The 261,204-nt window shown below is 35.2% G+C and overlaps 10 protein-coding genes across 13 annotated transcripts; 3 read left to right on the top strand and 7 right to left on the bottom strand.

Moving 5' to 3' along the window:
• On the bottom strand, positions 1–5,551 carry LOC112044673 (phosphatidylinositol 3-kinase regulatory subunit gamma). The gene is made up of 4 exons (XM_024080595.2): positions 4,923–5,551; positions 3,944–4,642; positions 3,233–3,529; positions 1–1,547 (listed from the first exon to the last, which is right to left on the bottom strand). Exons 1-4 carry the CDS (start codon positions 5,000–5,002, stop codon positions 1,313–1,315), a joined length of 1,311 nt encoding a protein of 436 aa, XP_023936363.1. The 5' UTR covers positions 5,003–5,551; the 3' UTR covers positions 1–1,312.
• A 1,281-nt stretch (positions 5,552–6,832) lies between these two features.
• On the top strand, positions 6,833–21,148 carry LOC112044664 (transmembrane protein 145). Its single transcript, XM_052883496.1, has 7 exons — positions 6,833–7,534; positions 8,221–8,496; positions 9,181–9,340; positions 10,013–10,150; positions 11,195–11,450; positions 12,023–12,127; positions 13,204–21,148. The coding sequence occupies exons 1-7, from the start codon at positions 7,068–7,070 to the stop codon at positions 13,347–13,349; spliced, it is 1,548 nt and encodes a 515-aa protein (XP_052739456.1). The 5' UTR covers positions 6,833–7,067; the 3' UTR covers positions 13,350–21,148.
• An 853-nt stretch (positions 21,149–22,001) lies between these two features.
• On the bottom strand, positions 22,002–36,537 carry LOC112044659 (protein retinal degeneration B). Its single transcript, XM_024080572.2, has 2 exons — positions 36,381–36,537; positions 22,002–34,290 (listed from the first exon to the last, which is right to left on the bottom strand). Exon 2 carries the CDS (start codon positions 34,249–34,251, stop codon positions 30,733–30,735), a length of 3,519 nt encoding a protein of 1,172 aa, XP_023936340.1. The 5' UTR covers positions 34,252–34,290; positions 36,381–36,537; the 3' UTR covers positions 22,002–30,732.
• Positions 36,538–38,943: 2,406 nt separating this feature from the next.
• Positions 38,944–51,095, bottom strand: LOC112044646 (carnitine O-palmitoyltransferase 2, mitochondrial). Its single transcript, XM_024080549.2, has 8 exons — positions 50,260–51,095; positions 48,236–48,414; positions 46,960–47,227; positions 46,393–46,583; positions 45,681–45,850; positions 44,922–45,035; positions 43,808–44,109; positions 38,944–43,103 (listed from the first exon to the last, which is right to left on the bottom strand). Exons 1-8 carry the CDS (start codon positions 50,868–50,870, stop codon positions 42,977–42,979), a joined length of 1,962 nt encoding a protein of 653 aa, XP_023936317.1. The 5' UTR covers positions 50,871–51,095; the 3' UTR covers positions 38,944–42,976.
• A 3,467-nt stretch (positions 51,096–54,562) lies between these two features.
• Positions 54,563–59,767, top strand: LOC112044630 (uncharacterized). The gene is made up of 3 exons (XM_024080532.2): positions 54,563–54,957; positions 55,667–55,809; positions 56,512–59,767. Exons 1-3 carry the CDS (start codon positions 54,738–54,740, stop codon positions 58,021–58,023), a joined length of 1,875 nt encoding a protein of 624 aa, XP_023936300.1. The 5' UTR covers positions 54,563–54,737; the 3' UTR covers positions 58,024–59,767.
• Positions 58,983–78,799, bottom strand: LOC112044617 (protein expanded). The gene is made up of 4 exons (XM_024080508.2): positions 78,531–78,799; positions 65,164–65,413; positions 64,460–64,539; positions 58,983–64,106 (listed from the first exon to the last, which is right to left on the bottom strand). Exons 2-4 carry the CDS (start codon positions 65,384–65,386, stop codon positions 60,615–60,617), a joined length of 3,795 nt encoding a protein of 1,264 aa, XP_023936276.1. The 5' UTR covers positions 65,387–65,413; positions 78,531–78,799; the 3' UTR covers positions 58,983–60,614.
• A 3,446-nt stretch (positions 78,800–82,245) lies between these two features.
• On the top strand, positions 82,246–94,956 carry LOC112044622 (transmembrane protein 62). Its single transcript, XM_024080522.2, has 5 exons — positions 82,246–82,698; positions 86,894–87,143; positions 87,881–88,776; positions 89,484–90,055; positions 90,684–94,956. The coding sequence occupies exons 1-5, from the start codon at positions 82,495–82,497 to the stop codon at positions 90,715–90,717; spliced, it is 1,956 nt and encodes a 651-aa protein (XP_023936290.1). The 5' UTR covers positions 82,246–82,494; the 3' UTR covers positions 90,718–94,956.
• Positions 94,957–95,609: 653 nt separating this feature from the next.
• LOC112044602 (ATP-binding cassette sub-family G member 4) lies at positions 95,610–136,341 on the bottom strand. Of its 2 annotated transcripts, none has more exons than XM_052883433.1 (11): positions 136,205–136,341; positions 121,020–121,176; positions 116,175–116,334; positions 110,165–110,310; positions 108,095–108,333; positions 107,047–107,169; positions 105,565–105,704; positions 102,922–103,078; positions 102,034–102,134; positions 100,073–100,228; positions 95,610–98,531 (listed from the first exon to the last, which is right to left on the bottom strand). In XM_052883433.1, the coding sequence occupies exons 1-11, from the start codon at positions 136,299–136,301 to the stop codon at positions 98,187–98,189; spliced, it is 1,821 nt and encodes a 606-aa protein (XP_052739393.1). In that variant the 5' UTR covers positions 136,302–136,341; the 3' UTR covers positions 95,610–98,186. The 2 variants fall into 2 exon arrangements, with proteins under 2 accessions (XP_052739393.1, XP_052739394.1); XM_052883434.1 differs by lacking the exon at positions 136,205–136,341 and adding an exon at positions 131,623–131,820.
• A 4,509-nt stretch (positions 136,342–140,850) lies between these two features.
• LOC112044586 (ATP-binding cassette subfamily G member 4) lies at positions 140,851–188,711 on the bottom strand. 2 transcript variants are annotated; one of them, XM_024080468.2, is made up of 10 exons: positions 188,445–188,711; positions 169,991–170,108; positions 157,045–157,231; positions 155,230–155,375; positions 149,131–149,369; positions 146,862–146,972; positions 146,184–146,335; positions 145,447–145,633; positions 144,668–144,924; positions 140,851–143,946 (listed from the first exon to the last, which is right to left on the bottom strand). In XM_024080468.2, the coding sequence occupies exons 1-10, from the start codon at positions 188,563–188,565 to the stop codon at positions 143,602–143,604; spliced, it is 1,863 nt and encodes a 620-aa protein (XP_023936236.1). In that variant the 5' UTR covers positions 188,566–188,711; the 3' UTR covers positions 140,851–143,601. The 2 variants fall into 2 exon arrangements, with proteins under 2 accessions (XP_023936236.1, XP_023936244.1); XM_024080476.2 differs by having other exon boundaries at positions 169,991–170,103; positions 188,445–188,599.
• LOC112044581 (ATP-binding cassette sub-family G member 1) lies at positions 164,324–254,647 on the bottom strand. 2 transcript variants are annotated; one of them, XR_008251093.1, is made up of 14 exons: positions 254,496–254,647; positions 247,790–248,245; positions 217,282–217,399; positions 215,697–215,889; positions 214,088–214,233; positions 212,503–212,741; positions 207,934–208,071; positions 207,071–207,219; positions 204,368–204,536; positions 201,949–202,049; positions 201,271–201,426; positions 200,067–200,250; positions 195,910–199,320; positions 164,324–164,506 (listed from the first exon to the last, which is right to left on the bottom strand). XR_008251093.1 is itself a non-coding variant. In XM_024080455.2 (13 exons), the coding sequence occupies exons 2-13, from the start codon at positions 247,932–247,934 to the stop codon at positions 199,166–199,168; spliced, it is 1,893 nt and encodes a 630-aa protein (XP_023936223.2). In that variant the 5' UTR covers positions 247,935–248,245; positions 254,496–254,647; the 3' UTR covers positions 195,222–199,165. The 2 variants fall into 2 exon arrangements, 1 of the variants encoding a protein (XP_023936223.2); XM_024080455.2 differs by lacking the exon at positions 164,324–164,506 and having other exon boundaries at positions 195,222–199,320.
• Between the last annotated feature and the right edge of the window lie 6,557 nt (positions 254,648–261,204).

Here is a 261,204-nt window from a genome sequence, read left to right as displayed (position 1 = left end):
CAACTATCTTAAGTTAGTTGCATTACTATTCATCTATCAGCTGTGCACAATGCAATATTAGGGACGTGAATTTTGTCAGTTGCTTTTGACCTTTAAGGTGTATCCAGTCATATCAGTGTCACGGATCAGGTCACAAATACAAATATATATATTTATTGTGTATGATTTGTACTAATGAGGTAAAAAAATTAATGTTTGTAGTATGGAAACTGGCAAGCCAGAACACCCTAGTGTATTGTTTTTATTTATTGTCTTTAACAAGTTAATACTTGACAGTCATCTCACCTAATGTTAAGTGACAATGCAATCTAAAATAGGAGCATTAATTGGGTAAGAATATAGTTCATCTAACAATACTGACTGGTATCATCATCAGAAGGCCAAAGCACTTGCCTTGGTTTGGTACCATTTTGCCAGTAGGGTCAACCACAGCCAAAACCTACCCCAGGATTGACCTCAAATAATTAAAAAAAAAAACATAAAATTGAAATTGTTCCTAGAAAACAAACTTCTGGGTTATAACGCATGTTTACAGACACACATCTATGACATTAATTGAATAATCATTTCTTTTATAGCACACATGAAAAAGCACATAATTGCATAAAGCTATGACACTGATATATGTGTATATACCCTAATTTCCTTATTTCTACAATATTATATAACATTGTCATGAATCTTTATGTAGTACAGTTAGTTCAAATACCAAAACGGAATGCCTACCAAAGGTACTAGAAGAAGCTGTTTTCAACTCTATTTAACCCTTAAAAAGAACATCAAAAATGTTAAACAGGTTTACACCAATTTGAACAATTCTTTTTCATTATATACATACAAAATTTGGTGAAGATTTTTGGAGAACGGAACTCTTCAATATATCACAAACAGTGCAAAATTACTGTAAACAGTACAATTTTTACAAATAAATTGTACAATAGTTTAACAAACTTGGGTGTTATTATTTTATAAAAATTCTTGTTATTCTACCAAAAACACTGTAATTATCTTTACATACAAATACATTTGTTTTGATCATAAAATATACACATAAAAACTTACATATGAAAGTGACTGTACATTGGAGGAGTTATTTGTTGAGAAAATCAACAAAATGGTATAGATTATGACAGACAATTAACATAACCTTTACCAAAAAAAATATATCACATATTGAGAACTCACCATTAATGCAATTAAATTGCATTATTCACTGGAAGAATTGATATTCATTTGTGCCAATCATTACAACTTTGAAATCCAATTCTAGCCTTTTTTCATACAAAATGACTAGTAGTCTTGTACAGGTCGTTCAAACGTTATTATGGGTGTGTATGGCATTTTCTTTTCCCGTGTTTAGGTGTAACTGTGAATCGTGATGGTAATCTGGATGCTGACGGACATCTGTTTGCTGGGACTCGTGGACTTTCTTGTCTGGTATCTTGACTAAATGTGCATTGACTGGATATTTTAGGGCAGTCCTTAATTGTTCATTGTGTTCCTCTAAAGAGTTTACAGCGTAATGTAGTACAAGCTCGTTTAAAGTTCTGTGAAAATAAAAAGGCACTCTTTAATTCATCATTTTTATCTTCAATAGCAACCCATTTTCGGCTCACTACTCAGCACGAGTCTCCTCTTAGAATGCGAAGGGATAGGCCAATAGTCCACCACGCAGGCCCAATATGGATTGGCAGACTTCACATACTAAAGAAAATTCTCAGGTGTGCAGGTTTCCTCACGATGTTTTTTTCTTCACCGTTTGAGACGCGTGATATTTAATTTCTTAAAATACACATAACTGAAAAGTTGGAGGTGCATGCCCCAGACTGGATTCGAACCTACGCCCTCCAAATCGAAGACAGAGGTCATATCCACTGGTCTATCATGGCTTACATTTACGACCCCTATGGCACAGTTAGTAATGCTGGTTGTCTAAAGAGTGCCTGCGTTTTATATTATCTAATTTGGCTGAGGTTTGGTTTGGTGGTAGGCTAGATGCTAGTGGCTAGATACTGGTAAAGTAAAGGCTTACCGTCAGGCGGTTTAGCGTTGCTGTATAATGCCTCTATAACACTATGAAAGTGATTAAAAGAGTGTCCCATAATTAACGGATAAGACGCAAATTTAAATGGGTCATTATAATGAAAGAAAAATAATTATTGCATTCAAAGCTTCTTGTACAAAAGAAATAAAACATTATTTACACAAATAGTATTATGGTGCATTGGTAATATAATCTGTAATGTTTAACAAAAATCAGATCTTACAAATCTTAATTTCAACGACTACAGCATTGAAAAGACTGATTCAAGACAGAAAATTTTAAAAAATCTGCAAAAAAAAAAGTATAACTTGGTTACCCTAGATTTTTGGAAATTCAGATTAATTTTAGATAATTTGGTGGTACATCTACCATTTGCGTTTTATCCATTAATTATGGGACACCCTGTATATTAAGTGTCTCAAATAACTAACTTGTACCTATTGCCTCTTAAAGTTAGCCCACTTTCATCTTTATATTACAACATATATATGAGTAATTATGATTTTATCAAGAACTAAGTTATTGGAATTGTACCAGACACATAAAATTCACAAAATGCTAAGCTTGCATCTTTTGTCTTATTATATAACTTGTAACAATAATTGCTGATTATTATTATTGATTTATAATTTATGAAGCATCTATACAATAAATATAAACAAAGCCCTCCCCAGAATCTGTCTTTCTGTCTGTTCACATTGTATAAATAAGTTTTTAACAAATTTCCAATGTGGAAATTAAAGAGATAAAAAGATAGAGTATTGAGAGAATAATTAATATTTGGCTAGATTATCATGTATATATTTTACCAGTGTAGAGAAAGTTTCAAGGGATTAAAATAGGAGTATGCTAATAGTAAAGCAATTTGTATGGGCGGTCAAACAAAATTACTAATATCTTTGTTATTTGTGCGTTTAAGTTTGATTATTGAAAAATGTCATATTTAATGTAAGGAAGCTAAAACTGTATAAATTTTCTTTTGAATTTATTTCGCAAATACCCAGTCAATCTTTGCTTTAAATCTATAAATTACCTTATTTACCCGAATGTATCATAAAAATTAATATATTCAAACCTAGTTGATGACTAGATTCCCCCATTGTTGATGTATGGAACACATTTACCAACATAGTTTGCTTTTCCTGATCACAGACAAACCTAGAAAAAAAAAACAGAATAGATACTCACTTGTAAATATTATATGGTTCAGCAAATCCATAACCTCTCTCAGTCTTGAAAATTATACAATGATACACCATATTGTTACAACAAATTGAAAGGGCACGTTGACCTGTTGAATTTGGTCTAATCAAAAATGTGCCTTGTGGTTTCCCTTCTAAAAGCTCTTCAGCTCTGGTGCGGGAACAGTCTTCAACCATCCAGGTCTTGGATTCACGATGCGCATACAGTTCTTCAAGTTTATGAATATTGTCATCTTCTAAGGCCTGGAGGTATTCTTCCGTCTTGCTTCGCCTGTGCAGCCAACTGTAAAAATTTTAGGAGTTTATGTATAAGGATTTTAATTGATTTTTTAAAATTCTATTCAATGGATTAGGCAACACCTTGGAGGGCAAACAGACTAAAAATTCCTACATTTTCTGTTTGAGGTAAGCATTGATAAGCCTGTAATTTCAATGGCCACTATATTCTTTAATAATACAGAATGCTGCTATATTCAAAGGAGCTTTTGATAAGCTACTAGTACTAACATTTGAAATGTGTCCAATGTACATACATTGGAAACATTTTAAATTTAAATACATTTTTAGTACAAAAATGTTTTTTTTTTTTAAATTTATTAGTCTTGTGCAATCAGTTGCAACAGCTTTAAGCAAATTGCTTGTGGGTAATACATGGCATGTGTAGTACAAAAATGTTAATTAAAAAAGTATTGCTTACCCTTTGTAACGAGTTTTTATTGTGTAAAGATAAATTATTTCAGACTTCAGTTCTGTTATTTCTCTTTCGAGCAATAGATTCGATTCAACGGTCCTCTTCAACCTGTGATCCAAATGGACAATTGCTTGTTTGAAATTATTAACTTGAATCATGAGCAACCTATTGTTTTCTATAAGATCATTTTTTTCATGCGGCTGAGCTTTTGACTGCATCTCAATTTGTGCTTTGATGTGTTTATCACAAACTATTATTGTTTCATTAAAACTATCAAGGGCTTGTCTCATAAGTTTCACCTCTTCTCTGAGCCTCATATATTTATCTGATCTTTCATCGTAATCTCTGGTTTTTAATACAAATTCTTTATGAATTTCTTTGTATCTCGTTTCTAATGTGTCATCATTGAAATTTTCCCCACCTTCGTTTTCTAGATGTCTCGAAAGAGGGTACATAAGCTTGATATCGAGACTACTGTTGCAGTGCGCCAGGGAATATTCTGTGTAAAATCTAACGAGGTCCACAATGGAGTTAAACTCAAAGGGCTCACAGAATCCATAGTGGCCATTTTGGTTGTAGATTTTTATTAACTTGTTTGTGCCCCCTTTCCTGACTGTCAATGTGTAACCACTGTCTTTGTTTGAAGCATTGCGGACTAGAAAAGTGCCATCACATGTGTCACGGAGTTTTTCATTGGCTTCATCCCTGTAATAAAGAATTTAAGTTAATCATAAAATAAACTATATATGAAATATTTTGTAATACTTTGTCACACATATCCATTCTTACACAATAATCATTTTTCATTAAAATTTTACTTTCTTTAGTTTTAGACTTATTTTATTGACAAGCAAATAATCTTTTAATTATATTTTTTTTACATTTAAGCATATTATTCAGTATTACTACTGTATTGCTACGATTTTATGCTCGTAAGAATTTAAAAAAAAATGCCGATTATAGTAAGAAAAAAAAAGTAACTTACCGTGTAATATCACCCCAATACCATTCGGCGTTTTCTAAACTATCTTCCGCAGATTGTTGTGGAACACCTATTTCTACCATTATAGCGATATAACACACAGATAAGATGCACGAAACATACAAAATGTAGTAAAAGTCTATCTCAATTCGTAAATACACTAAAATCAGCAGGTAGATAGTTAATGGTCACTTCCGCTTCATTGAGGTTAACAAGCCTACTAAACCATACAAAGGGTAAAAACTACAAATACAAAGGAAAATTTTCGCAACTTTATCATATCTTAATGAAACATGCTTAAGAAGTGAAGCCGAAATCAGCAATGTAATACAAATTACCATAAAAATATCTGGGTTTAGAGTTCACAAAGGAATGGATTACAATTGCTACTTGCTATGGCTGACAACTGACAATCAAGTAGGAAAAGCTGTTTCTATTGAACATCCTAGAGGATAAAGTGTAAAACATTGTTATACACTGAACAACTCTTAAAACGGCTCTTCTTCAGTTCTTTATTAAGTAAATTCGACAGGATTAATATCTAAATTTTAAATCGAAAAATATCACTTTATTCTTCAGTACAGCACCTAACAAAATCAGAATCAGAATCAGTGTTACCAACTCCCAAAAATATTTATCCCTAAAGTTTGTGTCAAAAACCTCTAAAATCGCATTAATTATTGAGTTGTCCCCTTAAAAAATATAAATTCATAATGATTTAGAAATAAAATGCTGTAATATGTTTCCAAAAGTCTTTATTTAATTTATAAAATATTACGTCTTCATCTGAAGATTCGGATTTTTTGAAATCATACATGTTGACATTGAATAAATTTAACATATTTTTTTACTGTATACAAATTTAAGAAAGAAATATTAATATTTTCATATTAAAAATACAAATTAAAGAGTCAAAAAAACCCCTGAAAATACCCTTAAAAATTACAGGCCCCTAAATAAATCCCATTTCACTTATTTAAACCCTAAATCTGGGGGGAAACCCCTAAGTTGGGAACCCTGATCAGAATCACAGACAGACAGAATACAGATTAGAAATTATAATAAAGATGTCAGATCCTAAAAATAAAAACGAACACGAATTATTAATCTGTGTTAGATAACTAGGTGTCAAAGGGTATTTCTGTACCTTGAGTATATATTCTTATAAATACCAACTATTTGTTGCATTAAAAAAGCATTTTTAAAAATATATTTTAAACTTACTGGTGACTGGAACTTGAAACACGTTGAAGCTGTAGTTTTGCTTAGCTCACTCTACGATTATTATTTTTTTATCTATACTTAATATTATAAAGCTGAATACTTAGTATTATTTAGCTAAAGAGTTAATCTCAGGAACTACTGGAAAAAATATTACAGTGTTAGATAGCCAACTTATCGATGAAGGCTAAAGGCTATAATTCTTTCACACATTCATACAGGAACGGGAACTACGCGGGTGAAACCGCGCGGAGTCAGCTGGTTTAATTTATGTGTACAATTATTGCCAAGGAACATATTTACTCAGGAGATTATTGCTTAGATACATAGATAATGGTGTCAAAGAGTTATTGTATGACAAATATGTCAAACATATAAAAATACTCAGATCAAATACAAAATTCGTCTGAGATAAAAGAGAGTAAAAAATATTATTATTTAAACAAAATCCCGACTGCTTAAGCGTAATGAAATAAAAACAATTTGAGGTGAATCTGAAAACAATCGAACCGAACACTAAGTAGTCTGAGGTGTGTAACAATATTTTTCGTCTGATGTCCAAATGCTATACATATTTTAGTCTGTATGGACTAAAAGAATCTTTAGTTTCTAGTCTATAGTGATCTGTGATCTTTAGGGAATCTGTTGTTGTTGGCTACAGACTATAGTGATCTGTGGCTACAGAATTACAGATAATAAAAAAATAAATTAAAAAATTAAAATGACAAAATGATTATTGAGTTGAGGTATTTTTCCTACTGTAAAATTCTTGAATTATGTATTTTATATCTATAAAAACAGATTTGTGACGAAAAATACTTTACCATGTGCAAGTGCGACGTATCTTCATTATAAACCGAGTAATTAAGACCCATAACTAATGTAAAAAGAAATGTGGATACAGTGCTGTTCTATTTTTATGTCAAAATGTTTAAAAAATACTTACTTTTATTATTTTCCTCATTAATAATCACCGCGTCAGCTACACATGTAAAAGGAGAGTTTTCGACTCAGGACTTTTTCAAGTTCTTAGTGAAGTTCGGCTTTCAAAAGACTGATATACATTTCCAAAAGGAAACATATGGCTACATTTTCGGTAACATCACATCGAAAGAAAATTTTAAATATCCAGTGACTTTTGCAGTTTTGGACCGATCACATTTTTTACATTATTACAAAAGTCGTGATATTATTGATAAGGAGTCGGCATGTCAGGCGATGTTTCAACAGCTAAATGGCTCTGCTTATCATCCAAAGTGCAATGCCAATGGTCAAGACCTGTTTAGGAGGATCCCTTGTCCTGAAGGCAAACTCTGTGTGGATGAGGACACGCCATGGAATGTGGTGAAAAAAAATCAATTTACATATGTTATTCAAAACAATGGACAGCCAAGGTAATACATCCTGTAAAGTACTCCTTAAAAATCAATCTTTTTGTCAAATTAATCATTATTTGTTAGTCTGCTGCTTTGTTTGAATGGTTTGTCAAAGTTCAAACATTGCTTTAAAAAAAAATTAAATGTGTGGTTTGTTAACACCAAACACCAACAAAAGTAAAGCAGATAGTAGTATCTAACAAAGAGTATAGGAGGTTGATTTTTAAAATTCATTAGTATGGTTTTAAATTTTACAAAAAAGCATTAATCACATAATGTTATAATACCAGAGTAGAAGTACGTTTTATATATTTTATTAAAATAAATTACTGTCTGTCCTAAGAGTTAGGCTGGGTTCACATTAGCATGGGCATGGTTTTATATTATTTTATTAGAATAGAAGAATAGAATAGAATAGAAATCATTTATTTGTTAACACAACACATAACTACATAATAACTTAAAACTAATACATTTACATCATAATAATAACTTAAAACTAATACATATATATATAGAAAATATATATATTAGACAATGCCTCGTGAACCCAGCCTAACCCAGCATTGTTTTAATTATTATTGTTATCATTTGACTTTAATATATAACTTATAATTATGTATTTGATTTTATATAAAAAAACTTCTTTCCTGTAAGAGCACTCTGTAGAACAGAACTTTTTAATGAATATTCATATTTTACAGGTTCTGGTATGTTTCAATGGTGTCCTGCTATTTGGATGAGGCAACTTGCACATGGCACCATTATTCTGGTGCACCATCCTCTGACAACAAGACCTTGACAAACACACCACAAACTATAGAGTATGACTTCTGGCTGGTGAATGGAAGCCCTAACCTCTCTCTCTCTAACACAATGTTCTACCAGTTCTCATTTGACAGACAGAATACATTGGAATTGTATTTGGTTTTCTGGCTGTGCTATATTATACTTCTGCCTGTTCAAATTTATGCAGTCAGGTAAGTTTTCTTTATTAACATTTGTTATACAATTTAACAATCAAATGTAGTTATTATAAAATTGAGTTATCCCATTCCCGTAGGGCTAAGATGTGTGATAAAGTACCCATGCGATTTTAGTGCATGTGAGTAATTATAAAAATAAATAAGGTAGTTGTACTGTTAAGCAATCTGAATATATTCTGTTCATATAAAGAGATTGTTTCTTAATAACACAGATGATTTTTTATATGCTGGAACCTGGTACATGTCTAGCTAACTATGAAATGGATTGACAGCCAATCAATCGGGCACATCTGGGTTCATTTCCCACAACTGGAAATTTGTGAGATGAGCATGGGTATTTTCTAGTGTCTGGGTGTGTTTATACATTATATAAGTTTTTATATATGGTATATAATTGTATGATGAAATCAGCTATCTTAGTAACCATAACGCAGGCTACACTTAGGTGTTATTGGTATATGTTTATTTATATTTATTTTGTATCTCAACTTTGTATGTCAAACAGAATTCAAGATATTGATTATTATATCCTTCCTTATTATATCTTATTCTATCCTTTTGCCTTTATATAGATTTCAGAAAGAGAAAAGTGGAGACTGAATTTATGTAAATGTAACTAATCGGCAGTAAAAAAAATTTACTTCATTTTATTTTATTTATATTTATTTTAAATTTCAGAACACAAAGGCATCCTGTCACTAAGCTGTTCACTTCAAGCCTTGTGCTTGAGTTTGTGGCTCTCTGTTTCAATGTGCTACACACTATGAAGTTTGCTGCAGACGGTGTTGGCTTCCCGGGGTTGGATGTAGCTGGTGATATACTGGATATTATGAGCAGAGTTAGTAGATGCTATAAATCTTATTACCTACATATAGGAGAGATTTTTCCTTCAGGTTTAAAGCTCATGAATACTCGATACGTATAAATAAAAGTTGCTGACGCCGTTGACTTTGTCCGCTCTTAGACCTCCTTAATCTGGCCCTGTCTTAAAATACCATCTAACAATAAACTACCACCCTGCTAAATTTTATTGTTGTATGTCACAAGCTTTGTTATTCTAGATAAATTGAAGTATCTGTCTGTTATCTTAAAATCGAGATAACTGTGTCTTCTCAAGTGCAAAAAAATTAAATTGTCCATTTGTCTGGGCGAATCTTTGCAATGACAGAAATATAAGGGTTTTATTTTGTAACGCTCAAATCGTCAGATTATCGAAATGTACACCTTCCTTATCTTAATCTGACATGCTGCATGAGTATTTCTGAAGTTAGTATTTTTTTTGGTTACCTTTAAGGTAACCACCGATATTAAATGCTCATACTTGGTGGAAGTACTGAACAACGTGCTAGGTATATTCACTTATGTTCATCTGCCATGCTTGAGTAATGCCAAAAATCCCCTCTTCGGCTCCTCTACTATAATATTTTTATTTCATGCCAAAATTATAACAGTAATTCTAAATGTATATTTGTTAATTATTTTAATTAAGATAATTTGTTTTCGTTTACAGACCCTCTTTATGCTCTTGCTCCTTTTGTTGGCAAAAGGCTGGGCCGTCACCAGATTAGAGCTGACATACAAGCCACTGGTTTTTGGAGTGTGGATGGTCTATGGAATTGTTCACATACTATTGTATGTTTGGAACACTGTAAGTATACATTTTATGAAATTACAATAAAATGGAAATCATAAAAATTTAGCCGTCTTTTGGTCGTAAATTAAATACTTGTGACGAATATAGTATAGAATTATGTAGGCCTAAGATAAACGGTACGACACATGTCGTGAAGAGAAAAAAACAGTCGCGGCCGAACCGGATATATTGCTTTGTTTGTTGTCTCCTACCGCAACAAAAGAGAAAGCATATTAGTTTAGAGCTTAGTTTCGGTTCATTTTGTCTTCATGAGATATTTCGTGGTATCTTATATTAGACCTAATGGTCCCCAAACCTGTTTAATTTTACGGTAAATTCGTGCGATCAGTGGACGCATTTGTATTGACTTTATAAACAAAGAGTACTACGATCCGTTTGATGCGATACGTCCTATTCTTACGATGCGGACATGTGGACGCATACCATTAGTAATAGGTTCTCGCTTTACTTTCTGGTTACAAACAAAAGTTTTATAGTATAGACTAGCTGACGCCGCGCGGTTTCACCCGCGTGGTTCCCGTCCCCGTAGGAATACGAAGATTTTATATACCCCATAGCCTTCCTCGATAAATGGGCTATCTAACACAGAAAGAATTTTTTAAATCGTACCAGTAGTTCCTGAGATTAGCGCGTTCTATCAAACAAACAAACACTTCAGCTTTATAATATTAGTATAGATTAGTATAGATGTTACTAGCGCGTCGAAACTGTGGCTAATATTAAATGTTTGCTTAATTTGCTTTATTGAAATGGTGGGTTAATGTCATTTATTCGCATTGTCTACAATGTCGAGTTTTGTGTTTTAAGAACTGTAAAAACTATATATACATAAATACATAATATAAGTAAACTTTAACTTTTAAAAATTGTGCATCTATATGCCAGTGGAGTAGAGTAAATTCTGATTTTTGCGGTGATTTTGTATAGTAGCGTAACATATCTAATAGTATCTTTGTCTTTAGTAATGGGTACAGAAGCCTAAAAACCAAAATTTTACTTTGGGTTTTATGATATAAAGAGTATTTGTTTGTTTTCCAGACGGAAGTGGATATAATAGAGGAGATAGACGAGTACCAGACGTGGCCGGGCTGGCTGGTGCTCACTCTGCGCGTGGCCATCATGACGTGGTTCGTGCTGGAGCTGCGGAACACCATGATGTACGAGCACAACATGCCCAAGCTCAACTTCCTCCTGCACTTCGGCGCCTCGAGCCTCGTGTGGTTCGTCTACTTGCCGATCATAGCGCTCATAGCTCTGCAGATTAGCCCGCTGTGGAGATTTAAATTTATTTTAGGTGAGTCCAAGTATTGTAATTACTTTTTGTTCCAGCAGCCCTAATACATGATGATGCCTTTAGTTCGGAAGGCCTAGCTTCGAATCCGGAGCATGTACCTCAAACATTTCAGTTGTGTGCATTTTAAGAAATTTAAAATCACGTGTCTCAAACGGTGAAAGAAAACCATCGTAAAGAAACCGGCATACATGAAAATTTTCTTAATTCTCTGCGTGTGCGAAGTCTGCCAATCCGCATTGGGCTAACATAGTGGACTATTGGCCTCACTCCTCACATTCGGAGAGGAGCCTTGTGTTCAACAGTCTTTTTTTTTTACAACTTAATACTACAATCTCACCTGATGGTAAGTAATGATGCAATCCAAGATGGAAGCGGGCTAACTTGTTAGGTGGAGGATGACAATCCACACCCCTTTCGGTTTCAACACCACATCGTACCGGAACGCTAAATCGCTTGGCTGTACGTTTTTGCCGGTAGGGGTAGGGTAAAAAAATAAAATGAAAAAAAAAGTGGTCTTAGAGAAAAAATAGTTTGGGAACCTCTGGTCTAAAACTCACTCGTGTTTTTTACAGGTATAACTTACTCTGCAGATTGCCTGGCGTTTTGTGTGATGGCGCATCTGTTGTGGCCGACGCGCTCCGAGCAGTATTTGTTGCTAACACCCTCTGATTATACCGGTATGGTTTTTTCTTCTCTTATACAGGGTGTTTTGTATAATTTCCTATAACTTTAAGGTGTTAACGAGATCGCTTGTAGGAACCAAACTGCTTAACTAATATTTTAGTAACTAAAAAAAAAATTAAAAGTTTTCATTCAAATTAATTCAAATAATTCTATCAGTGTATTAATTGCTTTGTTACATAATATTATGTAACAAAGCAATGTTGCATTTTAAAATAAGTAAAACAATAACAAATTAGGTTCTCGGCGACTCAATTAATTCAAAGTGAAACCAGCCATATTGTTAAGTACTCGACCTCTGCAGAATACAATCAAGCATGCGGTATAAGAGACACAATTTAAAATCCATGTATAAAAGATATATTATTTACACAAATAATATTCATTTTAGAACACATCTAACACTAGAGTTATGGGAAATGCTAATTTACGTCCTGTATATTTATTTAATTTCTATTATTAATTTTTAACAATACTTGCTTAATGCAAAATATAGTACATTATTAATACTTCATGAAAAAAATCGAATCGATTAGGGCGTTTTTCAGGGATCCGCGGCAGCGCCGCAAATCTGACCCTTTAAATCCCTGTAGCTCCGAAAGTAATGATCGCAGATACCCTGTTACTTTTACAAAATTGCTTTACTATTACCATACTACTAATTTATATGCAACTAGCGGACGCCCGCGACTTTGTCCGCGTGGAATTAAGTTTTTAACAAATCCCTTGGGAACCATGGATTTTTCTGGAAAAGTAGCCTGTGTTAATCCAAGCTGTAATATATCTCAATACCAAATTCGGTTCAGTAGTTGAGGCGTGAAAGAGTAACAAACATTCATATCATCAAAATCATCAGTTTTCGCAATTCTCGGGAAACCATGGATTTTTTCGGGATAAAAAGTAGCCTATGTGTTAATCCAGAATAAAATCTATTTCCATTCCAAATTTCAGCCAAATCGCTTCAGTAATAGCGGATAGAGAAACAAATATCCAAACGTCCATACAAACTTTCGCGTTTATTAGTAGGAGTAAAAAACTGTCATCATCCCTATTGTGTCTTGTATCTCCACAGCGGGTATAGAGGAGCTGGATGAGTTCAGCGAATCGCCGCACGTCGTCCACAGCGACACAGTCGCGCTGACGGCTGACAGCATCAACGCTGACGACGAGGAGGTCATCTTCACGCGCCCGCACAAGAACGGCGTCGCCTACTCCTAGCAACGCGACTAAGTACTGTGACCTCGTGGAGAAGGTATAATTGGTCAACTTTATACTTCTGGTACCTTATATTGAAGGTATACACGTGTTCGTATAAAAACGGCGCTGTCTGCTCCTAGCAATGCGACTAAGTACTATGACCTCGTGGAGAAGGTATAACTGGTCAACTTTATACTTCTGGTACCTTATATTGAAGGTATAGATACACGTGTTCGCATAAGGACTGCGTCGCCTACTCCTAGGAACGCGACTAGGTATTGTGACCTCGTGGAGAAGGTATAACTGGTCAACTTTATACTTCTGGTACCTTATATTGAAGGTATAAATTCAGGTGTTCCTATAAAAACGGCGCTGTCTGCTCCTAGCAACGCGACTAGGTATTGTGACCTCGTGGAGAAGTTATAACTGGTCAACTATGTACTTCTGTTACCTTACGTAGAAGGTACATATTCACGTGTTCGCATAAGAACTGCGTCGCCTACTCCTAGGAACGCGACTAGGTACTGTGACGTTGTGAAGAAGGTATAACTGGTCAACTTTATACTTCTGTTACCTTATATTGAAGGTATATATTCACGTGTTCGCATAAAAATTGCATCACGTACTAGCAACGCTAGGTATTGGGACCTTGTGGAGAAGGTATAACTGGTCAACTTATAGTCTGTTAACTTATATAAATCGCACATAGTCATGTGTTCGCATAAGAACAGCGTCCTATAATGCGACTAGGTATTGTGACCATGTGGAGAAGGTATAACTGGTCAACTTTATACTTCTGACACCTTATATGAAAGTACATATTCATGTGTTCGCATAAGAACGACGTCGCCTACTTATTTGTTAGTTGTTATATTGCAATGGGACTAGATACTGTGACCTTGTGGAGAAGGTATAACTGGTCAACTTTATACTTCTTGTACCTTATGAAGAAGGTATAATAGTTCAATTACTTGTGTAGCAAGCAAAAAAAATCTTGCTACGAAACTTGATATGGAGCAGGTATGGTATGTGAATAATGATAGAAAGCAGAATCTTATTTCTGGCTATAGGTTATTAATTTTTAACCGACTTCCAAAAAGGAGGAGGTTCTACGTTCGGCTGTATGTATGTTTTTTTTTTATCAAGTATTATTATCCTATAGTTACATACTGCATTTTGTTAAACCGAAATTTGTATAATTTCGAGTTGTTCGAACGTTATTATAGAGGAACTCTATTTCGATTTTCGTTTTCGATTACTGTAAAAACTTGAGGTACTGATATTAGATTAGCTGTCGACATCTACGTATTAGGTTATAAAATCATGAAAATAAACTACATTAGTTTCTTAAATTTAAGAAATTTATTATGGCTGGAGTTTATTTATGTAGTAAAATCCTTTCCTACTTATACCCTGGGAAAGCTATACAAATCGTTCTAGAGTACAGAATTTATTGACCTAAGGCAATTGAGACTACGATATATTCGATTACGACATTGAAGTTACGACTCTACGTAGTTACGATTCTTCGTAGTTACGACTCTTCGTAGTAACGACTCTTCGTAGTTACGACTCTTCGTAGTTACGACTTTTCGTAGTTACGACTCTTCGTAACTAGTCGACTCTAACGAAAATTTAAGAATGTCTCTCCCAGTATACGGGAGGGGAAAAGAAAAACTCTACTTTTATGAGTAGATTTTGCATCAAATAATGAATATAAATATAGTTCTTTTTTTACAATTAATTGTATATTCTTTATTTACTTTATTAGATAAGTCGGCACCAAATTAGTTATAACAAATACAATCAGTATAACATTTTTCTATTTACTTTTTATATGATTTTTTTTACCCTTGTAAATTAATTGTACATAGTTTAAGGAAACTTGAGCGAGATAATTGATAAAATAGCAGAGAGAGGTTAGGGGAAATCAAATCAAAATAAAAAAAAAAACATTTTATATACGCAAATTTTTTTACAGATCAGAAAATCTGAAGTAGCGATTGTTCTCGTCTAAGTTTTCTGCTCACTTTTTTATTTTTGTACATTATTTAATTTAATTATTATTAATTCAGATTGACTCGAATTACGTAACCTTAAAATATTTTTTTTTACTAACTAATATATTTTTTATCTCTCTGTTACTTTAAGTAGTTGTCGATATATAGACCTTTCTTAAATTGAAGATAATCACTTTAAGAGAAAAGTCAGTACGTACATTCTTATCACCATTACAAATGTATTAAAATATTTTTTTATACATTTGTAAAGCAACGTAATGACAATATTAATTTATCATTATTCATATTAAATTGATTTTTGATTGAAATACAAACGCACTCTAGCACATTTGTGGTTTAAATACATTGACGTAACTGTACAACTGGCGTTGACAGAGGAGTCAATAGACAGTTTACTGGCGTGCCGTTTTAAAAGATATACGATTTGGACGTACCAGCATACTACAACAAAGTATGCTGGTATGTCCAATTTTTTGGAGTTTACTCCTTAAGAATCAATTTTTCTTAAATAGCCCCCGGTATAAAAAAAATATGGGCAGTAAAATTCGATGAAGGAATGACAGCGTTACGTTTTTTGTGCGCAACCTATTCTACACACCTGTTAGCGGGCTCGCACGCCGCGGCCTGCTGCTCCGCGATTGCACACCTTTTACTTTTCAAGCGTATGTATTGAGACGTACATAGTGTACGCTGCGGGGCAACATACACCTATTTAGACAATCGATCTGAAAGAGTAAACTCTATTCGTGCGTCGGAGCTGACACACTTTTTTTTTCATTAATTTCAAGGTTAGTTTAATATAATTTGCAACAAATTGAGACTAATTTCATGCTCACACGTTTTTTTTTATTAAATAAATCAATTGGTAGTTGACATCTTTTATCAAAGTTATACCCTTCGTTGTACGTCAAAAAAACAACACGCTTTACGATAACTAATATCGAATTGGCTTTTTTTTGTTTATTTACAGATTCTTTGCATACTAGTTGTTTCATTTTTTGAGCTAAAGAAATGATATTGTATCTATCTGTATTGTATCTATCTGTCTATTTACTTTTCTGTTAACGAAATGGCACCAGCTCTCCAAAAAAAATCGTTTTATAACACTTATTTTTCAAGTCCACCTCTTTTCTCACTGCGGGGGCTGTGATGTTGTTTAATACTAGTCTTATGAAATTACTTTTTACAAACATTTTATAGCTTTACTTATTCAAAGTGCCAATTAAAAAAAAGTAAAATTCAATTTGGTTAAAAATCAAAATACTTACCCAGATGTTTATGAAAAGTGTTCAGACTCTTAATAACAATAAGTATATCACGCCCATGAGAGGTTAGAAAAGTTGACATTCCTATTAGGTAGATTATGTTTTATGAAAAAAATGCATAGAGTTCAATCCATAAACATTATTAGATGTAATTGTAGACGGAGTACAGTTAATAGACAATTATTTAGCGTGCCGTTGACAAAATATATTCGATTTTGATGTGATTTTTACATCGTAACACAATACACTCAACTGTTTACACTTGCCAGACCTCAAGGTCCTGCAAAACCATGCGATATGTCACCGAATATCGAATTTACTTGTGTCAATTCTTTCAAATCCTTGCATAAGTTGTTTTCTGTTTGAGATAATGTGACGGATCATATACTTCTCTGTCTAGTGCCTACAGATGTAAATGGCTAATATCCGGCCGCTCAGAGATTGCGTTTCTGAGAAGTCGTGGTTGAATGGGCGATGTAACTTAGAGCTAGCGTCCAAGGTTGTTGTACTGTTTCAAGGTTATGCCAATTCTTTGTCTTTATAGTGATGAGACATCAAACGAGGCAATATTGAATATAATTTGTCCCATTGGATCATGACCTGGCAGAAACGCAATCTCTGAGCGGCCGGATATGAACGATTTAGCGGCAAGTAAATGGATTTACAGGCTTTGTTATTAGTATCTGAGAAAATATCAGTAAACTTGTATTTTTTTAGAAATGACCAAATAACAGCCTAAAAAATTAAAAAAGAAATCTAATCTTGAACCTTTTAAAGCATTAAAGAAATCTGTTTTCTTGTCACAAACGGTTAAATCAACGATATGCAAAAATTATATAACAATGACTAATGGAGATTAACGCTTTTTAACAATGAATGTGTTTATTAAAATTTATTGTGAACATAAATTACGCAGTGCTGTCACGAGATCGGAATAAAATTGTCAATTAATTAAAAATATAAGTACACTTATCTACAAATTATCGTAGACAAGGTGCTTTATCATATATTCGAGTTCGTATGTTGATAAACTACATCATAGCATAAGATTACTGTAATCCCTGTGATAAATAGTCCTTAATAAATTGTTTTTTTTATTGTGTTACCGTGGTATCTTTGTAGAAATAATGAATTTTTAAGATTAGTTCTTTGATTTTATACTATTAAGTACTTCCTGAATTATACTTTATACTGTAACTAGCGGACGTCTGCGACTTCATCCGCCCTAAGACCTCCTTAATCCGGCCCTGTAATCTGTTTCAACTTTGTACGTATTGCGGTTTTTGAAATTTCGTGACCTTTTTCATTCATATATTAATAAAATAAAAAGTGACAGCACGGCATTTTGAATGAAGAATCTATTTATAATCCCTATCATTGAGTTCATAATTCAGAATTGACTGACATGGTGTTCTTTTTACCTAAATGTTGATGACTAATTATTGAAAATTGAGTAACATCTCTAATGTTGCTAAACCAACTTATGGTAAATAAGTTTTGAAACATGGCAACACGTTTTTACAACAATTTATAAACCTGCCAGAAATTGTAAATTGTTGATGAATTTATTAAATTTAAGCTACCTATTAGTAAAATTACGATTTTGTCGAATAAAGTCTTTGTGTTAAAGATTATTGTTAGATATATAATAGTTGAATATATTAATGAAACGAAAAAATATTGACTGCTATATTTCATATCTTTTCGTTGAAGTAAGTAATGAAATAAGAGGTTATTGAAAAAATCTCGTTATTCTGTAATTGTTATAATGAAAAACAGTACATAAATGTATATATTAAGTTAAAAAATGATTTTTTGTTCATCTTAAAAAAAGGCATTTTTTGGATGTTCACCGGTTTCACCGTCAATTGTATAACGATTTTGATTATTTTGATATTGTATAGGTACTTAGATACTTCTGATGAAGTCACTTGAATGTTTTTGAAGTTTTTGTTATAGACAATTATAGCCCACCATATTACCAGTGCCGGCTCTAGCCCACGTAGCGATCGGGTACATTCAAGACACTAGCGATTCAAATGGAATAGATATGTATTTATTTAGATTTGACGGCCTCCGTGGTGCAGTGGTATGTGCGGTTGATTTACAAGACGGAGGTTCTGGGTTCGATCCCCGGCTGGGCCGATTTAGGTTTTCTTAATTAGTCCAGGTCTAGCTGGTGGGAGGCTTCGCCGTGGCTAGTTACCACCCTACCGACAAAGACGTACCGCCAAGCGATTTCGCGTTCCGGTACGATGTCGTGTAGAAACCGAAAAGAGTGTGGATTTCATCCTCCTCCTAGCAAGTTAGCCCGCTTCCATCTTAGATTGCATCATCACTTACCATCGGGTGAGGTCGTAGTCAAGGGCTAACTTGTAGAGAATAAAAAAAAACTGATTTTTTTACCAATTTTCGCCTTTATTTAAATGTCAACAATGGTTTAATAGTATTAAATGCTCTACTTTGAGCAATGCCAGATATATTCCGGCTAAAAGTCCCTGCACCCACGTTCTCTGCAGTTCTACTAAAGACATCATATCATTACATCTTGTACTAAAGGCAAAGCTGTCACAATGTATAGTGATTGTTGATTCTGAAAATGCACCATTAGCGCAAAGACCACCTGGCCTAATCACAACTTTGGTCTTTATTAACAACCTAATAAATTATACATTAAATCAACTGTGAAATGTCTTAAACCTACTGTAGGATATCCACGAAGGGTTAGAGTCTAACTAATTTCAGTAGACTGAAATCGCCCGCCAAATTTAAAAAATCATTAAAACAAATTCAAAAAACATGCGTTTTTTTTTATTAAAAAAACATGCGTTTTCATAATTTGTTTAAATTATTTTTTGTTTGTGAATACACCTATAAATAAGTATTAAACTCGGTTATTCCAATATTTGCACTACAATTTTCAAAATTTACCACGATTTTTTTTTAAATTGGCAGCCGATTTCAGTCTCTACTTTCATTGGATGACATTTGTTAGATAGAATCTCAATTTCGTATTGAACTTAGTGAATTAGCTTGCAGGGCATGTTTTAGGTGCTGGAAAGATATTTAAATTTTTACAGACTCTCCAGAAGCGGTCGAGCTTCCTTGACCTTTTACCCTGAATTTCGAAAATGTGAAAACCCTGACTATCTACCATTTGCCGTAAGTTTTAACCGACTTTAAAAGGAGGAGGTTCTCAAGTTAATCGGTATGTTTTTGTATGGGCTAGTTCATGCACATAATTCGTAATATGCCAAATCGATATCGCTACTACGCACTGAGAATAAGACTCCTTTTATTAGTAAAGTATTTGTAGATCATGGCTTTTAGAGACTTCATGTATGTATGGTTTTACGTAATAGATGATTTAATGTGTAGGTATACTATGTCAGGTTACTAACTTAAAAAAATCTGTAAGAATAAATCATCCAAATATTAGAGTAGCAATTGGATCAAATGTTCATCTTTAAGTAGATTAACGCAAAGTTTACGACTTGATAGTTTAAGTAACGTACGTCACACAAATATCTAAATATAAATTAATTTCTAAAAGTGTCTTGTACGTAGTATGAAATCTGAATATTCCTTGTGCAAGGTACTTTTTACACGTATGCCAATATTTTTAAGTTTAGATATTTGTGTAGGCGAATTAGAATGTGTCAAGAATATTGTACTAGATAAACCTAATGGTTATTTATTAATTAGGTATTATAGAACATTTTGTAAATTTATAAAAAATAATACGAGTTAAAATATAAGAGCACTTTACACTGGATGTTTGCACGAGACCACAACTATGTAACGAAGTCGCTCGACGTGGATGTTCCTTAATGCTTATGATTCGAATATTACGATGTGATTTTTCAATTTATTGTAAATATGTGGAATTATAGTACAACTAGATCTCTCATTATATTATGTGAATGGAACTTTATTGATGAAATTTGATAAATGTACTTATTTAAGTATATGTATGAAATAGTTTTTTACAAAGGATTTTTGAAATCACTGCAATTGATGAAGAATAATTGTACCAAGTTTCGTTAAACGTCCGAATCCGAAAGTTAATTCGTAGAGTAGTTTTTGTTTCTATATCGAACATAGAGGCAGACATTCATTTTTGGCATCAGTATCAATCACTAATCACCCCCTGATAGTTATTTTGGAAATATACTTATTTCATGTACAGAATTGACCTCTACAGATTTATTGTAAGTATAGATTACTGGATAGTATAATTGCAGTGATTTTGAAAAGTAACTAACAAAAAGCACAGTTCCATTTTGTGATAAAAAATATAATTTACAAGAAAACTTACATAGTATAGCGCATAGTTTAAGTGAAGATATATTTTTCAATTGGTAGTTAACGACTACTGATTAGTTATTATTAATTGCATTTTAAATAAATTTAAAAATATCTGGGTAGTGTTGTCTAGTGTTAATTTATTAAGTTGTCATGTGCTATGTACCTCACGAACAATGAAGGCCGAAAAGATAATGTGCATAAAATAATATATGAAATAATCTCTATATTTTTATTGTTTTATTTGGATTAAGTTAATAAACAATTCCTTTGGGATATCCGCTAATGGTAATCGGGTAGAGGTACCGAATTCCCTACATGACCCGTGGACCTTGAATAGTCGTGATAAGTTGACCCTCGTTAAAAAGCCTGCTCAAAGATCAGAATCAGGTATATCTTGGAAAACCTCATGAAAATCGGTCCGTTAGTGTTATGAATGAGCGATACTTGAACAAATGAACAGACAAAATTTTTAAAACTTTTTATATCCTGATTATCAATAATATCTATCGTTATATTCGACTCACTGCCGAGCTCGCGTCTCTCAGGATGAGAGGGGTTAGGCCAATAATCCACCACGCTGGCCCAATGCGAATTGATAGACTTCACCCACGCAGAGAACCAAGAAAATTCTCTGATATGCAGGTTTCCTTCACCGTTTGAGACACGTTATATTTAATTTCTTAAAATGCACACAACTGAAAACTTGCGAGGTGCATGCCCCGGACCGGATTCGAACCCACCACCCTCCGGAATCAGAGGCAGAGGTTATATCCACTGGGTTATCACGTATCTCTATCTAAACTATTCCAACTTCTTTACGTACGCATCACTCGAGGTTGAGATGGTGAATGCGTTACGAAAATGTGTAATCGGTCGTTGCGTATTGCCATCTCTAGGCATGAGAAACCGTGTCCAAGAACCTGTTGAGATGCAGTTATGTCTGAGATGAAGACAACTTCATTAAAAGGATGTCAATTCATCGAAATACTTTTTTAAGAAGTGTTACTTTAGTCGTATGGTCTACAACACACTCGTTTATTTATCTAATAGGAATGACAGTTCTCATAAAAAAACACAGAGCAACAACAATAATTTATATTTTATCCACACAAATGATTACATCAATAATTTAATACATTTAATACAAAGGAATAGAAGCATATCACTTTTTAGATGAACCAAATTATGTTTATAAATACAATATATTACCACATTTACAAATATACCTAGGTACACGTGAATCAACTCTTACAAAACGAGGGTAGATGCATGATTTACAAAAATTGTAATTAATTAATAATAATTATTGATTTTTTTCAACTTATTTGAATTATAAATTTTACCCAGAGAAATAAAATGTCATGGAATTATTAAATAAAATAAGAATCACATTAAAATAACTTACGAATAGGTTTAATATAGAGAAACAACATACCTGAGATTTCGCGCGCTGGGTTGCCGGGGTTGTCCAAAAGTGCTAGTAAACTAAGCCTAATAGTTTAGAAGCACTTTTAAATCATATACCCTAATATAAAAATTAGTCTTGGCCCATTCAAAAATTAAATTAAACATCTGAAAATTATAGGACAAAAAATACGTTTTTGTTTTATCATTATTAGTGTGCCAAGGAGGTTTTAAATCCAAGTTTACGGAATCCTAGTATCAGCCGCCATGTTGAGTTCTAAGACAAAAAGTTATGGAATCAAAATTGTCTTACTTCAAAAAAATTGCTGTACATTTTTCCCGAATTGTAATATTGTGAAGTATTATAGGTACATAGGCCACTAAAGCAAAATAAAAGATTTTCAACATGGCCGCTCCCCTAGACACCCTTGATGATGAAAGAAAATATGGACTATTTCGAAATTAAAAAAAAATACTACAAAAAGGGAACGGAAAAAGAGAAGGCGCCAGGGGCATTCATTTCACTGAATTATTCTTTAGAGTATTCCGCAACCCTGTACTGCGCAGGCGATGACTCAGATATGCGGTTTGTTTATAATAGTAATAATAAAAATCAAATAATATTGATGGTAACATATTTTTTAAACTCATCCACGTTTGTGCACCAAGTACGTAAAAAGGTAGATGAGAACTAGTTACATTAAAGTAACTTTTTTTATCCCTTTCGAATATTCAAATTTCAGATAGTATAGGTTAAAGGTAAGTAGTGCACAAACGCAATGGGTGTTGTACGGACCGAGGTTAGCACTTAAATCTGATTACTGATTTAGCACTGAAAATCGCAACAAGCAATTTAGTCACTTGACTCCTAAATGGACGACCGGTCGCCCATCGTATCCGTTACGTGACATGTAAAAAAATATAACGTAAACTAAGGGCAATAGGCGAGCACAGTATCATGTTCCGCGCGATAGAGGAATATAAAGATTTTTTAAATGGCTCACAACGGTAGATTAAAACCGCATTCCCTGACTGTCGGCTTCTTCAACGCAGACGGCCTTTTCGATAAAATACTCGCGGGCAGCGAATGGTTAGATACAAATAATTGAGCCAATTAAAAACCGATAGAGGAATATGAAATCCTGGGACGTTTGCAAACTTAAAAAAAACTGTAATAAGGTAGTTGCTGGTAAATGTTAACTACTACTGTCCGTTAACTGTTAATAGGAACATGTCACAAAAATAATTTTATTTAGTAAAAGGATCATAAAATGAGATTATAATATTTCCATAGGATGATATAACAATACAAATTCATCTAAAAATTAAATACACAGCACTGTTATCTAATACCTTTAGAATTCAGTTGCGACACAGTCTAATGGTCTAAGTGTTCATTTTCACGAGCGGCAGCTGCTACCGACGACTGCAGTCGACTGCCGTTGGCTGCCGCCGAGACGTCGCTGACTGCAGTCGGCGACCGCCGTCGACTGTCGCCGAGACGTCGCTGACTGCAGTCGGCGACCGCCGTCGACTGTCGCCGAGACGTCGCTGACTGCAGTCGGCGACCGCCGTCGACTGTCGCCGAGACGTCACTGACTGCAGTCGACTGTCGCCGACTGAAGTTGACTGTGGTCGTCGGTAGAGTTGCCGCTCGTGTAAATGAACCCTAACACAACATATATCTAAAATCAACAACAGTTTTAGTTTCTACCACAGACAGTTTAATTGATTTATCTACTTTTAGTGTATACAGATCATAAACGTAGCAATATTTACTTAGTAAAGTTTATGACAGACTGACGACATTTGAATTGCAATGAAACTGCAAATTGCAGTTTTGATGCAAATATTACTCTTGCAGATGGTATTAAAACATAGTGATTGTTTATAAGCTACTTATTGAAAGATGCATAGCGAAACAGATGGGGGTTGCTACATATAAACGAAAAGCTTGATATTATATCGTAGATTGCAATTATAACAGAAAAGAGAAGCCGAAAAAACTGTCCCGAATGACAACACATTCTATGTCCTGTCATTTTTTATATGTACCATAAGTGATAGGCTGATATATATTATTTATAGGCTGAAAATAGATTCTGATGTTTTTGGAATTATCTAAATACAGAGATCCAAATATTCCATGATTATATTTGTATTAGGTTTAATACAAATATCTTAATCATACACACACACAAACACGTTTTATATATTGTTAAGTGACTAAACTTTGTTTAAAATTCACTCACACTTTTTGTTATCTTTGTAATTAATCCGGGGGAGAGGGCTGGTTATACTTAACACAAATCCTTAAAATCTAGCTAGGATAGCCAGTTCTTGAACTCAAGAAAAATTGTAAACCTTGTGTGATAAATAAAAAATTATTATTATTAACGTCCAGCCCCGTCTAACACTTAGGCACATAAAAGGACAAGACTATAAATGTGACGTCATTCAAAGCCATTTTTTAACTTAATTTTCCTGTTCGTATTTCAATCTTAAGTAGTATTTAAGTAACTAACTCAGTGTCTATTGAAGAGCAACCTTTTGCAATTTCGTAATAGGTAGGCATATATCTAATGTGCTCATACATGTCAACAGTCGATTTTTTTAATACGTAAAACTGTTTGCAGTTAATTTGCAATTCTTATGCAGTCAGGTACATCTTATACTACCTACATACAGCTAACTCAAAGTAACTTTTTGGTAAATAGTAAAAACGGATTATCTACAGATAATTGAAGGGGTTAGTATAAAAAGAGTTCAGGCCAAAATGAGTTTAAACTAAACATTTTTATACTAATCCCCTTTAACAGCCTAGCAGTACTTATTTACTTTAGTAATTTGAACATTACAAGTCAAATAAGTTAATCTCAAGAATTCATATCAAGTGATTTGTCAACTTTGTTACGCAAAACTTTCTGGGTGGCCGACATTACAATATAACGATTGGCCTTGCCGTGAAGCCTCATAAAGTATAGGTATCTACTCGACGCGTTGACAATATTGAGTTGGGATATATTAACACGTCTATCTTGCGTTATCTTTTCTATATTACAGGCGGTGTATCTGACAGATCTCACAGGTACACGAACTTTGTTCGAGGGTAAATATACATATATACACTGGGAAAGCTTATAATATAAAGATTACAATGCGAATGACGTCATTACCAAGAGATGCATTTGTGACTGGTGTGCAATCTACGAAATTAAAAAATATAAATTTCCTACCACACCGATACATATATGAAGAGATTAAAATGAGATAGTGCTTCAAAACCGTTGCAAGTTGTGGAAGGGTGAAAATTTAAGAGGGTGCAGCTAAAAAAAATCTATTTTTGATAAAAAAAAAATAATAGTGTTTAATAAGAGTGAGTTTGGGAGTTTATTTAACTGTCTTAATAATAAATATTATTGTTTTTTTATTATTATGAAAAATTATTATTGGATAAATTTGATAACTATTACAAATTGTTGACAGTATGCGTCTTAGATTAGGTGGAAAATATTTTTACTTGCCACCTCAGCACATTCACACTACGCTTAAGTAGTGTTTATGAAGCGAAAGATATGACGTACTGAAAATGTCATCTCTCGTCCATTCATAGACACACTAGCTTGAGGGGCTAGTAAAAAAAAAACTAGATATACATAATAAGTTATTTAAAAAAAATAGAATACAGACGATATAATATATTCATGGTTTATAAGTTGTTCTATGTTGATCTAAATTGTTAATCCAGGAATTTTCCCAAACTATTTTTAGATATCCCTAAATATGAACCGTTGTCGGCGCCTTGTGCCGTATCTGACATGGTACATACGTTAACGTAAACTATTTACATCATAAATTATTTCAGTGAATTCATATACAAAGAAAACAAGGCAACTATTATTAACTAATGCTAGATATAGATATAGAACAAGTATTCTATATCGATGGCTAGGATAGTAAAAAATAGGAAACATTTTAGCGAGCGCAAATGGCCAAAAAACCTTTTATCAAAACTAATTGGGTAAAATATGTTTACGGAAAAAATACCACGTCGGGTAGAGGAAGGAATGCTTGCTATATTAACTATTGTAAATATTTATATTATTGATTATACTTATACTTAAAAAATATAAAGTATTACGGAAGTACGTAATTTAGTTATGTAATCAATAAAGGTTTTATGACGCTAATTCTATTCAATGAATTTTACACAAAAAACAGCATACATTATTATAAAATATCTCCTTTGCATGTCTACGGGATATCGTTAAACAAAACGCTTTTAAAATAATCTATTGTTTTGTGTTTAGAGGAAAATAAACAGTTCAGCTATACTTGGGTATTGCATTTGACTTGGTATTTTTTATTTCCCTTTGTGTGTAGATATTTATAATATAATTTTAATTTTCTTACCTATTTACATTTTTTTTCAATCGTTAATAAATATAGGTAGTAATAAATATATACGTGATAAAACTAACACCATTGAAATTCTCACATCTCAGAGCAAGTTAAAGAACATGTTTACCCCAAAAAACTTAACACGCTTATATTTTATTTTAATATGCAATAGTTCATCATCATCATCATCATCATATCAGCCGATGGACGTCCACTGCAGGACATAGGCCTTTTGTAGGGACTTCCAAACATCACGATACTGAGCCAACTGCATCCAGCGAATCCCTGCGACTCGCTTGATGTCGTCAGTCCACCTGGTGGGGGGTCGGCCAACACTGCGCTTACTAGTGCGGGTTCGCCATTCCAGCACTTTGGGACCCCAACGTCCATCGGCTCTTCGCACTATGTGCCCCGCCCATTGCCACTTCAGCTTCGCAACTCGTTGAGCTATGTCGGTGACTTTGGTTCTTCTGCGGATCTCCTCATTTCTGATTCGATCACGCAGAGATACTCCTAACATAGCTCGTTCCATCGCCCGCTGTGTGACTCTGAGCCTTCTTATGAGGCCCATAGTTAGCGACCAAGTCTCGGAACCATAGGTCATCACTGGCAACACGCACTGTTCGAAGACTTTCGTCTTCAGGCACTGAGGAATTTCGGACGAAAAGATGTCGCGAAGTTTCCCGAATGCAGCCCAGCCGAGTTGGATTCGACGGTTCACCTCTTTCTCGAAATTGGACCTACCTAACTGGATCATATGTCCTAGGTATATGTATTCGTCTACAATTTCGAGTGCAGCGTTCTCAACTATAACTGGGTGGAGCGATACATGAGAATTACACATTATTTTTGTTTTGCCCATGTTCATTTTCAGGCCCACCTGTTGAGAAACGCTGCTGAGGTCATTGAGCATGGTACTAAGGTCATCCAGAGTCTGTGCCATGATGACTACATCATCCGCGAAACGCAGTTGAGTGATGTACTCGCCATTGATGTTGATGCCAAGTCCGCCCCAGTCCAGAAGCTTAAAGACGTCTTCCAATGCGGCGGTAAATAGCTTCGGAGAGATCACATCTCCCTGACGCACTCCTCGCTGCAACTGGATTGGCCTCGTAGTCTGATCCTGAATACGGACTGACATAGTGGCGTTTTCGTACAAGCACTTAAACAATGCAATAGTTATTTCTTTATAAATCTTTAGCTGAGCGTGAATTAAATAATCAACATCATAATCAACATACCCATAGCAGAAACATCTGTAATGACTTTATTAGTCTGTCTGTGGTTTTGTTAGAAGTTCATGATTTTATTAAAGATTTATGTATGCATAATATGAGTGCCAAAGTACGGTAGGCACTTATGATGTTTGGAAGGTAACAGAATTCAAAAACCGAAGTATAAATCGTACTTTTTTTTCGAGTTAATATTAGGAAACATGTGCTCTGTTGCCAGACCTTTAACTGTGTTTTTCAACTATTTTAGTTAGACGATTGAGAGTCTGGCCCTTTGAACTCTATTATGGTATTCTTGCATACCATATTTAGGTAGGTATATGTGATTAGACCAAAACAAACTAAAGCCGGATTTATATTTGTCTGACGTGTCGTGTTGTGACGCATCAGAACAGAATCGGTATCATACATTTTATATGCGGCACATCAGAAGTCGTCACGACACGACACGTCAGACAAATATAAATCCGGCTTTAGTATGTAGCATTTATAAAATCACAAAACTAGCTATAACTGACTCATTCTATAAAGATATGCTAAAGAATTGACATTCACGACATCCATGCAATTTGTAAAAACAAATATCAATGAGACCTTAACCTGAAGAGGTTCTGTTCGTTCGTTCTCTCTGATATTATAGGTCAATCATATTATATACTTAAACTTTTTATCACTACCTCTTCTTTAAGGTTCAAATAATATACATTAACCAAATGTATAGATAATGTTTGGTTGGTGTGCTTTAAAATTAAAAACTACAAGAATTAGTGGTTAGATTAAATCGCCGATATCTCTAGAGTTAATAACATCTCACTGGTATATATTGCTCAATTCAATAATTATGCTGGTTTTTATATTTTACTAACTTATATAAATATCTAGTTATAGTATATATTATAAAAAGTATTTTTTGTGATTGGTGGATATTATATATAAGAGAACAATTAATATCTTGTGACTCCATATTTATTCAGAAGCCTATGTGCTTAATCATAGTCCTTAAATATATTCTGACTGTGGCTGATAAACAAAATCTATTTATTTGTACTTTTTTATATGGCAATCAAATGCTCCATACAATATACCTAATGCTTCAAATAATTGTTCGACCTACATATGGGAATTAACACATGTATTATATATCACAAAATATTTTTTTTTGAACTGCAAATATTGAAGTGTAACTGTTTATAAAACAATAAAGTAATTGATAGATGAACATCATATTACATACTTTTACGTGGAATGCTAAAATTCCTTTTGACTTAGTAGCTCGTGCAAAAATACAGTTACGAGCATAAACTCTACCTTATTGACTGCCCATTTTACATATTATTATAGTTAAGTATGTTAGTATGTAAAATGGACACAAATTTTTGTGTCGTAAAATTACATACATATAATACTAATCTATGAAAAATTACTTCGAGGCAGTTGTTGCGTTGCGAAGTTACGTCTGAACAATGAATACAAAATTCATTTATTTTGTAAAAGTTTACAAATTAACATTGTAGAGTCAACATGTTTTTAGAATGTTTGTGATTTTTTTGGCGGGTCTTGTTATAACATCTAATCATATTTATTTAAAAATTTAGATTTGCTGATTTACCACAGTCAGATAAAAGCGTTTAAATTTCTTAATTCTATAAAGTTTCAATTGGAATACGTTATCGTACTATAAGTTTTCTGCTTAGTAAAAGTAAAAAAATAATAAAATTTAATATCAATTGTGACAACCTAAATATATTATCATTAACAACATCGTAAACAACACAACTTTATAGTCAGAAACAAAGGTCAATACTTTAGAAACAATGTACTACAAAACTATACATAAAAAATACTGAGAACAGTATAAATGGCGAAAGATCTTCAGATCAGAAGCGAAGAGTAATAATTTGAATATAGTTTATAACAATTTTTTTATAAGTAGAGATAACATTATTAGGTCAAACATACTAATACATTTTTACAGCTATTGTAAAAACTTTGCTAAAAATTCTACATTTTTTGTAATACAGAGTACACAACATGTACCTTCTGCAATAATAATCAATGATTTTAAACTTTTAATCAAAAGAAATCGGAAAGGTGAGAGGATTAAATAGGTACATGTATTAGTAAGCCCTGACCTAATTAAATTGTTGTATACGTTACGTAAAGAGACTAGATTTTTACTTAAATCGAAAGAGATTCCCAGCCTTACAAATGGATTAACAGTATACGCCTACCACATATAAACGATTAGCTTATTAGTAACCGTGTCTAGTTGTAACTTGATTATAGACAATAGTACATTCATAATAAATTAGTAAGGTACACAGTGACGATAGACTTAATACAATTTTTTACGATTTAAACAACATTTACATTTTCTTTTTATAGTTTTAAAATACACGAAATATTTGCAATGAAAAAATATAATTCTGTTTATATATATTAGACTTCACCGAATGGAAAAGTATATATTTTTATATCTCGATAATAAATATTTTCATAGTAACAGATTTAAAATAAATACTCAAGTATTAGAGTTCATTTACACGAGCGACAACTCTACCAACGACCGCAGTCGACATCTCGGCGGCAGTCGACGGCGGTCGCCGACTGCAGTCAGCGACGTCTCGGCGGCAGCTAACGGCAGTCGTCAACCGCCGCCGAGAGTCGCCTGCAGTCCTCGGTAACAGCTGCTCTTCGTGTAAATGAACACTTACTGTAATAGTATTCGTAATACGTGACTTGTAAAACTTAGAGTACACCAAAAGGTACGTATTTAACGTCGACTACGTGATACTGAAGAACTGCTAACTGGTGCTAGAAGCCGACGCGGCACGAGGAGGCGGGCGTTACCTCGAGCAGGTCTAACCGCGCCTGGTAGTTTTAGATCAGCCAAATGTGACGCGTATCCATCATTCAGAGTCGTGGCCATGTTACTGTACTTTTTACTTATTTTCCCAATAGCATATATTTGCTTCGGTGATAATCCACAATTATTGTACACGCTTATATCTTTCCCCGAACCGTACGCAGCGTGTAGAATCACCCCGTGCTCTGTTATCAAGTTATTCAAATGAGCAGCTTTGTGACCTAAAGGATCTGTTGAAAAGCCATCGGAAAAGAACACTAAACCATGAGGAAAATTATGTTCCGCCAACCAAGACACAACCTTCCTCTGTTGCATATCGGGTCTGCCCGTTATGTACAGGATTAGATAACCTAGATCTTGCCAAAAACGTACCACGTCTACTGCCCCAGCTCTTACTTTCGGATCCCGACCAGTTACCGATACACTGGCGGTGAAGGAGCCGTCAATACTAAACACAACACATTCAGTCTGCGGCGGCACAACAGCAAGATGAAAGTTACAACTGGTGTGGTCACCTCTAACTACTGCTCTGACTGGATAGACTCCACAGCCTACACTATGTTTTTCTGGTATTGTATAGATAATTCGTCCGGTCTTGTCAGTCACTTCCGTGGATAGTAAAGTCCATTCCCCGGCTGGTGGATCTTTTATCATATGAATGTCAACTTTTTCACCCGTCAAAGTGATCATATCTAGCGGTCCGTACATAAATCTGGCTGTAAATGTTTGCGGACAGCCTTCTTTTACGATTACGTCATTAGCTCTGTGATTAGCAGCAACATTCTTTAACTTTACAGAGGTTCTCTTTCTCATCCATTTTTCCTTGTCTTGGCCAGGTTTAAACAACCCGCTGTCTTTATCTTCATTTTGATTGTATAGCGCCAAATCAAAATGACCTACTTGTCTCAATATAAACGCTATAACGTCAGAACTCTCCCAGTAACTGGCATGGAACAGGTGTGGTAAAGCATTCGTAGGAAAATTGGCTAAGCCTTCTGGGCAATAAAGGGCATAATCTAATCGTTTTGGACCCCACCATTTTTGCTGAAGGGCATTCATGGTAATCAACGGTATATTATCAACCATGCCACTTACAGTGCTTTGGACAGATGCTTCGGAAAGTCTTCTTAAAACTGGAGTAGGTGGCATTTGCAAATGATCTCCAAATAAAGTTGGGTGACTTTGTATTAACTCGATTAAATGGTACGGCTGGCCATTTCCCAGCGGGTATTTAGCATATCTAGCAACATTTATTGGTGGCAGGTTCGTAAATCTTGCTGACAATAAAGGTTCCAATCTAGAAGCGACAGGGTCCGTAGGATGAAATAAATTAAACATTTGTTGAATTGGCGGTTTCATTAGGTCTTTGAATTTGTCATCAGATATTTTTCTTGAAGCCAGAATAAGTGACAATGGACTACCAAAAGTAAAGAAATCACTGACTTCAAATTCTAACTTTGTCTGATTATCACTCGCGGTAGACGATCGTCTTCTAGGTGTTGGAGCTTGTAAGTGGGATTTATTTAAATAATTTTCAGTTGGTTCACTTGGAATTGTTATTTCAGTGTCAAGTATACTATTTTCACTATCATGTCGTGACTGGTACTGTAGTGTACGGCACAAAGCGTCAAAGGCTAGAACAGAACCCATGCTATCACCTACAATACATACTTGACCATTGAAACCTTTTCCATCATCTGATTTTATGAATTCATTGTAAACAAGATTTGCTGAGATAATAGTTTTACTCACATATTCACAATATTCTGGAGATGATGTTGCAATTAAAGGAATAGCACCAATAGGAATAAGGTCATTTGTGAGTGACGGAGTTTCTATAGTCGAAGGTGAACAATCAAAACTGTATGGGCTCAAAGTAGACAAGACTCCAAGTGCTTCAGTGCATATTGATGGACATGATACTAGTTTTATAGTGATTCGACCAACTAATGTTGGATAGTGTTGTCGCATAACAGATTCAAAAGCTCCTTTAAAAGTTGTCACATCCGATTTTTTAGCAGTCATATCAACATTTGCATCCAGAACACTGCCTGCATGAAATACAAGTATTAAAACAGTAGTTGGGCAAGAACTATGAACAGGAGTTTCAGGACAACCATCTATGCTCTGGTGACTGTGCAATGTTAGAATTCGACGAGATCCTCTTTCAGATGTAACTCGTTTCAAAAACGATGGATTAAAAATACTGTCATCTTGATTGCTATCTCCTTGAGTTGGAGATATATCAATGTCGTTTTCATCTAAGGAACACATAGATGACCATTTGTTAAACGATGACTCACAGTCATAAAATTCATCTTCTGAGCCAGTTTCAGTTTCTGATTCTCGTACTAGAGTTTCCATTCTCCAGTTCGCTACTTGAGTCTGTAAATTTTTTAGGGAACCTGATGATGAAGATCTGAGATTTGATTTAGAAGATTTGGGTTCTGAAGGAGGGGAATTTTCTGGACTTAACTGTTTTTGTACTCTAGTTTCAATATTACTTTTTTTGTTTGTTAGTGGGCTTGCAGAATCTTCATTTTTCTCAAGACTACTCATAGTAGCAGCTAAGGATTTCGAATTGTCTTCAGATAAATCATTGTCTTCACCAGTTTCACCTGCCTGCATTTTCTTTTGCAATGCTAATTGAGTCTGCCTCTCAATTTCTCGAATATCATCCATTGTAAGACCATGCCATTCATCTTGCCAAGCCCAAGCTTGTCTATGTGCACGTAGCATTGTTTTTCTTAATGCTACATCATGGATAAATTTCTCTAGTTTAGTTTGCATTCCCCAGTAGCGAAATTCAACTCTACACAATTTATAAGCACACATAAGTGACATGCCATTGGCTAAGGGTTGTGGTTTTCCTTGCACTTCTTTCCAATACTCCTCGAGCCAAGTGTCTGACAATGGCCCTCTGTTACATTTTTGAGAAACATAAAGTTTTGGATCTTCTTCTTTGATATAGTCTGTGCCATACAGCTGATCCTTAACAACATCTATAACATCAACTATTCTATTTTTTAAATCACTTCCTTTTAATTTGAATACATTCTCTTGATGACCATTATCAGGAAAATAATAAGTTTCAATTTCCAAGGAAAACTTTTCAACAAATGGGCATGTGTATCTGGTTTTAGTGTAAGGATAGGCATTCCAAGCTTCTTCGGATACTGTCAAAGCTGATTTAGGAAGTAAACTTTTGAACCAACCTGGCAAATGACTACCAACATGATATATTTTCTGAGTATACTGACCTTTTCCTCCAGGTCCATCTTCGTATGGTTCATTAACTATTATTTCCACTCCACTGCCTTCACCTGTGCTTTCTTCTTTGCTTTTCTTTGCTATCATATACAGCTGAGCAATGCGGTACTCCTCTACAGTAAGAGGCAGAGGAATTCTATATTCTTTGATTAGCATTTTGCTTGATGATAGTACTTGTAATTAGATCAAATTAATCTGTAACAATATCAAATATAAGAGGTATAATATAAATATTTGAAACTTATTTTAGAAATAAACAATTACCTACATTGGATTGAATGGAGCTTTGTGTGTATTTTTAAAAGTTATTGATATAAAAATGGTTGATTATAATTCCAAGGTGTGATGATCCACGGACAATTTCTATTTTCTCTCTTTCTAAGTCTCTTCAATCCCTTTAGTTTATTTGTATTGCCCTTCAGAAAATATAAGCCCAATACTCGCCTATTTTTAAAATTTAAACAGTATAAATATTCGTAGTATGTGGCAGGCCAGGAAGTAGAGAGTAGAGGATTTAGAGACATAATGTGGCAACATTACTCTTCATGCATGTCATGTTTATGTCTTGTTGTGGCCATCTCTCCCTATTGTTTTGAGGGACAAGTCATAGGACTGGCAATATGAGCATAGAAAAGACAAACAACAATCGAGTATGTGTAGAGCAGAGTGTGGACAGAGAGTACAACATTAGAGCAGCGCAAGGAGCATAGTGTGGCAGAGACATTTTGTTTCTTAACAGCCATGAGAAACATTATAAAATCCCAGCGGATGTCGCTATTTTGAGATCTAAACCAGACATTTTCCTTGTGTCCAAAAAAACTAATATACTATATAAAGAATAGTACTTGTAGAGCTTACTGTGCCGTGGGTGACTAACATTCCTAAGGACCACAGTATAAAAGTCAATAAATATTACGACCTAACAAATGAACTAACTAAAAATGGCTATGTAGTTAGTCTGTATGCCACAGAAGTAGGTGTGAGAGGATTACCAGCAAAATCTCTCTAAAACTTGCTTAAAAACCTTGGCCTCTCTAGAAATGTAGCTAGTTCTATATTGAATGAGTATCCAAAGCTGCTCTTATAGGATCTTACCAAATTTGGCTAGGCAGGGAGAACAACACGAGCAGAGAAGGGGAGTGTTGATCGATCGTCAAGGAATTCCTTAACCCTACATCCAATAGTCTTGTCATGTCAAGTTCTGGATTTTGTTCGGTGTTTTTCTCTCTACCATGCAACGGACCCCGCATCTGCACGGTGAATCCATGGAATGCTAAGATATTTGTCTCTGTCTCATATTTTGGTACTCCAGAGTTGGAACAAAGAGGACAGCCACACAAAACTTAGGAGGGTCCACCAATAGGATTATGTAGAATAAAGGATAGATGTGCAGTATGGTGGAATCTAGAAGTCTATGTTGAACTACCAGACTAATTTTTGGCATAACATATTAAGTAATTTAATCAGTAGCCAGAAAACAATTGCTATTTTTAACTATTTCATTTGATTATCTATGGTTTCTTAACTCAAACCCCATATAGAATAATAGACATTAATAGATACAGATAATGATAAATATATAGCATATAATAATAAATAGATAGAGATAAATATAACTTACAATGTGGTGCATCTTTAGGCAATCATAGCACACTTTACTGACATTAATAAGTAAATATTGTATGTGCTAGGAACTTGTAACTTATCATAAACAAGTAATTTTATTTTTCAATTTGATAATATTTATTATTTAAAATGAAGTTCAATTAAGTTTATCTAATTGACAACCTTGAAGTAAACAGATTAATAAGTGTAAAATGTTATTCAAATCATATAATATGTATTACAATCAAAATGAAGCATTAATTTGACTTTTAGTTGTTGAAATAAAGCGCTATAAATTTTAATAACACTAATTACATAAATACAGAGTGTATTTTCATTTGCTTTTAATTAATTAGTTTTGAGATTTTGCTCTATGTTACATAAACTAATTAAAATAATAAATGCTATGTTTTTCAACAAACATTAATATATTATAGTGCATCATTCTACCTTTACTTCCCCGTAAACATTAATTTTTCGTTGATAATTTAATTTATAGCTTAGCTGAATTCTACAAAGTAAACTATTGTGTAAGAAAATATAAGTGCATCTATTAGAATTATTTAAAAACACGGATAAGTTTAAAATTTAAAAATCAATTTTTGTCTAAATATTAGCAACGCAATAATAGGAATCGCCGTTCTATGTTTTTACTATAATACTTGTAAAATCATATTTACCTTGTGGTTTTTTATAAAAATAAACACATTTTCACAAATCACTATGCCATATTTTTTATCCTAACACACCTTGACCAAACATATTTATTTTTTCACTAATCGAACACTACCTCTACATTTACAAATGAAGTATGAACTTTGACATTTTCACAAACCTGTAGGCACAATGGCCAGGCCAAGTAGTAGCAACATTCCTTTTATCTTTTATCCATTTGAAAGTTTATCATATTGTGCACTATTCACATAACAATATACTCTTAAAACATCAGACTTTAATAATAATCATTAATTATACCTCACATAGGTAAAAAATTAGAGGCACGACGTAGATTTTCATCTCTATAATGCAAGTATGTGACTTGATATGAACGTAAATTGGAACGTTCGTGATATCCGTACGATATCCCGCGTTGAATGCCGTATTCATAGTCAGCTCTCAATGTTAATGTTCATTATTTTGATATATGTTAGTAAAACGGAACCATGCATTGTCTGCTCTTACAGAAAAAATTAAGCGCTAGCATAATAAACAGCAAATTTTTACGGCATCAACCCATATTCGGCTCACTGCTGAGCTCGAGTCTCCTCTCAGAATGAGAGGGGTTAGGCCAGTAGTCCACCACGCTGGCCCAATGCGGATTGGCAGACTTCACACACGCAGAGAGTTAAGATAATTCTCTGGTATGCAGGTTTCCTCACGATGTTTTCCTTCACCGATTGAGACACGTGATATTTAATTTCTTAAAATGCACACAACTGAAAAGTTGGAGGTGCATGCCCTGGACCGGATTCGAACCCACACCCTCCGGAATCGGAGGCAGAGGTCATATCCACTGGGGTATCATAGCTCTGCAAATTTTTAACCAACCAAAAAAGAGGGGCAATATTATTATTATTTTATATTACCTAGTAGGTACTTATTATTTTTAACTACTTGATAAGTATAACGAACAAATGAACAGAAGTATCTATACTTATGTTCATTTGTATTTTTCTTTCAGCTATGTTTGTAGAGTTGTATACTCTACAAACATATATATACATAGTTGTATATTCCATTGGGCAAAATCAACCTCAATTTACACAACCAGTTGGAAAAATTATTTATGAGAAATTGTACTAGACTAGCTAATGTCAAAAACCTTATATAAGTATACTTAATGTAAAATATTGTATATATATTGCACTTTTATGTATTTACGTCTTATATTACGTATTTTTAACCTATATAATAACTATCTACATAATAAATAAAGTATATTGTAATTCTAATAAGGTATTACCTACTACGAAAATTAAAAGGAAAATTTAAACACAATGATAACACAAACAAATAAATACTAAAATTGCAAGAATCGGATTAAAATATCTTTATCCATGCCTATGAATACGTATCCTTTTACAGGATGGACACGAGAAGATCGATAACAGTTGTCGTTGAATTGAAGTTCCGCCATGATGTTACAAACTCTTGCCTGCTCTTGCATTGTATATCTTATATCGTGTACCTATAGTAGCTATTAGGTGCTATTTATAGTTTTATAGGTATCAAGTGCCGCCAGCGCCAGTGTCTCCTCGGCATTATATGGGTTGAATTGGGTGGGTAATTGGTAGACAGAGACACCTATTTAGAGTAGCTAAAACAGAACATAGAAAATGCTAAAGCTAACACTTTAGCACGAATATAATGAATAAATGGTATGAACCATCAACTATACAGCCTTTCTTGATGAACTGTTTACCAACAAATAAGTTAGAAATGAAGGTAGAAAAATTGTCAATGTCATTTTATAACTTATTTATTTTAAATTATGTATGGTTTGTTTATAAAATGTTATATAAAATATATTAACCATATCTAATTGTTCTAAGCATAATAGTCAAATTTATTTTCATCAATTTAGGAACAATTTAATTATAATTATTATTAGGTTTGAAATGACTAATGAATTATACCCTCACTTTTTATTTGTTTGTGACTTTGTGTTGTTTGTTTTATTGTTACATTAAGTACCTACTCATACGAAAGGTGCATTTAGCTAGTCACTAGTTATTGCACTTTCCGTGCATTATCGTTAGGTTCACTCATTGAATTGGGAAAATGTTACGGTCATTGGTCGATAGAGCAAAGTTCAAGTACACAATACACCCTGTGACCTTTTAAGTTGTTAGGCAAAATGTTTGACATTTCCAACAAATCTATTTATAGGTATAGAACAAAGTCGGGTAGTTACACCATTTTAACCGGTATGAGCGTGAGGTAACGTAATGGTTTTTGATTTCTTGGGTTTGACTCATCTTATTCCACACATAGAGATTTACGTCTATAATTTTTAAAATAAAATTCAGAAAACTAGGTATAAAATTTACAAACATAAATTATTTTCATTCAAGGAATTTTTCTTTTGGTTTAATTTTGGTTAAATCTCGTGAACTTTCTTTGAAAAGTCCACTTCTAAAGTCAGTTAAGTTCGCTAGGTAAACACAATGAAAAAAAAGAACTAATTACTAAATAACCAGTCTTTTTTCATTGAGTAAAATGTGTTATAATAAAAGACTTCGCTAGTTGTAATATGTAAAAATATATATTTATTCATGTATAAAACAAAGTACATAAATGGTTTTTCTATAAAATGCTTTCCTTACAATAACTTTGATTTGTGATAATAGTTTGAAACGTTATAAACCTATGAATATATATAAATATATATGTACCTAACTACATTTTACATAATTAACAAAATATCAAGATAACCAAATTTTTATACGGACGAATTTGCGTGTCATCTGTATACAGGGTGCTCGGGAGTATTTCCCATGACTCTAGGGTTATTCTTTATGGAAAATTAATTAAAAATGTCTAAGTAAAATGGGTTCCAAAAATTAACATTTTGGAGTAAAAGATATTTCTTTTGTAAATAGATCTTCAATTGTGTCCCTTAAACGCATCCTTATAATAATGACGTAGCCAAGTTTTACGTATTTTAAAATGCAAGGATCGATAAAGGCGTGTGTTACATGGATAGTCGAAATTATTTAAATTACTTTTTATGAATACATAAAAAGTGTTAATTTTTTAGTTAAAAAAATATTAGTTATGTATTTCGACTCCTTTAATTGGACTCGTCAATACCTTGAAGTTATGGGAAATACTCCCAAGCACCCTGTATACTTATAGAACACGAATATTATGATATAATAACTTGCGTGCGTCTTATAGTAAAACTGTAGAAACACAAATGCCAGTTAGTTTTATTATTATTCACTGTATTTTATTATACACATATATTTTAGGCATTAACTAATCAACCGATTATCTTATATATTACATACACAAAATATGTACCTGTATTAATGTCATGAATTATCATGACATTTATACAGGTTGATTATTAGGCATAGAAAAAATTATTCTAATAATTAGAGTATTAAAATATAATATATTAACAAAATCTATGTAAAAGCTATACAGAAAGCTCGAGTACAAGTTAGGATGATTATAATTTATTATTGAGTGTTCCATAAAAAAGATTACAAATAATTGAAAAAAATCATGACAGGCAGTCTTTCACACTAAACTTAATTCACGCATGCAGTTGATGTAATGCTTGCAGTTTTCAAAGATGGAATAATCAAAGGCAGTGTTAATGAGATCGGATCGGAGAAAAATATTTCCAACAAAGGCAGGCGTACATTAACTTCAAAAATAAATATCAAGCGTACAAATAAATGACGAATAATTCGTTATTATTAAATATAAGTTATTACAGACCTATAACTGACTTAGCTCGATGGACTGCATCACAAGTAACTAATCAGTACATACTTCAAATAAATTTCATAAATATTTTTTATACAAATAGTTTTCCTGCAAGAATTTCGCAAAACATATATGTAGGTACTTTGCGCAAATTTCAATACTTTAGTACCTATTTCCCTGCCACAGACGTCATTACAAATTTTGTTATGCTTAAGACTAATTGTACAACGAAATATAATTACAATGAAAGCCCGAATGTTTATGTTTACAGCCATTAAACTCGAGAATCTGAATATAACTGCTATAAACCAACATGAAAGGGGAAATGCAATAAAGTTGTTTCACGAGTTCCACACTAGCATTGAGCTATTAATATACTTATATGTTCCTATACCATTGAGCTCCTATTAAAAAGTGGATGCACAATCAGCGACCAAAAAACGTCCCCACTTAATGAGTACCAAACACAACTTCTTGGCACTCAATTCAAGTAGTCGCAAATTCAACCTTAAACTTAAGGTTAAATTTGCTCTAAATTTGGGATTTTATTAATTATTATTGGACTAAATTAAAAGGTCTTTAGGTATAATTTTCTTTACCAGTAATTCTAAAACTGGCAAAGCAAAATTGGCCAGTTTTTAAGTGAAATTTTCTACATGATTCTGCGTCCTTTATTATAAGAGGTCAATGACCTATACCCACTATTAGGGCCGTTGCAGACGGAACGGGAATGTAAAGCGGACCGGGCGGTGATAAGACGTTGTTAAGTATACTAAAGCCACACTTGATGTGTACTGTTTACTAACAAACAGATTAAAAATGAGGGCATAAAACGCAAATCATGTTAAAAACAGATTAAAAATGAGGGCATAAAACACCAAATGATAATTATAACTAACTTGTTCTTAAATTAATAAAAATAAATTTGATTAATAAGCTTAGAACAATTACATACACCTAGTTAATATGTTTTGACTAACATTTTACAAAACAAAACATAATTAAATAAGTTATGAAACGACATGAGTTTTCTACCTTCATTTCTATTTTGTTACCGTTACCGTCACAAAATTCATCAATAACTTATTGACTAGCATAGCAACTAATATCATTCAGCTATGGTTGGAGCATGCGGTTATTTTTTTGTATTTTATCGCTTTCATTGAATACAGGCGCCCATTCAACCAGATGACTGCGACATAAACAAAGTCGCCGTCTCATCATCCTTAGTTTTGTGTGTATTTGTATGAAACTATATTTCCAAAAAATCCGCGTCCGTTCCGTTCAACACGTTACGTTTGCAGCGAGCTTAATTCCATAAATCTACTACGTGATTGCATAATATAAAATAGATGCAACGAGACCTAACATATTATTACTTACGTTTTTTTTAATAAATAATAAATTACAAAATAAGCAAATGGTCTACCCGCTAGGTAATTTAAAGGCGAGTTACAAACATTCATAAAATCATAACCATCAGTTTATCGCAAATCTCCCGGCGTTAAAGAATATCAAAAATACATACTTTCGCGTTTCTATTGTTAAGTAGTAGGATAATAACAAGCGAGTTACTGAATGGCTCAGCAGGTAGCAACATAATTTTGACTGATTCTTGGGTGCTAGTGTTAATAATATTGACAATATGTTGGGTAAAGCTGCATTCGGAAAATTATTGCCTGTCGGTATATAACTTACGCCCTTTAGACAAATTAAAAAAGGACCCAACTTGCTAGATGTTACCCGGTTTATTGGTCTGAGCTTACGCTATATCACTTTATGGAGGTAAAAGGACTTAACCAACCTTACCCTAACACGACTTTCAGTCATCCGTTTACTCGCAATATATTTTTTTAAAATACTAAATTTGATTTAAAATATTTTCATCCTATAAACTGATGGGTAAAGGTCGTTTTCGATTCGGATCTTAGACTATTTGCATTGACAAAAAAAAATCGATTGTTTGTAAAGTCGGTTTACTGACGATAGTTGAACGTGACAACGTCATAAGAAAATACTGATGGAATGGTTGCATTTTTCAAAAGAAAATTTTCGTTTTTCTAAAATACTGTTTAATAATCTACATAGACCACAATATACTTTATTTCTTGTAAAAAAAATTGGCAACCTTAGAGCGAGGGAACGACGCATGATGATTTTTTCGAGTGTGCAGCCAGCTCCATCGAATTATAAGACGTTGTCACGTCAAAAATGTTGTAAATTTTTCAGTCTGAAAAGTAGTTACTTGTAACACAAATGAAAATAAGGCACATAAGGCTTAACCTAGAGCTCTGGTTTAGAAACGCAGAGCATAAAAAAATATTTTCGATAGACTTATAATATATAAGTTATAACAGTATTGTAAAAATATATAATATGTTGATTTCATTGAATTTTAAATGTTAAACACATAAAACTTATTTCAATTCTAACTTGTGTACATTTTTGTTAAACACTTAGTACCATCAATCTCCTATTCAAAAGTGGATGCACAATCAGCGACCAAAAAACGTCCCTGCTCAAGTGCCGAACGCAACCTCTTGCCACTCAATTGAAGTAGTCGCATTTGCAAATTCAACCTTAAACTCAATCCTTAAGGTTGAATTTGCTCTGAATTTGGGATTTTTTTGAATATTGGACTATATTTAAAGGTGTTTAGATATAATTTTCTTTACCAATAATTCTAAAACGAAATTTTCTACATGATTGTGCATCCTTTTATTCTACAAGGTCAATGATTAGTACCTAATATCTGTTTATACATATGAAAATATATGTTTTTTTTTATATTTTACCTTCATCTTTGCATTTTCACTTGTGCACTAAAATATCTCTCTTATTCTGATAGAATTTTAGTAATATCTACAAACGACTTTTGTAAAGCCTCAACAAATTGTGTACTGTCATTATGTGTTTTGTAAGCTGAAACCGCTGCACCGAGTTTATCCGGGAATGCAGAGTACCTGAAAGGTAAAATTTCTATTAAAAATTATAATAATTGATGAACTCAAAAACTTCTTTAAGAATATTTATTTAAATAAATCGGATCAATAGTTTTTGAGAAAGTCAGAAACAAAAAAAAACAAATTATTTCAAAATTGTTGAGATTGCATTAGGACTTATGCTGCTCTGTATTTGGCTATATTATTTTGAATCTCTAGCGGGGCAGCTGAACCCTTGCCTCCCCTTGATGATACCAGGACCCAGGACCCAGGGCCTCTCATGGTCTGAAGCCACAGAGGCCTGACTGAAGGCAGTCCTGGATTAGCCTATAAGCTATTTATGCAATTGTTTAGGGCATCCTGTATAGGGTGGCACCAAAAGATAAAAGAAAATAAAAAAATCAAGCACATCAAAGTTAAAGCTATTTCAAAATTTTCACATTTTAAATTGATGTTGATATGTATCACCATGTTGTCTGTATTAACATTTTTTTTAATTAATTCTTTGTAGTCCACTTAAGGATAGCGGGACCCACAGGCAGCTTCGTGCACAGGGTTTTTAACTAGGGTAGGCGTTATTTGTACAAATTGGACAAAATTAGAAATTCCTTCTTATACAGGTTCGCAATGCATCCTCAGGGTAGGCAATGCATCATTGCATCTTAATCCGGCACTGACTACTGATCAAGGCACTGAATATTCTGGAAATGAATCAAAGTTCTCACCCTATTCCAAAGCTTTCTTTCGCGACCGGACCGAACCCTCCAGCCAGTACACTAGGCGCAGACAACGTACTGGTACTAAGAACGGACTTATTCAGGAACTTGTATTCATAAGAGTCGTATAGCTCCGGGCGAGGCAAGTCGTTGTCTTCCGCTATCTTCATCAGAGCGAACAAGTGTCTATCGAAGCCCTGACCCATGGCCGCTTGTTTGACTAACTCAGAATGGCAGGTTGAGCATTCCTGCATAATTGCTCTGAGTTCTGATTTTGACGATTTGTTTGAATGGAGACTGTCACAGAATAACTGAAAATCAAATAATTGTTATGACAACATTGACCTCTTATAATAAAAAGACGCACAATCATGTAGAAAATTTCACTTAAAAACTGGCCAATTTTGGTTTGACAGTTTTAGATTTATTGAAGTGAAGTGAAGAAAATGAAAGGCTTTTAAATATAGTCCAATATTCAATAAAATTCCAAGTTCAGAGCAAATTTAACCTTAAGAATTGAGTTTAAGGTTGAATTTGCAAAAGCGACTACTTGAATTGAGTGTCAAGAAGTTGTGTTTGGCACTCATTGAGTGGGAATGTTTTTTGGTATCTGATTGTGCATCCATTTTTTTAATAGGAGATCGATGCATGACAATATTATTTTTGTGATGTTATAATGCAGCTTGCTTTGAAGAATTTGTCTATTAGCTTTTGACTTATCTCAATGTTGTGCTTGTTTGGAGAGAAAGGGCATTCTAGATCTTTGATTTTTTACTTAGGTTCAAGACTGTTACCTAGGCTCAAGACTGTTACTTAGGCTCAAGACTGTTTGTTAGGCTCAAGACTGTTACTTAGGGTCAAGACTGTTACTTAGGCTCAAGACTGTTTGTTAGGCTCAAGACTGTTACTTAGGGTCAAGACTGTTACTTAGGCTTGTGACTGTTACTTAGGTTTCAGATTGTTGCTTAGTCCTAAGACTGTTGCTTAGGCTTAAGACTGTGTCTTATGCTTAAGACTATTGTGTTTGGAAGTTCCTAAACCTGCAGTTATTGTCTATCTACTGAGAAAATAGTGATGATCCATTAGTAAACATAATTAATTATATATTACAAGCACAATATACCTTTGTTTGTTCTGTACACGGCCTCATGGTCTCAGTTCGGCCATGTTTGAAGGCAGATGTACTGCAGGACTCGTATGTGCCCACGTACTTGCCGTGAAGTAGATGATAGGCTGCCTAAAATGTATTTAAGGTTTAACGTTTTATTCATTTTAATTTTTTATTGCACACAAAAAAAATTAAGATACAATGAAAAAAAAAAATGAAAAAAATACAACAGAAAAGTAAGATGGGCAAATGGTCTTATAGCTAAAAGCGATCTCCTCCAGACAACCTTGAATGAAATATTTAAGGAAAGGAAAGCGGATAGTGCAATATAACATACCTATAGTAATTAAATTATTATAAAGAGTATACTAAATTAAATAACATATACAATTACATACTAAATATACACAAATAAGTTACATACAGCACCTAAAAACATATACATTATTAACTTTAGGGGTGATGGTGGTATATAGTTGCCCCTGATTTTCAACATGATTCTTTTCATTTAAATATTGTTCTGATGTACATTTATTTATTTTCGAAGTAATTGTAGAAAGAGAATCAATACGTAACATGGCTGGAGAAGTTTTAGGTAAAAACTAAATTTTTTAAATTAAAAGTATTCATCAAATTAAATGTGTTTACAAAACAATTTGAAGGATGCAGCTTTATTTAAGGGTTTTGGCAAATTTCAATTAATAATGTTTCTCAAGCAAGTTTGTCATTATTTATTGAGACAAAAAGGGCTGTTTAACAAAAAAAAATTTTTACCTGAAAACCTAGTTGCATTATACAATCAGGACTGACTTTGAATTTCTTGCAGGCACCTTTTGTGAGTCCTTCGTATAAAATATAGTCTATACTTAACGAATTGTACCAATCGCTATATTCTTTTCTTGCTTTTTCGATAAAACTTTTTGATTTGTCGTCTAAGTTGAATTCTGAAAAAAAAAACAACTAAATTAAAATTACCACTTTTTATGGCACGTACATAGAAGTAATTTTTTTGCGTCCTAAATTGTTCATTATCGTTCTACTAGATTTGAAAAAAACAAATCATATTTTATAAAAAAAATTATTTTAAAAACATTTTACGACAATGTGAGCCAAAACGCTATCAGCCATGGTCTGTATATTTTTATCAGTGGCATGACGTAACTTAGCCGTATAATAAATATTTTGGTAAACTACAATAACAAGACTGAGAGAATTGGATAACAGCAAAAAATTGGCCATGCATTAGACACGTGCATTCCTCAGGTAACATCGTGACGTCACAAAATGGACGACAGCGTTTTTGACGTTTGGAAAAATTGTAACAAATGCATCATTTTTGAATAATTGATTTATAAGAAATCCTTAACTTATACTAATATCGATATATTTGAGACCCTTATTATACGAAATTAATATTGTTTAAATTAAATTTGATATGAGTCTACTAAACCTATGTTTACAACCTACAGAAATAAACACTACTTACCTAATTTTTTCACTGTGATTTGTTTATCTAAAGGTTTACTGTCGGGCCCAATGAATGGTTTGGTGGTAGTTTCATCATAGATGTCCTGGAAAAACCTGAGTACGGCAACACCATCGCCCCACGAATGTTCGAAGTTGATACCAGATAAGCCGTCCTTAGTCACTATCATACTGAAAGACTTGTCAAACCATCTGAAATTTTTTTTTAGCAGAAGCTTCAAACATGGATGTAAAAAATAAGAAAACCAATGTCGAACAAAGGTTCACAATATGTGTCAGGAAAACTTAATTAACAAATCAAATTGTAACCAAAATAAAACCCTAAAATGGCAGAGAATAACCTTGAGTTGAGTCACGCACTTGTGAATGTTGTGTGTAGGGTTAAAGGATCCATTCTCCCCGTCTATCCCAAGTAACTCATAAAGAATTACACAGCGAGAGATTTCTCGAAAGCCACGAGCATACAGAAGCCGACCGTATCAGAATTACACAGCGAGAAATGTCTGGAAAGCCACATACAGAAGCTGACCGTATCGTAATTTTTGAAAATAAAATTGAACATTGTTACCTGTTCGAACCATCTGCATGCATATAATGGGCTAATAATTTATGTTTATTATCTTCAATACTAACATCATCCAGTATTAAATTAAATATGGCAGAGTCAATTTTTCTCAACACATCTTTATTGCCAGTATCTTCCAAGTGCGCCCTCTGCTTGGACCATTCATCTCTGTTCTGTGTTGTTAAAACACCTAATGCATAATCAGCCTTTGTGTTATCATTTAGAATTTGTGCTAAATTGCCTTGAATTTCTGCAGGGGATAGTAGATTTCCTGAAACGGGGAAATGTCAATCATAAACACAAACATTTATTTAGTGCATGAGTAATTACCTCAATAGCTCCACGGTAAAGCCAGACTTACACGACTAAATTGATTTCAAAAATTCTTTTACTAATGGAGAGCGACATTATTAGCGAATAACAAGGTATATGGAAAAAGGAACTATGCAGGTAAAACCGTGTGGCGTTCGGTAGTAGCAAATAAGTAGGACAACAACAACAACACAGCAACAATTAGTTAAGTTAAACAATATAAATAGGGAAATAATAGCGGACATAAACAATCTGTCAATTTCTGTTTTTTACAATTTCCTATGTTTTATAGTAGGTACTTTTTATCCTAAAAAAATCCATGGTGTCCCACCAATATGTTTAAGTATTGCCAATGTGTTTAAGTAATCAAATAGCTTGCCCAGTTAAATTGCGGCCAGACATATTTTTCATACAAAATGTAGGTATGTACTTTTGATACAGCTAATTTAAACATAGATTATGCTAAATAACATTATTCAACTGTTTTTATCTGGCAACACCACAGTTGCAGTGTAAAAGCAGGCAACCTTTACGTTTTCAATTCTGTTAGGTATATTCTTTTAACTAGTGTAAGATTTTTTAAATTAACAATGAGGGATTAATTTATTTATTAAAAAAAATATAATTTTTATTTTACTAGACAACCTATTTGCAATGTGTCAATGTGAAAATTTTCTACCATTTATTACTTAACGCAAATAAATGACAAATGAGGGTATATATTTCTCATGATGAATCTTGTACTAAAGCTAGATAAATTATTTGTAACACTTTCGATGGACTGCGGGGAGGCTGGTAGCGATGACAGCAAAACCCACGACTGATGCACCTCAATTCCAGCCTCTACCACGCGCGCACGATTTCACACTTTCACAGCCCCCCCCCCCCCCAAAGCCCGCATATCAAGGGAGTGTCATCAATGAACTTGCCAAGCTATATAGTGTGATAAATTATTTAAGAATATTACCATCTGCATCTAACACATCAAAGACATAGAAATTGCCACTCTTCTGCACTACAACATGATTGCAAGTTGTGTCTCTAAAGATTGTGTCCTTGCCTAGTAATGGGATGCGAGTTGCATTGAACAGCCCAGTAAATTGGCTCATGTCTAGTGGAAATGCTTTGAACAAATATGCACCATACCTGAAATCATACATAATATTTTTTTAATATTGTTAATTGAAAAAAAGGCAACAATACAATTAGAAGTGGCAAACAGTCACCTTGCAACACATACTGCTTGTTAGGAACACATTCTTTAATGAATTTGACTAATATTTAAACAATTTTAGTACACAACTAATGCTAACACTAATTATTAAAGGCTTCATAAGAAGGCTCAGTCACTCAGCGGGCGATGGACCAAGCTTAAAGTTTCTGTGTCAGCGAATCAGAAATGATGAGATTCGTAGAAGAAGCAAAGAAACATAGCTCAGCGAACATAGCTCAGCGAGTTGAGAGGCTAAAGTGGCAAAGTGCAGGGCATATACTTCAGCAAGCCTATGGAACATTGAGTTCCCAACGTGCTGGAATGGCAACCACACACCAAAGACGTCTTGCAGCAAGCAAGCAAGCATGTCCAGAGGTGCTGAATGGTAGCTTCTCGAGACTGTGGTATTTGGAAGTCTAGTCTGCAAGAAGCCTATGTCTAGTAGTGGATGTCCATCAGCTGTTAATGGTGACGATGATAATGATAATGAGTAGATAACTAGTGGACGCCCACAACTTCATCGACAAGAAAATTGATGAAAGCTTTTATTCCCTCTTTAAGCCCATTATTACAGATTACATTATTTTTCTGGTAGAACACATGGTGTATTTTTATAAATGTGGGTAGGTAGGTAACTTAAAAAATTAGGACTTTCCCTATGATGTTCTGTATTAATGATTGGATTCTGGCTTCCCTAATTTAGATACAGAATGCTAAAAAATTTAATATAATTTGCCTAACTATATACATAAAAGAAATACTCTAAAATCTACAGATTCCACTTTTTCACCTGCATAGTTCCCATTTCCATGGGAATATGGATAAAATATAGCCTATGTTACTCCCTGATAACATAGCTTTCCATGGATGAAATCAGTCCAGCAGTTCAGAGCTTAATCATTATCCAATGCAAACAAACAATCATATCTTTTCTCTTTTTAATATTCATATAGATAGAATACAAACAATGGCATTTAAAATAGGTTAATGATAATATGTTAAGTTATATTTATCAATAATATATTCCTTTCACTATTGTCTGTTAATAACAAAGTTCAAAGAGCATCAACTATAATTTAAAGCCATAATGTTGAGCATTGGATTTGGTTGGGTTGGAACAAGATTTTGGTTCATCATTGTGTATGTAAAGTCCAGCATAAATCAAAATTTAACAAGTCTTAGTAATTTACAAGAATTCTAAATTTGTTTTTATGCTAAATTAAAGTTTAATTAGGATTGCACTATTTACTTGTGTTATTAGTGTGAATGTAATTAACCCATAAATCTTTTAAGCATGACTGCAACCAATATTAAAGAGGAATTTTAAGTACTGGTTATGAGAAGTACTTACTAACTCACAATAGATTGTGAGTTAGTGATTAAAATTAAGGTACTTTCTTAAAATTTTATATTAAGCTGCTGATAGACAGAAGCATTCACTTGTAACAGAACATCGAGCATTCCCCGTTTTTATATTTGTTGAACTGAACAAAAAGCTGAGCCAAGAATAGAACCAAATATTGCTATGAACATCTTGAGAATCCTAGCAGAAGCTCCAATTGTATCTGTTCGCAAGAATGTTCACCAGAATGCTCTATAGAATGATTGCTATAATGATCTAAAATGTTTCTGTGATGTTTGCACATCACACATCAAATTCGCACAAATGCTCATTACAATTGAATGCTCAAGTCTATCAGCACCTTAAGGTTCTATAAAGCTTGCAAAAGTCACAGAGTTAATTGATATCATAATGACTAGTGTTAACTAATACAAACCAAGATAAACTTGCTGGCAATAATCCAGTAACAGTTCTAAATAATGGGGTGTTACTTTTCTTTGGCTGCAGATGAAAAACCTCAGGCTCCAGTATCTGCTGTCTTAAGGAAAGCATAAATCTTGCTGCGCTCACTAACAAATTAGTGGCTCTAACCAACTGGTTGTTGTATTCTGGCCTAATATCATTCTGCATTACGAGGAATGGATTGTAATTGATGGGTAAAGGTACTCTGTCCCTTAAATATAAATCAAACCAATAATCTGATATGTAACTTGTGTGTTTGTTATATTTATCCTTCAAAATAAGTTTTTCTTGTAATTTGCTGCCTTCATTTGCTATAAAGCTACTCGTTCTTGTTACCGCTTCATTATACTGACCATCATTTAAGAGTGGTTTTAAGGCACTTAAATACCGATCCTTTGTTTTACCTAACTCAGGTATAGGGAGCCGTGGTAGAGACTTTTGAAAGTGGAATGTTGGCACCTTACTTCTTTGTATATATTGATAATTTATGTCCTTTACATTCTTTGCTTTACTAGCAAAACTTCGCACTTTTAGATTTGCCACGAAAGCGTTGTTGCAGTTATAAATGTTACTAATCTTATACATTTTATTATTTTATTAATTAAAATATTAACGATACAGCACAATTGTATTTAACCTCAAATCAAATTTGTTTTGGAAGAACCTTAATAACATCAAGTAATTGATATTTGAACTAAATTAGAACTAACATAGAGTAATAAAAAGATACAAAAAATAAATAAAATAAAGTTTAAATTAAAATATCACAATGATGACCACAAACACCATCAAACAAAATAAAAAGACAGTGACAGTGACACTTGCACAGTGTTACCAACTCTCCAAAATATTTATCCTTAAAGATTGTGTCAAAAACCCCTAAAATCACCTTAATTATTGAGTTGTCCCCCTAAAAATATAAATTCATAATAATTTAGAAATAATATGCTGTAATATGTTTCAAAAGTCTATATTTAATACAGACAAAATATTACGTCTTTCTCTAAAGATTCAGATTTTTTGAAATCTTACATGTTGACATTGAATAAAATCATTTTGTTATTGGATAAAAAATTGCCGCCAGTCATCACAGAGTGGTTGTAGAATTACTTATAAGTCGTTATAAGTCAAAGAAATAGCCAGTTGAGGAATGGCCAAAATTTTATAGAAATTTCCCTTCATTTGAGGAAGTTTCCTTAAGTACAGAAACCAACGATGTAAACAGAGACGTAAATAGATAAATGGATTGTTTCCTAAGCAATCTCCAGAAAAAGGAAAAAACTGATACGTGGACTCTGCAAATAAACAAGACAAGGCGATTTGGTGTAATATCGTTACATTTTGTAGGCTCAACGATAGGTAAAACAGACAGACAGAGCATAAAAGTACAGCCTCAACTTATTGCCTAATAGCTAAATTAAAAAAAAATAGCAGTTAGCTTAGATTGTATTGAAAAACTAGCTCAGTGTAGTGTTGTAAAATCAAAAGTAATGTTGTGTAAAGTAAAATCCGTGGAGGGAGAATGGTATGGAGTAGCTATTAGGAGTCTCCCGGTAAGGGACAACAACAAAGTACACAGATTATCTGGTGTTACCAGTGTTCGAAAAACTACCCTATATTTTAAGACTAGCGTTATATTTTTATTTCATACTATTTGACAAGTCTATAAATATTTTTATATCATACTATTTGACGAAATTGGCCAATTCAGAAGTCAGAGGGTAAAAGCTGGCACCAAGGGGTGATGAATCGATCCCCGCCCCGTTCGAGTATTGTTGTACCCACTCTTGATACAGTCTGTCCCGACGAGTTGGAAAGGAACGGGAATGTTGGTCATATTAAAAAAAAAAGCATTAATTACCATTGTTTTCATCCTGATTTAAAAACATATATACAACCAAAGTCCTTTCGACAGTCATATTATTTTACTTTTGAATGCAATTAGGGTCAGATATTTTGAAATTAGAATTCATTTTTTAAATAAAAATATAACTACTAAAAATGAAAGAATAAGAAATTTTCACAACTAACTGGTTTTGTTTAATTGGGAATAAATAGTCTTCAGAAATAATACGCTTTTGATTGATTGATTTATTGATTGCTTGGCGTATTTTGTGATTTGTTGATTGTGTACATCATAAAACATTAGTTAGGAAACTATACTAGCACAGCATGGAATTAAGAATAAAATCTTTTTACCAAAAAAAATTACTGTCCTTTGAATAAAATTAATTTCGTGTAAAAATTTCTTACATTTTTTTCACAAGTTAAGGATTTAGTACAATTATGTAACCGCACATTTAAGTATTTTCTACAAATGGCTTTAATTAATAAAATATAATGGTGGTTATCACGAAAATGGTCATTTTCGGAAAATAAATGAAGGCCATTTCGTACAACATGCTTGCAGTAGATGCTCCATCAAGTTTGTTTTGCTTATTAGTAGCTTATTTTTTAAAAATATTTCCTCCGCTATTTCACATAATTTAATAACTGACGGTGACGGATAATGAAGGCCACCTTTGTCTTCCTGTCTCTTCCTGTCGCCTTTGTCCATATTTTATTAACAAAGACATCTCGTGGAAAACTGGAAGAATAAACAAAAGCACCCATGTTCATCACACAAATATAGGTCACAATGACTTTATATAATGTCCATAATAATATTTTTATAACAAAGCTTTTAACAATTAAAGCTATAAAAATACGAGTTACTACTTAGGCAATGAAAAATATAAGTTACTATTTTTCCCTAATTTTAGGGAAAAGCTAAATGTAACACAATTGGTAGCCCCAAAATGCAGATAATCCGACTAATTTAAAAATGTTTCTTTATGCACGGAAAAAGGCTATTCTGGACGCAATTATTATAACCTACTCAATTTCGGTGGTTAATCACGCAAAATTTCATTATTTTGTAAAGACTATTTACGAGTTTCTTTTATTCTTTCTGGATATTTTCATTGTCATTCAAATCCTAATTACAAACTTTACCTAAGTATCATCTTTCATGATAAAAATAAGTTGAAATTATAGTACTAACGTATGAAAGGTTATGTTTTTCACATTTTCGTTCAGTGCGGCTTTTGCAGCCCAAAACACTACAATTCACCATTTTAAATATCTAAAGAAATAATTATTACACTTAATTAAGAACAAAGAACACAATTTATACTTTAAAAAACAAATTTTAGTCCACATGAAGTTTACTCCACAAAGTTCGTCTGCCCCGTGACCTCACGGGGCAGACAAATTAAAGCGAGATTCTGATAAGGACAAAAACTTTTCTCGGGCTCTGTCACTCTTTCAGGATTTCCTATAGCTACATCTCATTCGATCACGGTATTATTCTTCCATGCCAATTCTATATAATTCTTTTTCTTAGGTAAAATCTATTACTTTCTCTGTCTACGGCTTAACACTATCTGTGATGTCAAATGTCAACGCTTGACAGTGACACTGACGGTCAACAGCCGACAATACAAAAAAATCTTACCCTTTTTCCAGTGTTGCCAGAAGGTTACTTTTGTAACCTTTTAGGTGATTTTTTGACTGCATTGGTTACATTAATAAAAAGGTTACTTTTACGTGATATTTCGGAATTTTTAGAAATAACTTACAATTTCGTATACCTAAAACAGAAAGGTCGTTAAATCAAGAAATGCGGACAAGTGCTCAAGAACTCATTGATGTTTCTGTGTCAATTCAACTACCATTCTATTAACTTTTAATACCTTTCCAGTAAAAAATATGAATAGATTGTTAAACAAGTGGCTGACACACACGCAACAGACCCACTGTATAAGAGGTGTTTCCTTTTTGTTCAATCTTCAAAATAAGGTCACCATTCTCACTATAAATGAAGATGTCACAATTGATGTTGTGAAATAAGTAAGTTGCAGTAACATTGAATTTCTTAAAAAATCAAGTATAAATTATTATTCACGTCAATTGTTTTTTAAATTCTTGCTCTATAATTTTATTTTTCTTATCCCATGAGGAAAAGGCAAACAATCAGGGCCTTACATAAGATGATTCTATTTACGAGTAAAATCTTTTACGGTGTAAAGTAATTTAGTACTTGTGTAGCGGCAAACTTGGCTAGTATTCGTAACAGACAGATATTAAAAAAAAAAACAAAATTACTTTAGCCCCTAGAGGCTGAAATGGTGGTTTAGCCATGCTGTGGAACGCAAAAAGCAAGAGTAGTTAGTGAAAAGGTTACTTTTTAGACAAAAAGGTTACTTTTTTAATATTTCGGGTAACTTCTGACAAGACCCATCTGGCAACACTGCCTTTTTCTCCGACTGTCGGTGTCATCTCGTAAGGTTATTTAAAATTGAAAAATAGATGAATTAAAATAATAATCATTTATAATTTTGAGTTGTAAATAAAATAGAATGAGGTGTATTAATACGTCAACAGACTAAGGTTACAAATAAATATCTCGAAATGAACGATTTACCGGAAAGCAGTAGTAATAATGATGGTCCCGATTTGGAGACCTTGGATTATCTTCGCGGTGTGAAGTCTTCAACATGTCTTCTACTCCCAATGACCCCGAGTCCAACTCCGATAGATTTTAAGCATCCTCTCTCGGAAGAGATGAGCGAAGGGCCATTTTTAGCTCTCAATGATGATCCAAAAATTGACCTTCAAAGTTCTGGTGATGGTGAGTTAATATTAGTTACTTCTGCTAACTATTGCCTGTGGGTTTGACCGCGTGGATATAAGTCAAGGTCATACTATATCTCAGACCTTTTATCTTGTCAGATGTCTTTTATCTTGTTTAAACCAAATTTAAATTTTAATAATATCTTAAATAAATGTTATTCTATTTGTAAATTTACTTTTAATGGATCTGTTGATTTAAAGATTGTTGTTTCGAGAGAGATGAGTAAAGTTGCATAAAACATGGTTAGTAAAATGGGCTTACAGGTGCAGAAAAATTATTGCTTATTCTTGAATAAAACTGCAGCCATTTAATTATATTGTGATAACTAGCGGACGCCCGCGACTTCATCCTCGTGAAACTTGATGGAAGCTTTCAACTACCCCTACCCTACCCTAACCTAACATACCCATAAACCTACCCTACCCTAACCTAACATACCCATAAACCTACCCTACCCCTACCCTTTAATTTTTTTCTTTCTTAAGAACCTTCTCCTGACAATAACAAACACATAAAAAAATAGTGAAATCGGTCCAGCCATTTATAATCAAGAATTATATTGATTCATTTTTATATACATAGATTAAATATCCAAAAATGTGGTTTTTATCTGAGTTATGTAAATACATTTTAACTTATTTGTGACAATTACTTACCAGCATCTCCAAGATTAATTAATAATAAAAGTATACTTACAAAATTCCAGGTGATGCATGTGCAGGAGATTCTAGCTCATCAGGAGATTCCAACTCTGTAGTTCAGGATCCAGTCAGTGCTCAACTCATAAACAATATCAGCATGTTGGACTACCAGACACTCAGCAAAAATGGTGACATTATTATAGGACAGGTACATAATAAGATTATTTTTTTTATTTTAAGACTTAAATCACTTTGTTTGGTAACTAGCCCATTTTTACAAGCTTTCATCTAAGTTTCCATATAAATAGGAATATAATAGGAGGCTTAATTTGAAATACTTGCTCATTTTGTCCATTAATTTTTCATTACTTGTCCCATTTGATTGGACTGAAGTGGTCATCATCATCATTATTATCATTTGATAGTCATTCACTGCTAAACAAATGCCACTTGTTTGGATTTTTAAACATTACAGACAAGTTTCCAGCAGTTTCCTGTTACCTGCACAATGTTATTGGTCTACTAAACCCTCATTTGCATGAGAGCGCTTCTTTAACTGACTTTAAAAAAGCATTCAAATATAGTATAAAGTCAATTTCCAACAGCCAAATGTTGAAAATGCAACACTGTTCAAAAAGAAATGTTGTTTTAAAAACACTGTCATGTGAACATATATTTGGGAATGCATTTGTTGTATTTGAATGTATTTATTAACGTCTGTTGAAAAAAATCTCATGCAAATGGGGGCTTAGGTCTACCAACTCTTTAAGCAAGTTTGGTATACTTTCATATATCAAGCTGGTCTAATGATGAAGTCAGAAAGTCGACAGAGGAACTCCTAAATACATTCTATATCAATAATCTGATGATATGTTTGAACACCCATATAAAAGCTTTTTTTATTTTCTAGCCTGAAATATGCAAACTAAATGGAAGCCTTAACATCAGTAACAGAAAGTTGCCAAATTTCGTCAACTGGAATTGGAGCATTATAAGAAAAGTTCTTCTCTGGTGTGTACTTTCTGGTCTCATTGCTTGTATTGGAGCAATTATTGCCATGGTCATATCTATACCAAAGTCATGTAACCCTAATCTCCCATGGTATCAAGGTAAGGTATTTTATGAAATATTCCCAGCCAGTTTTAAAGATTCAAATAACGACGGCTTTGGAGATCTGAGGGGAATAATTCAAAAATTAGACTACATTAAAGAATTGGGTGGATCTTCTATTCGGCTCAATTACATATTTGAAACTATCAACTATCCTTACAATTATTTTAATAGCACATCTTTGCTACAAATAGACAAACGTTTGGGTGGTTTGAAAGATTTTCAAGATTTAGTGACTGTGGCACATAAAAAGGATATGAATGTTATACTGGACATTCCTGTTCTGAGTATGGCTGAGCCCTTGAAGTCGTATGATGTGAATAATACTTTTGTGTTTTCAATTGATCCCCAAGAAAGTAAAGATCCCACTTCTGTAGCTATAGCTTATTGGTCACGAGCTCAACAGGTTGATGGGTTTTATTTGAGAAATTTAGAGCATTTTGTTGACCATGTCAATTTTGAAAATTCACTTCAGCTTTGGAAACAGATTTTAGGCTATGGCAAAATTTTCATAGCAAGCAAATCAGTACTTGATAAAGTTAATGGTACCAGTGCCACAGTTTTTCTAAATAGGATTGATCTTATTGAGGTAAATCTAGGCTTGTACGATGGTCCTACTGGTTTAAAAAGTGTCATCAATAATACTTTATCTGGACCTCTTTGGGACAAAGCACATTATCCTTGGGTTCTTTGGAATATAGGCAATATTGATAGTGATAGAATCTCAGAAAGATATGAAAATAATACATTGGCCCTAACAGCACTTGAGCTAGTTTTACCAGGTACAGTTAGTTTATTCTATGGAGATGAAATAGGCCTTGGTGGTGTACCTGACCATGATATTGAGCATGATTTCCATGAACACACATTCATAAATAATGTTGCTATGATGACTTTCTCCAAAAATGATGGAACTATCCATCCTGCACCTGCTCTGCCATGGATTTCGAAATCAGCTTTAGAACCCAAGTATCATTATATAAATGTTATCAAAAGTTTTATAGAGTTCAGGTTAAATAACCCAACTATATATTTGAAAGAAATATATAAGGAGGGTAATGTTTTTAAAAATACAGAGATCCATGAAACTGAGAAAAATCTCATTTTGATTGAACGCTGGTATCCACGTAGGAATACCTGTGTTTTTGTTGGTAATCTTGGGGACAAGTCGATCACTACTGACCTATCGACAAAGTTCTACGGCGGAACAGTTGTAGCTAGCACAAATACCTCTTTGGTTGGCCAAGTTTTGTATTTTGAAAAAGTTACATTTCCTCCTTACTCTGCAATTATTTTAAAGTTGGAAAAATAAAGGACAACAAAGTTGTTGCTTATATGCCAAATATTATTTTATTTTCAGTATTAAACAGTTGATCTGATGTAATAACTGTAGTACAACAAAGTAAAGAAATTTATAAGAAATTTTATGCAGATACTATAAAGTTAAAGGCCCACTAATTGTTGTATGATATGAGAAATTTCAATAGTATTAATCCAGTATTTATTTACCAAAGAGTTGTTTACTTATCTTATTTGATTGTTCTGTTAAATTTATATTAATATTTTATAATAGGTAAGACTTTATAGTTTAAATTACACATTAACACTTCAAGAAAATCATGGTTTGTAGTTACTATTATATTATTATTTTTTTAGTAAATATGTACTTCACCTAATATAAATTAGAATTTCCAATAACCTTTGATTTTGTGTTTGTACTAATTTCAGAAATTATTTAGTGAAAGATTTTCATACAATTTTCTAACAAAAGGAATTAGTTTCCGAAAACTGATCTGCAAAAAAATTAAAATGATTAGTCTAAGATTTAATAATTTTGTTTATTATCTCCTTGTGTTAAACCCGGTATTTCAATGAATCTCTGTAACTGTTAATATTGTGTGCTTACAAAGAGGTTGCAAATCTCATAGGTGCTTATTTTTTTGCTTGATATTTTTGTATTAAGATTTTATTCATTTTAATACTGTTTTGTTTGTTTATGCATAGTATGTACTTAGGTAATCAATAATTTAGAGTGTAATAACATAAACATATTTTTACTTTCTTTGATATAGTATTTAGTACTTTTACTTGAAAGTAGCAATTGTAAAAATAGAAACAAAAGTGCCCAAAAAATATTAAGTATTTATCTTATGTAAGCACTCGCTATTTACCTCATTATTCAAATATTATGATAAAAAATTATATTGATGGAGTGTCTTGCCAGTTTAAACTTAACCATATTGGATAGGCATATAATTAATGAATACTCAATATTATTCATGTATGTTTACTTTTATAATACATTTGTACACATTAGAAAAAAATAGATGGACAGTACTACCACTTTCGTAAGTCGCATTTTGGAATATTCGTTAGGGGAAGAGAGCACAACATGACGCCGATTAAAAGAATGTATGAATTAAAAGGAAATACCAATGAAATACAGATTATTGCAATAAGATTTTAAATACTAGGTCAGACTTGTGTTTTTTGCTGATACTGCGACGTAAAAGACTGCAAATGGCGACGACCAATAGGATAACAGCAATAACGCGCGCTATATTAGGGTTGCCAACACTTCTTAAGAAAAATATAGTATTTTTCAGATTTAGCTGTAAAAAATATAGTACGCTCTTAGAAAATATAGTACATATTTTATGGAATGAGCGAAAAATACATTAATTATTATATTTATGAAAACTATATTTATTTGCATTATTCTTTCAAAAATAAGAGTCTAAAATGTAAATTTTACTAATGTTCATAGCGTTTTAAAATGTAAGATTTGTTGGTTAGATTTCATTGATGAAAATATAGTATTTTTGCGTACTATATATTTCTTTAACAGTATATAGTACACAGACCCAAAATTTAGTACAATATATATATTATATTATAGTACGGTTGGCAACGCTAGCTATGATTGACTTATTCGCGCCGTCCAAAATTAATTCCCCTGCGCAGGTATATTGACGGAACTTATAAAAGTGATAGTACTTTACTTATTTAATGTTATGTACATGATTGAAATCGAGAATAAATAGTTGTGAAAAATATTACATTTCTATTATTAACTAGGACTTAGCAATGACTTCTGATACTTACATATCAAATACATTTACTTCAGAATAACATTAAAAAGTGAGTATTAAAAATTATATTTGTGGTTTTACAATAATTCACTATTTCATAGTGAATTGATATAAACTGAATTATTTCAATAAATAAATTACTTTTCTGTACAATTTACACATGTGTAAACTATTTTAATTGATACGCAATTATTACATAGTGAAATTAAATTAATTTAGACATACAATTTATAACTTGTTGATTACTTAAATATTTTAACATCTGAACTCAAAATCCTAGAGCTTCGTATTGTAGCCGAAATAAAATATATTTTTGAGAGATATGAAATTGAAAACATTTCAAATTGTGGCGAAGCGACGTGAATTAGCTATATTAATATAAAAACTAATTTCATAACATCAAACATTTTACTATAATTTGAATAAGTGTCTTTGTATGGCAAATGCTTAGCTAACAATATGATATTACGTCTATATTTGGGTTTAGATCACCAAGCTGTTTTGTCTTGATATCCTTATTATTGAATGTATTGTATTTGAACACAAAAAAATTAGAAATGTTATCAATTGATATATTTTATTAGGCCATTGATAGTGTCTCACTTGCGAGCCCTTAAAGTATATTTTTCCAATAACTGATAGTTTAAAAAACCTACCATCTATTAATTAATATCAGTGGGATTGTTATTATCTAATGTCAGTCTTTTGTTACAATAAAAATGGTGGATGAAAACTGTAAAATCATAGCACTGGAAGGATTCACAACAAGAAAATCTTATTTTTAAATATTAACCTTAGATTTAAAGCAATGTCATGAGCTAGGTTGGCTCTTTTTGAGTTTCCCTACATTTGGATGCATGACGTATGTGTTAGATAGTGCTCTAGGAGTGTGAGTTTCAGAACCGGGCAAAGCTGGAAGTTTATCTGTAGGATTTCTCATTAATATTTTTTTCGCAGGCCCGGGGACTACTCGCTTCGCAATATCTTGCTTATTCTTAAGATCTATGTTATCGGTGGTGATTTGAGCAGACTTGGCACTTTTTTTGTCACTTTCACAGTCACTACCTGTTTGTTTAACTAGTTTTGTGGCACCAAAAGCTTTAGTTTGTTTTAACAACGATCGATCATTACACAATGCAGCAATTAGTGGCAAGTCCAAGTTTTTACTTTTTTCTCTAAGAGTTTTTATATCTAAATCACAATTGGAGGATTTTAGTTTAGTAACACTATTATCACTATCAAACGTGCTAGAGATTGGTCCTTTAAACTCCCTCAAATGAGAAGGAATTTTTTTCTTGTGTTCGTAAGGCGGTGGAGGCGGCGGTGGCATTCTCCTTGTTTTCATTCGTGGTGGATCCATAATTGAAAGCATATTTTCATGAGATTTCGTTCGTACAAAACTTGGTTCGGGTGTACACGAAAACATTGGAGGCCTTTCCAAATTTATTGAATGGCTACTGATGGATGTTCTACTCGTCATCGAGTACCAACTTGTTCTGGTGCCAGGTATTTGAATATAAGAGTCTGAAAGATTTTGTATCGAGCCATATGTAGATGACGTAGACAAGGAAGTCGATAAATATGGTGTACTTCTATACTGTAAACTGCTTTTGTGCAAATTAGAAATTCGCGATTCTGTAACTTTGTGGTCTACATAATTTTGCTGCGATATAGATGGATCTTGCAGTGGGTAATAGACGTAATCAACATCACTATATAACTGTTGATGAAACATTGGGTTGTGCGGAGGTGGCGGTGGAGGAAGGCGCGTCACTGGTGGAGGTGGCGGCAACCGAGGGCGGCGAGGCGGTGGTGGTGGAGGGGGCAGTTTCATCATTGCAACTAGGACGTTAGAATCTATGTGTGGTGCTATTTCTCTCGACGGTGAAAGATTATTGCTTAAACCCTGCGCTAGTTTAGACCTTCCTGCTCTACGACTAGATGTCTGATGTCTTTTTGACTTCTGAAAGCGGTGTTCCAATACCATTGGACTAGCGAAAGTGCGTTCACCGGATGCGTTGACTTCGCCTGCCTCTGCTTTTAATATATTGATCATCGGTTTAGTTGTTACAACTCTTGCTGCAACCTCTTCCTTCTTATCAGGTTGTTTAGAACAATTAGATACTGGCGTGCCAGGATAAGCGGGCGGCGGTTTAGGTGGTACTGAAGCATGAGGTGAAAGCGTGAGATGTTTATATTCGTAAGGTGGTGGAGGTTTGTCTGGACATACAGTAAACATTGGCATCTCGTCATTCAAATCCAATATATTAGGAAGAGATAAATTGAGACCTTTGCGGCTGTCAATTCTAGTTGGCGGAGTTGGTGGTCGATCAAAGAATGAATTATTAGGATAGTTATCATCCGAAGGAGCGGTATCCTCATGACCTTGAAGGTAACTGTCACCAGAAAAAGGTAATGGTAATCTTACATAATCCGACACTGAATCAAATGTGTCACTTACTGACTGATTTTTAGGATATACACCTCTACCTACTATTAAATCACTCAGTTCACTCGCACTGAGTAAATTGTGTTTATTATCAGTTGGATCGCTTCCATCGCCATGAAATGAAATAGCACTGACATTAGAATTTGTGCGTTCTCGAAAAATATTTTCTTTGTCGTCGTGCTCGACATCACAAAATGTAGGTATTCCATCAACACAATCTGTATTACTTAGAGAGGTTGTTAACCTTAAACTTTTAGGTGAGTGTTTCGCTCTTTCCGATTTATTTTTCAAGATAGATGATACACTATCAAAATCTGCTAAATCGTTTTCCTTTGATATTTCGTAACTGGCGTAATGGGATTCGCTGTATTCTGTCCGACTTTCTTCGGAGTGAGCGTACAATTTGGAACGTGCTGTTAATTCAGAACTACCCATTGTATAAACTCCACTAGTTTCACTCGAAGCTGCGGCTGTTACAGGTTGTCCTAAACCGTCATATAATGCAGATGCAGTGTCTTGTGTGTATAATCCGTCTATTCCAACAGTACTATTGTCACTCAACATGGAATTTTGTGCAGTATGACTATATCCGAGTTCTAGACTGCTAGCATTGGATACTCTACTAAGTGTGCTTAAACCGCCCCTTTTTAAAATAACAGTGCTACAAGATGAAGAACATTGTGACCCAGTACATTTCAATTTATTTGAAGTTGGACTATCCGTCAACTTTTCCGGTGCCGTGCTCTGATCTGGTAATAAATCTATCTCATCTGAGGGATTTGTTGAACAGTTACTAACTTCTAATGAACTTTCATATTTAGAAACCTTTTCGTCATCTTTGTTTTTTGATATGCGCATTTTACATTTTTGTTGTTGAAGCGAAGTTGATGTTTTTAATGATTGTACTTCTTTAGAAATATATGGAATCATATAAGAGTTTGAATAGTCTAATAAATGAGCAAACGCTAAACTTTCAGTAGAAGGAGCTGGGGGCGAGTCAATCATTATTTCTAACTCATCTTCAGATTGCACTCTGTCACTAACAATCCCAGAAGTTGTATTTGAGCTAGTGGAAGATATTAGTGATATTCTTTGTTCATTTTTGTTTTGACAGTATTGTGAGCTGAGGGACTTTGAGTAGCCAAAACAATTTTTACGTTCATCTTCTTCTTTTTTAAGGATTTCATTTAGTTTTGAAGAAATTTTCATTGAAAATTGATGGGTTTCTTTACACAAAGCAAATAAATATTTACACTTTTCTTCACTTGACGAATATAATGTGATTTTTCCCTCCTCAGTTCTTATTTCGAATTTTTTTCTATCAAAACTTAACTTGCCTATAGAACTCCATATGAAATTTGATGTAGGACCATTATCGGGAAGTATCTTAACACCTTTAGCTGTGACAAGAAGCCATGCAGTTCCCGGTTCTGTTTCTGTTTTAGACTGCTTAAGTCGATATCTGTGGGAGTTTACTGTATCTGGTAGTAGGCAAACCTCGCGAATAAATCTGATTTCTGCTTCGGATTTTGTGAGGCCCCGATGTTCGCGGTGGCAAGCCCGTATAGCAGACGATACCCAATCACCTTTGAGAGACGGCGGTGCAAGTTCTTCGACTTTAAAATATTCTTGATCCTCGTCACTTTCTTCGTCGCCATATTTAGCTTGTAATGCTAGTCCAATTAGTAGCAAAAGTATTTCAGCGGGCAGTGCGTCCCTAATGCGTATATTTTCAAGCAGTTGCAGGAAATATAGATGACGCCCAATGTCATCGTGTAGTAGTAATGGACTTTCTACGTAATATTGAATTACAAGATGAAGTTCCAATAGAGGTTTTCCATTCGCGTCTAAACCCTGAAAATAAAAAAATATACATTAAGTACGAAAACTACCTTAGTAATGTAACGGGATTGTCTGTACATTAGCGCGGCTAAAATGGTGATTAGTGGTTTTATCAATATTTAAAAGAATTTTGTCTGATTTATCTGTATATTGCGGTATCAATTAAAACCATTAATGATTATTTTATTACGTTTGATATTTATATAAAATGAGCAAAGTTTCTAAGTAAATGAAAGTACGAGTGAAATTAATTTTAACATTACGCTGACTTTATTATATCACACACACAGTGTTTCGTAGTGTTACAGTGTTCTTAGGCGATGATTCGCTTGATTCAACCAACTTGTTATATGATTAAAACTTACATGCGTATGTGAAGATCTCCAGCTCTTTGGCGCATATTTTGAAAGTTTACTTTCTAGATCAACGAACAAGTATTCGCCATCTGAAAAATAAAGAAGTTAGTGCGTTAAGACAATGTTATTTAAAAAACTGGTGGGCATTTACATTTTTATAAAAGCATATTTAAAGAAAGTGAACGAATAGAATACGTCATTATTATTGTTATCATCATTATCAGCCTGTTTCAACAGGGGATAAGTAACTTAGATCCATCACACTGCATCATAGCTTACGGTGACAATGTTCGACTTTGTAAGGGTCATTATCAGACTTTGCGTGCTCTCCGAGGCACGGGCGCACCACCACCAACTTCTCTGTGCTGTGGCAGTTTATTGAAACTTTCTAGATAGAAAGAAAAGCTCAATTATAGTTTGAGTCAGGGCTCTTATCCAGGCCCTCATGATCTCACTGACTTAAAATGTAGTTAAGTTTAGTATAATAGCTCGAGTAAAGTAAATAATGAGAAGGGAAAAAAACACGCGGGCAGATCACATAACCTCTAATCTGACTAGGTGAAGTCTCTTCACTCTTACAACAGCCATAATAAAGGCAGAGGACCGATCTGTGTGAAAGGGAATTGTGAGGAATGCCACGATTACACAGATACGACTCTCGGCAATGAAGAATACGACCAAGAAGAACAGAAAGTAATTGAACGGTCACTTACTTTGCATGATAGCTAAACCGAATAGTTCGGTATCGGTGATGCCTAGAAGTTGTGAGTGCGCATGAGCCAAAGTCTTCAACTCCTTGACCCTTGCCTTGGCTTCTACAACGAAGTGGAGTGGCTGGGGCTGGCCGGGCAAGCGCAGGGCCAGGAGGCGAGCGCCCGCGCCGAGCGCGCGCGACTCCCCGCCCAGCGGCCCTCGAACCGAACACAGAGCGCGCATATCGCATCTCGAGGTCTATTGCTCTCCCTGTAACAGAAACATTACATAATGGTTACACGTGACAAGAGGCTGGGAATGCGCGCACTATATCTGTTAGTCGTAATAGTCATACTCCTAACAGATACTAGCCCTAGCCCCAGCGCCGGCCTGAAGTAAATTTTAAAATGGAGCAAGATCTAATTATGGCGCCTCTCCTGTTTGCTCCTAATAATATGCAGATACCTACCTATACAAAATAATAGAGTGTAAAGTAAGAATGGAACGCGAAAATCTTGACCATACTGGGGTAACCAATTGAAAATCAGGCGCAGTACCTACTACGGTTGACTAGGATTATCGTTTAGACACAGGTAGGATTTGGCGCCTGTATCGACTGCTCCGTTCGCCGTATGGACGGGCCCGCCCTGCCTAGCCCTCCAGGACTCTAACGTCCTGCGAAAGCACTATTTCGAATTTTAATTTAGAATTTTGGTGTGGGTTGATTACTATTTAAGTTATTTATATACTTAATCAATAAGTGTTTTTTTTGCTCAATGATTTTATTGTGCGCTTTATAAGATTAGGTAAAGTAGAGCACGAAACGGTTCATGGGCTTAAATCTTGTGTAAAATTAAACGAAAGAAGTGAGTTTTATAATGACACGAGAGAGATAATCATCATTTCACAGTCTAGTATGGTTGTGTCTCAAATAGTGCTTATCAAGGTATCTACTCGAATGATCTACGTACTTCACTCGATTTTTTTTAAATAATTAGGTAAGTATATGCTTAATATTATTTTAGAAAGTTCATCAGCTTGGTGAATTATAGCAACGTTTTATTTAAAAAATAATACTCAAAATTTATTTTTCCTACTTAAAAAGCAGTTACATCTATTGAAAATTCGACGCGGTTCGTTATTCAGAATATACAATTTATTGTCATTGTTTTAAATTGTTTGACACAGAAAAGTTTCCCGGAATTCAGTCAGGGTCTGCTTGTTTATTAGTCTAACCCAGATTTCGTAAAATTTAAACCGGTTTTATATGCGTTATTATCATCTTAACTCTTTTAACCAATTAGTTAAAAATGAACCAAAACTGTACACTATCTGGGGATAAAAGCTAAAGATTAATTATTATCACTAGCTGTGGCAAGAACCCTTAAAGTAACATAAATTCTGCAGCTTGAGCTAAAGCTTTTAAAAACAACCAATTTTCCTGTAACAAGAAAAATCTGCAGCCGTAAATGAATAAAAATTAATATCTTCATAAGCTCTGTCCAAGTCCAAGTTAAGTCGTAAAGTTGCAGCAGGCATTTTGATTTAGATTTAAATGAATTATTTTAAATAACTCGTGAATGTCGCAATTGCTTCACATTACTAAAAATTTCCAATAAATCAAGGACTTCATCTCCATTGGTAATTGACACAACGTCTTTCCTGTAGCAGTTATACAGAGGCACTGTCTATGTGTTTGAATGTTAACAATTTCATATTATTAAATACCATTATGTTAGACAAAGTAACCCAACTATAACAATGTAATATTAATCATATAATTGTTCAAAATTTTACGCAGTTTTTCCTATTTAAATGCCATTGTTTATACAAATCAGCATTAGCGTAAATTAGCATCTATTTATTTACACAGATGTTGATAAATGCAGCCCGAAATGCGTGTAGGTACTTTTGTCGGGATCTGCACCATCTGTGCATTCCATTCTTTTTTCTTCGTAAGCTATTGCTTTTTTGCTACCTGACTCTTTTAAGCCCGACATTGTATAGCGTAAAGCTATTATTTCGGAACTTGTTTCATTATTAATGAAACGTAGTTCCTTATTTTGTTTTTCGACATTGGAAATTAGCAAGGCTTAGCTATTAATTGTGTTTTGTTCTTAACTGCCATAGAAGTGAATATGTATTGGAAAGTACTTACTTATACCAATTTTACTTCTATTCAGCATGTGATTGATTTGACGCACTTAAAAAGAAGTTGCATATCCGATGTACGTTTAAGTACGTGTAAGTTTTAAAATTTTAAAGTGTTGGTAGAGGTACCTAGTTAGGTATATGCAGTTAAAAGCCATGACGTAATGTCTTTAAAAGCGGTTGTTATTCATGTCTAAAACGTACTTCCTCTTCCCAATTTCATGCATTCATAATTTTTTGTATAGGTACAATTTGGTTTTATTTCTTTTCATTTAGATGCAAAATAACGATGTTCCTAAGTAGCTTCGATTACTGAATCTAGATATAGAATTTCATTAGTTTTTGTAGAAATTAAATAACTATTAAATTAATATACATACTTAGTAGAGCTGTAAGTTATATCTGCATCTAATTAGTTGTTCAGAGATGGTAATTGTTTCTTATCTTACTTTTATTTAAATTATTTAATTTACAATCTTTGTGATTTGATTGTGTTTGTAATTTTATAACACCAAAAATTGGTTTACGTCATTGCAATTAAGACGACGAGCGTAAAATTAAGTTTTAAGGTTAATATTTTTGAGTAAATATTCAAAAATTTTTGTCACCTCCTTTCTCCGTGTTACTCAATCAGGTAAAGGTCCAATTTTGAAAACTTTATGGCGTAATACAGTCGCAATTTGCATAGTTTAGTGATATTGAAAGTTGAAATTTAATGACGGGCGGTAATGAAAGTATTATAAGAAAATGTGTTATTATAGCCTATCTACTATTTATTTAATAGTAATAGCATAGTAAAGAAATATTCTTTACTGTGATAATAGAGGCTTGAGATTTACTTATAATACGTACTATACCCACTTGTTTTGACTGTTTTGTTATAATATGAGATAGGTACCTACTTTATTTAAATGTTAACTATTTAGCTAGGTACTATACGAGATACTTAGGTACTATATTTACGGTAAATAACTGTTTAGTTATAAGTCGAGATAGATATTATATTTACGTTGACGACTTCGTTGTAATACGAGATACCTACTATATTTACGTTAACAATTTAGTTATAATACGAGATATTATATTATTTACGTTGTGAATTTCGTTATAATACAAGATAGGTACTATATTTACGTTAACTATTTAGTTACAATACGAGATACATTCAAAGTTCATTTATTTTAAGAAGGCTTATTTTACAAGCACGTTTGAAACTCCAGATTTCGCTGTTATTAAGATGCAAAATTGTAAGGACGAAAACTTGAAATTAAATAGTACCTAAATATAAGTAGGATTTTATAAGAAGTAAATTGTTATAGGTCCTACTTATGTTTACTATTTACTTCGTTATAAACAAGAATACAAGATAAACAAAAGTATCACGTCCAAACCAAATTGTAGCTTGTTTGGCAACATTCCTAGTCTACCTGCAATATAACCTGTTTTCATAAAATGCTTAATATTCGGCAGATATGAAAATAAACACTTGTAACACCTACGCAAATTCAATGATATGGAAGGACCAAATTTTGCGGTACTTGCGCTTTAATACGTACCGATTATAAAATGTTTCTTGGAATGTAGTACCACGGGTCCGTTTCGAAAAAACTAGACGCGAATAAATTTCATCGCATCCGGTACCTCGGCGGCTCTTCAGCTCTTGCTAGCTATAAGAACATGTTTTGTAGGGTTCCTTTGCTCTCTAATACCCATATTCATAAACATGGATTGAGATTTAAACCTCAACCTCTACAAAGTTTTTCTTTTTTTTAGGTTATGTGTATCTGCGATCATTCGACAGACTATAGCAGATTTGGTGAGATAAATTTGGCTTACCCAGATTGGAAGACCATTGTCTTTAAGTCTTTTATTGTCACAGAGTCAGTTCTGTTTAGCCGCTTGACTTTATCCAGAGTTAATAGCCTGGAGGCCAAATGGATTGGGATTGGATTTTCTTCAAAGTAAAGAATTTTAAACGGTATTGTGTGTGGAGCTAATTCCACTTTGAAGAAAATTAACGTTTAAATCTAAATCCACGTTTATAAATAAGGCTTAACACGTGTGCAAAATACTTCTTATAGTTTTATTGAATTGTTATTTTTTACTGTATCACCAGACGCCCTGTCGTTCGCGAGAAAATGAGAATCGGAATATTTATTTAGATAAAACCATTTAGAAGATACAAATGGGTAATCCTTTTTTATGCAATATAGGCTTGCGCTTGACTATCTACAATTAAGCCTGATGAAAGCATTAATGCAGTCTAAGTTAAAGCGCTCACCTAGAAGATGCCTATCCACTCTTGCTTTGAAGGTGTTTAAATTATGAGTGCTGGGAAACAAACGTCGAAAGGCCCTTTTTGCTGTACGAATTAGAAATGTGGATGCAAATCGTTTCCACAATAATCAATAAATGGATTGGCATCAATAAATGGATGCCACCGTTCGCGACGTCTTGCTGTTCTGTGGTAGAAAGGAGAAGGAGGAACTAGATTCCTAACTGAAACTGACCATTTCGGGCCAAGCACGTTATTCTTAGATAAAACAAATTGACAAAAACCCCAAAAATAATTTGAATTCAGTTTTCAATTAATATTTGTTGAAACCGTGCATTTTATAATGTAGGTACTTGCCCATATTTTCTTGATAAAGCAGCTGCCAATCAAACTGAAATTCAACCAGTTTACCAACTAATATTATTATTTAGTAAATGACACTAATTTGGAAATTGAAACGGTTCATTCATCAAATCTGGGCCCAGCAATTTATGAAAAACTAGCGGTTTCAGTTTTTCAAAAATCCCGCGGGAACCATGGATTTTTCCGGGATGAAAAGTAGCCTATGTGTTAATCTAGAGTAAAATCTATTTTCATTCCAAATTTCAGCCACATCGCTTCAGTAGCCGTAGTGTAAAAGAGGAACAAACATACTTACACACAAACTTTCGCCTTTATAATATTAGTGTGATGGTAGGCCTTTGAAAGCTACGGAATCCTCCGTGCGTGTGGGGGAGGCGCACGTGGCCGGTATTATTTTGTTTTAATAAATGCGCGATAGTTTGTGATGGCGGTCAGGCGGGGCGGGGGAACCGGTCGGGCGCGGGGGGCGCGCGGCGCGGCGGGAGGGGGGCGCTACGTAAGCGCGGTAGCAGGCAGCAGCGGTCGGCGACGCGAGGAATGCGGACGACCTTCAGATACCGACCGCCCCTCCCCGTGGCCCGTACGCCAGCCGCATCTTGCGTCCTCGCATACCTACGGACGTCGTTGCCTCCACTTTTCGACATCTCGCCACCACTTTTGACACTCGCACGTTGTTATGTATGACGTTTATGAACGGAATTTTAAGGAATCCTGAGCGAGTTTCGGCAGATATGTATCTGCTCTCGTATCCTTAGTTTATTCTGATCTGACAATATTATATTGCATAATATTGCCGTTTTTATCGATGAATAAACAAACCTTATCGCAAGCCGCAATATAACGCGCATAGTGCTCGTATTTTGTTACTATTTTTGATTTGAAATCGTTTGCATAATTATTTAATAATATTGTGAATATTTAAAATTTTAGAGCAATATTATCTAAATACCTACTTACCTACATAATGCTAAATTAGGCAAAAGCTTCAAACTCAACAAGCTTCTATTTAATAATAATGTGATGAAAATTTTATGAGTCAAAATACTTAGTGTTTTGGGACATACGGGTACTTAAGTATCGACCAAATCAGTGTAAACAACTTTGTAACCAAACTTCTAATGTCAAGTTTGATATGATGCCCAAAGATTCAAGGTAATCCTTGAATTTTTCACTTACAGAAATACCTATAAATTATCCTATTTAGCTCTAGGGAAAATAAGCACATTTTTGTGTATCAGACCAAATCTGATCTTTATAATAACGATTACCACTCGTAAACCATAATGATTGGAAAAATCGCCAAAATATAAATATACACATGGTGCAATAACTTAGACCTAGCCTATAGGTAACTCAGTTTCTATTTACTATAATATCATCAAAGGTTCGTCCCTTCCTTCGTTAGTATCTTGTGTAAATTATCAGTACGAGTTGGTATACCCGTCGGGTTTAACCTTAGACGCAACACTATAACAAGGTCATATTTGTTATTGTCGCAATTTTATGCAAAATTTAGGAAATTCCTCGTCAACAAAGCGTACCTAATTAATTTTTCACTAAATACGTAAGTTAGTTATCGCGACATAACATTTTGCTTGCACGTCATACGAGTACTGACGTCAGCGATAGAGCCTTCTCTAGATAATGTGGATTAAACGAATGCAAACAGCGTGTTTCTAGATAAAATCTAAGTCACAAATATGTGACGTTTAATTACTACATCCGCTTATAAATAACTAGCTGACGCCGCGCAGTTTCACCCGCGTGGTTCCCGTTCCCGTAGAAATATGGGGATAAAATATAGCCTATAGCCTTCCTCGATAAATGGGCTATCTAACACTGAAAGATTTTTTCAAATCAGACCAGTATTTCCTAAGATTAGCGCGTTCAAACAAACAAACTCTTCAGCTTTATAATATTAGTATAAGATATTTGACTCTTGTAGGTTTTAATATTCTTAACGAATTTTAAAAATACAACAATATATTTTTGTTTATTATTTTCTTTAGAAACAATTCACCTAGTTCTCCTGAAAAGGTTTTCTCTCGGTCTTTCAAAGATCGGTAAAAAAACCTCGAGTAAAATCCTCCTTTTCCAGGTAAGGCGCGGGGAAACTTTCCCCGAAAGGGGCCGGAAAAACAAACACCACTACTCTGCTCTGGTCAATCGTTTCTCGCCTTTTGGTTATCAAACATGTATTCTGTAAAGTTACAGCGATGTGACATCGCTCATTTCCATGGCAACTTCTTTGTTAGTGACTTTTTGTTTTTGGCATCAAATAGAAATAACGTTCAAACTGTTATAGGCGAATATTACATCGACGAGTGTAAAATAGCGGAATCACACTCATGTAGTAAGTATTTCAATGGGTAAAACTCGGTAAATGATGTTGTGCTCGCGTTTTCATAAAAGACCGACAAACCAAAACTAAGAACAGTAATGGGTCCTCAAGTATCTATACATATACAATATTTATTGATTGCGATATTAACTACTAATAAATTACGATACAGATAAATAACTAATTGAAGCTAAAAATATTAGGCAATGTTACTTGTTCGTAGTCTTCGTATAATAAACGCACGATGTTTTTGTAGTACTTACATTATTGTTAGATATAGCATAGCAACTATGATAAATAAACTTAGAACTTTCCAGATTCTTAGTTGTATTTAGGTTGATATACACAATATAGATTATGAATTTTCTAATGTAAGCTTTTCAGATAATTGAACGAAAAAGAGTGAAATTTCTAGTAGATAGGATTATAGACACGATAGACAAGTAGGATATTACGCTAAAAGATATAATTAAAGAACAAGAAAGCGACAGATACATCCTACTCTACGAAAGTAGAGCAAAAGAGATAGATTTAGGCGTGTTGTAGATATGAAATTCTTACACTGTTATACCTACAATACATGTTATAGATATTAAATATGATCAGTTAAAACATATTAATTTTTAATTTTATCATCGTGTTTTGATAATATATCTGAAGTTATATTAAAAGTTATTTAAACAATTTAAATAAAGGAGATTCCGTATTACGTTTATACTTCCGAGGTTTTCTTAAAAATTACTAATAGTCCTATTTGGTTGCCGTTTTCTTTAATAAACAAAATGTTTGGTAGTTTGAACTCTACACGAGAAAGAAGTACGAGTATTTCTCGTGTAGAGGTCTGCACGCGCAATTAATTATTTTGTACACCTATATGTACATACGTAGTGTGTGTATAAGCAGGTTTATTACGCTGTCCGAGTTGGGAGATGAAGGTAGTTAATTTTATATTTATCCGTAAAGCTTGAAAGAGTCCTCCGCATTTTAAACGCCTTACATCAGACCGCATTCCGGCGAAACTAGTCAGAAAAACCATACCGAGTCAAAACTAGTTTTGATAATTAGCTGATATGCTGCTACGCTATTTTTTATCGCAAGTAGGTATAATCCCAGTTTGCTGTTACAAATTTAATGTTACTTGAATAGTTATGGACTCAGTTTGTTTAATAGAGTGTACCAAATGAAAATAGTTTAAAGTTAGATGCTTTCTTAGAAGTGGAGTCTCCCAAGGGTGACTTAGAATACCATATTTTCTCGTATCGCATTGAAATGAATCATATTTTTATTTGGAGCTAGATCTCTTATACAATTACGCATAGTACCTACCTTAGCGATAATGCAGCCTTTAATGGATATCTCTTGCCTAGAAGATGAGAATATTTGGTAGGAAAAACGGAATTTGCTAGGGGGCTTCACATTTTTGTATTGCGTTTGAGGAATAATAACCCATTCGCTAAGCATGCGTTTTAGGGACATCGATAACTTAGAGTTACTTAGCGTTTATACTATGGGACCTAAGGATAAGGTTGTAAATTCATAACACTTAGTAAGGGACCCCATAAGTCCACCAGAATGACATGTGCTGAAATTTGCAAGAATTTAACTACAGTCTACAACCCGATATTAAATGGAAACTTCCTATATGGCAATACATGTAGAATTGCACGCCGTTGCAATGGGCCTCTTAACTACATCTATTTTCTTTGCACAAGTTTATTTAGTTTGATGTAAATTTTTCTGGAGTTTAGTTCGACTAAGTTATACTTTCTTACATATGTCAATCTAGTATTGTTACAGTAGGGTTTTCGTTAAATTTTTAATAGGTAAGATACCTACCTTATTTTTAAAGAATTTAAGATTCCATTGTAATATTTTTAATTTTCTGATTCTGAAAACAAACTAATGAATCAGCGTTGTAATGTAACTCGTGTTAAACTTGTATCACTTTTGATATCATCGATTATTATAATCTTTGCTAATTAGGTTATCGAAAATATACGTAATATGTATCTATCCATGCATATGATGCACATATTACAAAGTTTAAAAAGTTAACAATGCAATGCCTAGGTAGCTGAAGGTACTTACTCTGTTCTATTTATGGTCGATATAATGTATTTAGATATTTATCCAGACTTATAAAATTGAAAAAACCTAGGCAGTAAGGGTTCTTAAAATTGTTATTATTTCAGAAAGTATTAATTTAGTACAAGACGATTTTATTTTTGTATGGTAAGGTACTAGGTAGTTTGAGTCATACATAAGTATGTGCCATATTTCCGGTTCTCTTCAACGCAATAACATAAATCGTGGCTTTTAAGTGGCCCCAAACTATTAAGCTAAAAATCCTATTATAGCCCTACTATGTAATGATGTTCAGATATGTTAGAAAACAGAATATTAACTATGAAATGTAATATGTAGGTTCTTAGGTTTACGATATCATATTTGGACATGTTGGCAATCAATTCACACATGCAAAAAATCATTTAGATTATGTAGTTTCACATAAAGAAAATTTCATCTTGAAATTAATTTGTGTGCATTGCAAATATGAATTACAATTTACTAAAACTTAATTTGCCTAATGATTGAATAATTGTTGTTAAATTATATTTTGTTAGAAGCCGTCTAAATCTATATGACTATAGTAATATGACTAAGGTTTCATAAAACCCATCACTTTTAGTGTCACGTATTCTAGATTTGTATATCTCCAATGTAACACTAAATACTGTTAATAGCTGTATTAAATATGCTTTCAGGAATTATGCAGATTAATTGTAATTTGTTATTCATCCTTAAGTACCTATACTAGAGCATTCATTAGTCGATATACGAGTTCAGTTACCTTTTAAAGGGTTTTTGCAGGATAAAATTCCATGTTCTACTACAATATTATGATATCAAAATCCACCTAATATCGGTTCAGCAGTTAAGCCGTGAAAAAGTAACAGACAGTGTACTTTCGTATATTACTTAGTTTCAAGTAAGTATACTCGTAGTTATGGATACATAAATACTACATAGTATGTTCAGGAATTACGTGCAGACTATCGTTATTCGTTACTTTATTTACACTCATCGCTATCGGAAGAATGCGGTCGCGCTCGTAACCATTCTGTGGCTAATGATTCATTTGCTTTATCAATAACTTGAATACAGGGTGATTCGGTCTTTAGTGCGGATATTTTTTTTCGTGGTTCTGTATCATTAATAGAATATAAATCTACAAACAGTTCGATACATTTTATGTAATTTTTTTTTTTAATTTATGTCTCTAAAATAACAAAATAATGTACATATTATTACTAAACAAGATATATTCAGCTTAAAAGTGATCTGGTGACGTTCTTTAGGTATCAAACGAAAATAAAATAAACGCTCAATAGGGTGACCCTAAAATTCTGTTCAAAAGTAAATAACTTTAGCTAACGATAATTTTGTTATTTTTGAGTTAAAAAAAAAAAGAAAAAATACGTGATCATTAAATTTTGTTTATGTACAAAATATAAAAATATCCGCACTAAAAAAATTTTCTTCCTGTATATCCTACATTGCTTTAACTATTAATACACACTTATCGCGGAGTATTATTTTTCGGATGTAGTTTTGTTAAGAATTCTTACTTTAAAACTCTACTGTATTATTTTATGTAAGCCAAGTATTTCCTTTTCCTTTTTAAATTAAGCTATAATCTTGTGATTGGCAGCAAGTTCTATCTGAAGTACCTGTAGCTACTTTTATATAATATTCACTTATTGGATTTCAATCAGTAGATATATTGCAGAATTTTTAAATCATCATGTTAAGCACTTACTCATATCTATAAACTTATTATCATAATCATAAAGACCTGAAAACATGATGTTTTCGGATAGGTAAATAAGTATAGTATATGTGTATTGAGAACTAACAACAAATTAAGCCTGAAGTCTTTTGAATCAGAATCTTATATTTGAATAGAAATGTTATTTCATTTTGCGAAAGCGGCGTATTTAAATGGTTAAAGATGCTTCTAGTCCAAGCCCAAGATATTTGCTTAAAATGATAAGGTACCCTTTACAGTTACTTAGTCATATTTAAAAAGAGTTAAGAAAGAAGTATTTCGATTGTAAGCGAGTTTATAGTGAGGAATAAAACCATCAAAAATTGAGATGGAGATGAAGCGTTATAAGAAGAAGAGTAAACAAAGTAAAAAGAAGAGCTATTTAAGAAAAATCAAATCACAACGAATTAGTAGTAGTAAGAGTAAACAGAACACAAGGGCTGTTTCTCTGTCTATCAGTCTGCGTGCCTGTCTGTGTATTATCATACGGTTAAGGTAATCCTAAAAAACTAGGCAGTAATTTTCCTTATGTAGATACTCAAGTAGCTATAGATTTATGGGCGGGACTAGCCTGGACCACATAACACAAATGTTTAAATAGACTTATCTAAAGAATAATGGATAAATGTATATATCTACGTGTGTAATACTTATAAACCTACCTAGTATCTAATATAATACTTGCAAACATTTTGCTTAATTACATTCATTGGTAACTGCGTGGGTTTATAATAAACCTAGTAAATCTGATACGCCCTAATGGTTCTTTAGATATTTGTCTGGGATCTCATGAAGTCATGACATAGCTTCTTTGATACATACGAGTAACTGTGTCAAGTTAATTTTAATTATAATTTTGATATCTTTGTGGAAATCTAGGACATATTATATCTGAGAAAAAACGTTGGTAATTTACGGAAATCTGAAATCGGAAATTTACATTTCTCTTCTTATTCTGAACCACAACAGTAACAAACTTTACAATTTTATCTTGCTCGCTTGAAATGCATCACATGCATTTATATCTACTTATTTCTACTTAGAATTTCCCAGATCATTTTAATATTTATTAAATTATCTTTATTTATGTACATTATTAGCGGAAGAGTTTTATTGTTTGAATATTTGTCTAATAACTGAAACTATCAGTTAGATTGTAAAAGTATAATAATGCTAGATATCTTTTTGTATAGGTGTGATAGCCAGATTCAGGGACACCATACTTTAAAAGGGAGGGTGCCATAATTGATGAGGAAATATGTATGAAAATCAGTTCTCTAAACGTTAGAGTAAAAACACTTGTGAGTGCTGTAGACAAGTAAAAGCTTTGTAAAATAAAACTTTGCTCTTAATACCAGTCATTAATCGTAAAGTAGAATAGAAAGTATGAAACTACTTCCGACACTATTTACTTGTTTCTGAAGAATAATACTGATCATAAATTACGCACTATTGTTTCATTTGTATATCTAGGTACCTACTTATTGTAAGTTCTGAACATTCTCTCATTGTTAAGTCCGAGTTCCTGAATAGTAGGCCAAAGTACCTACCTACTAGTTTTGCAATTGGTAATTAATGATTAACTATTATTGAATGCTTCGGGTACTGCATACCATTTTATATTATGCCATTACACCAGTAGGTAGTTTAGTCTAAAAAAGGAGACAGAATTTTTATAGTCATATTGTATTTAGATGAGTAGTAGATAGGTGCCTCATTACATATATTAATTTATACTTAAAATAAATCATTTTAATAAAATATAATTCCAAAATAACTATCAGGGGGTGATTAGTGATCGATACTGATGCCAAAAATGCAATCAGTAAAATTTTCGTCTGTCTGTATGTTCGTTATAGAAACAAAAACTACTCGACGGGTTTTGACGAAACTTGGTATTCTTCATACTCCTGGGCAGGTATACTTTTCATCACGCTACGATCAATAGGAGCAGAGCAGTGAAGGAAAATGGTGGGAAAACGGGAGAAGTTACTCCATTTTTACAGCGATACTACTGTAAGGGCTGAATTAATGAGGTCTAAGGGCGGACGAAGTCGCGGGCGTCCGCTAGTATAAAAAATAGAGGCCTGGCCCTTTAGTGGGCCGTTAAATAGAATGAAGAGGATGAATGATGAATAGTTAACTAGGTCCAGGTAACAACTCCTTTCATGCATAGAAAACTCAAAGTGTCTGCTAGATCCTTTAATCGAGCAATACGATAATTGATGTTATGTCATGTACAGGCGGTGACTATTGGCTACTGGCTAGTGGCTAGTATTGGTGAGGAAGGGCGCGCGGGCACAGGGTCACCGGCCGCGGCGCGGTGTCGGAATTCGAGCTATGTGTATGAAATGAAAGTGGCTGCATCGTGAAAGCGCGCGCATCTACTACGGCCGTCCAGGGCGACGTTGGCAAACACCACACTCACCATCAATAAACAAATCCAAAGCGGGAGATCACAATGGCATCAATCTCCGTTGTAAACCGCATCCAGCACAGGCACTTCACTTCACTGTACGCGCGATCTCGCGGTCGTATTTTCACAGCGCATAATCTCCGTCAACGCGTACGATCGTCTGACTAGTGACTACTGCGTGCTGCGTGGAGCGACTAGCGACTAGCGAGCGCGGCGAGGCGAGGGCGCGTGGGTCGGCAAGGCATGAAGGCACGCGCGGGGCGCGCCGCGGCTTGGCTCGGTGGAATGCGGCGAGATAGTGGCGCGGGTACCGACCGAGGCCCGCTGTAGGCTGGAGCTTGAAGCCTCCGCGGCGCGGTCGCCGGTCGGCACTCGGCGTCGGACGCGCATCGTGCGCGCGGCGACGCAGTGTCGCGCGCGTTCCCGGAATGCGTCCTACCTCCTTTAAAAAAAATAAGCTATAGTGTATTATGTAACATTTTGTATATTTCGAACTATAATTTTATCTAATTTAAAATTTAGGAGGTATTATCTGAAGTAATTAATTAAAAATTAAATTTTTAATTAATTATTAAATGAACATTCATAAAAAAAATATTCCGACGACTTGATAACCTTTAAGATTTTTTTTGAAGTCGGTTAAAAATAGTTTTTATTAGCTTATAGGGTCGTTCCGCCTAAACCCATGGAGAGTCTCTTCTGCTTCTGCCTTCGGGCCCCATCAACCCATCAAGCGCGTTTGCCCAAAACCCCCGGTGACGCCGCTTAGGTCCCATTAAACAGCCTACGTCACTTACACAATCAGAAAGTAAAAAATCTTTCTGAAAAGCAATCTAGGTATTTTATAACAAAAAATTAAGATTCTTAACATTGATATTGTCTCTGTAAGATGTTGCAAATTACGTAATATCTTAAGACAGAAGATTATTTATGTAGGGACTGAATAAAATAACCGACTTGGTATTACATAGATCTCACAACTTTTTACGGTAGAAGAACTGAATTGCGAGACTTGGGTTTTTTACAAGTATTGTTTTTGATGGCATCTTCTTAAAAAGTAATTCATTACATAGTTTATAATATAATGTAAAAGCTTGTCGCGTGCTTAAAGTACTCCTATTTCCTTACTTTGAACATTTAAATAGTTAAAATCAATCACGTCAGGTTAAATATACAAGTAAATTTGGCGCCATCTTAAATATGCCGCCATGTTTGATTTAGAATGACGTCACAAAGTTTGCATTGTCATTTGTCGTCTTTTAAAGAACTTCTAATACAAAATTTCAGCTCAACTGGTTGAAGATATACCTACCTACCTACCTATTTGTTTCAAAATTGAGTTGCAAGAGTTCACCCGAACACACATCCATAATAATCCATGTAGTATAAAATATCATTGATGTAAGTATATAGGTACATTGCAAGATTAATAAAAGCTTTTAGAAATCCTTGCCATTTCTGTCCTGCCACTTTGGACCATACCTACTTACTACAAAAAGATAGATATTTGATAGAAATTGCTTTCTACACTTCTGGACTGAGCTTGTTTTTTTTCAGTTTTTTTTTATACTTTATGCAGTCGGGTTTTTTTTATTTGTTTAATTAATTTATTTATGTCACACTTTTTAGTTACGATAGATGGTTAATTTCGGATTTATTTATTACGTTTATTACAAAGTACGATAATTTATACGTCCAACCGAGGCTAAAAATTCTACGGAACGCTCGGTGGGCGAATCCGACTCGCACTTAGCCGATTTTTATAATCAATATATTTAATTTAGCTTATTTTATAACTTCACTCCACAAACCTGCTCGCACATATAGTCATCCGTCTCGCGTATTTTGTATAGACAACTAATAAATAACGTTTTTCTAATTGTAGTTTTTTTAAGCATGGCCATGATACTATTTTAGATTCCTCACAAAAAGTTCTTGAATTTGATACCCATATTGCAATATTAAAATTAAAAAAAAAAATTCACTTCGAGTTTAGAGCGTCTCACAGTCGTCTTGTTATTTTTATTTGGTTTCACCTATCTAAGAACACTAATTGGGTTATTGAGACAAATCTAACGATATCCTAATTACGTAAATCCGTTTAGTAGTTTGGAAGATATGAGGTAATAAAGAATTACATACATATTGCATACATACATACATACAAGATACGCGCGAAAAACATAACCCTTCTTGCAGTCGGGTAAAAAGTTTGTGTCGCATGACGAAGTTAGCGAGTATAAGGAGCTTTGTCTTGTCTGTGCGACTGTGCGTCTTTTTGACATATATTAAGCGTTGCCAAAATGTCGCGCATTCCCCAAATTACGGGGAATTTCAACTCGATTTTGGACCATACCCCCATTATAGATATTGGTTCTCTGCGTGGTGATTTTTAATTCTGCATCTATTGTTAACCCGCCACTGAATGATTTGGATGACTATTGGAGACTTAATACAAATTAAATGAATAAAATCACAAAAATCACAAAAAACAAAAAAATACTTGTGAAAGAATTATTTCGATACGTTAATATATTCCCGAGATATAGAATTTTAAAGTGAGCGCGCGGTGATCAGCGTTTAACGCCGTAACGTCATCAAACAACATTTGCTCGCCCGTTATAGGTAATTTCGTACTTCTGCCTTACTTAATAGAAAAAGTATTTTTGTGTTGAAAAGCCCGTTTAACGAAGAAGGCTATAAGCTACATAACATCACGCTACGACCAATAGGAGCAAATCACCGATCAAAAATGTGACCAAAACGGGGAAAATAATGTTCGGTCGTCGGCTAGTCTTCTTAATATATCAATGCGAAAGGCCATTCTCACGAAATCTCGAAACCCCTTGACGTACAAAGATGAAATTTTGCAGGGTCTATAGCTAGTAGGTATCTGCTAATAATAGATTTTCGACAGAGCCGGATTAAAGAGGTCTAGAGGCTCTTACAAGTTTGTATGAAAGTCTTTCATTTATTATGCTACAAACTTGAAATTTAGCAGGGAGGTGGTTTATAGTGGGTAGACGTCTGTTATAAACCCATTTTACGACAGGGCCGGACTGAAGAGGTCTGAAGGCTCTTAAGCTTAAAAAGTTAAACTTACATATGAACTTGCGAAAGCCTTTAGACCTCCTTAATCCGGCCCTATCGCAAAATCCATTCATAATAAACTAACACAAACTCTGTTAAACTGTTTACTACCTCCCTGCCAAATTTCAAGTTTGTAGCATTATAAAATCAAGGACTTTCATACAAACTTGTGATATGATCAATATTCGAACTCACGTGTTCGAATATTGATTCAAAATTGCGAGTAAACGATTATTCTCGCTCTGCTTTGTCTACGTATTGACAGTGCGCATTTTCAAAGACAGCTAACAACCAATGACAATCAGTGAAATGCAGTGAAATGTGCATTTATAAAGCTGGATTAATATAAATATAATGAAATCAGCTTGTTTTCCCTGTTGGCTAATATTATTTAGTCTTAGATTCTAATGGATTAATCTAGTATAAATTATAAGATTTTTAGTACATTTTTAATTTTTCTGTCGCTTTTAAGAGTACCAAAAAAGTTAAAATTTATGGATATATTAAGGCAGAAGCCCTAAAAAGTAATTGAAACATTTCTTTTTTCTATTTGAGGAAATTACCTTCGATTTGTTGGGAATTAGGGAAATATGTATTGGCAACGCTGTAAATATTGTCAAAAATGAAAGGAAAACATAAGATTGTATTTTATTCTGTGGGAAAATTCAAAGAAAATAAGAAATGGTTTGACACTGACAGTTTAACTGGGATAAAATAAAGTAATTTTAATTTGTTGACAAAAGAAACGTATCAGTTTATTATAAGTAACTTCGGTATTTAAAGTGATATACTGACCATGTTACGGCGAACAAATTCTATGAGTGACGAAAACAAAAGCTAATGGTTTTACACCTTAAAATAATTCCTTGAAGAAAAATTTATCAGGATGATATTTTCTAAGGCAGCGATTTCCTTAGTTTGTGTTCTACTGCTATTGTCCGTGTTTATGGCGAATTTATTAAATATAATCGCAACAGATCACAATTTTTACGTCGAAAACCTAAGCCAAAGCGAGAATTTCACAAGATATTTAGGTGAAAAGTATGGGAAAATTACTGATACCAGTGATCATTTAATATGGTTTCTACAAGTAAGTTCTTTAATTCTAACATTTTAGTTATAAATTTTTGTTTCACAACTTGTCAACTTGTTGTTACGAAAGGGAAAATTTAAACACTATGTGTAAGTACCAAAGATTTTACCTCTGACATAGTGGGTATCATGCAATACTTTCAATAGTGGCGACATTGTACAGTTCACATGAATCTATGTCTCAATCTTTCAGCTAATATACCCACTGGAAAACTATAAATCTAATAAAGTATTTCATTTGCAAATCAGAAGAATAGATGGCTTAATCTATCCAATATATAATAGCAAAAGGTCATTCATCACAAAATCTCATAATCTTGTACATACAAAGTAGAAATTTGGCAAGGAGGAAATTTATATTTAGTAAACATCCATCAAAATGGATTTTGCAAGAGGGTCAGATTAAGAAGGTCTAAGGGTGGACGAAGTCCTGGGCATCTAGTAATTTGTGATGTGGACTAGTGTCTAGCATTCAATTCAATAAAAAAAATGTTGTTTGTTATCTTTGGTTATATTCAGTAGAGGTTATTTATATTAAATTTACAAGGCAACTACAACAAAGGTGTAGACAAAGGCCTTTATTCTTTTATCTTATTGTTGATTAATATCCATTATCCTTACTGGACCCTTGTAATTTTACAAATTATATTCACGAGTACATATTTTTTAGTTAAGTTAATGCAAAATTTTTATCATTTAACTGCTTGGTCCTAGGTTTTTGCTAAAACAATACATTTGAATCAATAAGTTAGTAAGAATTGATAAGTTTAAAATATAAATACAGTGTTTTTATAAATAATAAGTATAATGTTACTAGAAATTAAAGTTAAGGTTTAAGGTTTAAGATAATATTTATTCTCATAAAAAGGCTTAACCGCTAACATGAGCACATAATTTTTAACTTAAATTAACTTATATTACTTCGCCATCATGTTTTTTTGCTATTACTCATTCAATGCATTAGTTCAGTCATAATTATTTAAACTGCTGTGGATTACTTAATATGTAATCTGCTAGTTTAGTTTTAAATGCATTGAGTGAGTTTACATTTTTAATTGGTGTCTGTATTTTATTGTAAAATTTGGCTCCTTCATAGGTTGGGGTCTTTTTACCATAAGTTGTTCTCGTTACAGGTAAAGTAAGGAAACTGGCTCGGCGAGTTTTATTTTTCCTTTTGGTGAAAATTATATTTGTATGGATCGTCTTGTTTAAAGATTTTTTGATAAACATGCACGTGCTATATATATAAAGTTGATGTATATTCATAATTTTAGTTTCAATAAATAGCTTCTTGGTGGATGTTCGGAAAGGATATTGGAAAAGTGTTTTTATTATTTTATTTTGAGCAGTTTGTAGTTGGGTTAATCTCGTTTTGGAAGCACTTCCCCATACCTCAATAAGATATATTAGATGTGGTTTAATTAAAGTATTATACACAGTGTAACGAAGCTCACGTGGAATACATCGTGTTAAATTTCTGATAGTGCCAGACATTGCTGTTAATTTGCTCCTTAGATATTCAATCTGAATATTCCAGTTAAGATAACTATCTAATCTTAGGCCCAAGTATTTTTCGATTTGTTTTTGTTCTAACGGAACATTATCAATAAGAAGAGGTCGATATGGTTGAACTAATTTATTTTTAGCTTTAAAGATTATGTAAGATGTTTTTGAAATATTTATAGTTAGTAGATTATGTTTAAACCACACCGACAAAGTATTTAAATCTTCTTGTGCTTGACTTATGAGAGTTCCAATAGATGGCCCAAAATAGAACAGACAGGTATCGTCTGCATAGAGTGTTAAATGACCATGTAATCCTAATTCTTGGATGTTGTTTATATAAACTAGGAAAAGTAACGGACCTAAAATAGAACCTTGTGGAACGCCACATGTTACTGGAAGAGCCTTGCTCTGATATTCGCCTAATTTAACAATTTGTGTTCTATTGGTTAAATACGATTGAAACATTTTCAGGGCAATGCCATTTATTCCAATTGTTTCGAGCTTTTTTAACAGCAATGTAGGGCTTACAGTATCGAAGGCCTTTTTTAAATCAATAAAAACACCTAAGACTATATTTTTGCCATCAATACTGTGTTTCATTTTTGTCACAAGGTCAATCGTTGCAGTAAGAGTACTACTTTTCGGTCTAAAGCCATATTGTCGCACAGAGATAAAATTGATGGATTCAAGATATTGTTGTAGCCTACTGTACAATATTCTTTCTAGAACTTTTGATAGTACTGGCAACACAGAAATAGGTCTGTAGTTCCCCGGATCTGTTTTATGACCTGATTTGAAAATTGGCGTAACTTTTGCCAGTTTTAGTGTATCTGGAAATATTCCCTGTACCAACAGGTAGTTAAAGCAGTCATTTAAAGGTTTTGCTATTATATTTAGTATGCATTTGATTAATTTGGTACTTAGACCATCTATTCCAACACTGCAATTATTATCAAGGCTGGATATGATTTTAGTAATTTCATTAATTGTACATGATTTAAAAATAGACAGTTCATCGCCAGGTTGGTGAGAAGTTTGTGGTAGGGCATGCGAAAAATTATCATGGTAGTACTTAGGAATATTATTTGCAAGAATAGGTCCAATAGATGAGAAGTATTGATTAAATGATTCACAAATTTCGTAAGGATCTGTAATAGTCTTACAATCTATTATAAGTTTAGGAGGAGCAGAAGTCTGTTTTATTTTATTTTTAGCAAGACAATTCATCAAATCCACATTTGTTTTGGCTTATTAATGCATTTCATAAATTCCTTATAATAGTAGGTATTTTTGGTAGTTTGAATATATTTCGATACGGAAGCGCTCTTTGTATTGAATTGCGTTTTTAACTCATCATCGTCCTTATTATTCTTTAATTTTACCCATAAAGCATTCTTTTCATCAATGTCTTTAATGACCTCATGGTTTATCCAGTCTTTTTGTGGAGGATTTAAGATTTTAGTTTTTAATATTTTACTTGCATCAGTAACTTCTCTTATTCGGTTGTCTAATTGTGTATAATCATTACCTAAAGTGTCCATCTCCGTCTCGTTCAGTAATGTTGATAATTTATTATAATCTATTGCTGTGTATTGTACTCGTAATTTAGGTGGAGGTTTAGTTTTCTTTATTTCTAAATATAATTGCTTGTGATCTGACATTGATGAGTCAATAATAGCAAAATGAAAGTAATCATTCTTCAAATTTGTACTGATATGATCTATAATTGATTTTTTTGTTAAGCATTCCCTTGTACAGTATTTTTCATTTATTTTGTTGAGTAGTTTATGTCCTGCACCTTTAATAAGTTCCTTGTATTGTTTGGTCTTTTTATCTTTTGTTAACAAGTCTATGTTAAAGTCTCCAAAGACAATGGCTCTAGTTTTTCCTTGAAGTTGAGTTTCATCCATGTCCAGAAAATTCTGAAAGTTATGAGAGTTATTGTAATGAAATTATAAATAAATAAACTATTTTATTTATTTATAATTTCATTACTGACCTACCCAATTAACATTAGAAATCTGGGATTTCCAATGTCAAAATATTTTCCACTATTAAGTAATATAATTAATATATCCTGTGTTATGATTCAGTTTGTTGAATATGACGTGCAAATTACAAAAATATAAAAAGTAATATTTAAGTTCCCCAGTCACAATACAAAAAGAGGAAATGAAAACACCTATCCTGTCTAAATAATATTAATTTTAGAGGTAAAGTTTGTGACTCTCTGAGATTGTAGGGGGTAATATTTGGATACACTGAACCAATTTTGAAAATTCTTTTACTAATGCAAAGCCACATTATTTGTGAGTATTGTGAGCTATATTTCCCCCCTGTATTACCACAGGAACAGGAACTATGTGAGTAAAACTGTGTAGCTAGTTTATTTATGATTTCCCCACACAAAAAGAGGGTGGTTATAAGTTTGATGTGTCTGTCTGTCAGTCTGTCTGTCTGTGGCACCATAACTCCTGAACAGATGAAGCGATTTCGATTTAGTTTGTTTTATATGAAAGGTGATGAGGCACAAGTGTTCTTAAACATATTTGATGAACATCGGTTGAGCCGTTTAAAAGTTGTGGGGGGGTGAAAGTGGCGAAGAATTAACAAGCTCAACTGTAAATATACTCAAGTGGGAACGAAAATCCATTTTGTAATTAAGGATACCTAACAATCTTTTTTAGATTTCTGACATTCACATCAGCATATTTAGAGATTCTGGGAGAATATCTCAATTTCAACAATTTTGTGACAGTACAGTGAAAAAAATTAAACCGCTTATAGTATTAGCAACTGGCGATCTCACAGATGCAAAAGCCAAGGATAATTTGGGCAGTTCCCAAGTGAAGACAGAATGGATCTACTATCACAATATCATCAAGGAATCTGGTGTCACAGAACACACAACTTGGCTAGATATAAGAGGAAATCATGGTATGTACAGAACATAATTAAAATTCTTTAAAGTGTAAAGGGTGATATTTAAATCCTTTATATTTACTTTATTTTCACTAATAGGGAAGATTTTTTGTGTATAAGTTGGTGTTTGTAATAAATATGGTTTGAAACATGAATGAACATGAACCAGTAATTATTTCAATTTATATATAATAATGAATGTTGAAAAAGGTCCAAACAACTCACATGTTCGAATATCAATTCAAAATTGCGAGTTTAAGTTTAAGAAACGATTATTCTCCGTCTGCATTGTCTACATATTGACAGTGCACATTTACAAAGATAGCTAACAACCAATGGCGATCAGTGATATACACATTTGTGAAGCTGGATCAATACAAAAATAATGAATGAATGATAACTACTGGACCAGTTTTACTTAATATTTTATTTCACCAAAAAATATTGTATCCTAGGGACTAGGGTATAGAAACAACAACCTTTAGTGGTGTATACTTCTAAAACTGTTGATTACTTATAATAGTACTTATATACTTCTAAAATACCATCATCATCATCGTTATCAACCCATATTCGGCTCACTGCTGAGCTCTAGTCTCCTCTCAGAATCGGAGGGGTTAAGCCAATAGTCCATCTTGCTGGCCCAATGCGAGACGAAAATTCTCTGCTCTGCAGGTTTCTTCACGATGTTTTTTAGTATTTAAAATATACTACAGAGTATTATTATATCTTTTTCCTTATATCTTTTTCAGATAATTTCAATATAAGAACCTTAAATTCACAAGAGAATTATTTTAGAAACTATTCAGTACAGGGGGGCACTCATTCAAAATCGTATCTTCATATTGTGGAACACAACGGCCTCAGTGTAGCGTTTCTCGGTATTGATGCATGTCCCGAGCCTGGATTGCGAAGACCTTTCAACTTTATCGGTATTTTGGATGCAGAGGAACAAATAGCACTTCAGAAATTAAAAAATGAAGCTGAAAGCAAGGCTGACCATATTGTTTGGTTTGGACACTATCCAACATCATGTATATTGTCAATAGAGCACGATTCAGAAAAAGTTAATTTGCGTCAGCTCATGGGGAACGCTAAAGGGTCACAGGCTTACGTATGTGGCCATTTGCATTCCATGGGAGGAATGGTGCCAAGGATGTACACTAAACACAAAAAAGGTTACTTGGAACTCGAATTGGGAGACTGGAAAGATAATAGGATGTATCGGTTGGCAGCTATCGACCATGGAATATTTTCTTTTGTAGATCAAAAGCACAACACTTGGCCTCTTGTGCTAGTGACAAATCCTAAACACGCTAGATACCTCTTGCCCGGACGGGAGCCCTTGCAGTTAGTACCCGAATCCTCTCACATTCGAATATTGGCGTTTAGCGATGTCAAAATGGAAAGTGTGAAGATATCTTTTGACAATATCAGTTGGATGAAGTGCAAAGGGACTAATGAGCCGCTTTACACTTGCCTTTGGCTGCCGCATCTGTTTAAAACTGGATTGCACAAATTGTATGTAATTGCAAGTGATGAATTGGGAAAGGAAACTTTTGTAGAACATCAGTTTTCTCTTGATGGATCTTTGGTGCCATTTGAAATCACACCAAGAATTATGCTTATGTTAGATGCTGGTGCAGTGGTAAGTTACTAAAAATGCAATAAATTAAAATAGTACATTATGATATACTTACCGTAGTAAGTGCGGTAAGTTGAAAATTACAGCCGAGGCGATATTGCAGCTCGAGCCAAAGGCGAGAAGCTATAGTATATAAGCAGAGGCTTTTATACTATAGTATATAGTATAGTATATAAGCAGGCTGTAATTATCAAAGCGCACGTATGTCATACGACGTTTTATAACACATTTGCGAGGAAACACACTTTGAACACACTTTCTGAAAACGAATTTGCATCGTTGCCTGTTTTCCATATGATGACATTTTGATATGCTTGTCATATTTGCACAGATAAAGTGCGTCTTTTTTTTAGACAAATGCACCAAAAACAGCCCATATTACTAATATAGTAAATTAATATTTTTGTGTTTCTGATACAGATAAATGTTTGACATTTATTGTAAAAATTATTAAAATTAAAGAATTAAATGGTTTATTATTATATTTTTTCTCACAAAGTTAATTTTATTCATAAAATGTTGAGCTCTTTTCTGACATAAAAACTCTTTGCCAAGATTTAAAAAAGTACAAAGGCGTAATGAGATTTACATTACATTACGATATTGAAATTGGTGAAAGAAGCGATACTTTACGAGCAAATGTGTTATAAAGATACATTGTCTCTCATCTCATTGGAATTGTGTTTTGATATTAATATAATTTTGTTTAGTTTCAGGCGTTATTTGGAACACTATTGATAATAAACGTATTGCCATTGGTGATATTGAGATTGCAAAAGCGACCACCGAAATATAGAAGGAAATGTGGTCGACAAATACTGCGCAGAATTTGGCTGCTTAGTAAAATCGATAGGATATTCTATCCCATCGTACTCTACGCCATTTATTTACCCTTAGGACCATGGGCGATAGGCGAACTTATCGATGGCTATACAGGTGTCATTTTCGCATGGGGAATATTAATTAAAGGGTCCTATATACCAGAACCATTCACATACATGTACGGCAGTGTACAGTTGATGTTTGTACAGATACCTTTTATTTTTGTGTTGGCATATTGTCTGGAAACAAGACTTTTCGCTCAAAATTTAAGATCGTACCAACGGCTTGTAAAAAGTTTGCCCTTCATTCTTCTATTATCCATACAAATACTATTGGCATACTTTTTCTGGTTGGAGTATGGGACAGTAGCATTTTTGTTCGGCCCGTTACGAACTTGGAGTGTTCTTCTAAGCATGTTATTGTGGTACAAGACTTTGACTCTACCTCCTGAACTTTGCAGGTTAGTAATAATTAAGTTTTAAAGTTAAAACTTTGCATTCTCGTCAGAATATCTAATACATAATTAATATTATATAGCCAATAGAGATGTTTTCGCTTATTAAAATTAACTATTTACCTGCGACTCCGTTCACATGATATCTTGTTTTTCACATGTCCCGTGGGAGTCACGGATTTTTCCATAAAATGTAGCTATATATGATTATAATCATATATAGCTGCATTTTATGGAAAATTATATCCAGGAATAACATTCATGGGTATATATACCCATGTATGTTATTCCTGGGTATAAAATATCACCACCACTCCAAATCTTATCTAAATCAGTTCAATATGTAATTGCATTGTAAAAAGTCGTGGATTTTTCATATATAAATAGATGAAAAGCCAATTAAAAAGAGTTACAAGGAGAGCTTAAAACACATTTGACTATTTTGGTGAGTTGCACCATTTTGGTGTAAGGTTAGAATGGCTGAACCAATCTAGATGAAAATTAGCATAGCTATAGATTGCAGTTTGGTATAACACGTTGGCTTTATTGGACCTTTATATTATTTGACGGCTAGTTCTATCATAATAATTATACTATGTATAAAATTTTTGTAATGTTTACTTTTTGTTTTCAGATATCTTACGAGATTGAATGAAATGCCATCATAACTATGCAAGCTTGATATATTTTTCAAGGTATTTTTATAACACATTTCTACCTACAGTTAATATGTTGTATTTAACAAAATACATGATATAATAGTTGTAATTAAGTATTGTGACAAAGTAAGTATTTGTTTGCGCCAAAGATTATTAAGCCATTCCAAATCTGCTTTTTGTAAGCTTCATTTGTAGATAGTCACTTATTAATGTATTAATTTTGTAGATAATTGTTAACAAATGACGTGTTTGGATACAAATTATGTATTGTATTTTGCATTTGTATAACAGGAAACGTAATTTTATTATAACACGCCACTCGAAATGACGTCGAAAAGTGTGTTGACTATTCTATAATATTCTGGTATGATTTTAAAAGTATTTATTTAGATAATAATATTGTAATTTTTTATAGTTTGTTCAACGTCGGTTGAACAAAAAAAGTACATATTTCTAAATTATTAAATTGAACACTTAACATTTTAACAATTAATAAACGTATCGTGGTGTTACATAAAAATAATAAAATAAAACATTGTCTGGATTTTTTGGAAATATAAACTTGATTTTAAGTAAGTATTGATTTATAGCAATACAGGAATTATCTCTAAATAATATATATAACCGGTATAATAGGTACCATGGTATGTAAAAAGCGCTGTCCGTTCTGTCCGAGTGTACTTAGGTATTGTATATACAGGGTGCTCGGGAGCATTTCCCATAACTCTAAGGTTATATTCTTTAGGGAAAATTATTTAAAAACGTCTAATGAACGTCTTAAATGCATATTTTCGGTGTAAAAAATATTCTTTTGTAAATATATCTTAAATTGTGTCCCATATATCAGATCCTCATATACACCTCCCAAACTTATTAATTGATAAATATCATGAAGTAGCTTACTAGTGAAGTGCGGAGTGCCAGTTGCAATATCTCGTCGATATCGAGTCTTAGCACTATGATTACGTATTTCAAAATGCAAGGATAGATAAAGGCGTGTGTTAGATTGTTTAGTTAAAAAAATTTAGTTATATGCAATTCGGCTTCTATAGGTGGACTTGTGAACACCTTGATGTTATTGGAAATACTTCGCAACTCCCTGTATATATTATAGAATTAATTATATCGTTAACATAAAAGAAATATATTATTCTTGTATCCTGACATACTTTCCAAGCAATATGAGGGATAAGGTAAAGGAGATGATGACCGATAATAATAATTCTATTCTATTTTTATGAGGATCTTGCTAAATAATATATTTTTAACTATTTTTCTGTTATAATTATCAAAACTGAAATATCTTTTATGCGTTTCGGTTCAGACAGAAGTTCGGTTTATAATATACTGTATATTTGCTGTTTATTTGCATTTACTTATGCCAAAGAAATCTGCCGTCATTGTCGGGTAGTTTGGAGGATAAATTAAGGCGAATACATAAGAAGTGCAAGCTTATAACTCATAATACAGTCTAAACTAATATGTACCTGTAGGTACATATAACTATTATAAAAAAAATAATGTTTATGATATACTAATCTATGTATTTTAAAAATTATTGAATTGCAAGTTGTACTTAGTATGTTATATCAGCGACATAATATGATGGCCATTATGACAGATGACAATGACTTAAGAGCGCGCAGCGCGTCGGTACGATATGGATAAAATTCGAAGAGCAAACGAGACGCCGAATTATGACTTTCACGTGAGTGAAAAGCACGGAGCGATTGACGCGCGACGCAAATTTTATGACGTGAGCGCCAAAACCATTTTTACCTAATTGCAAGTAAATTAAACAACATAACGAAAAACAAAATGGCCATGTTCAAGATATATACCTAATTTTCTATACAAAACAAAAATTTAAGAAAATAAGTTTGCTTTTCCTGAGATTGAAAGCAAAATGTGAGCAAAACGTGTATTTTTCAAAAAAATAAACTATTGAGAAAAGTTTTACAAATTGTGTATTTTGTATAGTCATAACGAAGCTAACACTTTGAAATATCTTTTACCCAAATATCAGGCTCCTAACTTTTCCAGAATCTGAGATCCAGAACCATTTGTAACCACCAAATTACATATTGCACACTCTTAATAAATTCCTATATATCGAAAAAATGTATCTACCCAGTGCACATGTCTGTTATGAGCAGTAGCTATTTAAAATTATTTATTAAAACAACGATTTTTCAATGTAAAACTGTTTTAATAATTTAGTCAGCCACTATCGCATATTCCTATTAGAGATATTGGCATTCATATATCAATTATCTGTGTAAATGAGTTTTTTTCGTACATTCACGACTCATATTTGACTCTATTGATATTATTGTTCTTCGAACATCTGTTTCAAAATGGTCCTCATACTGTGCCGTGGCTTTGTAAACTAATTATATATTAGACTAATAATTTCTAGTGATTTTCTGTGATAATATTTACTAAATCTCTGAAAGTAATTTTTTACCTAGATATTTTTTTTTATTTTGGATACTACATTGCTTATTATCGCTTAAAATCACTAAATTGTAACATTATGCACAGAACATTTTAAGGCAACACAAATTAACACTACTAGTTTTTAGTTATTGTTATTGATACCTGTAAAACTCGCACATTTAAACACAAATAAATTATTTAATGTATGAGCACCTTCAACCTTCAGCGTTTATTCAGATTTAACAGCTTTTTTATGGTCACGTCATGTTATCAGGTATCAATTAACTCGCGTAAAAATAGAACTCAGTTTTTAGTTTGTATACAGTGAGGTATAGCTTGGCAAATTCGTTCGTAACACTCCCGATGGTCTGCGCGGGCCAGGGGCGTGTAGCGATGAATGAAAAATCCACACATTTTTTTTCATTCGCCCCGTCGCCCGCATATCATGGGAGTGTCATCAACGAGCTTGCCAATTCTTATAGTCTTTGCTATAGACTATAATATCACTGATATGATACTTGATGCATAATCTAGGAGCAGGTACTGTAAAATATCGCTGGAGATACATTAAAAAAATTTTAAAATATACATATAGCCGAATGTACAACCTCTTCCTTTTTGGAAGTCGGTTAAAAATAGAATATTATGATTCGTTTTTTAAAATCCTGCGTAGTTATGTGTATGTTATGGATAAGTGGGAAATTATCAAACAATAAAAAAACTCCTCAATCCATGATGTAAGGCTGACGGGCAGCCCGTTGCACTGATATAATAAATATTATAAAATTTATAATATTTAAAATTTATAATAAATATTATAAAATTTATAATATTTAAAATTTATAATAAATATTATAAAATTTATAATATTTAAAATTTATAATAAATATTATAAAATTTATAATATTTAAAATTTATAATTTTCAATATTATAAATTGCAAAATGAAAATATCTTAGACGATATGTTTTCCATTGACCCAATAGTCTATTGGATAATTTTATATACCAAGTATAATAATACCAAGATAAAAAGAACAATACGTACCTACTTACCAATCAGTAAGTATGCCAGTGAGTCTTAATGTGATAGTTGGTCAAAATATACATACCTACTGTCTTTTTAAAAATGTTTGTGTATGATATTTAATATGAAAAATATTGTTTCATTGCTAATTTTAGCATAGCTACCTTTTTTAGTTTTTTTTTAGTCATTTTGTATTTAACTTCCGTTCTCCATACATGTTACGTACGGACGTTTTCTGATGCCAATCTGTAGGTGTATGAACCGTGCAAATCTATCGCGACGTCTTGACGGTTACATCACTGAGACTGTTGTGTGGGCATAAACCCTTAACGTGGAATAAAAGTAAATTATTCAATTTTATTTGAACTTATGAAGAAAATGAAACAAACTTAAAAAATCCATAACAGTGCAAACATTACATTTTTTTTTCAATTGCACCATGACTGTCAAAATATGTACCTAACAGGAAAAATGGTAATTACTGCAATTTAATTTTTATTTTATAAATATTATATGTAATTATTCTGGTCACACCAAGTTTGAAGTGAATAAACCTCTATAAAAAGTGCATTTTTCAAAATTGATAACTCCCATTAAAGTAACAAACAAATAAAAAAAAAATCGCAATTATTATTGAGGAGGATTTTATATCTAATAATGTTATTAAATCGTTGTTGTCATATTATAAAATATTGATGTTATAATTTTAAGTCCTAAGATCACAAATATGTATATTATGATGTATAAATGTAGTCAAATAAAGTATTTTCTGTGATAAATATATTATTTTTATTTTATTTACGGTTCTAAATACAGTATCTGAAAGATTTTAAACTGTGCGATGCTCCCATATCCGGGCTGAAATGAACATTTCTAGAAATCCAGGATTCGAACCCAGGATCTCGTGATCGGAAACCGTATAGGCTAAACACCGGATCAACGAGACAATTGTCTACTTGAGTTGAGTCTTATCTATAGTTACCATACCTACTGATATTGGTTAGACCTTAATGGTCTAAGTAATATTGTAAAAAATTGAGTATTTGCTTTCATAGAATGGGCTAGACCGATTTGAAAAATTCATTATCAATGGAAAGCAACTTTATCAGAGATATGATGTATTTTATCCTCGTATGGAAACAGGACATCTTCCTAGATGTCCTATTGACAAAATTACATCAATATAATATCAATGTCTAGGACAGAATTAGTAGTTTGAAATCATAGGTAAAAGAACAAGACAATATTTTCCATTATATTCTATCGACAAAAGATTCTCGGTCGCGTTCTAGCGACTAAAAATATCTAACGCCTTCATAGATATAATTGCAAATGTAATTCTTATGTAGATATCGAATGAGTATATTAAATACATAAAATCTACAATTACATACCTACTTATATAAAATAATTTTCAGGATAGAAATTATAAAACAGTTCATATGAAAATATAATTTATTATAATTATAAAAATCACATCAATAAATCACTTGTTACAGTGCACAAATTAAGGTTGCAATGTTTAATGTACGTATCATGTTAACATATCAGAGTTGTCGTCTAAGTTCTACGTATCTACAAGTATATAGGTACTCGTAGTTGTATATAAAATAAATTTATATCCAGTCCAGAATATACCTCTTATGAATTAGATTGAACTTTACCCATTTGAAAAAAATCAGGACAGATTATATTTTATGCCAAGGCGGCATTTTTTTCTAATGAAATCAAATTAGCAGTCTTTAACTCATTAACCACCGCTCATACGAAAATCTTAGAACCCCTTTCTACTTTAAAAGGTAAGGTTGATAAGAGAGATTATCTGAATTAGAAGGTACAACATTTTCATGTATATCTTCCGAGGAACCAATTTTTTTACTTCAGCATGGATGATCTAACGATGTTTTGTTTAACTCGCAAGTGCGAATTTTGAATTTCGAATTCACCGCTATCTTTCTCATTCTAAAGTATCGTGTTAAACAGAGACAGATGAAACTCGCACTTGCGAGTTATAAAAATATCGTTACAGAATAGCATAGCAGGTCTTGTACCTAATAGGCAAGCATTTGTAAAACCTGATTTCAAAGATAAGTATATGTTTGATCTCTGGTGAGCGAGAGAGCGTCCTAGGTTTGATTTCAACTAAATTAAGTAGTTCTAAATTAGCTATGATGGGTTTTGGTGGTGATTTTATACCAACCAGCCCCTGTAGCGTAGTGGCACGTCGATTCTCTTTCTACAATCGCAAACGTTTTGAAAACTAGTAAAATGTATGGGAATGACATTTGCTATCGACTGGTCAAATGATCGAGATCTGTCATTCCCATACATTTTTCTAGTTTTCCAAGCGTTTGCGATCGTAGAAAAAGAATCGTCGTGCCACTTGGCTACAGAAGCAGTTACTTGTCAAAGGATTCGCTTAATAATAATCTCTGTTAGAAAAAGAGAGCATAGTGTCATTTTCTGTGGTGTCACTTAATTTCGAATTCATTTCAAAGCTCGTTACGTCAATAAGTATCTAATATTGAAAGTAACAAAATTTGTCACATGACATTGACTCACATGAGTAACACAACTGTAGAATTTAATTACATTTAACCAAGTGCACTTATGTCATAGTCTAAAATCTATAATTAGAAACGACCTCCGTGGCGCAGTAGTGTGCGCGGTGGATTTACAAGACGGAGGTCCTAGGTTCGATCCCCGGCTGTGCCGACTGAAGTTTTCTTAATTGGTCCAGGTCTAGCTGGTGGAGGCTTCAGCCGTGGCTAGTTACCACCCTACCGACAAAGAAGTACCGCCAAGCGATTTAGCGTTTCGGTACGAAGCCGTGTAGAAACCAAAAGGGGTGTGGTTTTTCATCTTCCTCCTAACAAGTTAGCCCGCTTCCATCTTAGATTGCATCATCACTGACCATCAGGTGAGATTGTAATTTGTAGTCAAGGGCTAACTTGTACAGACTAAAAAAAAAAACGTTAAAAATATATTGTGAGTAGGTCACCTCAAAACTCTTGGTCAAACTATCATTAATGATAGTTTATAATGATTAATAATAGTTTGGCCATATATTTTTAACGTACTAAATTTGATATAAAATATACAACAGTTTTCATCAAATAAACAGATGGGTGAAGGTCGTTTTTAATACGGATCTTTTAATATCATAATTTTATCTTGCTAAGGTTACGTTGCACTAAGCGATCACAGCGACTACGCTCACGACTACAGCTATGCCGTTTCACTTGCTTGCGGTCGTTGAAACCATATACTCAATTGGAATGGATTATGGAGCGTTTTGAACGTTGATGTAAATAATATAAATCCACCAAGGCTCGAGTATTTTGGTCGTCTTGATCGCTTAGTGGAACGTAGCCTAGTAGGTACGTATGTATCTCTTTTTGGCATCTAAAGCTCTTTTTAATTAGGGTCAATGGTCAACTATTTAATAAGTCGTTAGATAAATTAGATTTTGTTATCTTACAGCCAAATAGATTAGTAGGTATGTTTATACAGATAAAGTAGGTATCTAGCATTCCTACTTCTGAGATTAAATAAGCCCCTATCTATTTAATCAAATTATCTTACTACTTTGTTCGTATTAATGTCAAATAATGTGTGTAGTTAATTTAATTAATACGTTTTTATATAAACCTATACAATTATATTTATACAATATACATACATATAAGTAGGTACTTATATCTACATAATCATCAGGTAGGTATTTGTTAATAAAATAAACTTCGGTATAATTTATCTCGAGCCAGTCTTATTGTCAATGTCAAAATAATAATATTATTTTCTATAAATATGTAAAATTAATATTAAGATAATTATATTTTATTGTACGTATTGTGTATATTTTAAAAGAATATATTATTGAACTATTAATAATTAGTAGTCATACAATTCGCGTTCATTAAATTTGAACTTTTTGTTATATCGAATAGCACCTTAACCTTATGTCTAAACTTAATTCATGGATTTAAGTTAAATTAATATACAGTACCAACATTATCTGCACGCTTTGTAGACTCTGTATTTTAACACGCACACGAGAGAAATTTTCAAAATTAGAATCCACACAAGCAGGGCTACAACATCGTTGGTGAAATTTTGAGTTAGACCCAAATGATCTAAATACTTGTCTGGGTATTTGAAGAAACAAAAAACTTTATTGCACGGCAGTTTCGGTCTACCGAATCCGTATACTGTTTGTAGGAAAGCATCGAAAGCGTAACGGAAGTATGATATCAGAGCGAAGGGTTGCAAGTAAACTGGCATCTCGTGGTAAGGGATGAAGAATTCGGAGAACATTAGCATGGGGATGTTCGCGGCGGGGATGACGAAGAGTCCCAACTGAAAAAAAAAAAACAATAATAATATTAATTTTAAATTTCAATAGCTTAAAGATTTTGACGGCCTCCGTGGCGCAGTGGTATGCGCGGTGGATTTACAAGACGGAGGTCCTAGGTTTGATTCCCGGCTGGGCCTATTGAAGTTTTCTTAATTGGTCCAGGTCGGGCTGGTGGGAGGCTTCCACCCTACCGACAAAGATGTACCTAAACTGCTAAGCGATTCAGCGTTCCGGCACGATGTCGTGTAAAAACCGAAAGGAGTGTGGATTTCATCCTACTCCTAACAAGTTGGCCCGCTGCCATCTTAGATTGCATCATCACTTACCATCAGGTGAGATTGTAGTTATTCAAGTATGTGAGTGAGTGAGTCTACAAGAAGTCAAACTTCACGTTGTAAAAGTAATATTAGCGAAATAAACGAATTATGAATTTGAATTTGATGGGCTATTGTTTCATAGTGTGCTATACAAAAAGTTGTTTCTGTAAAATACCTATAAAATATTAAGTCGTGATAATAGGCTTCTAATGTATGTTATTTAAAAATACAGCATTTCAAACCGTAAGTCCGTATTATCAACTAAAATTACTGTGTTCGTGTATTGAATGAGTTTATAATGCAAAATGCATTAGGTTACAATACAATCACAAAAACTAGGCATTATCGCCATGGCACGCCTTCTATGTTGTTTAAAGTCATTGGTATTCTAGTGCAGGATCACGGATATACTCGTAAGAACAGGATAAACTTGAGGAGAACATATACCTAGGTAGGTAGTAGGTACATAGTCCTTGTAATAGTCTGTTAATCAAAACGTTACTGGGATTTTGTTGGATCTCAACTTTTCGAAATGGTAGTTCCGTATTTTTGTTTTCATTATAGCTACTGTATTCTATACCATATAGGTACTACTATCTAGATATATAAAAATGAATTGCTGTTCGTTAGTCTCACTAAAACTCGAGAACGGCTTAACGGATTTATCTTATCTTGGTCTTGAAATGTCCGTGGAGGTATAGGGAAGGTTTAAAAGGTGAAAAAAAATCAAATAATTTCCGGGAAGAACCTAAAAACTGCCCTTTTCTATTTCCCATACAAACGTTTAAGAGTCAAGCGGTAGGGGTAGGGTAGGAGTAGGGTAGGGGTAGGGTAGGAGTAGGGTAGGGGTAGGGTAGGGGTAGGGTAGGGTAGGGGTAGGGTAGGGATAGGGTAGGGGTAGAGGTATAGAAGGGTAGAGTAGGGATAGAGAATAAGTGCACTTATGTCAAAACGAAGCTTGACCGGGTCCGCTAGTTTGAAATAATTCTAATAAAATTCTAATAGCTTCATTATGCCTGTTGATTTCGTTAATTTGAACAAAAGACGCACGATTTTGCCACCCCTTAAAATCTGCCGCGTCTAAATTTTGACGCTTTTCTTCACTAAGATAAAAAAATTGCCGCTCCTTATAATCTGCCGCCTCTATAAAGCCTTCAAACTTTTAGCTTTCCTGTAAAACCGCCACAGCTAAGATAGTAAGCCCAAGACAAGATTTTCATATTTACCTTGACTCCACACGCAGCACCTATAACGAGGCCGAATGTCTGCGCTAGGATGGTGATCAGGGCGCAGATGAGCCACGCCAGTCCTATCCTATAGAGCTCCAGAGGCTGCGACGTTAAGTACCACGCCGGGAAGACGAATACTGTTGCACATAGTAACTGAAATTAATGTACGTACCATAAGGAACTATAAAAGTTCTACTCACTAATTCAGATTTACCTAGTACGTCTAGTTTGAAAGAGGAATGCCTTAAAATTCAACCCATATTCGGCTCCCTGCTGAGTACGAATCTTCTCAAAATGAGGGGGGTATAGGTCAAATAGTCACGCTGGCCCAATGGTCAGCGTGGTGGACTATTTGGTCTATACCCCTCTCATTTTGAGAGGGTTGAGTTGGGTTGGTAGACTTTACACACGCAGAGAATTAAGAAAATTCTCAGGTATGCAGGTTTCCTCACGATGTTTTCCTTCGTCGTTTGAGGCACGTGATATTTGATTTCTTAGAATGCACATAACTGATAAGTTGGAGGTGAATGCCTCGGATTGGTTTAGGACCCCGGAATCGGAAGCAGAGGTCATATCTACTGGGCTATCACGTCTCTCATATCATATTACGATAAATAAAAAAATACCTTAGAAAATAATACTATATTATAATTTTATAATTAGGGTACTAACTATATATATATTCTGTATTTACAAAGCATAGATTTTTCCGGAATAAAAAGTACCCTATATTCTGCTACAAGTTCTAATTTATCTCTATACCATATTTCATCAAAAGCGGTTTAGTATCCTACTCCTAACAAGTAAACCCTTACATCTTAGATTGTGTCATCAATTACCATCAGGTGAGATTGTAGTTACAGGCTGCCTTTTAAAGAAAAAAATAAAGGTATGGATTAAATAATAAAAATTTTAATAAAAAAATACAACCGACTTCAAAACCTAAAAACGTACCCACTAAACTAAAAAGCGAAAAATAACATCATAATATGTTCTACCTGCTGATCAGTATGAAGTCGGTGCTAAGCCGGTGATGTATTAATTCAAGCCATGTGAGAATATCTTACAGATTTACATTTTGCAGACAGTTTCATGTGGTCCTGTCAGAAATGGCTTAAATTAAGACAACACCGGCTAAGCACCGCCTTCATACTGATCAGCAGGTAGAACATATTATGATGTTATTTTTCGCTTTTTAGTTTAGTGGGTACGTTTTTAGGTTTTGAAGTCGGTTGTATTTTTTTATTAAAATTTTTATTATTTTTCCATTTTTAGTGTAAAATTTCATCTCATACGAATACATCAGACCCCTAATGACAGTCACAACCCATCTAAGTAGAAAGTTCTCAGCAATACGAATTAATCAAGTCCAAACACAAGGTAGTTACTGTAAACTGTTAAGGAGTTCCTTTAATTGACCTTGGTCTTCATCATCAGACCCCTAAATGACAGTCACAACCTATCTATGTGGAAAGTTCTCATTAATACAAATTAATCAAGCCCAAACACAAGGTAACTGCTGTAAATCGCCGAGGAGTTCCCTCGTCTGTTTTATGGCTCCATCATCAGATCGATTTTAAATATTCATAAAATTGTAGTGCTTAAAAGTACTAAATGAAAAAGTTTACGAACCCACTAGACACCCATATAATTTTTGAAAGTTCCCCTCAATTTCTCCAAGATTCCATCATCAGATCTTGACATGATGGCAATGGGACCAAATGGGGACTATACCGTTTCAAACAAAAAAAGAATTTTTGAAATCGGTCCAGGCGTCTTTGAGTAATCGGTGTACATACATAAAAAAAAAAAAAAAAAAAAAAAAAAAAAAAAAAAAAAAAAAAAAAAAAAAAAAAAAAAAAAAAATACCAACCGAATTGAGAACCTCCTCCTTTTTGAAGTCGGTTAAAAAAATAGTAAGAACTACGAGTTGGTATATAACAGTGATGATGATTTACCTGTATTGGCAGGTCCACTATTATTTTAGCAGCGCTGTAGGTGGTCAAATAATACCATTTGTTGAGGTGCTCCTGTAACACCACAGTCGACTCCACTGGAACTGGAATATTGCAAATATTTTTAAACTAACAAGACTAAATACTGTATGGTATCATAATTAATTATAATTTTAATTCAAATAATTTTATGCATTATTGTGATGATGTAACATATAATCATCATCATTACAGCAATTATTCCGCTCACTGTTGAGCACGAGTCTCCTTTTAGAATGAGAGGGGTTGGGCTAATAGTCCACTACGCTGGAACAATCCGGATTGGCAGACTTCACACTCGTAGAGAAATTCTCAGGTATGCAGGTCAATCACGATATTTTTCCTTCACCGTTTGAGACACGTGATATTGAACGCACTTATCTGAAAAGAGGTGCATGCCCCGGACCGGATTCGAATCTACGCGCTCTGAATCGAAGGTAGATTTCATATCCACTGGGCTATCACGGCTTTTGTGTAAAATGATTAGGTAGGTACGTGAATTTCGCTGAAATATATGAAATAATCTAATTTCGGTAAGAACGTAGGTACTTATACGGAGGGTAGGATGATTAAACATAATTAGGGTATGTGGCTGTATCCTACGTAGGTAAGTGGAAAATAAGTTAAAAAAAACCTCCAAAACGGCATTTCATTTTGTGCCGTTTTATTTTGATTTTGTAGGCAGTTTGTAGGTATTTATTTATTAATCCTTTATTAAAAATAAATAAATGATAATAAATAAATAAATAAAAAAGATTGAAGAATGCCGAGTAACATTTTAAGTTTAGGCCTAGGCCAGGGCATTTCAGTGTCTTCATTAGCCAGACTAAGAATAGCGTGAATTACACTTACAAGTTTGTATGGTTGGCATAGAGTTGGAGAAATAGAGGAAGAGCAAAAAGAAGAACAGACATCCGGTGTTGGACACCATACGGCTGGCTTCAGCTCCCGCTCCATGGTACAACGCGCCCAGTAATAGTGCTACTATGAAGTGGGTTGTGACCCTTATCTGTAACAGAATAACAAAGTGTACTATTAAAGATGCCCATTGGATATGACCTCAGCCTCCGATTCCAGAGGGTGTGGGTTCGAATCCGGTCCGGGGCATGCACCTCCAACTTTTCAGTTGTGTGCATTTTAAGAAATTAAATATCACGTGTCTCAATCGGTAAAGGAAAACATCGTGAGGAAACCTGCATACCAGAGAATTATCTTAATTATCTGCGTATGTGAAGTGTGCCAATCCGCATTGGGCCAGCGTGGTGGACTATTGGCTTTACCCCTCTCATTCTGAGAGGAGACTCGAGCTCAGCAGTGAGCCGAATATGGGTTGATGACGTACGTACGTACTAGATACTTAATGAGGAAGTTTTTATCGGGGTACAACAAGTTATCATTACTATACTGTGTACCCAACGCCGTCGACCTTCAACTACTTTTAGATAAAAATATTGTCCATCGGAACATTCAAACTACATACGCAAATTCTATCATTATGAGTATTTGTGATTATTATTGCTTGTTATTATTGCCACAGTATTGCACAGAGTCGAAGCACTATAATAATATTTTTATCTAGGTGCCTACATACCGATTGGAATAAGGCACATGTTTCAAATTGTATATTTCAATATTAAAATTATAAAAGTTGTATCGAATATTAGAGTACCAAGTATATTTTATAAAAAAATAATAATGAAGTATTTCCCTACTGTACTTAATTTTATTTATAATTAATTATCCTAAAGATTTTCCTTGCATGGTTGCATGGAATCAATTACCTATTTTATTGTTATTATTTTTTTTAAATATGACCAATATTCCCTCCAACTAGTCGGGAAAGACTGTGTTAGGAATGGGTACGACAATAGATTAACGGGGCGAGGGATCGAACCATCACCCGTCGGTGATGAGTCCGATCGCTCTTACCGTTGAGCTATTGAGGCTATAAAATCTATACCAATATTATAAAGCTGAAGAATTTGTTTGTTTGATTGAACGCGCTAAACTCAGGAACTACTGGTCCGATTTGAAAAAATCTTTCAGTGTTAGATAGCCTATTTATCGAGGAAGGCTATATTTTATCCTCGTATTCCTACGGGAACGGGAACCACGCGTTTGAAACCGCGAGGCGTCAGCTAGTTATATGTATTATACCTATTTGGCATTATCAATCTAAAGTTGTCTTACGTGTTTGATAGTAAACTGGAGTGCCAGAAGCATTACAAGTAACAACAGAATATACCTACAACGATAAATAACTGATAATAATTATTTATGTAGGCATAGAGTAAGTATAGGGTCAAGGATTCTAAGGATCGGCGCATATTTTGCGACAGACATTGATTGATTCGTCTTTGCTAACTACTAATATTACCTTACTGCACTTGAAATAAAGTCCAAAACAAAGTAACACGACAACTAATCGACCCAAACACATTGAGAATGGGTTTTGATGTAATTGTAATGTAAAATCTCTTTCAACGCCACCATTTATAACCGTGTTCAAAAAAGGAGGAGATTCTCAATACGACGTGTTTGGATTTTTTTTAATGTTTGTTACTTCGTCATTTCTTAACCAATTGTGAAAATTATTTTTTCGTTTGAAAGAGTCTACTTTCAGATAGGTATTCATTTAATTTTCATTAAAATCGGTTCAGTAATTTTGTGTTAAAATTAAAATAACGTAATTTCCCGTGCTGTGGCGCTTTCGTTCACTATGCTAGGACCATCGATATAAATGGTTAGGTGTGCTCCTCCATACTAAAGAACGCACAATTTTATGTCATTACCCGAAGACGTGCACGCACATCGTATCTTAGTACGTAACAAGCTGTGAGTGGACGTAGACTTGAAAAAATATTTACTGTTTTTTTTTTATTATTTTAATCCCTTAATTATGCCTCCGTGTTCTTTTTGAAGTGTAAAAACACAAGCCACAACATGAATAAAGAGAAATGTGTTACGAGTGATGACGTACTCAATGACAATTCCGCAACGCTTTGAGGCCCATCTAACGATCTACGATCGATGGCTAGGACACACTAGAAACATAAAAATAAAATCTTCTAACAAAAAAATTCAACCGACTTCAAAATCACAAAAAATAAACTAAAAAGTGAAAAATAACATTGTATGTGCTACCTTCTGATCACTTTAAAGGCGGGGCTAACACAGTGATGAATTAACTCGAGCCGTTTAAATTATAAAGTTTTAGGATTTTCAGATGGTTCTTTCCCTTGATTTGTGGTGTGATGGCTTTAGAAAGAAAGAAAGAAAGAAAATAAGTTTATTCACTTTTTTAGTGTCACAAACTGTACATCCTATCTTAGATATTATATGGCTTTAATTAATACGCCACGGACTTGGTAGCACATACGATATTATTTTTCGCTTTTTTTGTTTATTTCAGTAATTTTGAAGTCGGTTGAATTGTCTTTGTTAAAAAGATTTTTAGTAACAAAGACGATGTTGATCTATATGCACCGGACTTACCTGTGTCAAGTAGACATCTCGAAGGGCTCCCAAGTACCCTCTATGTAAAAGTGCACACATCTGCTGGCCGAATCCGGCCGCGTATGTTTCCGTGTAGTCTATGTTTGGTTTTAGTAAAGCTTCTGTTTCGGCTGAGTTATCTGTAACATCCAACATTATTGAAGTTTAGGAGGTATCAGGAAATAAATACGAATTGGGATATTTAGACACTTAGAAATCTTATTTACATTTCAAAGCCAAAATTAATTGTTACAGGCGTAGCTATAGCTATAACTGGCTTCCCGTCTTATGTAAGTACCAGTGGCGAAAGATGGAATTTTGACGAAGGTAAGCCGTCCCAAAGAAAAATAAATTCATACCGTCAACTTCGGTATCTCATTCATCCATACATATTACATAAGTATAATTACAACAATTAATATATATGTATGGGTTTTTAAAAGGTAACCCGGTGGGAATCGGCCTGTATGGACACTTCGCCGCTGATATATACCTATCCACATTAGCGGATGTTTAGTATTGACCTCACTTGGCCCAAAAGTAGGTTCTAGCTGCCCCTTTTAAGCACCCATTATAAAAAAGTGATTTTATTGCTGTTTATCAAAATGTATTGATTTTGTAATATTTTCCAAGATCTTGATGATAATTGCACATTTAAAAATAAAACACACAAAACATTATTTTTGCTGTTTGCAAATGTGTAACAAAACAATTAATCTTGCAAACTTGCGTTTATAATAGCTATTACCTACGCAAACCTGTTATATTTATAGTTAAATAATTCATACTTATGGTTAATTAATATTTAAACATAAATCTACCTAGGTAATTACTCGTAGCATATACCTAGGTACCGCTATACCATTTAACCTCGATATTCTAGAAGACTACTTTTCTTTAACTAGAGTAACAGATAAGTGTAGATCGATGAAACGATGGACGTTGAAGTCATAAATGGTGCTGGAATGGCGATTCTGTACCGGAAAGCGCAGTGTTGGTCGATCTCCACTAGGTGGACCATTGAATATATTTTAGTTTTATTTTTTACAAATTAACCTTTGACTACAGTCTCACCTGATGGTAAGTGATGATGCAATCTAAGATGGAAGGCGGACTAATTTGTTAGGAGGATGAAAATCCACACCCCTTTCGGTTTCTACACGACATCGTACCGGAACGCTTAATCGCTTGGCGGTACGTCTTTGTCGGTAGGGTGGTAACTAGGTACGGCCGATGTCTCCCACCGGCAAAATAAACAGATCAAGCGGGAGTCGCTGGATACTGGCGGAACAAGTCCATTTTGCATGACTGAAATGATGATGGTGATGGATGATGAGGAGCTACATTTCCTTTTTCAGTAACAATTTTATAGCCATAATAACGCGGAGTCTAAGCAAATATCTGTCTGTATAAATATCTAATCATATTTAATTTTGTGCTCAAAATTTTATGAACCTTTGTAAAAAAAAAACATTTAGATACCTTTTCCATTCCTGTGTTGAGCTTCTTTATCTGCTATCTTTTTCATTTCAATGGCGTATGTGTTGGCTTCTTTTTCTAATTGTGGTAATTGGCTGGCGCATTCACTACTTGCGATCTCCAAAACTACGAACAATCAGGAATTTAGAAAAGAAAGAAAGAAAGAAAATATATTTAATTTCTTTCTTTCTTTAACAACCTATACATAGTTAGGTACTTGTAGTAACTATTTGTACTCGTAAGTTTTTAAATCTTTCAAATTACGCTACAGGTTATACTATCGTCAAAGTATACTATCGCCTTGTCTATCTGGGGGCATGGCAGTGCCCCATCAATTTGTGCATTTAGTAGGTATATTTTCCCGGAGCATTGCTATGTTCCAATCAACAGTCTAATTATAGGACCATGGTGACTCAGATTTATGGACACAGGGTGGTATTTTATAGGATGTGTTCTTTATAGATAATGATATCCATATATGTCCTAAGACAGACTGGTCTGTTTATAGCCGACGATGTTCCAATTAGGTACCATCACGTGGATCATATGGTCCTTCAATTATTATTACTATACAAAAGCCGGCCAAGTGAGCGTCGGGCCACACGCAGTGTAGGGTTCCGTATATTAAGTTCACTTTAATCCCTTATGTACTTAATGCACAGAAATACCGATAAAGATGCCCCACACCATAGGATAGACGTTAAAAATTCATCCTTACTTTGCACGTAGGGAAGGAACCTCAAAAATGTTAGTATCCTTAAACAACCTTTTATAGCCGGTAGAGGATGGGGAAACTTGACTCTAACAAAAAATAGCTCTTAAAGGCTTAATGTTTTACAAAAGGATCCCTAAATTGAAAAATATTGGCAGAAGACCCCTCACATCATTTAAAGATGTTCCAACACTACTTCACACTATTTGGACGGATGGACAGTCATACAGACGGACATGGCGAAACTATAAGGGTTCCTTGTGGACTACAGAACCCTAAGAAACTCTTTACGTTAGAGAACAACTTAAGCCAATAGACAGGTACTTGTAAGCAACTTACGGTAATCCGCCAGGTTGTAATAAAGTGGGCACACAAGGCCGAATTTTTTAAGTAAATCTGGTACATCTGCGATCGCGCCGGCGTACAAGGTCCTGCCGTTGGCGAGGAGTATGACGTCATCGGCGGAGTTGAACAGCTGAGACGAAGGCTGGTGGATCACACAGGCAACGGTCCGCCCACTGTTTGCCACGGATTTGAGAGCTTGGGCCACTGACATCGACGATACGGAGTCTAGTCCGCTACGCAAAAATAATGACAATTTTTAGTTAACACCCCTTCTCGTCACTTCTCTGGCTTCACGGAAGCACATTCATTTCATTTTTCCACACACTTCGGATTTAATGCGATGTTCGATTCCAGGCTGGGCCGATTGAGGTTTTCTTAATTGGTTCAGGTCTAGCTGGTCTACTAACAAAGACGTACCGCCAAGCGATTTAGAGTTCCGGTACGATGTCGTTTTGAAACCGAAAGGAGAGTGGATTATCAACGTACTCCTAACACGTTAGCCCGTTTTCATCTTAGATTACACCATCACTTACTATCAGGTGAGATTGTAGTCAAGGGCTAACTTGTAAAGAATAAAAAAAAATGTTCAACGTACGTTCAACGAAATATGTAGAACAAACAGAACTCCGCGGTTTCATCCGCGTAAGTAGTTCCCATTTCCAAGGTAATACGGGGTTAAACTATAGACTATTTTACTTCCTGATAATTTAGCTTTTCATTGATGAAAGAACTTTTCAAATCGGTCGAGTAGTTTTTAAAGTTTATTTTTTACAAATAAAGATATACCTTTTTCTTTAAAATATTAGTATAGAAGTGGAGAGAATAGCACTGTGTTTATGGGTATTACTGTGTATTTAAACACTATTATGGTCCAAGTCCAAACTGCAAAATTGTCCATGCTATGGTAGGGGGCGTGGGTTGACAAACTTTCAACTTTTACAAAATGGTGCTCACAAGCTTTCGCTTTACTATACAAGCATGTTGCATGTATACTATAGGTGCTATGATGTAATGTAGCAGAGTAATACAATATACTAATATATAGTGGATTCGTCGACCAGCATAGCTGTGGGGTCGGTCAGCAGTTCGTACGCTATGGTCAGTCGCTTGCGCTCGCTGCCCGATAGTCTCCCGGCTCCAGTGTCTTACCTATAAGTGCTATGACGTAACGTAGCAAAGTAATACCTGCCTACCTGGTGGATTCGTCGACCAGCATAGCTGTGGGGTCGGTCAGTAGTTCGACGCTATAGTCAGTCGCTTGCGCTCGCCGCCCGATAGTCTCCCGGATCTAGTGTCTTACCTATATGTGCTATGGTGTAATGTAGCAGAGTAATACCTGCCTACCTGGTGGGTTCGTCGACCAGCATGGCTGTGGGGTCGGTCAGCAGTTCGCACGCTATAGTCAGTCGCTTGCGCTCGTCACCCGACAGTCTCCCGGCTCTAGTGTCATACCTAATGATGTAATGTAGCAAAGTAATACCTGCCTACCTGGTGGGTTCGTCGACCAGCATGGCTGTGGGGTCAGTCAGCAGTTCGCACGCTATAGTCAGTCGCTTGCGCTCGCCGCCCGACAGTCTCCTGTCTCTAGTGTCATACCTAATGATGTAATGTAGCAAAGTAATACCTGCCTACCTGGTGGGTTCGTCGACCAGCATGGCTGTGGGGTCGGTCAGCAGTTCGCACGCTATAGTCAGTCGCTTGCGCTCGCCGCCCGACAGTCTCCTGTCTCTAGTGTCATACCTAATGATGTAATGTAGCAAAGTAATACCTGCCTACCTGGTGGGTTCGTCGACCAGCATGGCTGTGGGGTCGGTCAGCAGTTCGCACGCTATAGTCAGTCGCTTGCGCTCGCCGCCCGACAGTCTCCTGTCTCTAGTGTCATACCTAATGATGTAATGTAGCAAAGTAATACCTGCCTACCTGGTGGGTTCGTCGACCAGCATGGCTGTGGGGTCGGTCAGCAGTTCGCACGCTATAGTCAGTCGCTTGCGCTCGCCGCCCGACAGTCTCCTGTCTCTAGTGTCATACCTAATGATGTAATGTAGCAAAGTAATACCTGCCTACCTGGTGGGTTCGTCGACCAGCATGGCTGTGGGGTCGGTCAGCAGTTCGCAAGCTATAGTCAGTCGCTTGCGCTCGCCGCCCGACAGTCTCCCGGCTCTAGTGTCGAACACCTCTCGTATACCCAGCTGCTTTGCCACTGATTCCATCTGTAAAATGATCACAGATGTCGTAGAGTTATAAAATAGTTCTGACAAGTTGTTTCACACGCGTAGATGCCTTTCCAAATGAAATCATTATTATTTATTTGCTAGAATGTGTACATGTTAAATTTTTAAAATATACCTATGTTGATCTTTCAATTATTGAATTACTTATACATTCAACTAATTTATTATATTACCTATGCAAATGTTCTTTTACAATTAAAATATTATTTCATCTCACTAACAGTTATTATAACATATTTTGGCATTTTTGGAAATCTATATATATAAAAATGAATTGCTGTTCGTTAGTCTCGCTAAAACTCGAGAACGGCTGAACAGATTTATCTTATCTTGGTCTTCAAATGTTCGTGGAGGTATAGGGAAGGTTTAAAAGGTGAGAAAAATTAGAATTATTGCCGGGAAAACCATAAAAACAACCCTTTTCTATTTCCCATACAAACGTTTAAGAGTCAAGGGGTAGGGTATGGTAGGGGTAGAGTAGTGTAGAGTAGGGATAAAGAAGAAGTGCACATAAGTCAAAGCGAAGCTTGACCGGGTCCACTAGTTTCCAATAAAAATTTCATCATGTGATGATATGAATGAAAGAAAAATAATTATTGCACTTAAAGCTTCTTCTACGAAACAAATAAAACATTATTTATAAAAATTTTAATAAAAAAAATTCAACCGACTTCCAACTCAAAAAATAACTTTAACTAAAAAGCAAAAAATAACATCCTACCTATGTGCTACCTTCTGATCAGTTTGAAGGCGGTGCCAAGCCAGTGATGTTTTAATTAAATACGTTTAAACTACAAAATTTCTGTGGTTATTCCAGAAACAGCTTTAATTAAAACACGACACTGGCTTGGCACCGCCTTCAAACTGATCAGAAGGTAGCACATAGGTAGGATGTTATTTTTTGCTTTTTAGTTAAAGTTATTTTTTGAGTTGGAAGTCGGTTGAATTTTTTTTATTAAAATTTTTATTTTTTTATTTTTAGTGTTAGCATACCCACTGCGTGTGTACAGTCACAACCTATCTAAGTGGAAAGTTCTTATCAATACAAAATTATCAAGTCCAAACACAAGGTAGCTACTGTGAGCCGTCGAGGAGTTCTCTTCACTGTGCTTCGTCTTCATCACCAGACCCTTAATACAGTCGCAATCCATCTAGGTGGAAAGTTCTCATCAATACAAATTTATCAAGTCCAAACACAAGGTAGCTACTGTGAACCGTCGAGGAGTTCTCTTCACTGTCCCTCGTCTTCATCATCAGACCCTTAATACAGTCACAATCCTTCTAGGTGGAAAGTTCTCATCAATACAAATTTATCAAGTCCAAACACAAGGTAGCTACTGTGAACCGTCGAGGAGTTCTCTTCACTGTCCCTCGTTTTCATCACCAGACCCTTAATACAGTCACAATCCTTCTAGGTGGAAAGTTCTCATCAATACAAATTTATCAAGTCCAAACACAAGGTAGCTACTGTGAACCGTCGAGGAGTTCTCTTCACTGCCCCTCGTCTTCATCATCAAACCCTTAATACAGTTACAATCCATCTAGGTGGTAAGTTCTCATCAATACAAATTTATCAAGTCCAAACACAAGGTAGCTACTGTGAACCGTCGAGGAGTTCTCTTCACTGTCCCTCGTCTTCATCACCAGACCCTTAATACAGTCACAACCCATATAGGTGGAAAGTACTCATCAATACAAATTAATCAAGCCCAAACAAAAGGTGATTGCTGTAAATCCTTGACGAGTTCCATCGTCTGTGTTTCGGCTCCATCATCAGACCAACTCCAAACCTTCATAAAGTTGTAGTGGTTTAAAATACCTTATGGAAACACTAACAAACGTGCTAGCCGTCTCTACAACTTTCGAAAGTTCCCCTCAATTTCTCCAGGATGCCTTCATCAGATCCTGACATGAAAAAAATGGGACCACCCTGGAAGTAAACCCTACAAAACAAAAAAAGAATTTTCAAAATCGGTCCATAATTGACGAAATTATCGCTGGACATACATAAAAAAAAAAAAAAAAACATACATACAGCCGAACGTAGAACCTCCTCCTTTTTGGAAGTCGGTTAAAAAGTAATACTACAGTACGTTGGTAATGTTTAACAAAAATCAGAACTTTAAAATCTTAATTAGGTACACCAGCTACAAGATAGCTGATTCAAGATAGAAAAAAAATTAAAAATTCGAATAAAAATATAACTTTTCACCCTAGGGATTTTTTCAAAATTATTCAAAATAGTTCAAAATAATTACGTGGTATGTTTACTATTTGCGTTTTATCCATCATTTACGGGACACTCTGTAGATTAAGGATAGGTCTCTCTGGTCGAGCGAGACTAATCAATAATAGTCATTACATACCTACGTAAATATAATTAAATACAGATATTTCACTACGTAATCCCCTTGTATAATTAGGTAGGTAGGTATTATCTAGATTCTAGATGATTTGTGATCACTGAACCAGTTTATTGCATTGCTATTTCTAATACATAACCACGCCATGTTTTACTCCTTCTACACGCCAGTATCTACATAAATAGGGTTGTCAGTTTTGAAACCGGACATTAAAGACTCACTTAACTCATTTATCATCACTCAACTAGGCAATATCCCAAGATGCGGTTTACTGGGGGCAGATAAGGTTAAACTTGAAGTACCTTTTCGTTCAAATTAAACGTATTAAGTGTTATCGTAAAAAATAAATATATATGAGCCGATGAGGTCGAAGGGTAACACAAAAATAATAGGCTTTTATTGCATGTTTTGGACATTGCTTTTCTCTTTTGACTGACATATAAAAAGTCTATCCGTCCCGGTCCCGCCAGACCCTGATACCGTAATTTTCTTTTTTATTCTTTACAAGTTAGCCCTTGACTACAATCTCACCTGATGGTAAGTGATGATGCAGTCTAAGATGGAAGCGGGCTAACTTGTTCGGTGAAGGATGAAAATCCACACCCCTTTCGGTTTGTACACGGCATCGTACCGGAACGCTAAATCGCGGTACGTCTTTGCCGGTAGGGTGGTAACTAGCCACGGCCGAAGCCTCCCACCAGCCAGACCTGGACCAATTAAGAAAATCTCAATCGGCCCAGCCGGGGATCGAACCCAGAACCTCCGTTTTGTAAATCTACCGTGCATACCACTGCGCCACGGAGGCCGTCAAAAACCTTGCCTTGACAAAAACCCTACAAGTAGGTATGACCGGCTTTATCCATGCAACCCTATGCACGAAGCACGTTTGTGAGAATCGTGCGTCAAGTTACCTTGTATATAGGGTCAGTATTTACCATTTAATTATTTTATTGCTTCCATGATTACCTGTTTTATAACTTATTTTATTAAACGCAATTTAATGGTAAGCGTCCACTGAATCCACATCGCACGTATCGGACGCATTGCATCTACTAAAAAGCTGTAAATAAGCATGAGCATGTACATTCAAAATGTGAACAAAGTCTTAAAATAAATTTTTGGAAAATATTTTTTTAGGGTACTTGTAAAGTGGAGATGAAATTATTTTACTCGTTTATTTCATAGTGTGGGGTATCGTTGGATAGGTCTTTGAAAGATATGAGGGGTCTTCTACCAATATTTTTCGATTTAGGGATCCGTTTGTAAAATTCTAGGGTTAAGTTTATAGAAAAAACTATTTTTAGTTTAAAGTCAAGTATCCTTAGTTAAACGGTTATAAATAATGAAATTAAAAGGAAAACTATAACAGCTAAGCAGCAATTGCTATTTAAACAGTTACACTAGTAGAGTTTAATTACGTATTTAAACTGGTAAAAAGAAAATTCGAAAAAAGCCTTTTTTGGGGTTCTTTCCCTACATGTAAAGTGAGGATGAATTTGCTGTCCCATTATGTGGGGTATCGTTATCGGTATTTTTGTCCATTACATAAGGGGTTAAAGTGCTAAATGAATCTAATCCTACAATGCGCGTGGACCGATACGCACTTGGCCTTTTTATTTTTATTTTTTTTGGTTGTGTACGTGACCAGGCTCCTTAATGGGACCACAGCGGCTTCGAAGCATCGCATGATGGCGGTTGAGAAACTACGAGTAAAAGAGATTCATAGGCGGGCTGTAAATTTCTTCCCGGTTGGCAGCGGTCGGCAGACGCGAGGCGTACCATAAAGATATCCTATAGTATCATCATCATCATTATCAATTCATATTCGGCTCACTGCTGAGCTCGAGTCTCCTCTCAGAATGAGAGGGGTTAGGCCAATAGTTCACCACGCTGGCAAAATGCGGATTGGCAGTCTTCACACACGCAGAGAATTGAGAAAATTCTCTGGTATGCAGGTTTCCTCACGATGTTTTTCCTTTACCGTTTGAGACACGTGATATTTAATTTCTTAAAATGCACACAACTGAAAAGTTGGAGGTGCATGCTCCAGACTGCATTCGAACGAACGGAGGCAGAGGTCATATTCACTGGGCTATCACGGCACGTCCTATAGTATAAACTTATCTATACTAATATTATAAAGAGGTAAAGTTTGTAAGTTTGTAAGTTTGTAAGTTTGTAACAATTCTTTGAAATTGGATTGGATGGATTGAAAATTCTATAGGCTATATTTTATATTTCTATCATATATAACTACTGAGTTATCGCGGGTTTTCTCTTACAGGTCGGACCGAAAAACTTACTTATTCGCATGCGCTGCCTCAACCATTGCGTATAACTGAAATTAATGTATGGAGGCTTTTTGAATCTTTAAAAGTTCTACAAAAAAGTCCGCGACACCATATATCTATCTTTTATATTTTAGCAGATATAGTACCTTTAGTACTTTAATTAATTATTTAAATTTTAAACTAAGGTTTACGTCATTATTTACACAACTAAACTTAAATCCTTATAAAAATAAATTATTTAATAATTACAAGGATATTATAGAGATAAGATTTGCCCTTTACAGTATGTTAATTAGTTATATAGTTTCGGAGATAATACAAAATTTCTGAAAGTCGCAGAAATGCCGCTATATGACGCCCCGCGGTTTCAATTACGTGGTTCCCGTTCCCGTGTGAATATAGGGACCAAACTTAGCCTATGACACTCGCAAATAATGTAGCTTTCTATTGGTAAAAGAATTTTCCAAATCGGTCCAGTAGATCCAGAGATTACCCCCGACAATCATTGCACCACGCTCAAAAGGCTGGACCAATTTTGCTGAGGGTAGGGTAGGGTACGGATAAGGTAGGGGTAGTGTAGGGTAGGGGCAAGGTAGAGGTAGGGGAAGGATATGGAAGGTATAGGGTAGGGGAGGAGTAGGATAGGGGTAGGGTAGGGTAAGGTAGGGTAGGGGTAGGGTACGGGTAGGGTAGGGGTAAGGTAGGGGTAGGGAAGGGTTAGGGTTAGCGGTAGGGTAGGAGTAAGGTAGGGGTAGGGTAGGGGTAGATTAAGGGTAGGGTAGGCTATGGATAGGGTATGGATAGGGTACGGGTAGGGTTAGGGTAGGGGGAGGTGGGGGGAGGGTAGGGTTAGCGTTAGCGGTAGGGTAGGAGTAAGGTAGGGGTAGGGTAGGGTAGGGTAGGCTTACGAGCAGGGTAAGGTAGAGGGAGAGAAGTTTACATCAATTTTTACGCGGACGAAGTCGCGGGCGTCCGCTAGTTATTATATATTTGAGACTTTCATTCAATAATTCGTTCCCGATTTAATTAATTGAAGGCTCATCCTTAGAGGTTTTGTGACGTCATCAGTACGACCATGTTTATTTACCTTTTCAATCAACTCTACCTTAACCGAGTACCTATACATACATACGAGCACCCTTGCGAAGCCGGGACGGGTCGCTAGTAAATGATAAAAGAGATTTCTTACCGTGGTAATACGTTCATGGCGTGACGCATGGGGTAACTTCAGCGAGGCGGCAAACTGGAGTGTCTCTCGCACCGTCAGCGTGTCGATGAGAGTCGCGTGTTGAGCCACCAGCACCACGTTACGGCCTGGACCCTGTAGGTGACCTGTCACTCCGTTCTTTCTGTAACAATGTATAAATAAAAAAAAAATTAACAAAATCTAAATAAGCCGTGAAAGCCCAGTGGATAAGACCTCTGCCTCCAATTCCTCCTAACTAAACACGGTTTTTACGCATAAATGTGAGTAAGGATTTATTATAGGAAAGGACCATTTTTAACTTCCTAAAAAGGGAAGATATTGATTTCAAACCGTTTTTCAAAATTCGAATTTTCATTGAATATCGCCGTTTTTTTGGCCATATGAAGCTTGGTCTATTGTTACGATGATCCTGATAATAATATTGACTATTGTTATGATAGGTTTAGCTGTCTGTGTGTAGATGTCGAAAAATTAAAAAAAAAAATGTTTTTGGAAGTTTTTACCTCAAAAACGTCGCTTATACCTAAGCGACATTTCGAAAGCTTTGTACTCAAAAAAACAGCATGTTGCAGGGATGCCTTTGAGTCAAACGTTTAGCTATTTATTTCAATATGCTCAAGACAGCTCAAGATATTGAATAAAAAATATATTTATCTATTAAAGACCGATTGGTTTCATTGTTTATTTAAGATTCAGACTGTCGAGCCTTGACCTCCGTACCCTGGTCCCTGCGGTATTGTTCATGCGATAAGAAATAATTACTAGGTAAACTAGCCGTTAACCGCGACTTCGTCCGCGTGCAATTAAATGTCAAAAGTCCACGAGGCAGTTATTAAAGCACATTATTAAGTTAATTATATCTAATAACAGTGTACAAATAACTAGGTATTTAATAATCCATATAATAACCATAAAAATTACAATATGATGGTCCATTTAAAGATAATTAATTACGAGTTTTTATCCGACTAACAAAGATGAGTAATGTTTTATAGTGTAGATTTATGTATGTAACTAAATATTTAGCATGATTGACTTTCAAGCAACAACATATTATAGGCAAACTGCGATATTTTTGGATTTCAGATTCTGTTCTATATCGTCTAATCCATGCATTTCTCGTCAAAAGCTATTTTGTACATTTTTAAGAGAATTAAGCCAACCCAGCAAAAAAATTACGAAATATTCTTTATTTTGTTATACCTAAATCAAAGTCAACAAAACCAATATGACTTCACAGTGGTTAAATATTTTTTCAAAAGTTCATTGATATTTGTTTTTCTCTTATTTAAGTATTAGTCCGCTTTTAAAACTTTTTAAGAATGTTACGTTTAATACAATACACTATAAAAAAAAATAATCCTCCCGCTGCGGGATATTTGAGTGTCCAGACAACCGGTGGTCAGGGCTCCAGAGCCTCCAGAGTGAGGAACCTCCTCAAAATACGCACCGTCTCGAGAATCACTTCTGTATCCTATCTTTGATCATCAGTTAAGCGACAGCTTCTTAAGGTATTGGTCGAAGTTTGTTGCTATAAGACCTCTAACTAAAACGACTATCGGAACAATCATAATTGACTCAACATTCTACGTCAAATCGTCGCCGAAACTCAAAGTATTTAGATACTTTTTAACCGACTTCAAAAAGGAGGAGGTTCTCAATTCGGTCGGTATTTTTTTTTTTTTTTATGTATGTACACCGATTACTCAAAGACGCCTGGACCGATTTCAATTTGTCCCAATTTGGTCCCATTGCCATCATGTCAAGATCTGATGATGGAATCCTGGAGAAATTGAGGGGAACTTTCGAAAATTATATGGGTGTCTAATGTGTTCGTCAACTTTTCCATTTAGTACTTTTAAGCACAAATCGATCTGATTGACTTTTTTAATTTGTTGATTGGCTTGATTAATTTGTATTGCTGAGAATTTTGTACCAAGATGGGTTGTGACTGTCATTAGAGGTCTGATGTGTTCGTTTGAGATGAAATTTTACACTAAAAATGGAAAAATAATAAAAATTTTAATAAAAAAAATACAACCGACTTCAAAACCAAAAAACGTAACCAGTAAACTAAAAAGCGAAAAATAACGTCATAATATGTTCTACCTGCTGATCAGTATGAAGGCGGTGCTTAGCCGGTGTTGTCTTGATTTAAGCCATTTCTGACAGGACCACATGAAACAACACTGTCTGCAAAATCTAAATGGCTTGAATTAATACATCACCGGCTTAGCACCGCCTTCATACTGATCAGCAGGTAGAACATATTATGATGTTATTTTTCGCTTTTTAGTTTACTGGTTACGTTTTTTGGTTTTGAAGTCGGTTGTATTTTTTTTACTTTTCAGCTTTAACCAGATTATCGTCATGTAGAACTTACTTGCTGATATTAATTATTATTATTTAAAATGAGATGAAATGAAATGAAAATTGCTCTCTTTTGTGATAAACCTAGAGCTCTGTTTTGATTTTATTATCAAATGAAATTCGTCTCAGTTGTGAACTTGTGACAGTGACTTATTAGTAAGAGCATTTAGATACAAATTTATCTGATAATATTAATGTACCTACTACAAACAAACTTGACGAGTCAAAAGTGCCTGTAAGCCCACTTAAAACTAACAATAGGTCAAATACCTCCTTCGGGAGAGGTTATTAAAGGTTACAGGCTTGTTTGAGGCCTTTAAGGTTTGCTTTGAATTTACTTTTATCTTCTACTAGCGGACGCCCGCGACTTCGTCCGCGTAAATTTCGATGTCAACTTTACTACTACCCCTACCCTACCCTACCACTACCCCAACCCTACCCAACCCCTACATCTACCCTACCCCTACCCTACCCCTACGCTTCCCTACCCGTACCCTACCCTACCCTGTAACTTCTCTATCTTACTCCTACCCTTAGCAAGATCGGTCCAGTCCTTCGCGAGTGGTGGTATGACCAAGAGAAATAGAGACTTCTATGCTAATATTATAAAGAGGTAAAGTTCGTGTGGTTGTAGGAGGTAATGTCTGGATCTACTGGACCGATTTGGAAAATTGTTTTACCAATAGAAAGCTACGTTATTTGCGAGTGTCATAGGCTATGTTTGATCCCCATATTCACACGGAAACGGGAACTACGTAAATGAAAGCGCCGGGCGTCATATAGCGGAATTTCTGCGTTTTTTAGAAATTTTGTATTATCTCCGAAACTATGTAAGTAATTAACATACTGTAAAGGGCAAATCTTATCTTCATAATATCCTTGTGATTATTAAATAATTTATTTTAATAAGGATTAAAGTTTAGTTGTATAAATAATGACGTAAACCTAAGTATATAAAATTAATAATTTTTAAAACACAAAAGGTACTATATCTGCTAATATATAGAAGATAGATATATGGTGTCGCGGACTTTTTTCTAGAACTTTTAAAGATACATAAAGCCTCCATACATTAATTTCAATTATACACAATAGTTAAGGCAGCGCATGCGAATAAGTCTGTTTAAGAGGATTTTCAGTCCGACTTGTATGACTAAAACTGTGACAACTCGGCTAATATATATGATAGCAATATAAAATATAGCCTATAGCACTCCCCGATAATGTAGCATTCTACTGGTGAAAGAATTTTTAAAATCGGACCAGTAGTTCCGAAGATTACCCCATTTAAAAAATGTGACAAACTTACAAACTTACAAACTTTACCTCTTTATAATATTAGTATAGATTAGTATAGATATAAACTTGTTGTAAATAAAGTCTACTTTAAATAATTGAATTTGAAATGAAATAAATTGTATAGTGAGGGCACATGCTCTGTTGGGCACAATGATAATGATGATGGAGATAGGAAAAATCTGTGTATCTTAGTGCGGGCACTTATCGGGCACTGTGGACTTAATATACACATGTTCAACCTTAGTTTCGGTACATAGATCTGAGCAGACTCTGTCTACAGGCAGAGGAAACACCTCTGTACATTTTATGCAATTGTCCAGCTCTAATCATCATCATCATGGACGTCCACTGCAGGAAAAAGGCCTTTTGTAGGGCCTTCCAAACATCACGATACTGAGTCGTTAGTCCACCTGGTGGGGTAGACCAACACTGCGCTTTGTAGTGCGGGGTCGCCATTCTAGCACTTTGGGACCCCAACTTCCATCGGCTCTTCGAACTATGTGCCTCGCCCATTGCCACTTCAGCTTCGCAACTCGTTGAGCTATGTCGGTGACTTTGCTTCTTCTGCGCATCTCTTCATATCTGATTCGATCACGCAGAGATACTCCATCGCTCGCTGTGTGACTATGAGCCTTCTTATGAGGCCTATAGTTAGCGACCAAGTCTTGGAACCATAGGTCATCACTGGCAACACGCATTGTTCGAAGCTCTAATATACACCTAGGCATTTCATAGTAAGCCCGAAGGAGGTAAAACACATCCCAATCAAGAAACTGCTGCTGTATCCGCGGCAACCAGTATTTGAGGGGAAATTTAGTCAGTGGCGATCTCAATAGGTTGGGGTCCCAAGGTGCTAGAGCGACCCCGCACTAGAAAGTGCAGTATTGGTCGACCCCCAGGTGGACTAACGAGATCTAGCGAGTCGCAGGGATTCGCTGGATGCAGGTGGCTCAGTATCGTAACGTTTGGAAGTCCCTACAAAAGGCCTATGTCCTGCAGTGGACGTCCATCAGCTGATATGATGATGATGATGATCACAATAGATCGGAAGCGGTCCACGTAATACAGGGACTTGTGAAGACCTGTAGAGAGACTATACAAGAAGAAGAATGATGATAGACTATCATAGGACTACATAGGACTATAGTGTTTCCTTACTTGCGCCCGGCTAGAATTTTCAATAGTGTAGTCTTGCCGGCTCCCGACGGCCCTAGTATGAAGGTGAGTCTTCCCGGACGAATGGCGCCACATACGCCCTTCAAAATGTACTGTTCTTCTGATTTTGAAGCTCTACTCCTTCGGAATAATACTTTTTCTGAAACAAGGTTTTAAATTAAACATTTTTTTAAATAAAAGTCAAACGGATCGAATAAAAATTATCATAAGTAAAAGTTTTTAAAAGCTCGTATTGCAAATAATTAACGTGACATCATACTTTTAAAAACATAGTTATCTGTAAATATTTGTTTCATTATTTCCCAAAAATTTTATCTTGTCTATTTCCGCTATTCCGCTTGCCAATATATTGGCAAGTATATACAGAATTTTATTGAAAACGAACTAAACGATCTTAATCCCGGATAGAATATAATATAATGTATCTTGTATTAAAAACAAAATATTTTCTTTTAAAAGACAGAACTATAACGATATACTATGACGGTCTAGCCACTCACAGTCTGGTATAGCCGCAACTCCTACAAGTCTGCAGCGGACATGACCGTCCGGGCATTTTGCAAATACGACAATTCATTTTAAAGACATAAAGGTAGTACATTATTGATGTACCTATAAAAATTGCATCCACATATGTACCAGTAGGTGCATAATATATTATGGTAGTTTAAATACCATACATAAATTACATATGTAAAAATATACATGGTATGTAAACTACTACACATATGTATAATGTTTAATAAACAGACTAGATTATGTATTATATGTATATAGATAGGTATGCCGGTAAATGTAAGGATAGTTATGTATGTTAAATAAATATATTCGCATGCATTAAAGAACTGCTATATCCATATTCAGTAGTTACCTAGCTCCCTAATAATAGTATTTAATATCTACCTTAGACTACATTGCATATACAACATACATAAACATGTATTTGTTTGTTTAGATAGCTTGTATGTTCTCTGTTCTGTGGTTTAGGTGGTCTAAGCCTTGTACCCTGACTTACTAGTCGATTTAAAAAAAAGTTTTGTAAAGGAACCTAGTTATAGTGAATGGATTTTGATCCTTCATTTATCGTTAATTGCTGTTAAATTAATTGACAAGATAATCATTAAGAAAGGTTATTTTATATTCGGGTTAAGTTGTTTGGAAAAGTAAGGGAACCTTTGCATAAATTCTCAAGAACCTAAAAACGGTTAACGGGAGACGGTTAGTTTTAAGGCAAAAATACAGACGACACTTGCAGATCATGTAATTAGCTACAAATATCCATAATTTTCTTCGTATTTTTTGGTAAAAAAGGAATCTAAAAATTACTAAAGTAGGTTTTGTTTGAGCGAAACTCAACACGAAAGATCCATTCTTGCAATCTCAAAACTTGTGCAAGGTAAATCTTTGAGATGATGAAAGTTTTTAAACTTGTATATAAATTTAGAGTATGCTAATAGTAAAGCAATTTTGTAGAACAGGATATCTGTGATCATTACTTTCGGAGCTACAAGGATTTAACACGTTCGCTGCGTAACGAGGTCAATTGACCTCGTATTGGTTCTTTTTTTAGCAATGTCAATAACAAATTCCTTTAACTATATTATATTGAAGCCAAAAAAAGGGATTTTAGTGTCTTCAAGAGTTACGAGGTCGATTGACCTCGTTCTGCATCACAAAAAAGTTTTAGCACGAGGTCAAAAAACCTCGTTCCGCACCAGAGGAAAGTACAGAAAAATCAGTGCCGCAGCGAACGTTTTAAAGGGTCTTTGCGGCGCTGACATGGATCGCTAACAAACACTCCATACTAAATTGGACGGAATAATGACATTGTCGCTGAGAGATATCGTTATATTTGTATGGGCGTTCAAACAAATACATACAAATACAAATATGCTTGTTATTTTTGCCTTTATGTTTATACTTCATGTAATAAAAATATAGCATTAAATAAGGAAGGAAGGTAAGGAAGCTAAAAATGTATGAATTTTCATCTAACTACGTTAAAAAGATTTTAATTGATTTTGAAATTTAATAATCTTATTTATTTTATAAATATCTAGACAATCTTAGTTTTTATGTATAATTAGCACCTCACCTTATTTACCCGAATGTCTCATAAAATTCAATATATTTAAACCCATATTATGAGACCGATGGGGACTTTTTGCAATTTGAGTATGCCACGCCTACCTATATTTCACCTTCATGGTAATTTATTAGGTAATCTAGTGCGAATGGCTTTTTTGACAGGGTTGTAAAACTTATTGGTATTATTACTTTTTGTTTTTATTAATTTTCAAAACGTAATCTAAAAATAATTGCAAAGGCGAAGATATATAATAGAAGGTAAATACATATTATGTAAGACTAGCGGACGCCATACGCGTGAAAGTCGATGCAAACTTTTAACTATCCCTACCATATCCTACCCCTACCCTACCCCTACCCTACCCCAGACAGACAGACAGACAGACAAAAATTTTACTGATTGCATTTTTGGCAGTATCGATCACTAATCACCCCCTGATAGTTATTTTGGAAAAATATTTCATGTACAGAATTGACGTCTCTACAGATTTATTATAAGTATAGATAATTGCAAAGGTATTGAAGCCCTGGCCTAAATATTTGTCTACTATTACAGACATTATGACACTCGTTATAACCTAGGTCTCAGTTGCGCAGGCTTCCTTGGTTCTGTAACATAATTGCCGTACAATATGGCTGAGTACAATGATAATTTTATACTATAGATCGGTTATGTCCCTACAAAATCACTGCAAAAAGTGATCCGAATAATAGGCTACAACATGCACAATTTTATATTTAATTCTATTGTTTATTTATGCATATACAATTTATACACTTCCTAAACACAGAAATCGACATTGTAGACGATATTTAGGAATTATTTGTTTAAATAACGTTTGTTGTTGACCACAACTAACATTGAGATGTGAAAATTTCCTCTTTTGAGAGCCTCATTTTTCATAACCTAGTAACACATCTTACGGTATTAAATATCATTGGCTGAGCATATGAGATAATATATTGTTGTTGCGTGTTATCATTAGCGTGAATCATAGTATATACCATATTATTATCTGCGGTTCTATTTATTTATATAAAATTACACACACGATCAATGTTACAACGTAAATCGTTAATTATTGTAATTAATCAGTGCTAGATTTATTAATGCTGTACAGTCTTTGTAATCTGTAAATATGGCCGTGCGTATATCAAATCAAAAATCATTTATTTCAAGTAGGCTCAGTTTACAAGCACTTTTGACACGTCAGTTGACTATTACATAAATACATAAATATCTGTCTAACCCACGGATTACCTATAGAAGCTATGGTCTATAATTTAATGGTTAAACCATTAAATTATAAAACCATTAAATTATAATTTAATGGTTAAACCATTAAATTATTATTGTCGTTTAAATAAAGCAGACAATCGACACTAATATTATAAAGAGGTAAAGTTGTGGTGATGTAGGGAGTTTTGAAATTTTTTTAAACACTAGAAAGTCACTTTATTTATGAGTGATATAGCTTATATTTTAGCCCCGTATTCTCACAGGAACGGGAACTATACGGGTAAAGCCGCGGGGGGTCTGTTGGTATTCTATAATATAGAGCATTGGTACGGATTGATGAAACTCATTATTATCATCATCATCATCACTGACCCGTTACACTATTATTACAGTACTAGCGGACGCCCGCGACTTCGTCCGCGTAAATTTCGATGTCAACTTTACTACTACCCCTACCCTACCCCTACCCTACCACTACCCCAACCCTACCCTACCCAACCCCTACATCTACCCTACCCCTACCCTACCCTACCCCTACCCCCACCCTACCCCTACCCTACCCCAAACCTACCCCTACCATACCCATACCTTACCTACACCCTACCCCTATCCTACCCCTACCCCCATCCTACCCCTACCCTCCCCGTACCCTATCCCTTTCCTACCCCTATCCCAACCGTACCCCTATCTCACGTCTATCCTACCCCTACCCTACCACTTCCCTATCCTACCCGTACCTCTACCCTACCACTACCCTACCTCTACCTCTATCCTACCACTACCCTAAACCCGGCCCTAAACCTTCCCTACCCCTACATTACCCCTACGCTTCCCTACCCATACCCTACCCTACCCTGTAACTTCTCTATCTTACTCCTACCCTTAGCAAAATCGGTCCAGTCCTTCGAGAGTGGTGGTATGACCAAGAGAAATAGAGACTTCTATGCTAATAATATAAAGAGGTAAAGTTCGTGTGGTTGTAGGAGGTAATCTCTGGATCTACTGGACCGATTTGGAAAATTGTTTTACCAATAGAAAGCTACGTTATTTGCGAGTGTCATAGGCTATGTTTGATTCCCATATTCACACGGGAACGGGAACTACGTAAATGAAAGCGCCCGACGTCATATAGCGGAATTTCTGCGTCTTTTAGAAATTTTGTATTATCTCCGAAACTATTTAAGTAATTAACATACTGTAAAGGGCAAATCTTATCTCCATAATATCCTTGTGATTATTAAATAATTTATTTTAATAAGGATTAAAGTTTAGTTGTATAAATAATGACGTAAACCTAAGTATATAAAATTAATAATTTTTAAAACACAAAAGGTACTATATCTGCTAATATATAGAAGATAGATATATGGCGTCGCGGACTTTTTTGTAGAACTTTTAAAGATACATAAAGCCTCCATACATTAATTTCAATTTTACACAATGGTTAAGGCAGCGCATGCGAGTAAGTCTGTTTAAAAGGTTTTTAGTCCGACCTGTATGACAAAAACTGTGATAACTCGGCTAATATATATGATACCAATATAAAATATAGCCTATAGCACTCCCCGATAATGTAGCATTCTACTGGTGAAAGAATTTTTGAAATCGGACCAGTAGTTCCGAAGATTACCCCATTTAAAAAATGTGACAAACTTACAAACTTACAAACTTTACCTCTTTATAATATTAGTATAGATATAGATAAATAGATGGATCTGATATAAAAAATAAACACGTCCGGTGAATAGAAATCGGCGTATTGTCTCACGAAACAGCTCTACGTGACACCCATGCTCGTGTTTATGTAGTTAAAGTAACTAGCAGGTACATAATATTATGTTTAAACACAAGAATTTAAATAGACCCATTAAATAAAGGTCGTAATAGATATAAAGCTTTACAAACGGCATTACGAAATAGAAGCATAAATAATTTTTTCCTTTTGATTTTTTATTCAATAATACCTAATCTTTAATTAATACAAAATTAAATTCAAAATGCAGAATTTGGAAAGTCTCAAATTCTATGTACGCAAATGTGTTTCACTGATTTTCCTATAGATCATAGATCATTGATTTTACACAAGCTTTTGATTCCTTCACTCATAATTCATAATGCAACAACGAACGAATTTTTCGGAACTGCTGCGCAACTTATGCTTTGAAGGTACTGTTTAGATAAAATTTAAAAGTGAAGGTGAAGAATTTGCTAGTACAAAATGTGTACAGCGAGGAGATCCTTTGTCACCACGAAACTTAGCCAATGAATTCTTTTTGTAAGTATGTATTTCATTTACTGAAAGCTGTAATAGCTCACTAGGTATTAAACTTCGAAGTAAAGCCATAGAATGTTAGCCGCAATTATGGTAAATTATCAGGTATGTAGGATTTCTGGCGATGTTTTATTTGAATCGATTGATAATAAATAATTAATTAATTTAATAAAATATACTTTTATTTTATTAAGACAAACAGAACTCTGGAAATGCCATGATGGTTATAGGTATATGTTGTGTTATCTCTTATATATTGTAAAATTATTTATTATTTATAAATATACATTTCATATTTTGGTATGCAAAAACTAGTCATACTGGTATTATATGTACATATTATAATTTGTTTTAGTGACACAGTAAATTGGCTACAAGTTTTTGTGAGCAAAATCTTGTTAATCTGTTATTTTTTACACATATTGTAATAGCAACCAATACATAGATATAAAATTAATTATATATGCTTGTAGACCTTTTAACTTAACAAAAAAAAATTAAACTTGATATAAATGGGCAACCATAAGCTTATAAACTAGTCTACTAATTTACCATTCAGGTTGAATACTTAGTAGTAACTAGCTGACGTCGCGCGGTTTCACCCACGTGGTACCTGTTTCCTTAGGAATACGGGGATGCTACATAGCCCTCCCTTATAAATGGGCTATCTAGCACTGTTAAAGTTTTACAAATCGGACCAGTAGTTCCTGAGATTAGGGCGTTCAAGTAAGCAAACAAACAAACAGTTCAGCTTTTTAGATTAGATTTAGGATCACTTACTAATACACAAACTGAGCTTCTTTGGACGTTTGCAATGAGGCGTCCAGTTTTCATTTTCAAGATAAATCTTTAAAGAAAAGTTATTGGGCAAGAGAGCACCCGGACGTCAAAGATGAAAATGCGTGGTGCAGACTCAACTTTGTATATCCTCCACAACTGAACAGAGGGCCTAGTGGCAGTTTGATACTGTTAATATCGCGTTAAAGTAAACGCGAATTTCTAAGGAATTGAAACAGCGCCATCTAGTGGCACTACTGCACAACTGTTTCAATTCCATATAAATTCGTGATTACGTCAACGCGATAGTAACATTATGAAAATATTGAAAACTCCCACTAGGCACTCAGTAGTCGATAGAAAAGCTTTTCACTATATTGACAACCAGACTATACGGACTATAGCACATATAGTAGTGATGGTGATTAATTAAGTCGCTTGCCTTAAAATAATATTAGGTTGTATAATGTTAGTTATCCTAAGCTGGTGAGCTCAGTATAAATTCGAGCTGTTTTTACTAATACTAAAAACATAGCTCGAATTATATTCTTAACTATTTCTTATCCATTTCTTATTCCTTCTCATCCCTAACAGTTCAGTTCCCCTTCCCAAGGCAGTACGGGGATAAAATATGGCCCATGTTATCATCATCATCATCATCATTATCAACCCATATTCAGCTCACTGCTGAGCTCGAGTCTCCTCCATAAGAATGGCTTAGGTCTATAGTCCACCTCGCTGGCCTGCGGATTGGCAGACTTCACACACGCATAGAATTAAGAAATTTGTCTGGTATGCCTCACGATGAAGTTTCCTCACGATGTTTTTCCTTCATCGTTTGAGACACGTGATATTTAATTTCTTATAATACACACTACTGAGAAGTTGGAGGTGCATGTCCCGGACCGGATTCGAACACACACCCTCCGGAATTGGAGGCAGAGGTCATATCCACTGGGCTATCATGGCCCATGTTATACTCTCTCATAATGTAGCTTTCTATTGGTAAAAGAACTTTTCAAATCGGTTCAGTAGTTTTTTATTTCGTTAGGTTACATAAAAAAATAACCATGGGGTTATAGTTGATTTACAAAATTGAACTTTTAAGACTTTGCAAGACAGGTTTGTCATATTTGACTTTGACTTTTGGATTGCATACCTTCTTCCAATTTATCGAATAACCTTAAATGTACGAACAATAAAGAACCTCATGATTTGTAAAGAAAACCTGATGTACAAGCAATGTAACCCGTATTCAATAAACTTTGCGAAATACACGTGAGGTTATTGCGAGGAGCGGAGGCGACTTGCGATTGCGGAAGACGTGAAGACTCCTCCATACTTTCGTCAGATTTCAATTTCTATGTACCTATGAGAACGTAACTGAGTAGACCGTTGCTAAAAGCGTAAAAATCTGTTTATATGTTCCAGAGATATTCAATTTAAAAAAGTCATCATGAAATTTTTAGTTAATTTACCTACATTTTCTGAAATTTAACTTAAAAACAATATTACCGGGTCATAATCTGGCGGTCGAGGGCGAGGGCGTAGGCTCGAATCCGGTCCGGGATATGCACCTAAAACTTTACAGTTGTGTGCATTTTAAACAATAAATGTCACGTGTCTCAAACGGTGAAGGAAAAACATCGTGAGGAAACCTGCATACCAGAGAATTTTCTTAATTCTCTACGTGTGTGAAGTCTGGCAATCCGCACTGAGCTAGCGTATATGGGCTCTCATTCCAAGAGAAGACTCGTGCTCAGCAGTGAGCCGAATATAGGATGATAATGGCGTTCTTATTTTAGATAAGGGAAGATTTTCCCTATGTAATATACACGCGTGGTCAGGGTCGTCTGCGGTCTCCCTGTCGCCGGTATCGTCGCATCACTCCTTTTATTTATTCTATGCACTCATCGCTTATGCACAATGCGTCTTGGTATGTGAATTATTCATCAATTCAGCCTGCAGTTGTCAGACATACATCTTATGAAGTCTGAAAATTTGACTTCCCGGTGCTCCTGCCATTGATAATTACGGTAGCCAATTATGGAGTGTGTTTTGTTCCATGGTGGCTTTGGAATCTAGCAGGTTTCAAAGGTCCAGATCCTTGAAAGGAATGATGAAAATGTTTTACATTGTGTAAAAAATAATATTAATTATAAAAAAAGATGAAAATTCTTAGTTTCCTTACATTAAATGTGACGATTATCGACCCATGCAGCGCCGCAAAATTGACTTCTTTAATCTCTGTATTTCCGAAAGTAAAAATCGCAGATACCCTGTTACTTCTACAAAATTGTTATACTCTAAATTTAAATACAATTTAAGAAATTTTCATCATTCCTATTATAATCCTGTATCGGTGTGGTGTGACTACACTATGATGGAAGCTTGCTAACCCGAAACGGTGTGGTATGGCAGTGTGTATGGAATGCAAATATCATATATTGCAAGGGCATGAGTCGCGCACAAAGTCCGCGTACATTTACTTCACAAACTTGTTCCATTCTAATATTTATACTTAGTTTTTCCATTCTAAGATACCAATAGCGAAGACTGAGATTTTCTCGTAGGTAACCCGTTCATGTGGTTTATAAGTCTGTATGTTTTTTTGTCTGAGTACGTTAAATTATTATTTAACGTAATTATTTGTAGCTCCGAAAGTAATGATCGCAGATACCCTGTTACTTTTACAAAATTGCTTTACTATTAGCATACTCCTAATTTATATACAATTAAAAAAATTGTCATCATCCCTACTAAGACAATAACTGTTTGAAAGAAAAGGTCAAGGCGCCTGGGAGTTGAACTGAAAATGCTGCCTAGTGTCTTATCCCTTTGAGAATTGAGATTATCAATGCACGTTAGGATAGTCCGCCTGCATAGAATAGTTTAGCGGTCAAAGTCGCGATCGTCTGCTAGTAATATTACAATTTTGGATTTTAATTATGTAGATATTGAGATCAGGTTTAAAAAAATATCCCATTAGTAGGTGCAAAAAATTCATTGTCTTCTTGTGCCTGTGCGAACAACGCAACAAAACACGTATAAACCCGGTTGCTTTGTGCTTAAACTGTAGGTAGGTTTGTGTAATTCACAATAGAATTACATAATATACCTATACTAAAGCCAAACTCGCTGTGCAATGTCAACAAATGTGCAGTGTCAATATCAACAAACAAATTAAAAATGAGGGTATAAATCGCTATTCATTTTACTCTTAACAATAATTTTAATTGTTCTTAAATGTTCCTAAAATAACAATAAATTTGATTAATAGGCTTTTAACAATTGCTTAATATCTTTTGAAGAACATTTTATTAAATAATACATAATTTTAAATTAGGTTTGAAATGACATGCGTTTTCTACCTTGATTTTTAATTTGTTTATTGATAAACAGTGCACATCAAGTATGGTTTTAGTGTATTTGTCTTTACTATCAGTGTAATATAAATTAAATTCCACTAGGTTGGTTTTATTAAAAATCCTGGAGTTAATAACATAAATAGGGGTTTCTTTACTTTTGACTATAATTAGATATATGAACGGTGACCTGAATCTTTTATGAAATTTAAATAAATATCGTGGGACATCGTGCTTTTATCTATAACTGTATCCTAAAGTTAGAGATCCTAAAATGGGGTTTGTTACGAGCTACATAACCTGCGAGCATTCTAATAAAACTTGATCCAAGATAAACATCTAGCACGATTTTCTAAATACTTTCACCGCGTTGTATACCAAGTCAAAAAAACTGAGAATTATATACGTACCTAGCAGTTGCTATTGGAGTTAGTGCTTAGTTGCATTAACATAATGACTGAATAAACGTGAATGGATGACCTGGATTCCAACGGATACTGCAAATGTCGTGCAACAAAATTTTGTTGCTTAGGTACCTAGTGTGTAAACTTGACTTATCCGTCAGAGTAAGTTATGTGCTTAATCTCATAACTAGGCACGTATGAAATCCTTGTAACCTTTATTAGTTTTAAGGTATCGCAATAGCAATATCCTCATAATTATTTTGAGTATAACAAAGATTATTTTGAGTTTTTGTTTTAACATTAGATCAATAAAACACATTAATTATAACCACTAGTTATGTAGGATCATTGTCGCATAGTGTAACTAATTATTACATTATCACCAGACATAGATAACAATAACAAATTAATAAATAATTGAATTGGTTAAAATATTTACCAGAGGTTTTGCATTCGAGATCGTGGAATACGGTTAAATTACGATAATATTTTTTATTGTCATCACACCCTAATTCTATATCCATTTGAAATACTATGTAATACACAATTCGAAACTATTTGATATCGCGGTTTGTTTGAACGCGGCTAGTACGCGCTTTGTGAAGATCGAATACAACTGGTCAGAGCGATGTTTTACTGCTCGCTAACGGAATCAGTGATGTGAGAGAGGGGTTCGCTTATCTCGGTACAGAAGCAATTATTATATTATTTTATATAGGTATCATTATCATTGTATTTTATTATATCATTTTTCCGAGCATTGTGTCATTTTGCTACTTTGCTGTCTATAGTTAATTAAAGTATTAATTCATGAGGAGACTCGAGGTCAGCAGTGAGCCGAATATGGGTTGATAACGAACATACTTACTTCTATCACAGCCAGCACGTGGTAGCGTGAACTAACAAAATGTGTTTCTTTGTCAAGATCCAAAAATAGGATTGCAATTGAAATTACTAACTTCTGTCCCCGTCATCTAACTTGACTTATTTCGTCGATTGCGAGGCAAACGTTCTCATTGATCAATTGGTTTTTGTAAATAATTAAATAATTGTTTCCTATGAGTATCAAATCTGTTACGAATTTTATTCGACGATTAATGTTATAGTACGAGTTTTAAACAGTCTATTATAAAGCTCGCAATTTCGAGTTTCGAATTCACCGCTATCTTTCTCATTCTATAGTATCGTGTTAAATAGAGAGAGAAAGAGGTTTTTTTTTATTCTTTACAAGTTAGCCCTTGATTACAATCTCACCTGATAGTAAGTGACGATGTAATCTAAGATGGAAGCGGGCTAACGATGGATGAAAGTCCACACCCCTTTCGGTTTCTACACGACATCGTACCGGAACGCTAAATCGCTTGGCGGTACCTCTATGTCGGTAAGGTGGTAACTAGCCACGGCTAAAGCCTCCCACCAGCCAGACCTGGACCAAATAAGAAAATCTTAATCGGCCCAGCTGGGAATCGAACCCAGGAGTTCCGTCTTGTAAATCCACTGCGCATACCACTGCGCCACGGAGGCCGTCATAGGTGGATTCGAAACTCGCACTTGCGAGTAATAAAAATATCGTTACAGAATAGCCCTGCTGTTCGATGGTTTAGTAGCTGCCAATACTACGATCGAAGTGAGGATATAATTGAGTAGTGAAAGTTCTGCAACTACTGTGCTATGTTACATAGTATTTTATACTCAGTTGGTAATTGTATACTGTACGTTTTATCGTGTTTGCACATCAAAATAATCTGTAGGAATTAATTAGTTAGAATAGAATTGCAAAAACCACTTTTAGATTCATAAACTACCTTAGTACATTATAAACTGTCTCATTATAGTGTACAATTAGCAATTGATTTTGTTTGACAGAATGTTTGCCAACAGCTTGGCTAACTGTCTAGAATCCCACTGCACTCCAAGCAACACTTCGGTTGGACCAGCACATGTAGACTGTGCAAACCGAATCGGAATTTTTCGCCCTCCTCTAACTCCCTCGGATGATTACTTGGATTATTGAAATTGCAAGATGAGTAAGTATGAGCGATCGCGCAATCGCAGGGATATGAAGAAAATAGCATGTATAGTTAAAAAAAACTAAAAAACACACCCTTATGTATGATGGGGGTGTATTTCAAACAGTCAGTCCGCCGTCTTAGGGAGGCCAGCATATTGGATTTGTAATGACTTTTCTTAGCTAGTCATGTATTGTCATCAGAACTCAGAGCGTGTGCAAAATTTCAGCCTAATAGAAGACCGGGAAGTCTTTCTTACATACTTTGTTACAAGTGAAGCTAATATTATAAGCGTGTTAATAAGACAAGCAAACTGCAAGATTTTCATCTAGATACTATATTATTATAAAGAGGAAAGATTTGGTTGTTTGTTTTGAATAGGCTCTGGAACTACTGAACCGATTTGAAAAATACTTTCACTGTTGGGAAGCTACACTATCCCCGAGTTCTATATGCCATATTTTATCCCCGTATTCCTAAGGGAACGGGAACCACGCGGGTGGAACTGCGCAGCGTCTGCTCGTCATTTTATAAAATCTGAGAGAGCCAACCTGCATTGGAACAGCGTGATGGGTCTAGCTCTATATGCCCTCTCCTATGAAGTCTAAGTAATTTAGAATTTAATGTATGTCCATAAAAACGTAAGCAATTTAAAGTAAAAGAAGATGTGATTGTATTGAAGATTGAAGATTGAAGATGCAAACCACATTAAAAGTGAGTGGCTAACAACCAAAATCTAGCTCTACCCTTACCACTTGAACTACATTGTAAAATAGGCTCATAATGTTAATGATGAAAGTTGAAAGTTTGTCAGTCATGCCCCTACCATTGGTAAGAAAGTACAACAGGCAACTTCCGACTTCAGACTTAATATAATTCGAAAGTTCAAGTTTATAGCGAAATTCTTCGGGATGATATGAAAAACTATATTTAATTGCCAACAACTTAGGGCTAAATTTACTTCAATTTTTATTTGTGTGTTGGGGCTGGATGGAAGGCTGGAAACTAAGCGGTTTACCTTTGAAAATAACCTGTCAACTGCAATATTAAATAAGTAAATCAGGTAATATAATATTGCCATTATAATTATAGCTTCTACTTGTTGTAATGAAAGCTTCTTTCGTACCTATAGTAACCCCGGTAGTGATTTTTAACTAAAAGAGTGTAAGCATATGAATAGAGATGATGACTAGGTATTAATATATTGATTTTAATGATATATTCGGGTAAATAAGGTCAATGTTAATTAATTTATACATAAAAAGCAAAGATTGTCTGAATATTTGCAAAATAAATGAGATTATAAAATATAAAATCTATTAAAAATCTTTTATCGTAATTAGATGAAAATTCATACAGTTTTAGCTTCCTTACTTGAAATGTGACATTTTTTAATATGTGAACTATAAACATAAACGCACAAATAACAAAGATATTAGTAATTTTGTTTCAACGCACATACAAATCTAACGATCATTACATTACCTACGACGTCATTAGTTCGTGCCATTTTGTATGGGGCGTTTTCAGGGATCCGCGGCAGCGCCGCAAATCTGACCCTTTAAATCCCTGTAGCTCCGAAAGTAATGATCGCAGATACCCTGTTCCTTTTACAAAATTACTTTACTATTAGCATACTCTTAATTTACATACAATTTAAAAAACTGTCATCATCCCTATTGAAAGATTCAAAACTGGGGGTCTTGTTATAGAAGAGTAAGCTTAATAGACCATATTTTGCGAAGGCGATAAATCGTCTTTATAACTTTTTGTGACTATAAAACAGATACCTATATAAGTAGGTATGCGTTTTATATACCTATCCGATAGGTTCTATATTTAACTATTGGGTATTTTTTGTTATAAATAAGTGATATACGAAATCGGAATATTCCGTCAGACAAAATAACACCTTGACAACATGTAGGTACCAATTAAAATATGTAGATAGGTCAAGATTAATATTTTTAATCTAATTAAGAATTCGATAGGTCATAATTACTTCTATTTAAAAAAAAGAACGGAGAGATAATAAAGTATAAAAATATTTGTTACCTAATTAAGAAATAAATTGAATTTTCCGTAGTAATTCGTAGTCATAAAACTTAAAAGTTATAATTATTTTCCTGTTGGTCTTTCATAGCATTTGTCGTTAAGTTTTTATAACATGAATTTATGCTTAAGTTTATATATTTTTTGTTTCGTACAAAAATATATTCATTTCAGAGTTTCCGACTCTTAGAAGGTCATTCCTAGGAGATCTCTTGTCCTATTTTTCTTGTGATAAGTTCATCTTATGTCCAGTGACGTAGTTAGGTAATCAAAGCCTCTAGTGCAAATAACCCTTTTTTATTTGCACTAGAGCCCTTGATTAACCTAACTACCATCTAAACTGGTTTGGTTTTATCAAGTAAAAAATAGTCATCAGCTCTTTTCGTTTTCGAAAATATTTCGTTTGCGATTTTCTGGTCCGCCAAGCCCTTTGGTAGCTACACCATTACGTATGTCCATCTAGACTTTATTATTTTGTTAGTTTATATTTTTATTTTTGTTGTTTTCTCCTAAAAAAATCTCGTAAGCAAATGATGTCCTTTACAAATAAAAGGAAGTATCTACAGCAGATTCAGAAATATTTCTACCGAATAAAGCTACGAATGATTAAGACTAAGTATCATTTTATTCTTCCATGTAAATGGTCCAGATGCAATTATTAATGAATAGCTGACGCCGCGCGGTGTCATCCGCGTGGTTCTTGTTCCTGTAGGAATACGGGGATAATATACGGCCTATAGCCTTCCTCGATAAATGGGCTATATAACACTGAAAGAATTTTTCAAATCGGACCAGTAGTTCCTAAGATTACCGCGTTCAATCAAACAAACTCTTCAGCTTTATAATATTAGTATAGATTGTCAAACGGTATTTTTAGTGATATTTTGGACAGCGTCAATATTATTTGCAAGCGTTTATTCATAAACACATAGAAGTACTTAAAATAAAAAAAAAACTTACTTGCGAATCGCTTATGAACTGCATAGCTGATGTCATTGAACACCAAGTGATATCCATCACATATACTAACATCGTCTTTCCCTATTTCCACATCCATTTAGGTATCTTCCAGGCAATCCTTCGAAATGTCAACTCCTCAGTTCGTTTCACTTGTTTCTTGTATGAAACGGATATGATCATGCCGCCGAGTTACGCACGGAAATGGTTAGTTGTCTTTCAATGTACAAGTGGCTGGATGAACGAGACCGTCTACTGATTGCATGTACTTTGTCGTACAAACGTCGTTTACTGCATTAGGTATGTCACTGTTAATAATCACAAGTGTCTCTATTCGGGAATGTAAACGATAAATACATTTCTATGATTTGATCACTTGCCTAATTAATTAGGTACTTCTGCTCATAAGTTATTATTACTTGGCATGATAAATACACAAGAATCAGTGTAATAATCTTTTTATCGTACGATAAGCTAGATTTATGAAAAATAATGTAGTGAAGTAATGTAATAAAATAGTGTAATGTACTATGATCCTTATTAGAAGGCTCAAAGTCACTCAGCGGGCGATGGCGAGCTATGCTTGGGGTTTCTCTGCATGATCGAATCAGGAATGAGGAGATCCGCAAACGAAAAAAAGTCACTGACATAGCTCAGCGAGTCGCGAAGCTAAAGTGGCATTTGGGCAGGCATACATAGTTCGAAGAGCCGATGGACGTTGGAGCCCCAAGGTGCTGGAATGGCGACCCCGCACCGGAAAGCGCAGTGTTTGTCGACCCCCCACTAGGTAGACCGATGGCATCAAGCGGGTTGCAGGGAGCCGCTGGATGCTGGCGGCTCGAGACCGTTTTGTTTGTAAGTCTATGCAAGAGTCCTATGTCCAGCAGTGGACGTCCATCTCATAATGATGATGATGATGGATGCAGTGAAAAAGTCCAATGAAATCTAAATTACAATAGTCCACTCATGTACTAGGTACTATAGAATAGGTACTGTTAGATGGATATTCAGTTACACTACACCCGCATAGAACCTGGTCCTTTCTGAATTTTATTATTAACGACCATTTTTCATACATTTTCGGGCCCAGATTCGATGAATGAACCGTTACAATGTCCAAATTAGTACATTTTTTAACCCAGATGAACCTACCGACCCATGTATGGGTTCGTAAAAATAAAAAAATCTACCGTCACTATTTGATTTATTTAATCCAAGTTACACATTTTTTTAGAAGCTTTAGTTGATAACTGTTAATTGTAATGACAAGTAACTCGGTGAATTTATTATTTTCTTAGTGTTTCACGTGATTGAATATATTTTTATTGAAAATTGTAAAACATGGCCTCAAAAAGGTAAGTTTATAAAATACTACTGTTATAATTTTAAAAATATAGGAGTAAAAATAGAAACTAAGTAATATTTTAGTATTTATGTTAAAAATTAAATAATAAAAACCTAACGTTTTGACACTTTTATATGGCCGCAAGTTCTATGAACCCATGTATGGGTCTGTCGGCACAACCATTATGCATTGAAAGTTTTGACTAAATATTTTGTTTTTTCCGTCTATGTACAAAATACGAAATTTTGAACGGGTTAGAGAATAATGATAACCCGGTCCCTAAGTGCATAAAATTTGAACCACCAGATAACGCTAATACAGCGGTTATTGATGAAGATTCAGGAGAAGAGGATAATATTGTTATACATAACCTGCCTGATTTAATTTTACGTGCACCTGCTAAAGCTACTTATGGCAATCAGACTGATTCTGAATCGGAGACTGAAAATGAGATTTATTTCGCTAGTGTACTAAAAAGATCTCGCATTGAACAGCCGCTTCAACATCTAAGGCCATTTACATCTGCCGAACTAGAAGAGCGTCCTCCAGCAGTGCAAAACAAACCGGATCGACCGAATGGAGGAATCGACATCAACCAACTGATTTTCCTAGTTTCCAGCCCTTAGAAGGCCCCAAAAATATGTTACGTTCTCCGATAAACTATTTTGATCAATTATTAAATGAATATTCCTTTATAGTGGATATGTATGCTTGCCAAGACGTTGTATGTATTGGAGAAACACGTCCGATTGTGAATTTTCACTCGTGAATCAATCTCTATCTTGTGACAGATTTTAGATTTACATACATCATGAACCATTTGCACTGTTGTGACAACTAATTGATTCAGACCGAAAGTGATAAATATGCTAAAATGCGGCCTTTATTTAGCTTGCTAAACGCTGTTTTTCAAGAAAACGCATACGTTGAAGAGACGCATAGTATTGACGACGCTATAATTCCTTACTACGGCGGTCACAGTTGTAAACAGTTCATCAGTGGTATGCCATTTAGATGGGGATACAAATATCGGATTGGGGCTGCTCGTCTAGGGTATGTGATTTAATTCGATCCGTACCAAGAACAGTGCGGACACGTTTACAAAAAAGGGACTGTGTTGGACTTGGTGGTAGCAGTGGTATTGGAAACAAACAGAAGGTCTGAAAAACGTGGACCTTGTCCTGCACCTAAAAATCACCTTGTAAATATACAACATGATAATATCAGTCACCTAATAAGCTATGATGGCAAGATTCTGAAATGCAAAGCATATAAAAGAAACTGCAATTATATTTGCGTGAAGTGTAGGTACGTTTACATCATAAAGAGTGTTTTCTTAGTTATCATTCAGTATAAAATGTTGGCAAAAACTTTAATGTTACTAAAACAATAATAAATAATACTTATAAGCAATAAAAAGTCTTTTATTTATGCCTTAATACATTCTTAAAAACTTTTTAGTAAATAGTATATGTAATGCCGACCGACCCATATATGGGATGTAATTTTCCAGCTTTTCCGAGGGACACAAATTTTTTTTATTATTTTTCCTGAAATACTGAGGCAATAATTAAGAATATATAAAAAAATCGCAACTTTCTAAGGCAAAAATAGTTTCAGGCTTATCTAACAATAATATCAGTTTTAGACTGGTTTAATTAACCTACAATAAAAAAATGCAATATTCAACAAAATACTATAAAAAATAGCAAGTGTGAATTCTAATTATTTTTGTGATTTTGAATAAATATAAAAGAAAATATATTTGATATTTCATCATTTAATTTTTCTGTAAATTCATCCAAAATTTATTAATTTTTCTTGTCAGCCCTAGGTATGCATGTGTTGTATTATTATCCTATTCCCTTTATATTATATTATTCAAACTCAAAGCTCAAAATTAATTTCTTTCAATTAGGTTTAGCATACACTATACTAAACCTAATATAACTTTCGGAATGTCAGGTAATAAATATATAGGTTTATTATGTAAGTATTATTATGTATGTACCTGGTATGCAGGTTTCCTCACGATGTTTTTCCTTCACCGTTTTACACACGTGATATTTAATTTCTTAAAATGCACACAACTGAAAAGTTGGACCGGATTCGAACCTTCATCCTCCGGAATCGGAGGCAGAGGTCCACTGAGCTATCACGGCTCTAATTATTTAATAAAAAAATAAATAATGGAGCAGCTTAAATATTTCCATTGTATTGTCGTATTTTTTTTTGTCAGTTTTTAAGAATTTTGTATAGAAGAAAGTGACTTTCTTGCTTACTGTTTAAATAAATAAAAACATCAAGTATTATTTTATTTAGGTACACCTACAGAGTTATCTTACTTACCTTATCTCTGCCTCCGATTCCGGAGGGTGTGGGTTCGAATCCGGTCCGGGGCATGCACCTCCAACTTTTCAGTTGTGTGCATTTTAAGAAATTAAATATCACGTGTCTCAATCGGTGAAGGAAAACATCGTGAGGAAACCTACATAGCAGAGAATTATCTTAATTCTCTGCGTGTGTGAAGTCTGCCAATTCGCATTGGGCCAGCGTGGTGGACTATTGCCCTAAAACCCTCTCATCTGAGAAGACTCGAGCTCAGCAGTGAGCCGAATAATGGGTTGATGACGACGACGACGACAGAGTTATAGACAATAAATATATTTCGTAATTTTAAATTCAACTAAACAGCTATTGAAAATAACAGCACTATCCATACTGATAACCTATTTTTATCATGAACTTGTTATTACAACAAGACTGTTCCAGTTCTTTTTGTAATTATGTATTATTAAGAATGTATATCATGACTATTATAAACCTTTATACCTACTTTTCGCAGGGTCAGTAGGTAAAACACAAAATAACATGCAATTTTTGTTAAATGAAAAAATTGCGTACGCTTGCGACTCCAATCGCTTGAAATTTCATCTTGCACAAACAAAACCATGAGGGAACTATGGATTTTTTCGGGATGAAACGTGCTTGGCTGGTGAGAGGCTTCGGCCGTGGCTAGTTACCACCCTACCAACAAAGACGTACCATCAAGCGATTTAGCATTCCGGTACTATGTCGTGTAGAAACCGAAAGAGGTGTGGATTTTCATCCTACTCCTAACAAGTTAGCCCGCTTTCATCTTAGACTGCATCATCACTTACCATCAGGTGAGATTGTAGTCAAGGGCTAACTTGTAAAGAATAAAAAAAAACAAAGCCTATGTGTTAATCCAGATATAATGTTTTTCAATTATAAGATGGCGATGATGATGATGACTTATAAGTAGAAGAAAATAAAAAGAAAATTCATGTAACAATTGATATTATAATTTGCTACAAACACCACTTATACATAACATAAATAACAAAAAAATGCTATAAACTACCTGAAATCCTTCCACACTGATACAATTTCATATGATTTTTGTCACTATAATGTTCCATATAATTTACCTATCTTTTTTGTGTGTTTTTTTATTTTTAAATATGTAGAAAACTGTTTTACATTCGGCTAATCAAAATTACGCAAATAAATATGACACGAATGGATTGTAAAATTGGTAACGAAATGACAATTATCTTCTTCAAAAGGTTCCATAATAGGATAATACAAGTTTTATAAAACGAACGAAGTGATTTTTGTAATAGAGACACTAGTATTTATACCAAGTGTATGCACCGTTTCATACTCTAACTACTTTATCTCATGCCATATACAATAATTTAACGTTATAATTTTTTACCGAAAACTCGAATTTCGTTTAGAAATTAAAAAATTCCGTAAATATCCACCACCGGTTATCAAAGCCACGTACTAGTATTACATCTATTTAGCCACAGTGCATATCACTGAATCACAACATTGTTATAAGCATTTCAAAACATTTCAAACTATACTCAGAGGCACAATTATCCGCCCACTTTAATATGACGCGAGTTTATTAAAGTGAGCGGGTAATAGTGCCTCTGAGTATATTAGCAAGAGATCAGTTATCACAGAGGACATATTGTAGCATATCTGCATTCTGATTTTCACAAGTTACTCTGTTTATAATTTCTTTGTCAAAAAAAATTCTATTTTAAACAAATAATAGACAGACGGATAATCTAGTGGGACTAGTTGTTCTTGGAAATATGTTTTATTTAAATATAGATACTAGTTATTGCCTTTTTTGATGCAGACAAAATTCAAAGTACTTCTGAAAAATTCGGTGAGCAGTTTCCGAGGGTAGTTCGAAGAAAGAATATTTTTCCCAAGGTCATACCAACATCGGTTCAGCGGTTTAGACATAACAAACGGGCAGACAAAGTTACATTATTTTTATTATAAGTATGGCCTTCATTAAAGCTGACATTTATCTCAGTTAAAGGAATTCGAGCGTATGAGGTTCCTGTACCTACAGTTAACGCTGCCATAAGTTTTCTTTAATCTCTTGGTATCTAAATTATGCGTTTAAGTCTGAGTCACAAAGCTGTTTGACGTGTTATTTCTTTGCCGCGAACTGAGTGAACTTTAAAGTGCTTATAATATATAATATAATATGTACATTATGTCCCTAAATATACATAAAGAATATGATTAAAGTACCCACTGTTAGTGCTTACAACTTTTGTTTCCGCAATAGTTTCGTGTGAAATAAAAATCTTTAGAATGTTTGTATAAAGGCTATAAAAGTAAAACCATGGAATATATAAATGGATTAAAAAGTGCCCGCTTGGAAACGACAAATAGTACAAAATCCAAGCACCCAAGTTCACCTCCAAGTTATTTATGTATTTCGGTGTACGAAGTAAAACATGAGGTACTAGTATTTTCATCGCATTTTTGTTTTTGCTGTTTTAACGAAAACCCGTTAATAAAATAGTTCCGTTGAATAATAATCATGGTAGATGATCGTAAAAACAAAAAAAAAACATTGCCACTTGATGTAAATTGACGCTGTGAAAGTATTTTTGTTGAAAAAGCATATTAGATGATCGCAAAAACAAAAATAAGATGAAAAACGCAGTAGTGCCTCGTGTTTTGAATCGTAACCCGAGATACTTAATTGACTAATGGCACTAGTGACAGATATAATAGGTATTATATGAACTTCAGAATTGCAGAAAAAGTGAAGTGCAGTTCGAATTGTATCCGTAGTATTGTAGTCCTAAATAGTTCGACTAGAACCTGTGGCTAAGAAGCTTTAAAATTCAATCTAATACACAAATATTCCAGGGTCGCTTGGATGGATGGTGATGGAAAACAAGTATTTAGTCAAAGTCTAAACAACTTATGTAGAAAATATCTTACGAAATTAGAAATGAGGACTATTAAGTCGAACCCGAGCTGCTTACATTGCTTAAGGAAATTAAAGCAGAAGCTAAAGTAGTAAAAGGTGCAATTGGTTGAGACATTGACGAAACTTGCGGAAATAAATGTTGTTATATCTAGAACTATAATGGAATTCTTTACATTATAATATACTAGATCAACTGTAACTTAAATGCAATGAAATTGAGCAGTAAATTATAGAAACTTACCGATTTAACAATGCCAAGCCTAGATTAGGTATATCTAGCGAACTATTTGGTATTTGTGATGATTTGTGCGATACAATGCATTTGTAAAATTCAAAAGCACCTTTTAAAGCGTATGTTAAGTACCTACCTCATTATTGAGATTCTTGTGGTACTAAAGATTATACAAGATATAAAAAACTTTACGACTATTCAAAGTTGTACAAAAAGTTCAGCAAAGTTTTGTATAAAGTCACTAAAGTATATATGTATGTATATGTACATATAAATACATAGGTACGCACAATACAATATTGTGACAGGTTTTTACACAAAATCGGAATGTTATAATGAATATTATATTATTATGATCTATCTTAATATATTATTTATAACTTAATTTGGTATCGCTTCTTATATTTATTGTTTATATACCTAGTTGTACAAATATCATTCTACCCTGAACTCTAAAAAATTGTCCATATCCAAAAACACTTATACCACAATAACATCTGAAAAATGTCTGAATCACAGTGTCGAATCACATTTTACCAATATTACCATTTACATTTCAACCTTATTTTTAAAACTACGTAGGCACACGCGATGAACACAAATCCTATGGCAAGAAGGGATATCACGGATAACGAAAATTTTTCTCCTGACATATCATTGTCCTTTATAAATTGGGAAGGACGCGAGTAGTGACAGTATATATCTGAACACGTAAGCCTTGCTCGATTGAGTCCGAAGATGGATATGACTAATCCAACTAGTCCATGCTTCATAAATGATACTTGAAAGAGCCATCGCAGAAAATACGGCGCATCGCTGTATCTGAGAAAGAAGCCGGAGAATACTGTAAACGGCATGATGATGAGCGGACCGAAGACAACGCCATTCTGAAAACATAAATGTTACTAGTTAGTAAGTTAAAATTAAAACATTTAAAACTTGAAAGTTTAAACAGTCTCAAGGCGGTGCAAAAATAAAAAATAATTTTGTTAAAGGAATAGACTTTCTATTTATTTAATTAAAGCTTAAATTACTATGACTTTACCTATTTGTATGTGCGCCACCTTCAAACTGAACAGCGAATAGATACAATGATATTTTTTCCTTTTTTAATATTTTTGTGTTTTATGAAATCGGATAAACTTCTTTTTGAAAAAGATTTTATGCAGGTTTAGCGGATTCAGAAGAGATTACAAAAATAAGAAAACTAATGTCGAACAAAGGTTAAGATTCACAACATTTGTCAGAATAACTTAATTAACAAATCAAACTGTAACCAAAATAAGACCCTAGAATGGCAGAGAATGACCTTGAGTGAAGTCACACACTTGTGAACGTTGTGTGTAGGGTTAAAGGATCCTTTGACTATTAGCAAACACTCCCCTTTATCCACTCAAGTCACTGTCCCGCCTATCACAAGTAACCCATAAAGAAAAACACAACAAGAGACGTGGACGGCTCGAACGCCATGAGCACATTGAAGCCGTCTGTACTGCAAGCCGTTGCAACGCGGCGATAACAGTAGTTAAAATACTCGGGTATATATTTTGAGAATAACAAACAAAAGCATAGTTTATATTTTTTCGATAGTAATTGAATCTCTCTCACCTTCACATTAAACATGGACCCGTTACAAAGTCCAACGCACAGAGACACGAAGGACACAAGTAACAGAGTGCAGCAGAATATAAGAAATCTCATGTATTCCCACGGTTGCCCCGTCAGCCAATATGTGATGCAAGAGAACAAGATAGTGCACACTGCTTGCCTCGGCAAAGAAGACACTAATGTCGATACGTAGTACGCTCCGGTACTGTACCATCGATTGAAGTGTTCTCTTCTTGTAACTGGGATTTGTTCTGGAACTAAAGGAAAATATTAAACTTAGCTAGACAGACTGACCAGACAAACAATCTACGAAAATTGATAATTTAAGATACATATTACTGACGCTGAATAGAAAATGAACACAAAAGAAATAACGGAACATTTCTTATTTGATATTGATTGTAAAAAATAACGAAACAGTTTTCTATTTTATCATCATCATCATCATCATCTTTATCATCATCATCATCATCATCATCATCATCATCATCATCATCATATCAGCCGATGGACGTCCACTGCAGGACATAGGCCTTTTGTAGGGACTTCCAAACATCACGATATTGAGCCACCTGCATCCAGCGAATCCCTGCGACTCGCTTGATGTCGTCAGTCCACCTGGTGGGGGGTCGGGCAACACTGCGCTTACTAGTGCGGGGTCGCAATTCCAGCACTTTGGGACCTCAACGTCCATCGGCTCTTCGCACTATGTGCCCCGCCCATTGCCATATTCTATTTTATGCTTTTAAGATATTTTAATATAATTTAAAAATACTCACAACTTATAGTAACTGCACTAAATGAGGTGAACATAAGAAACATAAGGCCGAAGTAGAGGAAATTGTAGTTGTCTCGTACGTATTTTGCGTCTGCGCCGATATTGTAGAATAGAAATCCGACAAACAAGGCCATGAAGCAGTGTATACCGGTCATCATTATCGTGAAAGACGGGTTGCGCCAGATTGACTAAAAGAAAACAATAAATGTTAAGCCTTTACGCAGTTAGCATGATCACCCTTTAATCTTTAGATTGTGATAATAAATGAATAACATATTTTCCCAATTATTACATTATTATTTCCCAAATAATACCCCAACTTGGTATGGACATGTGATGTGGAAGCATGTTAGTTATATAAAATTGGAAACACAAGAGGAAAGGAAGGCCAATAAAAAGAAAGGTTGGAACGTGTGAAAGAGGACATTTATGTAAATTTTACAATGTAAAAGAATAAATGATTACAGAAGTGAATGGAAAAGATTGATATATTTTGTTGACCTTACTTAAATAATAGGATGAGGATATCGTAATATCCCACTAATAAATTTGAAAACAATGCTCATTTGCAACATTATTTCGTATTATTTGAACTTACGAAAGTCTTGAAACGCCGTTATATTCAAATAATATACCTAGTATTTATGTTCCTGATGAAAAGAGTTGCAAGAATATTGGTCCTGTGGTTCGATATAGATATGGTAATAGTTTACCAATTTGAATAACGTAAGAACTTACCAATAACGCTCTCGAAGTCAAAACAAGGAACTGCTTCCAAGGTGAAGTAGGATATGTGCTTTTTAGGGATAGCAAAATTTTACGAGTTGGATTTTCTTTGGGGGTAGGTAATGACGTCAAATATACTTCTTCAGATTTACTTCTTTTATATTCTGAAAAGAATAGGGATGATATCAGAAAAATACAGAAAAAGGAATTTTGGTAACATTACAAAACAATAAATTAGTTTTGTAAGTATGGGTTAAACCTGAAAGCATTAACCACATCCTCTAAAGTTCTAAACTTAGGAGGTTCGAATATTGGATGATTTTTCAATTTTACAAGTCCTTTAGTCCTACGATGCGCATCACGCCATATTTAAAGACGAGAGATAGACAAAGTAATGTCGATGAATAGCGACGAAATACATGACATCGCTCTCTTTTGTCTTATTACAACGAAAGAGAGAGAGATATTTTCCATTCTGCCGCTATTGCTTGATATGTCTTTCTTTCGTATCGAGATTATGTTGTGCTGCGCATTATAGGCTAACTGTACTATATTTAAATTCAAGGGTGCCAATTTGTAGCAAATAAAGGAGTTGTTTTGTTTTATTTATTATCATCATCACATCGTTTTGATCTTGCCTCAAGCGACAACTCGCTTGTCGTGATTAATTTAATAATGCTTCGTATTTACCTAATAATTTCCTATCAGTCTCATTGGGTATATTTTGTGTCCATTGTTCGCTTATTCCATTTTGCGAACATTGCACTAGTCTTTGTTCATTCTCCGCACATACTTCTAGAACTGAAATAAAAATATTGATTATTAATTATTTATCATTCATCTTGTAAAACTATCTATGAAGACATTCAGTTGCAAACGAGTTTTTTAGTCGATGGTTATTCAATTGGCCAAAGGCCGCCGGTATAAAAACTGTGATTATCTTTTTCATATTTTATACATTGAACTTGATTGAATGTCGAGCCTTTCATTAACAGACAGGACTGCCTCTTGGTTGTCCACAAAAGGTTTCATTTTTAATTCTGTTTCAAATATAATATAATGTATAAAATCCCCGTGTCACGGTCCTTCTGGTTCACTCCTATAACGTATAATTTTATCCTCTTAACTCGACATCCCATTTTTCAATTTAAATCTTTATTTAAGAACTTTTGTATAAAACAAATTCGAATAGCAGAACATCATTTGCAGGATCAGATAGTAGCTTATATAATTTTCTTATAGGAAAATCTTATATTAACGGGGCACTGCTATGGCCCCATATAAAACTAGCCGATGCCTCGTGGTTTCACTTAGATTACTCTCTACAATACCACAAACCTTGCCTCTCTGTCAATATAGATATAAATAAAAATAAAAATTTCCGATACTTTGTAACCGAAAGTACTCCATAACGGTGAGATTTTTTTGCTGCAGAATACATTACCTGCCCTAAGTAATGACTAATAACAGAAACCTTGACAAATGGTACATTCTCTTGCCTTGAGGTTTAGTGTCACAACAATGAGCGTAATATACGAGTAAAGTCGTTGAATCTGATTCATTATTATAATAATCTGCCGGTCAATTAGGTATGTATCTCAGTAAATGATTGACGTATATTGAGTATTGATGATTGCCTCATTGGTCCCGTGGTAAGCTGGTTCAGCTACGGTCAATGAGGTCCAGGGTTCGAATCCCGGGTCAGGCCAACAAAAACAAATTGGGATTTTTCTTACAAGGAAAATCTTAATAGCAGCCTGGAGTTAGGAAGTTGGCGGTGTTAGTACACCCCCGTGCCTCGGAGAGCACGTAAAGCCGTCGGTCCTGCGCCTAATCTTTCACCGGTCGTGTCGGTCTGCCGTCTCATCGGGTTTCGAGAGTGAGGGAAGAGAGAGTGCACCTGTGCTTGCGCATACACTTGTGCACTATAATATCTCCTGCGTACATGGTTAATCTCACCATGAGATCAGCCGCCGTGACCGAAAAGTCGGTCGGGAGCATATTATTATTATTGATGATTGATATGAGAGACAACATCGTTTTTCATTGTATGTTTGTTTTGTTCATCTAACATGGTTATATCAACGAAATGACGTTCATCATATTTATATTTTTAAAAATATAAATATGATACTTGTTTAATAACAAGATTATGTCAACAAAATGACGTTGACAACGTCATTTTACATTAAGTGGCAGTGAATATTATTATTTCAATGATTAATTATGTCATTTCGTTGAAAAATCCAAATTAAAAAAAAGTCAAAAACTTAATTAATTTGTTTCAAGTAGGCTATTTCAACGTCATATTTGACTATTTGTAAAGACCCTACCATCGGTTCAATGTTAGGCGATCGATCAAAAATATTATAGTGACAAATGTTTTGAATCGTACACCGAGACAAAGAAGAAGAAATACTTCATTGCACACAAAAGAAAATGAAAATTTTAAAATGAATAATTGAAAGTAAGAATTAGCATGAAAAGGCAGCTTTATTGCAATGAGCAATCTCTACGCAGCATCCCCTAACGAGAGATACATAATTAATTGACACGATGTATGGCATCTCGCTGATGCATTCTAACTTCATGGGAACGAAACTATACTATACTAACTAGCTTCATTGAAATTTATAGTTAAGTAGTTACATACTCTCATCATCATCATTATCAACCCATATTCGGCTCACTGCTGAGCTCGAGTCTCTTCTCAGAATGAGAGGGGTTAGGCCAATAGTCCACCACGCTGGCCCAATGCGGATTGGCATACTTCACACACGCAGAGCATTAAGAAAATTCTCCAGTATGCAGGTTTCCTCACGATGTTTTCCTTCACCGTTTGAGACACGTGATATTTAATTTCTTAAAATGCATGCAACCAAACATCCACTAGGCTATCACGGCCTCCATAGTTATGTAAGGCAGATTAATTATAAAATATTCAATAATGTATACTAACAAAAATCTACAGCATTGTGATAAGGCGGACAGATGAGGTGTAACTGCTCCAAGTAAGGCAGCAGCTGAGGGACCGAGCCCATGTAGGCGCACCGTCCGCTCGCCACACAGAACAGCTTGTCCACCATGTGCAACACCAGGGCCGAAGGCTGGTGCATGGTGATCACCACCGTCCGCCCCTGGCGTGCTAACAGATGCAAGAGGTATATCAGCTGCTTCGATATCGACGAGTCCAGCCCACTGAAACGAGAAAGTTAAATTATAAGCTTTTGTTTAATTTGCAATGCATGTATATACCTATGTATGTCGTCGTTATCAACGAATATACGGCTCACTGCTGAGCTCAAGTCTCCTCTCAGAATGAGAGGGATTAGGCCAATAGTCCACCATGCTGGTCCAATGCGGATTGGCAGACGTCACACAGAGAATTAAGAAATTCTCTGGCGTGCAGGTTTCCTCACGATGTTTTCTTTCACCGTTTGAGACACGTTTTTTAGCGTTCCGGTACGATGCCGTGTAGAAACCGAAAGGGGTGTGGATTTTCATCCTCCTCCTAACGAATTAGCCCGCTTCCATCTTAGACTGCATCATCACTTACCTTCAGGTGAGATTGTAGTCAAGGGCTAACTTGTAAAGAATAAAAAAAAAAAAACGTGATATTTAATTTCTTAAAATGCACACAACTGAAAAGTTGGAGGAGCATGCCCCGGACCGGATTCGAACCTACACCCTCCGGAATTGGTAGGCAGAGGTCATATTCACTGGGATATCAGTCATATCCATTGGGCTATACCTATGTATGTATGTTTATTTATTCGGGTGAAATCTTGCAATTTTAAAGCAGATTTAACCAATTAAGCTGAAATATTGTATACTTGTTCAATTTGGATGGCAACACATGTTTAACTTAGTGACGTCATTCTAAATCCAACATGGCGGCATATTTAAGATGGCAGACTAGTCATTTATTTTCACACCATTTAAAAAACCATTGAACACTTTTTTTTTCTTTTTATTCCAAACAAATTGCAAAATATTTTAGTCATTAATTAGGTATTCTTTGCAATTTCCAATACCATTAATACATCTACTGAGTTTTTCTTTATTCCAAGACTAGACAAGAAGAGTTGGTAAAAGACGCGAGAGTATATCAATCCATCGGTCCCGGTTTTTACCATCAATATCTGATAGTAGTTCATTTACCATTATCACCCCAATTCCGCCAATTCATATTAGAGCAGTGTGGTAGTCTCAGCTCCATATCCCCTCTCCATAAGGAGGGAGGCCCAGTGCGGAAAAGGCCCAGGCAAGAAGATGAAGAATAAGGGTGCCTTGCCCTGTAGTAGGCTATTAAAAAATGGCTGATACTGATATTGATAATGAATAATTTCTCGTCACTCATCATTTTAAGTTTCTCAAAAGTGTCTACCTAACGGTCTCATTGCTTGCTTTAACAATACAAGTTCAAGGTTTCATCGAAATTAAGACAATCGATTAAAGGAATTATTGTAACACTTCTGTGTTGTAACCCTTTTAAATAAACAAAGGGTTTATTATTCATTGTTTGTAACAGCAAAAGTGCAAGATTCTCTGTCAACATTTAGATTTATCGACTATTTTATATATTTTTTAAGGTAAGCAATCTCATTATTCATTGATCTGAACGATTACCGTCATTAACTGTTACAGTTATTTAGTAAACGTATCAAATAAACTGTGAAACTGTAAAAAGTAGATTGTTTAGAACTATAAAAGGACTGCAGAATAGCGGATTAATAAAATCATTTTGAGGCAAAGTTGCTCATTCCTCCAACGATTTTATATCATTAAAATCTTCTTTTGACGGCCTCCGTGGCGCAGTGGTTTGCGCGGTGGATTTACAAAACGGTTCTGGGTTCGATCCCCAGCCGGGCCGATTGAGATTTTCTTAATTGGCCCAGGTCTTGCTGGTGGGAGGCTTCGGCAGCGGCTAGTTACCGACAAGCGATTTAGCGTTCCGGTACGATGTTGTGTAAAAACCAAAAGTGGATTTTCATCCTCCTCCTAACAAATTAGCCCGCTTCCATCTTAAAGTAAGAGCTAATTTGTAAAGAAATAAAAAAAAAATATCTTGACCATTTCTAAAGACTACCAGTTCTTAAGGCAGGTTCTGCTGAGAAGAGCCGGCAAGAAACTCAAAAGGTTAAAAAAGCTCTTTTAAAAAAAATCGTAATTTTTAAAAGTTCCCGTTGATCAATATTCTAGGACCTAGTCGTGATTTGGTGTTGAGTTTGGCCCCTTTACCTTTAAGCTAGGCATAAGACAGAGCAGTGATAGCCCAGTGGATATGACCTCTGCCTCCGATTCAGGAGGGTATGAGTTCGAATCCGGTCCGGGGCATGCACCTCCAACTTTTCAGTTGTGTGCATTTTAAGAAATTAAATATCACGTGTCTCGATCGGTGAAGGAACACATCGTGAGGAAACCTGCATACCAGAGAATTATCTTCATTCTCTGCGTGCGTAAAGTCTGCCAATCCGCATTGGGCCAGCGTGGTGGACTACTGGCCTAACCCCTCTCATTCTGAGAGGAGACTCGAGCTCAGCAGTGAGCCGAATATGAGTTGATGACGACAGGCATAAGACTGTTTCTGTTCGATTCCCCTCTCTTAGTACAGAGAGCTTGAAGGAGCAATAAAAAATATGATAATAGCAATTAAATCCATCCTTTATTACAAAATTAAATTAAGATGCAGATCGAAGAAAAAATATAAATAAAAAATATATAAATAAAAAAACCTTGAGATAAAACTTTAAAGTACATAAAAGCCTTTAATAAAGTATTTTCCGGTAATCCGTGGGAAAGCTAACAAAAAATCCCATTTTAACATAAAGGAGTAAAAAAGTTTGTTAATTAAGTAATTGTTTTAAATGGAAGCAAAGTGGACCTTGAAACATTTGTTTGTACAATTATATAATATGACATATTTAAAATATCATGAGACGACGATTCCAGTGAAATAGGGTAATAAAGAACTGATAATTTTCATTGCTTTAGTCAATTCCAAGTCAATGCCTGATAAGATTTTATGTACTATAAGCCTTAGTTATGTGGTTAATTATATCTATCACAGTGATTTGTGAATTGCAAAGAGGTCTGATAGCGATGACTAAGAGTCAAAGTTCGTATCTTTGTTTGACTTTAGATTCGGTAGTTGCTATGCTATCCACATTTTGTTTGACGGTCAAATTATATCCATTGTGACGTTAGTAGACGAATATACAGAATCATAAAAACAAGCTGTGTATTTTTGTAATTACTATCTAAGTATTTGCGCAGAGTATTTATGCATTTATATATTAGCACTTTATTATCTTGGATACTAGGTATATCAATGATAATCTGTGCTTTGTTCTATACATATTTTGCTGTAGCGATTGACTGCGTTCTTATTTAAAGTGCAATACAGTATCGTAGATACTATATCTATACTAATATTATAAAGCTAAAGAGTTTGTTTGTTTGTTTGTTTGATTGAACGCGCTAATTTCAGGAACTACTGGTCCGATTTGAAAAATTCTTTCAGAGTTAGATAGCCCATTTACCGACGAAGGCTATAGGCTATATATTATCCCCATATCCGTACGGGAACGGGAACCACGCGGGTGAAACCGCGCGGCGTCAGCTAGTCGTTAATATATGTATTGTATAATGTGCTATGCGGTTTAAAATGAAGGAGCTAATGTTTATAAAGTTGTAGCTAGTAACAAGGAGGGATTCAGTCAAGGGAAACCTCTCACCATAATATACGGAACTCCGAGAGAGTATTCGTTATTAGCATGCCCTACATTGGAACTACGCGGATTTGGCTCAGTAGTATGCGCGGTGGATTTTTAAAGATGGAGGTGCTGGGTTCGATCCCCGGCTGGGCCGATTAGGGTTAGCCTATGCTCCTACCATAGGTACGTAAGTACCTACGATAGCCAATTATGAGATTAAACGACTTTGGAAGTTAGCAGGTCCACGGTTCGGATTAATTTCCAATACGTTACGCTGTAAGTGTAACCCTGATTATGAAAATCTGAGGAAAAGGTGTAAGGGTACAAGAGGCTTGTAATTTTTCAAGATCCATATGAATCTGAAATTATTTTGTTATGACAGCAGAAATAAGGACCCCAAAGCTCTCTGAAATAGCTCTACTACGAACCCCAAGATAAATGAACATAAGAAAAATGTAACTTGAGACAATGAAGTTAAATCTGTTATTTAAATCATATATATCATTAGTCATTTGTTATTTTAATCGAACAGTGAAAACAAACGGTAATACAAAACATTGCTTTTCGTTAGATAGTGTAAACTACTGACAAACGGCAATACAAAACATTGCTTTTCGTTAGATAGTGTAAACTACTGTCACCTTTGCTCTCACATTGTAAATATTGTAAAAGGGTGTCAACGACAAATTGTTTAGGTATTAAATATATAACACAATGTTGCAGTTGATACCGTAAAAGTGTGTAACCGCAATGAATCATGAGCTTTGTTTTATGTCAGTGCTCTTTTAGTGCATTCAGCTGTAGTCTATGACGTAGTGGCTCTAGGGCACTATTATGATAATTTCTTTGTTGTTAGATACCAAAGACAATGAATAGAATACAAGTAGTATTGGCATTTATTCGCTACAGAGATTTACCATTTACATGTATTAATTTAATCATACAACACGACATCTAGGCACGACTGCTGGATGATATTATCACCTGTCAATCCATGGATGAAATACGTGCATGAGTATTGCGATTTTATATGAGCAGTACTTACTATTCCGAGAAGACGAAAAAGAGAACAGCCCCTCTAGCCAAGTGGCACGCCCATTCTCTTTCTACGATTACTAACGCTAGATTAAAATTTCTAATTCTTCTAAAACTGGAAAGATGTTTGGTAATGACATTTGCTATCGACAGGTCACGTGATCAAGATCTGTCATTCCCATACATTTTTCTAGTTTTCGAAGCGCTAGCGATCGTACAAAAGAGAATCGACGTACCACTTGGCTAGGAGACCAAGAGCGTTTGTGTGAAGGAGTGTTAACACTTATCACTTTAGACAAACAGTTTTACACACTAACGCGCCTGTCTATCGGTTGTCTGTATACCTTACCTACATTGAAAGCTAAACGGACTTCCTATATTATATTGGAGCTGACTATACATCTAAGCGTCTACTAGAAGATAACTAGATACCAGATAATACAGATTGTATACCGAGGACGGAGGACGGAATACCGACAACACGAAAGAGCGAGGATTTCGCTTCGACGCAAGGAGTTCGTTGCAAGGAGTTGTCATGGGTTGATTTTCCACTTAATAGAAAGTGGACACCTTGTTTTTTTCCGTCAACTATGTCTTATATCTATATAAAATTCTCGTGTCACAATGTTAGTTGTCTCACTCTTTTGAAACTTTAAATTTTGATTTCATACCTACCTATATTCGGTAGGTCTGACAACAAGTAGTTGTTATTTTTTAAATAAACCCTGTCTGAGTTTGCTGCGGGCTTTTCTCGGACCAAGGCACGTTGGAAACCCTCGTCACTTTAATTTTAAGTTCTCTACGAATTATTATTTGACGTTTCAAAAGTGCTTGGAACCTTGGAAATAAATGAACTTTAACTTTGACTTATACGATTAAGTGATAAGCCCTTATCACTTAACTTATCACTTATCCGTATAAAAAATGGACCACCCGGTCCACTCAATATTTATAAGCCAAAACAACGTTTGCCGGTTTAGCTAGTATGACCAATGATATTAAATACTGTTAGATGTGATACTATCGCATGAAAAATGAGGCGCTCAAAAGAGGAAATATATAGTCAATCTTAGTTGTGGTCAACAACGAATAATACCCAAATATTGTCTACAATGTCGAGTTGTGTGCTCCATAAGGGTAAGAACTATATATTCAAAATTGTGCATGCGTGTGCTCAGTGTTGTAGCCTATTATTCCGATCACTCTTTGCGGTGATTTGGTAAGGACGTAGCCGATCTGTAGTATAAAATTATCATTGAGTATGACTATAAAAATGTCCAAATCCAAATAATTATGAAGTGCTATACCTAGTAGGTTCATCTAGGAACATGACAGGTGGATCGCTGACCAGCTCGAGCCCGATGGCCAGCCGTTTCTTCTGACCCCCTGACAGGCTGCCTGCTCTCGTGTTTCGCGCTTGACACACTCCTAGCGAACTTATTATTTCTTCTACCTGAAAAGAGAATTTAGACTCTTGTTATCATCATATTGATGAAGGAGATGAGGAAATGTGCCATGTGGATTAAAAAAGAACAAATAAAATAATAATAACTGAGAATAACAAGTCTAAACTCCAAAATCTTAGGCAGCTTAACCTTGGTAGGACCAACTTTAATAAAATCGTATAAAAACTTGCGAGAAAAAATACTAATTTAAATTAATTAATGCCGTTATACAACTTATGAAAAACAACAGGTTTAATATTTATTTGAAAACCTTTTAAAAAAACGTTAACATACCAATTGAATAGTTTTGGTATTTACCTATTTTTTAAATTTCGATTTTTTTTATATTTGAAAACGAGCTTTGCAAATAGCCCCTAAAAATCTTTTCGAAACTTTTGAATCTGAGTGCGGGGATGAAGTTTACATGAAATTTTGATAAAAAATCAATTAAAAATCGTATTTTAAGTTTTTGTAAGTTATTGGTGAATTGATTAATAAATTAAGAAAACTTAAATTACGATTTTTCATTTTTATTCCTCTTGAGAAGATTCAAATTCAAGAATTATGATGTTTAGAGAAGATTATTGAAGGTGGACTGACATAGAGCGGGTAGTAGGGAGCTGTTGGATGCTGGTGTCTCGAGACCGTTGTGATTGGAAGTCCATGCAAAAGGCTATGTCAAGCAGTGGACGTCCGTCGGCTGTTAATTATGATGATGATGAGGACGACGAAGAATATATTACTTAAAGATATTGGTAACGCCAGTTGCGGAAAATAGTTTCAGTAGGAACAGGTTTCGTAATTAAGCCTAATAAACATTATAACATTATAACTTCGGTCTTATGTACCTATCTGAAAAAATACATAATTACAGCTGTTTTTGCATGAGCAATGTTAAGTTGAACGTTTATTTTCACGCTTAATAAATTACAGTTCTATGCATATATGAATAAAATAATTATAATAGATGTAATAAAATGATATGCGGGATAAACAATTAATGCTGTTTTTAAAATACCGAAGTGAATACCTTTGCCCTCGATTCGAAGGGCGCAGGTTCGAATCCGGTCCGGGGCATGAACCTCTAACTTTTCAGTTGTGTGCATTTTAGGAAATTAAATATCACGGGTCTCAAACGGTAAAGCAAAATCATCGTAAGGAAACCTGCGTACCAGAGAATTTCCTTATTTCTCTGCGTGTGTGAAGTCTGCCAATCCGCATTGGGCCAGCGTGGTGAACTTTTGGCCTAACCCCTCTCATTCTGAGATGAGATTCAAGCTCAGCAGTGAGCCGAGTATGAGTTGTGATGATGATGATGATACCTCATTTTTGGGCCGATTGTTTACTTAATTGGTTCACGTCCAGGTGGGAGGCTTCGGTCGTACCTAATTACCATCCTAACGACAAAGACATACCGCCCCGCGATTTAGCGTTCCGGTACGATGTCGTGTAGAGACGGAACGGTGTGTGGATTTTCATCTACCTCCTAACAAGTTAGCCCGCTTCCATCATAGATTGCATCATTACTTACCATCAGGTGAGATTCTAATCAAATGCTAACATGTAAATAATAAAAAAAACCGGCATTGGAGCAGCGTGTTGGGTCTAAGCTCCATATCCCCTCTCCTATAAGGAGGGAGGCCTGAACCTGACAATGATGATGACAAGAATACATACTCTTCTACGTTTTTGGCTACTGCTGACATGGTTTCCTAGCTTCAGCTCAGCGGCAATGGAGAGGGACTCTTGGATGGTGAGCATGTCGTGGACCTGGTCGTCTTGGAAGATGTAACAGGAGCGCCGTCTAAACATCTTTTCGTTGCGGAGCCGACCGTTGATGCAGACCTTCCCACTGGTTGGCTTTCTGTAACGAAAGATAAGTCGATTGTATTGTGAACTGGACGACGCCTCGCGGTTTCACCCGCGTAGTTCCCGTTCCAGAGAGAATACGGGGATATATTATATCCTAGCACATTCACAAATAATGCGGCTTTTTGGTGGTAAAAGAATTTTCAAAATTAGTTCAGTAGATACAGAGATTACCCCCTTTACGGCTTGATAAGTAACACACTAGCGACCGCGCCTGCTCTACTACATTAGGTATCTACTACCTAGGTATTTTAAGTAGGTATATCACTCACGTTATATTTCTTTATCAAAGTGCAAACATCTTGTAAGAAATTATAAGATTGGCGTTATTGACAAGCCTGATAGTGTGACTAGGAAGTAGGCGGACGTTTTCTGTGAAACTAAAACGTTCGTATAGCGCATTGGTTCCCAAACTGGTCAAGGTGGACCCCAAGTGGTCGGAAGGCTCAACAGGGGTCTAAGTTGTTGTTATAAAAAAAAATGGGGATTCACGATTCGTAAGCGGGGGTCCACGAAACTTTCTCTCACTCTCTCTGTGAGACTCACAAACGAAAACTGATAATTTTGTTGTTAATTTGCTTGGGACTGAGCCGCAACGCTCCATAGTTAGATATATTTTTTTATAAATTTGAGAAATGGTAGAAATGTAGCCGTAGATTACGAAAGTGGCCTATGAGAAATAATAGTTTGGGAACCTCTGGGATAGCGGCTAAGTTACTAACGGACGTCCGCGACACGCCTTTGAAACTCTGTTTTTCACAAAAAATTAAAATATAAATGAATACAGTCCTGTAAATTAACGGATCAAACGCCAATGGGAGATGTAACCTGATTATCTAAAACTAATTTGATTAGTTTTAAAAATGATGCGTAGGGTGACCAAGTTATGTTTTATAATTTTCCGATTTTAAAATTCTATTTTGTATCAGTTTTTTCAATGCTGTGTAGCCGCTGTAATTGTACTTTTTATTTTAATTTAATATTATTTTTTTATATATTTTGTAGAAGAAAATAATTGAAAACAGCAATACACATTCCAACCTTTTTTTTTAAATGTTTAAAATATCTCTCTATTGGCCTAAAATTGCTAATGTACAACCACTTGCAATTCAAATAAGTTCATCACTTATCATCATGTGAGATTGTAGTCAAAAAAAAAGAAAAACACGTAAATATAATTTTCACCTACATGAATTTCTAGCTGTATATATACAAACATAAAACATCATTACCGTTATCTATATCTAGTTGCTGGACTTACATTATTGATATTTTATCTTGTACATGCCATTGCCACCGCTCACAAAATAGGTAACCATCAAAATATTATCAGTTTTACTACATTGTAATGATATGAGTAAGACGGCGTGCCCCTAACAATGTTACGTTTTTACGTGCTTGAACATTAAAATCTAAGTGTAGTAGAGATCACGGTGAAGAGTTCATTTGGGTATGTGCTACTACTATGCATATTCCCTGACCCATTATCATCAGTGAGGTTTGATGATCTCTCGTGCGCAGTTTGTAGTGCTGTGATTCACAGGAGGTCCTGGGTTCGATACCCAGCACAGGGCCTGTAGCCATGTGGCACGTCGTTCTTTTTTACAAACGAACAAAAATGTAAAATCTAAAAAACAGATCGGATCGAACATGTTCATGACCTGCCGATAGCAAATGCTATTCCCATACATTTTTAATTTTCTAATCGTTAGCGTTTGTAGAAAAAGAATCTACGTGCCACATGGCTACTGACCCAGATCTGCTATGTCAGTATATTATATTTTCTAAATTGGCTCAGATTTATTCTGGTGGTAAGCGTCGGCTGTGGCTTGTTGCCACTCTACCAGCAAAGACGTACTACCAAGATAGCTTTAGCGTTCCGGTACGATACCACGTAGAAACTATCAGATGGGTAGAATAAACTTGTACCTTCTCCAAGTAAGCCCGCTACCATCTGACTGCATCATCACTTAATATCAGGTGATGTCACAGTCAAGGGTTTTTGTAATTTATTGAAATGAGGTTCAACGCCTGTCGATCAGAAATATGTATGTATATACTCGTAGTAGAATGAGAGCTAGCAATAGGCAAAAATACCTGATTTTATGAAGGCTGGCCGCCGTTCTTACCGTATGAGCAAAGTTATGTAGCAATTGTAGATTCCTAATCCATCTTTATTCTATACCAAGTAATAATATAAAGATATAAAGTTTGTAGTATTGCAGTGGGTAGTTTCTGGATCTATTGAACCAATATTATTTTTTTTTACCGCTAGAAAGCTACGTTATACGTTAACAGCAAGAATTTCTAGTTTAGTATAAGATATATACTAGAGATGCGCCGACTATGACTTTTGCCGATTAGCCGACTAGCCGATTAGTCGGTTGCAAAGATGCCGACTAGTCGGCCGATTAGTCGGCAATGCCGATCACGTGTCGGGGATTTCCGTAAAGCTATGTTTAGATACAGCTGATTTAAGCGCAAGTCGCTTGCGAGTGTGTCGATGTATTTTTCTTAATTTTCGTTTGCGCGTGCAATAGAGCAAACAAAGGCTTATAATATTCAAAAAAAGAATTCTGAGTGTCACGTTTCCCCTTTATTATAATTATAATTTGTTATTTTATAACAAAAATACAAACAATTTTTAATTTTTGTTTTTTCAAGTGAAATTATAAATGTTTTTTTTGTACAAATACTACTGTTCTTGTTCATGGAAGTTAAAGGGTTGATTTAAAATTTAATCATGACAAAAAGAAAATCTTTAGTAAAGATGTGTTTTCTTACTCAATACATAATATTATTGGGAAATAAATACAAAATAATAATCTAGTCGGCACTTTTTCCGACTAATCGGCTTTACCGACTAGTCGGCGACTTTGCCGATTAGCCGGCTTAACCGACTAGTCGGCAACTAGTCGGCGCATCACTAATATATACCTAATCAGCTCGTGTTCCTCGCAAAATGTCAGACAATTTTGTTCATGAATTTGCGATACTAGTCCATAGGTAATTAGTCTGAGTTTTTTCATAACATAAAATACATAACATTCGGTTTATTATTATAGCAATTGACATACACGTACATACTTAATTTTATATATGAGAAGGTATTGTACTGCGCATAAAAATCTAACAATTCTGTCATAACACTTACTTCACTTTAAATGGAGTCATAAAGTTGAGGTCTTTATTGTGCTTGTATTACAAGTAGGTAATAAGAAGGTACTTGTCTAGTCTTAATCTTAACTGCCTCGTTGGTTAGATTAGGGGACTTCGAATCACGAGGTCTTTGGTCGGGTTTTAATGTTTTTTTTTTTCATTTTTTTTTTATATTTAATGAAATACGTACGAGTACTTGACTAGTTCTAATTTCCTCGTTAGTTAGCCTATGAGATTTCAGCTCACGAGGCCTTAAGTCGGGTGGTTGTGATGTTTTTTTTTTTAATTTTTTTTTTACATTCAATGATAAGTTAGACCTTGATGGCGATCTCACTACAGTTTAACAGTGCAATATGTAATTTGGTAGTTACAAATGGTTCTGGATAAGTTAGAAGCCTGACATTTGGGTAAATGATATTTAAAAGTGTTAGCTTCGTTATGACTATTTCTAATACACAATTTGCAAAACTTTTCCCGATAGTTTATTTTTTATTTGAAAAATACATGTTTTTTTCACATTTTGCTTTAAATCTCAGGAAAAGCATGCTTATTTTCTTAAAATTTTGTTTTGTTTAGTAACAAAGGTAATCTTGAACATGGCCATTTTTTTTCGATATGTTGTTCAATTTGATGGAAGTGGAACCAGTTTTATACCCCTATCTCATACGGTTTCCACGCGGCTAGAATCCTACTCGTAAATCGCTTGGCGGCACGTCTTTCTCGGCGGTAACACGCCACGGCCTAAGCGTACCACCAGACCAGACCTGGTCCAGTAAAAGTGGCACGTTGATTCTCTTTCTACAAACGCTAACATTTCGAAAACTAGAAAAATTAAGGCAATGACAGATCCGATCGATAACTTGGTCACGTTACCTGTCGATAGTAAATGTCACTCCTATACATTATTGAATTTTAAAAGCATTTGTGATCGTAGAAGGAGAATTAACGTACCACTTGGCTACAGGCCCAGAACCAATTTGGAAAATATAATACTTATTCTAAACTGACCCGTGCTGGGAATCGAACACAGGACCTATTGAGAACATATCACTTTCAACTGTGCCAGATAGATCGTCAAGCGATGTACTGGGCTTTTCTATCATATAGGATACTAGCTGACGCCGCGCGGTTTCATCTGCGTGGCTCCCGTTCCCGTAGGAATATAGGGATAAAATATAGCCTTCCTCGATAAATGGGCTATCTAACACTGAAATAATTTTTCAATTCAGACCAGTAGTTTCTGAGATTAGCGCGTTCAATCAATCAAACAAACAAACTCTTCAGCTTTATAATATTAGTATAGATTTTTAGTAGATTTTCTTCACCTTTTTTGATTTTATTCTTTGGGGTTGGGAAGTTGGTGGTGTTATACGGCTGTGCCATGCTGGAGTTTTTCATTGAATGTGTGTTTGTGTATATCATCATCATCATCAGCCGATGGACGATCATTGCCGGGCATAGACCTCTTGCATGGACCTCCAAGCACTTAAATAAATTCTTAGTTTTAAAATATTTTCATTTAATTCATTTTTCATTTAATAAAGTTAAAAGGCCGTTTTTTAAGTAAAAAAAAGAAACTCTTCGGTTCTTGAAATAGTAGGTACTTAAAATATTCCGTTATTTGAATAAATATAATATTAATATGCTTCTTAATAGCCGCACACAAATTGCCAGCAAGACATTCTAGTAGGTACACTTATTGGGATCATTTTAGATATAAAAGAATCTGATAAATTATTATAAAAATTAGGAGATAAAACTAATTTACTGGCAAAATTACTTGTGATTAAATAATAATAGAACGTTACCTATTAATATGTTAATTTTATCACTTATTATGATAATGTAATTGCTGAAGGTTTTTTATGGATACTTTATCATCTGCAGGTGTTGAAATGTTAATAGAATTTAGGGAGTGGTTTTTATAATTGAATTGAATAAAGTAAATATATCTTAATCTTAACAAAATTTTGTATGTATTTTGTCTTTAAAAATATATTTTAATTAAAATATAATTGACAACCAAGTATTGTATGAGACATAATTATAATGACTGATGGTTAAAAGCACTTATTCTAATTTATATTCTAATATATAAAATTCTCATTTCGGTTTTTATGAAATTTTGTGTACAAATCGCGTAGGTCTGAGTATCGGTTTTGGAGGAACATCCATTTTGTCAAAACCCTAAATGATAAGGGTGACCCTTCGACAAAACTTTTAATTTTTATTTTCTAACTTTAAAGGAGAAACTTATATTTCTATACTAGGGCCAAAAAATTCAAACGGCACAAAGCTGAATATTGGCGATAAATTAGAACATAACAGGATATATCATGGAGCCACGTTCAGAAAAATCCACGTTAGCTAAATTAGAGGCTACTAAAACTACTTGCAGAATTAGTATAAAAATAATGAATTCGGCTTATTTTCCCTGTTGGACAAATCCCGCGGGAACCATGGATTTTTTCGGGATGAAAAGTAGCCCATGTTAATCCAGGGTATTTATTATCTATCTTTGTTTTAATTTTTAGCCAAATCGGTTCAGTAGTTGCGATGTTAAAGAATAACAAACATCCATACAAACTTTCGCGTTCAGATCAAAATGAGCACGAGTATTAGTAGGATGGCGTGAATACGCGAACGAAGTCAGGGGGTCCACTAGTATATGTACATATTACAAATTGTTGTAAAGGGCGTCTCGGTGTGTTTATTCAATAATTCTCCACATCCGGATGAACAAAGGCGTAAGTATGGATTACCGTTAGTTCCTAATAACACGAAGTAGGTGAATTGAAAGGAAGTAGCTGAAGTCATCTATTGAGCACTTCCTCCCGATTTAGATCCTCTACAGTCTATAGAATGGGAGACTGTATTAGCCAGACATACCTCAGGACTGAAGGCTTATAGTATAAGTATAGATAGTTAAGCTGTGTGCTTAGTTTTAAATAAGTTTGTAAAATGGTGGTAAACAAAAAAAAATCCTTGGCTGAGTTTGTTGTGGGCTCTTCTCGGACCAAGGCGCGTTTGGAACCCTCGTTAGTTTTAAGTTTTCGACTATTATTACCACCATTAAATTTAATTAAATTATGACATATTCTTGACCTTTTAAAAGTGCTTGTAAACTAAGCTTAATTGAAATAAATGAATTTTGACTTTGACTTTGATAGATATACAGGGTGATTCGGTCTTTAGTGCGGATATTTTTTTTCGTGGTTCTGTATCATTAATAGAATATAAATCTACAAACAGTTCGATACATTTTATGTATTTTTTTTTTTGATTTATGTCTCTAAAATAACAAAATAATGTACATATTGTTACTAAACAAGATATATTCAGCTTAAAAGTGATCTGGTGACGTTCTTTAGGTATCAAACGAAAATAAAATAAACGCACAATAGGGTGACCCTAAAATTCTGTTCAAAAGTAAATAACTTTAGCTAACGATAATTTTGTTATTTTTGAGTTAAAAAAAAAAAGAAAAAATACGTGATCATTAAATTTTGTTTATGTACAAAATATAAAAATATCCGCACTAAAAAAATTTTCTTCCTGTAGATAGATACAAGTAGATAAGTCAACACGATCCAACTCTGTAATTGACTACCATACTTACTAATGGTAGCGGCATGAGCTAACTATAGCTTGGCAACTTCGTTCGTAACACTCCCGATTGACCGCGCGGGCCGGGGGGCGTGAAGCGATGAATGAAAAACCCACGACTGATGCACCTCACTTCCGCGCACGCACAATTTCACACCCGTGCAGTCTTTCCCCCCGTCGCCCGCATATCATGGGAGTGTCATCAACGAACTTGTGAAGCTATAGTTATTTATTTTATTTTTTATATTCTTTACAAGTTAGCCCTTGACTACAATCTCACCTGATGGTAAGTGATGATGCAGTCTAAGATGGAACTTGTTAGGAGGAGGATGAAAATCAATACCCCTTTCGGTTTCTACACGGCATCGTACCGGAACGCTAAATCGCTTGGCGGTACGTCTTTGCCGGTAGGGTGGTAACTAGCCACGGCCGAAGCCTCCCACCAGCCAGACCTGGACAAATTAAGAAAATCTCAATCTGCCCAGCCGGGGATCGAACCCAGGACCTCCGTCTTATAAATTCACCGCGCATACCGCTGCGCCACGGAGGCCGCCGTAGTTAGCTCATGCTGCTACAATAAGTAAGTTTGGTATGGTATGGGAGTTGGATTGTGATGGCTTATCTACTTGTATCTATCTATATCTATCTATCTATCTACATATATCTATTATCTATACTTATAATAAAACTGTAACAGATAAAATTCTGTACATTGAAGATATTTTGAAAATTTTAGTTGGATCGATACTTACTGAAGTCAAAAATATTTTTGTTTAATTTTTCTGTTTGTCTGTCCGCATTTTTGTTGACCGGGCATCACGCTGAAACTACTGAATGAAATCAAATGAAACTTGATATGATATTAGATCATAATACGGTGAAGGTTATAGGATACTTTTTGTCGCGAAAATAAAATCAGAAGGGGGTGAAATAGGGGTTTGTAAGGAAGGTCCTTCCTTTTTCAAGCTACATTTGTAAAAATTTGTATGTAGTATACATGCCAATTTTTACAAATGTATTTCCCATACATTTTTGAATTTTCGAAGCGTTTGCGATCGTAGAAATAGAATCGACGTGCCACTTCGCTACAGTCCCAGTTGTTTCAGAGGAGTTTGATAACAAACACTTCGACCCGAGAATTTTAGTTTTTAGATAAAGCAATCTATTTTAAAACTAATCGTCAATAGGGATGATGACAGTTTTTTAAATTGTATATAAATTAAGAGTACGCTAATAGTAAAGAAATTTTGTAAAAGGAACAGGGTATCTGCGATCATTACTTTCGGAGCTGCAGGAATTTAAAGGGTCAGATTTGCGGCGCTGCCGCGGATCCCTGAAAAACGCCCCATACAAAATGGCACGAACTAATGACGTCGTAGGCAATGTAATGATCGTTAGATTTGTATGAGCGTACAAACAAAATTACTAATATCTTTGTTATTAGTGCGTTTATGTTTATAGTTCATTTATTAAAAAATGTCACATTTAATGTAAGGAAGCTAAAACTGTATGAATTTTCATCTAATTACGATAAAAGATTTTTAATAGATTTTGAAATTTAATAAATCTTTGCTTTTTATATATAAATTAGTTAACAATGATCCTTTTTACCCGAATGTATCATAAAAATCAATATATTCAAACCTAGTCATCATCCCCATTTCTTAAACGTAATGAGTCACATTCATACTACTATCTATACCTCATAAATGACCATCACAGTAGGGTGCAGATAGTCGGGTAAGTATCACTTACTCATGCAGATAGGGAATCACTATCTGCAAAAACCAATAACTGTAATCTTTAATAAGTGGTTTAGCTAAAACGAATGCGCCATGTTTAGTCATACTGAACATAGAACAGGTGTTGCTATGAATCATTGCTCTAATGGGCTTAAATCATTGATGTATAAGACTATACTTGTACATCTATGCCTTAAATCTATGTCGACCCTAAACTCACATTCGCACGAGAGTTACTACGTTAAAAATTACGTTTAAGAGCGCGCAGCACGTCGGTACGTTATGCATAAAATTCGAAGCGCAAGCGAGACGCCGAATTATGACTTTCACGTGAGTGAAAAGCACGGAGCGATTGACGCGTGACGCAAATTTTATGACGTGTGCGCCAAAACCATTTTTACCTAATTGCAAGTAAATTAAACAACATAACGAAAAACAAAATGGCCATGTTTAAGATATATACCTAATTTTCTATACAAAACAAAAATTTAAGAAAATAAGTTTGCTTTTCCTGAGATTGAAAGCAAAATATTTTTCAAAAAAATAAACTATCGAGAAAAGTTTTACAAATTGTGTATTTTGTATAGTCATAACGAAGCTAACACTTTGAAATGCCATTTCAAATTGTTAGCTTCAGGCTCCTAACTTTTCCAGAATCTGAGATCCACCATTTGTAACCATCAAATTACATATTGCACACTCTTAATAAAGGCAAGTAATTTGATACAAAATGTGTGCAGTTTTGTACAGTTTCTCATTTTACGTAGATAATCTTTTCATTTTTGTTAATCGATTGAATAGAAAACGATAGTGTTAACTTTAATTCGATCAAATAGCCCAATCAGAACAAAAGGAACATACACCATTGGATAAAATTCATTATAGCCTCATAATTTAATTTTCAGAATCATCATAATATAAATTATATTTATGTATATGTATAATCAGTCGGTTCATTAGAGCATTCTCTGAACTTGTATCGTGCGATAATAATAATCCTTTTGATAATATTAATACCCAAGTTACTGTATTGGTAAAAAGCTTTATTTTTGCTATATTTTGTCTAGAAATCACTCAAAGCAAATTGTTTCTAAGTCGATAAATATAAACACACTTCAATTAGATTTTCATAAGATTTACAAGTGGGCTGATAAGGACAACACCTTACAATATGATTATCGCGACAAAGTCTCCAGTCTCGACTGATAATACTTATCTTAATTATTTGATATATGTTTTCTCCTACTCGCTCGGAAATAGCTTAAATTATACAAAAAACCAAACCGACAATCCGACTTGTTTCATGTTGGCAAATATTCGAAACGTGAATAGAAAATAGTTTATAGTTTCAGAAAAAATGGAGTTTCAGAAAATTTTGTTACATGATTTCAATTCATATAGCCAACCGTACTATCTATCTAGTACGGAGCAAGGTTGACAAAGTATTAGCTTTTATAAAACTACTAAGATTTGGCTATCATAGGCCAAATTATCGCAGCGCGAGAAAATTTTCATAAATTAGTTTTACTATCCTGAAAAATCTCGGTATCTTCCTAAGTATTTTAGGTATTTTAATTTCCACCAATCTCTTTTAAGCTAAACTTATTTATTAATTTTAATTACGGGGTTAACACTCATTATAGTGAGTATTTACAGAGAACGTATCACAATATTTATACAAATAAAAAAGGACCTTCGAAATGTATGTACCTACGCCCATAACTTTAGAACGACTGCACCAATTTGGATGAGTCTTAGTTTTATGTATTCGTTATTGTTAGACAAGGTTTGTGTAAAAATTACAAAATTTAAAAAAGTCTAAAAACTGACACTTTTCAATATAAACGAACAAACGATTCGTAATTATACTTAAAAGAGGAGTAGGCAAAGAGTATAATAAGTATATGGGAAAAGAGAGCCCTCTTGAAGATTTTCGGTGGCTTAAATTGAAGCGCCAACTGCGGTTTGGAGTAAACTTACAGGTACTACTAAAACAGCGGCAATTTTATTTAAATGGAGATTTTTAATCGAGGTTTAATAAAACTCAAAAAATATTAAAAAAACGAATTGAGAAAAATAAAAAAAAACAAAAAAAAAATATATTGTGATGTTAATCCATTTTCCCCACCCGGGCTCGAACCCATGACTATTCCTAATTCCTAATCCTTCCTAATCATACATAACTTTGTTTGAATCCGTTCGACCATGTTCACCACTGGACCAGATGACAGTTCATGGCCATGTTGAAATTAATATACGCTTACTTTGTTATATATACCCAATAGCTTACAATCGCAACCAACACAAATTAATATTCACGGGCAATCGGACAAAACTGAGGAGTCAAAATATTTTTATTTAAAAAAATAATTGCAGAATAAATATAGAAAAGTATATGAAGTCGTAACTAATTTGCAGACATTATTTGCTATCAAACGCATTAAGGACTGGAAAATGGCTTGGAAGAAAAACGCCACTGCTCCATGTTTTGCCTCCCCATGAATATCACATACTATAAATATTTTGTTCCCGGACATAATATAAAGATTATTACTTCATATTATCTTAGCCATTTAGTTAATATTGTTGCGTAGTTGCCATTTGTTACTTAAAAACTAACCAAACACTCTATGTTAACTTATGCGTCACATATTTTATTAAATGAAGAAGTTTGATTAGCAAAACGATTTAAATATATATTTCATGTAGTGGTCTATGAGATTATTACAGAGTTACTATTTTTTTCATTATCGTTAAAATTATTAAATATAACGAAATGGTTGCAAATATTGATACTGGGCACACTAAGATTAGCGATGGAATTGCTGCCATCTGTTGAGATATTTTTACCAACTTAGTCGAAAAGTTGTTTCACTACTAGATCTAGATGGCCTGTAAGTCAACAAATTGCTCAGAATGTATGGAACTGTCCCCCCCCTGGGAGTAGGGTAGAGTAGGGTTATTTTAGGGTAGGGATAGGGAAGGAGTAGAGCACGGTAGGGGTTGGGTTGGGTAGGGTTAGGGTAGAGAAGAAGTGCAAATAAGTCAAAGCGAAGCATGACCGGGTCCGCTAGTTGATAAAGTTTAAAATGTACTGTTGAATTCAATATTATAAACTGTGACATTGCACGCTCAACTTATAAGTATTAGTGATAATAGGTGTATGAGCTTAGCAACAACGGATATCAACTTCTAAACAAAACGTGAATAGCACAATAGTTCATTCAATACAAGTTCCAATATAATAGACGCGTTGTTATTGGACAAATAGGTACATAATCATTAGAGATGAGCCGAGTACTCGGTTGATACTCGGTACTCGGCGTACTCGGCGGATTTTTTGATACTCGTACTCGGCCGAATAACTCGGCCGGTGAATGCCGAGTATACCTTGTTTAAGAAAAGCATTATTTAGGTACATATAATTAAAACAACAGTGTTAATCAAAAAGTATTTATCAGTAATTTAGGAAATCTTTGAAAATCTCAAATAAATTAAAATGGAAGATTTAAAAGAGCAACTGTTGAATTTCCCGTCGCTCTTCTCAACAGAGACTGCGCCTTCTGAGCTGGTGGTAGAGTCACTACAAATAGCCAAACCTGACGTTTCAAAAGTGCTTGTAAACTAAGCCTACTTGAAAAAAACAATTTTGCATTGAATTAATACTTGTTTACGTGCGCGAAATGGGAATTTGATTGAACCGAGTTACTCGGCCGAGTACTCGGTTGAAAAAAAATTGAACCGAGTAAAACTCGGTACTCGTTACTCGGCAAAAGTGTTACTCGGCGCATCTCTAATGGATCATACACGTCAGTAATACAATAACAAGTCCTTGTTTCGCGGATTTTCATGCTACATTTTGAGTAAATAATTGGGTATTTCGGTGCGTTTCTAAGCGGGTTAAAACAGGACAAGTGCGAGTTAGACCCGCGTACTGACGGTTCCATGAAAATTTGACAAAATACAGCAAAAATAATTAATTAAAATTATATTAAATCTATGTGAGAAACGAACAGATTAAATTGAAAAAACATTGAGCTTTTATAAATAGATCATTGGGAAAAAGGGACCAATTTCATGTTGGATTAAGACCTGTATTGGGAGTGCCTACTACTGATCCAAACAGAATAAGACAGACCGTAGTAAGTATCTACTACGTTAAAATTAAAATATTGTAAACTTTTATTGTTTGTTATCCTATTTAACCTTTGTAAACTAATGATGGTATTAAAAAACATTCAACTTACGTGTATCCCGCTAAGATGTCCATGAGAGAGCTCTTGCCGGCCCCCGACTGACCCACGATGACGCTCAGCTCTCCCGCGTTGAACTGCCCATTGATTCCATTTAGAATGGTCTTCTGCCCTAGTAGAAATAAATATTTTTAAAACATTACAATGAAATTTACGAGTACATAATTGTTATCGCCGCGTCGCAAGGACTTGCGGTACGGACGACTTCAGTGTGCTCGTGGCGTTCGAACCGTCCACACCTCTTGTTGTGTAATTCTTTATGGGTTACTTGGGATAGGCGGGGAGAGTGACTTGAGGGGAGTGTTAGATATCTCTCAAAGGCGCCTTTAACCCTACACACATCGTTCACAAGTGCGTGACTTTACTCAAGGTCATTCTCTGCCATTCTAGGGTCTTATTTTGGTTACAGTTTGATTTGTTAATTAAGTTGTCCTGACAAATGTTGTGAATTATAACCTTTGTTCGACATTAGTTTTCTTATTTTTATTATCACCTCTGAGTCTGCATGAAAAGAGCCTGCATTTGCTCCTACCAAATCAGACAAACGAATGCCGCGAAACTAACCTACTAATATTATAAACGCGAAAGTTTTTATGGATGTTTGTTGGCTGCCGCAACTACTGAACCGATTTGGTTGAAATTTTAAACGAATATAGATAATGCCCTATTAACACATAAGCTACTTTTTCTCCCCAAAAAAGTAAACGGTTTCGCGAGATTTGCGAAAAACTGTTGGTTAAGATGGTATGAATGTTTGTTACTCTTTCACGTCGCGACTACTGAACCGAATTAGCTGAAATTTTGAATGTAGATAGATTATTATCTGGATTAACACATAGGCTACTTTTTATGATGGAAAATTCATGTTTCCCGTGGGATTTGTGACAGGAGTTTCTCACAGACAGAGCTTCCGGCTTTGCTAAATTGAAATATCATTTGGAATACTTTTATCCCGGAAAATGAGTTCCCGTGGGTTAAGGGATGAAATTTATTTTTTGCCAGAAACTCCGTGTTGACTAAGGAACCCTAAAAAGAGTTTTTTTGCTTTTATTCTTAACATTGAAGTATTAATTTTTTTAGGTAAATTAATTGACCGTTGCTAATTCTACAATTTATAAATTCAGTGCATAATTTCAACATCTTATAATTCGTACGCAGTAAATGAGCCTTGACATAATTTTGAAATAATTACCTATCTACTCTTAAAACGGCCAGTAAAAAAAAATATAAGCTTCAAGTTTAACATTTGACCATGAGTATGTAGCTGGTAAGAATTACCTACACAAATTATGTTTTTTTTTGTTAACCAAGATAATCACGTTTTCCACTGGATTCTGAAAGCCAGAGTGTGGAACACGGTTTTTAAGATATTCGATTTCAATAATCTTCATAAGTAACTCTAACTATTATTATAAACTCGAAAGTTTGACGGCCTCCGTGGCGCAGTGGTATGCGCGGTAGATTTACAAGACGGAGGTCCTGGGTTCGATCCCCGGCTGGGCAGATTGAGATTTTCTTAATTTGTCCATGTCTGGCTGGTGGGAGGCGTCGGCCGTGGCTAGTTACCACCCTACCGGCAAAAACGTACCGCCAAACGATTTAGCGTTCCGGTACGATGCCGTATAGAAACCGAAAGGGGTGTGGATTTTCATCCTCCTCCTAACAAGTTAGCCCGCTTCTTAGACTGCATCATCACTTACCATCAGGTGAGATTGTAGTCAAGGGCTAACTTGTAAAAAATAAAAAAAAGGTTCGTTTGGACGTTTGTTTGACACCGCAACTACTGAACCGATTTGGTTGATTTGATTTCAATAATCTTCATAAGTAGCTCAACGATATAGATGCTTACAAAAACCCATGAATTATCGGCGATTGTCAACTAGCGTACCCTAAACCATGTCATGTTCTATCCTTTGTTTAAAACCGCATTAAAATCTGTAGCCTTTAGAAGATCTAAGTGTACAAATTCGGGAAGCGACTATGTTTTATACTAAGTGAAGTTGGAGGTAAATAAATAAATATAGATTTTACGAAGATTTATGAGCCCTCCCTTGAGGTATGCGTAGAAGTTAGTATTAAAATTGATTCAATGCGTGTTTAACTACCATTCAACTTTCGACTCACGCGATTTGTACTTTTATCTTTTAGGAAACTCAACTCAAAATCAGGTCACACCAGATTTTGCATTCACTTGCTAGGTAGCTGCTTAATTTTATTTTATATAATACCTAATTCACTCAGATTGTAAGTTCTTTCTGTATTCTGAATTTCTGAGTCTAATTATTTATACTTACCTATCTCAATTATATTTCTTTTGGATGTAACTTGTTTTTCGGCTTTGTATTAACCAAGTCTGGTTTCACACGTAACAAGTTTTTGGACTTTGTACAGTTTTTAGTGATTGTTTACTGTAGCAGAATTAAGTAAAGTGAAAAAAAAATACTTATGTCCTGTAAGTAGGACATCATTTTTCATCTTTGAATTTCAACCTCCATTTGTAATCGTGATTAGTATTATGTATAAAATAATTAAATTTACCGGGTCTACTATTTATTTATTAGATACATATTATTACGTTTAAATACACGATTGAATTCCACTCCGTTATTAGGGTGGAAAACATCAATTAGGCTAATAGGTATCTATGAAATATTGGTCAGGAATGAACAATTAGCCTAGTAGTTAACAAAAAGTGTAAAATACGTCTATCTTTTGTTTATGTTTTACGTACTTGCTCTAGATTGCGGACATTGTTAGGGCTGTCGATAATTGTTTCACTGAAATGAATCATTTTTATCACAACGTAGCGAAGATAAAATATATGTAGGACAAGTTATTGTTCGGCTGTATATCGACATCAAATAATAATTGAGATTAAAATGTTGATCATCAGAATAAACCTGTTATTTACTGAAAAAGACGCACCGCCAAGCGATTTAGCGTTCCGGTATGACGTCGTGTAGAAACCGAAAGGGGTGTGGATTTTCATCCTACTCCTAAATTAATGAAACTAAGCGACTCGCGTATCACTAAACATGTATTTGTCTAAAAGACTTACATTGTGTTGTTAAAAAAGCAAAATTATCGGATTAGAAAACACTCTGTGTGCAAAGATGTCGATTAAAATGTCTTATTACAATTTACGAGTCATCATAAAATATACACGTAATATGGAAGCGATCATTATAATGATTTATGAGTCACTAAAATATAAAATAATAAAAAAATACATAAACTGTACTCGTAACAACTACCAATAATGATTTACTTTTTAAGAGTAGCTAATGCATAAGTAAGTAATCATATTTTATGGTCATAGTATACTTTATTTAATTACTTCTAACTTAAGTACGAGAAGATGAAGATAAAAAAAACAATATTTTTTTTATTACAACATATTATATAAAACTTTATAAATAAGTATATTAATTAATTTCAAACAAACAACTCAGAGTAAAACAATATTAATTACGAAATTAATATACAGTAATCTTCAACGCAAAATAACTTAGCAAAATATCTGTTTTGTGTTTAAAATAATCACCCACTACCAACAACTATATTTTATTGCAATAATTAATATGAAAAAAAAAACATTTACTTAAAGTTGAAAGCCCTAGCTCAGTACATTTGCACTGAACGCACTTAAGTTCTTTAATAATTATAAAGGCTGTTCACATGACTGTTATGAGTATTGTGTATTTTTTCATTGCACATAAAATTCAATCTTTTTTACCGTAAACTACAATTAATTGCATATTTTGAGACAAGGTTTACGAGTGTAATTGTTTTTCAACATAATCATCATTTACTTTAATAAGATAGCATAGCATAGCCACGCAAATGAAAAATGTAAGGTAAAATAGTAGGTACTAATGCTTCGTAATGTTTAGATATAATTTAATTTTCATTTAGGATATTTTATAATATCTATATGTGGTATTAATAAAATCACGCCTAATCACTTGTATTCAAACAATCCTACTAACATTATAAACGCGAAAGTTTGTATGGATGTTTGTTTGGATATTTGTTTGGATGTTTGTTTGCATATTTGTTTGGACGTTTGTTACTCTTTAACGCCGGTACTACTGAAGCTATTTGGCTGTAATTAACCGACTTCCAAAAAGGAGGAGGTTCTACGTTCGGCTGTATGTTTTTTTTTTTTTTTTTTTTTTTTTTTTTTTTTTTTTTTTTTTTTTTTTTTTTTTTTTATGTATGTCCAGCGATAATTCCGTCAATTATGGACCGATTTTGAAAAATATTTTTTTGTTTTGTAGGGTTTATTTCCAGGGTGGTCCCATTTTTTTCATGTCAGGATCTGATGATGGCATCCTGGAGAAATTGAGGGGAACTTTCGAAAGTTGTAGAGACGGCTAGTACGTTTGTTAGTGTTTCCATAAGGTATTTTAAACCACTACAATTTTATGAAGGTTTGGAGTTGGTCTGATGATGGAGCCGAAACACAGACGATGGAACTCGTCAAGGATTTACAGCAGTCGCCTTTTGTTTGGGCTTGATTAATTTGTATTGATGAGTACTTTCCACCTATATGGGTTGTGACTGTATTAAGGGTCTGGTGATGAAGACCAGGGACAGTGAAGAGAAGTCCTCGACGGTTCACAGTAGCTACCTTGTGTTTGGACTTGATAAATTTGTATTGATGAGAACTTTCCACCTAGATGGATTGCGAATGTATTAAGGGTCTGGTGATGAAGACGAAGCACAGTGAAGAGAACTCCTCGACGGCTCACAGAAGCTACCTTGTGTTTGGACTTGATAATTTTGTATTTATAAGAACTTTCCACTTAGATAGGTTGTGACTGTACACACGCAGTGGGTATGCTAACACTAAAAATAAAAAAATAAAAATTTTAATAAAAAAAATTCAACCGACTTCCAACTCAAAAAATAACTTAAACTAAAAAGCAAAAAATAACATCCTACCTATGTGCTACCTACTGATCAGTTTGAAGGCGGTGCCAAGCCAGTGTCGTGTTTTAATTAAAGCTGTTTCTGGAATAATCACAGAAATTTAGTTTAAACGTATTTAATTAAAACATCACTGGCTTGGCACCGCCTTCAAACTGATCAGTAGGTAGCACATAGGTAGGATGTTATTTTTTGCTTTTTAGTTTAAGTTATTTTTTGAGTTGGAAGTCGGTTGAATTTTTTTTATTAAAATTTTTATTTGGAGTGGAAACAGATTTTACTCTGGATTAACACAAAGGCTTTTAACACACACACTTTTCATTCCGGAAAAAGCCATGGTCCCCGCGGGATTTGTGAAAAACTGAATTCCACGCGGATGAAATCGCGGGCGTGCGCTAGTATGTAATAAATAAAACTGTATAATGTCATGTTGTAGTGAATTATTGTAAAAACAATGATTTTAAAAGGAAAATAAACTTACGGGCAAGGAACCAGCACGTGTCAAGCATGTATATCGCCTATATTTATCCATAATATCCTGTCGTAAGCTTAATTAGGCTTTATCTACATTTATTGTAGTTACAATAACATGTTTTCCTATTAACATTGTAGATTAAATAAGGGTAGTGTAACTAATTAAAATTTATCAAATTAAAACAATGTGGACTAAGAACCTGCGATAACAATTAATTTATTTCAAGTTGGCTTAGTCTACAAGCTCTTTTAAAACGTCAAGTTTGTCTATTTGTCTCTCGTTACTCCACCACCGGTTCGGAAGGCAGGTTCTGCAAGAACCGGCAAGAAACTCAAACAGAACTTGCTCTTTTGAAAAAAAAAAAACATATAGTAATTTACAATTGTTAACATCTTTAAAATTTCTTTTAGTTTTACATCCTGTGTGAAGGTCCCGTGTTTAGCTGGTTCAGTACGGAGGTCCAGATTTCTAATACTGGGTCAGGCCAAAAACAAAAAAATATGTTATTGGGAATTTAATTACAAGAAAAATCTTAATAGCATTAGCAGCCTGGAGTTAGGAAGTCAACGGTGTTGGTACAACCCCGTGCCTCGGACAGCACGTAAATCCGTTGATCCGGATTTCACGATGTCGGTCTGCCGTACCATCGGACAATGAGAGTGAGGGAATAGAGAGCGCACCTGTGCTTGCGCATACACTTGTGCACTATGTTATCAGGTCATACGTTTTTGTTAGTCAACCATATAATACACTAGCTGACGCCGCGCGGTTTCACTCGCGTGGCTCCTGTTCCCATAGGAATATGGGAATAATATATAGCCTGTAGCCTTACTCGATAAATGGGCTATCTAATACTGAAAGAATTTTTGAAATCGGACCAGTAGTTCCTGAGATTAGCGCGTTCAATCAAACAAACAAACAAACTCTTCAGCTTTATAATATTAGTATAGATGCAAAGCTAAAGCATATTCCTGAAATAAAAGAATTAGGTATATATAAATTGAAGTTTTGCTTTACAATTACAGTTACGACGCTATTTGGCATAATTATACCGTTTATAGTACCCTAATCCAGTTTATATCACGTATTTTCAGTAAAATTATGTTGGAAACTCCGGCATATACCTATGATAGCTTCCCAGTTCATGTATTTACCACCAGTTTGATGAGTTCTTAAGCCTTTGCATTCAAATGATCTAAGTATACAGTTATTATCTGTGACAGCATGGACCTGAGGCCAGAGCATCGTATAATTTTCATAAGTGTTCTCTATAGCGTAAGTATTGATTACATTCGTAACGTTCCGTTTTGTTTTAGACGTCAGGTCTTCCTTTTGACAAAGCCTTATAGGTAAAACCCTATATTTTAAGTACAGAACAAAGAGTTGTTATGGTGCGCATTTATGTATTTTAACCATAAAATATAAAAAACTTTATAGATGTAACATGTCCGGGTTTGGCGATATTTTTATTTCATATTGTCTATACTAATATTTGATTGTTTGTTTGTATGTTTTGAATAGACTCTGGAACTACTGAATCGATTTGAAAAATTCTTTCACTGTTGGGAAACAGTGAAAGAATATATACACTATCCCCGAGTGCTATAGGCTATATTTTTTTCACGCATTCCTAAGGGAACGGGAACCACGCAGTTAAAGCTGCGCGGCATCTCGTCTGCTAGTAAGTGATAAAATTTCAATTTAGACAAAAACGCGAGAAAATATTTTCATAAAAAAATAATAGTAAAAAATATGTAATAATAACCAGTGCACAGTAAAACTAACTGTGGTTTGTGTTGCACTATGGTTAGGCTTAATTTCAATGTGTTGTTTGTTGAATAATAAATAATAATAATAATAATAATGTATTTTCTTCTATTTTATGCATTTTCCATAAAATACTATTTTTTTTAAATGTACACTATATTTCACTAGAGAAAAGTTGGCAACCTCATATGTGTTATGCTGTAAAATACAAGTCGGCTTACTAACTAATTGCTGATTTATTACAAGTTGACTAGTCATTAAAGTTGCGTAATTTGCGAAGTCTTGTAAATGAATAAAGGAAAGGAAAACAAACCTGATTATTTACGGAAGTGTGAATGTAGCGGTGACTTAAGGATATACAAGTCAATAATACTTTATGGTTTTGCCCAGATTATCAATACAAACAGACTGTTGCCACCTTTACTTACTGTTATTATAGGGATAACTTGTATTGCTATAATGGTAGAAAACAGCATGTCCTCGTACCTAGTTTACCTTTTAGAATTACAGTTAGATTTTTATATATGCACGCCTGATTATGGGATTGTCCTATATCGGCTCGATATAAATACCGGTTCTAGATACCTTTAACTATACGTCCTCAAATAAGATAATATACATAATCTACGTATACTGATGGGCCGTGATAGTCTAGTGGACTTCTGCCTTCGATTCGGAGGGCGTAGGTTCGAATCTAGTCCGGGGCATGCACCTCCAAGTCTTCACTATAAAGCTAGGACAGCCAGTTCTCGAATTTAAGAAAATTGTAAAACCTTATTGTGTAAAAATAAACCTTTAAAAGTTAATATTCACTTAATTTTCTAAAAAATCTCATAAAAATCAATATATTCTAATGTAGTCAACAACCCAGCCTTTAAAGTCGTTTGCGATCCTCGAAAAACGAGATCCTCACCACACTGGCGGAGTGTCAAGACTGCTCAATTCTTAAACATTGGCGCTCAGTGCACCAGGAGCCGAATAAAAAGTAATGTAGGTAATGTACCTGGCTACTTATAATTTTAGAATTTTTATATTTTTGTATTATTATTTTGTATTATTATTACTTTTGTATATTTTATATTGGGTAAATACCTTTAAATAAAAAAAAATTATTATTATTATTATTATTATTATTTAACATTTTTTTTTAAATATATTTTTGCAGTTAAGTGTTTAACTTTAAACTCTTGATTTCGGAACCACTCTCAATTAAGTCTAGCACTTATTCTATTGTTGTGTAAGTATAACTTTTGTTTTAAGGCCATCACTATAACTTCGTAAGTTCTACTGCGAAAATTATATAAATCGGGCATAGTGACTAATTAAAATTTTAAATTATTGCCCAATTTTAAATGTAGATAATTTTAAATCTAGCACGATACGCTTCGCCCAACAGATACCTACTTAAGTAACTCGCAGCACTTCAAATTAGAAAAACTTAATGAGTTGATTTTTAGGGTTCCGTAGTCCACAAGGTACCCTTATAGATTCGTCATGTCCCTAATTTTTGTTCGAGTCAAGTGTCCCCACCCTTTACCGGCTAAACGACTATTAATGGATAGGTACGTAAAAAAAATCACAAATGTAGAATATATTATAATGACATTATAAGAAAAACTATAACAGCTAATTAGCAATCACTATAAAAAGAGTAATCGACCAACTTAAAAAACGAAGTTGGTAATCGAAAACTGCATACTAATTCTGTTGTTAATTAAAAGAAAAATTTGTCAGTAAGATAAATCAGTTTGTTAATTTTATATATTTTAATTAAGTCTAAAAATGTCTAAAAATGTCTAGTCTAAAAAATTAAAAATAAATATTTTTTGGGCTCCTTCCTTACACGCAATGTGAGGATGATTATTTCATCCCTCCCATGGTGTGGGATTTTATTTTAAGTTTTCCTGACGTTTCATCAGGAAAACTTAAAATAAAATAAAGTGCTTGTAAACTAGGCCTCATTCAAATAAATGTATATTGACTTTCACTTTGATTTTATGTATTGGAAGATTTGGGTAATTTTTAACATGCATAAATTAGCTACATTGTAATTATCTATGTAAGAAAATCTTGGAAATTTAATTTGAACCATTTCCCAGTCTTCGATTAGGATAAAATTTTGATAAGTTCTGATGACAATACATGAATAGCTAAGAAATTTCATTACATATCCAATATGGCGGCCTCCCCAAGATGGCGGACTGGCTGTTTGAATACCACCCCCATGATTTGAATATCAAACGAATGTGTTGGCTGTCAGGGATACTGTGACTTAAATCTAATATGGTGGATGTCCAAGATGGTGGTCAGGCTATTTGAAATGCATCCTCATGATATGGGTACCAAGAGTGTTTATTAGTTTTTTAATAATAAATTATTACAACATTAAACTAAACGTATAAAAATTATATATAGACCACCACAGAAGCTAAATTGTGCTGCTAACATATATAAATTATCAAAGCGAGTTAATTATAATTAACATAATTTAACACATGTAAGTAATTCCTAATTCATGTGTGTTATACAATATACTTAATTACAGTTACTTGACTGTTAAGTATACACATTAGTTAGTACGAAGCCGCAGTGTTGATTGAGCGATAAACAAGTTAACACACAAAGCAGGCTATCGTGGAGTGACTCACGTTGCTCTATATTGTGACTAGAGTATCCTACATCATTATAGTCTTGCCAATAATAACATTAGTTCAATAAACTAATAAGTTACAGATTTATTTATTTATTGGATATGTCAACATTGGCAGCAGAAAAACATTAAAAATACAGAAGATAAGCGGCCTTTTACTGCCTCCGTGGCGCAGTGGGCCGATTGAGGTTTTCTTAATTGGTCCAGGACTGGCTGGTGGGACGCTTTGGCCGTGGCTAGTTACCCTACCGACAAAGACGTACCGCCAAACGATTTAGTGTTCCGGTACGATGTCGTGTAGAAACCGAAAGAAGTGTGGATTTCATCCTACTCCTAAAAGGTTAACCCGCTTCCATCTTAGATTGCAAATAATATCTGCAAAAGTCTCAGACCAATTATTGTATAGGACCTGCCTCGTTAGACGTTACTTTTTTGTCTAACTATATGATCAACGATCTAATGCGATCATAAATTTTTTCTCTATAGTATCGATGTTTCAGAGTTGAAATCGTGCTCGTCGGTGAAAGAGCACCGTAAAATTACCTTTTTGTGTAGTTGAATGATGCAAAAAATGGCCAAAATCTTCTAGTTTAGTACAAGATATACTCGTATACCAAATCTAATATCGTTATTCTCAGAAAATGACAGACAATTTTGTTCGTGAATTTAAGTGCGATACTGGTCCTTCTATACTTGGTCTGAGGCAAAAATATTACAACCAAATTCTTTTTACATTCGACTTATGAATAATAATAATAACGCGAGTCAACTATTATTGCTCCGATAGTCGTTTCAGTCATTGGTCTTATAGCGAAAAGCTTCGACCACCTTAGGGAGCTTTCGCTTAACTGTTGGATCAAGAGTCGGTTACAGAAGGTGATTCTTGAGACGGCACGTATTGTGAGGAGGTTCATGACTCTGGAACCCTGACCTCTGCGGTTGCTTGTCCCGTCAAATGTCCCGCAGCGGGAGGGTTAATTTTTTTTTTATAAATTTATAATTTATAATAAAATTTTAAAAAGAAGGACAAAATAAATAAGGAGAGAAAAAATAACATGAATTTTTTGAGTTATGTTGTCATAATAGACCGAGCTATTCTCGCGTAAATGTATATTTATAAAGTAATTTTAATAATATTTAATATTACATATTATTATTTTAATTAGGTGTTTATTTGCAATATGTTAAAGTCTAATGTATTTTTAAGTATTCATTTAACTTTTTTTATTATAAAGTTTTTGTCGTGGTTGTCAGTTAACTAATAACTATCTAATTAATTTTTTAAAGTATTTTTATGGAGGAACCAAATACTTATCCGTATGTTATCATTCCGTGCCGTATGTAGTCAATAAGTAATGCTTATAGTTATATTATGTTCGCCTGTCCGTCTGTCTGCGGCTAGTCATATTTACAGCTTTTTAGTACTAAAAGACTTTATGTTAGCCTTTTAGTACTAGAAAGCTGTTAATATTACTAGCCGACACCCTGTGGTTTTACCTGCATATTTCTCATTCCCGTAAGAATACGCGGATAAATGACACTCACAGATAATGTGGCTTTTTAAGGTTAAAAACCTTTTCAAACTAGAACAACGAACTTTACCTCTTTATTATATTAATACAGATTTTTACCAACGAAATAGTGGTAAAATAAATTATTAAAAAAAACATACATACAGCCGAACCTCCTCCTTTTTGGAAGTCGGTTAAAATAAAAAAACTCAATCGCAAAAAAATATTGCCTCAGATTTTTGATAATAACTTAAAAACTGTGAGTGATATTGCAAATCTAAAAAGAGATCCTTATGAAAAAGAAAATTTCCTAAAAAACCGTAACTTACAAAAATGATGACTTCACAATTTTTAATCTAAATATTGCTCTAAAATAGGATGGCTATACTGGCCGTTTGACCGGATCGCACCTCACCACTAGGACTGCTACGACTCAGATTTATCATCATTCATTCTCAACCCATAATCGGCTCACTGCTGATCTCGAATGAGAGGGGTTAAGCCAATAGTCCACCGCGCTGGCTTGGCAGACTACACACATGCAGAGAATTAAGAAAATTTTCTGGTATGCAGGTTTCCTCACGATGTTTTCCATCACCGTTTGAGACACGTGATATTTATTTACAACAACAACAACAACAATAACAACAACAACAACAACAACACAACTTATAAGTTCAAGGTGCATGCCCTGGATCGGATTCATCATTTCAGATATAATTATTTTTTGCAAATTAAAAATAAATTAAAATATGGTTGCCTGATTTACCTACCTTAAAACCGGATAATGTATTTGATTTCGTAATGATCACAATCAGATTAATTTATTATGAAACACGGTTAACAACGTCGGAGCATGCCCGACTAGTTTGGATTGTGCCGCGTTGCAAGATCCAGCTCATGATTAAGGGCCCCGTATGGGTTCGAAACTAGTTGGGCATACTTCAACTTTGTATTACGTGACTTTGACGGTCTATATATTTTTTTTTATATCGTAGTGGCATTTATTATTTTTATTTAGTGAAATTGATACAGTTTTAGATAATTTCTGGTTTGTTGGAATTTTGTTTCTCGCTATTTTATTACATTAGCCGAGTCGTGAAAGTTGTATATCTAGTTTACGTTGATACTAACACATTTTTAGACTTCAGTGAAGGCTCAAGCGATAACTATCTAATAATTAAGTGCCTTAATTGAGTTTTCTTTCATTCCCAATGGTTTCCTAAAGATATAGTATTACACCTTACTATAAAAATATAAAAAGAGTGAATGTAGAATATCAACCTACTGAAAATTGGGATTTAGGCTAAGTAAAACAATATTTCTTTTTATCAGTTAGGTTCTACTGTTAGATGAAGCTAAAATATAGTTACAAAGTGCTTGTAAACAAAGCCTATGACGTACTTTACTTTACTTACGTACTACTTTGTAGGCTTTGTTGATAGGCTTGATAGGCTTTGTTATATTGACATCGAACGTAATAAAAAAGAATAACATGCCAGATTTCCGCTATCAGCTGATGATACTAATATACGATAGCAAAGAACAAGAAACAAGATATAAATGGCGCAAGAACGTGGAATGTGTCTTGCTAGACAAAAGACCAAGTCCAGCAGTGGATATCAATCGGTTGAACCTCAGACTAAATACATAAGGACTAGTATTGCACCCAAATTCAGGAACAAAATTTTCTGCCATTTTCTAAGGAAAACTAGCTTAGATTTCATACATATTTTATACTAAACTAGCAGTTTTTGTTCGTTTTTTACACCACACATACACAAAAAGGTATTTTTACGGAGGTTTTTAACCGACGGACATGATTGTAAACTATGAAACATCGATTCTTTAGAGACAGTGTTTATAATCGCATAAGATCGTTGATCATATACGTTGACAGAAAAATAATGTCTTGCGAGGCAGGTCTTTATCTAATTAGTCTGAGGGTTGAACCGATGTTGATATTGTTTAACAACACAAAGACGAATACTCATTAAGCCTTGAACGCGTTATTGAGAATTGAGATCATTGCAATATGAATATTGGTAGTTACTAGTTGTTATACAACAATTCTACAACCGATGATAAATAGCTTAAATAGGTCACACTTAAAATATTTATTAATGCAATTATTATGTTAGATTTTACTTTTTTTATGACTTCGTTTATACAGAGACAGTCATCAAGTAATAATTATTAAAAAATAATTTGCTCTACTTACGCGAGAGTGGTTTTATATTAGTACGAGATGCAGTATCAAAAATATAAGAGTATACCCTCATCTGTTATTTATTTGGTTTAAGAAATAAATGATACAAAATATTCACAATAACACTTGCAATATTGCAATTGCAATAACCTACTGAAATTGTGGCTGGATATTATTAAATTATTATATTTTTAATCTTCTTATTACATTGGTTAATATAAAAAATTGTACACTAGTTGGAAGAGAATTGAAAACGTAAAGGTTGTCTGCTTTCACACTGCAACTGTGAGGTTGCCAGATATTAAACAGTTTTGCCAAACATTAAACAGTTGAGTAATTTTATTTAAATACTCCCATCAGTTATTTAGTCAATATGTCGAATGAAAGCTCATTTTATGGTTAATTTAACTGTATTAAGTTGTTATTGATTTTATATGAAAAATGTGTCTGGCTGCAATTTAACTAGGCAAGTTATTTGCAATAAGTCACTGTGAATATCTATCATTTATTTCTTATGATTCATAAATAACAGATGAAGATATTTCTAATGATATTTCTATTGTCGGATCTTAGATCATATAGTCCATCGTCTGTCATTGCCTTGGCCGTCAGTAGGTCCTAATTCAAGTCATGCCATTTAGTAATTAATGTAACCTAAACTTTTTCAGTCTCATGAGAAAATCGAATTAGGTAATTATATAAAATATAAAAGCTTAGTTTTAAGTTTACTGACCAAATAAAAATATTTTTCTTTCTTTCTTTCTTTCTTAATTATTAAAAACACTCTTGCTAACTTCCACTTCACTTTAGCACCATAACAGAGTAAAATGCATTCTACTTTATGCAAAAAGTCATACTTGCAGCATTTATCTCCTATACTCTATTTGTACGTCGGGGACGTGTAAAAAAAGTGTGTGTCACTATATAATTTTATTATGTCTTATTACTTTACGGTTATTACATACATGTGACTCTTTAAAAAATTCTAGTTCTTCTCTTTTAAGTTGCTCTACATTTATCATATTTTAGGTTGTTCTGAAGTTATCGTGTGATCAAGGGAAATGTCCCTAGTCCCACTTAAATATCCCTAGAGATTTCTTAGTAGTAATAACAATTTTTAGATGACTATTAGATCTATTGCATCTATTTTCCCCTTTTCCTTTGGATGCTTCAATATTACTTTAATTTATTAAATATATTATTATAACTTACAAAAGCGTCCCCTTTTCCCCAAGACATCAAAATTAACAACTTATTAGCATTTTTTTTTTAATATTTTTTGTTTACTATGTTTTGTCTTGCAAAAGCAAAAATGCATTGTCTATACTAATATTATAAAGCTGAAGAGTTTGTTTACTTGCTTGAACGCGCTTGTCTCAGGAACTACTGGTCCGATTTGAAAAATTCTTTCAGTCTTAGATAGCCTATTTATCGAGGAAGGCTATATATTATCCCCATACTCTTATGGGAACGGGAACCACGCTGACGAAAACGCGCGGCATCAGCTAGTCTATACCAATATTATAAAGCTGAAGAGTTTGCTTGTTTGCTAGAACGCACTAATCTCAGGAACTACTGGTCCGATTTGAAAAATTCTTTCAATGTAAAATAGCCCATTTATCGAGGAAGGCTATGTACTATATATTATCCCCGTATTCTTATGGGATCGGGTGAAACCGCGCGGCATCAGCTAGTCTATACTAATATTATAAAGCTGAAGAGTTTGCTTGTTTGCTAGAACGCGCTAATCTTAGGAACTACTGGTCCGATTTGAAAAACTCTTTCAGTGTTAGATAGCCCATTTATCGAGGAATACAGAATCGGACCAGCAACAACACAAATGAAACCGCGCGGCGTCAGCTAGTTGTTATTGTATTGCGAGGCTGCTGTGCTGTAGGTACTAACATATTGAACTTTATCATAATGGGATGCACATGATATTAGTTATTATTATAATAATACGTTATCTTCCGTTAATAAAAGACGTGATAGCCCAGTGGATATGACCTCTGCCTCCGATTCCGGAGGGTGTGGGTTCGAATGCGGCCCGGGGCATGCACCTCCAACTTTTCAGTTGTGTGCATCTTTAAGAAATTAAATATCACGTGTCTCTATAGGTGAAGGAAAAACATCGTGAGGAAACCTGCATACCAGTGAATTATCTTAATTCTCTACGCGTCTGCCAATCCGCATTGGGCCAGCGTGGTGGATTATTGGCCTTACCCCTCTCATTCTGAGAGGAGACTCGAGCTCAGCAGTGAGCCGAATATAGGTTAATGACGACAACGTTATCTTCCATAAGTTTTATTAGAATCGATACAAAAGTAAGTATTACATAGTTTGGCATTAGTTTCTTTACCTTGCAACATTACAATCTTGGTACTTATGAAAAAAAATAGATTATCTGATTTCTTACATCGTTACTTACTTGTATAGAATACAATACAATACATTTAAAATATCGTATTGAATATAATAAGATTTGTATCCTTTAAACCAACTCGCTTGAATAATTTATCCTTTACGAAGTAAAGCAGAGATTATATATTATACACTGTGTCTTCAGGTCACAGAATAAAGAATGCCCAGAATGAGTCTACAAATAAAATTTCTCAAAAGTGTTTTGTTAAGGCACGGCACTGTTTGACGGCCTCCGTGGTGCAGAGGTATGCGCGTTGGATTTCCATGACGGAGGTCCTGAGTTCGATTCCCGGCTGGGCCTATTGAGGTTTTCTTAATTGGTCCAGGTCTAGCTGGTGGGAGGATTCGGCCGTGGCTAGTTACCACCCTACCCAAGACGTACCGCCAAGCGATTTAGCGTTCCGGTACGATGTCGTGTAGAAACCGAAAGGGGTGTGGATTTTCATCCTCCTCCTAACAAGTTAGCCCGCTTGCATCATCACTTACCATCAGGTGAGGTGGTAGTCAACTTACTTGTAAAGAATAAAATAATTTTTTTTTACGTGAGTTTTTTTGTCTTTGCTATTTCAATTGATGGATAATGAAACTTTTTAAGATTTCCTTCCTTCCTTGTGTGTCCCTTCAGCTTCCGGCTTATATACACTTTGGTACATAATTATATTATAACAACGTACTCTTTAGAAATTGTGTAGGCACATATTTGTGTACAATTTTTTTTGTACTCTTTATTTGTACAACACAATAATAAAAAAAACAAGCAAAGCAGAAACATAAGACGAAGTAGATTACAAAAGGCGGCCTTATCGCTTAGTAGCGATCTCTTCCAGGCAACCTTAGGCTTAGCAACTTATTATGACAACTGTAGGTGGTGTGTATGTAATAATAATATACAATATATACAAATAACTACACACTAATAAATAAACCATATTAAACAAATTATATAGGGTGCATTCAGGTAATATCAAATGGATTTATTACGTAATAGCGAAGTGTTTGTGATTCCAATTTCAAAACTCTACATATATATTTTTTACTAACGTGGACTAAATGCCACCATATTATATAAAATGCTGATAAACCTTTAATACAAAATAAACGCTTCATTGTAAGAAATATCATACCGTACAGCAATGATATTAAATACTGTTAGATGTGTTACTAGCTGGCACAAAAAAAGAGGCGCTCAAAAGAGGAAATTTATAGTCAACTCAATGTTAGTTATGGTCAACAATAAAAGTTATTTAAACAAATAAATATAGTCTACAATGTCGAGTTGTGTGTTCAGGAAGTGTAAAAACTATTTAAACATAAATACATATAATGGAGTTAAGACAAAATTGTGCATGTGTGCTCTCAGTGTTGCACACTATTATTCGGATCACCTTTTGCGGTGATTTGTAGGGACGTAACAGATCTATAATATAAAATTATCATTGCCGTACAATAATCCACACGTGTAATCAGATGATAACAACAAATTAAGTATGCAACAATGTAGCAAAATGAAATTGAAGACGTATGAATACAAGGACGAAGAGTTTTATCCTACGGCCTACCTACGTGGGACGTGAGTCTCTCAGAGAGAGAGAGAGAGTCAGAGATCTCTATCATCAGCAACATAAGCCTGTATCCGTCCACTGCTGGACATAGGTATTTCCGAAATAGTAACCACACGATCCTCCGCCTTCCTCATCCAGCCACTTCCCACGAGTATATATTTTACAAACCCCTAAAATAAAACATACAAAATTATCAATAAGTATCTACTAGTAACTAAACATCGTGAGGAAACCTGCACACCAGAGAATTTTCTAAATTCTCTGCCTGTGTGTCAACCCGCATTGGGTCAGTGTGGTGGACTATTGGCCTAACTCCCTCTCATTCTGAGAGGAGACTCGAGCTCAGCAGTGAGCCAAATATGGGTTGATAATGATCTAGTTACTAGGTACCTACCTAGGCGCCTAATTAAACTAAGTTCTAAAAACTCGAAAAACAACCTAACTGAAGGTTAGATTTAACCCAGTTTTTTAATCACAAATCTTCTTGATAATGCTTAGAAGCACTATCAAGAAAATGATGTAAAAAGAAAGGTAACCTATTAAGTACTTTATAGTTAAAATTATATTAGATGAAAGGCCATTGACACCGTGAAGGCAGTAAACATTGCGTGAATATCGTTCAAAATTTAAGTTTATACCACCAGTAGGTAGATGAAAGTAAAAGTGTAACCACAGTAGATATAATAAGGTGTAACTGTTTAATTAGGTAATATTTGAAATATTAAGAATGTAAACTATACATTTTAACTTGTCGATTTTAGACGTGCAGTATTCCTTGACGCGCACTCCAAGTAGGTAAGTACCTACGCTTTTTATCATACAGCGTATGATAATAAACTTAAAGATAACTATTGTAATGATCTACCATTTGTTAATGAGCCAAATAGTATTTATCGTTGTATATTATGTAAGGATCCCCACCTCCAGTCAAGAAACCACGCCGAACTTTGTAGTGAACGTCTTCGAAGGTGATGTTGACAGAATCTTCCACCAGTGAGGTGGAGTTGGTCTCCTGCGAGTCCGACTGGTTGTCGAGAGCCATCGCCACTGACACTGTCGCAGCTACACTAGAACAAAGACTTCGTATTCCATCGCGAGACAACACAAAGACGCGGAGGAACAAAGGGAAACGCGCGAGCTCTACTCGCCTGAGCGCGGCGGCGATTAGCGGTATACTAGCGGGTTGGCGGCGCAGGCGTTTCTACCTCCTCACTACGTAATTATCGGTCGTTCTCCCCACCCGATGCTTGTCAGCTGTCGAACTCGGAGCAGCTGATTTGTTATCGTGACCAGACAAATGGACTGCAGTCGAATCCTCAGTAAAACTTGACACTTTACGCAACCGAAATCTAGGTTTGTGGGTGGAAGATACTAATGTGTAAGCTACTAAAGTGTCAGTCAAGGTTGAGCCGAGTTTTAATAGCTAACTAGTAGACGCCCACGACTTCGTCCGCGTGGAATTCTTTTTTTATTGTTTACAAGTTATCCCTTGACTACAATTTCACCTGATGGTAAGTGATGATGCAATCTAAGATGGAAGCGGGCTAACATGTTATGAGGAGGATGAAAATCTATACTCCTTTCGTTTTCTACGCGGCATCGTACCGGAGCGCTAAATCGCTTGGCAATATGTCTTTGCCGGTAGGGTGGTAACTAACCACGGCCGAAGCCTCCCACCAGTCAAACCTGGACCTGAACTTGACCGTCAAAGTTCATAGCCTATGTGTGTATATATATTCCGTTCTCGTAGGAATACGAGAATAATATATATAACCTATAGCCTTCCTCAATAAATGGGCTATCTAACACTGAAATAATTTTTCAAATCGGACTAGTAGTTCCTGAGATTAGCGCGTTCAACCAAAGAAAACAAACTCTTCAGCTTTATAATATTAGTGTAGATACAAAGGTACTTACTAAAGTAGATTGAAGAGTTGTAGTTAGTGATACATTCAGGTTTCGTCTAAGTTGTTTAACCAGCAATAATTCAACACGACTTGATGATAACTACTCTTCCGCTTATCTCACTAGAATATTTAACGTTACAGGTACGTAATCCGTAAAGTAAATCACGTTTAATAAATTATGTTTGTTATCCTTATTATCAGCTGATGGAGATTCTTCTGGAATAAGTCTCCTATAAGACTTCCAAAGTCAAAGTCAAAGTCAAAATTCATTTATTTCAAATAGGCTTAGTTTACAAGCTCTTTCGAAACGTCAGGTAATAATATTAAACTTAAAATAATGGTGATAATAATCATTTGACTTAAAATTTAAGTTACGAGGGTTTCAAACGCGCCTTAGTCCGAGAAGAGCCCACAACAAACTCAACTAAGGTTTAGTTTTTATTTACCACTATTTTACAAACTTATTTAAAACTAAGCACACAGTCGTATAATACTTAATAGTTTAACACCGAGCTTTTTTCTTCTTCCAAAGTCCAAACATTACAGCCTTGAGCCGAATGCTTTCAGCGGACCATGTTTTTGATAATGACAACAATATTTTACTAGGTATTCCTTTATCATTATCATCATTATCAGCCGATAGACTTTCACTGCTGGACCTCCTCTTGTGAGTACCTCCAAACACCACGGCCCATCCCTTCATCATCATCATCATCATTATCAGCCGATAGACGTCTACTGCTGGACAATAGGCCTCTTGCATAGACTTCAGACCACGGTCTCGAGCCGCCACTATCCAGTGCGGTTCCTGCGATTAGCGCGTTCAATTAAACAAACAAACAAACTCTTCAGCTTTATATTATTAGTATAGAAATAAAATGATACCTACTTGAAGTAAATTTTTCTTTGCTCATTATCAAACGGTCAGTTTTTAGTCGATTGCTCTATATAGCTTTTTATTAGATTTCAAAATTAAACTAAAATTGTGAACAGATATGGGATTCCAAATACTGGGTATTGGAAGTGCAGCGTACCAACAATCTAAACCGGAAATCCTTTTGTTATCACCATCTCACATATGTCATGAGTAAACAGTGATAAAGTTTGAGTGGACTCTATGAGCGACTTAAGTATTTAGGGCAATAGACAAGAGATCCAAAGTTTCTGATGAAAGACAAGTTTGCCCTCTTTATATGGTAATGCAGCAAACCTGTTTTGTAGGCATGCCGGTTTAAAATATGCTTCGTGTCAATGACCTATTTATTGGACTATTAGCGATTGTTGATTTTAGCTATATTTGAAAACTGAATCACTTAAAGATGTATGTTTTAATGTGTGTTTAGTCTAAATATATATAACACAAAGCCCAAACCACTGAACGGATCGGGCTGTTTGGCATGCAGGTAGATGTTATGACGTAGGCATCCGCTAAGAAAGGTTTTTGATCAATTCTACCCCCAAGGGGATAAAATAGGAGATGTAAGTTTGTAAGAAACTTTGTCAATTTTTAACCGATCCGGCTGAGACTTTGCATGCATAAAGCTACTATGACGTAGACATCCTTTAATGCACGCCATTGACGATCAATTATTCTTACGTTTCTGCAGCATCCACGACTATAACTGATCGTGTATTGGTCACTGCGTGCATGACGGCTCGACTTATGAAACGTCTTCGCTGACGTTTGCGCTGCAGAAACGTGAGAATAATTGACCGACAATGGCTGACTTTACAAAGAATTTTGAGAAATTCCAACTCCAAGAGGAATTTTATCCTCTGAGGGGTGACATTTTTAAAATTTTTTTGGGGATGAAAGTTTGTGTAGAACGTCCTTCATTTTTAGAGTTACAGTTTTAAAAATTTGTTCATAAATCATAAAAAAAACACGAAATATAATGTGATTCAAGAATTTTTTAAGTCAATTCCTAAAGTGATGAAATAGGGGTTGAAAACTTACGTTGATTTCCACGTTTAATATATAAAATCCGACTGTGATTTCGAGAACATCGTAGGCAATTTTTCTAAATTCATGGCAGTACTTTTGAGTTCATTAACAACAGACAAATCGACGGATAGACAGACAGACGGGGTGGAGAACTTTGTTTTATATTATGGATAACTGTAGAATTAAAAAACAGAATTAAGTAAGTGTTAGGTAACATTTATTGTTAATGATATTTTTCAGAGCGTTACTAAGTGGGTAGATACATAAAAATTACTGCCCGTACTTAATGGATTTTTAAAATACCTCGTTATTCAAAAATACCTTAATGGGCAAACAATTTAAAAACGTTTTCAATAACAAACGGATACCATTAAAGCGTTAATAAAAAATAGTACTTTGTCTGTCTGTCCATTGTTTTTTTTTATTATTACAATAATTTAGGTACTTATTAACTAAATGAGCTATAAAACTAAATTAAATGAGTTATTAACGTACTAGCGGACGCCCGCGACTTCGTCCGCATGGAATTCAGTTTTTCACAAATCCCGCGGGAACCATGATTTTTTCCGGATGTTATGTTATGTTGCCTTTCTGTTAATCCACAGTGAAATCTATTTTCATTTAAAATTTCATATAATCAAAATCATCAGTTTTCGTAAATCTTGGGAAGCCATGGATTTTTCGGGATAAAAAGTTAATCCAGAGTAAAATCCATTTCCATTTTAAATTTAAGCCAAATCGATTAAGTAGTAGCGACGTTCAACAGTAACAAACATCCAAACATACATACAAACTTTCTCGTTTATAATATTAGCAGGACTAATAACCATTATCAAGAACCATATTTTAAATATTTGTTGTAACTATCATGGGAAAATTCTTCTTATCTAAGTATGTTTAAGTATTTACATTGCAAATTTTACGAACTGGTTCGCCAATTTGATGTTTGATGATTATGTCCGTCACTAGAGGTTAGTTGCCCCAAAATAAATTATTATGTAGTGTGTGCGAACTTATTAATTAGGTAGTATGTATATTAATTAAGTATATAGTTTTAAAGTAATTCGCACGTCGGCGTCGACTGTTTCTCGTCTTAATCACACTAAAATTATACTAGTAAAGCCAAAAGTTTGTGTGTATGTGTAAGTATGTTTGTTCCTCCTTTACGCTGCGGCTACTGAAGCGGTTTGGCTGAAATTTAAAATGGAATACTTTTCAGCCCGGAAAAATCCATGGTTCCCGCGGGATTTGTGAAAAATTGAATTCCACGCGGAGTAAGTCGCGGGCGTCCGCTAGTGATATAATAAAACTAAATCTATGGTAGGAGCTTTAAAGTACCTTTGTAATCATCATGAATCAATACATATACTCGTACCTACCTAAATAAAATTGAAATGTCGGTCTGTGATTTCAAAACGAGTGTGTCATTATTCTCACGATATCAAAAACAGAATCAAGCTTTTTTGATATTTTTGTCTGTCTGTCTGAAATAATGCTTATCTTTGGAACTCCAAAACGAATTTTATTGTAACTTTCGTCTTTCACTGGAAAATAGAGGAGGTTTTCTTCAATTTTTATCCCGTAAAAATCTCATTAAAGTCACTGTAGTTGATAATAAAAATATTGGGGAACATGCCATACGTACCCTCAGACCAATTATTGTATAGGACCTGCTTCGCAAGACGTTATTTTTCTGTCAAAGTAATAATCAACGATCTAATGCGATTATAAAATTTGTCTCTATAGAATCGATGTTAAATAGTTGTAATTGTGTTCATCGGTTAAAGAGCTCCGTAAAATACCTTTTTTGTGTAATTGAATTGTGTAAAAAAAGGGCAAAAACTTCTAGTTTAGTATAAGATATATACAAAATTTAAGCTCGTTTTCCTCAGAAAATGACAGACAATTTTGTTCGTGACTATGAGTGCGATACAGGTCCTTCTATAATTGGTCTGAGTACGTACCTACCCCTACTTAAAATGTCATGATATAATAAGAAGCTCACCTGCTATAGATTTTATTAATTGTAGTCAAGGGCTAACTTGTAAAGAATAAAAAAAAAGAAATAATAAAAAGACAACGTTGCTGACCTTGCAACAATGCTGCAATGTTGCTTGTCTATCGATTTCTTACCGGATATACTTGGGTGCAGTGTGCGAACTGTCCCTCCTTCCCCTTTCTCAACATCACCACAGAACAGCAAGACACTGTGAACGGTGGCATCCTTTCGTTATGTGTATCCAGGCCACTCGTACTAAACGAATTGCGTCCACGTTTCTAATTCGCAAAATAAAAATTTGAAATGCCCTTCGTGTTTCCTTACACTTACAATTTAAACATCTTCAAAGTGTGAACACACGTCTTTTAGATAAGTGTCAGCGGGGTTAGGTTAGGCCAATAGTCCACCACGCTGGCCCAAAGTGGATTGGCAGACTTCACACACGCAGAGAATTAAGAAAATTTTCTGGTATGCAGGTTTCCTCGCGATGTTTCCGAGAACCGGATTCGAACCCACAGCTCCGGAATCGGGGGCAGAGGTCATATCCACTGGGCTATCACGGCTTATTGGTATTTTGTTATACGTAAAGGTAATACGGACTTGAGCTCACGTGCCATGAGGTGTTAACATGCTGTAGATTTATTTAAACTGATAATAAATGTTTTATCAGTCAGTGTATCGTTCATCTTTGATTACAGCATTGACAGGATGTAATCAAGGTCCACGCATTATTCTAATCAATATTAATTAATTATATCTGACGATACTATGTAATACAGTCGATGACTGAAAATGTGCTTGTCGGTTCGTATTTTCGACAAACTCTCTGGTGCAGTTGGCACTTGGCAGTGCTGTGGTTCTCAACAGAGATGTTCTGGGTTCGATTCCCAGTCAGTGTAGGATTTTTTATATTTCGTAATCGGCTAGTTACTTCGCTACCGGCAAAAGATGTATCGCCAAGCGAATTGCTTATTAAATTTTTCAAAAAAGTTATAAAGATAATACATTTGCAATTAAGTTTTTACCATAAAAATACGCGATTTTAGTCGTGGCCTACTATTTGTCACGAGAAATTCACATGTTAAAAATAATTGCTACGAATATTTTATTACGAATCTAAATGATGTAATGAACTAATAATTGAAGACATATTCTAGCCGTTAGGAAGCGGCTGGGTACATCCATAACTCCAAAAAAATATTATCACTTCAAAAATAAGCCTTTCTCAAAATTTATTTCACGTTGAAGAGATATACGTTTATAATTTTCCTGCCAAATTTTCTCAAGAAACCGAACTGTAGACACTAAGGATCAAGCGCCTGTTAAAATTATTACTGAATCACTGGTCTACGGAAACATCGGCCTGTCAGGCAGAGCGGAGTCACACTCCCACCTGCCTGTTTTCAAGTTTTTAGAGTTCTGTAGTTTACAAGGAACCCCGATAGTTTCGCCATGCCCGTCTGTCTGTCCGTCCGTGCGTCTGTTCGTAGCGCAGAAACTTTTACCACTAAAATCTGCAATTTAACATGAGTATGTACATTAAAAATGTAAATTTAGGGTACCTCACTTACATGTAAAATAGGAATAATTTTTACTAGTATAACTCATAGGTTTTAGATAGACCCTTGAAAAGTATGAGGGGTCTTTTATCACAATTTTTTGATTTGGGGATACGTTTGTAAAATATTAAAAATTTGTATATGAGCAAATTTGGTATTTCGGATCATTAAATAAGGGTTTAAAATGCTAATTTAATTTACGGAACCCTTCACCGCGCGTGGTCTTAGGCCTTTTCCAGAAATTCAACAGTAACACTATTATGTTGTGATAAATAAAACAAATGAAAATAAATGTTAACTAACTTTATTAAATCTTCGTTTTATATAATAAATACAAAGCTGAGTTTTTGTAATTCTTTGACATATACTTTAGCCTGGCCAGAAAAATAATAAAACTCGCCCTATTGCGAATATAAAATGAACTTATTTCTTCTACCAGCATATTAAATACAGGCTTGTACTATTATGTATTCAATGGCAAAGGTGGCTAAAAAGTAAGTAGACTTTGGCTAATGAATATAGAGTAAGAAATCATCAAGCAAATTAAAAACTTCAGAGGGCATTCCCAAACCTATAGAACGAATATTGGTAAAAATCAGTTTTATGCTTGCAATTTTTTTTTTTATATAAGTAATGTTTTCACACTTAAGCTTTATATTAAGGAACAATAGCAGATATTTTTTTTGGCGCGATTTTTTAAATTTTTTTTTTTTTTTATTCTTTACAAGTTAGCCCTTGACTACAATCTCACCGGATGGTAAGTGATGATGCAGTCTAAGATGGAAGCGGGCTAACTTGTTAGGAGGAGGATGAAAATCCACACCCCTTTCGGTTTCTACACGGCATCGTACCGGAACGCTAAATCGCTTGGCGGTACGTCTTTGCCGGTAGGGGTAACTAGCCACGGCCGAAGCCTCTCACCAGCCAGACCTGGACAAATGAGGAAAATCTCAATCTGCCCAGCCGGGGATCGAACCTCCGTCTTGTATATCCACCGCGCATACCATTGCGCTACGGAGGCCGTCAAATTAAATTTCGTTGTCTACTTTCAGTAGCCAAACTCTAGTACTTGTAGCACCATCCAGGTCCTCTTTTCCAGCTTGTAGCACTCTCAGTCCGGGTTTTTTTATATTTCTGGTCAGACTATATTTTTAATGTAACAATGCGTTCTTAGCATTAAATAATTACAGTGGCGTAACGTGGGTTTTTGCCGCTTGGGGTTGGGGAAATTTGCCGCCCCCCCCTTATTTCAATTACTGCTTTAAAGTTAATTTTATTTAACCGTCCTGATTTAAAGTGTACTATTGAAAATTAAGATAACTTTTAGATTGACTGGAGGCTTTTTTTATTTTTTATTTTGAATAAGCAAGCGCTTAGCTGCAATCATGCCTGATGGTAAGCGATGAAGCAGCCTATGGTGGAACGCGCTTGCCTAGAAGATGCCTATTCACTCTTGACTTGAAAATACCCATGTTGTAGGTGGTGGGGAAAACTGAAGCTGGGAGAGCATTCCACATCTTTGCAGTGCGTATAAGGAATGAGGAACTAAACCGCTTGGTACGCGCCCGAGGGATTTCGACAACGTAGCGGTGCAGATCTCTGCGATGCCTAGCAGTCCTGTGGTAAAACGGCGAAGGTGGCACAAGATCGAACAGTTCCTGAGCGCACTCCCCGAAATATATCTTGTAGAACACCGATAGGCAGGCAACCTTTCGGCGATGCTCTAAGCTTTGAAGCTTACAGTCAGTTAAAGCCTCATTGCCAATGAGTCTTCTAGCGCGTTTATCCACTGAATCTAAAGCAGCAAGCTGGTATTTGGCGGAGCCATCCCACAAGTGGGAGCAGTACTCCATACACGATCGAACTTGAGCTTGATATAACGATAGAAGCTGTTCTGGTGAGAAGTACCGTTTCACTTTATTAAGGATGCCAAGTTTTTTGCCTTAGATTCAATGAACTGTCCGAAGTTGAGTTTGGACGATATGGTTACGCCAAGAAGCTCTAAGCTATCAGATATTCCTACAGACATATTCCGGAAAGTAGGAGTCAGATGGAAGGGGCTCCTTTTGGCAGTGAACAAACATGCCTGAGTTTTTTCCGCATTAAACTTAACCAAATTGGCATCTCCCCATTCAGACACCTCATTTAAGGTTAAATTAATGCGTTGCACCAAAGCCTCTCGTTGTTCATGGACCTCAACCCCACTAGCACGGGGACTGGACATATATCTCTCTGTTACAGTGCTATCATCTGCATACCCAAATATACCGGGTTTAAGCAGATCATTTATATGCAGCAGGAAAAGTGTAGCAGAGAGAACTGATCCCTGAGGAACACCGGCATTAATTGCCATTTGATCAGATGAGATGCCATCCACGACAACTCGAAATGATCGCTCACTCAGGAAATCAGATATCCAATGACAAAGGCTGTCTATTTCAGTATTTTTTATTAAGGCTTACATTTTCAATGTTCATGTTTTGATTTAGGATTTGAGGTCGGAGAGTTAGATTTTTAATTATTAATTTTAGGTGACAGGTGTTGTTATGAAATAAAAATATATAACTATCAGATAAATAAAGCCCTTTGTCAAATACAAAAAATAACAACAAAACATTTGCATATGTACTACATGTACATGTCACATGTCACATCATTGACAAACATAATTTATTAATTAAGAGTATAATAACTTAATTCAATGTTTATAACATCTGAGTAGGTAGTCTGTTATCTATTTATATCTTGTAATACATAGTACTTTATTAACTATAAACAGAAATGTTTAAAACCTTACACCATAATTTTAAAACTAAGGCAATCTTTGAGGTAAAGTAATTAAATTACGTCTACACTAATATTATAAAGAGGAAAGATTGTTTATTTGTTTGTTGAAGTGAAGAGGCATCAACTTTAATCACCAATTAAAAGTTACATTATCAGCGATTTACAGGGCTATATTTTATTCCCGTATTTTTACAGGAACAACGCGGGCGAAACAGCGCGGTCTGGTAGTGGTGGATAAACCAAAGTGCGTTTATTATTGAAACGAGAGTCACTAATTTTAGTAGTAAGAAATACAATATAACATAAATATTCCTGCGCTAATCGACTCGTCAGGGATCAGACGGGATGATGGCAAGAGACCTGATGGGTTGACGCTGGTTCCCTGGGAAATGGGGCGGGCCCTAATATGGGACGCTACATGCACCGTGTCATATCAGGGAGACAGAATCAAGACCGGGAACCGCAGCAGAAAAAGCTGAAACCGGTAAGTGGCTCAAGTATGCCTCTCTGAGAGTTACATATTTGTACCTTTTGCCGTGGAGACCCTTGGGCCATGTAGTTGCAGTGCCAAAAAAATTTACCGAATCTTTTCACCGCGGCTAGTTGCCTCGACTGGTGACAGAAGGCCTGGCTCATTTTTTGCGCAAAGGATCAGCCTGGCTGTCCAGTGCGGAAATGCAGCCAGTATTCTTGCCACCATTCCACGTGGGCATGATTTGTAAAGTTATTAGGATAAGTTAGCTTAAGTTCTTTATTGTATTCTTTCTCAATATAACTAAATATTTATTTAATGTACTAGTAGCTTAGGCGTATAAATAAATATAAAATAATTTATTTATGACGAGTATTTAGAGACAAAGTGAGCTTGTTGTTATATGAACCACATATCCAGCGTACGACAGGGAAAAGAAAATTGCTTTATATGTATATGTAAAAATGGATCTACAATCAATGATAATTTTAACACTATAGATCGGTTACGTCCCTACAAAATCACCGCAAAAAGTGACCCGAATAAGCTACAACACTGAGCGCACACATGCACAATTTTTTCATGCGCTAGAAACACATCTAAAAGTATTTAATATCATTGTCTAGGTTTCTTTAAGAGAAAAAGTTAATATAATCATATTTAAACATAAGCCAAGGTGTAATAGATACTTAGATGATTCTTTTTATTCCAATAGAAGTAAATTACTATTTAACAATATCTATATATATTTCAACCATTTTTAACATGCATATTTATAAAAACTCAGTAATTTTGTACCTGTCAATGTTTAGTAAAGATTTTTGCACCCATCAAATAGGCGTCGCGATGATTTTTTTTTAACATTCGTAGTTTTATTGTCTCTGATAAATACATCCCTAAGTATATCACATTATGTATTACATATCTAAATAAATAAATAAATCAGTCACACTATTATTTCTCTTCATTTACTTCATCTCTTGTTCAATCGATACCACAGAGTACTGCATGTGAGGATATGCATCAATACTGTAGTGCTGAGTACTATCGCCATGTTGGCGCCAACGTCCACACTTGAAATGTCCATTTCTGTGAGGAACTTGCTCGGTGTTATGTAGTGGCAATATTCTGGAAATTAAAAAAAAAACAATGTAAATTTTACTGGAAATGTGTATAATTCAGGTATTTTATACAATGCCTAGGCAATGTATAGAGTAATGTATAGAGTAATGTCTAAAATATTATTATATCTGGCTGGTGGTAGGCTACGGCCGTGGCTAGTTACCACCCTACCGAGAAAAATGTACCGCCAAGCTATTTGGCGTTTCGGTACGATGTCGTGTGGAAACCGAAAGAGGTGTGGATTTTTATCCTCTTCCTAACAAGTTAGTCCGCTTCCATCTTAGATTGCATCATCACTTACCATCAGGTGGGATCTTACAAGTTCTTTACGAGTTAGCCCTTGACTATATCAAGGGCTTATTTGTAAAGAATAAAAAAAGTATCTGATTGTTCATTACATATATTACCTAGGTATTCTTATTAATTGCCTTGGTATTGTATAGATTACCTACTGATCCACCGGCAATGTGTAAAATGAAAATATTGGGTATTTCTTCCTGCAATAATTTCTCAGTTAAGAAGCAGGTGGTATTGCACCCTGTTCCTCGGAGAGCACGTTAAGCCCTGAGCACGGACCCCGAACATTATCAATATAATCTGATAGTGCTTGTTGCAAAGAGTAACCATTATCAACATAAACCCGTGGCCTGGCATGTCTCCCTCACTTATAAGCGAGAGAAAGCTTGCACAGTGCCGTGAAACATCAAAATACATTAACATGGTATGATGCTGCATGTAAGAAACCATGTTACCTTTAGCACAATGCATTTTTGTCCTATTAAAGCCATAAATAGAATGAACTGCGACATGGAAGCCTGCTCTGAAATACGACACGTGGTGGAGCCATTTGAACGCGTAGGGAGTATCTCTCAGGGCAAGGCAGAAACCGAACACGGAGAACAGGCAGGCAAGCACTGGTCCTATGAATACTGCGATCTGTAACAATATAGGTATGTTTTGGGTTACGAGAAAGGGATTAATGTGTTATTCTGTCTTCCAAGAAAAAATATTCGAAGTCATCATTATTATCAGCCGATAGACGTCCTCTGTTGGACAGAGACCTCTTGCATGGACTTCCAAGCACAACGGTCTCGAGCCGCCAGCATCCAGCGGCTCCCTGCAACCCGCTTGATATCCTAGGTCCAGCTAGTGGGGGGTCAACCAACACTGCGCTTTCCAGTTCGGTGTCGCCATTCCAGCACCTTGCGACCCCGGCGTCTATCGGCTCTTCGAACGATGTGGCCTGTTCATTGGTTCGTCACTGGATCTCCTCATTTTCGATTCGATCACGCAGAGAAAGCTGAGTGACTTTAAGCTTTCTAATAAGGTCCATAGTTAACGACCAAGTCTCGGATCCGTAGGTCTGTTCAACACGCACTGTTCGAATACTTTCGTCTTCAGGCGAAAGGAGTTTTGGACGAAAACCGATAATTTGAAATAGTAGCTCAGATGTAGGAGGTCAGGGATGTCACATCTCAGTGCAAAGTAGATGACTCAGGAAAAAGAAATAAGGCGCGGTAGCGTTACCAAAAGGTAAGGTTGGGTGAGCGCAGAAGCTTTGCTAGATGCGAAAGCCGTATATGGGGATGATCGGAAGGATAGGGGTCGAAAGAGAATTTCTGTAGATTCTCAATACCCCAGAAATCTAGACGTTTGATTATTTTATCTCGTATCAAAGTTTTCCTTAAATATCAAATGTTTGTTTTAAGAAATTGCGGTAAAATTCCAAGTAGGCGCCTTATTTTATTTCTAATGTCTTTGACACTCATTTATTTTAAAATTTTAACCCTTAACGGTTTACAATTTTTTTTTTGATAAATTAAATAGGCCAAAGAGCAATACAATATTTAAAAAATAAAAAAATGGTTGTTTATTCTTCTTTCTCAAATAATTAAATCCGGGTGTTTTTACACCCATTGTAGTAATAGTAGTTATACTGATTTGAAAAAAAATTACCTTAGTAGGTGTATTGGACCCAATGAAGTATCCCCACGCCTGGGCACAGAGGGACGTGGCCACCACGGTGGCTAGGAACAGAGTGGCGCGCGTCGGCTCCAGCGGATTGTCAGTCAACCAATACGACAATACCACGTATGACACACACGATATCATCTGCAACATTTATTAATCTCAATAAAATACTTTTTCTTAAATATTCATTATCATTATCAATCCATATACGGCTCACTGCTGAGCTGAGTTCCTCTCAGAATTAGAGGGTTTAGGCCAATAGTCCACCACGCTGGCCCAATGCGAGTTGGCACTTAACACACGCAGAGAATTAAGAAAATTCTCTGGTATGCAGGTTTCCTCACGATGTTTTGCTTCACCGTTTGAGACACGTGATATTTAATTTCTTAAAATGCACACAACCCACACCCTCCGGAATCGGAGGCAGAGGTCATATCCACTGGGCTATCACGGCTGTATTCATAAATATTAGCAACTAGCAACTCGACCATCTGGAGACGAGACAAATATTATCGCACTCTTTTTCTTCCCATCCTTCCCAGTTCTTCCCATCGCAACGAGAGAGCGAGCGATATTTTAGATTTCGCCACTATTGGTCGACATTTGTTTCCTCTCGCCTCGAGATAATGCCGGTGTTAAAAAATGTCAAAATTGTTAATTTACCTGAAATGGTAGTTCCACTGCTAGAATTGAAAATATGTAAGGTCCCAACGAATACCATCGGTTAAAGTATTCGCCTTTCAATATAGCCATCTCCAACGGAACTGGAAATAAAAGAAAATATTGTTTTTTATCTATGAATCGTTCGTTATCAACCCATATTCGGCTCACTGCTGAGCTTGAGTCTCCTCTCAGAATGAGAGGGGTTAGGCCAATAGTCCACCATGCTGGCCCAATGCGGATTGGCAGACGTCACACACGCAGAGAATTAAGAAAATTCTCTGGTGTGCCGGTTTCCTCACGATGTTTTCCTTCACCGTTTTTTGAGACACGTGATATTTAATTTCCTAAAATGCACACAACTGAAAAGTTGGAGGTGCATGCCCCGGACCGGATTCGAACCCACGTCCTCCAGAATCGGAGGCAGAGACTATTTATGGCTGACTGTATTGTAATAAAAAGGGTAACTTTGAGAATACCCCTTTTAATAAAGAATGAAAACAGTTATGATAATTGATAGGTACCTAAATAAGAGAGGAATATTTTATGCATTTTTTGTTATATTTCCAAGAAATGAGGCAGCGTTTGTTGACTTTTCCGACACTTTCTCCAATAGTCTTGACATATTATATACCGGAGCCTTGCTTACGTGTATATGCACATCCATCTATCTAATGGTAAAATCTGTATGAGCATTCATTTAGTAGTTTTGAGTTTATCGCGAACAGACAGATAGATAGAGAGACAGATCGCGGAGGTTTTTTTAAATTACTTACTTTGTTTTATTTATGTATATACTTCGTTTTAAAAATAGATATGGTATGTATATTATATACATATCAGTATCTATACTTATTAATAAACATCAAACTTCGGGAGGTTATGCCAAAGTTGCAATTTTATCTCTTTTACAATAGGTAATAAATAATAATAATGGCAACATTTTTATGAGTATTAACCGCAAGTTTCCGCTAGCACATAATAGATAATAATCTATTAGGTGTTCAACAATATACAATTCTTATATATACATACATAAGTTATTTAAAGCATTGCTGGTTTGATTATAATATGCTCCCGACCGACTTTTCGGTCACGGCGGCTAATCTCATGGTGAGATTAACCATGTACGCAGGAGATATTATAGTGCACAAGTGTGTGCGCAAGCACAGGTGCACTCTCTCTTCCCTCACTCTCGAAATCCGATGGGACGGCAGACCGACACGACCGGTGAGAGATCAGGCGCAGGACCGACGGCTTTACGTGCTCTCCGAGGCACGGGGGTGTACTAACACCGCCAACTTCCCAACTCCAGGCTGCTATTAAGATTTTCCTTGTAAGAAAAATCCCAATAACCTATTTTGTTTTTTGTTGGCCTGACCCGGGATTCGAACCCTGGACCTCATTGTCCGTAGCTGAACCAGCTAACCACGGGGCCAATGAGGCAGTTTGGTTTGATTATATTATACCATTGAATACAAATAATAATGGACTGTGAGCAGTGGTGTGCATAAGGTTGTCGATCAAGGTATACACTAGAAAAGTTAACCAAACTGGGAAAATCCTCATTTAATAAGCATTAAAAAATTGCTCTTAAGGTATGCAGTACTTTAATGCATGTATAAACTGCACGCTACTGACTGTGAGCTTGCAGTAGCCAGATATACCACGTTTAAGCTGAAAGTTTGTCAGTATGATGATCCTACCATGGTTAAAGTTTAGGCCACGGTCTAGACTGTAGACCCTTAAACTTGCACAGTCTAAATTGGATACCGTACTTACTCGTACTTATGGTACTTTGTTTTAAAGAATATTTGCCAAATCTTATTAAATATGACCAATATTCGCATTCCCCTCTAACTAGTCCGGAAAGACTGTACGAGTATTAGGAGTAGAGGAGTTCAACGGGACAGGGATCGAACTACCACCCTTCGGTGATGAGTCCGACCGCCTCAACAGCTTAATGGTGCGCTATTGAGTCTAAGAAGAAATCATTAATCACGTATGAAAAACATCGTGAGAAATCCTGCATACCTGACAATTTTCCCAATTATGTGTACGTGAAGTCATCAGCATTGGGCCAGCGTGGTGGACTATTAGCCTAATCCTAGCCTCTTTAATGATCCGAATTTGGGATTCGGCTCACCGTTGAATACTGGTGATGATGATGATGATGACTTTACCTATGGTAATTTACGGAATCCGATAAAAGCAATGGTTATTTGATTGGATGTTTATTTTAATAGGTTGTTATTAAAAACAAAGTTTGCAGTTGGACCCTTATAACCCGCTTCAAATGCCACCATAGTCCCTTAATAAATGGCTAGGGTACTAAGCTATGCTGATAAATTTTTAGGCTTTATGAAATGTGGTAGGTCTGGGCCAGCTTGGCTCTATTTCTATTAACGAAAGCTGCACTTACAAGACAATGTGACGGACATTTTGCCGGTATACACGACGAGAAGCATTGATCCATACAAATACACGTAGTTTCCCAGCACGCTGCTCGCTTCGCTTCCTACCCCGAGGTAGAGGTAGCCGAAGATGAGAGCTATTACCACGTGGGCTGCTACCCGGTACATAAACAGGGACTGTGGACAGAAAACAAATGACTTAGATCTATACTAATATTATAGAGCTGAAGAGTTTGGTTGTTTTTGATTGAACGCGCTAATCGCAGGAACTACTGTTCCGATTTAAAAAAATATTTCAGTGTTAGATAGCTCATTTATTGAAGAAGGCTATAGGCTATATATTATCTCCATATTCCTACAGGAACGGGAACCACGTGGGTGAAACCGCGCGGCGTCAGCTAGTTTAGAATAAGTTGCTGCGTTTTTTTTCTTTCTTCAGACATTGTTTTTTGCCAAATTTTACAATTTATAGTTTAAAGGGCAGTATTCAATAGGTTTTAACCTACCTTAAAACCTAGAGTCGTGATAGCCCAGTGGATATGACCTCTGTTTCCGATTCCGGAGGGTGTGGGTTCGAATCCAGTCCGGGGCATGCACCTCCAACTTTTCAGTTGTGTGCATTTTTTAAGAAATTAAATATCACATATCTCAAACGGTGAAGGGAAAACATCGTGAGGAAACCTGCATACCAGAGAAAATTCTCTGGTATGCAGGTTTCAATTCTCTGCATGTGTGAAGTCTGCCAATCCGCATTGGGCCAGCGTTGTGGACTATTGGCCTAACCCCTCTCATTCTGAGAGGAGACTAGAGCTCAGCAGTAAGCCGAATATGGATTGATGATGATGACTCAATAGGTTTTAATATCATTGCAAGTGTTAAATACTTATGCAGCATTAACAGCTTTTAACTTGAATGTGTCGACGTTATAGTTTTAATTTCACAGTTCTAAGGAACTGCAAATCAGAGTAATCAATAATTTCAATTTGATGCATTCACTAATTCAGAAAAAAAGGATCTAGACCTTAGACTAATAACCTATAGACCCGCAACACCTAACAATTTTTCACTCCAAACCAAACGTAAGCCACTTCTGTGACTATGTGAGCGTAAGAGCTAAGCTAACTTCACTCGCCGACACGAACACGAGCGTACTTATCGTAGCGTCGTGATGCGTCGAGGGCTCCCATTTCGGGGTACATGAAACGGTTTTCGAATCCTGCGACTCCACATTATCTACGTGTAATAACTCTATGATCTATACAGAGAGACTGACGGATTACAAAATTACCTCTGCTTTTTAAATCACGAAACCCTAAAAAGTTTATATTCTACAAGTATACCAATACTAGCACAATCTTATTTAATGCTATTGATTTTTATGATACATCGATTTAGTGTAAGTAGGTAAGTGGCTAGTTAATTTGAGGCTACAAAAGTATGGTATAATTGCCGTAAATATATTCTAAGTAAGTTATAACTATAATAAGAAGGGCTGGCACTTTTTTTGTGCAAAGGATCAGTCTGGCTGCCCAGCGCGGATATGCCAGTATTCTTGCCACCATTCCACGTGGGCATGATTTGTATAGTTATTAGGATAAGTTAGCTTAAGTTCCTTATTGTATTATTTCTCGATTATATTATTTAATTATAATATTATTTAAATACTGAGGTGGTCATATCCTTATTATATACAATAAACTTTAGATAAGATAAAATTAAGCTCAGAAAATAATATTAGGTATTATTTCTACAAATAATATTTGCAAAAAGTTATTCATAAATAATTCATTTAATAAAATAGTGGACAACTTTTAGTTTAAAATATTTTATTGTAGGGTTAGCTTAAGTAGGTATTCAGTTAATTAAATATTATGTAGACTTGAATAATAATTTTTCGACATAATTACACCTACTAGCTATAAACATTCTACACACACAAGATTTAATTTTTACCAAGATAATGTAACTTTTGGTTATTAGGTAGGTAATTAATTTGCACAAAAGATTATTATTATATGCAGTTTAGATTGTTCTTGCGGTCAATTCTTTTAGTTTTTGTATAAAGCCTGGCAACTTGACGCATTTAAAATAATAGATTTAACTCATGAGAACTTTTGTAATAAATAATATAATATTAGGAGGTAATTATAGTAGGTAAAAGCGTCAACGGTTTCTAAGTTCGATCCTGACCTAGCGTTGTCCCATTCCTAAGGCAGGATTTTTTTACGTAATGCTAATGACAATTTATTCAATTGTTGGTACGACAACCTTAGTATATCATCATCTACAACAACACCGACAACAACAACAACCAAACAACAACAACAACAATAACAACAACAACAACGACGATAATTAACAAAAAAATACTATCCCAGTGGTCCCAGAATAAGATTTTTAGTTAATTGTTTTGGAGAAAGTGATGACCAGTCGTTTTAGTAGGGCTATATTGGCTCTGTTTTTTTTAATACTTTATCCTTTTTTAAATCCTATATTAAAAGAAAACAAAATCATCGCTGTGCTTTTTAAATTCGTATATAAACTACAATTCGTTTCATGTAGGATGGTGCAGACAGTTCGTTTCACTCTTGAGAGTTTGCCGCTATAATGATAATGGTACGTATTATGAAAGTCATGCGACTATCACCGTACCCATGCTATCTGAAAAACACTTTAATATTTAAATTAAGGAATCCTCAAAAATAACTCACATAATTCCTAGTTGTCATCAAATAGTTTCTGTACAAAAGTATCCATGTCTGCTTCATGTAGCCGGACGGTCTGTAGATGTCTTTGGAGAATTTCTGCTGATGTTTAACATTACTTCTGAACTGCTTGTCTTTTAATTCTGTGTCTATACCTAGACAGAGAAACACATCCTTTAAAAACAAGTAAAAAATCAATTAGCATCATAACTTTCTTCATTGACTTACAGAATAGGACCTAGTCAATCTTAGGATTTATTTCTAATATGTCATCACTTGCTGACGCCGCGCGGTTTTACCCCCGTGGTTCACGTTCCTGTAGGAATATGGGGAAAATATATAGCCTGTAGCATTCCTCGATAAATGGGCTATATAATACTAAAAGAGATTTTCAAATCGGACCAGTAGTTCCTGAGATTAGCGCGTTCAAACTCTGTGGTTTTATAATATTAGTATAGATTACCTATTTTATCAGCTCACTACAGGTACAGGCCTCCCTGTTTATAGGAGAGCAAATATGGAGGTTAGACCCACGATGCTGCTCTCAAGCAGATTGGCGGGCTTAGAGTGACAGTGTTTGACAAAGAATTTGAAGATTTTTCAACATATCATCATTATAATATCAGCTGTTAGACGTCCACCGCAGGACTTAGGCCTTTTGTAGTGACTTTCAAACATCACGATCCTGAGCCGTTTGCATCCAGCGAATCCCTGCGACTCGCTTGAAGTCGCCATTCCAGTACGTTGGGACCCCAACGTCCATCTGCTCTTCGAACTATGTGCCCTGCCCACTCACAGACAATTTTGTTCGTGAATTTGGGTGCGATACTAGTCCATAAATAATTAGTCTGAGGAGATAAACGACTTACTTAGAGATCTTGAAAAAGAGGATATCACAGGCAAGTTTTCTTCCAAACTTCTGGAGGTAGATTCTGGTTTGTACTGCTGTATGCTGTTAGCGATACTTTCTATTGCTGTCCCGTATTCACCTGATGCTACTTCCATTACTGAAAATGAATAAACACATACTTAAATAACATAAAATTGAAAATTTTGATAAACCCCCAATATTCTGTTACAGTGCGCTTTCATTTGAGACTACACTCGAGTATATGCAGACATTTGGTTATTCTTACCCACTTACACATAAGTCACCTTTATTACAAAAAAAAAACTAAATTGAAATCGGTTCATCTGTTCGAGAGCTGTGGTGCTACAGACAGACTGACAGACACGCCAAACTTATGACTACCCTCTTTTTGAGTCAGGGGTTAATAAATAAACTTTTATTTAACTGCTGTACCACCAGATACTAGTGTAAAAAAATATTTGCCGTATCTTTTAAATATGACCAATTTTCCTGTTCTCCTCCACGTATAGGTAATGTGCGCTGTAGCATGGTTCGGGTGACTGTGGCCTTATGACGTTCATAATACGAAAGTACTATTATCGTGATTTTTTTTCTGATTGTGTAAGTGCCGTAGGCTCCTTATGGGACCTCAGCGGCGTTACCAGGGGGTATTATTATTGTGAATCGCGACAAACTTTCAAGAGTGCAACGAACTGTCACCTGCACCATGATATGGCGCCCGAACAGTAGTTAGGAGTGGGTACGATAATGACCCGCGGGTGGTATCGAACCGCCTCTCGGTGATGAGTTGGTCCCATTACCATTGAGCTACTGAGGCTCTTTTTTTGACACAAGATAACCTTATCGATTTTAGGCTCATTAGCCTAAAATCGATAAGTAAAAAAGGAGCTCCTATGACTTCTAGTTCATAATACGTTGTGTACCCTACTAAGAACTTTAATTCCATAAATGCTAGTCATTCCAACTAGGTCATAGGCAAGTCGTAGGTAAACAATATTGTCATCAGTTGATTTAGTTGCGTATGTATGCCTTATGTACGTACACATGCTTACAAAGGACACACAATATCTGTGTCATGTGTGCTTAATAACCTAATTAAGTGAACAGAATTATCCAATTCGAAAAAGTACGTAAGTACACTTTTACTTTACTTAAAAAATACTTCTTAGTTACGTTCCACGGTCCGGTCATAGCCCAGTGGATATGACCACTGCCTCCGATTCCAGAGGGTGTGGGTTCGAAAGTCCGGGGTATGCACCTCCAACTTTCAGTTGTGTGCATTTTAAGAAATTAAATATGACGTGTCTCAGACGGTAAACCGTAAAGGGAAAACATCGTGAGGAAACCTGCATACCAGAGAATTTTTTTAATTATCTGCGTATGTGAAGTCTGCCAATCCGCATTGGGCTAGCGTGGTGGACTGTTGGCCTAAACCTTCTCATTCTGAGAGGAGACTCGAGCTGAGCAGTGAGCCGAATATGGGTTGATAATGACGAATGAAAATGAATAAATGTTCCAAGTAGGCATGATTTGTACAGTTATTAGGATTGATACAGTTCGTTTCATGTAGGATGGTGCGGGCAACAGTTCATTACACTCTTGAAAGCGATTCACGACAATATATAGTAGGTACGTGTTATGAACTTCAAACAGGCGACTGTTACCGTACCCATGCTACCTGAAAAACACTTTAGCTGTACAAATCATGCCTACTTATCATTATTCATCATTATCAACCCATATCATCACACTGCTGAGCTCGAGTCTCCTCTCAGAATGAGAGGAGTTAGGCCAATAGTCCACCACGCTGGCCCAATGCAGATTTCACACACGCAGAGAATTAAGAAAATTCTCTGGTATGCAGATTTACTTACGATGTTTTCCTTTATTGTTTGAGATTCGTGATATTTAATTTCTCAAAATGCACACAACTGAAAAGTTGGAGGTGCATGCCTCAGACCGGATTCGAACCCACACCCTCCGGAATTGGAGGCAGAGGTAGTATTCACTAGGCTATCACGGCTCTTATTATGTTATGTATTCTTGTTCTAATATTTAAGTCAATGCACGGACTTGACCTTGCCCTTGTAAACTCTTAATAGTAAGTGATTATATGAATTATGGATAAACCGGTAAACGTATATGGATTTGTCTCACGTTTGTAAAGGGAAGTTAGAAGAGGAAATGTAGACCAAACAATTCACTTTGAGATTCCTATACTTGTACGTATACATAGTATATTGATGCATTGATATTTTGTCCTCGTCAGTGTAATGATCTTTGAATATTAATAGATTTGAAAGTCATAATAATTAAATAATAAATCATATTTACAACGCCATAAAAGGTTAAATAAAAAAATTGTTATTTATAGCAACGATTGACTATATATAGTATATTTTATTTGTTAGTTGTTTTTTTTTTCATCATCATCATCATCATCATCATCATATCAGCCGATGGACGTCCACTGAAGGACATAGGCCTTTTGTAGGGACTTCCAAACATCACGATACTGAGCCACCTGCATCCAGCGCATCCCTGCGACTCGCTGGATGTCGTCAGTCCAACTAGTGCGGGGTCGCCATTCCAGCACTTTGGGACCCCAACGTCCATCGGCTCTTCGAACTATGAGCCCCGCCCATTGCCACTTCAGCTTCGAAACTTGTTGAGCTATGTCGGTGACTTTGGTTCTTCTGTGGTTTTTGTTTTTTTTTTTTAAGAATAGGTATTTGTATTTTTTTTAACATTACCATTATTTCCGTTCTTACTTCCCCGTATGAGCTTTAACCCCAAAGATATATAACGGGGAATGATTAATTCGACTTCTGATAACGGAGAAGCCTCATATCAGGTTCTGAGCTTTACGTGTCAAGGATGGCAGATACACAAAGTAACACTATCGATCATTACCGGAATGACCGCTTAACTTACTAATACAGTTCAATCCTCTAATTACAATACTGATCAAGTATAGAGCTGATACTGTCAGATGTAAACCAGGATTCAGATGTAAAAGTTCCTTGAAAACATGGCCACAGCCGAAGTTAGAACTTTTTCTTTTTTAAACTCGGTTAAAAAAACCAAGAAGGCTGGAAGGTATGCACAAAACTGTAAAGTTTTAAGCCTGTTTTATTATTTTTAATTAACAAGTAAAGAGTCAAGGTAATAAAGTTCTGTTGTTTAAATATGATTTTTTTATGGGTACAATAGGACGAACAGGAAATAATTATTATTTTTGTTTAGATTGAAACCTCATAGGTGAAGCAACTTAAAAATGTTAAAAAAAATATATTATTAGGTAGGTAACCTACAAAAACCAGCATGCTAAACAGTATGCCGTAATTGGGTCAGCAGACTTAGATACATTGCAATATAAATAAAGCCAATGCCACATTGTCGTGACGATAATCGAAGGTTAATAGCCTCATTGCAAATACTTCATGGCGGATCTGTTTTATGGGCTTTTCAACACAATTAATATCGCTACTGGGGGCATTCATTCATTAGTGAAATACTTACATGCAACCACAGATTAAAGAATAATAGGCAGATAGACCGCACGGAACACAACGATGTAGGTAAGGTAACGGTAGCCGTTCCAAAAACAAAATTCAAAAAACGAATCGGTACATTCTCGATTTAGTATGACACGAAGCGTCAGTAATTTTCAATATTATTCAAGCAAAATGGCGTCTTATGTTTTCAAATATATTTTTAAAAAATCACAAAAATTTAGAAATAAGAGTATTTTTTTATTGGTAATTATTGATTAAATTATATTAATTTACGTAATTTTTGTTAGTGTTAAATTGTTGAAAAAAAAACTAAGTTTGTATATTTCGCATGACGTTTGGGTTTTATGGGTTTCACCGGCCTCACCACACTGCTTGTTTGCTTGCTGCAAGACTCATTCTGGATCATTCTTTATTATGTGCATGCAATTAAATTAAATTAATTTCTGTAGCTATGTTTGTATTTGTTATAAAATCGCCTTAGTTACTTGCTGAGTTTGTGTTAAGGACTCTCTGAGGGCATTTTGCTTTTGAATTAAACAGGAATTCTTTTATCATCTCTGGATCTACTGAATTACCATCAGCCACGTTATTTATGAGTGTCATAGTCGTAATTTTATCCCCATATTATCACGGGACCTACGCGGGTGAAACCGCGCGGCGTTGGTAAATAACATATAAACAAACACCGGAACACATTCTTGTTAATCACAGAAATATTTTCGACTGGGAATCGAACCTATGAACTTTTGCAGTAGGCAGGGTCACTCCCAAGTTGTTAATGGATAAAAAAATCAGTTGTCTGTAAAGTCGGTATACTGACGACAGTTGAACGTGGCAACGTCATAAAAAATAACTGATGGAATGGTTGCATTTTTCAAAAGAAAATGTTAGTTTTTTTTAAATCCTGTTTAACAATCTTCATAGACTTTATTTCTTGTAAAAAAGTTGGCAACCCTAGAGCCATGGAACGACGCATGACGTCATCTTTTTTGAGTGTGCAGCCGGCTCCATCGAATTATAAGACGTCACGTCAAAACTGCTTTACTTACAGAAATCGGCTGGGTTGTGGTAGGGCGGGCATCGCAACCCTGCGCCGTTCAGTGCTGGCAAGAGGTTTTCCCTGGGTCCAGAATACAACGCGTTCCCGGCAGCCAGGCAGTAGATGGTGTCTATTTTCTCGAACATCAGGGCCGAAGGTTGATGGATGGTAGCGATCAGGGTTCTCCCTCCACGAGCTAAGGCACTCAGGAGGGCGATTAAAGACGTTGACGCCGAAGAGTCTAAACCGCTGGGGAATAAATAAATAAATACCAATCATGGGAGTGTCTCAAAAAAATTCTTGGTTTTTGTGAAATACAAGCTTCAGCTCACTCTCCTCTCAGAATGAGAGGGGCTAGGCCAATAGTCCACCACGCTGGCCCGATGCGGATTGACAGACTTCACATACGCAGAGAATTAAGAAGTCTCTGGTATGCAGGTTTCCTCACGATGTTCTTCCTTCACCATTTAAGACACGTGATATTTAATTTCTTAAAATGCACACAACTGAACAGTTGGAGGTGCATGCCCCGGAGCGGATTCGAACTCACACCCTCTGGATTAGGAGGCAGAGGTCATATCCAGTGGGCTATCACGACTCATATATATATACCTACTTGATATAGTTTAAATTTCTGATTGAATAAATAGCTTGGGAATCCTAATCGTAATTCTGATTGATGTTTATGATGATTATTATGATCAGATATATGCATATCAGATTTAGAAATTAACTTAGTGACGTCATCCTAAATTTAATCATGCTGTTTTAAAATAATACTTAATATTTTTTATATATAATCAATAACTCCCCTCCCATTATTCCTTCTGCAAGCTAGCTTAGCAAGTTTGTGTTAGGAGTAGGTACGACAGGACCGTTTGCCGTCGAGTCATGTGGAGCTAGACTCCGCGCTACGAAAGGAGTCCCGCGGCTAAAACCTGAACTAAAATTGACAGCGCCTTACACAAATGACAATAAGACCGCCATTACCATTACAATGAGCGCCATTAAGACATTAGCGCCGCGTCTACGGGACTAGTCTCGTGGCGCGGAGTATTGAGGTTTATGATATTGAATTTAAGTGAGGGTCTCTCTCTAGGTCCCTCATGACTGAGGATCGTGACCACCTTGGCGAGTGATCTTTTGGTATACAGTGCTCCTCCATCGAGTACAGTTGTTTGCCATTTGTACGGCACTGTAAAAGGTGCGGGCTCCTGTTTCCTTGAGAAGATCCGACTATCGGGTTGGAGATCGTGGCCATTTGCCTTCCACATTTACCACCACAATATTTTTTTCCAAGTTGTTACCACGGCGTGTGATATGTCCAAAATAACTGAGGGTGCGCTGTAGACAGATGGTTGAGAGATGTGTTTTAATTTGAAGCTGTGATTCAATTTTTTTATTTGTACGATTGGCAGTCCACAGTATACGTAACATTCGCCTCCAACACCACATCTCGAACGCATCAATTCTTTGTCTTTCTCTGGCGTGAATGGTCCACGTCTCTACACCATAAAGGAAAATCGGAAAAATAAGTGCCTAGACCAGGCGTGTTTGGTTTTGGTAAGTGAGGGTAGTAAAAATAAATAACTTACGTCGTCGGCTCGTCAAGGAACAACAAAGACGGGTCGGACAGCAGTTCCAAGGCTACTGCGAGTCTCCTCTTCTGCCCTCCTGATAAATCTCTGCACAGAGTCCGGGACGTCCCGCTTAGACCCAGAAGGGCAAGCAACTCATGTACCTAGCAGACAATCATCATCATTATCAACACATATTCGGCTCACTGTTGAGCATGAGTCTCCTCTCATAATGAGAGGGGCTAGGCCAATTGTCTACCACGCTGGCCCAATGCGGATTGGCAGACTTCACACACGAAAATTCTCAGGCAGATTTTTTTCCACCGTTTGAGACAAGTAATCTTTAATTTCTTAAAATGCACATAACTGAAAAGTTGGAGGTGCATGACTTGGACCGGATTCAAACCTACGCTCTCCGGAATCGAAAGCAGAAGTCATTTCCACTGGGCTATCACGGCTCAGATAGCATATGAGACATAGACAAGTGTTTTATTTTGAAAGTACTTAAATTGATGAGGGAGTTGTGGTAAATGTTTGTTTACTCAGGCCAATCACATGGTGAGATTAACCAGGAGATAATTATTATAGTGCACAAATGTGTGCGCAAGCACAGGTGCACTCTCTATTCGTTCACTTTCATAGTCCTATGGGACGGCAGACCGACACGACCAGATCAGGCGCAGCACCGACTTTACGTGCTCTCTGTAGCTACCATGGGTTGTACCAGCTCCAGGCAGCTAATTTTAAAAAAGATTTATTAAAAAAATCCCAATAACGTATTTTTTGTTGGCCTGATCCAGGATTCGAACCCTGGACCTCATTGTCCATAGCTGAACCAGCTCACCACTGGACTAATGATGTAGTTTACAAGTACATATTATAACTCTATATGAATTCAAAATTCCATTCCTGGTTATTGTTATTCTATTTCTGGAAGATGGTTTTTACTTTGGTCATAGCGCTAAGCAACGGTTTTTTTTAATTTTACATAAAGGGAGGCCCCTTAGCATAAGTCTAGTATAAGTAATTTAATCTAAAAATAATAATTAAAAAAACTTTACAATTTTTTGTAAAGTTATACAAAATTCACCTTAAAAAAATGTCATGTTTTTAACACGGATTTATATAGTTAGCAAATGATGTTGAGGGGTTAAGCTTTTCTGTTTTTAACCGAATTAAAAAAACAGGTTTGTGTTTTTTTTGTATGTATGTTACTCGATTACTCGAAGACCATATGACCGATTTGAAAAAAATCGGTCATATGGTCTTCGTTTTGTTTCAAAGGGTATATTTTGGGACCTCCATTGACCGCACGTCAGGATCTGATGATGGGATCCTGGAGAAATCAAGGGCAACTTTCAAAAATCTAAGGGAAACTATGGCATTCCTTTATTTTTTCATTTGCTAGATATTGATTGTTTAGCCGCCCACAGCCATACACGACCAGTCTGCATTTGTATCGGCAAGTTGGCGTGTGTAGACTCCATTATATAAACAATACTATATAACGACCATAACAAACACGTTAATCGAGATTTTAGGCAAAATCGCATGTTACATGGATTGCGCAATCCTATGGAATAAATAACCAAAAACTTTCACTATAGCTACAACGAATTTGTCATACTTTCTCTTTGCGTTCTTGGAACTTGAAGTCGGCCAGCTTAAGAGCGGCGGCAAGAGCCATGGCCTCGTACACGGTGAGATGGACGCGGAGGTCATCGTTCTGGCGTATGTATCTCGCGCCACCTCGGCCGGTCGATTGAGACGCACACGTGCATACTCCGTTTACGATAATCTCGCCTTTTGCACCCTTGGTCCTGGTGATAAACATAATTGAGTCATAATTAATTAAGAATGTTAATGAAGTATGTGTTTATGGATAATTAAGTATTATATAAGATGCATCTCTGTCTATTATATTTAAATGAGCAATTTTTGTATTATCATCATCATTCAGCCCATTTCAAACCTTGGGGGTCTGCCAGACCCACCAGGTCTGACAGACCACCCCCACCTGTCATAATTAATTAAGAAAGTTAATGTAGTGTAGTATGTATTTATGGATAATTATGTTTTATATAAGATGCGTCTTATTCTATCTATTATATTTAAATGAGCAATTTTTGTATTATCATCATTATTCAGCCTATTTTAAACCTTGGTGGTGGTCTGGTGGGTCTGACAGACCTGTCACTTATTAACAACAAAATCTCCTGTCGTTAAGCTCCTGAGTAGTTTGCGATGTAGGCCACCATTTCGTCGCTCCTCCAAGTACGTATGTATTGTATGCATTATTTATAATGCATAAAATATTGCATAGAAATACTAAGTAGTTTAGTTTATAAGCAATATTCTTTTTTATAGCCAAAGTTTCATAAATTTATTCACTTGTACCTTAAATTAATGTAAAATGTGATTTTTGATCTCTATTAAAAAACTTCAATATTGTTTATTTATTTAACATAACTTTGCTTAAACAGTATTGCTTAATTTTTGTTGATAATTTAAAAACAATAATCAAAATAAATACAAAAAAAATGCTTTTTGGCATTTTGACTGTTTTGAAAACCAAAACGATTTTGTTTGTGGGTCTGACAGACCTAATAGGATTTACAATAAATAAATAATGACAAAAGAAAAGAAATAGTATTATATAAATTAATTAAAAGTAATTAAGATAAATCTATAGTCATTTTTCATTTAATTAGTAATTACGAGTTTAATAGGGTAAGCGTAATAATCATTATTATAGTATCAGGAGATAATGATAACATCATGAATAAAAAAATTGACATATGCATAACGGTTTTGTTGGTCCAGTTATTAGCATGTAAAGCTTCGAATCATAATTACCTGGATTCGAGTCTGGGATGGGATAAAAAGTACTTACTATATTGTTGAGTTTTTCTTTCTTTTCACAAATTTTCAGCTTTGTCTAACGATGCTATAGTACCGAGATAGACAGAGATATAAAGAGACGAATGCGAGGCGCTGTTGGGTAATAAAACATAGTTTTAAAGAACAGCGCTACTGATACTGATCGTTACGGAGTCAATCATCCTACCCCATATTGGAACAGCGTGGTGGGTTTAAGTCCCAAATCCCCACTGCTTTAGGGAGACCTGGCCCTGCTGTGTCATTGAATTGGGGTGATAGTGATGACGGTGATGATGATGATGATGATGATGATGATATATTTGAATACTTACGAATAACCAGCAAGAATGTTCAAGAGTGTAGTTTTGCCAGCACCTGAGGGGCCCATAATGGCCGTCAGTTGCCCTGGCTTGAAACTTCCACTGACGCCTTTTAATATTGTTTTCTTATCTGAAACAAATACAAAAAATAATTAAAAAATCTAATTTAGTTTAACTGTTACACCGTCATTTTAAGTTAATTTAATAATTGATAGTCAGGGATCCGTAGAACATTTTGTACAACTAATTCATCGTCATCATTATCAGCCGATGGACGTCTACTGTTGGACATAGGCCTCTTCTATAGACTTCCAAGCATAACGGTCTCGAGCCGCCAGCATCCAGCGGCTCCCTGCAACCCGCTTGATGTCTTCGGTCCACTTAGTGTGGGGTCGACCAACACTGCGCTTTGAAAGCGAATGTGAACAACTGATTACTATCAAGTTAATAAAAAAGTTGATTGTCTCATCGAGATGAAGGTACTCACGAAAAATTAATTTGATAGTAATCAGTTGTAAAAAATGTTTTACAAATCCCGGACTATGAGGTAAATCTACACCCAAAGAACCACAGAACGTAAATAAACAGAACAATATTATAAAGTCCATGCCATACAGATTGGCAATAAAGTGCGTTTACCTTTCCGAGGTTCGAACAGGTAACTACTTTTTTGAATCTTTATAATAATCATTAATTTTCAATAATTATACAAAAAAGTATTGCAAACTAATTAAATGCTTCAAATAAATAATACAGGGTATAAATAAGAGTTACCACAGAATGTAGGTATAATTTTTTTAGGTGCATCGTTATTAGCAGGTAGGTAGTTTAAGTTGGTTGGTAATTTAATCGCGTATCAAGCAAGGACAGCTTGGACACAGAGTTTATAAAAATCTTCGGAAAATATGTATGTACCTACCCAAATACCTACCTATACTCTACATTCAGTTGTGTACATTTTAGTAATATAATTAAATATCATGTGTCTCAAACGGCGACGAAAAACATCGTGAGGAAACCTGCATACCAGAGAATTTTCTTAATTCTCTGCGTGTGTCAAGTCTGCCAATCCGCATTGGGTCAGCGTGGTGGACTATTGGCCTAATCCCTCTCATTCAGAGAGAAGACTCGAGCTCAGCAGTGAGCCGAATATGGGTTGATAACGACGACTCTACATTCAGTCTACACTAATATTATAAAGAGATAAAGTTTGTGGTGTTTTCTCTGAAACTACAGAACCGATTTTGAACAGTCTTTTTTTTTAATAAAGCCACGTTATTTGTGAGTTTAATAAGCTATATTTTATCCTCGTATTCTCACGGGGACGGTAATTACGCGGGTAAATCTGTGGGACGTCGGCTAGTCAAGTATATTATATGTATAATACATTCTATGATAGGATGTAATAAGAATGGATTGTAACTAATAGTGGTTGCAATGGAAAATCTATTCTTCCAAATGAGAAAATGCTTTTAGCTTACAATGGAAAAACTGTGTCACTCTGACAGTTCAAAACCGGAGGGAAATCATTAAAGTGTGTTAATGAGCAATAGTCCCTCATTCGCACGAGAGTTTTTTTAAAGTTTTTTTATTTAACACTGCTCCTAAAAAAGTGTCGTGTTTTAAATAAGCTTTCGTGCGAATGAGGGCTTTTTTCGGGCAGTCTTGCATTTTCAATTTAGGCGTTGGTAATAGACCTCCATTTACCTTCATGCTATATTTGAACGTTTTTTTAACGTCCGTTAAAAAAAACTTTTGTGCGAATGAGGGCTAAGAGAATCACATAATGGACATAGCTCTTAGAAGGTGTAACTTCATTTTTTAAACACTGAAAGTTTCTCAGACCATGTTCCTATTAGTTTCCTTTTTTAAGTTAACCGACTTCCATCTTAAATTGCATCATCACTTACCATCAGGTGAGATTGAAGTCTAACTTGTAAAGTAACTTTCGGTTTCTACACGACATCATCGTATCGGAACGCTATCTTCGAATCGCTTGGCTCGCGTGGTAACAAGCCACGGCCGAAGCCTCCCACCAGCCATAAAGCACTGTGCGGTACGTTCGCGGTACATGTAAACCTTCCTTTTTTACCCGACTGCATGTTTTTCGCGCGTATCTTGTATGTATGTATGTATGTATGTATGTATGTATGTATGTATGTATGTATGTATGTATGTATGTATGTATGTAATATTCTTTATTACCTCATATCTTCCAAACCGCTGGACGGATTTACGTAACTAAGATATCATTAGATTTGTCTTAATAACCCAAGTGTTCTTAGATAGGTGAAATTAAAAAAACAACAACAAGACGACTGTGAGACGCTATAGACTCGAGGTGAAAAAAATTTTTTTTTTTTACAATTGCAACATGGGTATCAAAATCAAGGGCTTTTTGTGGGGAATTCAAAATGGTATATCATAGCCATGTTAAAAAAAACTATAATTAGAAAAACGTTATTTATTAATTGTCTATACAAAATACGCGAGGCGGATGACTATAAGGTGCGAGGTCTATGAAGTGAAGTTATATAACACCTAAAATATACTAAACTAAATATATTGATTATAAAAATCGGACAAGTACGAGTCAGATTCGCCCACCGAGGGTTCCGTAGATCTTTTTCAATATTTACTTAACCTCGGTTGGACGTAGGTATACATCGTACTTTGTAACATGTAACCAACAAATAAATCCGAAATTCACCATCTATCGTAACTAAAAAGGTGTGAAATAAATAAATTAATTAAACAAATAAAACAACCCGACTGCATAAATTATACAAAAACTGAAAAGAAAAAAACAGTCGGGACCTGAAAAAAATGTAGACGAAAATCATTCTATTCAATATAATAGGTCCCGACTGTTTTCTAATTGCTTTCTACACTTCTGGACTGAGCTTGTTTTTTTTCTTTTCAGTTTTTGTATAATTTATGCAGTCAGGATTTTTTATTTGTTTAATTAATTAATTATTTTTTTTATTTTTTACAAGTTAGCCCTTGACTACAATCTCACCTCATGGTAAGTGATGATGCAGTCTAAGACGGAAGCGGGCTAACTTGTTAGGAGGAGGATGAAAATCCACACCCCTTTCGGTTTCTACACGGCATCGAACCGGAACGCTAAATCGCTTGGTACGTCTTTGTCGGTAGGGTGGTAACTAGCCACGGCCGAAGCCTCCCACCAGCCAGACCTGGACAAATTTAGAAAATCTCAATCTGCCCAGCCGGGGATCGAACCCACGACCTTTGTTTTGTAAATCCACCGCGCATACCACTGCGCCACGGAGGCCGTCAAAACCTTACCCTAAGTAGATAGTTCCTACTACCTACTTAGGGTAAAACAAAACTACATTGTCAATATTCATCATCTCAAGTTGAACCTAACCATTTAACGGACGACCTTTGATTTACCCGAGTATAAATACTAAGCGATAGGTTCGTAAGAACAAAATTGTTTTTGCCCCTTATAATGATACTTTACACGTGTTTTTAGCTCTCGTGTACTTACTTAAAAAAAAATAAGCGTGTAACTTTGTAATACAAAAAACATTGTATTGTATTTGAAAACTAGCGGACGCCCGCGACTACGTCCACGTGAAATTAGTCCACTATTTCATAAATTGTGATAGCCCAGTGGATATGACCTCTGCCTCCGATTCCGGACGGCGTGGTTTCGAATCCGGTCCGGGGCATGCACCTCCAACTTTACAGTTATGTGCATTTTAAGAAATTAAATATCACGTGTCTCAAACGGTGAAGGAAAAACATCGTGAGGAAACCTGCATACTAGAGAATTTTCTTAATTCTCTGCGTGTGTGAAGTCTGCCAATCCGCATTGGGCCAGCATGGTAGTGACTATTATATTATAGACTATTGGCCTAACCCCTCTCATTCTGAGAGGAGACTCGAGCTCAGCACACGAACTTTCGCCTTCATAATATTTGTGTGAAGTAATATATATTTTTTTGTCATTTTATCCGCTTTTATATCAATCTACTATTTGTGTTAGATAGTTGATTCTTCGAGGAAGATTATTTTGATTTAGGCTTTATCATAAAATCACTTTAAATACCGATTGGAGAAGAGGGTGAATAAAATGTGGCAAAAACTGAATATCCTTATGTGTAGACTAAAACAATTTTTTCGCGAACGAAGTCACTGGTGTCTGCTAGTACATACCATATACTAGCAGACACCAGTGACTTCGTTCTTCGTTATGCGTCATCAACCCATATTCGGCTCACTGCTGAGCTCGAGTCTCCTCTCAGAATGAGAAGGCATAGGCCAATAGTCCACCACGCTGGCCCAATGCGGATTGGCAGACTTCACACACGCAGAGAATTAAGATAATTCTCTGGTATGCAGGTTTCCTCACGATGTTTTCCTTCACCGATTGAGACACGTGATATTTAATTTCTTAAAATGCACACAACTGAAAAGTTGGAGGTGCATGCCCCGGACCGGATTCGAACCCACACCCTCTGGAATCGGAGGCAGAGGTCATATCCACTGGGCTATCACGGCTCTTTCTTCTTTATAGTTCTTCTTCTTCACGGTTCTTCGTTATAGTGAGCCAAATATGGGTTGATGATGATGATGATGAAACACAATATTGTGCATGTGTGCACTCAGTGGAGTCGCTAATTTCGGATCAGTTTTTGCGGTGATTTTATTAGCACGTAACATATCTACAGTATAATAAATCATTGCCTATTACACAATGGTTAAAAAAAATGTCAGTTGAATCATGAACGTTACGAGAGTACCTACTTCCTGTATCAAACGAACTAATAGATAAAAATTACATAGCCGGTACTTACGCAATTAATCAGTGTGATATATTATTATGTTTTTGCCCTAGGTGCTTCTAGGATTTATAATGCGAAACTACTATATTAGATTAGGTATTTTTTTCTCATTATAATTTAATAACAAGTTATTAAAAATAATATTGTAAGCTTTTTTTAATCTATCAATATTTAACGATAATAAACGCAAAAACCTTTTTTAGTCACAGACATTTCGTTTCTAAAAAATGTTCTTACGTTTAAATTTAAATTATGTTGGCGCCTTTGTTAGCGAATGAATAAGACTTGCAACCCCTAAAGTCCAAAAAGTCTTGGGGATAGTTGCACTAGATAAAAAAACACTCAAAACAGTTTTAGGTTAAAATAAAGTTTCAAAATTAGATATGATTGTAAGTGTTGAAGTTTAGTTATTTTTTATTCTTAGGCCGCCCCTAGCATCTGGCTACCCTAGGCCCGGGCCTTAAGGTAAATCCGCCACTGCTTGCAACACTGAGCGATTTGCCTTGAGCGGTTCATGGCCCTGCATGTAGGTACATACAGTGCAGCATGTATAGTTCTATACCTAATATACCTAAGTGTTTCCTTTCTCCAATAAGAAAGGAAGCTTTCTCTCTACAGTTACTTTACTCTTTCACTTCACACTATAGTGCGTTTTCTTTGCTTCATAATATAAGTACATGTCAAATGCATAGTTAGAAAGGTTCTAAAATAAAATCTTATATTGAAAGTATGCAAAAGTAGATTGTAGTTGCTAACTTTGAGATAAAATCTGGGTTTTTTTATTAGAATATTAAGATCTTTTAACTCTACAACAAATTAGTGTTTGACATTGATTTCATCTCATGATGTCCAACTAACATGTCATTGTTAGGTTATTTAATTCAATTCATATACTCGTATGCGAGTATAATAATTCATTATTATTTAATACTAGTGGAAGCTCGGGATTTCGTATGCGTGGAAATCAGTTTTTCAAAAATCCCGCGGGAACCATAGATTTTTCCGGGATAAAAAGCCTACTTATGTGTTAAATGTTAATAATGCAGCATTTCATTCGTGTCTCAAACGGTGAAGAAAAAGTCATCGTGAGAAAACCTGCATACCTGAGAATTTCTTGACGTGTGTGAAATCTCCCAATGGCAATCGCATTGGGTCAGCGTGGTGGACTATTAGCCTAACCCTTCTCATTGTGAAAGGAGACCCGCGTTCTGCAGCTTAATATGGATTGTAATGATGAACTGTCTCGTTGGTCCAGTGATTAGCCTACGAGGCTACGGCTCGTAAGGTTCTGGGTTCTGAGAACTTTGTGGCGATGCATTAATATTTAGGTTATATAATAATTGTAAGTTATTTATAACTCTTTAAGCTGCATTTTACAAAACCCACGCAACATTCCTTTGTGTTAGAATTACGTAACGCCGTTGGAATGTCAACCCTTGTTAAGTGCTCACACTTAGCCAATAACAATTCGACAGGAGTTTCGACGCATAGGCGCCAGTTCGATTCTCCAATGACAGCCGTTATATTTCGGGATACAATAATCCTTTGTTTGTAAAGTATTATAAATACTTAATCTTGGCCCCACTAGGGCAGAGTACGTTAAACGGCTTAACCGGCTACCACGCTTACGGCTAAATCGCGGCTCTCATTTCAACGTCATAAATGCGTCACATGCGCATTCGATTCATCTTTGTTATTTAGTTTGTACATTCTATTTTTAGTTCTATTCCGTGTACAAATATTAAATATACCTTTTTATATTAATTATGGGAGTTTAATTCATACACCACACGCGCGCTCCCATAAAGTGGTGACCCCGACGTGATGACATAAAGTGGTGACCCCGACAACAGTCATAAAGTGGTGACCCCGACAACAGTCATAAAGTGGTGACCCCGACAACAGTCATAAAGTGGTGACCCCAAACATAGTCATAAAGTGCTTTCGAATAGTCAGTAATTAATAAATAGACAATGTCCGAACGCGAAGAACAATCGGTTCAAGCTGTGCGCGTTAAAGTGCCACCCTTTTGGCCCGACGAACCGGCGTTATGGTTCGCACAACTCGAGGGTCAATTTGCGCTCGCGAACATAACCGTCGACGCGACCAAATATAATTACGTTATCGCGAACTTGGACATAAAATATATCACTGAAATAAAGGACATCATAAAAAACCCGCCGGCCGCTGACAAGTACGAAAAAGTGAAGGCGGAGTTAATTGCTCGGTTATCTGTGAGTCAAGAGAAAAGGGTCCGTCAACTTCTGACCCACGAAGACATCGGGGATCGTAAACCGTCTCAATTTTTGAGACATTTACAAAATCTCGCAGGCCCAAACGTTCCAGACGACTTTGTCCGTTCCCTGTGGTCAAGTCGCCTGCCGACTCACATTCAAGTGATCCTCGCTTCGCAGCAAAAAAGCACGTTAGAGGAACTCGCAAAGCTAGCGGACACCGTAAGTGACGTCATCGGAACACAGCAAGTGCACGAGTTGGCCGCACCTACCGCAAACGATGAGGTATGCGAACTCAAGCGAGCTATCGACGAGTTGACGCGTCAAGTGGCTGCCCTGTCGTCACCTCCGCACGCGCAGCTATCGCGTGCCCGTTCTCGCCCGCACGAGCGACACGGCTGGCGCCACCGTTCCCGAAGCCCCGTCTACAACCCTGCAGCTGATACACTGTGTTGGTACCATAGAAAGTTTCGAGAAAAATCTACTAAGTGCCGCGAACCGTGTTTCTTCTCGCGTAATAGTGATACGGGAAACGAATCGGGCAGTCAATGAATGCGACTGACAATGGCTGTCCCGTTTCACCCAGTCGCGTTATTGTTACAGATAAGAACACTAAGGCTCAATTTTTAATAGACACTGGTGCTGATTTGTGTGCTTTTCCGCTAAGTAGAATAAGTTATAACAATAAGTCTTTAGTTAAGAAATGCGATTATAAACTGTTTGCCGCTAATGGTACCGAAATAAGTACGTACGGTACGATTAGTTTAACACTTAATTTAGGGTTGCGTCGGAATTTTCACTGGCGTTTTGTGATAGCTGACGTAACCAAACCTATTATAGGAATCGATTTTTTGTGTTTTTATAATTTGCTTGTAGATGTAAGAAAACGCTGTTTAGTTGATAAGCATACATCTTTAATTGTAAATGCACAGCCCGTCAACCACCCCGTTTGCGAAATTAAAACGGTTACAGGTACCTCGCGTTACCACACGTTATTAAAACGGTATCCTGAGGTCACGCGACCTTCTGGCGAGCCTACGATACGAGAGGTTAAACATAAAACGGTACACTATATTCGTACTACGCCCGGTCCTCCCGTATACAGCCGACCACGCAGATTAGCGCCGGACCGCTTGCTTCGCGCTAAACGCGAGTTCGAAGTCATGGTTAGAGCCGGAATCGCTCGTAGATCTGACAGTCCGTGGGCTGCTCCGCTGCATCTCGTACCGAAAAAAGACGGTACGGACCGTCCTTGCGGAGATTATAGAGGTTTGAATGCGCGTACAATACCGGACCGTTATACAGTGCGTCATATCGCGGACTTCTCGCATAACCTGCATGGGTGTACTGTCTTCAGCAAAATCGATTTAGTGCGTGCTTATCATTTAATTCCTGTGAACCCCGCTGATATACCTAAAACAGCGATTACAAGTGTTTTTGGCTTATTCGAGTTCCCTTTTTTATCTTTTGGCCTCCGAAACGCAGCACAAACGTTTCAAAGTTTTATGGACGAAATGTTAAGAGACCTCGACTTTGCTTTTCCGTACATAGACGACATTTTGATCGCGTCACGGAACCACGACGAACACGAACGTCACCTCGCGCTTGTATTAGAACGCTTACGTGAACACGGCGCCGTTATAAATTCTGCAAAAAGCGTATTAGGTGCTTCAGAAGTAGAATTTTTGGGTTACCAGGTTACAGCGAATGGCACGAGACCTACGCCTAATAAAGTCAGTGCTATTCAAAACTTCACGCAGCCGAAAACTCTAAAAGAACTTCGGAGATTTTTAGGTATGATTAACTTCTACAGAAGGTACCTACCTAACGCTGCAAAAACTCAAACACCATTGAATCGACTTCTTAGTGGTCAAAACGTTAAGGCAAACACACCCGTAATCTGGACCGATGAATTAGAGCTGGCGTTCAATATAAGTAAACAGAGTCTTGTAGACGCTACCATGCTAGCTCACCCCGACCCGACTGCAGAGCTAATGTTAGTTTGTGATGCTTCCGACGTCGCGATAGGCAGCGTTTTGCAACAGAAAGTTGAAGGTAATATTCAACCCCTTGCTTTCTTCTCCAAAAAACTCAATACTGCCCAACGCAAGTACAGCCCTTTCGACCGCGAGCTATTAGCAATTTACGAAGCTGTGAAATACTTTCGCTTCATGATTGAAATTAAAACGTTTTCGATTTGGACCGATCACAAACCAATTGTCGCCGCTTTTCGCAAGGCATCGGAAAACTGTTCTCCACGTCAATTCCGGTATTTCGATTTCGTTTCGCAATTTACGACCGACGTACGACACATATCCGGAGACGACAATATCGTAGCTGATGCACTGTCAAGAATAGAAACGATTTCTAACGACATTAATTTGCAACAACTCGCTATAGCCCAAGAGACAGATTCCGAACTTCGACATCTATTGCACAACCCTACTTCGTTAGACTTACAGAAAATTAAAATTTCTGATTCGAGCGAATGTAAAGTTTTTTGCGATATTTCAGGACCAAGACCGCGCATTTATCTCACACCTGAATTCCGTAAACAGGCTTTCGATTTAGTCCATGGGTTAAGTCATCCTGGTGCTACGCCCACCATTCGACTGATGACAGAGAGATACGTCTGGCCTAATATACGTAAAAATTGCAGAGCCTGGACTAAAGCCTGTCTTGCTTGTCAAAGATCGAAAGTTTCACGACACACTAGAGCTCCAATTCATAGTTTTACTCCTCCATCTGCACGTTTCTCTTATATTCACGTTGATATAATCGGACCACTAGTGATATCACACGGTTATCGCTATTGCTTAACCGCGGTGGACCGTTTTTCGCGTTGGCCCGAAGTGATACCGCTCGAAGATATCACCGCCGAAAGAGTAGCGCGCGCTTTCATTAGTGGATGGATCGCACGTTTTGGATGCCCGCAACGGATTACGACCGATCGTGGTCGTCAATTCGAGTCGCATTTGTTTAAAGAGCTTGCTATGCTCACGGGAGCACAGCACCTTACTACCACCGCATATCATCCCGCTGCAAATGGTTTAGTCGAACGATTTCACCGACAATTGAAGGCCGCTATCATGTGCCAAAACAATGAAAATTGGTATGAAGTTTTGCCTCTTGTTTTACTCGGTATTCGTTGCGCCTGGAAGGAAGATATAGCATCAACCTCCGCTGAGTTATTGTATGGTGAAAGCTTACGTTTGCCTGGTGATCTGTTTCTACCTTCCACGTCGGAAGTCACGGATTACAACGATTTTCTATCTCGGCTTCGCAAACATATACGCGCTTTAAAACCTACACCGGTCGTTCGACACGGAGATTCGAAAACATTCGTTAGTAAGGATCTATCGTCCGCCGTTGCTGTTTTTCTAAGACAAGATGCAGTACGTAAACCGCTCCAACATCCATACTCTGGCCCATATAAAATCGTTGAAAGGTCAGAGAAAACTTTTAAAATCGATATCGCTGGTAAAATTGTTACGGTTTCAATCGATCGTTTAAAACCGGCATACGTCATTAACGAATCTCTCGTGCCCGCAGTTCCTACATCGCCTGTCACTACGCCAACGGCAATAACTACTCGCCCAGGCAGACGCGTAAAATTTCCAGCGAAGCTTACGACCTAACGGTCTCCCGGGGGGCTGATGTGGCGATGCATTAATATTTAGGTTATATAATAATTGTAAGTTATTTATAACTCTTTAAGCTGCATTTTACAAAACCCACGCAACATTCCTTTGTGTTAGAATTACGTAACGCCGTTGGAATGTCAACCCTTGTTAAGTGCTCACACTTAGCCAATAACAATTCGACAGGAGTTTCGACGCATAGGCGCCAGTTCGATTCTCCAATGACAGCCGTTATATTTCGGGATACAATAATCCTTTGTTTGTAAAGTATTATAAATACTTAATCTTGGCCCCACTAGGGCAGAGTACGTTAAACGGCTTAACCGGCTACCACGCTTACGGCTAAATCGCGGCTCTCATTTCAACGTCATAAATGCGTCACATGCGCATTCGATTCATCTTTGTTATTTAGTTTGTACATTCTATTTTTAGTTCTATTCCGTGTACAAATATTAAATATACCTTTTTATATTAATTATGGGAGTTTAATTCATACACCACACGCGCGCTCCCATAACTTTAACTTCTGTACAATCCCATAAATTGTTCTTAGCACAGCTCACCTGACTTTTGCGTACAGAAAATATAAGTCGGTGCGTTGATTCCCAACGTGTACTGATTAATAAACAATGACGTTCAATATTGTGAATAATAAGGCATACTTTGTAGCTAATGTTGTCCACTCATGAATAAACCATTTCCATAACAAACCAAATTTACTAGGTAGGTATGTTATTCATATTGTATCAGCTATAGAACTTAAATGTATTAAAATAAACATCAAATTAATTTACAAAATGTCATTTACCTACTATGTGATATCCATTAGTAAGCACCGGATGACATTTTTACATAGAATTTCAATTTCGTATATAATAATAATAAATATACTTAAACAATACACATCACTATCTAGCCCCAAAGTAAGCATACAGAGTAGCTTGTGTTATGGGTACTAAGATAGTTGATATTATAATATTCATATACATTTATATACTACATATAAATACTTATATGATGTATAAATACACACAGACACTGGAAAAAACCCATGCTCATCACACGAATATTTTCCAGTTGTGGGAATCGAACCCACGGCCGTGGATGCAGAAAGCAGGGACACTACCCACTGCGCCACGCGGCCGTCCAAAAGCATAAATATGGCTGCCTGTTGCATATGGCAACCAGTATACATCAAAGATAGTGAATTAACCCAAAGAAGAAAACGCAATCTCTAACGCATCAGTGTGCCAAATCTTTAGTCACGGTCGAGAATTTGCAAACAAAGCAAACTTAGTAATGACAATGAGCAATTAGGTCAGTGCACTCTATACTCATAACATAATATAATCTACACGTACAATAAAAACATAATTTAACCAATATTGTAAATTAAGTAATCAAATTGTAGTATTGATTTTTTTGATCGTGGCGCTTATGTTATGTACATTACAATAAACGTAAGTACGTAGCCCCTGTTCGCATGACACGTTTTTTTACAGTATTCCTAAATAAAAACCAGAGAATAAAAAAATACTGCAAAAACTTATGACCATAATAATAATATGTAGTAATATTATAAAGCTGAAGAGTTTGTTTGTTTGATTAAACGCGCTAATCTCAGAACCCACTGGTCCGAAATTTTTCAGTGTTAGATAGCCCATTTATCGAGGAAGGCTATAGGCTACATATTATCACGCTAAGACTATAGGTGTTAGCGTGATAATATATAGCCTAGAGCGGAGCACCAATAAAGAATGTTTCAAAATTGGGGGATTTTTTCCTATTACGAGCTTGCGCTGCGTGCGCTGCGCTGGTTAAAGTTTTGTAAAAATCATGTATGACAGAATTATTCCCATTAATCCACGCAGACGCGGGCGTCAGCTAGTATACATGACGTATTCGTTAAAAAAAAAGTGTAGGACATTGCCGTGTGTTATAGCGTACTTATGCGGGTATACGTACAAGTCCATGGCATTGACAGTGACAACTTGTGATTGTGACTTGTGACTGACCGGCGGATGTCATAAAAATGAGCAACCATTTGAAACTCGTGCTATAATTTTAACACCAAGGTGCCTATTAGTAGCCGTTCGTAAACTTTAATTAAATGCTAAGCAAGTCACGTGTAATAAATAGATGCCCATAATAATTATTATAATGATATAATATATCAATTTATTATATGTATACTGTATAATTTTATGTTTGTAAGTAAACTTCAACCCTCGAAGTATAAATATGTCACGGTTTCAAATGCCCACTGGCCCATAGAACGTCGGCCCAGGGAACCCAGGTACAACCCCGTATAAAAGTTTATGGAGATGATAATATGATGTATAATTATGGATCTGGTTAAATAGTTAATAAAAGTATGTTTCCAGAAAAAAAAAAAAAATTTATAATTTTTTTAGGGCAAAACGTTTGCCGGTGTACCAAAGCGGCGAAGTAATAATTGGAGCTGTATTTAAATTTTTTGTATTATTTTTTTCTTTTACCGATAAGCTTAACAAACAAGAAAACAAACAAAAAAACTAATCATAAGTCTTCAAAAAATATCAGGATCAGGCTGTACAGGTTAACAATCTTATTTATCCCCGCTGTTGACGAATTAAAAATAAATTTAAAATGTTGTGGCAAATTTGTTTTTAACCGACTTCAAAAAGGAGGAGGTTCTCAATTCGGTCGGTATTTTTTTTTTTTTTTTTTTTTTTTTTTTATGTATGTACACCGATTACTCAAAGACGCCTGGACCGATTTCAAAAATTCTTTTTTTGTTTGAAACGGTATAGTCCCCATTTGGTCCCATTGCCATCATGTCAAGATCTGATGATGGAAACCTGGAGAAATTGAGGGGAACTTTCGAAAATTATATGGGTGTCTAGTGTGTTCGTAAACTTTTCCATTTAGTACTTTTAAGCACTACAATTTTATGAAGGTTTAAAATCGATCTGATGATGGAGCCATAAAACAGACGAGGGAACTCCTCGGCGATTTACAGCAGTTACCTTGTGTTTGGGCTTGATTAATTTGTATTAATGAGAACTTTCCACATAGATAGGTTGTGACTGTCATTTAGGGGTTTGATGATGAAGACCAAGGAGAGTTAAGGGAACTCCTTAACAGTTTACAGTAACTACCTTGTGTTTGGCCTTGATTAATTCGTATTCCTGAGAACTTTCTACCTAAATGAGTTGTGTCTGTTATTAGGGGTCTGATGATGAAGACCAAGGTCAATTAAGGGAACCCCTTAACGGTTTACGGTAGCTACCTTGTACTTGGGCTTGATTAATTTGTATTGCTGAGAATTTTGTACCAAGATGGGTTGTGATTGTCATTAGGGGTCTGTTTATTCATTTGAGATGAAATTTTACACTAAAAATGGAAAAATAATAAAAATTTTAATAAAAAAATACAACCGACTTCAAAACCTAAAAACGTACCCACTAAACTAAAAAGCGAAAAATAACATCATAATATGTTCTACCTGCTGATCAGTATGAAGGCGGTGCTTAGCTGGTGCTGTCTTAATTTAAGCCATTTCTGACAGGAGAACATGAAATAACACTGTTTGCAAAATCTAAATCTATAAGATATTCTCACATGGCTTGAATTAATACATCACCGGCTTAGCACCGCCTTCATACTGATCAGCAGGTAGAACATATTATGATGTTATTTTTCGCTTTTTAGTTTAGTGGGTACGTTTTTAGGTTTTGAAGTCGGTTGTATTTTTTTATTAAAATTTTTTTGATAAAGTAGTGATTTCATTTTTAAAGCATCAAGATTTTTTTTGATATAAGTAAATTGCCGGGTGATTAGGGTAGTCCTGGGGATGGACATTCCCCTTTATGATATGAAATTGACATGGACGTTCTCTGCTGGAAAAGCCTCTAAATAAGGACTATTAAAACCTACTAAGCATTAATTTAGGTGTATTTTAAGAAATTAAATATCGCGTGTCTCAAACGGTGAAGTAACATCGCGATGAAATCTGCATACCTGAGAATTTTCTTAACTCTACGTGTGTGAAGTCTACCAATACCCATCTCATACTGAGAGGAGACTCGAGCTCAACAGTAAGCAGAATATGGGTTGTTAATGGTGATGATGACTAGCATTCATTGGCTCCCAGTTACCAGCTTGATGACTTCGGCTATCTAGTACGGGGGTGACCAACACTGCGCTTTCCGGTACAGGAGCGCCGTTAAGCATCTTGGGATTGCAACTTCCATCGGCTCTTTGAAATAAGTGCCCCGTCCATTGTTACTTCTTTTGTTGTGGGAATTGTAAATATCAAAAAAGGCTATTTTATGCTGAACGAAGTCCATCGGCAATTAAATTATTTTGTTATCACATTACAAACATAAATGTTTTTACATTTTAGTTGTTTTTTTGTTATAGCGATAATAAAGAATATAGGGTTTACGACCCAATTACACGTAGTTTATTTATTAAACTGTGAAGGATAAGTATATTGAATTATTGAGTAGCGATACCTATCTGATTTATGTTTGCTTGTACATTATTATTTTAAATTATAATTATTGTGTATTGTCTATTCTGTATTTTAGAAATAAAGATCAATTTTCTTTAGTGATATGATTTTATTTTGAGAAGTGTAGAATTGGAATGCTTTATACTTGTAAGTACCAGCGAAGACTGAAATTATTTCGTAGGTAACCCACTTATGTAGTTTTTTAGTCTGAATGTGTTTTTTGTACGTGAAGTTATATGCGTCCGTAAAACTCATGGATCTCAAAAGGTAACCCGCTAGGAATCGGGTTGTTAGGAACCATCGCCTCTGGTAAGTACCTATGTTCGAAAATAGGTTGCATAGCCCGTGCTACTGACATACATTTTTACCTGAACCGTCCAACTGATCGAAACGATTCTCTTTCTACGATCGCAAAAGCTTCGAAAACTAGAAAAAATATGGGAATGAGGGGCTGTTCAGATAGTCGAATCGTCCGTGTGAAGTGTCCATTGAAATTTCGATTAGATAAACCTATTTGAAATTATCTTTAATATTTAACGAATTTGTTAAATATTTTCTGTAGTAGGAATGTAGATGCATTGCATTATTCAGGATGTATTTTAATTGAAGTGTATGATTAGTAGGAAATTATTACTGTATTTATTTTTTGCAACTGTTAGTAATAAAACAAAGGTTAAACTCCTGTAACATCCTATAAATTGGCCTATAAGTACTTATATAAAAGATTTTTTAATTAAATTCATGATTAATTTTCTTGGGAATTGAATGAATTACAACGTTAAAGGTACGTATATTGTATTTAAAATAATATGTAGGTATAATCGTCCGTTTTGTAACTAAAGGAATCGGCCAACTTTCAACTTATCAATCTAATAGCTGACGCACGCGCGGTTTTACCCGCGTGGTTCCCGTTCCCGTAAGAGTATGGGGATAATATATAGCCTATAACCCTCCTCGATAAATGGGCTATCTAACACTGAAAGTTTTTTTCAAATCGGACCATTAGTTCCTGAGACTAGCGCGTTCAAACAAACAACCAAAGCTATTAGCTTTATAATATTAGTATAGAATGTGACACTCACGATAGATTAAATTCTAAGAAATAAGTTAATCAATAAAATAATTATAAAAGAAAAAAAAGTAATTAAAAACTTATTAATCATCTGTAAGTATACGGAATCCTAGATTTCGAGTTGTAATTTTTTTTTGTATTCTGTTTCAACCAATACCTGGTTTACCTTGAAACCTTATTGCTATGCGATAATTTATAAGTTTTATGTATTAAGCGAGTGTGAACGAACTTAAAATCAGAGTATTGTCCATCCTTGAACCTCGTATGATTTCTTGTATTTATTCTATATTTGCGATTGAAACTGGGTCAGTTGTATTCACGGAATCTTCTTCAGTATTTTTTGCATCTAATTTTAAACCGATTTCAAAAATAAATCAAATATTAGAGTTGTATAGTTTTTGTGTATCGTCGTCATCAACCCATATTCGGATCACTACTGAGCTCGAGTCTCCTCCCAGAATCATAGGGGTTAAGACGATAGTCCACCACGCTGGCCCAATGCGGATTGGCAGACTTCACACACGCAGAGAATTAAGATAATTCTCTGCAATGCAGGTTTCCTCACGATGTTTTCCTTCACCGATTGAAACACGTGATATTTAATTTCTCAAAATGCACACAACTGAAAAGTTGGAGTTGCATGCCCGGTCCGGATTCGAACCCACATCCTCCGGAATCTGAGGCAGAGGTCATATCCACTGGGCTATCACGACTTCATTTTGTGTATTCAGTTTCACTTTATTTTGTGTATACCAGTTTAGAAACACGTGTGGTTTATAAGTTTAAATACACTTATAAACCACACATTGACGACCTCAGTGGCGCAGTGGTATGCGCGGTGGATTTACAAGACGGAGGTCCTGAGTTCGATCTCCTGCTGAGCCGATTTAGGTTTTCTTAGTTTGTTCAGGTCTGGCTGGTGGGAGGTTTTGGCCGGTTTAAAAAAATCATGTTTCTCAAAATGAAAATTTACTATAATTTATCTTAAGTATGTTTAGTTTACAACCAGATATCTAAATCGGATTACAAACATTGGTAATTATTATTAACATCTGAAATTGAATGTTAATGAATCGTTATCACCCGAAGCCCGCTAACCCGCATTGTAGCAGCGTGGTGGGTCTAAGCTGCATGTCCCTATCATATAAGGAGGGAGACCTGAACCTATAGTAGGCTGATAATGGTGATGAGACACTACCTTACGGAATTTTGCTGATAGAAGGAAAAAATCTCTCGGAAGGTTATATAATTCACGCCATTGACGATCATATAATTCATGCCGTTTGCGCTGGAGAAACGTGAAAATAATTGACCGTCAACGGCTGACTTAAAGATTATAAAAATACTCATATTGCTGTTGTTGTTGTTGTGTGAAGGTGAAAATGAATAATAGTTCTATCACTTATAATTAATATCTATAGAAGGAAAGACTAGCCAGCCCAATGAATATGACTTCTGCCTTCTTTGATTCTGAGGGCGTAAGTTCGAATCCGGTTCGGGGCATGCACATCCCAGTTTTCATTATCATTTTAATAAATTAAATATCACGAGTCTCAAACGGTGAAGAAAAAACATAGTGAGGAAAGATTTCCTCACTATGTTTTTCTTCTTCAGGTATGCAGATGCATACCTGAGGATTTTCTTAATTTTCATGTATGTGAAGTCTACGAATCCGAATAGGGATGATGACAGTTTTTTAAATTGTATATAAATTAAGAGTATACTAATAGCAAAGCAATTTTGTAAAAGGAACAGGGTATCTGCGATCATTACTTTCGGAGCTACAGGGATTTAAAGGGTCAGATTTGCGGCGCTGCCGCGGATCCCTGAAAAACGCTTCATACAAAATGGCTCGAAATAATGACGTCATAGGCAATGTAATGATCGTTAGATTTGTATGCGCGTTCAAACAAAATTACTAATATCTTTGTTATTTGTGCGTTTATGCTCATAGTTCATATATTAAAAAATGTCACATTTAATGTAAGGAAGCTAAAACTGTATAAATTTTCATCTAATTACGATAAAATATTTTTAATAGTTTTTGAAATTTTATAATCTCATTTATTTTGCAAATATCCAGACAATCTTTGCTTTTTATGTATAAATTAGTTAACATAGACCCTATTTACCCGAATGTATCATAAAAATCAATATATTCAAACCTAGTCATCATCCCCATTGGGACAACGTGATGGACTAAGTCCTGACCCCTCTTATTCCGAGATGAGACTCGTGCTCAACAGTGAGCCGAATATGGGTTGTTAATGATGAAAAAAGTTAGTTATAACTATAATAATATTTTTTTTAATTTACTGTCTTTAGTAGTTAGTTTATTTTTTTAATTTATTTTAGTCGTAGTTATTAAAGTAAAAGTAGGTTTTAATGATTGATGCATTGCCCATTTTAGATTTAAAAACATTGGAATTTTTAACCGACTACAAAAAAAGAGGAGGTTCTCAATTTGTCGGAATCTTTTTTATTCAATATGTACCAATCAGTATTCATGTTATGAATAAATATTTTCATTGTTAGCGTTTCCTGAGGTCATTGTTTGTTGATCTTAGACGTGAATTATCATTCAGTATTTTCTAAACATTTTATTCTTAGCTCATAATCATAGGATAACCCATTTTTTCTTTATTCTATTGTTTAAAGTAATTTATTGCGTATGTTTTTTCGAGTTCACTGACCTTTTTTATTAGTTATTCTAAATTATAAGTTAAATATTATTGTGCACGCAAAGAAGTTTCAGAGAACGTCTCGTCTCTTTTATCATTTTAACTAGCTGACGCGCGGTTTTACGCGCGGTTTTACGCGCCTGCGTGGTTCCCGTTCCCGTAAGAATACGGGGATAATATACAGCCTTCCTCGATAAATGGGCTATCTAACACTGAAAGATTTTTTCAAATCGGACTAGTAGTTCCTGAGATTAGTGCGTTCAATCAAACAAACAAACAAACTCTTCAGCTTTATAATATTAGTATAGATATCGTACTGAAAGACATCCGATGGGATTTAATTGATATTTTGTAGAATTTAATTCCTAATAATTAAGTTTTTTTTTTGTAGACTTTCGAGGTATTTTTTTCTTGATTGTTACAAATTACCTTTAAAACAAGATAGCTTTCCATCACGGAGTTATGAGATCGTGGTTAAGTTAAGCTATATAAAATACAATATCATTATAAGCAACCCATTTTCTCACGGGTGAGTATGAGTCTCCTCTCAGATGACGTATGCAGGTTTCCTCACGAGGTTTTTCCTTCACCGTTTGAAGCACGTGATATTTAATTTAAAATGTATATAACTGAAATGATAGAGGTACCCCAGACGTGGATTCGAACCCTCGCCCTTTTAATCAACGGCAGAGGTCTAAGGCTTAAAAAAAATCGGCTGTAAAGTCGTTTTACTGTCGACAGTTGAACGTGACAACGTCTTAAGAAAATACTGATGGATTGATGAATTATTGCATTTTTGAAAAGAAAATGTTCGGTTTTCTAAAATAATGTTTAATTAATAATCTTCATAGACCAGAACATACTTTATTTCTTGTAAGAAAAGTTGGCAACCCCAGAGCGAGGGAACGTCGCATGGCGTCATCTTATTTCGAGTGTGCAGCCGGCTCCATCGAATTATAAGACGTTGTCACGTCAAAAATGTATAATTAACACAATACAACCTTCTACCAAAAATGGCAAACAGCGTCATTAATCTAATCAGTATTGGCGACGTATATTTTACCATTGTTCACGGTTTTCGATGAATGATTCCCAAGTGGAGTTTTTGCATAAAACTGCCACATTGCCTCGTGAATGCATGACTCACAGCACATGCCCGATTTGGTAGTGATAAGATTTTATCGGAATAGCCCAACAACATACATAAGGTACATAGACTCGATGCTCTGTCGTTCGCACGGCTCACGGAACTGACCGAAGATTGTATGAAAACTTGTCAAATAGTTGCTCCCTGCTATTGGGAACTTTCGTGCTCCGTTTTTATGAAACATTCATGCAGTGTATGTACCGTAGGTACAGTAAAATGTCGTTGGACGAACACTTCTATGCATTCTACTAGGCCGGAAACTATTTCAGTCTAGTCGTACCTACATATTATTATAAGGCTGCACGTGTTAGAGTTACTTTTAAATGATTCGATGGCGGTTAATAATATTTATAGCGATATCTACGAATGATTATTATTGTCTATCAAACCTTTCAGTAGACAATAGTTGTTGAAGTCGAACTTCAAAAAAGGAGATTTCTCAATTCGAACGACAATTTTTAACACGCCCCTAGCTTGGCACAACCTTAGTATTAATCAGATCTTCGATCAGAAGATAGCAGCGACGGAGAGTCCACACAGGCCGAGTCCCGCCGAGTTACCTTTTAAAATCCATCTACTCGTATATATACATATAACAATTAATCCCACTTTAAGGGTAGTTGTAGAGTAGGGTAGAGTAGGGGTAAGAGTAGGGTAGTGTAGGGGTAAGAGTAGGGTAGTGTAGGGTAGTTATACATATTCGTAATTGTAATGAATATGATATTGATAAAAACATGAGTTTTAAGCGATATGAATTTCCTTTTCTTTGAGACTTACCTGCATCAAAATTCTATAATTTGCCACTATTTATAAGGTAGTGTACAATATCTAGTTTTTCGCTTTATGTTTTAATAGAAACATTGTTGTGATTTTGAAGTCGGTTGCATTTTTTATTATTTTTTTAAACCACGGAATGCCTATTACATGTCGCTACAGAAAGCTAGAACCATATTTCGTTAAGTGCAATTATAAACATTGCATACAAGAAGCAATTATAACATTAACTTCGCTTTTTTAAAAATTGACCTTAAGCATTATTGTTGTTTCTTTAGGTAGATACATACTCTCTACGTTTCTAGTTTACAGATATGTTAACATTACAATATAATGCTTTTTATTTATCCGGCGTGAGACGAGATTACCGAAACATGATTGGCAACTTGTTAATAAAGAAGTCACTGTTGCGTAAAATCAATGTTTCGTCACATATAATCTACTTAGTATTTTTATAATTTGCTTCTAAAATGGAGGACATTTTCTAAAATTTGACACATGTTTTAGCGGACCCAGTCACGCACTTTGAGTTACGCAAGAAAGCCATCGGCGACAATCAGATTTTTTACTCGTTTATGTATAGGTAAAGTAGATTAGTCACTAGCTAACCCGGCAATGTTCCATGGGGAACCACAGGCATAACGAAATCGAAAAAGAAAAGAGTTTAGCTATGGCTATTAACAACATACACGTGCAAGAAAAAAGCAATTTCCTTAATTTGAATACTTCTCTACGTACCTATTTGCGTTTAAATATTTTTTTAAAACTAAATTTTTAAAGGAATTCTTGGATTAATTACAGCTTCAAAAACAGGACAATAAATGCTACAGAGCTACAAGAATTCGTAATGTGCAACCAATCAAAGAGTCCCTCATATTAGTTTCACCCCTTGAGGAAATTAATAGAGTGAATGCAAAGAGCCGTGGTAGCCCAGTGGATATAATCTCTACCTTCGATTCGGAGGGTGTACGTTTGAATCCGGTCCGGACATGCTTCCAACTTTTCAGTTATGTGCATTTTAAGTAATTAAATATCACGTATCTTAAACGGTGAAGGAAAATCATTGCTCGTGCTTAATTGTGTGAAGTCTGCCCATCAGCATTAGATCAGCGTGGTGGACTATTTTTAGCCTAACCCCTCTCATTTTGAAAGGAGACTCGTGCTCGACAGTGAGCCGATGATAGGTCGTTGATGATGAATGCAAATAATTTACAGTAATTAAATAATCGACGTGTGTGAAGTCTGCCAATCCGCATTGGACCAGCATGATTGACCATTTTTAGCCTAACCCCTCCCATTTTGAAAGGAGACTCGTGCTCGACAGTGAGCCGATGATGGGTGGTTGATGATGAATGCAAACAATTCACAGTAAGTAAATAACTTCAAAGGAATTCTAACTACAGACGTAACCGACGACTTTCACAAGATAAAGTTGACTACCGGAATCAAGTACGTTAATGTACGGTGGCACTAGGTTTGTAGGTCAGACTGTTGAGCCGAGAATGTTCCAGATCTATGCGCTTCTAGGCCCTCCCTTGCCCTACACCATATGAGACCAAAGATTTTATAATAGAGATATGCTAGCGCGTCAAAACTGTGGCGAACAAAAGCGGCTAATTGACTGCATTTCATTTTGTCGCATAATAAACAATGAAAGTTCTTTACTAAATATGTATATTTAAACAATGTGTTTAGAAACTTTATTTGATTGTTTGTTTGTATGTTTGAATAAGCTTTAGATATACTGAACCGATTTGAAAAATTCTTTCACTGTTATGAAGCTACACTATCAACGAGTGCTATAGGCTATATTTCATCCCCGTATTCCTACAGGAAATTTGACAATACAGAGACATTTTACGTGAAAAATCCTAATAACGTATTAGTTTTGTTAGCCTGACCCGGAATTCGAACCCTGGACCTCATTGACCTTAGCCTACCACGATATTAATGAGGTGTTACAACCATACAAATACAACAAAGCTGTGCTTAGTTTTCCTGAATAATAAGCACTTAGTATGAAAAAAAAAAACAGAAAGCCTTACCTATTTTACTGAAAAATTACAGTAATTAAATAAAATGCAAAAAAACAGATCTATACTGATATTATAAAGCTGCAGAGTTCGTTTGTTTGTTTCTTTGATTGAAAGCGCTAATCTTAGGAACTACTGGTCCGATTTGAAAAATTCTTTCAGTGTTAGATAGCCCATTTATCGAGGAAGGCTATAAGATATATATTATCCCCGTATTCCTACGGGAACGGGAACCACGCGGGTGAAACCGCGCGGCGGCAGATAGTCATAGTACCGATAACTGTGGACTTTAATTATTCTGCTATTGGGGTAATTTAGTTGAAATATTTGAATCGCGTGATATGTGAATCTACTCACTCCGCCACACAATACGTACATATGCATTATGTAGGTAATAACTAATAGGCAATACCCTGCAATACTACGCAATAAAGAAACCGATTCACTTGTTTTAATTACAAACCTTGAACATCTACTAAATGTGTGCAATGTTTTAATATGCCCGTACATACAGGCATCCCTGCTATAATAAATAATAAAAAAATAAAATAAATAAGCCTTTTATTCGGACCTTATTAAGGATATCTTACAATAGTATCATCATCATCATCATCATATCAGCCAATGGACGTCCACTGCAGGACATAGGCCTTTTGTAAGGACTTCCAAACATCACGATACTGAGCCACCTGCATCCAGCGAATCCCTGCGACTCGCTTGATGTCGTCAGTCCACCTGGTGGGGGGTCGGCCAACACTGCGCTTACTAGTGCGGGGTCGCCATTCCAGCACTTTGGGACCCCAACGTCCATCGGCTCTTCGAACTATGTGCCCCGCCCATTGCCACTTCAGCTTCGCAACTCGTTGAGCTATGTCGGTGACTTTGGTTCTTCTGCGGATCTCCTCATTTCTGATTCGATCACGCAAAGATACTCCTAACATAGCTCGTTCCATCGCCCGCTGTGTGAATCTGAGCCTTCTTATAAGGCCCATAGTTAGCGACCAAGTCTCGGAACCATAGGTCATCACTGGCAACACGCACTGTTCGAAGACTTTTGTCTTCAGACAATAGTATAAGACAATAGTATATACAATACAAAATATTACATACATTTAAATACTATATCGTTTATACATTTAAAATTTATCGTATATTTCGTTTTTATTTACTTTCTCTAGGTCCGTTTGCCAATCGGCAAAGGCCTCCTCCAACCTTCTCCATCTCCTGCTAATCTATAGATTTACTTATAATAAATCTGTTAGGAGGTCAATTCTGTACATGAAATATATTTTCAAAATAACTATTAGGGGGTGATTAGTGATCGATACTGTTGCCAAAAATGCAATCAGTACAATGTTTGTCTGTCTGTATGTTCGTTATAGAAACAAAGACTACTCGACGGATTTTAACGAAACTTGGTGCAATTATTCTTCATACTCCTGGGCAGGTTATAGTACACTTTTTCTTTTCACAGAAGTTCTAGGATGGTTTTTACGGAGTTTTTAAGTTTAAGTTAGTTTAAGTTTTTTTTTAATTGCCGGAAAAGCCATAAAAATATCCCTAAAATGGGGGGTGGAAGTTTGTATGGAGCATTCCGCAATTATCATAGTAGTAAAGCTAAAACATGGTATGCAAACTATTTGTGACTATTTTAGGGTAGTGTACGGGTGGGTGGAATACGGGTTGGGGTAGGGATAGGAAAGACCAAGAAGTGCACACAAGTCAAAGCGAAGCTTGACCGGAGTACTAGCGGACTCGGGTCCGCTAGTACATACATATGTATGTAATTAATGCATGACGCTATATGAGGAAATGATTCAGTTATCAGTCACGCTGATAGCACACATTTAGCAGTGCGCTATGACGTCACAACAATGACCAAAACGACCTTCATAGATTAAAAATTTGTAATCGTTCATTATGAAAATAAACAGTGTTTAACTAAAATAAAATTGATTGAAATATTTTTTTTCTCTGTACACATGTTTGTATATCTTTCCTTCGTTCGCCTTTTTAACCGACTTCCAAAAAGGAGGTTCTACGTTCGGCTGTATGTATGTTTTTTCGTCTGTAATTTCAAACTAACTGCTTTCTCAAGCAATTTTCACGATACTCAAACATAATTACACTTTTTAAAATTTTTTATCTGTCTGTTTATCCGGACTAATTACCTGTTTATCCTGCTTTGAAACAGCAGAACCGATTATGATTGGACTTTTATTTTAAGACTAGCTGATGCCGTGCGGTTTCACCTCCGTGGTTCCCGTTTCCGTAGGAATACGGGGATAATATGTCATATTATCCCCGTTGTCCATAAATGGGCTATATAACACTGAAGGAATTTTTTCAAAATGGACCAGTATTTCCTGAGATTAGCGCGTTCAAACAAACAAACAAATACAAACTCATCAGCTTTATAATATTAGTATATATAGTAAACGAGCAACATATAGTTTTATCCCGGGAAATCAATGGTTCCCGCGGCATATATGTGATAAACATAAATTCACAGTCCATTAGAAATGTAAATGTAAATAAAAACTTTTTGAAGTCAAAAGTATCATTGAGGAAGTCAAGAGTATTTCGAATTGGTTTATTTAAATGGACTGCCGATGCGTTGCCCTGTTTTATTTTTAATTTGGCTGACTCAGCCTCGTGCTTATAAAATACTGTTTTCCTGTTTTTGTAAACTATTGCATCATGGGAAAATATGCACCTACTTACCTCTATCTACACTATGTGAGTAATCGGGACTGTGGAACAAATGACTTCGTTATATCGTGAACAAATATGATGTCAGTCACAATGATCAGCATTTTAATGAAATAATTATGAAACTTTAATATTTTAAAGAATGGGTGACCGAGTTTCCCTAAACAATCAACATGCCTAACTTGTAAAGCAATCTCGTAAATTTTAGAGGTTTTTACCTTAATTAGAAGTACCTACCTACTGTTATGTAAACGAACTTCCATGTTGGTTCAGTACATATTCAATATCTTTCTGTTTTAACCGACTTCCAAAAAGGAGGAGGTTCTACATTGGGCTGTATGTATGTTTTTTTTATTCTCTACAAGTTAGTCCTTGACTACAATCTCACCTGAGATTGGTATGATGATGAAATCAAAGAGATGATATGAGAGATGGTAAGTGATGATGCAATCTAAGATGGAAGCGGGCTAACTTGTTAGGAGTAGGATAAAATCCACACCCCTTTCGGTTTCTACACGACATCGTACCGGAACGCTAAATCATTTGGCGGTACACTGTCGGTAGAGTGGTAAATAGCCACGGCAGAAGCCTCACACTAGCCAGACCTGGACCAATTAAGATCGATCGAGGTATCTAACCCAGGACCTCCATCTTGTAAAAACACTGCGCCACGGAGGCCGTCCTGGTTTTAAAATTAAATTCCTGGGTTGAAAATTTGAAAACAAGAACTTTTCTTTGTTCTAAGAAATTTTCAGTAAAAATTCTTAGCAGCTCGGAGTTAGTAAGTTGGTAGCGTCACAACTCGTGCCACCACCGGATTTGACATTTAAACACTTCTTTAACTTCCTTTTTTTATTTTTTTTTTCTTTCTTTAAACACTATTGTAAATGCTAATGACAGGGAACGATGGTTTAACGTGCTCTTCGAGGCACGGAGCTATAGTAACTTCTCATTCAGAAAAAAAAATCTTAGAATTTTTTTTTGCGCCTGGCCTTGCGTATGAAAAGAAATATAATCGTATGTTGCAATAATCTCACTGCAACCGTTATATAAACTGTTAGTTTTGAGCAAATAAAAACTCTAGCTGAAATATTCGTGTTGCAATGAAAAAAAAAAAAAAACATGAGTGTGCAATGAGCACACACTATCAATTTGACGTTCATGTCTGTAAGTATCAAGTAAGATTGATGTCTTAATAATAACTGATATGCAAACACTCAAAATTCTGCAATGCAGGGATGTTTTTTTAATTCATTTTTAAGTCTTTTGTATTTTATAAACATTGCAAAAAAAAGTATTTTGTAAAATGTAAATGTATTAGATAATTTTGATGGATGACCTGCATCACAGTTAGGTAAGTTACTGTAGGTAGAGTAAGGTAGATTTTTTATTACATTGCTTTAGCACACAAAAATGTTGATTATTATAATTATCACGTTGATGATTATAAAACCGATGTTGGTTATTATAATTATCATTATATTTTAACTTTTAACATATGATCGTGATGTGAATAGTAATGTCGTAAAACGTACAAAAAGACATTGGATAGAAGCAGGCGTTACTTTGCGGAAGTTCATCATGATTATATAATGATTTATTTATTTTGCTATCATCCGCGAAAATTCGGCGAACCCATGCGACAACGTCACCCAGGTCAAAGATTGACTTTGCAATTGCACGTTGTAGAGTCAACATCTCCTGAGGATGCTCCGGTTTCGGGGTGAAACGTACGTAGAGAGTATTTTGTCGGACCTGGGTGACGTTGTCGCATGGGTTCGCCGAATTTTCGCGGATGATAGCAAAATAAATAAATCATTATATAAGTACAAAAAGACGTTTATTTCCCACGTTATATTACTTAATTAATTATCACATTTAGGCTTTAATATTATTATCGTAATAGAAATCATAATGTGTCTTAAGATTCGTATAAAGATATCTGTTGCGGCGTTTGATGTTCATATTTAACTAGCGTTTCCCCCGCGGTTTCGCTTATGTAACTTCCGATTTATTTGCTACTTTGTTTGTTACGGATTAGCTCCTGAAATCCTAGAACGTTTTTAAAATTTCCATCACCAATGGAAAGCTATATTATCAGCAAGTGACATGGGCTTTATTTTATCCCCGTATTCCCTATGGTGAAATACTGGAAGTCTGACATAAAAAAATGAGTGTTATTTTCTTAACAAAGTTGACGGACTCGATCTTCTCGTATTCCGTCGAGATTGTAATTGTGATATATCAAAGTAATTGAAACAATAATTGTTTTAAATTGAACGGCGTCTGCTAAGTTTCTATGTATGTACATATTCGTTGCTTAAAGGTGCAGATAGACTTGAGTATTCACTTGTATTGAGCATTTGCGCGAATGTTACATCACAGAAAAATACGAGAACATTTTAGCGAGCATTCTACTGAGCGTTCTAGCAAACAGATTTGCTTGGAAAGAATATCTATGACGAGCATCTAATAGAGCGTTCGCTAGAATTCTCTAAATGTTCGAAGCAATATTTGGCTGTATTCTTGGCTCGGCTCGTTCTTCAGTTCGACAAATATAAAAACGGCGAATGCTCGTTGTTCTGTTACAAGTGAATGCTCAAGTCTATCAGCATCTTTAATAAACTTCAAGCTGAGATTTTGAAACTGACTTTCTCTATAAGCTTACACGTTTTAGTAACTTGGTAGGCTATCAGACTGATAGTATAATAAAGGGAAAATAGTATATTAAAGACGTATTTTATCAAAAATACTAAGCTAATATTTATTTAATGAGTGAGTGTGTTATTTTCATTAGTTTTAGAGAGTAGGGCTTTAATTTTTTCAGAATAGGAACAACCTGATCGCTAGGCGAACTGTTCTTATAAATTTTTTTGTAAAAAAATAAATACAAACTAATATTATAAAGTTTGTGGTATTGTAAGGGGGGAATTTTCAGACATCCAAAGATCCACTGAACCGATTTTGAAAATTCTTTTACCATCAGAAAGCTACGTTATTTGTGAGTGTCATAGGTTATATTTTATCTCCATATTCTTACGATAACGGGAAGTACGCGGGTAAAACCATTATCGCTAATAAATAGGAATTTGAGTATTTGTTTTAAAAAAATATTGAGTAAAACAAATAAACTGGTATAAGTAGGTACTTTCCTACGACAAATAATGCTTACATGATAAATTAATAAATGATAAATTAGTGTATGTGAGTTAGCATTTAAAAAAAAACATAAACAAAATAAGTAGGCGATCGACTCTTAGACATGCGACATGCGTCAAATAGTTTATGAAATTGATGTAAAGAATATGCTTAAGCACTGAGAATGCATTACATATATTATATTCTAATACATAATTAATAAGCAGTTTCATAAACAGTATAATGTAGCACGCGCAAAGTATGGAAAAGATTTTCAAGTGACTATAACTGCATGATGGGTTTGAACATCTAAGTCTTTAAATTCACTAACTCCTTTTTAAACAGAAACAGTACCTACAGTAATTTTTTGTACAGTAATTTTCATTATTAAAGTAGGTATAAACGATATTTCCGAAGACGTGATATAACCTCTGCCTCCGATTCCGGAGGGCGTAGGTTCGAATCCGGTTTTAGCATGCACCACCAACTTTTCAGTTATGTGCATTTTTAAACTCGGGCGCAAAGAAAGGGGTGTTGTAATAAATAACTTCATGACCTTCGGGGGTTTTTCAAAAATTTTATATAACAAATTAAATATAACGTGCCTCAAACGGTGAAGGAAAAACATCGTAAGGAAACCATTATACCTGAGAATTTTCTTAATTCTCGTGAGTGAAGTCTGCCAATCTGCATTGGGCCAGCGTTGTGGACCAGCCTAACCTCTCTCATTCTGAGAGGAGACTCGTACTCATGTTGTTAACGATGACGAAGCGATATTTCTGACTGGGTATTTACAGTAGGATATTTAATGGGACCGCTGTACCGTCATCGCGGGGTTTAGCAAGTGCAAAAGCTTATAGAGGAAAATTAAGGTCATATTACGAGTATGTCATTAGTACCAATCACTTTTTTTATTGTATGCAATTAACGAAAATCTTCGAAAAGTGTTGACTTTCGGATGCGAGACTTGTTCGCTAACTATGAGTCTCATAAGAAGGCTCAGAGTGAGTGAGTTCGGAGTATCTCTGCGTGATTGAATCAGAAATCAAGAGATACGTAGTCGAATAGTTAAGCAGCTCAATGAGTCATAAAAGTGGAAATAGTTAGACTGAGGATATCAAGCAGTGGTTTAGCTTCTTGCCTTGGAGGGGCCTTGTATCGAAATTATTTGGAAATACCAAATGAAGGGTGAAATTTCTTACAAAAGTAACAAAAATGCTCGCCTAAAATAAATGAGACAGTGACTTAATCTATCTAGGCGCACGCCTTTTTTGATTTTTGTTATTTCCGTAGTGAAACACTGCAGTTTTTCTATGTTTTTTTTTTCAGTAAACACCAGATTAATTGAGATTGTGGATTACATTTTACTAGTTTTTGACGTCATTAAAAAATTTTGCTTGACAAAGTTTACTACAAATTAAATGACTTTTTGACCGACAAAGAATATATCCGCCTCTCTACTAGTTAGAACACCCTCACATGGTTCCATTGTAATAATTACTCTGACATTTAATTTATGACATGTATTTTTTGTATAATGGAAATGTAACTATAATCTGTTCTAATATTATAAAGCTGAAGAGTATGTTGTTTGATTGAACGCGCTAATCTTAGGAACTACTGGTCTGATTTGAAAAATTCTTTCAGTGTTAGATAGCCCATTTATCGAGGAAGGTTATAGGCTATATATTATGTCCATATTATATAGCCTATAATCAGCTAGTGAATGAATAAATTTTGATTATGATGATAAAATTATTTACGAAAATAACTTACCAAAACGGAACCTGCTGACGTCAAACGAATTAACGGAGCAGGTGACATCTTTAAACTCCAAGTGCATAGCAGCACGCGGTATTAGAGGTATCACATTATTGTTACCAAGTTCAGTAAATTGGTCACCCTTCACACCGGGCGTCATTTTTTATCACAATCACACACTTTTATTTATAGTTCACGTGATAAATCGGTCCAAATGTCACTTCTGTCACTGTTAAGAACCGAATGAGTATTTTTTTCGCAGCACTAATAGGCTTAATTTTTGTTTATAACAACGTCTTCCGTGTTCAAGTACGTATACGTTTTTTATCAGTAAATCTGTGGAACGTGGCCGTTTCTTATCTATTCGTTCTTCCTTCACAGGGTTATTGTTTATGTATGTTGACTTTGTACTAGACTAGAGTCAAGTGAATCCACGTGCAACTTCAACTGGGAACTTCGTTTAGTTTGAACCTGTGAACAAAGAGAATTTATAAACAATAAACAAACGCTATCAATAAAATTATAATTAGTTGTAAATGGAGCGGTCTAATGAGGGCTTTAATGCAAACGCGTGGCGAGCTAATGCTATATAATGCAGTATTATTGTGTTTTTACTGGATCCCGATGACGCTTGTACATACAATTATTATCTGACTTGAAAAAAGGAGACACCTAACCTATGTATATGTTACCGTTAAATTGTAAAATACGTTAGTTTATAATCTCACTCGTGATATTATAATCTGCCGTCATATTGTGAACTGAAAATACTGATTACAATTTAACGTGTTATTTTTCGGTATATTTCACTTCTGATAGATTATATTATAATCTATCAGAAGTGAAATATACCGAAAAATATTATATTATAATCATTATAATATACGAAAAATAACACGTTAAATTGTTATCAGTATGTTCAGTTTCTACAGTTCGTGCTCTTAGCATGGTGCGGGTGACAATTGCCTGTATGACGTTCATAGTACGTACTATTTAACGTGAATCGCGGGAACTGTTAAGAGTGAAACGAACTGTAACTCATCATTATATTATATCGAAAAGCACTGGACGTGCAAAGATGAAATGTGGCAGGGAGGGGATTATTAGATAGTATAGACGTTTGCTAAGAGCGGATTGTATTTTATATTCGGATTTAAAATTAAAAAAATCGAGTGTAACAGATAACTTTTGGGGCGTTAATGTAGAATTTTACTATTGAACTATGTAATAGGTAACTCAAAGCATGAAACAATACGTTTATAATAACAATTTACATGTTTATACATTGTTATCTATATACCGAATATACTTTTATTCGTATAACAAAGAGTAATCACAGAAAACATGCGTAATCTTAATTTGTTTATAAATGTTAATTAGATGTAGCTTCTGGAAAGAACTGCTACGATAAACTTTGTAATGCCTAATTTTTTATTGATATTTGAAACGTTAATAGTATAGGTTTTTTTTTATTCTTTACAAATTAGCCCTTGACTACAATCTCATCCGAGGGCCTAGTAGCAGTTTGATACTGTTACTGTCACGTAACGTAAACGCGAATTTCTAAGGAATTGAAATAGCGCCATATAGTGGCACTACTGCACAACTGTTTCAATTCCATATAAATTTGCGTAAACGTCAACATGATAGTAAAAGTATGAAAATATTGAAAACTCCCACTAGGCACACTGATGGTAAGTGATGATGCAATCTAAGATGGAAGCGAGCTAATTTGTTAGGAGTAGGATGTAAATCCCTTTCGGTTTCTACCGAAACGCTAAATCGCTTGGCGGTACGACTTTGTCGTTAGAGTGGTAACTGGCCACGGCCGAAGCCTTCCACCAACTAGACCTGGACCAATTAAGAAAACCTCAATCGGCCCAGCCGGGAAACAAACCCAGAACCTCCGTCTAGTAAATCCACCGCGCATACCACTGCGCCACGGAGGTCATCAAAATATAGATAGTAAGGCATAGTTCTAAGGTCCAACGAATACGGGTAGGTTGTAGCGGATAATCTCTGGATCTCCTGTATTAATTTTGAAAATTCTTTTATTAATAGAAAGCCATTTTAGTGTCATTCGGTAGATATATTTTATACCCGTATAGGTTTTTGGATGGAAAAAGCACCCCTAACATTGTTCACTTCGTTCGTAATTTATTACATACACAGTAGTATGTAGTTTTAAGTTTGAGTACTACTAATATTATAAACGCGAAAGTTTGTATGGATGTTTGGATGTTTGTTACTCTATAACGCTGCTACTACTGAAGCGATTTAGCTGAAATTTGGAATGGAAATAGATTTTACTCTGGATTAACACATAGGCTACTTTTTATCCCGAAAAAATCCATGGTTTCCCGAGATTTGCAAAAACTGATGATTTTGATGATATGAATGTTTGTTACTCTTTCACGCCTCAACTACTGAACCGAATTAGCTGAAATTTGGTATTAATATATATTATAGCCTGGATTAACACATAGACTACTTTTTATACCGGAAATTCCATGGTTCCCGAGGGATTTGTGAAAAACTAAAAACCACGCGGACGAAGTCGCTGGCGTCCGCTAGTATGGTCATAAATAAATATTTGGTTCCTGATCCCAAGGACTGTTACTTAGTTGTTCCAAAAACAAGGAAAATTTTCGTCACACAACAGTAAATTAAAATAGCAATAGAGATAGCCATAGAGCAGAGTAAAATAAACATGTCGCGATATAATGTGTATTATAAACAACTGATAAAAGGTTGCACATGTCTACTAGAGGTGTATATGTTAATTATCTTGACCTAGGGCCTACAGACTTTCACGCTTTGGGCTTATATAGTGTCACTGAATAAGCGTGAGTGACGTCATACTGAAAAATTGCATCTTATGTTAATCATAAATATCTGTACTTATAACAAATCTGTAGAGAAGTCAATTCTGTACATGAAATATATTTCCAAAATAATAACTATCAGGGGGTGATTACTGACTGATACTGATGCCAAAAATGCAATCAGTAAAATTTTTGTCTGTCTGTCTGTCTATATGTCCGTTATAGAAACAAAAAATCTGAAAAAAAAAGAAGCTAAAGTGGCACTGGGCGGGGCACATAGTTCGAAGAGCCGATGGACGTTGGGGTCCCAAAGTGCTGGAATGGCGACCCCGCACTAGTAAGCGCAGTGTTGGCCGACTCCCCACCAGGTGGACTGACGACATCAAGCGAGTCGCTGGGATTCGCTGGATGCAGGTGGCTCAGTATCGTGATGTTTGGAAGTCCTTACAAAAGGCCTATGTCCTGCTGTGGACGTACATCGGCTGATATGATGATGATGATGATGAGAAACAAAAAGTATTCGACGGATTTTAACGAAACTTGGTATAATTATTCTTCATACTCCTGGGCAGGTTATAGTATACTTTTTATAACGTATTTACTGCTCCGCTCCTATTGATCGTAGCGTGATGAAAAGTACACTATAACCTGCCCAGGAGTATGAAAAATTATTGTACCAAGTTTCATTAAAATCCGTCGAGTAGTTTTTTTTTCTATAAAGAACATACAGACAGACAGACAGTCAAAAATTTTACTGATTGCATTTTTGGCATAATCACCCCCTGATAGTTATTTTGGAAATATATTTCATGTACAGAATTGACCACTCTACAGATTTATTATAAGTATAGATTACAGAGTTCCAGGGTTACAAAATTTGTTGTTGTTGTTACCAAAGCCGATAGGCTTGCAATTCTATGCGAATTACATGGACGTCGCGGAACATTAACTCCAATGTGTATCGTATTACTTCGACAAAAATAAACGACAATTATTTGCGTTCAAACCTGCGTTCTACCAATCACTCGAAGCTGCAATCAATACTCAATATACATAGGTATTTTAAATAAAAAGAACCGTCTGTCTATGATTTCAAAATACGATTCTTTAACCGACTTGAAAAACTCGCCACGTATAATTATTTTTTTTAATTTTTGTTACTTCATAACTTTGTCATTTATTAACCAAAAATTTCAAAATTTATTTTTAAGATTATTTCCTTTAAAACAAGTAAAAAATTAACCATGCTTGTGGTTCGGAGACTGAAATACAAGGGTTTTGTTTTGTAACTGGAACCCTCCGAATCGTTAGACTTTCTAAATGCACATCTTTTAGCTAACAACTAATTTTATTCATCCTTATATGATGTGATGGATGAGTAATTTGAAGTTACTTTTTTTTTTGGTTGCCCGTACACACCAATATTAAGGGCTCATACTTGGTGGAGGTACTCAACAACGTGCAAGGTCATGGTATCTCTTATGTTCAACTGCCGCGCTCGAGTAACTGCAAAAATTTCCTTCGTCTCCCTTACTATATATTATCTTTATCTTAATAAATATATCAGGATCTACTGAACCGATTTACCAATACAAAGCGACAATCAATATTTATGGAATGGGAACTACTTGGATGAAACCACGGGTTCTGCTAATTTCAAACACTTCCATAAAAATATAAAGTGACTCATTCGCTTAACTGAAATCAATACGATTTTTTACTAAAGGCGGTTTGACTATTGACTGTGGTTCAAACACATCGTATTTTTTGTCCTTTCCTATGATATTTTGATACTGTAATATAAATACCAAAATCCATAATAACAATACAACAACGTGGGTATCACTCCTTTTATGTGCTTACGATTACGACTGAGTATTTTTTTTTCTGATTTATTTAGTTAGTGCGCTTTTATCATAAATTGCAGTTCTCTCAGATGGCTTTTAATAGTCTATTTATAAATAATTTATTTAGTCTGCGACTTCGTACGTGATTTTCTTCAGAATTGTTGGGAGCTAAGCCTAATCTAGCTTTGAAACCGCAAACCACAAAGAAAACCGCATAGAATTCCGTCCACAATTAAAAAAATTTAGACAACAAAATTTTTTTAATAATAGTTAGTACTTATAGTTTGTGAGTACTCGATAGAGCCAAAATATTTGCGATAAATCTATACTAATATTATAAAGCTGAAGAGTTTGTTTGTTTGATTGAACGCGCTAATCTCAGGAACTACTGGTCCGATTTGACAAATTCTTTCAGTGTTAGATAGCCCATTTATCGAGAAAGGCTATAGGCTATATATTATCCCCATATTCCTACGAGAACGGGAACCACGCGGGTGAAACCGCGCGGCGTCAGCTAGTTACAATATATTCTTGACGTAGCATCTATATGCAAGTTTGTAAATGGAAAAATGAATTTTCACTAAAACTCCCAAAACCAAAAAAAATAGTAGGTAAGCACCTCTATATTAAAGTACCTTAAAACCGGCGACGCTGCAGCGGTCACAGTTGAACAAATACAGAATCAAAATCAGAATGAGAAAGAAAAACTCTATCCCACTTTTTTCCAACCTCCGTCATATACGTATGTATAATGCGGGTCTTAAAATTGAATAATTTAGCACGTTTTCATTTAAAATCACTTCACTGAGAGAATGTGCAATTACATTAGATTTTAATGTTTTTTCAACCACAACATTTTTTTGCAAAGAACTCAGCGCAGTTATTTAATTTTAAAGTTACTTATAAGTTCCTGTAAACGTAATGTACTCTTGCTGAAATATAACGTCGACTATATAATATGTTTTTGTTTTTTTTCAATACAAAACTGGTTAGAGAAAATATAGCACAGCAGATAAAAATTCAGAGTTGAGAATTGTCACTTCGGATTTAGTTTCAATAGAAAGCATTCGTTCTAGGTGGTCGGTGACTACAACGAATGCTTTCAACAGTCAGCTATATTCATTCATTGTATATATATAGCAATATATATTCATTGTATTTTTAATTTGATTAGTCTAATTCAAATTAAAACAGTTCGCGCAGCAAAATCGACTGCAGAAGAAGAGAAATTAGAGATATGCGAAGATATAGCAGACCCATTCGCAAAAAGGGGCGACATACAACTGAACCCACCAGGAAACACAAAAATGTCGGACAGTATAAATATTGGTACCCAATAACGCATCTGAAGAGACTGAAGAAGCAGATAAATATGAAGTCGCAGTTTCAGCAATCAAAAGTCCGAGGACAGAAGAAAGACGGCCTAAGAAACGCTTAAAGGTATCTAGTCCAACCTCTATCGAGTCGCATGAAATAGAAACGCCAGTGGAGCTAATGAAAATCCAAGAACACGTCAAAAGCCTAGCAAAGTTCACGAGAGAAAAACAAGAAAAATACATCACGAAATCAATAGTCTAATTAGGTCGTAGTTTCGTATAATCATTGTGGAGTCATTGAGAGTTACTAACACTCACCGAATTAAAATATAATGTAGTACGTGCTGCCCTTTGATCTACCTTATCTAAAATTGGGTCTCCAAACACCAAATAACACACTTTTAATATTAGATAGACCAGAGTAATCACGACTAAAATAGCAGTCCAAGATAAAAAAATATGTAATTTTATTTATTTGGGACGTCTTAATCAAAATATATTATAAACGCTTAAGATATTTTTATGGTTACGGTGCGCTTATACAAACTTTCAACTAAATAAAATATTCACGAAAAGTTAAATAATCTGATATTAATCTTAATTGTTTTTCACTTTCAATTAATTGTTTTTATCAGAACAGTAGTCGTTTTATCGCTTTTCTTTAAATATAAATACAAAAATGTTTGTAAATCACATATATTAACAATATAATATTACAATAATTATTACGAACTTATTTGGTCGCATCATGTTGTTGTCATCCGGGTTGATAACTTTCACAAACGGATACAAATTACACGCGCGAAAGTGTATGTATGTACGTTATACGCAGAGAGCGAGCGTCTGAACCATGTGGTTATCAAAACACAACTGCCGGCGATGGCATTCGCGTTTCAGTTGTTCGTATTGATCCAACAGCCGTGCCGTATCACTGCGTATTATTGCCGTCCTAACAGACGACCCAACAACCAAACTGACGATGCAACCAACCGTGCGGTTTCGTTTTAGTAATTTGTGCATCCTGTTGAGGCAGTCAGCCGAATGGAACCGGGAAAGATTTTTTGTGTAGTTAAATTTTGATGATCCCTTTATTAGTCAGCCATGAAGATTGTATTATTAACATCAACTTTTAATATTTATCTTTTACGAGACATTCGGGATTATGTTATCACTGCTCGGGTCTAGTAAAATGTTATAAATATACTTACATTATTTTTTTTATAAATAATTGTTGTTTTGATATATAATTATATTGAAATGGAAATTTTAAATTTGTTGTTATTGAAAATGAAGTTTGTATAGTATAAAGGAAAGCTTTAGTGTGTGCGTGTTTATAATTTGATAGTCATAGTATATCCAACTAATGCAGCAACTCATTTTGCTGTGTTGTTAATTAGTCGCTGCGCTGCAACCAAATTGGGTAGTCTGTTAATGTTTTATGACATGCGTCACGCTCTATTTTCAGATGGTTCGCAATTTCATTTCAGTGTGTGTGCTTTTCGAGGAACTAATTTAACTGTGAAGATTTCTCTGCAATTGGTTTAATTGTAAATTACATTTTAATTTTCATGACATCAAACCCGGTCATAATTCTAAAGAGTACCTACCTACATACTTACGAGTATGTTTTTTTCATTAATATCTAATAAGCTCCCGGTTGAATTCTTTTTTTTTCGGCCACGGCGGCCAATCTAATGGTGCGATTAACCCAATTGTACCCAGGAAATATTTTAGTGCACAAAAATGTGAGCAAGCACAGGTGCACTCTCTATTTCCTCACTCTTGTAGTCCGATGGGACGGCAGTCCGACACGACTGGTGAAAGACGACTACTTCATTCTTTCCGCGGTTAGCTGGTTAAGCTACGGACAATGAAGTCCAGGGTTCGAGTCGCGGGTCAGGCCAACAAGAAAATATATAAATAAATAATATAAAAATAATAAAAATCTTAATACCAGCCTGGAGTCGGGAAGTCGGCGGTGTTGGTATATCTGTTGGTGCCTCTGAGAACACGTAAAGCCTGCCAGAGATCTTTCATAAATATCTAGATACTACTCCTCTATTATTAAGATAAATAATATACTTTCTTAACTTATTTTTACTGCAGGTGACCTACAAAAAGGCCTATGCATGTCCAAAGCAGTTCACGTGCATTGGCTTGTCATAATGATGACGAAGATTGTAAAGCAACGAGCTTGGATTTGACGATCGATTGTCGATCTTTGGTAACAACATAGAGTATTATATAGGCAATCTCTATATCCCTAGCCTATATACTTAGTAGTATTATATCTATTGAATTTATCGCACGATATACTTGAACAAAAATTTCGCAGTTAAAGTTCATTCGTTAAAAATTTGAGACAATTAAACAAATTTTATTAGTCGTTTTGTATTGGGTAATTCTTAGAAATTTGCAAAGCAATTTAATGTAAAAATAAGCAAAAAATAACAGACAAGATTGTGTTAGGTATCTATTAAAATATCTAATTGTTAAGATTAAGATTTTGCAAAATTGCATATTACCTGCGGTAACCTTGCTCGCTTGGTGATAGAGTCTAGACGAGTTTAATTTTAAACTTATAAATTATCTATTAAAATATCTAATTGTTAAGATTAAGAATTTTGCAAAATTGCATATTACCTGCGGTAACCTTGCTCGCTTGGTGATAGAGTCTAGACGAGTTTAATTTTAAACTTATAAATTATCTATTAAAATATCTAATTGTTAAGATTAAGAATTTTGCAAAATTGCATATTACCTGCGGTAACCTTGCTCGCTTGGTGATAGAGTCTAGACGAGTTTAATTTTAAACTTATAAATTATACTAAAATTATTATCATCAGGGCCGGCCCGTCTATACGGCGGACGGAGAAGTTGCTTCAGCCGCCAAATCCTAGAGAGCGCCTGAATGATAATCCTTCTCAACCGTAGACGGTACTGCGCCTTATATTCAATTGGTCACCCCAGAGCATGATCGAGATCTTCGCGTTCCATAGTTTACACTCATAATTTGGTATAGGTATCTACATAATATTAGGAATTCATAGGAGAGGCGCCATAATTGGATCTCGCTCCATTTTAAAATTTACTTCGGGCCGGCGCTGGTTATCATTATCAGTCTATTATAACATTAACTTCCCTTCCTCTTCCCTCCTTAAAGGAGAGGGTACACGGTGTTTATATCCGCGACGCTGCTCTAATGCGGGTTAGAGTACTTATTCTTTAGGGTGTTAATGTATTGACTATTTAAATATCTCCAGGGTGAAAATTTCTACGAGTAGAAAGAAAGAATAACTCAGTATTACATAGTCGGACACACGATTCGAATCTTATAGGATCTTGTGATCCGACGCCGTATAGCCATATTGTGTTACCATTTCTTATAATGCCTAATATAAAAGTTTGTTACATTTTTTTGTATTTTTAACACGCATACTAACTTCACTTGTAACTATGTATGTAAGAAAATCTTAGAATCTCAATTTGACCCACTTACCGGTGTTCGATTAGGATGAAATTTTGCACACGCTCTGAGTTCTGATGATAATACATGACTAGCTAAGAAATGTCATTACAAATCCAATATGGCGGCCTCCCAAGATGGCGGACTGGCTGTTTGAAATCCACCCATGGTATTATGGATATCGAATGAAAAGGTTTGGGTTTGGGTCAGGAATACGGAAAAAATAGTCACGTGACTTAAATCCAAGGCGGAAGTCCAAAACTATTAATTTTATTTATTATGTATTTGGTACAGACCCACTGTTCTCGTAGGTACCTATACATAAAAATATTTTTGTTTGAGTAAGTATATGTACAAATTACTACTATATAAGCTTTTTAAACTTGGATACGATTGTAGAATCGACTTTTTGTTTTTTCACTACATAATATTTAAAAATGTCTTATTAACAAGTTCTTTGTTTTTTAAAATAATAAAATTTGTATTATTGGATTGAATTATATACAGAATAAAAAAAATTACTTGGTAATGTGCCAAAAAACGAAATCTATTTAAAGCGATTCAAAAGGAAATTACCAAGAACACATGGGGAATACCAGAATTCATTTGGGCTGTAGGTACAGTGCCAACGTTGAAATTAATAAGATCATTCTGGTCTTTGGTTAATAGGTAACACGCAAAAGGAAAATGTTTCTATTTTCTTAAAATGTTGTCCTACTCTATCATAGTGTTGTACAATTATATTAAGTCCTACTCAAAATATAAATGCGATATCTCAAAAACCACTTGACGCACTAAGATGATATTGGGCAGGGAGGTAGTTTACAGCATAGATATAAATTGACAACTAGAAGAAGCTTCGCTGGATGCAGGTACCACCTATATCGTGATGTTTGGAAGTCCCTACAAAAGGCCTATGTCCTGCAGTGGACGTCCATCGGCTGATATGACGATGATGAGGACATATGTTTTCTATGATTAGACTCAACACGTTACTCCAACGCTTATTACAACAAACCCTGTGGGAAGAAAAAAAAATAGGAATCTGAGAAATATATTTCAATGACAAGGTATTTAAAAAAAAATAGTTTTTACAAAAATAATATTATCTTTTCTCGACCTTGAATGTAAACGTCAATGCCCTACTCCGCACATTTTATCATGATTATTTTTATCAATTTGTTCAAGTGTATCTCAAGATTAATATAAATTATATTTATATAATCGGTTATCGTAATCAGAGTTAAAGCAAAAATATCGCTTTTTATGGAACCATGAAGATGACCCACCTGATGTTATGTAGAGTGATTCTTGCTACAAATGCGCTGCCTTAAGTCAATCAGTCGCGAAACTGAAGTGGCAATGGGCAGGGCATATAGTTCAAAGAGCCGATAGACGTTGGGGTCCCAAAGTGATAGAATAGCGACCTCTCACCGAAACACGCAGTGGTGGTCGACTCTCCCTTAATTGTTACATGGAGGACATCAAGCGGGTTGCAGGGAGTCTACTGATTTTGGCAATAGTTTGTGATAATAATTGAAGTTCAAAGGGCTGAATGACGTTGGGGTCCCAGAACACGCAGTGTCAGTCAACTGATTAAGTGGACTGCAAACAATAAGCGTGTTACGGGGAAACGATGGATATATGCGGGTCAAGACGCGTTGTGTTCTGAAGTATTTCTTAGAGGTACTTCAAAACACAGTCAAGTCACACACAAACACTTCGTCCAGCAGTGGACGTCTGTAATGACGATGATGATGACTAATAAAATAAAATTAGTATTTATTATAGGTGGGTAGGTATTGGAAAATTTAAAACCAAATTTAGTGAAGCACTCATATATTTTCATTATCAAAACAATGAAATTTTAATGAGACAAATTGATGGGACAAAACAACTATTTATCTTGAAAAATACATATGTCAATGACAATAATTTTATTTATGAACAGTGAAATATGTAAAACGCCAAAAATTATTGTTAACTACGGTGTACAATAATTGTACATGTCATAAACCAATTTATAAAGTAGTAATGATTAATTATAAAAATGCCTACGCGGTTAGAAAAATGCCCAACATGTGAAGGTGATGTAAATATTATCAGTATGGTTTTAGATTTGTGTTATCTGACAACCAATTTCCAACTTGATCTAGGATCTAGGGTTTTTACCAAAGGAGCTGTTAAAGCGAAGAGAACTGAATGCTTAATATCAAGACTTCCAAGAGTGGTCTCAAAGCTTAAACGTCTGACAAAACACGCAATATTTACACAAGGATAAGTAGACCAAAGATTGGGATGTTTATTGAGAAAACTTACTAGAATACATAAAATCTGAAGGGCTAAAAGAGGAGGAGGAAGAGGAGGAGGGTTTAGCGTGGTAAATAACTTGTCTCAAGTCCCCACAAATTGATCTCGTAAGCCAAATCTTATCAGCTAGACGAGCCAGTCCTATAGAAAAGGCCGGGTGGAGGAAAAATTACACGTAATAAAATTTTGTAAGGAAAACCTAGAATTACTAGAACTTTGCCGCACGCTATTCGTAGACCCCATATTAAGGACTGGGTGGCCACCTTCGTCTTTAAAATTTTATTATTGCTTCCCCATTTATACTCGTGAAATTGTTTTATTTATATTGTAAAACAAAAGAAATACGCAGCAGGGATTATACTCGTATGATTTGATTGCAAATTGTCAGATTATTGTAATCAGTGGCTTATAATTAAATTCCTCTGCAAAATACAATTTATCAAAATCAAAGAGTTCAATGTAGCCACATAATGATTTTGTTCATGCTTCTTTTTTTGATATTTAAATGTCAAGTCCTTGTGACGCCCTTCCATTTTTGGACTTCCAGTTTCCTGTTGAGTTTGCATCCGTTTGCACATTTTGTTACATCCGTTTTAACATATTTTCAAATGTTTAATTGACGTCATAAATACGCTTAGTGTTATACGATTTTAATTTTAAATGGGCCTAAAAATCGTTTCACTTCATTCGCTTAAAAAAAAGTAACGTTGTAAAAGCACTGCCTTTTTAACACGCTTATCATCACTTGTAACTATGTAGGTATGTAAAAAAATCAAATCTTGGAATCTTAATTTGACCCACTTTCCGGTCTTCGATTAGGATGAAATTTTGCACACGCTCTGAGTTTTGATGACAATACATGACTACGAAAAAGTGTGATGTAAATTAAATCCAATATTTGTAATTTTTAGCGCATGCTGAAAGCGTGTTTTTTATTTTTTTAAACTATTTAAAGGTATTATTTGAGTAACTACCACATTATTGAAAACGGTTGAATTTTTTCAAAGTTTTGATGTGAAACATTTATAGCCGCACGTAAAACCGTAATTTCTGGCGTGGCGACGCATGCCGTGGTGATGCGTCGTCACGCTATATGATGGTATATATACAGTCTATATGCAGTAGTGTGTACGGTGTGGCGACGCGTCGCCATGCGCAATCTACTCTGCGATTCTCTCCGTATTTAGTTCCTATCACAATCTGTTATTTTCTGCATATTACTTTTACAAAATAATGTCGATGTTTCACATCTGCCGTTATTTTTTAATATTGACAAATTATTTTGTAAGCTGTCCCGTGACAGCTCACTTTTTTTTATTCATACGAATAGATGATTCAATTGCCTTCACATTCAAACAGCTGACGAAATTCGCAGTGTTACATTACGCTATTAGATTGTTACCTACTATTGCGAACCACTTTTTGCACTTGATGGCACGAATACGCAGATTTCCCTCGGCAGATATAGACTGAGGGCCTGTGACAGCCAGACATGTTGTTGATGTTGACGACCTCCGTGGCGCAGTGGTATGCGCTGTGGATTTACAAGACGGAGGTCCTGGGTTCGATCCCCGGCTGGGCAGATTGAGATTTTCTTAATTTGTCCAGGTCTGGCTGGTGGGAGGCTTAGGCCGTGGCTAGTTACCACCCTACCGACAAAGACGTA

Source organism: Bicyclus anynana, chromosome 9 (genome assembly GCF_947172395.1).
Source record: "Bicyclus anynana chromosome 9, ilBicAnyn1.1, whole genome shotgun sequence".
In the NCBI taxonomy this organism is placed as follows: Eukaryota; Metazoa; Arthropoda; class Insecta; order Lepidoptera; family Nymphalidae; genus Bicyclus; species Bicyclus anynana.
This window is presented reverse-complemented; position numbering and strand designations above follow the sequence as displayed.

Excerpts from the sequence above, each read along its gene's own strand:
- LOC112044673 (XM_024080595.2), bottom strand. The coding sequence starts at position 5,002 with ATGGTAGAAATAGGTGTTCCACAACAATCTGCGGAAGATAGTTTAGAA. Across the intron at positions 3,530-3,943 it reads ATAAAAACTCGTTACAAAGG|TTGGCTGCACAGGCGAAGCA; the intron begins GTAAGCAATACT and ends AAATTTTTACAG. Across the intron at positions 1,548-3,232 it reads GAACCATATAATATTTACAA|AACTTTAAACGAGCTTGTAC; the intron begins GTGAGTATCTAT and ends TTATTTTCACAG.
- LOC112044664 (XM_052883496.1), top strand. The coding sequence starts at position 7,068 with ATGTTTAAAAAATACTTACTTTTATTATTTTCCTCATTAATAATCACC. Across the intron at positions 8,497-9,180 it reads GTTCAAATTTATGCAGTCAG|AACACAAAGGCATCCTGTCA; the intron begins GTAAGTTTTCTT and ends TTTAAATTTCAG. Across the intron at positions 10,151-11,194 it reads TATTGTATGTTTGGAACACT|ACGGAAGTGGATATAATAGA; the intron begins GTAAGTATACAT and ends TTTGTTTTCCAG.
- LOC112044659 (XM_024080572.2), bottom strand. The coding sequence starts at position 34,251 with ATGCTAATCAAAGAATATAGAATTCCTCTGCCTCTTACTGTAGAGGAG.
- LOC112044646 (XM_024080549.2), bottom strand. The coding sequence starts at position 50,870 with ATGTATAAGATTAGTAACATTTATAACTGCAACAACGCTTTCGTGGCA. Across the intron at positions 47,228-48,235 it reads TGATGTGTTAGATGCAGATG|GAAATCTACTATCCCCTGCA; the intron begins GTAATATTCTTA and ends TCCCCGTTTCAG. Across the intron at positions 44,110-44,921 it reads CGTGTACAGAACAAACAAAG|TTATTCTGTGACAGTCTCCA; the intron begins GTATATTGTGCT and ends TTTGATTTTCAG.
- LOC112044630 (XM_024080532.2), top strand. The coding sequence starts at position 54,738 with ATGAACGATTTACCGGAAAGCAGTAGTAATAATGATGGTCCCGATTTG. Across the intron at positions 54,958-55,666 it reads CCTTCAAAGTTCTGGTGATG|GTGATGCATGTGCAGGAGAT; the intron begins GTGAGTTAATAT and ends ACAAAATTCCAG. Across the intron at positions 55,810-56,511 it reads GTGACATTATTATAGGACAG|CCTGAAATATGCAAACTAAA; the intron begins GTACATAATAAG and ends TTTATTTTCTAG.
- LOC112044617 (XM_024080508.2), bottom strand. The coding sequence starts at position 65,386 with ATGCGCGCTCTGTGTTCGGTTCGAGGGCCGCTGGGCGGGGAGTCGCGC. Across the intron at positions 64,540-65,163 it reads CGGTTTAGCTATCATGCAAA|ATGGCGAATACTTGTTCGTT; the intron begins GTAAGTGACCGT and ends TTTATTTTTCAG. Across the intron at positions 64,107-64,459 it reads GGAGATCTTCACATACGCAT|GGTTTAGACGCGAATGGAAA; the intron begins GTAAGTTTTAAT and ends TTTTATTTTCAG.
- LOC112044622 (XM_024080522.2), top strand. The coding sequence starts at position 82,495 with ATGATATTTTCTAAGGCAGCGATTTCCTTAGTTTGTGTTCTACTGCTA. Across the intron at positions 82,699-86,893 it reads ATTTAATATGGTTTCTACAA|ATTTCTGACATTCACATCAG; the intron begins GTAAGTTCTTTA and ends AATCTTTTTTAG. Across the intron at positions 88,777-89,483 it reads TGTTAGATGCTGGTGCAGTG|TTTCAGGCGTTATTTGGAAC; the intron begins GTAAGTTACTAA and ends AATTTTGTTTAG.
- LOC112044602 (XM_052883433.1), bottom strand. The coding sequence starts at position 136,301 with ATGGATGTGGAAATAGGGAAAGACGATGTTAGTATATGTGATGGATAT. Across the intron at positions 103,079-105,564 it reads GAGATGTCTACTTGACACAG|ATAAGGGTCACAACCCACTT; the intron begins GTAAGTCCGGTG and ends ATTCTGTTACAG. Across the intron at positions 100,229-102,033 it reads TAGTGGACCTGCCAATACAG|TTACTATGTGCAACAGTATT; the intron begins GTAAATCATCAT and ends CATTAATTTCAG.
- LOC112044586 (XM_024080468.2), bottom strand. The coding sequence starts at position 188,565 with ATGGCTCTCGACAACCAGTCGGACTCGCAGGAGACCAACTCCACCTCA. Across the intron at positions 170,109-188,444 it reads GCGTGGTTTCTTGACTGGAG|GGCAGAAGACCATTCTAAAT; the intron begins GTGGGGATCCTT and ends TATTTCTACTAG. Across the intron at positions 143,947-144,667 it reads GGTCCATGTTTAATGTGAAG|AATGGCGTTGTCTTCGGTCC; the intron begins GTGAGAGAGATT and ends TTATGTTTTCAG.
- LOC112044581 (XM_024080455.2), bottom strand. The coding sequence starts at position 247,934 with ATGACGCCCGGTGTGAAGGGTGACCAATTTACTGAACTTGGTAACAAT. Across the intron at positions 207,220-207,933 it reads CTCTTTTTCAAGATCTCTAA|GTATAGACACAGAATTAAAA; the intron begins GTAAGTCGTTTA and ends TTCTCTGTCTAG. Across the intron at positions 199,321-200,066 it reads AAAAATGCATTGTGCTAAAG|AATATTGCCACTACATAACA; the intron begins GTAACATGGTTT and ends TTTAATTTCCAG.